The following is a 207,251-nucleotide window of genomic DNA, read 5'->3' on the forward strand; positions in this document are numbered from 1 at the left end:
GAATTTAAATTGTAAATTTGTTCGAATTTACAAGTGATACAACCTTGGTAAGTCATGGAAACTGTCTGGTTTTTGATTCTCTTATTTGTAAAATGAGGATAATAATCCTTGTGAGGACCTCTTCTCACAGAATGGTTGGATGAGATAACATTTCTAAGGTAATGTTAGCATGTAAATATCAAGGACAATTGCCAAATATTCAGCTAAAACTTTCTTCTGCTCACTAGAAGCCTTTGCAGATCTTAGGGATTCTATCTGCTGAAGCCTTAGGAGGATTTGAGGAGAAGAGCCAGTTGTTTTCAGACTTGGCCATATCTTTGTGACCCATTTAGGGTTTCCTTGGCAAAGATACTGGAGTGGTTTGCTGTTTTCTTCTCTACCTCATTTTACAGGTTAGGAAACTGAGGTAAACAGGGTTAAGTGACTTACCCAGTGGCCGTTAATAATAACTGAGGGGGGAAAAGGGTCACACAGCTGGTGCCTGAGGCCAGATTTGAACTCAGGAAAATGATTCTTCCTTACTAGGCTCAGAACTCTTATCTACTGTGACATGTAGTTGCCCTTTGCTACTAATATGCCCTTAATACATTTATAATTTTATCATTAGTTTTACTTAGACTGTCGAATGGGGAAGATGAATTAAAGCACAGAAGTCCTTTCCAATAGCCCCTGAAATCTTACCACATTTCCTATTCTCAAGGCCAAACTTGGATATGGCATTTACATATGTCCAAAGGAGGGAGGATTTTTCTTAGTTCTGACTTTCAAGATTGTTACATCCCTGGCTAGGTTTTATTAGAGTATCTTTCAAACACAAAGAAATAATTTGGAGAAGAGTTTGGAAAATGTTGGTAGAAAGGTAACTAACCAACAGTGGGAATCTGAAAGGCAAGTTGTTTTGGCAAAGCTGAACAGTGCTGGCTCTGCTTTAAAAAAATCAATGAAAATATTATTATATTTGGACTTAAACATCCCCTGAAGGATTTGTCAGGCAGACACTGAGGCATTGTCTGGACTTTCCACCACGAGGAAGTCTGGGGCCCTCTAAACAAAAGGAACTTGATCAGGCTGTTGTTTTTACTACCCAAGAAGAGTGAAGTACCCAAAATATATGAAATGATACTAGAGGGATGCCAGGTTTTGAATCAGGATAGCTGGCTAAGTATCCCTGTGTTCAATTCAAGAAAACCAACCAGATTTTTCTAATTCCTCCTGAATTAAGTGGAAGTCAGGTGTGGTGAACCATTGTCCTCAGAGACCATTATCCATTCCTTAGGTAAGAGGTTACTTAAGCTGGACAAAGGACTCCTGTCCACTCATCTGCTTTGGAATATGGAATCACTGTGAGAAGAGGTTCAGTGTTTAAAAGCCTGAGACTCTTTATCTAGCAAACTCTAATTTTCCCATTACTGCTGCTACTATTACCCCATTATATCCAGTTACTACTTATTTGGGGAGGTAATTAAAAACTCTAGAATAAATATTAAAAACACCTTTATAGAAAACAATTTAAATAAATGTAAATGTCTTAACTATGTCCCTTTGTTTATAAGGATTTTTTTAAAAATAGTGAGGGTATGGTTGTGGGAAGTAAAAGAGAAAATAAATGCTTATTAATTGAAAAAAAAAAAAAAGATACCCTTCCTCCTTGCTAGAGGATAGGATTAATGTCTCAACAATAGAAAAGTACTTAAGCACAGGCAGGGAGGTGGTAAGGTGGATAGAGCACTGAATTTGGAATCTGGAAGACTTAGCCTTATGAGTTCAATTCAGGGCTCTAACACTAGCTGTGTGACACCGGGCAAGTCATTTAATTTTGCCACAGTTCCTTATCTCAGAAGATAATAAACATTCCAGTATCTTTGCCAAAAAAAAAAAAAAAAAGAAAAAAAGACAAAACAAAACAAAACAAAACAAAAAACCCAAATGAAGTTATGAAGAGTTGGAAATGACTAATGAAGACCAAAAAGGAACTTCTTTCCAGAATAAAATTTTGGAACTACTTTCCAAAGATTTATTTTTCATTAGTCTTTAAAAGCTTATGAGAAAACGAATAAAGTCTTAGGTAAAACTCTTCATAGTTTTTAATGCCCTTTCTTTAACAACTGTTATTTTTTTTAATAAGGAAGTCCAGTTCACTCCCTGAAGGCAGCAGATATTTGGAGTAGCATTAGAAAGAGAAAGGAATTCAAAATATAAAATATTGAACCTAAAGATGCTTTGATAGGTTTTTCCTATAATGATGAAATTTTCTATTTTTCTCTAGACATTACTCTAATAATTAGATATCATTGTTAAATAGTAGTAAAGGAGGCTGGAGGAAATCTTTTGATAGTTATGATAATAATTATTAGTTTATTATATGATAATTATTATTTTATTTTTTTAAAAAAAGTTAAGGAGTAGTTGAGGGATTGCAGAGGTACTGAATCTAATGACCTTTTGAGGGATCTCCATACATATTATTCCATTATTAAATTGTATATGATAGTGTGAGTAGAAGGCCACAGGAATCAGGGAAAGCTAAAGCCCAAGGTCTTCCTCTGACACACTGATATTGCTTTGGGCCCCCGGTGTTTTTCTAAGATTAAACTGCTAAAAGTTGCCCATTTGGATGGGGAAGAACTTATATATTGGGAGTTTCCTATACCATTATGTGGATAAGGAGATACTCAATAGTTGCTATATATAATTATGTATATATTCAGTCACATAAATTATTATAAGTGATCACTTTGTACATTGAAAATAATAGATTTTACTGTATACTCCTGTGATCTAAAATCGTCAAAGATCCATAGTTTTGCCTAAGGGCCAAATGTTAATTTTACTGATCAACAATATTTTGAAATGTCATGGATCAAACATATGTGTTTGAATTCCTAGTGAAAAGTGCTTGTACCATCTTGATCAAAATATAGTGGGTTACTTGATTTGGATAAAGATGTTACTGAAAATGCTTTTCTTTGTGGTAGCATCTGAAGGATACATGTGCTTTGGAACACATGGATTCCTTTATTTACAGCAAGGGGGATGCTATTTGCAAGTCTTGGGTCTTCCCCAACACTTCATCTCTTTTTGTCCTTTTCCATAACCTTCAATGACTTTGGCAGAGAGTAAGGCATTGTACCTCACCCTTATTTTTGCAGACTAGTGAGGCTTCAATAATTAAGATGCTGAGACGGTACTTCTGGGCCCAAAGAGAGACCTTTTTTTTTTGCTTCAGCCTTTCTAATGAACATTTACTAAGTACATATTTTTGCCCAATGCATGGATGATGAGTCTTTGTAAAGGTCAATCCAATATCAGTGAAGCTATATGTGTTTAAATATAAACAACTTGTCTAGGTTTTATATCTGTATTAACATTCTAACAATAACTTGACATACAGTTCATTCCTTGCCATTAATTTTAACTGAAATGCAGAAACCAAGTATGAGAAAATAAACTAGGTAATGAGATTTCTATCTGCACAGAAAACAGAAAAAAAATATGGTTAGTAGAGACATTAAAACTGCACATGTGCCTGATTAAATGTATCAATGAGAACAGAATTAAATGTTTCTTAATAAGTATAAAATCATGAAAGAAAGTGATTCACCTTCTATCTTTTATATTCAGAAAGTTGATATTTATTGGGAGGAAGTTCATGGAAAGCTTTGTTTTTCTAAGAAAAGGCATTAAAAACCCAGGCAAAACAAGGAAAGTAACTTGTCCATTTGTTTCCTAAATAACTAGTGAAATACCACTAGAAGAACAAAAAGAGAAATAATAACAATAATCATATTAGTAAGAGTAACTTGCATTTATATAGACTCAAAAATCTGCAAAGAGCTTTATAACTACTATCTCATTTTATCTTTATGACAATTTTGAGAGATACGTGTTTATAATGTGCTTTTATCAAGCAGGGAAAGGTGAAATGATTTACCCTGATCACTCAACTTCTAAGTGTCTGAGGCTAGATTTGACTTGGGTTTCCTGCTTTCAAGTCCTATGTTTTATTTACTGAGCCAACTAGCTTCCTCAATAAAAATACAAATAGGAACAAAGGATTTTTACATATGTATTAACTTAACTGGAAGAAAAGTAAAGTTTGGTATGAAATGGCTCAAGATGAGCAATTAATTATCTTATTGGGAACAAACGTAGTGTCCAATTCATTTTTGTATTTCTCACTCCTGATGCTGAAAAACTTGGTGAATAAATGAACTAAGAGTAGCATGTTTAAAGTAGGAAAATAATTTAACTTAATAAATGGATATAAGTAAAACTTTTATTGTAATTTTTATGCAATAGATATTTCATTAGTAATTCCAGAGGGAAAAAAAAGCTTTTTTTTATGTTTTCAAGAGCTTTCCTTTTACTGGATCTAATGTAGATACTTCAGATCATTTCTAGAGTTATTTATTAAATTGCTTTTTAAAATATACCAAGGAAATAGAGGCATTTTTCATGTCCATTTAAGAGCAGAAATTTTATAAAAAAGATAACATATTTATTGCATTAGAATTTCATTCTTTACAGGAGGCATAATGGAAACTCTTAGAATTAATTTACATGATACAACTAAATAGCAATGTAAGCAATATAAGAAAATCACAAAAACAGAATTGAACAGGCAGAGGTTGTGGTTAATCAAAATATTTAATATGGCTTGTAATGGAAAGAAATTGTGGTATTTTCAAATAACTTGTTATTGCCACATTCCATTCACTCCCCATCAAGTAAAGATAAAATCATGATCTCCAGCTTTAAATTGCATGTACATTTATCCTACACTAATGCTATATATATTTTGCACCACATAGTATGCAATGATATATAATTTCATTGAGTATGTATATACAGTATACAGATAATTCTGTGGCAATACCCCTGAATATCTTCAATTTAACGATTACAATTTTCATAATAGAAAACTACTTGAAAAGTTGGTGTAACTTTTTGATATTGAAGTTCAATCCTATAGAATTTCCAGAAGAAAAAAGCATTAAAACATTGGCTATAAACAAATTCTTTACATAAAAATTGAACTGTGGTCCCATATGCATACAATATGTTACAATGAAGCAATTAAAAAAAAAGCTATTTACATCATTTCCCCTTGGTTTTTATATGAAATATACAATAAGTAAATGTTGAGAGTTATAGGCAGATCTATTTGTTTGTTTTTTCTATTTGCACATTTTTGCGTAAATTCCAAATCTCTTCTTTTGAGTTATTTACTTCTATTTGCCTTGTATTACTGCTGCTGCTGCTGCTGCTGTTTCTTTTGGTGTTCTGAGTACATTGGGTGACTTTATTTTTAGGTACAGGGAGAAAAGATTTTACTCTTGAAACAGCCAACTCAGTTTTTGGTTTGCTGTTGCTGCATTCTCCAGTTGGACTGCTGCTGAGAGGACAGACATCCTGTTGGGAATAGAGAACGTGAAACAGGTCTTAGTGATATTAGAAACTCAGCTGTGAACAGGTACAGATGTAAAGAAAAAATTAACTAACATTCACCAGAAGCATTTTATTTTACATTGATATTTAATTTATTTTTCAGTTTCTGATTTCCTCTATTCTGCTTCCCCTTTGAGAAAACTAGAAAAGCAAAACCTGTTTCAAATTGGTATAGTCAAGCAAAACAAATCCCCATATTGGTCATATTCAAGGGGGAAAAAAGCCTCAATCCACAATGAGTCCAAGACCCTCTGGAGTTGGTTACAATACTTTATCATGAATCCTCTGGAACTGTGGTTAGTCAAATTTTTGGATCAGAATTCTAAGTCTTTACAAAATTTTTGTCTATAGAATATTTTTGTTAGTATCATCTTACTTCTACTTCTTTTCCTTTCACATTTTATAATTTATTCAAACATTCTTCAATTGATGGGCACTCCCTAAGTATCCAGGTCTCTGCCATCATGAAAAGAGCTGCTAAGAATGTTCATTTTACTCTCACAACAACCTTAGGGAAAAGGTGCTATTATTATTCCCATTTTACAGTTAAGTTACATTGCTACTCGATGTTTGAAGACAGATTTGAACTGAGGTCTTATAGACCCCAATCCTAGTACTCTGTCAACCTTTAGTGACTGGCCCTGATGTTTACACACTTTATGAGTTTGGGTAGGATCGGCCTAGATCTATAATCCTTTTTCAACTGTGATTCTATCTGTGAGTACCAGACATAAGTGGTTCTGAAAGTAGAAGATGGTGGAGTGATCTTCCCAAGATCCCTTCCAGAGGTAAGATTCTTTCTTGTTTTCCTTATGTAAATAGTCTCAGCTGGGTCTCCAGTCACTAACTTAAGGCTCTTTCAATTGATATAGAACTTACATCTTCCTAATCAGAATCTCAACTATATTAAAGATGCATTATCTTTTGGAGGCTGTTTATAAAAAAAAAAATAAGCAGATAAATTAACGACACCTCTCACCCATACAAGAATTTATTAAGCTTTTAATATGCCTCAGACACTGTTAAGCACTTTACAAATATTATTTCATTTTGTGTTTTACAACAACCAGTGGAGGTAGATACTACTTATAGTGAAGAAAACTGAGGTGTACAGAGGTTTGCCCAAGCTCATGTAGCTAATAATTTATTTTAGGCCAGAAGTTAATCAAATTTTCCTGATTCTAAGATAGTGATAGTGGGTGTTTTTTATTGCTCCTTTCTTCTTATATAGGCTTAAATGCAATTTTCCTTACCCAGCTCATCACCACCAAGGAAGCTTTCAACAGAACAGAACCTAAGGTTTTTATGTTCATCGTATTATGAAAGTAATTTGGTATCTTAAAAGAGTTACCTCCTTCTTTTATTGATGAACATAAATAAAGTTTGTTTGGTGGTTGTTCTATTCTGTGAAACAGGGACCTAAATGAGGCTCCTTGAAGGCCTGGGGGCTGTTGTAGTGTAGTGTCTAAATCTTGAACACGTAGCACAGTTTCTGTTACACAGGAGTGTAGTAAATGCTTATTTGTTGGATTTTCTGCACACTTTTAGGTGAAATTTGAGTTGTGGATATGTCTGTTCAAAATGTTATGGTAAGTTAACTGTCTAAAGGAGGGAACTAGTGGATGATGGATAAAAATTCTCCTTCCTCCTAGCAGAAACCCTGTGCCTCTGGTAGGAGATACCAACTATGTCTCAAGAGTTCCACCATGATGCAGTAGACAAAACCACTGGCTTTGGTATCAGAAACATGGGTCTCAATTTCCTTATCTGTTTAATGAAGGGGTTAAACTAGACAACCTCTGAAATCCCTGCCAACACTAGATGGCCTAGGACACGGAGCCTGGAATTTAGGAATGTCTAAGTTGGCTGGATGACCCTACTAGGCAAATCATCTGTAAAATGGGAATAGCACCTATGTCACAAGGTACTGGGAGACTCAAATGGGATTTTTATTTGTTCATATACTCTTTCTTTGCAAACTTCAAACTGCTACATAAATGTTAGCTATTATTATCATTATCTGATTCAAAAGAGAAAAACAACCTTAGATCAATAATTAGAGTTATTTTTCTTAAAGAAATGGAAAACATTTATCTGGAAGTTTTATTAATCCTTAAAATGTGGCAGGATGGGGAGCAGTCTAGTCTGCACACCCCTTTAAGGGGATGGTTCTAATGTAGAGCCCAATTCTCATTGTAAAGATAATGAATTTCTCTTCTCGGCAGAGCAAAGGGGGAAATGGGTGAGAGGCCTTCAGACTGTGAGTCTAGGAAGGTCATAGATACTGTGAAGTACTTTGGCTAAAGTCAGGCACTTTGCTCTGAAAGAGCACACCTCAGGCAAATAAACAGCTTTCAGAACAATATCTAAGATAGACTCATTATCTTCTAGGAGGCATAAAGTTGTGAAAATTGAGCCCTGTTGTAATACAAGTGTACGTTATTGCTCTCAATAGCTTGCCAATTCTGGCCAATTGAGTTTCAAAGTTCAGGAAGTAATGATAATCCTACTCCTTTACACTTGTACAGTGACTTAGAGGCTTCCAAAGCATTTTAATAAAAATTTTCTCTTTTTTTTTCCGTCATAGTTATCCTATGAAGTAGGCAGGACTCACATTTATAATCTCAGGTTATAGCCAATAATGGTGTTATCATATGTGACATAAAGGACTTATCCAAAGCTATACAGCTAACAAGGACTAAAAGATATTACCCAGATCAAGGGAAGAGATAGTCTTTATTGGTCATATGATATGGTATATCCCATTCAGTTCTGAGAAGTATTTTATGGGAGTATTAAAAGTTGAAGCTTGTTAAGAGGGGTAGAAATATAACAAAAGTTTCAGGATGCAATCCTTATGAGGAACTAGGATGTTTAATCTGCAGAGGAATCTACTTGAGGCAGAACATGACTGTTGTTGAGTCGTTTTTTCAGTTGTGTTTGACTCTTTATAACGTCATTTGGGGTTTTCTTGGCAAAGATTTTGGGGTGGTTTGCCATTTTCTTCTTGAGCGCATTTTACAGATGAGGAAACTGAACAAGCAAGATAAAGTGACTTGAACAGGGTCACCCAACTAGCATCTGAGGCTAGATTTGAACATAAACTCTCTGGGCCCTGAGTTTCTTTATCTGTAAATTGAGGAGATTAGACCATCTCTTCTAGATGCAAACCTATGATAACCCTCATAATAAAAACCACAACCGATCCATGCCTGTCCTTTCTGTTTATTCTTGCTCACATCCTCCTATAAAATAGGCTGCAGGTGGTTCACCTACCAAGCTAAGAACTACACACAAGTACCCTTCAACAGCTCATAGGCAATATAAGGATCATCTCCAACTTGCTAAGTGACTTGCTGACTTTTTCCCCCTCCTAATTTCCAGAAATACAACCCCAGGAGAGCTATAGAGAAGAAATGCAATCCCTCTTTTAACACTCCCATTGTCCAGAGAGCAGAATAAAAGAAAAGTGGCAAGATTATTTGATAAAGGAAATATGTTGTCTTCAATATATTTGAAAACGGCTATCTTGAGATCCCAGAGTGCTTAAGTAATGAATCACTTAGGTCACAGAGCTAGTAAGTATCGGAAGTAATATTTGAATCTCTATATTACAGAATCCAAGTTCAATGTTGGTCAACTACATTAAATTTCTTCTTGAAAGGATATCAACATGGATGGAATGATAGTCATAAAGATTATTGGAATAATAGGGAGCTTCATACAATAGAATTAGTTCTACTTACTAGTGAAAGAAGGCAAATTGGATTATGTTGAGCCCTTAACCCAAGCCTAAGATCCCAGAAACGAACTTCCTAAAACCAGTCTAGGAGCAGAGAATACGTAAGTGACACAGAACTGCTGGCTTCCTTCCCTTTCTGCCTCTTATCCACAACCATATCAGCCATCCCTTTTCCCAGGCCCTATCAGACTCTTTGCTCCCCCTTTCCATTTTGTCTTCTGGAATCTTCATTTAATTATTATTTTTATCTTCATCATAGACCTTTATTTTCTTGCACATGTTCCATTGTTTCTCATTTATATAGAATCAGCTCCCACAGAAGACATTACTTCTCTGCTCATCCTGATTTGCCTTTGATACGCATTTGTGCATGTCACCTCAACACTTTGGCCCCAGAGGAGGAGAAAGCAAGTTCCTTTCCCTTCATTGTCTCTTCTTGACCCTCAGTTGTTCTCACGCAATCATTTTTCCTTCTTGTTCAAGTTTTAGTAGAATGGAAGTGTCAGAGAATACTGTCAAATAGTTTAGTGCCTGGATCATAATCTTCTTCTTCATCCCAGCCCCTGCCTTTTACTCAAAGATATCAGTTTTCACATTAACGATGCCCCTTCAAACATCCTGGACTTCCAGTTCAAATTCTTCATATCCCTTAACTTAATTCTTTACTTTACTTCGGTAAACACACACATGGAGAGTCATGACTTTGTCCTCAGCATTGTCTACACATATTCCACTTCCAGTATTAAGAACTCATCAATTATAAATTCCACATCATCCTTACTGCATCTTTCCTAATTAACTCTAATATAGAAGGGGCAATCATAGCACCCAATATCCCAGTGTGTCCCAAACCAGATTAAAAAGTGATTGGAAAATATTTAACAAAACATATAAAAATACAATAACATAGATAATATTACATTCAGGAACCATTTTAAAGGAAGCCTTAAGCTGGAGTTTGTCCCTGATGAATATATTTAGCCCTAATCTTTCTCCTGATGGAGATTTGAAATCAAAGTCTCCACTGACATTTTAAACTTAGGATATCTAAAAACAGAACTCATCTTTCTCCTGAACCCTTCCTTCCTTCTAACTTCCTTACTTTTCTGAGGGTACCCCCATCCTTCCAAAATCCAGTTTCATAGGCTCCAAATCATCCTCCATACTTCCATGTGCCTTATTTTCTCTCCATAGCAAACTAATTGCCTGCTATCTTTGAATCTGCCAGATGTATGCATAGAGCATGGACTTGCTCCACATTCAATGTATACCTCCACCCATCTCCATAACATTTCTTGCATCTGTTCTCCTTAGATCCTGTAACTTTCGAGTTGAACTCATTATGTCTTGCCCTCTAGCTCAAGTTTCTCCTCCATCCCCTATGTAACTGGCAAATGAATATTCTTAAACTATAGGACCCTGGAAGCTCCCAATTGCCTCTAGTAGAAAACAAAAATCCTGTATTTGATACTGAAAGTCCTTCAAAACTGGCTCCAGCTTCCTTCTTCACACTTATTGCTCCTTAATCCCCTTTACAATCCACTTTCTAGCTAATCTGGACAAATTGCTGTTCCTTTCTTCAAGACAAGATATTGTTCCAGAGCATGAACATACTGGTTTTTTTGTTGTTGTGTTGTAATGGTAGTGTGTTTTGTTTTTTTTTTTTAATTTCACTCTTTGGTAGAAATCCTAGCAGCCTTCAAGGCTCTGCTTGGGTGTCATTTCCTATCTGAAAGGCTTTCTGGATTTTTCACTAGTGCCTCTGCACATGACTTTCATTTATATTTAATGGCATATATTTAAATGTACTTATTTGCATCTGTTATCTCCTAATAGAACATAGCCTTTGCTTTCAAAATGTGTTCTATTTAATTTTTTTCTTTTTTTTACTCAGAGCCTAACATGGTGCCCATAATAGATGGTTAAAAAAGGTTTAGTGAATGAATTTCTAACTATTAGAACTAATTATAAATCAGAGGTAAGCACTACATCATTAGAAATATTCTAGAAATTCCTCAATGATAATCTGTTAGAGATATTTGGAAGGCTTTTTCATAAGGAGTAAGGTATAATAAGATGAATTTTAAAATAATTTATAAACACAACATGGATTTTTTTTCCTTAATGTTTTCTCTAGCTTCGTGTGTAGTTTTTGTAATTTTCCAATTAAATGAAGATTAAGTACGTCTTATGCATTTTCCCTGCCTTAGACAATTGCTAGCTATGTAAACATGAACAGTCACTTAAGTTTTAAAACAGAGATAATAATAGCACATATCTATCTCCCAGAGTTTTTATGAGGATCAAATGATAACATGTAGAATATTTTATAAATCTTAATATGCTATGTAAATGATGGCTATTATTATTTCTAAGAAATGTTTTATTTCCCTTAAATAGTAAAAGCTAGGTTCAACAGATTCCAAACTTAGGAGGAAAGCAGCTATATCCCTAAAGTTGTATATCCTCCACCACAGAGAAAGTCATTTAAACACATCATCCCAGCTCTTCCTTCAATTATGAGACCAGCCAAGGAAAATAATCATATTGCATCAAACTTCTGGAAAAAGTTGGACTCTGACCTTACCCAAACTCACACTATCGGAAATGTGAGCTGGCGTGAACATTTAACCGGAAAGCTCCTGAAGGCTGATCTGTCTGATAGACAGCTGAGATGGATAGATCAGTCAACAGGATATATGGCAGATCCAAAAGGGAACTAAAGATGGACACTGGGATATTTACCTGTCCTATATCTCTGATAGGGAATAAAAAGCAAAACAACAGATGGCAGTTATGTCAACCAAAATACAGGGTGTCTGGCATGGCCCTAGGTATTGCAAAGTTTGCTTCTAAATCAAGAATGAAACTAGTACTTTCCCCCAAGAAGTTTATAATCCAGATAGACCAAATTAATACAAAACAATAATTAGAGAACCATGAAACACTAGACTGGATGGGTACCGCAAGACTCCAGCAAAAGGAGGGAGGCAGAGTTACCCACAGAGGTCAAAGTCCTTCATAAGGGGCTAAAACTTGCTTTTGGATGCCAGAAGTATAAGGAAAGCCATGAAGGAAACAGATTCTTGGCAAATAAGAACCACCTGCAGAAATATAAGTGTGAGTCGAGGAGAAACTTTTCTGGCACTTTGAAAACAGGTTGGGAATATAAAAATCCTAAAGACACACAAACCTAAAGGCATCCTGCAAAACCCAAGATATCTTTGCCTAAAAGCAAAAATAGGGAAATTGCTCTCTGGTACAATGAGAACGGTGTAGTCAAAAAACTTTGAAAGAGCAAAAATCAGTTGGCTAAGGCAATTTGGTGGCTAGTCTTTTTTTTGCACGTCAATTTCAAGGAATAGAACGGGCTTCTTCATTTTCACCCTAGCCATGTCACAATACCTAGCCCAAGGGTAACCAGTAACTCTAGAATTTATGGTTAAGATGTGGGAGAATTTACTTTCCATTCTTGGTTTCTTTAGCTTGCTCTGGTTTTTCTCATTTGTAAAGCAGACATGTTACAGCAAATTAAGTTATAAAGGAGGTGTGTGATCTGCATCACTGGAGAAAATATTAAAAAACTATGGGTAATGGAAGCATTAAAGAAGTAATATCTTTGATATTACTTCTTTAATATATTAAGTACTTAAATAAACTAGGAATGAATATGATATTGAATTCCTTTGCCCAAATAAAGCTCAAGATTACTGATATCTCAATAAGTAGTTGAGATAACAAAGAAAAGTTCAAAGATTTATCCAAAATTTTCATTCTAGCTTTTTTGCTTTTGCCTTCTTGATTTGAGCATGTTCAACATCTTTGGGACTCAGTTTTCTCATCCCTCAAATGAGTCTTTGACACTTGATCTTTAAAGGTCCTTCCAGCTCTACATTTTATGAGCTGGCATTTTAATGATCTGGAAGGATGAGTGCAGGATTTCTCTTATTAAATATCTATATGTTATGGTGAAGTCTATCTTTCTGTGAATGCTTGGAGTCACTCCAGCAGAACTGAACATATTCTGAGTGAACTGTTTTAAGGTAAAGGAAAGGTGAGTCTCCCATTGAAGGCATTCTACTCTTTATTTTAAAAAAAAGCCAAAATGATTTTTAGCTTCTAATAGTTAAAAGTAATTTAGCTATAGACACAAATACACACTTTCCCTTTACCTAGAACAAAATTTCTTAGTCTGGGGTCTGTGTACTTATTTTTATAAATATTTTGATACCATTTCAATGGAATTTATCATTGCTGTAATCTATGTATTCATTTTACTCACTTAAACATTATTCTAAAAAGTAGTCTTCAGGCTTTGTGGGACTGTCAACAAGGTCTATATAAAAAAATTTAAAAACCACTGAATTTGAAGTCAATTCCTGTGTCTTGCATGCAAGACAGGTTTTTTATGCATAATGAAATAGGTTCCATGCACACCAAGATCACTGAGAATAGTGGAATCCAAAGATTACTCATGGAAAGACAAAGTTCCCAGTCTTTACTAGCTGTGAGTTTAAAGGAAGAAGACAGTATACAAGCTCATAGAATTTAGAGTTATAAAAACCTTTAAATAGTCTAATACCACCCTACTTGCCCTGCACTTCCCCCCATGTTTTATAGTTAAGGAAACTAAGGCCAAAGAAGGCAAAGTGATTTACCTAGGCTCTTAGATGTAGGGGTAAGGTTCAGTGAAATTTAAGGGAAAAAAATTAAAGGGACTGCCAATATTGAAGGAATATAAATCAAGGAATGTTAGATAGGATATTGTGGAATACAGAAAAGAAGCAGAAAAACTGGATGGCCTTTAGAAAGCTAGAGTCTAAAGAAAGGGGTATATCTTTATGGTCCTTTTTAGCTTTAAATCTACAGTCGTATGATTGGGATGTTTGCTTTTCAGTTATTGCCAAGTAACTGCTATGCATATACAATATCATGACTCCAGGCCTGCCACACTATCTACAGCACCACCTAAACAGCATTCAGTAATGCAGCAAAAGTAATACATAAACATTCAATGAATCATCAAATGAAAAAGTATGCAAAAACATTTCCAAAAAAAACTGTGAACAATGCACATTGGGAAAAATAACAAAGCCAGCTGTATATTTATACCCTAAAACGAAGTTAAAAAAAAAAAAGGCTATTGTTCTAGTGGATCCTATAACAAAACATCCCTCCAAGGTAATATCAGTCATTAAGGGTTAAATTTTATTTCCAGTCAGACAATCATTACAGCATTTGCCTATGTGGAAAATTGTTCCAGAGGGTCCCTATAGGTGCTAAAGGCCAATTCTGGTACAGCAAGCCCCAAATGTTGTGAGTACTCTGCCCTCACTCATTCAGAGGCTGAGGCAATGTAGAGAATATTGTGTCTCTAAGTATTAGAAGTAGGTTTCTATACCTTTGAACTAACTCGCCTATTATAAAAGATAAGATCATTCACTAGAATTAGTTTGTTAATCATTAGCAGTTGGTAGGAGAAACTAGAGTACAGTAGAGAAATATATCTCATCTTCTCAGACATATCCCTAGACATTTAAGTTCTGAGACAGTATTTTTATGTGGCTTAGTATAATAGGGAAACCAAATAAATAATGTTTTTTTAAGGACCCAGGGGAACTGGATTTGATTCTCATGATCTTCATGACATTACACAAGTTATAACCTTTCTGGGTTTCAATTCTCTCATTTGCATAACTAAGGTGTTGGATTATATGACCTTTGAGGTCCCTTTCCATCCTTAGACCTGCCTAGATTTCAGCAAAGCATTTGACAAAACCTCTCATACTATCTTTATGAACAAAATAGAGACATATAGACTAAGAAAATTGGTGAATTCTGGGACTTACTGATGATAGTTATAATACACGTGGTCCATTTTATGTTTTTACCTTCTTCCTTCTTATTTTTAAATACAATTTCACTAACCTTTAGCTATTCATGAGACTGTGATGTTAGAATCCAAGTGTGGTCATACCCCTGTTCATGAAGAAAATTTGTTAAAATGATTTTTGTAAATAACTTCTATTTTCCTTCTTGATTCTGTTGGGAATACTTTGTTTAGTTGGATATATTGCCATGCTTTCTTTAAATTCATTTTACCCTCTATTGCTTCTGTCTGTTTTGAATCAGTACTACCAATAATCATTCATCACCCTTTATAAGATTAGAGATAAATTACACTCTTGTGTAGTATTGCTTTTGGCAATGATGTCTTTCTGTTGGGCAAGTTTACTGACTAAGGATATCTAGGCTTTTTTGGTGACCTTGTTTTGACAGTTAATTTATATTGGTTTAACTTCTGGTGAAATTTTTAGCATTACTATTGTAATTTCTATTGTTCATATCTAATTTTTGATTTTTTAGTAACTTTAAAAAATAATTCAAAATTGTTTTGTTATATGGAGAACCATGTTTAAGTTGATATATTTTGTGAGGGAGTTGATGGACATAAAAAGTAAAGAAGAAGATATAAAAGGCATATTAAAAATCTTGAATCTCAGTAAGGGAAAAAATGATCTAGAGGATATACTTTTTTTCCAATCTATTCAAAATCTTTGACAATTATATATACATTAAGGGCAACTTCAATGAAGGTGTTAGGGAACAAATAAGTACTTGCAATAAATATTCAACAATGGATTATGTCTTTATCACTGGAAAAAGGTAGAGAATAGAAAATCTTTTGACTATAAGCCAAAAAAACTCACCTTGATTTGGTAGAACAAAATACCATCTTATGGAATCTTTTACAGCAAGACATTTCCTATTTAAAGATCATGGTAATTCAGAATTTCTTTGAAGATGTAACAATAGAAATTATCCTGTTCAATAATCCTCTGATTCCAAACAAAGACATATGTCAGTGTGATGGAGGAAATATAGCATAGATTCTAAGTCAAAGAAACCCTATGTAAGATCTTCTAGATGTTTCTCCTTGTAGCTGACATTGTGTAAGTTATATCAAGCCTCAAGACATTGCAGAGTATTTGGAAGAAATATATAATTTAGATCTAAGGAATTCAACATCTCTATCCTAATAAGAAAGGCCAAATTGATGAAGGATATCTATCGCCCAAATTTCAACATGTATTTAGAAGGCCATTCTCCAGAGTCCATCCAAATATGTACAGGTGAAGAGATAATATTAATGAGGAATGAGGTGGGCCCAGATTTGAATAAGATGAATAAAGTCGGCTAGATTGTTTTCAGGAAGTCCCATAGTTTTTATTAACCTCAAGCTTTTCATAAAAATAAAATTTCATTTTTATACATCTTATCTTATATAGCAGAGAAACATAGCAAAGCTATAGTATTACTTTTGTTGAAGAGCTAGAGGAAAGTACATATATACAGAGGGGCTCATTATGGATTTCAACACACAAAAGACACGTAGATCCTTAGAAGAACAAGAGTAGCACCATACAGTTGGTATGGTGGGAAGACAAAATAGCTTAGTCACAAGATGAGAACAATATATAACAAAGCATACAACTAGAGTGCTCCATGAGCATCTGCAAGATTTTGAAAGGAATACTTCCAGTATGATCTCTACTGATGAACTTTTTCAAGAATATAGATAAGATTCAAGGAGGATGGATTCTTTTTGCATCACTGGAGGGGACTTGCAAATCAATGAGAAACATAAATAGTTTATCTACTGGGAGAGTAATTTATATATATATTTTTAATTTTTATTTTTTTACCTTTTTCTCACAACTTTTTACCTTTTCTGAATTTGGGAATCAACAGTAAGATAGTTTTATCCAGAGTGCCTAAGACAAAAAGTACAAGAACCTTTGTGAATAAAATAAAACAAAATGTGGCTAAGCTACCAAGTAGGAGGAAAAGTTATATCCCAGGTTTTTATGTTAGTATGAATATAAAATCATAGATTTACATCTATAAAACGTAAATTGCCCTCTCATTTTAGAGATAAAGAAACTAAGGCCCAAAAGATAAATTTGCCTGATGACATATTTAGTAGTAGGGAGCAGCAGCAGTATTGGCCCAAGTTGTTAGACTGCAAATCCACTGCTTCAACATACTTCTGCTAACTTAGAACAAAGTTTGCCAGGGTGTGGTTGGGGTGTCCTCTGATTTATACAGTAACTACAGATGAAAACTGATAATGAGGATGAAACAATATGGAAAATGAAGTGTTGAAGCACTAGCTATTTAATTTGTTTATGTGTCCATAAGAAAGTTACTCATAAACACTGAGGCAAGAACTATATAATATAAAATGCTAGATATGCATTTCATTGAAACTTTTTTTTTTTTTAAGGCAATTGCAGTTGTGTCTGAGAACAAATTTGAATTTGGTTCCTTTTGACTTCAGGGCCAGTGCTCTATGTACTGTACTATGTAACTGTCCCAAAGCATTTTTCTTTAAAGGATGATATTCATTACTTTATTCCACACTCCAATCCACTGAACAACACAAAACATGACTTGTGGGTCCTTCTTAATGTTTTTCAAATATCTGTACAAAATTAAACTAGCTGCATGAAAAAAGGGAATTGATTTGTTATAGAGTTTTAGTTTGCATGCAGACATTAGGGAGTCACAGTGGTAAATATATGAAAGGAGGCATTTATTACGTGTCTTGTGATTATCTGGTCATGGTGAATAATTGAGTTAAAGTGAAGAGAATGACCCATCTGCTAAGGCATTATTGAGAAACAGATGGTACCGAAACTGAGAACAGTTAAATTCCCTCCATGCTTGAATTCCCATATGAAATTATGGCTTTTCAAAATGTAACTAGCCTATCGGACTTAGCAGCATCACCCCAACTTGCAATTCTACTGGGGAAAGCAGCAAATAAAAATGATCATAAAAACCTTTGAAAATATGATGGGCTACAAAATGACAGATTGAGAAGAATATTCATCATTGAGAACAACAGGGAAGAAGGATGGTGAGTCTTAGATTAAAAAAAAAATCTTGCCATTATGTGTAAATGGGAATTGGTATATGTGATAATGAGGAAATGTGTCAAAGAAAGGAAAATAAAGCATTCTGTACATATTGATCCTCAGGGCAGAAACTGTTTATATCAAAGAAAGCATACAAAAATCCTCTTCTTCCAACGGATCTATGATCTTTTCAATGTAGGTATTTCCTCTGCTGGGACATGTTTCCATAACACATCCATGATTTCCCATCTTGGGTAATTTGTGTCCATGCTTTCCAAAGGATCCATTTAAAAAAAAAGTGTAAGATCACTTTGTATATCTCATGGTTACAATGTAGCATTCACACTGTTTACCCGTCACCCTTTTTGCTTAAATGACTAGTTTCAAGGCTAGTATCTGTGTTATGTTCCTGAGTCAGATTCATAGGATCCAAAGATAAGTGGTGGGTAAAAGACTATCACTCCCTCTGCCTGAAATACACTCTCCTTTCATTTCCATTTTGTAGAATCCTTTGTTTCATTGTTACTCAAGGCTCAGGTCAGATGAAATCTTTCTTGATCTCCCAACTTTTATTTTCCCATGCCCTGCAAAAATTACCTTATAATAATATATACCTCACTCTATATATTTTACATACATTTCAATGTATACATGTTGTTTCTCTCAAGAAATAGACTCCTTGAAGGCAGGGCCTGTTTCATTTTCATTGTGGCCTTAGCACTCTGTAGTTGACAGAAAATGCTTCCTGATTGATTGCAATGGGAAGAGACTGGACCTAGGTCAGTGAGGTACAGAATATGACCAGTGTACTGTCCACTCAATAAGGAGAACTAATTACTGAAAAGTAAAAAAGCAGTTGAAATTATTCTTTCAGAAATGGTGTATCATTAGACAATTCAGAATTGGGAGAGGTAAATAACAATGCTTCTTAAAATTCCTATTAGTATTTAAACCTAAGACTCACATGTTACTAGAACCATAAAATCATGAGATTATAGATTAAGAGTCAAGAGGAATCTTAGAGGCCTTCTAGATCAGAGGTTTCCCAAGTATAGCTGCACCCAGATGAAAATGTTACTGGGATATATTTAACAAAAATAAAAATATAAAACAATACGATTCATGTTAATTTACTTAGTATATGGCTCTCCTGAATTATCTGTTTATATTTGATATCACTGATCTAGACTAACCACTTCATTTTACAGATGAAGAAATTAAAGCGCAGAGAGTTAGTGACTAGTCACATGGATATGCTGTAGAATTAAGATATAAACTTGAATCTTTTGATTATAAATCCAGTTGTTTCCTTCATCCTTTGCTATTTTTTGGGGGGAAAGAACTTGTGATTTTGTTGGTGGAGAACAATTTAAATGAAGAAGCTCCTTATGATGAATGGGGAAAAAAAAAAAACATTTATCGTATATGCTTACTATAGGAAGATCATTGTGTACAGCACTAGGAAAACAAACAGAAAAGCAAAACAAAGAGCTTACATTCTGCTCTGTCACTTAATAGTCCAAGAGAGTTGCTTAGGGATATTGCAAGGGCAACTTAGATGAGTTACCCAGCCAATGTGTTGGACTTAGAGCCAGGATTTCCTAACACTGAGGTTGGCTTTCCATCCAGAATGCTGAATCTATCCCCTCTCCTTTCCTAATATTCTTTTTAAAAATGTAAGATCACTAATATTTATGAAATCGGAAACATCCAAAACTCATAGATGGTAGAACCTAAGATGAGAAGAGGTAATAAGTTTTGGCAGAAGCTTTTGCTAAGAAATGTAGATGGGAGATAGAATTCTTTATAGGAGAAACAGCAAATAAGCCAGACTAGCTTGAAGTACAATGTGTGAAGAGAAATAATATTGTGTGATAAGTCTAGAGATGTAGACTAGCTAACTAGTCTATGGGCAGGATATCAGGTCAAGGTATAAGAGATTCAAGTATGATAACATATGAACATTTTTATAAATACTGCCATGGTATACAGACAGTAAGTAGAGTCAAAGAAATTCAGAAAAGGTTTGGCAAAGAATATAGTAATGGAGGGACTGAAATTTACTATGAAAAGAGAGAGCAAGTATAGAGTGTAGAATAGTAGAAATGTGTTTTAAGGGAAATTTCATTTAATTATTTAGGGTTAAATAGTTATTTAGGGTTAAATGCAGAAATGCAAAACATTTCTGAGTGATAAATTCTCAGGTGTGGCTATGTCTATGAAAGACTAATATGAAGAACAGATGGACGTCATTGTGGAGTTGAAGAGGTTTAAGAATTATGAAGCCAGGAGTAAGCATCAAAGATGCTGATCTTATAAAAGATGAAGTTGAAAAAAGAAATGTGAGCTAAGCATTACAATGACTGAGGAAACTGGAGAACTCAGAACAAGATGGAAAATAGAAGCTGAAAGTGGAATATCATTTTAGTTCAATCATCCAACCTTTGATTCTCATAGAATCTCTCCCCCAAACCTTGTGATTTGAATTTTTAAGTTTTCTTTCTGCCCTACAAAACTAGGGTTAGTTAAGAGGGATAAGGAAAGTGAATCTAATAGTGTTTCCAAAGTCATTTTCTAGTCGAGAACAAAAAGGAAGAGAATATAATTCCAATGAAATCAAGTCTTTGATTTGAAGGGGAAGGACAAAAGGAGAAAAAAAGCATTCAACCAAGAAGATGCTGGTTTAATCATAGTCACCTCCACTTTCTGAAAAAAAGAAAAGCAAAGGTATAATAGCTTCTGCCCTTACCCAAAAGAAAAGATGACAAAAGAGTGTCACTTTGCCACCTGCTGGTTGGTGATATTATAAGTTCCTGTAGTCTGGACCAAGACATAGGGGAAAACCCATGCTGTAATCTTTTTTTGGAGGGGAGAGGGAGGAGAGAGAGGAATACAAGGGATATTTATTCATTTTTTATTGTCTCAATTTACATTCTTTCAATTTCCCTCTTATGCCAGTAAAGTGAACAACTGAAAGTTGTAAAGTGAAAGGTCATTATTATGAATTTTCTTTTAAGGCAAAGTAAACTGTCTTGAAATGCAATGAGTTTAGCCCACTTCCAATAATATTCTATTTAGACAATATCTTATTGTAGCAATTCCAAGATAAAGCTCAAAAGGAACTTGCAGCATGAGGAATCTATACTAGACTGTCAAAAATGAGGTCACCCAGTTTTTCACAATCAATACTGTAGGTGGGGTACTGAAGTGTCTCCCCCACAGAAATCAAGGGTCTACAAAGAGATGTCTCAGGCTAATCCAAACTTTCAAAGCTAGGGCCTCAGATACTGCTGTCTTAAACTACCAGTTTGCTTATCTAGATTATGGAAGTGAAACAGACCTTAGAAACCACTAAACTTAACTGCCTTAATTTACAAGCGAGAAAAGGGAGGACCAAAGAAACTTGCCTATAGTCCCATAGCAAGTTGAGAGAACAATTAGTACTAGAATCTAGATTACTTTCGACTGCCTCAGCTTGACATCTCACACAGGATAGCTTTTCCATGCTGCAAAATCAGCAAGTGCTAATAGCTCTTGTTACATGGAGTTTCACAATGTAAACATTGTGGCTTTAAATCCATTCCAAATGCTGATTAGAGACTCTGGAATTTTCATATTATCTGAAATCATCTTGTCTAAATCACTTTATTTTTAATGTTCCCTTAGTCAAAATTTTGCTCATCCAAAAATAAAAACACAAAATATGATAAAACATTAGGGAATATCACCAAATAGCATTTAAAAAAGGAAACAATCTACATTTTAAAAGAGAGAGAGAAAAAAAAAAACTCTTCATGCCATGATACTAAAATTAACTCACTTAAATAATTTCAGTTGTATCCTACTGGGACATAAGACTATTGAGCAAGTAAGAAAACTTTGAAATCATGGTGATGTTATGGGGACAGATAAGCATTAATAAATGATTTTTCTCCCAATGTCCAGTTCATATCCTGTTTGATTACACTGCTTCATATTGTTCTTTGTGTGACCTAGAGGGATGTAAAAAAGTAGAGCAGGGATTAAACTAAAACCGGCAAAACCCAATGTGCAATTCAAATATAGTGGGTGTCTCTTAAGGCTCTGCTCCCATAAGTGATTTTGTATAATGTTCATAGATAGTTTCTATAAGAAATCATATCTAACTTTCAGTAAGTAAATCCAAAAGCTTCCCAGCTATCTAAAATTAATTCTACTTAAATTTTTAATTTGCCTGCTTTTCATTCAAGCTTCCATTACTAATGCATATTAACATATGCTTTTATATTTGGTGATTTCAATGTAAAATTGTGTACGAGTGGTAAAAATATGTGTTGGAAAATGTGGTTCAGAATTAATAAAGAAGGCTTGTAGAGTACACAGAAGCCTCGTATACCATGAATACATCTAGGAAAGATTTAGAAAAGATTGGAGGTGGCAAAGACCAAATAACTAAATGTGAAAATGATATATTTTAATATAGAAGAAACAGTATTACTGATGGAGATAATCATTCTTCAATCAACTGTCTACTTAGAGCCAGGTCACCATTAGAACAAAGATCAGAATTAATAACAACCCTGAGGGAAAAGCAAAAATGATAAAAGAAATGAGATAAGAAATTAGAAGGGGAAAAAAAGGCAAGAAATGAGAAGGAAATTAAAATTAGATATTTCGTGAATGTAAAAGAAAAACAATGATCTCACTCTTAAGTACAGTTTTTTGTTATCTCCAGCCTCACATAATTCTAAGAAGACTACATTCCAAAAAAGGAGCAGCTGAAAACAAAATTATGACAGCTATATTTCCCACTCTGAAGTCTACCACTTAATCCACAAACCCATTTTGCTTTTTAAAGCTCCATTAAATGTCTCTAAAACATCAGAAACAATTATCCAAAACAAAAACAAATACAAAAACATAAACCAGAGCCAAAGTTCTCTCGCCTTCCTTTGAATTCATAGCACCTTAAAATTAGATACATTTTTCTACTCTCAATACTTTGCGTCATCAGTTCATACAAGTTTTCCTAGGTAAACGGATATAAATGTTCTTTATACATATGGGTCCTTTTTTCCCTCTGATGTCTCTAGGGTTCAGGCCTACTAATGCTGTTAATGGATATCAATTGGAGAATGGTTGAATAAGTTGTGGTATATGAATGTAATGGAATGCTATTGTTCTTATAAGAAATGATGAACAGGCTAATTTCAGAAAAGCCTGGAAAGGCTTACATTAAATGATGCTGAATGAAGTGAGTAGAACCAGAGAACAGCAAGATTATGTGATAATCAACTGTGATTGGCTTTTCTCAGCAACACAGACAATAGATTTGGAATGAAAAATGCCATCTAAGTCCAGAGAGAGAACTACAGAGACTGAATGTGGATTGAAGCTTAGTATTTTCACCTTTTGTTTTTTTCTCTCTCATGGTTTTTTTCCCTTTTGTTTAGATTTTTTTTTTGTATGACATTCCAAACATAGAAATATGTTTAAAAGGATTGCACATGTTTAACAATTTCAAATTGCTTGCTGTCTTGAGGAGGAAGGAGGTAAAGAAGGGAGGAAGAAAATATTTGGAACACAAAATCTTACAAAAATGAATGTTGAAAAACTATCTTTACATGTATTTGGAAAAGTAAAATACTATTGAGGGGGGAAAAAGGGAAAAAAATCTTCCTACAAAGACTTCATAATTGACTATTCCCCTCCTAATTTTAATTGTATTTTTTTTTTGTGTTAAAATGCTTTAATATTGTATGGTCAAAATTGACTATTTTATTTTCAGTGATCTCTGTCACTGACTGGATAGAGCACTGGGCCTGGAATCAGGAAAACCTGAGTTCAAATTTAGCCTTAGATACTATCTGTGATTGATGGTGGCCAGTCACACCTGAACTATTCTTTTTTTTATGTTTTAAAATTTAGTCAGCTCTTGTGAACACGTGTATAAGTTTTGTGAAGTTATTTAGTTGTTAACTATAGCTTTTTGAAGAAAAAGAAAACAAAGGAAAGGAGAGAAGAGGTGATTTTGTATACATGGGACAAGAACTGATTTGCAGAAACAATTGACAGTTTGAATGAAATATCTACTTAGAATATCACATGGAAAAGTACTGATTTTATTTAAATAATTTTAATTGGTATGTATGTTAAAATTTGAAATGATTGTAAATTACATAAGCTTCCTATCCATTTTTTGATGTGGCTATCAAGTGAAAATTGTGAAATTGATCATTAAGTAGGGGTTATGGTTATATTGAAATCTAAAAAAAATAAGGATTATTGATTTGATAGGTTGTTGGAGAGAGAGAAATAATATGTTGTATTCAGAAAGAAAAGAGAGAGAGAGAATTTGTTGGAAAGGGAGATCACACCTCAACTATTCTTATTCCTTTCTCTTTCAGTTGAGTACAGCTGGTCCTTTCCTAAGCATGAGTACAGCATGTCCTTTCATTTTGATTTACTTAACTAATTTTATTGCTCATAAACATTTGTGTTCACCTCAAGCCTGTAATCAGGAAAATCTGAAGGTTTAAATCCAGTCTCAGACACAAGTGTGTGACCCTGGACAAGTAACCAACCTGGATTTACCTCAGTTTCACCAACTATAAAATTGGAATAATAATAGCACCACCTTCCTCCCCTGGTTGTTGTGAGATATTTGTAAAGTACTTAGCCCAGTGCCTAATATTTAAGGACATACTTAACAAATCTTTGCTTACTTCTCTCCCTTCTATAACTCAAGTGATGAACTCTTCCCCTTTCTATAAATATGAATAATTCATTCCTTTGATCTGTTTACTTTGTGACCTTTTATATATATCTCCTGCTTCAGAGCAGTCATTTAAGCAGTACCCCCCAGGCCTGGCACACATTTCCTCTTCAACCCTTTCCCTTCAAAAACCTCATCTTTCTTTGAAGATTAATTCGAGCCATCTCTTCTTTCGAAAATCTCCCTAGTCTTCTTCCATATTTGCCTTTGTATTTCTAGTACCTAACAAAATAAATCTTGGGAATTCTAGGCATATAACATTTTTAAAAATTAAACTGAAATTCTTAGTCTTTTTCATATCATTCTCCTTTCTATCCCCTACTCAATAGTAGGCTGTTTAAATGGAAATAAAATGCTAGATTCAGAAATAAGAAAAGCTGACTCTAAATCTTACTACAGATATTTTTCTAGTTGTGGGACTCCCCGCCTCCATTTCCTCATCTAAAGGATAATAATAGCTCTCAAAGTGTTCTTTTGAGGATCAAATGAGATTTTGTGTATGAAGTGTTTTTGCAAACCTTTAAAAGGCAGTTGGTAAAACTGGTTCCTAAGCCACAAGATTTTTATGCACTATTCCACATTTCACTCCTCATTGCTGTATCAAAGGAAAATATGTAAAATGTACAACTGCTTTCTATGTAAACCATGACTGAAACCATCATCCAAAGATTATCACTGTACAATGATGTTTCCTGACAAGTTGGTCGTTTTATGGTGTAGCATTTTTTCAACTTTTTGCCTAAAGCTTCCAAAGATTTATTTTTTTTGTCAGCCAATCAATATATATGGATTATATGCTATTTGTCAGGTACTGGAATATGTCAAAGAGACATAAAAGTAAGAGAAAAACAGGTCCTACCCTCAGCAAGCTCATTTTCTAACAGAGAATATAATATATAAATAAATAACTAGTAAATCTCTCAAGTAAATGATTTGTAATTATGTAATTTCAGAAGTGAAGGCATGAGTAGTTGGGGGAACTGAGAAAAAATTCATTTAGAAAACAGGACTTGAGCTTAGTTTTGAAGGAAACCAGGGACATGAAGAGGCAGCGATGAGGAAGGAGAAAATTTCAGCCAACGGGGACATTTGGGAACAAAGACAGTAGATGCAATATCAGCTGTAAGGAATGGTTGGGTAGGCTGGTATGGCTGGTTCAGGGAATTTGTGCTGGGGAATAAATTATAAAAAGACTGGAAAGGTAGAAATGGGTCAGATTGTGAACAAATTTAAATATCAGAAGACTTTACATGAAATGCTGGATATAAGAAGGAGCTACTCAAGTTTACTGAATGTATGAGTGGAGTGGGGGATGACAGTCATACTCGTACATTAAGAAAATCACTTTTGCAGCCGAGTGGAGAGAAACCAATTAGGAAGCTTTTGAAACAACCCAAGTAAGATGTTGAGTGCTTTACTGGGAGCCTGTATGAATGAGAAGAATAGGATAGATAAACATGTAAAGATAAAAAAGATAAAGTTTAGAAAACAGATGCAAAACTGGGAATATAATAATGCTTTCAGCACTAATAGAGAAAATAGGAAGAAAATTTAGAAGGGAAATAATGAATTCTTATTTGGACATGTTGAGTTTAAGATATCTATATGTCCATTTCAAAATTGTGATCCAAAGCTAAGGATAACCTTTAAAATCAAGGTGGTAGGGACAAAGGGCTCCTTACCTTTTGTGACACTGGCATTCTTGGATTAGTAATGACTGCTGAAAATCCAGGATTATTTCGTGAGCAGCCAAATATCCGCAAGTCATCCCTGGAATCTGCAATCTGGAAAAAATATACTGGCTGTTGAAGCATATAGTATATATGCCTCACTATAAAATAACAGAATTAAAAGAAGGATAATTGAACTGATCCAGTAGATTGTATAGTAAAAAGAACGCACATTTCCAATAAGGCCAATTCCAATTTGCATTACAGATTGCATCTAATAAAAGCATGTAGCTATTTTTGTATAACCCAGCAAAGTCTCAGTTCTATTTACCTACCTACAATTTTCTCCCTGGGTTAAAGACTTTTTTTTTTTTTGATAGTCTGGCAGATGGAAAATCTTAGGCTCTAGAAACAATGGCAAATGTTGTACTTACATACTTTCTCAAGATTTCGGGATCAAAAATGATAATTTTTATATGTCAAATTTTGTGATGATTAAAAAGGTTAGAGAGACATAGTTTTGGGGTAATTTAATTTTTTTTATGAATAAGGCCAGCATGTTGTCAATAAAAGGATGAAAAAAATAACTGAAAAAAAGGATGGCCATTTGGCCTTCTTTCTTAGACCAAAGAAAATCATGAAGGTGGCTCACATTTTACATATATTTCCAACTGGAGCTGATATCATCCCATCATCATATCACTCTTAGAGAGAGAAAATATGTCAGACCATTCCCAGCCTTGGATTATTTAGACAAAAGGACCTGTCTCTACTCAAATTTGAATAGAACACAATGGGCTTCCCCAAGCTAGCAAGGTTGGGGCAAGATCTGATCAAGATCAGGAGAGTCAATGCAATCTCATTACTAGTAATGCTTTTGAAGAAAACTGAACTTTTTGCAATGAAGAATTTAGAAAAAGGGGGATATCTCTTTGTAATAAGCACTATGATGGTTATTAATAATCATTGTTTTCATATCCTCATTTGCTTCTCAAGAGTCATGGTCTCCTAAATGAATCACAAATACTTTATTAAGGATTTGTAATTATGGAACTTATGTGAGGAGAAAATATGAGAGAAAAAAAGGACAGAAACTGATTTATGCACTGACCAAAAAAAAGGCAAATGGACCTTACAGATAACAGAGACAAAGGGAAAAAATAAACAGTTAAAAAAAAAACTATAGATGGTATGATTAATGGAATATAGCTCTTCTGCGTATAAAATGATGCTCCAGAAGAAAAGGGCTAATATCATATTACATGATCCATAATCTTTTAGCTTCATGAAACCTTAGCAATTCAGATCCATTCACCACTTACCTTGCTGATATCAGACTCAGATTTGCTAGAACACATACTTTGAAGTTCTCTCACAAGGTCTACCTCATCATCTGAGCCAAGAGACAATCTCTGATCCAGATTCAATCCTTGTGGCTGATCATTTTCAACAGAGCTATTAGAAATTAAATCAAAACCAAAATAAAATTGGAAACAAATTTAAAAGTAAGAAACTTGGATATGTAATACATATTATGAAAAATTGTACCACTTTTCAGTATTTGATAGAAGACTTTTATAAATTATTTACAATAATCTAACAGATTCTATTACCTGTCAACCTCTTCTTAAGCTTTTAGGCTTGTCCAAAGAAATACAGCAAAAAGTTAGAACAAAATCAAGTAGGATGGTGATCTACAGCCCTATCACTTATCCTTGATAGTACTATCAACTGAATTTCAAACTGGTTTGGACACAATTCAGTTTGAAGGCAACATAATAGGAGTTTTTCTTTTTTAATAGAATGTCTCAAGAATCTATTATTGGTCTTGTGTTAATCTTTTTATCAATGGTTTGAATAAAGGCAAAAAATAGCACAGTTACTGAATTTTCAGATTAAACAAAGCTACAAGGAATAGGTAATAAGTTATACAATAAGTGTCAAGAACTAAAAAGTTTGTGTGACACTTTATTTTTCTTGAGTATTGATAGTTGTTACAAAGCATCCAAAAATTTTAATATAAATCTTAAGCTCCATTGAAAAGCATAATGTCCAGAACATGGGAGGCTATAATTATTCTGTATTCTGCCCTGATCAGACCACATTTAGAGAATTGTGCTCAGTTCTGGAAGCCACATTTCAAGAATGATATCAATAAGCTGAAGAACATCTACAGGAAGGTGATAAGGATGGTGAAGATCCCCGAGATCATGCATAGTAAAATTTTAAAAGAGAATTTAGGATGTCAACTGAGAATTTAAGGAAGAATGTTATATCTTCATTAAAATATTTGAAGAATGGTGAAAGAAAAATTAGACATAGTCTACTTGTTCCAGTATGGCAGACTAATACTACTATGTTGTAGAGAAGATTTAGGACTGATCAAAAGGAACTCTACTGGACCAAAATTAGAATGGATTACCTATAGTTAGTGGGTCACTCCTCAATATAAGTCTTCAAGAAAGGCCTGAATTGTTGAAGATATACAGGAGATTTTGTTTCAAACAATTTCCTACTCAGATGCCATAATTGAGATTCTTCCTTTCATGATTAATTCCAAATAGATATTTTTCCTCTGACAAGCTAAAATTTCCCGCCATGGACATCACTGTTACAACATGTCTACTTTTTCCTCTTCTGATTTGCCCTTTGTTGTCTCCGTGAAACAAACAAATTAAATATATCTGCTTTCTAAAATTGTTCATACCAAAAAAAGGAAAATGTTGGATACTGGAGGGGATATGGGAAAACTAGGACACTAATGCATCACTGGTGTATCAAATCATTTTGGAGAAAATTTGGAATTATGTCCAAATGGCTATAAAATTGCATACCCTAACAAAACCAGTGCTATATCTTAAAGACATCTAAAAAAGGGGGGAAAAGGCCTATCTGTACAAAAATCTTTAAAGTAGATTTTTTGTGTTGACTAAGAACTGGAAATCAAAGGAATACATATCAATTAGGAATGTCCAAACAAATTGTGGTATATAATTGTATTGGAATATTATTGTGCTATAAGAAATGACAAGCAGGCTGATTTCAGAAAAACCTGGAAAGATTTACATGAACTGATGCATAATGAAGTGAACAGAATGAGGACAATATTACTCACAGTAGCAGCAATATTGTTTGATGAACTGTTGGAATCCTTACAAAGTGTTAAGTCATTAGAGTTGATAGAGACAATAATTATCTAATTTAGCATGGTTCAGTATGATTGATCTGATCTTACAAGGAGATGTTATGGGTCAGAAGAAACAAGGTACTAAGTGTAACTGATAGAAACAATGCTTGTGTTCACACCTTTAGAGAGCTCATATAAGCAAGAAGCTCTCAGGGCCAGAGAGCACTCAGGGAGGAAACCCATAACCCCACTCTCAGATCCCATAATCCCACTCTCTCAGAGGAGGAGTCAACCTTTGGGAGATCATATATAAGAACTGGACAGAGAGTCAGTAGGAAGTTCAGCTGAAAAGATTGAGAAAGGAGCATCTATTTTTACAGTCAAAGGTTCTGATAAAGGCCTCATCTCCAAAATATATAGAGAATTAACTCTAATTTATAAAAAATCAAGCCATTCTCCAATTGAAAAATGGTCAAAGGATATGAACAGACAATTCTCAGATGAAGAAATTGAAACTATTTCTAGTCATATGAAAAGATGCTCCAAGTCATTATTAATCAGAGAAATGCAAATTAAGACAACTCTAAGATACCACTACACACCTGTCAGATTGGCTAAGATGACAGGAAAAAATAATGATGATTGTTGGAGGGGATGCGGGAAAACTGGGGCATTGATGCATTGTTGGTGGAGTTGTGAACGAATCCAACCATTTTGGAGAGTAGTTGGGAACTATGCTCAAAAAGTTATCAAACTGTGCATACCCTTTGATCCAGCAGTGTTACTACTGGGATTATATCCCAAAGAGATTATAAAGAAGGGAAAGGGACCTGTATGTGCACGAATGTTTGTGGCAGCCCTTTTCGTAGTGGCTAAAAACTGGAAACTGAATGGATGTCCATCAGTTGGAGAATGGCTGAATAAATTGTGGTATATGAATATTATGGAATATTACTGTTCTGTAAGAAATGACCAGCAGGATAATTTCAGAAAGGCCTGGAGAGACTTACACAAACTGATGCTGAATGAAATGAGCAGGACCAGGAGATCATTATATACTTCAACAACAATACTATATGATGACCAATTCTGATGGACCAGGCCATCCTCAGCAACGAGATCAACCAAATCATTTCTAATGGAGTAGTAATGAACTGAACTAGCTATGCCCAGAAAAAGAACTCTGGGAGATGACTAAAAACCATTACATTGAATTCCCAATCCCTATATTTATGCACACCTGCATTTTTGATTTTCTTCACAAGCTAATTGTACAATATTTCAGAGTCTGATTCTTTTTGTACAGCAAAATAACATTTTGGTCATGTATACTTATTGTGTATCTAATTTATATTTTAATATATTTAACATCTACTGGTCATCCTGCCATCTAGGGGAGGGGGTGGGGGGGTAAGAGGTGAAAAATTGGAACAAGAGGTTTGGCAATTGTTAATGCTGTAAAGTTACCCACGTATATAACCTGTAAATAAAAGGCTATTAAATTAAAAAAAAAAAAAAAGAGAAAGGAGCATCAGTTCAGTTGAGGAGAAGCACTCTCTCAGAGGCGCAACCAGATTCAGCACTCTGGGAGATTGAGAGCCAGAAGCCCTCTCTCAGAGACAAGAGGGATTCATTCCATCTTCCACCTTTGTGCTGGCTGGAGGCTGAAGAAAGCAGAGGCAATGGACGAGTGCAAGAACTCTTGGAACCAAGCTGAAAGATAGGCCTCTAAGAAAAACTAACCGGGCTATTTTGGAGGAAGCAATAAAAGATCTGAACTTTTAACACCGGGCTGCATTTGGGTGATTATTACTTTTAACTGAAACTAAGGCTGCCTCCAGAAAACCTCCCCAAGAAACCTGCTCCCAGAGAGAACCATTATATTTTAAAGAAGAAAAACAACACAAAGAACTGTGAATGTTTTAGCTCTTTTCAGCAATAAAAGGATCCAAGACAATCCCAATGAATTAATGATGATACATACTATCCACTTCCAGAGAATGAACTGATATTGATTGAATACAGACTGAAGTAGGCTATTTTCTACTTTCTTTCTTTTTTTTCCTCTTTTATTTGTGTCTTCTTTATAAAATGACTAACAGGGAAATGTTTTATATAATTGCACATATATAACCTATATCTGATTGCTTAACATCTCAAGGAGGAGAGAAGAAAGAGAGGAATGGAATCTGGAACTCAAAACTTTAAAGAAAGATGTTAAAAAAATTGGAAAAAAAATAAAGTTGATCATAATCCCAAATTATATCTACTACGTGATATGGAACCAAAAGTATCACTATTAGGAAATAAGATGGTACAATAACTTGCTTATAAAAGATTCATATATTTAGATTGCAAAAATATACATTCCCTAAACCAGAGGTCCTGTAAAAACATCTTTATGTGGAGAAAAGACCCTATTCTTAAATTCCGAATTTTCTGTGTAGCATGGGAAAACCAAAAAGACCATTCATCTTTATACCTTCAGGAAAGTAACAGCCAAAAAATCTCTCACCTACGCTGACAGGACTTTAACTTTTAAGCAAATATGATACAATTTTATGTCATCATTTCATAATGCATTAAGAATCTTTCCGAAATTTAATATTAAAAAATGAAGCCAATGCTAGTTAATATATCTCTAGGAAACTAGCAATAAGAAAACCAATTGTCCAAAACCCACTTTAACTCTTAAGCAATGATAATGCAATTCTTATTTTATCCTTTGAAAAGGCATTAAGAATATTTTTCAAATTTGGAGTAAAAAATAAGGCCAATGCCATTTCTGATCTGGTTGAAATGTACTAAATGCAATAATATTCAATTATATTAACTATTAAGAAATGTTTGAATGCTTCACACTGCATTTGTACTAATGCAGAATTATTAGTTTAATGAAATAAAGTAACACAATGAATTATAACGAGAAAGAATACAGTCCATCCAGCCATGTCTTTTTTTTAATCTTGCTAACAAACTTTATAACAAACCAGGTTCATTTTTCATCTTTGCTAAAGGTCTACAATTTAACAATGTACTTACTTTTGTTTCATTAAAGAAGTAATTCGGTTGTGATTTGGCTGCAAAGTGTTCTTACTTTTTGTACCTGTGAAGAAAAAAAAAATTACTAATCTTCCACAGCATCTCAGTTTGTCTTTACCACCAAAAATATATAATAGTGACCTTGGTGACTAAGGAAAAGCTCATAGAGAAGGAATATTATTGTTCTACAAGAAATAATGAAAAGCATGCAATCAGAAAAACCTGGAAAGTTCTTTGCAAAGTAAAATGTACTGTGTACATAGTAAAAGTAAAGTTGTGTAATAATCAGCTGTGAATAACTTTGCTACTGATGATCCAAGATCTTAAAATTCTTACTCTAAAGGTCTTAAAATCAAAAAATGCTATCCATACTCAAAGAAAGAACTAATAGTGTCTGAATATAGACTGAAGCATGGTTCCTTTTACTTTTTTTTTTCTTGAGAGTTTTTTTTTGGGGGGGGGGAAGGAGATCTGTTTTCTTTTGCAATATGATTTTTATGGAAATGTTTTGTACAACTTTGCATCCAGAGAGAAAACTATAGAGTTCCACCCCCCACTTTTTTTGTCTTTTGTGATTCTCCCCTTTTGTTCTGGTTTTTCTCTCCCAACATGATTCATAAGGAAATATGTAAAAAAAAAAAAAAGCATGCACCTATATAACCCCCCCCAAAAACGTAACTGGGAAATAAAAGCAAACAAACAAAAAGAATCATAGCATCATAGATTTGGAAGTAGAAGGAACTTTGGGGTCATATTGGTCAACAACTTCATTTCACAGATGAGGAACCAAAGTGACATGTCCATCATTATGTTTGGCTCAGGAATTAGATTAGATCGACAGCATTATGAAGAATGAGCAGCAGAAGGAATAAAGTTGCAGAAAATACTTGCTTTTAAAATCCCCAAGACTCTCTTTGCATACTGTACTAACCTAGACTAAAAAGGACAGAACAAAAATAGGGATGTTGATCACCAAGATTCATTGCCTTTTCTAATCTTCTACGCTGCTATTGCTTTTCCTAGCCCTTTCCTTAAAATTTTTTTATCTTATGTTTTCTTTGTGTTTACTTACACAAGTACCTATTTTCCTTCTGGACAGAATGTAAGTTCTTTGAAGATTTTTTTTTATCTTTTCAGAACTTAGCATGGTATCTGCCATAAAGTAGTTTCCTCAGTCTGGTCAAGGAGTTTAAGGACGTAAAAGATGAAGATAGCTATGACTGACTGACATGATTAAAAATATTAAACATAAAAGAAAACAAACCCAATATCTGGGTCACTATTCTGAGAACATAAAGAAAATATTGATATTTCTGAAAACACTTTGGAATTCTGAATGCAATTCTTTTCCTTCCAAGTCAGCAGGGAACATAGTATCATTGGAACATAATCACAAAGGGACATGAGAAGGGACACCGAATTTGGAACAAGATGTGTCCTTGAATTTGAACTCTGCTACATAAGCCTTTCCTAATATTTTTGGCTGCTAAACATCATATTTGTAAGTAATTAGTTTATATTTTATGTGCATTTGAGATTTTCCCTAATAGATAAGCTTCTTGAGAGCAGGAACAAGTTTTTTTGTTTGTTTGTTTGTTTTGATACCTCTGTGTCCTCAATACCTAGACCAGTGTGTGGGATATAATAGATAAGAATGTACAAGTTGTTTCACTTCCCTTGACCTCAGTCTTCTTATATAAAATATGCCATATATATATATATATATATATATATATATATATATATATATATATATATCTTCCATATATAAAATGGAAGAAATGGAGCAGGCAAAAAACCAACCAACCAAACATTAAACAGCTCTGCATCGAGCACTATATAAAGTTGAAATCAAGATATAATCTCTTCCCTAAAGGATCTTATAGTCAGAAGGGGATCAAAGCTTTAATGGGAGAAAGTTAATAATTAATGTTATTACAAGTGAAGATTATTAAAGAGTTAGGAAATAAAGTTCTGAATGAAGTCATAAAAAGAAGAAATGTTAAAATATTTCTGAAGTCTTTTACAATTCTACCATTCTCAGCTTCTATGACTCTAAGCTTATCTTCAAATATAAGACAAAAAATTCCACAGAAGTCATTTTGGTTCTGAGATCTAATAGTCTATGGCCTCTTACCAAAGTTATTAGGGAAGAGTTCTTAACTCTTTTTAAGAGTTTTACACACACACACACACACACACACACACACGTGTAAATATATATGTACATATGTGCGTACATATACACATATGTAAAACGACATATGATATCTAATGTCAGCTATTATGATATAATTTATATTTAAGTTTTATGATCATTAATTTTTCACAGTGTATCAATTTCAGTGTGAGCATTTGGTAAGAACCACTTTCCATCAATAGAAATATCTAAATTAATGATGGTTAGAGGAGTTTTAACATTTTAAAAGCATCACACTATTGTAATTGTTTTAGCATAACTGACATGTTTATTAAAATGAAATAATTATCTGGAATTTGTACTGGATGTTTTAGGTTTTTTAATCTTACATTTGGCAAGAATGTATTGTTCTAAATCTCTCAATTTACACATCCATTGTCTCTTTTTTGCTTTTCTTTTTTATTCTATTATCCTTTAAAACAATGTTATAGTAAGTAAAAATAGCTATTAATATAAAGCCTGATACAGAATAAATATAATCTTGATAACTTCATGGTAAATGCATCTATATGGTGTTTTGGATAGCACAATCTCTTGCACATAGTATGTGCTTACATTATTAGTCTTTGTGCCCTTTCTCTGTGTAGAAAAGTCATCTAGGAAAACTGAGAAGTTATGAAAATATTACACTATACCTGGTAGTCTGTTATTATCCTAATAATAAGATTCAAAAGCAAAAACCCCCCATTATTTACATTTTTAATTCCTGTTGCCCATCCTAGCTAGCAAAGGAAAGTCTCTGAAATTTCAAAATAGCCAATAGTATATCTGCAAGGATAAAAAATTTCTGCTCTATTATAGATGCTTAAGACACAGTGTCCATCTGTACAATGCATTGCAGATTTTTATGAAAATTTTTGAAATATATCTTATTGTAAGTTCTTTGAGGGCAGAGACTATCTTTTGCTTCTATCTGTAACTCGAGCACAATGCTTGCACATAGTAGGCACTTAATAAATGTTTATTGATCATTTTATTGTCTGTTGTTGATTGAAACTGGCTATTTTGAATGCATTACAAAGTGACTTCTTCCATGTGACTTCCAAAGTGACTTCCATGTGTATCATCATTTCAACATGAAAAGAAATCAGTTTAATTGCTATCATTTTTTTTTTGTCAAGCTTTCATTTTCCCCTAGGAATATATGTTCATATACAGAGCTTTACACTATTTAAAAAGGGTCTTTGGATCTTTGTCTTCTTTCACAACATAACTAATATGGTAATATATTTTGCATGATTGGACACATATAATCTATATCAAATTGCTTACTGCTTTAGAGAGAGGGATGGTGAGGAAAAGAAGAAAAAATTGGAACAAAAAATTGGGACATTTTTTAAAAATTGAAGGTTAAAAATTGACTTTGCATGTAATTGGGGACCAAAAGTAAAAATTTCTGTATAATATAGGCTCTACATAGAAGATGAAAATTAAAGAAAAAAGATGGAAAATTGTACAATGCTGTCTAAGTTGAAATATAACTATAGTAATAAAGGAATGTTTTTATTCAGAGAAAAGAAGTTTTTTGCCACACATCAAGTCACACTCCCAAAGGAAGCTCCTTACCTTCTGGACTCATCTCTTGCTTGCTCCAGGCTTGTGATGTGGAATAGCCAGACTTCTTTCGTGGACTAGTATTCACCTTTCTCCAGGAGTTGCTATCCCCCTTCTTCTTAATACAATTGTTGTAACTTGAAACCATGGAGAGAGGGAAGCTTCCTCCTTTGAAATCAGCTATATATTGATCTAGCTCTGAAATAGCACATTTTGCAATGTGAAGGATTCTACACAGCAAATGTACAGTATTCTGCAAAATTTCTTGAACTTGATTCCTTAAATAATAGGTACAGATATTATCCAAATAGTAAGAGGTTCCCAAGAGTACATGAAAGGGAAGTGATTTAAAAATTGGCTAAATGGATAAAAAAGATAAGAAGGTTAAAAGACAGATTAGGAAGGAATCCTTCCTAATAGGGAACAGTTTTCAAAATTTTGCTTTTATAACCAGAAGCTAAATTAAACTTCTGTCACAGGTCAAAATATCATTTCTTTCTAATGAACTGGCTGACCATGAAGAGAAACAATGAGATCAAAGAGTAATGAAAATGGTGAGCACAAGTATGTCTGTGATCAGATTTGGTAACTGGGAACTATTGTGGCCTGTGATTCATTTAATAAGAACAAATGAATGAGAAGTTGTACCTGCTCTTGGGAGAGGACAGCCATGAAGAACTGCTTTATTTAGCAAAATACTGAGAGCAGCCTTCACCACAGCTTGCTGTCCTTGGCTGGGATGCTTTTGAGCAGTTGCCTGTCCCAGATCAAGCTGCCTTTTCACAGATGCTCTTGATAATATTGCTTCTTGAACTCTGGGAGCAATGACAGCATTCCACAATTTGGACATCCACCTGGGAAAACAGAGAGAAGTCACCATTTGGCTTTGACTAAGATAGAAAACAGTTTTTTATTCACATGACTAGGATTGTTCTAAGCCATAGAAGTAAAAAGGAAAATGTTTAAGGAAACAAAAGTCTTTAGGTTATTCTGGAGATTTTTGTCACCTTTTCCAGAGTGTTGCTTTCATTTTGGAGTGAGTGGGAATATTTAACATTTTAAATTGCACAATTTTTTTTATCAGTGTACAGATGGGAAGATAATGGCATAATGAGCTGTTAATTTCCATAATTTCAAATAATGTGTTGATGTCAAAGATTAATTATGTTTGCTTAAATGTCAACATTCCCCAGAACGTTAAAACACTGTATTTATATTTTTACTTACAGATGAATATGACAATCACGTTATGATAGTTTTCTTCTTCAGCTCATCAGTGAGAAGAAAGAGCTGCTCTTATTCATGAGGCAGCTACATGGTGCAGTGGATAGACCTCTGGACTCAGAGTCAGGAACATCTGAGTTCACTTCCCTCCTCAGACAATTAATAGTTGTGTGACTTATGGCGAATCATTTAACATTTATTTGCCTTATCTTCTTCAAATGTAAAATGGGGATAATAATAGCACCTACATCTTAGGGGATCAAAGAAATCAGGATAAAATGAGATAATATTTGTAAATATTAGTGTAATATCTACCACCTAATACATACTATATGAAAGTTAGCTGCTATTGTTGTTCTTACTGTTTTCCAAATATTCTACATGTAAGTAGGTTAAACAGTGTTTTGCGCTATGTAGAAGTACATTATAGTACAAAAATGTAAGCTTGAAAAATTGTGTAAATAATGTCATAGAAACAAAATTTAATAAGCACTTATTATGTGCCAAGCACTACAGACATTTACATAATTGTAAAATAAATGAATTAAATTGGGAACTTAATTGCAGATCAAAACCTTAAAGGTTTAAAAAACAAAGAATTTTTTTGCAAGGTGGCTAATTATACAATAATTTCCTTTTTTCTGTTTAGGGTTTTCTGGATTTTCATATATCTGATTTTACAAATGTAGGATATGCTTATAGTTCTAATCATAACTGGAAAATGAAAAATGTAGCTTCTTCCAAGGAGCCAAATTTAAAGGGTACCAAAGCACAGAAATAAATATCTAAACAAAAATAATTAGTTCAAAGGTAGGAAGGTAGTGGGTGGTGAGTCCATTCACTGCCACTGGGATAGTAAGTGTAACACACCACTATCCCAGAATCTGTGGCTCCTTCATCACAAGTCCCTCACTCCATGATCCTTCACAGACAGTGCATTTTCTGTAAGATGAGTACATGATGGTTGCAACATAAAAGTGCAACAATTCTTAGTTATGGCTCTGCACATAGTTGTACATTCCCAAGAATGAGAACATCTTGCTTGGTTCAATTGTTCATGGTAATGGAGGACACAGAATTAATGAATAAAGTAAGTCCAGAGATAATTTACAGCTTCATTTTAGCCAATATCTATTGCCTTCTCAATCAAATGTTTTGGGAGAGTCTTTTATAACTAATATGATTTTTGCTTTCTGTAACTTTTCTATGTCCAAAGCTGGAGATGTCCATAAGCAGGTGGAAAGTAGAAGAGAAATAAAAAGGTCTATACAATGAGATTTTAACTAGTGGTTTTATTTTTAAATAATGTAAATATCTTTAACCTTAACTACAGTTAGAGAAGACTCCCTTTTCTGAAACTTAAAATTATCTTAACTATTTTCTAAGCTTTAAAAATTATGTTATTAGTTTTTCTAATAAATATTCGTCCAATATTTAAATGCAAACTGAATGGGTTTCAAAAATATGCCTTTAATTATAATGAACGGAATTCAGAGGACAGCGGCTAGATGACGTAGTGGATAGTATACCAGCCCTGAAGTCAGGAGGACCTGAGTTCAAATCCAGATTCAGACCTTAACATTTACTAGCTGTATGACCCTGGGAAAGTCATTTAATCCTAATTGTCTCACATAAATAAATGGATAGATAATGATTGCAGAGAAAGTTTTTTGAAAGACAGGATAGTGTACTAGGTAAAGTGCTGGACTTGGAATCAGAGCCACAACTCTTCAATCCTAAGCAAACCGCATTATTCATCTAAGCTTCATCAGCAAACTAAATCTCCTCTAAACTCTCTCCTACTTCAGTCTCCAACTCCTATGACTGCTCAAAACTCAATAAAAAAGAAGTAGGTTACTACTAACACATTTCCCCTACGTCCCTTGATTTAATAAAACCTATTTAATTCATTAAAATCATTCTTTTTGAATATATTAAGTCTGAAATTCAAAATTCAGCAAGAAAAGTAAAAAGTGAGTAGTTATAAGATTCTCTTACAAATATATCTCCAAATAAGCTTCATATTACCTACAATTCCCCAACCTACAATATGATTTTTTGATAGAAGCATCCACATTCACACTTTTGAATTTGAAACAAAAAAGTCACTTACTTTACTGTCGCCTGGGCATGTCCTGGAACTACTGGACAAGAGAGGAAATATTTTGGCCCAATCAGTGCTTCAGGTGTGCCTAACCGGGATAAGCAGGAATTTAGCTGATGCCAGACAGTAAGAGTCCAGTCTATGATCTTGCATACAGGGTCACAGGGTGAGGGCACTTTACCTCTGAACTGGAAACAAAGGAAAAGAAAACAGGTTTTAGTCTAGTCTTATTGGATTTGGAAGGGTCCTTTTCACCTATTTAATAAGACATTTGTAAAACTATTAGTTAAAAATGTAACAAATAAAAATGTGTCTAATATTTTTTGATTTAGTGATATCTGGGTACCTGGATCTATGCCCAAAAGAGAACAAAGAAAGAATAATGACCCATGTGTATAAAAATATTTATAGCAACTTTTTTTCTTTTTTTTAGTAATAACAAAGAAATGGAAGCCAAGGGTGGTTATATCAACTGAAGGAATCATTCAAGAAATTATGGTATATGAATGTAATGGTAAGATAATGTGTCATTAAAAAATGTTTAGAGAAACATGGGAAGACTTGCATGAATTGGTATAAAGTGAAATGAACAGAAGTAGAAAAACAATGTATAGCATAACAAGACTACAAAAACCAACAACTTTTTAGAAATATTAAAAAAAATTCTCAATAGTATTTTATTTTTCCAAATACATGTAATATATTTCAACATTCATTTTTGTAAGACTTTGTTTTTCAAATTCTTCTTTCTCCCTCCCTAAGACAGCAAGCAGTTTGATATAGGTAAATTATGTGCTATCCTTTTAAACCCATTTACATGTTTGTCATAAGACCAATAATTTTAAAATATTTTTGAAACTTTGATCAATGCAATGGCCCAACCACAATGTTAAGGGGTTGCAATTGATGTTATAGATTTTGTTATAGAAAAATTTTCAATTCAAGATGGAGAATAAGACATTTTTAAACATGTCCCATGTAGAGTTTTTTAAATAAATAGATATAAATTTTAATACATATATATGTGTGTGCTTGTATTTTAAAAAAACCCTTGTATTTGCTTTGTTTCATTTTAAATTGGGGGTATGGAAGGGTTTGAAATATGGAAAATAAATATTTGTTAATTGAAAAAAATTAAAACAAAACAAAATTTTTAAAAAATGGCCAAATTTCAATTTACCTATCACCAGACTGAAAGTGGACTAAGTACAGCAGAGATAGGAAAGATGGTGGAAGGCAGATGATGGAAAACATTTATTAAGTCTCTTACTATGTCTAGAACTTGGTGCTAGCTATAAAGGGAGGTGTACATTTTACATAAGACATAGCCCCTGTTTTTATACAAGTTAAAGAGTCTATAAGAGATGAATAAGACAACATATATAGAACAATAATGCAAAATATTATGACAACTACTTGAGAGAAATAGAAAATGAAGTTTTATGGAAACTCTTGGAAGACCCTGTGCATTAAATGAATGCCTCCCCTTTCAATCTGAAATGAATGCTAAGTGATGATACTTCTTCCAATAATAAACCACTGTTTGACAAGACGGAATGAAATTTCTGTGATGCTAAATAATCAGGATTAAATTTTGAAAAGAAAATGTGAAGGAGAGTTATGGAATAAAAGAAAGCAAAGCAAACTGAAGGACCTGGGAGTCTGAGGGAAGTTATCCAGGAACACAGGTGCCATGAAAAGTGTTTTTTATAGCTTATAAATATTTTTGTTTCTATTACTTCAATGAACAACTACCCTGACTCTTTTCATATCTTTCTCCTGGAAATATTCTCATATGAATTTTGAGATCAAGATCTGTAAATGAGGAATATTATAATATCTAGACATTGCTGAAAATCAATTTATGGTTTAATTTTCACTCTATGGTATAGAGGTGACCTAAGATTCCCAAAGGCCAGGCCAGCAAAATGACAACTCTGGCAAATAGTCAGCAAATAACAACCCCAGAAACTGACTCTAGTTTAGATACTATACTAGTTAGCTTGAAAAAAGCTAATCACCAAAAAGTTGGCTGCTGATATTTTTTTTGGAGGGGAGGGGGGAAAGAGGAGGGCATAACAACTCATGAAATCATCTATCAAGGTGCACTTAGTGTTAATGATGATGATGATGTAAACACTTAATGTTGCATTTTGTTTTATAAAGTTCTTTACAAATATCTCGTTTTATGTTCATAACCTGTAAGATATATATTTCTTATTTATCCTCACTTTACATTATTATTCTCTTGATTATCCAGATAAGGAAAATGAGTCAGCCAGAAGTTAAATAACTTTCCCAGTCTCACACAACTAATAAATTTCTGAAACTGCATTTAAATTTAGGTCTTCCTGACTAATGTCTGGTGTTCTATTCATTGTGCCAGTTAGCTGTTTCTACTGATGTGCTAAAAGAACTTCCAGAAACCAATGAGATTAAAAATCATGTGGAGTACCAAACTATGAAGAACAAATAAAGTAAAAAATTTTAAAGAATTGCAGGGGAAAATGACCTTAAAAAATTCCAGCTTTCTTACATGATGGTAAGAAGGTGAAAAAAGAAATTAATACCAAGAGGCAATTAAATGCCATGAAGATTTGTTCCATTTACTTTAAGGTAGAGGTCTTAAACTTAAGTCTATGAAATTATATTTTAAAAAATTTTAATAACTTTATTTCAATATAATTGTTTTTCCTTTATAATGCTAAAAACTATTTGGTTTAATGAGTTATTTTAAATTGACAATCATGAGGACATGATAAAAATTTTATTTAAAAAAAGTTATACATGTAATATATATATTTTAAAAAACTGTTGGCCCAAATCTGTGATTTTAGCAATGTATGATACTCCTAGTATGTAAACTCCATTAAGTGATGCAGATAGGCAATCTCTTTGCAACTTACATTTTAACAAATCTGCCTGGAGCACCGAGGAGTTAAGTGAATGATAAGTGCCCATAATCACACAACAAGTTTGTATCAGCATCTGAATCTGAACCCAAGTCCTCTTACCTCAAAGACTGGTTCTCTGTCCACTATGCTATAATGCTTCTCATGTAGAGTGTGTATGTTACATGATTTGTGTATATGTATAAAAATGTATTTTATCATATGTAAAAATCTATATGAATGCATGTATGTACTTGGCACAATTAATATATTAAAATAAATATAGTACAACTTTTTTATGATTTGGTCAATATTAGAGATCACAAACCTCAATATGTAAGCTTCATTCAGAACACTGGACAGATAGGATACTGTGCTAGCTGCTCCTTCTCCATTACCTTATTCATAACTTTCCTTCTTAAAAACCTCTGCAACAAGCCATGCATTGGTTCTCCATCCCATCTTAACTGAACCCAGCGGAAATGTTGCTGGACCAACAAATCAGAGCCCTGGAGACGGGATTTGGCAATTGTCCCCATCAGAAAGCAGTTCTCATGAAAGTAATAAGACTCAGAGGTTCCATTTCCTAAAAATGAACCAAAAGTAACAGGAATATAACAATCAAGTTTCATATAAGCCACAATATGGAACAAATTCAAGTTTAGCCATAAAAAAAGAACAGAGATTTAAATTATCATCACATGGACTGTTAGGAACTAAATGCAAGGAAATACAGGCTTCCTGATTTGTTCTCCCTTTACCTTTTTGAAAAGTACAGGGGTTTTCAGTGCCACGATTTTCAAGTGGTGCCAGAAAATCTCCCAATAGCTCAGATAATGAAGCTTTTTCCAAATTCTCCAAGATAATGATCATTTTCTTACTCACAGGAGGCTGTTTCATTGGGATAAGACAAGCTATGAGATAAAGAACAATAAAGGAATTAAAGATTTAATAAATTGGAGAGGAAAAAATAAAAGGATCTAAAAGAAGAAAAATGATACAAAAATGTAACCATTTGTCCTCCTTCACATAAAATAAACAACTATTATGATAAGCTAAGTGGCACAGTGGATATAGAACTGACCTTGGAATCAGAAAGACTCACCTTTCTGATCTCAAACCTGGGCTAACTTTGTTACCCTGGAAATTCATTTAATCCTGCTTACCCTGGCTTTTCCTCTAAAAATAAGCTGGAAAAGCAAATACTTTTCCAAACCTCCCCCCCAAAACCCAAATGGGGTCATAAAGAGTTGGATATGACTAAAATGGATCAACAACAAAGTGTGGTAGAAAGAATATTGGGTTCTGAATCTTAAATTCAATACTAACTCTTCTACTATTTATGAACATGAAACTTTGGTGAGTTGCATAACCAGTCTAGTGTCAATTTCCTTATTTGTAAAATGAATAGAGTTCAGAGCCAATTAATTAAAAAATTATAAAACATTTACTATGTGTTTTATAAATATGATTTTAATCCTTACAACCATTTTGGGAGGTACGGGATGTTACTATCCTCATTTTGTAGGTGAGGAAACTGAGGCAAACTTGTTAAGTGACTTACTGAGTATCACATACATTGAGTGTGTATTTGACATTGGCTTTGATCTCAGGTGTTCTTGACTTCAGGATCAGCACTGGGCTCTGTACCTGTGCTTTAGGAAAATCACTTTAGCAGTTGAGTGGAACTTGGTTCAAGGAAAGGAAGTATTTGAGATAGGCAGACCAACAAGGTGTTATTGCAATAATCCAGATGAGATATGATGAAGGCTCATACTAAGGTAATGCCTTTGTGAGTGGAGAAAAGGGGACATAGAGGAAAACTAGATTTAGGGCTAAAAAGGAGCTTCAAGGTCATTAGTTTCAGGCTCACTTTATAATGGGATGGAGAATTTAGTGATTCCCCTTCCCCTCCCAAAAAAAAAAAAAATCTTTGTTGATAATAAGTGGCAGAGCTAGCACTGAAATCTCAATAAGTCCTCTGGCTTTGAATCCATCACTGAATTGAATGAGACACTACCCATTTTAATCTATGATTTTTTCAATATATCTGGTTAAATTCACCAAGCATTGACTATGGAAAAGGCACTATGCTAGGCATTTGGGGACAAAGTATCAATGTAGAAATAAATTAGCACATAGAATTTAAGTTCCTTGAAGCCAGAAGGTGTTTGACTTTTGCCTTTGTGCTTTGTATCCCAGGGAACTAAGAGTCAGAGAAATTGAAAGATCACCATCAAACCATACAACTAGCTTTGATGGAGACAGGATTAGATTCTGTATTCCAGTGGTATTTTCACTATTGTTTGCATCAATAAACATATATACTTATACACGTATGCATGTTTGTGTATACACACACACACACACACACATATATACATATACAAGAAAGAGGGAAGATAAACCTGTTATATATTAATTCAAACTGAGATAGTCAAATAATTACAAAATTAATACTTTATGTAGGAAATGGATTAATTGAAAATATCACAACATGTAATTTTATTATTTATGTAAAATAGCTCTTTTCAATGAAAGATTCTGAAAAACAGAAATCATAAACTTTGTTTTGAAGGTTGAGAGCCTTTATTTAGCTCGTGCTCCCTAATTAAAAAAAAAAAAGAAAGATCTGTTTGAAGATAGATCTTCATCCAACACAGGATTTCATCCTGTGTTATTCCAAGAAACCAATGCCTACCTATTCTCTGTTCTTGATATTGTGTTAATAATTCCCTTTCACATTCAGAAGAATTCCTAGGGTGCTTTTAATGCCTACCCCTGAGCCTGAAATAGCTTTGTGAATTTTATCAAGCTCCCAGGGAAAAAAAACTTTCTGTGATCTCAAAAACTGCTTGACTGCTCCCAAATTTGATTTGTATCCTGCAGTGGGCCATCACATGAGTGCCTGCTATGTGCCTGACTAAATTATTTTCATCATAAACACTACAGCAGTGAGGCTGCTGTAAGACTCTAATTCTCAAGAGACCATGATATTTTCCAAAGATAGCATTCATTACCTAGATGCAATGAACCTGTGGGTATAAATAAACTATTAATTTTAATTAATTTTAAGCACCTATAGGCTGTTCTCCTATTGACAAAACAAATCGACAAGACTCAAGAGTATATATCTGTTTATTTAGTCATTTATTTACTTATTCCTGGCAGCTGGAGGTCTTTATGTGGATTCCTTTCTCTATCCCAATGTATATGTGTGATTCTCCTGGCTCATTTCAAATGAGAATGGAGTTGATGGAAGTTAGTTGAATAAACTCAGCTTTTAATATCTGTTTAATGGTGACCACAATCAATCTAGAAGCATCTATAGAAGGCTTATTATGTGCCAAGTGCTATAAAGAGATGCACATACAATAGATAATAGATCAGAAAATAGATCATCTTAGATTAGGGGATTCTTATTTGTATCAATGGACACAAATTATGTCATTCTTTACTTGTGTCACAGATTCCTTGGGCAGCCTGGTAACAATTCCAAACCCATTCGTTGCATAAGGTTTTAAATACATTAAATAAAATACATGGGATTAGAAAGAAAATAAATTATATTGTGATAGGGTTTTCAATTTTTTTAAAAAACAGCTCAAAGACCCCAGCTTAAGAACCCCTGACTTGACCATTGCCAATGACCTACAAGCTTACTTCTAAATTAAAATTTTTCTCTTCTGACCCTCAGGAACCCATCTCAACCTCTCACATCCTTATAAGAGATTATTTAAGAAAACACTGTGGTGGTCTGACCTGAACACCCTCAGCTCCTGATCTCAATTCCTCAATTTCTTCTCATCGCCCTCTTTTTGTCTGTCTCTGCCTCTTTCTTCCTTTCCTTCTTCTTTCCTTCCTTTCTACCTTTCCTCCCTCCTTCCTTCCTTTCCCTCTCCCTCTGTTACTTCCTTTCTTTCTCTCTTTCTTGTTTTAGAAGAGATATCCTTTATGCAGGTAGCCTTAAGGCTATTTTAAAAAAAATTTTCCTGGGCCCTTCATTCTCCATCTTCCCTTTTCCTGGTCATGCTCCAGCTATCAAATAAATCATTCTGTTGCTCTCTAGAATCTTTGTTTTCGTTCTTTTCATTGGTTTCTTTTCAGCTGCTTATAAGTACCTTGGTGTCCCCAATGCCCCCTCCCCCAAATTTGCAAAATGCTTTTTCATTCTCTTGAACCTAATAAGTGATCCTCATTACTAATCTGCCTGGATTGGATTAATAGACCTTCATGTTTTCATTCTCTCCTTTCCAATTCATCTTTGAAACTTCTGTTAGCTTGAATTTTCTCATGTTGAGATCTGGTCAAACCATTCCTCTGTTCAAAATTCTTCAATTGCTACCTATTATGTCAAGACTTATTTAGCTTTATATCCTCTATTAATAATTGATTATTTCACTTTTTTTAGCATCATCTAAATTTATTCTATTCTCAGATGGACCAGACTACTCTCCTGCCCCAACTTCCCACTCTGATACCTTTTGAGTTTTTCTTCCTGAAATCCTAGGATATCATTCAGAACAGAAAGAATCTTGGGGGTCAAATATAATCCAAGCTTTTAATTTTATAGATCAAAAATATACTTAACAAGATGAAGATAACTTGTTCAAGATGAAAGAAAAAAGACTGGCAGGTTTGAAGTCTAATCCAAGTCTTCTAACTCCAAATGCACAATTCTTTACCCATAAGTACTTTTTTGTATTATGACAAAGACTTCTCCATTAGTTGCCTCCTTAGCATGTTCTATTTTTCTTGTCAAATTTTCAGGCTTCTTCACATCTATCTTTATCCCTCCGTCCCTCCCTTACTTCCTTTCTTTTTTTTAGTGAATGTGCTGCTATAGCAAGCACATATCTTTATATATTCCTCGATGGACTTAATACTCTTTTCTATTTCTAGAAAAATGACATGGGCTCATAAATGATGCACACCCATTCACATAATTTTACTTTTTTAATATTTAAATATTTAAAAGTTATTTTCTTTATGACATGTCCTTAATGATTTACATCTTGATATTTCAAAAACAACTTTTATTGGCTTGGTGGGTACCTTTAAAATTACTGATAATGATAGCACAGTTATAGATGAAGAGAAAACTTTATCCCTCTTATGTCTGGGGTGTCATCCAAAGGTTCACTTGTACTGGGGGAGATGACATTTTTTTAAACCCATACTCTAGAAATGGAATCACTGAATTTAGGGTGCTAAGAATGTAAACTAATTTTTGAGGGATAAACTTAAAAAATTAAGGAGAATCAAGTATCTATTCATGTAGGATTAAAAACTATTACTTTAAATTAACCCTAACAATTTAATTATACATAATTAAAAGATATTATTCTTATAAAATATAATTGTTTTAAAGTTCAAATTCAAATTTTTACTTGTTCTCTCGCCTCTTATCTTTTTCTCCTTACTTCCACAGCTCCCGTACTCTGTATGCACACAGTTATCATTTTACCAAAATAAAGTTGCTATAGTTCATTTAGTCATGTTGTACTCTTTCTGACCCCATGGACTATTTTGTTTGTCCATGAGATTTTCGTGGAAAAGATGCTGGAGTGCTCTGCCATTTTCCTTATCCTGTCAATTAAGGTGAACAATGGTGAAATGACTTGGCCAGAATCACACAGATAAGTCTAAATCCAGATTTGAATTCAGGTCTCTCAGCATTCTATTCCTTCAGCCACTTAGCTGCTCTCTATCATTTACTGTTATATTTGATTTTTAAAAATTATCATTCACTTTTGCATTTGAATTTTTACCAAAAAACAAATCTGTTTTACTAACCCAGTTCCTTACTTAGACTTGGGTAGAAATTTGAATCTCTCATGCTAGCATCTTACTCAAAATGACAGAGCTATATGATTATCTCCAGACAATAGCAATGTGAGAAACCAGTGGTATTAAAAAACTGAATCTCATTAAGTGCTAAATTCATTTTACATTTTCTTAAAGTTTAGCTTTTCCATTTTTAGCTTTTTCTTCTCATTTTCTCAATTTTTTACTCCATTTGTTTTAGATTTTTTAAAAGAAGTGTATATTTCCTTTTCTTACCCAGTAAAGCAGGCAGACAAGCCTCAAGGGTTTCTCATTTCAAATGCTAGGCTCCCAGGATATTTGCATTCCTATAAGCTGTCTCCCATACCTGGAATGTACTCCCTTTCTCATATACCTGTCAATCCTTGTCTATGTCCAAGGCTCAGCTGGGAGTTTATCAATTTCATGCTGTACTTGCCATACTCCTTAGATACATACATAACCTTCAAATTTATGTATAAAATTTAATCCTATGCCCATTAAAATTAAGATCCTCGAGGGAAAGAAGAGTGTCATTTTTGTCTGTGTCCTTAGTATACTGAACATAATAGATAAAATATTTGTTGAACTGAATTCCTGAAATACTGTTACTAGCTGCTTCCCTCCTCCTAATTTTCTCCTACTCTCTTCTTCTCTTTCTTCCTTCCTTACTTCTTCCCTTCCTCTCCCCTCCTTTCATGCCTAAGGCCCTCTCTTTAGATCTTTAGATAAAAACTAAAGGCCAGATGTTTTACAAATAGGTTTCAAATATAACCATCCGTATTCACAATTCCAACTACTGTTGAGCTTTACCATGCTAAGTGAGATGGGACAAGCTCTTTTTTTTTTTTGAAGTGCAATTTAAAACTAAAATGAAAAAGATTTCTGGTCCATTCTCAGTGCTTCACCGTCTTGTATACCATCTCCTTCCAATAAATACATCTGATGAGAAAGTAAAATTTAAGATCAATCAAGTCAACTAGCATTTATTAAGTACCTACGAGGAGACAGGCATTTTCCTGAACACAAACCAGCACTTAATTAGTAGAAGGGAATGTTTAGTTAGATGACCACAGAATGACAGGAAGGCACCTCCACAAATCAAGATATGCAGCCAAATGAACTGACTTCAAGCAAACAGTTAGCCAATTAATTAAACAATAACTATGTGCCAGGTACTGTGCTAAGCACTGTAAGTAGTACAGATTTTTAGGAAAACTACACCAGGATTATTCTTTTCCCCTTAAGATCCTGCTCAAATGCCACCATTCCACATAAGTCCTTTTCTCATCTATCCAAGAGGATGGATTCCCTCCATCCTAAATTTTCATGTATCTATATGATACATGATATCATATCATATCATACATATTTTCTTCCCTAGTAAATTGTAAGCTAAATTACCATATATCTACATGATACATAATATCATATATCATACATATTTCCTTCCCTAGTAGAATGTAAGCTCCTTGAGGATAGGAACTGTCTACTGTCTTTGTAGCCCCAATATTAAGCTCAGAACAGACACACAATAAATGCTTGTTGAATGTTTGAAAATTAATTGGAATCTGGTTTACCAAAGGATTTGATCATTTACCATAATACTAAAAGAAATTAAAATGGGGCAACTCATTGAGATTTTTCCGTCTCTGTTATTATCCAGAATGGATTAAGACACACAATAAATGGTTGTTGAGTGTTTGAAAATTAGTTGGGATCTTGTTTATTAAAGGATTTGATCATTTAACATAATACTAAAAGAAATCAAAATGGGACAACTCATTGAGGTTTTTCTGTCTCTGTTATAATCCAGAATGGATTAGGAAACCTAGAGTCCCCCTTTTCAGAATAAAGTTCAGATACTAACTAGCTATTGGCCCTGAGCAAATCATTTAACTTCACCTTCTTTATTTGTAAAATGGGGCTAATAATACATAATAATAGAGATAATAATAACATCTACTTCATAGAGTTGTGAAGATGAAAGGAAACAACATTAATGACAGTTTGCCAACTTTAAAGTGCTATGTTAATCGTACCTATTATTTTATTTTCTTTGTACAGTCTTAAGAAATTTTATTTTATTACTAGACTGACATTATTCTTTAGCATGTTGCTTTCTTACACTTTAAGCCTGTGCTCAATAGGATTGAAGGAGGATAAGGCAATTCTAATTCTCTTATTGGTTTTGAACTCGGCTTCCTCTGAAGAGTCCCTCAAATTTAATTGACTTGCAATACTCTCAAAACTCCAGCCTTTAGCATTTGTTTTCTTGCCTTTTTTTTCTTTCAATTTTCCTGCTGCCATTTTGCATTCTTCATTATTGCTTCACGGTGGGACCCCTAATAGCAATGGGTCCCTGACAACTACTCTTGTGGTTCACTTAATAAAGCAAGGGAGTCAATGATCCATTCCTGTATCACATAGCCCTTGGAGGTATTTTCCTAATTTATTCTCTTTTTCCTTCAGCGTAAGAAGGTAAAGGAAGGTATACTGAGAATCTCATCAAGTCTGTGCTAGAGCCTCAATTAAAATTTATAGCCCCTAAAATTCCAGGCTGTGGTTTCATCACTCTCGGTTTCTGTGAAACTTTCTTTGCTCTGCAGTTAACTTTAATGCACAAAGGGCTAGCTTGCTGAAGTTTCCTTTATAGATGGAAAAAAAGAATGGTGGTTTGACACTTGTTATATTACTGAAATAAATATAAGTAGCACAGCAGATAAAACTTGAACATGGAGTCATGAAACATGAGAGTTCAAATCACATCTTTAACATTTATCAGTTATATGATTCTGAACAAGTTATTTAATCTCTTTAACCTCAGTTTCTCTTTAGGCAAAAAGGAGATAATAGTAGCATCTACAACATAAGATTGCTATGAAATTCAGATGCTATATGTAAAGTCCTTCACAATCTTAAGGATCAATTTAAAAAAGATCTCTATTATTATTAATAGAAACTAACTTATGTAACATTCTCTGGTTCGGTTGTCCTGGAGGTCTCTGGGAGCAGCCTTCCTTTCAGTTCAGTATTCACAAGAGTAGCCAGGTGTTAAAGTCCAAATTCTTTATTATCTCCTTCCTGGGACTGGGCAGCTTTCCGGAGAGCCTTTCAGACCGGCCTTGGTCTTAGTAGGGGAAGTGCAGGAGGCCAGGCCAGCTATTGGGAGCCTAAAGGTGAAATGAATTTCTGTCTCCTTGGCTCTGAGAGTTTCTAGTGCGCTTATCCTTTGTGTCTCTTAGTTCCTGCCTATATGCTCCACCCTGAGTATAAACCAATCATTATATTACTAGGAAACCATTATTTGTTGTAAGATTATATCAATCATACTGAACCATGCTAAACTAGATAACCATTGTCTCATCAATTCCACTTAGTACCTTGTAAGCATCCTTGTTTCAAGTTCAGAGTTCTGGCCCATAACAAACATATCTTTTCCTTGTATGTAAAATATATAATTTTACTGCATCAATCATAAAGTCATAGATTGGGAATTTTTTTTCATTATGTTACTCTCCTCCTAAAAAAAAAAAATCACTTAATCAAATCCATGTAGGTCTCCATAAACCATAAGGCTTCCATCAGTTTTTCCATGAGAGGCTGCATGATTCATTGAAAAGAACATTGAATTTGGAACCAGAAGCCCAGCTCTACTACTTAATTAGTTCCCTGACCTTGGGGAAAGAACAACCTCTTTGGGTCTTAGTTATTTATTTGTAGAATGAGGAGGTGAACTAGATAGGTTCTAAGGACTTCTCCAACTCTTACTCTATGTTCTTATGATTGTTCCTCCCAGATTTCTCCAGTATTTATTTCTCATTATCTTTCCACAGGATTCCTCTACTTAGTCAGGCTTACTCTCTCCAGAATATCATCAGCTGATTCTTTTTCTGGAAAGTACTCTCTTCCACTCTCTTGACTAATATTGTCCATTGAATCCTTTAAAACCCAGCTTATTAGTCAAGTGTCCCAGCAAACTCTCTCCAATTAATTCTGTCCCAAAGAAAGACAATTAAATTCATTTGCATGTTATTTTGTTTTACTTTACAATTGTTCTTAAGTTCATAGAATCATAGCTAGAAAGCTGGAAAGAACATTACAGGCTTTAAACTCTTTCTATAGTTTAATAGTAGAATGGATCCATGATCTCATCATTCAACAAGCACTTATTAAATGCCTAATATGGGCCAACCACTAAACTAGGTGCTGGGAATACAAAACAAAACAAAACAAACAAACAAACAATTCAATCAAAATAAGTACTCCTTCCAGCAGGGCATTTTACAACATATTTTTGTATTCTATCATCTCAACCATGTGATCTTCTTAATATATTTGAGGTCTTCCTCTAAAACTTTTAATATATAGATACTAGTATACCATTATTGGTATACTAGTCTATTTATTATTGGGCAGGGCAGTCTATTTATTATTGACCATTCTCAAAACATAGTTAACTTCCTTTCCCAATCATAAATTTCTTGGATTCTATCTTTTATGTCACTACTTATACAGTAACTATTATTGGTCATATATTTCAGGCTGATCCCACAATACTTTCCTCCAATTACCTTTGGGGCTTCTGCAATTTGAATCTTAAACTAATTACAAAGTACTATGATTAGTAGCCATATAAAGTCATCCAAACAATAGGAGTATTAAAAAGACAATTTGTTTTAGAGAAACAACTTAAGATTGTTCTTTCTGTCCAGAGGAGAAGTATGATGCAGAAGAAAAAGCACTCAAATTCTGAGTCAGAAAAACTAAGTGTGAATTCTGCCTCAGCTTTTTACTGTCTTACTTTGGGAAAATTACTCTTTGGGCCTCAATTTCCATGTATATAAATCATATTGCTAAGTTTCCTTTGCATTCTAGATTTATGATCTGATTGAAAATTGTTTATCTGAAGTGTTTTTTTTTTTTTTTTTTTCATTCGTCAGTGGCCATTCCCATGCAACTACATATCCTAGACTGGATAGTAAGAATACAAGGTCAAAATATACTATTTTTCACTTTACTTTTTTCATGTTTTTTTTTATTGGTCTGTTTCTTCTTTCAGAACATGATTAATATGAAAATATGTTTTACATGATTGCATATCTATAAACTATATCAAATTGCTTACCACCTTGGGGAGGGGAGAGATGAAAAAAGGAGAGGAAAAATTAGAACTTAAAAAATTTTTTTAAATGAATGTTAAAAATTGTCTTTACATGTAACTGAAAAAAACCCAAAATATTATTTAAAAAGAAAAAATATAGCATTGTTTTTGCTCAAGCTGCTGAATTACTAGAAAAGGTTAAGGAAGGCCCAATTTGGTAGAAATTGGAGTGAGAGATATGCAATAAAGCTGAATACTAAATAAGGGATGGCAAGTATAAAAGTGACAGAAAGAGTCGCGAGATCATGGAAAAGACTTATCAACGGACAAATTTTGCTTAAGAGTATTGGTTCAGTGGTAATCAAAAGATAATCAAATTTAATTGTATTTGGAAAACAAAGGTCTCATTTGAAATGGGGTGTTTGCTTTTTTCTGCTAAGTTGGCTTGGACTTTTTGAACTTCCAGGTGAAGTTAACATATATTATGTACAGATGATTATTTCTAACTGGCATTAGCAATAATTAGTGAGGAATTAGCTGTGATGGGATATACACAAGGATGGAAGACAAAGTCTTGTATGAAGTTGAAACCCAAGGAGAGTTTTTAGATTCAAATTCATTTTGGAAAAGGTACATAAATTGAAAGGTATCTAGAGTAGGGTAATCAGGATGTTGAAGGACCTTGAAATCACATGGAGGAAAATTGTTTGAATTAATTAGTAATATTCAACTAAGGAATAGGAGACTTAGATGAACAAAAGATAGCATCTTAAAATATTGGAAGGACTATGAATGAGGAATCATTAGTTTGCAGTATTTGGCTCAGATAGCAGAATTAGAATAATAGGTGAATGTTTCAAAGAGGCAAGTTTAAGAAAAAACAAAACAAAATACACTACCCCCCTACTAATCCAAACAGAGTAGACTATTCCTCAGTGGAGTTCTTTGAGCAAAGTTTGGATGGACATTTATTATGTATATTAGAGTTTGGGATTCTTATTCAGATCTTAGTTATATTAGAGGTCATCTGAAGTCCTTTACAACTCAGACTGCAATTTACTCATCATTTACTTAAAATATACTAGACATATAATATTATGTATTTTCCTTTAAAAGTATCAGAAATATAAAATAACATGTTTCCTATATAGAAATTAAAACATTAAAAAAATTGAAACTTAAAATTTTGCTCTCTTATTGTACCATCAGCCATATCAAGTGATAGTATAACCCCGATTAACTCTTGTCACGGAAATATTGGATTTTTTTTTTTTTGCTGTAATTTAAAAAAAAGTGGAATCTAGGAACTGACAATTATTTGTCATCTTTGGGGAGATCTTTGGGAGTCATTGAGAAAGAAAAGAAACTAAACTTATTCCTCTAGAAACCTAGACAGTTGATTGTCATGAAGAAAGAGTATGTGAAAGACTTGAACAGTTAACTTTCTCAGAGAAAAGGTTTGTGAGAGACTGACAATCAACTAACATTGGAGAACAAATCTATTGGGCAATTGGAAAGTTTACTGTCATCCTTGAAAGAGTCTGAAAGGCATTTTGAAGAAAGTGAATGTAAGGGATTTTTTTTTTCATTTCTGATGAAAACTGAACTGTGTTAATTTTTATTCTTTAGAGAAAGAAGACATTTTTATAAAAAAGATATTCTGAGAATTTCTGAAGTGAAGCCAAACATATTAACGTCTATTCAGACCCAAACAAATTTAAGTGTCATATTTTTAGGAGAGATGTGTAGTTAGCTGACAATTCTAAGCAAAACTGAGTATAACAGCATTTTGAGAGGACACAAATTAACTATAATTTAAAGAGAATGAATTATTTGATTGTGGTTCCAATGTCTGGGAGGAGTCAGTAATGATAATGGTGAGAGAATTCTAGTCAACAACTTCTTTTGCCTATTTTCCAAGGCACAAAAGTGACTCTGGTTATGACTTTCTTATATGTGCTAAATTATTTCAATATTTATTTCTGTTTTTGTATTATTTATGGCATTGTTGCAATCAAACTGTGCAAACTCTTTGATCTAGCAATACCACTACTAGGTCTGTATCCCAAAGAGATCATAAAAAAGGAGAAAAGGACCCACCTGTACAAACACATTTATAGCAGTTTTTTTTGTGGTGGGGAAGAAATGGAAATTGAGGGTGTATCCATTAATTGGGGAATGGTTGGATCAAGCTATGGTATATAGATGTGATGGAATAGTATTGTGCTATAAGAAATAATGAGCGGATGATTTCAGAAAAGCCTGAAAAAGACTTACATGAATTAATGCAAAATAAAATGAATAGAACCAGGATAATAATAATGAAATAGTTACAGCAACGTTGTATGATGATCAACTAAAAAGCATGCTCTTCTCATCAATACAATGATCTAAGACAATTCCAAAGGACTCACAATGGAAAATTCTATCCACTTCAAAAGAAAAAAGTGATGGAATGCTGGTAGAATTATACTATTTTCACTGTATCTTTTTCATGATTTGGGCAGGGGGAAGCTTGTTTCTTCTTTTTTAATGAGACTAATATGGTTATATGTTTTATATGCTTGCACATATAGAATCTATTTCAAATTGCTTAACATGCTATGGAAGATGAAGGGAGAAAATTTGGAAATCAAAATCTTTTTTTAAAAAATGTGTTAAAAACTGTCTTTATATGTAATTGGAAAAAAAATAAAATGCTATTTTAAAAATATATATGGTATTACTTTTGCATTTTCTTAATATCCCCAGCACTTAGCACAATATTTAGCACATAAGTGCTTTGTATTGTTTGCTGATTGATACATTTATCTAAACTTTGGCATTTGCAATTTGAGTTTGGGAAAGGGGGATAATTTACAGGAAAAGAACTGTCTACAGTCATATTAGGGTAGGAAGCTGGGGCTAAATAATTAATGGGAGATCTTAAGAAATTTCTGGGATAATGTTAGATCTTATTTACTAAGAATCTTTTAAGACAAAAAGATTACATAAGGTAATATGTCAGTCAGAATGAAGGGAATATATTTGGCATATGTATTCCAGAAGATATCAGAAAGGTTTTGGTTACACTCTATATCATAATACTCTCACACCTCCAAAAACTCTCTCATCTATAAAATCGTTAGGTGGTAGTATTAAAAGTGTCTGTTCTGATAGCTTTGCAAATACTTTAATTATCTAAGAATTGCAGCTGCTAAATAAAAAGAATTAAACATCTAACAAGAGAATAAATGAAGCATTTTTCTTCATAGAAAGGAATCCAAGTTCAATTTTCAAATAAACAACCTATTTCTGAAGCCAAATGTAATAATAAGTATTGTACTGTATCAGAGTGATTAGACTTAAGAAGCAATAATATGCAGGGGGAAAAGGACTGGTTTAGAAGTAGAAGGTGTGGGTTTGAATTCTAACTTGGTTACTTAACTATATTAATTATATATATATATATATATATATATATATATATATAAAATAACTCTATATAATAACTTAATAACAATAACTCTGAAGAAATCCCCAATCCACTGCAGTCTTAGTTTTTCAGCCTCAAAATGGAGTTCACCTACTTGCTCTACATATGTTTTAGCATTATTCAATCAAATAAGATAAAAAAAAAATGTAACTTATTTCAATAGAATGGAAATTCCATAGGAAAACATACCATCTAACCTGAACAAGATTAATCAGCAAGATTTCATAAGGCCTAAGATAAAGAAAAGGAAAATAGACTTTTAACTAGTAAACAAAATTATATTTACATAGATCTGGTCTGTCATTTTTCTTAAGAGCTTACTTGATACAGTTATCTTCATCTCAAGAGCCTCTGAATAGATAAAAATGTTATAAAAATCTGCTGGGGGCTACAAAAGTTTTTTTTCCTAAACAGTCATTAAAAAAAAAACAACTCCAAAACATTGAAATCTATTAAAATGGTCTTACCACTACTGATGAATAATTCTATGAGCTGATGCTTGGAGAAATCAGCATCCACTTCAGCTCTCACTATTTCACAGGTGAATCCTGCAGCTGTTTGTTTTTGCTATGTTAAAAAACAAACAAAAAACCCAACAAATCAAATTTCACTAAACCTATATACCTTTTAATCTCTAAAAGAAGATGGCAGTATGTGAACTGTCAGTACCTTTATGCACAGTGCAATCTGATGTGTTATGTAGTCTTGCAAGCTTCCTTCTGGGCCATGAAAAATAACATTATGATATTGCTCAACCTGTTGAGAAATTAAGGAAAGACCATCTATGAAAATGTTACATTGGTAGAAAACATATATATATATATTAAATGAAACATTTTGTGTTTTATATATACAGGTATCTATCTATTTTGATTTCTTTTGTACGGCAATTGGGGTTAAGTGACTTGCCCAGGATCCCACAGCTAGTAAATATTAAGCATTAAGTGTCTGAGGTTGCTTTTGAATTCAGGTCCTCCTGACTCCAGGGTTAGTACTCTATCCACTGCATCATCTAGCTGCTCCACTATCTATCTATTTTATATCTATATCTATTTATATCTATACAAATCCATTACAGTCTTTAGTTATGGATGAGAACAGAAAGAAAATAAAGCCTGCCTCATTTTTTCCTCTCTACCCTATTTCTAAGAATAAAAGATGAGTCCTGGTTCAGGCCAATGTCCTCTTCAGGTGCTGGACAAATGTTTATTGAATTAATACCAAATTAATGTTAAGAAATTCTATTTTGGTGTCCTACATGTATAAAGTAATGTCAAGTAAAAATAATGTCAAGCAAGTGAAATCAGGGAGAGATTTCCAGGACTTGCTAAATAGCTTGGCTCTGAGGTTTACAAATATATTGCTTAGTTTATTTTGGTTCCCCTTTATCTGAATTGATGAGGGTGTCTCAGTACAGAAAACAAGAGTGTTCCAATCATTATCATCATCCTGTCACATTGCTTTCAGGGTCTGAAGATTGATGCTAGAATGATATAACAGCAAGGCACCAATCTCCGAGATAAGATGTCTTCAATTTCAACACCTCATTTGTTCTCAGATTGTACATTGGCTGGCATGGCTGGCTGGCAACATTCAATTCGGATTTTCAATAAAAGGGTCATTGAGGAACAGCAAGTCTTTTGTGTTTACTACATAAAGGGTGTACACTTCCAGAATACTCACTCAGTCACATAAACTATTATTGGACATTTCTTCAACTGAGTATAACTGTTGTACAGATCAGTGTCTTCTCTCTTATCAAACATATATGTATGTATGTTGGAGAGTGTTCAAGCTCTGACTTCAAGCCTTCTAATTACTTGTAGGCAATTACTTTCCCACAACAAAAATGGTCCTGACCAGGGAACAGATCCATAATTATCACATTACTTCCAAAAGGCTGATATACTGGGCATACAGAATACCAAAAGTTCATGCTGACAGCAGGGGGAAATCTTATGATTTAAGCATTGGGATTCCTTAATTGCATCCCCAAATTGATTTGCATCTCTTTGCAAATGATCATGTCAAAAAAAGCTGAATTGCTGTTGTTTCACTGACCCATCATGTTTACAGGTCTGTAATGCTGCATGTATTTTCTGTTTATTCTGCATGGAATTGTTAGATTCATTGTCACGATCTGTACTGGTTACTTTTACATGGTTATCTTTAGAGTCTATTCATAAATATGATCACATTTCAATTGGTTTTATGAACCAAATGGCTTCTGGAATAAAAGAAATAGGTTGACACCAACACTATGCTCTCTTTGGTTTTGTTTTTTCTCTTCCCCTACAATCAATGGCTTTCTTTTGAACAAATGTTATTAGAGAACATAACACATTTACAACTATTTTGGATTTCATGTTCATAATGTTTCAGCAGTACAGATTTTTTTTCCTAACAAAAACTCTTCTCTTAAAACTTTTGCTATTCAAGAGGCAGATTTAGGTGAAGTTTTGATGACCAAGTAAGCTTGAAAAATAATAACAGAAAATGGATTTTATAAAGCCAATAAAAGTGAGATAACTCTAAATTAAGTCTCATGTTTCAGTTAGTAATTTCATTCCAAACATGTCTGAAATTCCATTTAAAGAACTAATTTATTCATTATTTGAAATCTACACACAGACACAAAAATATAATGGATTCATGTAAAATTACTCAATTAGAAATTGGAACAGCTAGAGCTTAGGAAATAAACAAACAGAATGCCTTACATCTCAAAAAACTGAAGCCACATCTCTGTTTCTGAGAATCCAATTTCATCCCACAAGCATTTATTAAGTATTTATCCATGCAAGGCACTATTCTAAGTCTTTGAGATAAAAAGACAAATACTGAATGATACATACTTTCAAGAAGCTTACAATTCATTAAGCAACCATGCAGGCAAAACTGTGAAGTGGTAACATGGAAAGGGAGTTTCTACCTTGGAAACTTATGTCTTTGAATTTTGGAATTTCAAGATAACAAATATTACTAGCTACATAATGGAAGATTCTCTCACCGTTTTTGCCATCTCCTATCTCTCTACCACCTCAATTGCATTTGTCATAGGTAGTTATAGCACTGCTAACAATATCCTGGGGCAAAACAGAATTGTCAATTAAAAATTTGACAATTATTGTAGCTAATGTTGTACTTTTTGAAGTACTTGGGTGGTGCCATAGTGCATAAAGTACCGGGCTTAGAGTCAGGAAGACTCATCTCCTCTAAATCAAATCTGGCTTCAGACACTAGCTGTACAAGGCACTTACACCTGCTGCCTCAGTTTTCTCATCTGTAAAATTAGCTAAAGAAGGAAATGGCAAATCAGTACAGTTTATGGGTCAAGAAAACTCCAAAGGGGATCATGAAAAGTCAGATACAACTGAAAATGACTGAACAACAATAATCATTATTTGACAAGTTACTTTTTAAAAGGTGGTTTTCATTCTTTCTGGACATTTTATGTGGAGGTAGAGTGGCATTATAAAGCAAGCCTTTCCTGATTCCTCTTAATTCTTCTGCTTTGCTTCTGTTGATTACTTGCAATTTTTCCTATCTGTAACTTATTTGTACACAGCTTTTATGTTATCTCTTCTATTAGAGTGTGAAACGGGGTCTGCCTTTTGCCTTTATTTGTATCCCAAAGCTTAGTACAAGGTATGGAACATGATTGACTATGTACTAACTGTATGAAAATAATAACTTACATTTTTGCAACACTTTAAAGTTTATTAAACAAGTCCCTTAAAATAACCTAGTGACGTAGGCCATACATGTCTTAGTATTCCTTTTTACAGACGAGGAAAGAGACTCTGAAACATGAAATAACTTGCCTTGGATCATACAGCTATTAAATGTTGGTCCTGGAATTAATACCAAGTTTTCTGATGATCTCCATGATGCTTTTTATTTTGCCAAGGTGCCTCTTAACATAATAATAGTACAGCAAAAGCTAAGTACATGAACTATGTACATGATATTGCTGACCATACTTACCAGTCGGAGGTAGTTCTGTAGCATCTGCAGAGGGATCATGGATGCATAAGTCACACTGCTGAGGCAGCCTTCTTGAGGCCCTTTGGGAAATAATACATAGCCAGAATATTAGATGACTGTCTTAACTTTCCCTGCCTCCTTCCTTCCTTCTTCTCTTTCTAAAAATATGTTTTATGATTCATTCTTTACTAGATCTTATTGGCCAAATAAAAGAGGTTTTCCTGTATTTTGATACCAAAAGGTAAAACATCATGTCAGGTCTCAGGACTGCAGGTTTTTCCTTTTTCCTTTCTTTAAAGTAAGTATCTCAGATTTCCCCTTTCTGCATGTCAGATATATCCAACACATCTCAGATATAATATAAAAACTTATATTAAAATCTTTATAAGAAAGATTTTAATCAGGAAGTATAATAAGCTCCCTGAGGGCAGAAACTATCTTACTTTTGTATTTGTATTTCCAGCAAGTTTTTGGTACATAATTGGCAATTAATGAATGCTTTTTGAATTATTAACAAATTGTTGCAAAAACATTCATGTAAGAAACATTTTTCAACCATTTGATTTGTGGGAAAAGCCTTTACCTGACAAAAACACAGTTATATGGTCAGTTTTATTTTTCCTTATAAAATCCCATGGTGATTGAGGCAAAATCTGGCCCGTTGACCATGATATATTTCCTGGTTGAAAAAAATTAAAATAAATGTTAAAGGGAAAGTGTATAGTTAAACATCATCATTATCATTATTATTATTATTTACCATGTGGTCATATTTATGAATCCATTTGACATTTGAAGGCAGGTTAATAGTTAAGTTCTTAGTCATATAAAACTAAACTTTGTTAAGTGCCAGAAAATGGTATCCCCACCTAACAAGGTTTTAGGTGATGCCATGATCACAGAGTTTGAATGCAGTTTCCTGATAACTCAAGACTCATTATTCACTGAATGAGCTGTCCCTCAAGTCTTGGATAATGCTTAGAGTAAAGCACTATATTTTCTGTCACATCAACCATTACTGGGTGACACCATAACTTCATTTAGATGGGATATAATTTAAAATGGTGTGACTAGAGTTAATAGCTAGAAGTAAGGGACTCAGAAGAGCACTCATTTTGTGTGAGTGATTATATGAGAATATAGGCAATCCAAAAGAAGTACTTAGAGGCAGATTTTGAACCCAGGTGTTTCTGACTCCAATTGTAGAACCCTACTTCTGCCATAAATCTCCTTAAAATCTAAAATTAGAAGTAGGTTTTAAGACTTTGTTCTCAGGTTTATAAGATGGGACCTGTAATATCATTACTTGGTTTACAATCAGTTAGAAAAACAAAGCCTCAAAAAGGATTACTTTTTGATAGGATTACTTTTTGATACTTAATACAAAAATGTCTTTAATATGAAAAGGCTACTTTATATAACAGACATATCATACAAGCTTAGACAACTCAGAGACAGCAGCTGCCCTAAAGAGGCACTGAATGTGCTTAATCAACAAATCATGCACTGTACTTTCCACCCCACAGATACAAAGGAAGTCCCAAATTTAATTTTTTTCTACCTAGTTTGATGGATCCAATACTGCTCAGATTTAGGCCGATGCTGGATTCAGTAGTGTTATTAAGTGTCAAGTCCTCTGGACTTCTCCATCCATCAGAAGAGATTGCCTGGAAATGGTTGGTCAGAGCCTGACTCACTGCTTTTGAAAGATCATCCCATGTTGTCTGTTTGCGGATATTTAAAGCACATATTGTGTTTTCAGTTTCAAAGTCATCAGAACCATAGTTGGCTAGCTGTTTTTCACTAATTGAGATCCTTAAGGGTATTTTAAGAGCATCTGTTAAGACAATCAAAATTTAAAGACAAAATGTGAGAGGGAAAAAATAACAGTGAAAAAGACTGAGTCTTAAAACTAGTTATTGAAAAAAAATAGCTATCACAAGATTTTAAATACTGTTCAATAAAATTTATGTGGAACTGTTTGTATTGTGGTTTCCTTCTTCCCTTTAAATCTCACTTTCTCTCTAGAGTTACTTTTCCTACACTTATATTTGGAGAATACAACTACTACTGCTATTGCTACCACAACCCCCACCCCCAAACCCTCCACCTTCCACCCCCACACACAATTTATATTTTCATCCTCATCATTTCATACTTGTTCTGGTAACAGCATCATAGATCTGAGAGCTGGAAAGGGTTTCAAAAGAGAATCTAGAATAGGTCTTAGCATTCACACAAGTATTATTCCCTTTAAAAAAAAAATTTTTTTAAAGATGAGAGTTTAAATTGTTTGCCAAGATTGCACAGAGGAAGGGAACAAGGATTCCAGTCTCCTTCCTTCTTTTTTAGTATTCTCTGATATTATGATCTCTTATTGTTATTCTCAAACCCTTTTAATTCTATTGCCTTCATTCTGAGATTTCCTATTTATCCTCTAGATGACTTGCTTTGTGTATATTTGTTTGCATATTGTTTCCATATTGTAAACACCTTGAGGGTAGGAACTGTCATTTATCTCTTTTCTCTTGCTTTTAGCATGATGTCTAGCACAAAGTAAGTACTTACTATTTACTGAATGATTACACTGTTATTTGACTTACAGTTGACTATAATCTGAAAGTCTAAAATGGATTATCTTGCCAATATTTTCAAAATTAAATCATCATCTCTCACAATTTCATATTCATTCTTTTCTCTATTATCACCCATTCTTCTGATCTCATTAGTTCATAAACTTAGGGTATTTGTTTGATTCTTTTCTTGATATAGCTGATGGTATTATTTATACAGATTTTTTTTCCTCTCAGATTTGCTTTGTTTTCACTTTACCCCTAAATTGAGGGCTCTATTATCTCACACCTGAACTGCTATAATAACTTCTTGATAATCCATCTTTGCTTTCAATCTTTCCTCATTCCAATCCATCCTTCAGAGATGTCTAAGTAATTTTCTTCAAGCACCATCTTCATTATATACTTTTCCTGCTCAATATATAATCAACAATGGCTTTCTTTTGATGTTCATTTTAAATCTAGGATTCTAAACCTATAATTCTCTTTTATACCAACTAGTCCCTCTCACCTCTCTGACCTCATATCACTTTATTATTCTTCAACAGCCTTTCGACAATCCCCCTTCTCCTACACTCCCAAGCTAAATCACTTGCCACCTTCCATATAAACAACTAGTTAATAACTACTTCCTTTGCTCATTCTTGTTTCCTTACTCAGAATTCACTTTCTCTGTTCCACTGAACCATTTGTATGATCTCATTCAAAATCCACTTCAGAATCCTAATTTCACTCTGTCATTATCTTGGATCAATGCCTGTCTCTGCAATCTCCTTAATCTTTATTTAATTTTTACTGTATTACACTAAACATAACTATTATTTGCTTTATGTTTTAATTGCCATATTTTTTATTTTTCCCAAGTACATTGTATGCGTTGAGATCAAAAGTTTCCTGTCCTCCCTTTTTTGTAATTCTCCCACAATATGTCACATACATATGGGAAATGCTCAGTGAATACTGAAAAGACTTAAATTATTTTTCATCTGGCATAATTTAAATAATGAATTTTAAAAGTATCAAGCATAAGTTATTAAATAGCCAAATGGTAATTGCCCTACTTTTCATTTTCTTAGGTGAGCTATTGACTACACTTACTAAAAAGTTGATGTATGAATAGAGAGCCATTGTTTCTGAACAGAAGTTACTATTTATATAAAAGGCTTACACAGCTTCTGACGATGAACAATGACAAATGTGTAGGATCTAGAAATCCGAATTTCAAAAACATTTTAAGGAAAGTTTTTCTAATAACAAAACTAAGGATTTTAAAAAGAGAATCTTGCATTTCCTACCCATTATGAGTCCGCAAGTAGCTTATTTTCATGTATTATGAACAATTTTTCTTTAATAAGACAAAGTCCTCTTCTTTTTGAAATGTCTTATACTACACATTTTACACTGGAATATAAATCTTGAAAAATAGACAAAAGAAATTAAAAACCATATTTAAAAATCAAATTTTCACCATTTATACCTTAATGAAACTGAAAATTAATTTCAGCAAAGTACTATCTTATTTGATTATATGCTTTCTTATTTTCTAAATATTTTATTGATTTTGTTAGTCATTGTGGTTATTATTTATATGGTTATAATTTGTAATGATATACCTTCAAGTGTGCTTTTTTTCATTCTGCATTATTTTATAACTATAACCTTATCACCTTGAAAATTTTCAACCTCATCTCTTATTCTCTAAAAGAATAAAAATTTATGCTTAGAGAAAAGATGAAAACATGAGATCATTAACCTGGGCTGCTGCTAAATTACTGACCTTAGAGAAAAATCACAAATGCTTATGATTGACAGGGAAATGAGAAACATTAGGAGGGCAATTAAAAAAATTATGATCTTCTTCCATACTATGCAGATTAAAGAAAAAAATTATGGAACCAGGCAATCCAGAAAATCGCTATGTATTGATATGCCAAAGAGCCTAAATAAATAAATTAAATGAAATTGAATAATTAAAATTTTGAGATTTGAAAAATTCTGGTCAAGTCATTTAGCTTCTTACTTTTAAAGGCTAGGATATATTTTGAGATTTGAGAAACCACTGGTCAACTCACTTAGGGTTTTACTTTTGAAAGAAATTCCCTAGGATATATTTACTAAATCAAAGAGTGGGTATGAAGTACACAGATGGAGGGAGTTTCCATACTGGGATTCTGCTTGCTGAGATGACAGTTCCTTAATGTATTCCTATTTGAGACTTTAGAGATCATCTAGTTCAACCGTTTCATTCTAAAGATGAGGAAACAGAGCAAGCTGTCACATTACAAACACAAACATTTATTAAGAAATCTGAATGGGAAAAAGAAATAAAGGGCAGTAGTTACTTATGGTGATGTCAATTTTTAGTTTGTTTAAAAAAAAAAAAGACCCAGCCCTGCATGAACAGCAGGAACTTATTCTTATAGAGCTATTTCATAATATTCTAATAGAGTCATTTTATAATTTCAAAATGGAAAGCAATTGTTGTATTTAAAAATCAATGAAATAGTTTCATATTACTTAGGATTCAAACAACCTATTCAGACATTAAGAAGCAAATGAGAAAACTGTGGTTGAATCAATAACCTTTCCATTCTCCCCTAAGCTCCAGGATTGTAAATATTTCATTGTGAGAAGGCTATAAAAGTGTCACTCACTCAAGTTCTCTAGGAGATGTTTGCAGTCATCAGTAGCAACATCATGCACAGTCCGATTGCACTTATCTCTCTTTTCAGCCTCAAGTCCACCGTGACTACATAAGATTTCTAGGCAGTTCTGGAATGATAAGAGCTCAATTACTTGCTAGTCTAATGAAATTAGCTTGAGTTACATTCCCAAGAGGAAAGCTATTGCTTGCAAGAAGTCACTGTGACAATCAATTCATTTCTAGCTTGCCAAAATACACAGAGTAAGTCAGTGTCAACAAAGGCTGTAGGTGAGAAGGTAAAGAATACTTCACTGGGATCTGAATTATTGGCCCAAATAAATTTCACAAGAAAAGTCTCTCATTTTCAAAGGTTTAATGCTTATTAATTCATTTATGAGAAAACTAAAATAAAGAAAGCAACCAAAGGTTTCAGGCAGAACTCTCTATTTCTGTGGTACTGTAGCAGCACAAAGCAAAGGCTGGAGGCAACAGCATATGCCCCTATTGCGACTGTTCCTGCTACTTGGTGATTCTTTATACCAAAGCTTCTTAAACTGTGGGTTGCGACCCCACATGGGGTCTCATAATGGAATGTGGGAGTCACAAAATTATGATTTATTATCAGTACATGCTTGATTTGTATACCTATTTTATAAGCCTATATACCCAAGATTGAATTAAAATTTCTCAAACAAAAAAGGGTTACCAGGGAGAAAAGTTTAAGAAGTCCTTTTTTATACATCATTATAAAAATATCTACATTTGTCAGACAAAACTCCACAACACTATGCTTCATATTCACATGTATTTTGAAGGTTACAACAAACCTGGAAACAAAAGACATTGGTGTACTCATGAAGTACATGAGTCTTACTGAATTAATTGGTTGTGCTCCCCATCACTTATAAGAATATTCTCTGTGGGGGCAGCTAGGTAGTGTAGTGGATAGAGTACCAACCCTGAAGTCAGGGGGGCCTGAGTTCAAATCTGGTCTTAAACACTTAATACTTCCTAGCTATGTGACCCTGGGCAAGTCACTTAACCCCAATTGCCTCAGTAAAAAAAAAATATTCTCTGTATAGTGGGTTGATGTTCAGTTATTTAAATTGTGTCTGACTTTTCATAACCCTATTTGGGGTTTTCTTGGCAAATAACTGGTGTGGTTTGCCATTTATTTCTCCAATCTTTTTACAGATGAAGAAACTAAGGCAAGCAGGGATAAGGGTCACAAAGATAGTTCAGTGTTGGTTTGAACTCAGAAAGATAAGTTTTCCTGAGTTCAGGCTCAGTACTTTATCCACTGCATATCACCTAGCTGCCCAAAGACACCATAGCAGTTCACCTATTTCCTTCTCCACCTCATTTTACAAATGAGGAAATTGAAGCAAATAGGGGGCACACAGATAGTGTCTGAGGTTGGATTTGAACTCAGATGTTACTAACTTGGGCCTGGTGTTATATGTACTGTGCCCCTCTTGCTGCCTATCTGTATATTGTAGCTGCTTTATTAAAAATTAAAGCCGAAAACAGACCAGAATGGTCTCCTTTCAAATGCAAACAGAAAGAATGGAAGATATATCTCTATATGAGGACCTTAACATCTTTAAATTTCAAAGTGGTTAATTTTCATCTTTATGAAATTCTAGTATATTGAAGATATATTATTACAGGTCAAGGAAAAAGGATAAATATCTTATCTTCCAACTGCTAGAGCTTATCCTTTAAGGTTATATTTTATCTGCTCTCTATTTATCTGCTATGTGCTTTCTATTTAAATATCTTTTCTCTCTCTTCCCCTCCTCCCTTCTTCATCCTTTTCTCCTCCTCCTCCTCCTCTTCCTCCTCCTCTTTCTTTCTGTCTCTGTCTCTCTCAATAAAATCTAAATTCTTAGAGAGTAGGGGCTAATTTTGCTTTTCTTTGTACTCCTAGAGCTTAGTTTGATATTGGGCATATAATAAGCTAATTTATAATAAGTTGCTTGTTAATATACTGACTGATCAAATACAGTTTAAGAAATCACTGGTAGAGATGGAAACATCCAAATTTCAAAATCTGTTATGGTCAACTGTCATTTACCAACTGTAGTATTTCAGCCACATCCAACTCTTTGTGATCTCATTTTAAGGTTTTCTTGGCAAGGAGACTAAAGTGGAGTCTGCAGCAAGAATTGAACACAGGAAAATGAATCTTCCTGACTTTTATCCCAATGCTCTAATTGCACTGCATCATCTAGATGTTCACCAAGTATTTCTTGATTGACATAGTAGTAATGTACCTAGCAATTCTCCTGGCTCTACTAGATATATAAAAATACCACAGGATATGTATTTGTTCTCACATTATGATCTAGTTGGACAAAACCAAAGCTAATACATAAAACAGAAAAAAAGTCATGGGATAAAATTCAGACATTAATTTATAAAAGACTTTGAGGAAGTGAGAGGAAGTCAGTATAGACTCAAATAGTCAGTGACTGTTACATAAGAGAGGCAAGATTTGAATTACAGAAAAGATTTCAGTGGACAGTTAGGAAGGGGTAGCATTCCAGGTGGTGACAGATTAGAAACTAAGGCATGGATATGGAAATGAGCATAAACAGGTAGATTTTTTTTCTTTTCTCTTTTTTCTCAGCAAAGATACATTTGAGTTAAGGATCACTGTTAATCACAGGTTATACAAGCTGCTATGTGCTAATCAGCCAGAAATACTTTATATTTGAAAAGAATGCAGGAATGATGATGTTAATAACAATTTCTAATTTTATAAAGTGCTTAAAGTTTGAAAAGTCCTTTATAGCTACTATTTCATTTTATTCTCACTACTACTCTGAGAATAGTGAATATTATTTCCCCTATTTTAACATATGAGGAAATTGAGGGAGAAAGAGATTATTTCACTTGTCCAGGGTCATACATCTAGTGAGACTCCAAAGATTGTAATTCAGGGCTTCTTGACTCCAGGTATGCACTCTATCCATTGTACAGCAGAGGGAAATAAGTTTAGATAAAGTATGGGGACAATTTGTAGAGGATTTTTGGAGACTACACAGAGAAATATGGAGTTAGTATGCAAATCAACTGGGAAAAAACATAGACTGGATTTAAAAAAAATTATTGAACACCAGTTCTGCATAAGATAACATGCTAGGAGATAGTTCTAGAATAGAAGAACAAGACAATGAAAACAATGGTTAATAAATCTTAGGTTACCAATGATCATTCTGGAGGACAGGTGGAAGACAGTAGACAAAAATCCTGTGAGATCAGGGTTGCTCTAAGAATTTAGGGATGTAGTGAAAGACTTGATGTTTTGAGCTGGTTCAATTCAATGTACTAAGTTTCTGATAATTATTTATTAATGCCTACCTACTATGTGCCAAACATTGTGTTTGGTCCTAGGATAGAAAGATAAAAAAGAGAATAAAGAAGTGTGTGGTCATCTTGCCATCTGGGGGAGAGGGTGGGAGGAAGGAGGGAAAAAATTGGAACAAGAGGTTTGGCAATTGTCAATGCTGTAAAGTTACCCGTACATATAACCTGTAAATAAAAGGCTATTAAAATAAAAAAAAAAAAAAAGAAGTACGTCTATATCATCAGGAACTTTGCATTCTACCAGGATATCTATGAAAGGAAAAAGATATAAGTTAGGAACATCTAATATATATGGTGAGGAAATAATAAGGACATTTGGAGATGAGACTAAGGTAAAGGATAAAAGACAGAGGAAAAAGTCAAAAGATACAAAGCTGGTGAAGTAGAAGGAACATTAGCTATGGAGTCAGAAAATCTGGATTTGAAACCTGTCTCTGCCACTTACTAGTGGTATCTTTCCCCATAATTAAGCATTTATTAAACACCTACTATTCCATCTACTAGGGATGGGGGATGTAGCAATGAAACTCTTAAAGAGCTTACATTTGGGGGGTGGGGGACAGTGTAGAGGGCTGAAACTCTTGAATTGATGCACTGAGGTCAGGACAGCCAAGCACTTGAGGCTAACTACTGATTGGACAGTACTCTATGGGCAGATGCTTGGAAAATGGCCCTTCCCACTATCCTGAGCTGGCTTGATGATTGTTGTATACAGAGGATTGTAGGAGGGACTAGGGGGTAGAATAAGACTAGCCAGGGTCACTTTGGTGGTAGACAAGGGAGAAGGAAGTCGCAGAGATTCTGCTTCCATCCCCTTCACTTCTACCCCCTAAAGACCAAGAATAAAGACTAAGGACTTTTGCTTATCCTGATTCCGGCTGATTCTGGGGTATCTGGGATGCTAGCGTGGTCATCACAGGACAGTGTATTATGTAAGTATTTAAAAGTGTATATATAATAAATATATGGAATTTTTTAGGGAAAAATGCCAGTTAATAAGCTGAATCAGGGAAACTTCATAAAGAAGATATCATTTAAACTTGCTTTACAGGGAATAGGGAGTTTAAAAGTTGGAGATGAGGAGGGAGTACACTCTAGGCAGAGAACCTCTTTGTGTATCAGTTTCCATATCTGTAGAATCCAAAACTATGGATTCATAATTTTTTTTAGAACTAGAAAGAACCTTAAAGTCATCCAGTCTAACCTCTGGATTTTTCAGAAAAGTAAATTGGTGGCCAGTTAGTAACACAGCTAAAATCCAAACTCAAATTTTAGAATCCTATTTTGGCTACTCCTTCTATCACATCAGACTACTTCTGCTTACAGAATTGAATGAAATGAAGTAAGTAATACAAAACATTTTGTATGTCATTTAAAATACTATTATTAATTCTTTAAGATTTCTAACTAGGAAGCCTGGAAGAACAATACCTCTGGCAGAAAGGTGAAAAGTTAGAGTAGGGCTCTGTGTTGTTGGACAGGGGTTTTGAAAAATGATGCTTTTATTTTGGACATGTTGAATCTGAGGTAACAACAGGCTACGCAAAATGGAATCTTAAAGAACTCCCATCCATGGCTGAGCATCAGGAAACATATTTGCAAAACAGAAAGTACAGAATTTCTCTTGAGGAGAAATTAAAACTCAAAAGCATCTGCCCACTCTGTTTCTCTAGCTGGAAACTATATATCAGAGTACTGGTAATTAAATATATAATCACCAGCTAGGCCTCCTTTCCATTTATGCTAAATGACTGAAAGTGACAGGGAGGACACCATTACCAGATCAGTAATCTCTCTTCAATAATAACAGTCAAGATATTAGGAGAATACTACTATTGCCAAACATCAGGTTATTATTATACAGCTTTACTCCAAGAAATGCAAACAATGGCTCAATAGAGAAAAAAAAAAGCTAGAGACTAAATCACCTAAAAATCTCGTTTGGGGGTTTAAAAGATGAGACCTGATGGATAATAAAAAAGGCATACTACACAAAAATATATTTTAACTTGCTCATGCTATTCAACTAAAATATTTGTTTTGCCTAGTAGAAATGTAAGATATTTAATTTTTCCAGAAGAGTGGTACTTAGTTCCAAATAAATTATTCTTGAGTTGAGGAAGCTTCTTATTTCAACCCAGTCAATTTTTTTTTCCTAAGAGAGGTAGTATATTTATATTTTCCCCCTAAGAGATTAAATCAGCATGGAAGGCAATGGGAATCCATGGAAATAGTAATGGAATGAGCCATAGTTTTAGCTCTAACTCTGTCACTAACTGGGATCTCAGACAAGACAGAACCTTGTTGGATTTTAGCTTTCTCATTTGTGAAAGGATCACCAAGGTTCCTGCCAACTGTATAATTTAACTGCCTCTCTCTTTTACAAAATTGTATTATATAACTATTACAAAGTAGATATATCTTATAATAGTATTTTATTTTATAATTCCATGCATTCAAAACAACATTCTGAGAAAGGGCTAACATCTTTCAGCAGATTGTGAAATGGGTTCAGAACCTCCTCCTCCCCAATTCCCCTAAAAGAATAAAAATCTCTAATGTTGAAGGAAAAATATTTCACAGTAAAAGAGTTGTTATGTACTATCTGAAAATTTACACAATGGTAAATGGGAAGTAATTGCTCAGTGGATAGAATGCAGTACAGAACAGGAAGATTCATCTTCTTTAATTCATACCTGGCCTCAGATACTTACTAGTTATGTGACTCTGGACAAATCATGTTAACCCTGTTTCCTCATCTGTAAAATGAGCTGGAAAAAGAAATAGCAAACCACTCCGGTATCTTTATCCAGAAACTTCCAAATAAGATAACAAAGAGTTAGACACAACTAAAAGTACCAAGAAATAACAATAGTTTTAAAATTTTGCCTCCAAGTGGATTTCTTTGACAAAGAGATCTAATTCAGTTCCAATTGATCAATGATGGACAGAAGCAGCTACACCCAAAGAAAGAATACTGGGAAATGAATGTAAACTGTTTGCATTTTTGTTTTCCTTCCCAGGTTATTTTTTACCTTCTGAATCCAATTTTTCCTGTGCAACAAGAGAACTGTTCAGTTCTGCACACATATATTGTATCTTGGAAATACTGTGACATGTTTAACATGTATAGGACTGCTTGCCATCTGGAAGAGGGGGTGGAGGGAAGGAGGGAGTGCAAGGGATAATGTAAAAAATTACTCAGGCATGAATTCTGTCAATAAAAAATTATAATTATTAAAAAAAATTGCCTCCAAGATTTCAAGGTCTGTATGAAAGAGGATTCACAGACTTGTGGAAAACGTCAAATGAAAAAAGAACTGGTAATTATTATTTAATAAATATACATTTTCATAATAATTTCTTCCTCTAAAGACTTCACTTGGATCTCCTGACATTTACATAGTTGAATTATATTGCATTCAATTCTTTGGGCATTTACTATTTACCATTTTCATGACTGATTTTAAAGAATGCATGAAGAATGGCCTGCTCTCAAACAATATCAACAATAGTTTATATTGCTTTTTTTCATATTGCTCACGGAGCTTCCCCATAATAATACCAATTCAATTGGGAGGAGAGAGCATCCGCATTTTAACTGAATCCTGGTAAAGGCATATAACTATGCTCATAAACACATAAGGGGTGATAAAATGAGAAGGAAGGAAAACACAAGCCTCTAACTCAGGTGGAATCCTTCTACTTGGCCATGTTCTAAAATCAACCTCAGTCTGATTTTGACATTTTTTCCTATGTTGTGAACATTAGGAAACTTTTCCAAAAAACCCACACATTTCCCACTGAAAACTCTATCCACAGATTCCAAGAGAAGAAGGAGATTTAAGGAAGAGCTCTGCTCCTTATTCCTTTTCCTCTATGCTCTTATCTCTATAAAATGTCTCTTGGAGGCTAAGAAGTGAATTTTTTTTTTTTAACTTCAGTTAGTAGCCTACAAAAAAACTCCTCTTTAATTGTTCAATATAAATATGTAGAACTATTTTATTCCCAACAAGTCACTTGAATCTACAAGTAGGCTTAAATGAACACACCTTAAGACCTTTTGATGCAGCTATGTGGGCAGCAGTCCAGCCTTCCTTGTCAGCATGGTTGATGAGCTCTGTAGGAACAACAGGCTTGGTTCTACAGTGGGAATTCTCCTTTCTGCAATCCAAGTCAAAAAAGCCTGAATCTGGCTCCATATCATTCATAAGGTTTCCATTATCTGGTACCCCATAGAACATAAGGAGCTTCAGGCCATCCACATTACCAGAATCTACAGCAGCATGAATTGGAGTCCAACCATCCTGCAAATAAACATTCAAGGTGTGGAAAAATGTATAAAATAGTGTATTATTTTATTTATCACAGCTTTGTTCCAATTTCACTATCAATGAGCTTTCAGGATGAATTTGCAAGCTGGAAAAAGCATAAGTTCCAATCATGCCTAGTAGGATGGGTTGAAGGAAAGTGATTTGAGCTTGGTTAGTTATATTTCCCATTTTGCTATCATACATATTGACAAACAGGCCTACTAGAGAACAATCTGATGGGCAAAGGCATTTTTCTGACACTGTGTATTTCAGGTCTATGTTGAATCTGGTATACTAGAATCTCATTGTATTTAGAAAGCAAAATTTGATATAAAGCTGAATTATTAAGTTCTACCCCAGGGATATTTATATTATTTGCTGATGCAAGAAATACTCCATTGTTACAAGCTAGTCCCATCTATAAATAGTACTGAGTGACAGGGAAGGGATCCCAAGATAATTTTATTGTAAAGTTACAAAGCACTTGATTTATTTATCTACATATATTTATATATTCAATTTGCTATGTAATGATAAATTTCACAAGTGAAACTAAATGCAACCCAAAGGGCAAGGGAGAAATGTACCATTTTGTGAGTGATTATTTGTATGTCAGAATAGGAATAAAATATTTCTTGAGGTATGTATGATAAGAAAAGGAGGTCCCAGTGAAAGTAAAGATTATAGTCATATCATCCACTTATTTAAGTATAACATAATATTAAAAGGTCTAGATTATTCTCAACCCATTCCATTAGGATTATATTAAGTGAATCCTCTATGGAAGGCTGAAGAAAGGAAGTGGATAATAACTGCACAGGAGTAGAAGACATTCCTCTTATGGGATTTGATCTTATTTCATTGTTGGAAGAAGCAGCCATGAGATTACTCATTTAACATGTCAGACTTCTAGGGGACAGGGATTGGACTGCTTTCTCATGACAATTTAAGAACCCTTCACATGGTATGCTAGGATTTAAGGGGATAACTGACCTATATAAGAAAAACAAATACTCTCTTAAGAAAACAATGAATCTGAATTAACAATACTGTATTGTATTAAGAGTAACAAGGTGATGCAGCAGACAGAACACTAGATTCAGAAGATTCATCTTTCAAAGTTCAAATCCAGCCCCAGACACTTACTAGCTGTGTGACTTTTGGTGAGACCCTTGTGAAAAATGAATGGGCATTTATTTGATTTCCACAGTTATGAAAATTAAATTGGAGAAATGAAAATTAAATTAGAAAATTGAAACCCACAAGACATCAAGGGTTAATTAGGGATGGCCTAAGAAGCTGTTAAAAGAACCATGGAAGTTGAACCTGAACAAAAGATAGTATTCATGTGTGATAGAGGGATCTTGATAGCTATCTTACCCCAAAAGAATGTAAGCTCCTTGGGGTCAGGAACTGAGATTTGAAAAGAATCTTTTATTCAATGCCCTTAGCCGACCTCTGTTACCCTTTTTCCTTCTAGAATATAAGCTCCTTTGGGGCAGGGACTAGCTTTGTAATTAGGGTGGATATTTATATTCTTTAACTTCTGAATCATCCAATTAATGGAGAATAAGGGGAGGAACTTGTGTTTCAGGATAGGAAATAACTGCCTTTGGAGTTTCAAAGGTGTGATTACTAACCTAAGCATCCATTCTTGCATTCAACAGTGAGTCAGTAGAGTTCTTGATAAGATATTTTTTTTCTTACACCCTCAAATCCTGCCTGTCTCAATTTCCTCATTTGGAAAAGGAGCTAGAGGAAGCGACAAACCACTCCAATACCTCTACCCTAAAATGGGGTCAAAAAGAGTTGGACATGACTGGACAATAGCAACTACATTCATGTCATGAACACTTTCAAATGAGAATACAACCAGGATGCTAAAAGATTGGAAACTATGCAGCCTAAGAAGCCATTAAAAGAACCATGGAAGTTGAACCTGAACAAAAGATAGTCTTCATGTGTGATAGGGGCAATGATGATAGCTATCTTCAAGTATTTAAGAGTAGGTTAGAAGGATTTGGCTGATTTTATTTTACCTCAGAAGGAAGAATTAAGAGCAACAAATGGAAGTTGCAAAGAGTTATATCTTAAAAAAAAAAATGCCCCCTAAGAACGAGAGCTATACATAACTGAAATGAGCTGTTAGAAAAAGGAATGAGTTCTCCATCTATGAATGTCTTTAAGAAGAAGCCCCTTCCAAAACTCTAGACTCCTGTGATTCACCTTCATCTTATTGTTTATCTGGACATATCTTATATTCTTCCCCAAAGTAAAATTTAAGTTATTTGAGAGAAAGGATCTTTAAAATAAATAAATAGACAAATGAATAAATCTCTACCACCCCATACAGCATTTGGCCCATATTAGGTACTTAATTAATGCTTGCTAATAAAAACTGAAATTGGATGCTTTTTACCTCTCCTGGTTCTTTCAGCTACTAATGTTGGATAAATTCAGTAGATAAGAAAAGAGGAAAGCTAGAGGGGAACTAAATAAATGAGTCAACCTCCCTCATGCCCCAGGCAAGTTAATAAAACTTCATGACTCAGTTTTTGTCAAGCTGCACAATGTTCTCAGCAGTGCAGCACAATGCAAAGAGTTCTGTATCTGACATCTGGAGTGACATGGTCTGAAGGCCTGCCCTTATGGCAATGTGAACTACAACAAGGTGTGTCCTATCTTGGAGCCTGTTTCCTCATCTACATATAAAACACAGGTAGTATCTGCATCATCTACTTCAGCAGAGAGTTGTTATATGAGCAAACCCTCAAGATATATAGAAAGATAAGCTAATTTTTTTTTTTGGGGGGGGGAAGAGGAAGCGATCAGTGCTTTTTAATTAGCAATTTTCTTTCAGAAAAGGTACAATGTTAACTATTCCTTGAATTACCATATCAAAGACAACACTACTCCTAAAAAAAATTCCACCTTCCAATCTCCTTTGACATCTTTATATTAAAAGGTCAAAATAAAAATTCATTGCTCCCTTCAACCATATTGTTTGTATTGTCTCATCTCTCTGGATGTTTCAACTTCTTTACCTTCAAACTGCTCAACACCTCATTAATATCTTATTATTGTATAGGTTGACCCCCTGCTCTTCAAAAATAAGAAAGTTTGACAATTTTTCACATAATCATCATATAATTCATTCACTTTCCTTTTGTAAAGCAGAATTAATGGGGCATTTAGAGTTGTTTGTTATTGTGACTCATTGTAAACTCATTTGGATTTTCTTAGCAAAAATAATGGAATGAGACAATAGGGTGAAGTGACTTGCCTAGGATCACACAAGAAGATTCATCTCTCTGAGTTCAAATCTGACCTCAGATACTTACCAGTTATGTGATCATAGGCAAGTCATTTAATTCTGTTTGCCTCAGATTCCTCATCTGTAAAATGAGTTAGAGAAGGAAATGGCCAAACATTCTAATATCTCTGCTAAGGAAAATCCCAAATGGGGTCACAAAGACTGAAGTGAGTGAACAGAAACAATCTCCTGAAGTAAACATCAAAGACTGAATTACAAAAGAAAAAGAATTAAGTGAAGTGAAATCACCAAAATTCTATTTTTTAAAAATAAAAAAGCTATTGAAAGAATATGTGAAATAAACAGTTCAATCTTGACCTCTCCCTAGCACTATTCACTTCCCATTTGTTTAGAACATGATACCATAGAATCTCTTTGGACCCTCCTTTATTCCTCACTTCCTACATTCAATCTGTTATCAAGACTTGTTAATTCTACCTTTGATGTTTCATTTCTGCTCTACTGCCCATTTCCCTTTACTACTTCATTAGCTTAGGGTCTCATCACTTGTACTACTGTAATTGTTTCCTAATTAGCCTCCTTTTCTTTAGTTCATCCTTCATGAACAGTTACCAAAATTATCTTACCATCTGTACATACATGATCATGTAACATCATAGGACCATAGATTTAGAGCTGGAAGGGATATGAGACCGAGTCCGATTCTTTCATTTTACAGATAAGGAAATTGAAGCCCAGAGAGGTGAAATAACTTGCTCACTGTGGGATAATTAATAAGCATCTGACACAGGATTTGAATCCAGGCTCTACATCCATTGCCTAAACTAACATATACCTCGCTTATACATTCCATCCTTGATTTCCCTTTTGGCCATAAACAAAATCCTTAAGCTAAGTAATGTTTAATCACTTTTTCAGTCTTTCTCCAAACAACAATTCTCGTCTTATTTCACATTCTAAACTTTTCATTCCAGTAAGAATGAACTTCTTTCTAGTAGATGCTCCTCTATTTCATTCTATCTCCTCTTTCCTTTGTGTATTTTGGGAAGTTAATCCTCACACCTGGAAATCATTTCTTCCATATTTTTTTTTTCAAATGGACAGCTCAAACCAGCTCCTTCATGAAATCTTCCCTGATTCTCCCAGCTGAAGTGGATCTGTCCTTCACTGAGTTTTCTTATCACAATAACACCAACTGCTCTTCATATCTCTCCTTTGCCTCTATCATGTTACCTTATTTCATACTTAGATGTATTCATATTGCACCCCCAATTGTATAGACTGTTGGTTTTATTAATGGAGGGGAGTATTGTTGATCTTTGTGCACATTGCCTTGCATGTATAAGAGATCTCAAATATTTTCATATTGGAATTAGTATAGCACAAGGATATCTTTCTAGGACTGAGGTACCCAAGACATATTACTAAACTCTTGGTAAGGGGAATGGTGGGCATCCTACAACTCAAAAAGTTTTTATAACACTCATCCCATGGGCAGCTAAGCAGTACAGTGGATAGAGTGCTGGGCCAGGGGTCAGGAAGACCTGAATTCAAATCCAGCTTCATACACTTACTAGGCTCATGAGCAAATCACCTATCTATTTACCTCAGTTGCCTCATCTGCAAAGTGAGGAGAATAATATTTGTGCCACTCTCCTTCTTATTAAAAAAGAACTTTGTAAACCCTGTGTATTATTAAGTGAGAATAATAATATATATATATATATAATATTTACTTACACTGGTTTTTACATTTCGATCTGTTCCAGCTTCCAACAACAGTTTAATACATTCATTATTTCCATTTCTACAGGCCAGGTATAGAGGTGTTTGTCCTCTTTCAGCAGCATGGTTAATGTCAGCATGATAAGCAATTAGTAATTCTGCACACCTAAACACAAAAATGGAATGAAAAAAAAATACTGTCTTTGAAAGCAAATGCAATATGGTAATGATATTAAAATGAAAAAGCAATATCATGTAATGATGTACTAAAAATGTGTTTATTATTAATATGATATTTATGATCAGGTATGCCACATGGTAAAATTCATACTACCAGTTAATAGGCACAAAATAGTTATAAACAAAAATGCATTTTATTCAGGCTGGGAAAAAAAATCTCAAAAAAAAAAAAGTTAGAGCTGTGAAAATTAAAAAAAAAAAACAAATTAGCAGCTTTTATAAAGTATGAAGATCTGGCCAATAACTTTAGGATCATAACGTTTTTGCATTTTTTCAATATTTAAAATGGCAGTCTTTGGAGGAAAAAAACTCTTTTAGTATTTGAAATATTTTATGGTTTGTAATTCAAAATAGCATGCTGATTATATCTTTTGAGAGATGGGGATAGCTCCCCGTGACTCCACTATAAAAGGGAGAAAAAAGGCATTTGCTCCATAAAGAGTAAGGCTGAGTTCTGAGAATCAAGAGAAAATGAGACCAAATAAATTATAAAAAGGGGTAGCTCCTATTAAGTTGAAAAGATATGCATTAAATCTTTTTGAACCCAACCTGTCCCTTAACAAACCTCTTTACTTGTCATTGTTTATCGATTAATGCTTGACATATAAAATGTTTAGCATCCTATTATAAATATATTTATTTTCTTAACAATGGCATATATTTGTGCTCTGGTCCTAAATGTAACTGCACCAAGGCTACTATGCCTGCTACAGAGATCACAAGCTACTTGGAGTTAGGAACTAGGGGTAAGAACACAATCAGGAGGAGAGTAGAAAGTCCAATTTGGGACACAAATCCCTAGCTTTTTTCCAAACACAGATAAGATGAAATCTCACCAAGGGCTTTTTCCTAGATCTTCCCAATTACAATTGGGTACTCTTTCCCCTTGAAAATTGCTTTCTACTTTCATGCCCTGCTGTATCCCTTTCTGTAAAACGTATATTCTTTGAAGATAGGAACCATTTCAGTTTTTGTCTTTGTATTCCCAGAGACCTAGGAGTAATATTTATTAAATTGAGTTGGATTTTTATGCCCCCAACATTACTGTGACCTTTCTCTGTGACTTTATTTTTCAAATGCTCTTTAAGATCAATTTCAGTAAGACAGGATATATTAGAAAAATTACTGAAAATGTACCTTAAAGGAACTATCTTTTGAAATTTTCATGAAGTTAAAATATTACCCAATATACATAGGAAATGAGAATTTGTGCATTAAATTCAAATTTTCAAGTTGCACAGACAAAATGGTACTAAAGTAATCTTTACCAAACTTAAAGGACAGAAAAGTTCATGTTACCATTATTTCTTATAATAAGGACCATCAGCTTATATGCCAGAATATACATAAAAAGATGGATGAATAATTAAATTCTATTTTCAACATGAAAGTACTGTACCCTAAATTATACCAGTTATTCAACTGGCCTCATAAGCTTAGTATTGACCCCCTTTCAGAACAGTCAAGTTCCTGTTTCATGGTTTAAAAGTAAAAGCTCAAAATAGAATTTGTATTTGGGACGTAATTCTGAACAAAGTATCTGTTACCATAAGTGTTCATCAACTGAAGCCCCACAATCACAACTACTTTGAAGGTCAAGCTCACTGCAAGTAAATATCCTTCTTTTTTTTTTTTTAAATGATACTGAAAGCAATTTTAACCTGATGAATTCTCTCAACATCGTGCAGTAATCACTATAAAACAGAACCTTTAGTAAGTATGGTTTTAATCATGTTAAATTCTGAACTAAGACAAGTATGTACTCTGTTCATAATACTATTATTCAAATATTGTAATAGAAGGAGTTTCAGTTCCATTGGGTATATTTTTTTTTAATTTATGGCCTCATTTATAAAGTTAACATATTTATTTGGTATTGATTCACATTTGGACAGAACTCAAATGTGTATGTAAATTAAAGAAAGGGGCTCTTTTCATAAAAAAGAGAAATCTTAGAATATCACTTACTTGAAATGTCCCTGAGCAGCTGCTGAACACAAGGGTGTGAAGCCATTTTTATCAGCAGTATTAACTTGTGCTTCTGCATTCAGCAGCAATCTCACACAGTCTAAGGATTTTAACAGAAAACCACTTTAATGCCTCTAATTTGGTATTTTAAAAAAACACATCCCCAAATGATATTTCAGTTAAGGATATTTTCTAAAACCCACAGGGCCTATGGATGGGCTATTTAGTCTGATAAACATGTCACAACGGATTTCTCATAATACTTAGCAGTAGTTTCCAGGGACACCCAAATTTTTTTTTCTAATGTGACAACAGATTTGAGAATTTAAATCAAAATGGGAATGTTCTGTTTAAGTCTGAAACAATTCAAGTTTTAATTACTTTTTATGGAAGATTATGATGATAGTTGAAAGTACTAAGGGCTCATAAAAAAGGTTCAACTACCAAATCTTGCTTCCCTCTTCTCTACCTCCCACCTCCATTTAGACATATTTTTCTGCTTGCTTTGGGAAGGACTGGGTATAGACAGCTGTCACCTAAATTGAAAAGTCATCCTTTTACATAGTGGTTTAGCAGATTTTATCACAATCATTTTATTGAAAATGTTTTAGTATACACAACTTAACTTCTACACTAAATATTATGTATCATCTTGTGTTGTGGCATTCTTTGAAGTATTTGAGATTTATCTTGAAAACATTTAAAGTTGTTGTTTTACTTTTATTTATATTGTGTCTTATTTCTCTACCAGACTATAAATTCCCTAAAGTCAGGGATTGGCTTCTTAAAACTCTCCCCAGTGCCCACCAAAAAGAACATTTAATAAATATTTCTTGCCACATATATATCCTGTATCAAAGTTCATTCCTTCTTAAGGAGTGGGGAAGTCATGGAAGGAAGGAATTTTCAACTCAAAAATTATTTTTAAAAATGTTAAAAATAGTTTTTACATGTAATTAAGGAAAAAATAAAAACATCCTTTAAATAAATGCTTATTGATTATTACACTGCAACAAAGTCCTTGGCACTATTAAAATAGTTAAACATCAGAAGCCAATGAGATTTTATCAGTAAAAAAGATATTAAAGAAGGGTTAATATTTATTTTGTCACTGCATCCTAAGGACACTGAGTGTCCATCCAACTTGTAGCTGAAAGCTTCCATTTCCTCCCTTAAGAGCAGAGACTATCTTGTTTTTTTATTTCTATCACTAGTGCTTTACATACTGTCAATGCTTAATAAAATATTTTATTAATTAATTTATTCATAACAAAAGAAAGTATAAGAGAATCATCTGGGTTAGACACAACTAAAATATCTGGTGTCTTGCTCCTCCAGTCTAAAGCTCTGTTTAATAACAACACTATTATTCTGGGAAGTCTCTCAGATCTATGATGTATAGAGGAGCTCTAACATTACCAAAAGCTTTCTCCTGATTGAATGCTCTGATGTGTTGGGGGAAAAAAAAACTTTAAAAAAGACCTTTCAGTTATGTGAATTATATTGTAATCATTTGAACTGAATATTTAATGCTAATTTAAATGTCTATGAAGGCTGTCTCAATAACCAAATGATGTTTTCTCTCCTATATTAACATAATGCTTGGTTATGGCATTCTTAAGAAAGAACAAAAATAATTCACAGATTTTATCACTATAGCATTTTGATTAATCATCACATTCAATCCTCTTAAAAAACAAATAAACAAACATCTAATTAACTATCCCTTTTGCCAAGTTGCCCTAAGACTCTAGGTCTAGGACCTTTTCTAATTTTTAAAAATAATGTAATTGAATTAGAAATTAGTGAAAGCCTAAAGCCTCTTCTTTAGTACATATCAGTTGTTTGTTTTGTAAAATAAATGGCCATTTATTCAGACTAAACAAAAGACATCTCAGATAGAATGATTTATTTGAACTAGAAACATACTTTGCACTGACGATGTACTAAAGTTAGTCATACAGAATTAATTAGTATTGGGAATTAAGAATTAAGTTTTTCATTAACTAATGAAAGGAGATATGTATATATATGTATATGCACATATACATATATACACATATATATGTGTATATATATACACACACACACAGACATTGTATATTCAGTTTGATCTCACAGAATTTATTACAAGGATCAGTAATAAATAAATGTACACTGAACTAACAATATGACAGTAGTAACAAAGTATTCTCTTATATCTAAGTTGTTTCATCCCTTTAGAGATATGAGTGGCAGAGGGAAGTATTGAGATATCACATTTTTTACCTGTATGTCCATTCATAGCAGCAGAATACAAGGCAGAAGAGCCATCTTCACAGGAGTAATTAATGTCCAGTCCTTCTTCATTAAGCAGCATTGATAATAAAGTGACATTTCCCTGGGCAGCAGCTTGCTGAAGAAGGGTGGACCTGCCAGCCAGGGAGGCAGGACCACCACTCATTAGCAAAGGGGTTAGGGAGGGTGACCGGCCTGTGAGTTAAAGTGACCCAAGTTAGATGGGGAGGTGAAAGAAAATGAATATTATCCTCTTCTCTTTTAAACACACACACACACACACACACACATACACACACACACTCACACTCTCTCTCTCTCTCTCTCTCCTCCAACATAGGGATATACAATTTCTAACCCTAATTTGTTTGTTAAGATTTATTTAGTTTCTATTGTTATTTCACTCCTATCTATCAGTCATTAATTTAATCTGCACACAGTGGTGATAGGTTATTTTTAGTTAAGACAGCCTCAGTTTATTATTATCACAGGTTAATGCAATGAGCAATTTTAGAAAATATCACAGATGCTAATTCTAAAATTCCTTTTCCAAATTCCAGTGCTAGTCAAATATGAAAAAAACAGAACATTTGTGTCTGTTCTATTTTGTTAACTCAAGATTTTAAAATAAAGTGATATTGCGGATATCAAAATATAATTGATATAAAATGAAGGGCGTTTTTCCTCCCTTTAACTTAGCCCCTCACAATAATTGAGAAATCATGAAAAGTCACCAAGCACTACTAAGGACTTCAAATTTATGCCTTTAAATTCTATTTGGAAATAAGATCTAATTAATATAGGATATGATATCATAGCAATGATCAATGGAATATACATAATCTACAACTTACTATAACATATATTCAGTATAACTCAAAAAAAAAATATATATATATATAAGAAGAATTACTTTATCAGTTGATCAGTGTATGGAAAAAGCTTAAGTTACCCAACAAAATAAGACAGAGTATAGAAAAGAGTTTTAATAGAAATTTCAAGAGTTATTTTAGTTAGATAGTCTTTATCAGTATTTTGCAGCCTTAGAAAAGAATTTGTTGAGTGTGTGAAGCCTGCTATAAATGGTATGGAAAACTTTCTGAATTCTTCCTTGGTCAAAAGGCTGTAAAAAAAAAAAGGGGGGGGGAGGGGGAGTATAAATGTTTCATAAATGCCAGCATTTATGAATTCCGTTCAAACTTCCAAATGAATAATTTGTTATTCTTCTAGAAAACTCAAAGCACCATACCCCTAACTAATGTGTGTTTTGTATATGGTGTTTTCATATGTATGACTGTGGTACTCTGACAAAACACAAAATATACTAGCAAATTTTATGCTTCTATTATATTAACATCAGGATAATGGTATGCCTATATATGTAGACATTATATTTATTTGGTTCTTATACTTGACTGGTTGATTTAACTAGCTTCCCAGGTAGAATTTTTTGTTAAACATAGCTTCTGTTTTCAAAAGAAAATAGCAAAGCTGAAACTAAATTATTTTCCTAGCTAGAAAAGAGAAAAAAACAGAAGCTATATGTATAATTTAAGTTACTGTATGCTTCAAATTAAAATCTGGGTATTAATTTAGATACATTAATTATGTATGATTTTAATCTTTACTAGATTACAATGCCATACAGAACTCATGTATTTATAAAATTAAATATTTATGAAAACATTACAGTCCTTTCTCCATATAAATACTTTAAATATTTTGCCCTTCAGAATTCTCTCCATGGAGCTATTTATATTTTTTTAAACCACAAAATTAAATCAGAACTTTTATTCATTCACAAAAAGTTTGCAGAGATTAAAGTTACATATTAGAGATATTAACTATAAAACAGGATAAAAACAATAGCAGGAGCCCGTCAGTCCCAATGAGATTCCTTGGACTATCTTACTATAATCATCTTTAATAATCTGTAGAATTTAGTCCAAGCTCTCTTGGACCTAATCCAAAGGGCTTTCATTACTGAAGTCCTGTTATGAACTGGAAAGCTCCTTAAGAGGACTACCATTTGCCTTTTACCTTAAAGTTAAGCTTTTTTTGAACTATTACAAAATAAACATTTTAACAATGGCCTTTTAATGTAAACTATTCTGTGTCTTTTAGTTGTGGTTTCTTGAGAATACAGTGTATTTCAAATGTAAGCATCAGAAAGATAAAAGGTGTTTTTTTTTTTAATAGAAGCAGTGTTTTGTTGTTGTTTTTTTATGAGTCCTTGGATAAATGAACAGTCTCACAATTAGCAGCCAGGCAGGTTTGAAAGATGAATATATTTTAATCAAACTCTCTAATTTTTTTGAAGGTAGAAGCACATTTTCAAGACCTTTTTACAAAGTTATTAAAAAATATCCAGGCTGACTATGGTGTTTTAACATAAGGTAAAATTTCATATCTTTACTAATTTTTTTTGAGAAAGTAGATAAATGTTTTAGTTTTTTTAATGAAACCCATTAAAACATAATAGATGGAACCCTTCTAAAGAATAAAATCAAAGACCACCACAGAAAGTTTATTTTTCATTTAAAATTCCTATATACATTGATTTAAAAAATGGTAGGCCTTTATTGATTTGTAAATAATATCTAGGAAATAACAAAACAGGACTGTGTTCATCCAGGATATTTTAGTAGTGTTAGCAAAGGTCAGTTTCATATTGGAAAGTTAGTAAATGTGAAACCACTGTGAAAGCTTGCAAAGCATGCAATGAGGAAGGGCATGAGGACAGAAAACAGCTTCTGGCACCAGCTTCAGAATGTGGAGGTGGTTAATTCATAGCCCACATTGATTTCTTTTTTTTCTGATTTAGTCCCTAAGCCAATCACATACAAAGAACAGAGAAATTATAATGAACTAAATTGAGAGATAGAAAAATACCAAACAAAGAAAATGGAAAGAAAAGAAAAAACACCAAGGATATGGAAATTCAGCTTCCTGGAGTAATTGCTATCTTAAATATTTGTTCATCTCTCAGATGAAATATGGTTATTAGGGGGCCTGAACCATAAGAATTTTCATTTTCATCATAAGTACTTCAATTATTTTCCCCTGAGAATATTGCTAATAATTACAATTAATTTTCAGTATTGTGCTTATTATGAATGTTGTAGTTTTATTTCATCTGGCCATATGATAAATATGACTATATATCCTCTTGTAAAATGGCCTTCTGAAGTTAAAAAATATTAATTAGGGTCAAAATATAATGGAATGTAGTGGAACCGCTTTTCTCAGTAATGATATTATAAGCAGTATTTAGCAGGCTTATGACTACTATTTGGGAAAAAGAAGGAGAAAAAGAAGATTGTTTCCTAGTTAAAACAGTAGGCTGGAAGAAGCTAGTTATGCTACCTTATTTCCTGAGGCAATAAGAAAAAGATTGACCTATATGAATAGTATGTGAAAAAACTTGGATTTTATACAGAAAATTTCGAGTAAACCTACATACAAGGGATGGTTTATATCTTATAATGCATGGTGGCAAGGAGAATAATTCCTATCCTTTCAGAGCTGAACACAATAAAGATTGCTATTCTGTGCCTTGCAAACCAGTTTTTCTGGGGAAAAACAAGGGCACTGATGGAGAAACTAGTTCAATTAATCTTGAGCTGCTGTTGTTGCTGCTCCGTTCTTAAGCTGTGACATAATTTCTCAAAAGATGGAGAACTGAAGCAATGCAGGTGATATCTATAAACTAGGACAGCATCCTATCATTTACAAAAGCCCTTCTTAGAGACTAATGCCCAAAGTTAACACTTTTAGAGAGCCAGTTATTAAAGATTTATAGCTCTTGAGAACTATAACAAAAACAAAAATCTACAATGCAAGGTCGGATCACGGACCAGTTGGACACATCGTTCCTATCCCCCAGGGCCACAGGAATAATATGGGAGAGACCAGGCTGATACCTGGAAAATCAACTGCTAAAGATCTCATATCCTTCCTATAACACGCTACTGTTGGACAAGATGCTCCCTTAGGCATCTCTTACCTCATACCTCCCTTAGTTATCTTCTAGCCATAATATTGGGAAGCTTAGCAATTTTTTTTCTAGGGGTGAGGGATGCTGTTAAATATTATAAATGTAAAAATGCAAACATTTTAACATACAAAGACGACAAAGGAGCAGTTCTATTACTACCTTGCTAAATAAATTTGGAAAACATATAGGATCATGATTCTAAAATTGGAAAGGATCCCAAGCCTCCTAAATAAATCCTGTTATTTTACAGATCAACACACTGAGACCTAAGGAAGTAAGATAATTTGCTTTAGGTAATTCAGCTAATAACTGTAAGAGGTAGGATTTGAACCTAGGTTCTCTGACTCTTATAATGAGCTTTCTACTATATCACAGTTTTCTGAAATAGCCACATACTTCTGGGGCAGCTAGATGGGGCAGTAGATAGAACACTAGCTCTGGTCCTGGAGTCAGAAGGTCTGAATTAAAATCTGACTTCAGACACTTAACACTTACTAGCTATGTGTTCCTGGATAAGTCACTTAACCCCAATTGTCACACCAAAAATATGAAAAAGGAAAAGAAAGGAGAGGAGAGGGGAAAGGAAGGGAAAGGGCAAAAGAGTGGAGAGGATAGGAGAAGACAAAAGAGAAGAGGAGAGGAAGAGAGGACAGAAGAGGAGGGGAGAAGAGAATAGGTAAAGGGAGAGAGGAAGGAAGAGAAGAGAGGAAAGGAAAGGGGAAAAGGAAGGGGGAAGGGGAAAGGGAAAAGGAAAGGAAAAGAAAGAAAAGGAAAGGGAAAAGGAAAAAGAAAGGAAAGAGAAAAAGAAAAGAAAAAGAAGCTATGTATTTCTTCCAAAACTGCTATTTATCATTGCTCAAGTATCTTCATAAAGTTTTTTTGGAACCTGCCCCCACAATATTAGTACTTTATTTTTGTATCTCTCATTGGTGGCAAATTTTCATGCTCAAGGTCTGGGGAAAGTAGGGGTTCAGTATAAAGAAACCTCAAAATGGCAACTAGAACCATATCTGACACACACATAGGTGATCAAGCTAGGTAGTATAGACAGAGGCTGAAAATGGGATACGCTTTCACAAAAAAATATGGATTTTCTTTTGTGGATTAGCAGGCAAAGAGTCAGTCCAAAAAGCACTGTGAACAACATATTACCACCCAAGATCTGAAAGGGGTAATATTCATTTCATGTACAAATTCTGATATACTTTTTAGAAATCAATAGCTCATCACCTTTTCATTAATTAAAGGATCATCATAGAGTGAGAAGGACTCTTGGAGGAAAATCAATCTACTTCCCTTATTTTACAGAGACAAAAACTGAGGCCCAGAGAGTTTAGCTGATTTGCTCAGGACCAAACAAAGGATAGCTAGAAAGTATCTGAGGAAAGATTTGAACATAAGTCTTTTGGATTCCAAAGCCAGCACTGCATCTGGTTATCCCTGTTTTCTTCTCCAAATCCCCATAATAATCTATTATGAATTTGGAAGGGATCAGATAGAATTATAATTTTCTTTTAACTTCACATATTGTCCAGAAATTATAATTTTCTAAATATATATCAAAATATTAAGAAGTCCATATGTGATAAATAATTAGGAAGAATTAAGATAAACAGCCATTAAAATAATCTAACTTAAACCAAAGGTGTGTAAGTATGTTGTACTTCTTTTTAAAAGAAACATAAAGTTATCATAAAGAAGTAAACAGGGTGAAACTTAAATATTTAAAGATATTAATACCACTTTTTCCTCAAATAAATTATGGAGAATTGACCTCAGAGTTTGGAAAAACTGAGTTCACACTCTGCCTTTAGCACAAGCTCTGGGATCTTGGACAAATCTCTTAACCTCTCATTTCCCCCATGTTAGCTTTTTAATACTATTACTTGTTGATCTGCATCAGTAGAAAGAATTTCCTAATCATCAGTTCCCTAAGTGATTAAATTAAAGGCTTAAATTAAAGATAAATAAATAAAAACAATTAGTTCAATTTCTAAACATGTCTAGTTGGTACTTTTTAGTTGGTAATAGCGGAAAGTGCCATAATAATCTACTTTTAGAATTCAAAGAAATGACAATATATTAACTTAAGGTATCTTATGTGTTAAAGGAAAACTTTTCATCTTTCCTGCTGTTTCAAGTGACCCAAACAAGCATCTCTGTGTGCTCCAAATCTCTATTTTTAGATCTCTGTTTTGAAAGACAAGAAAGTTTATGAGAATGCTAGATTTTATTTGGCAAGATGAATTACCATATCCTTGAAACTTCAAGGAATAAAAGAAGAAAAAATAAAGGGAAAAGGAAGAAAAGAAAAAATATCACAAATATCAACTGAAATCAAAAAGGAAAGATTTCAAGACATTATAAAGGAAGTTGAAGCAACTGAGAGACCAATTGTACAGGACAGAAAACATTCTCAGGAGAGGTTGCAATATTTCAATCCCTTTACCTGATGCTGTTACCAGGAGGCTGTCTGAGGCACATGGTCTACAGGATGAGGCACTAACAGGGTTTATGGAGGAACTACAGGCAATGGTGGTGGGAATGACAAGGGGATTTTCTGAACATGCAGGTTGGCTCAGTCCAGGGGTTTCGGAAGGCCAGGCACCCACCTGAGAAGTGGCCATGGCTGAAATGGCACAGCCTGCAGGTGCCACAGTTAAATCTATGGTTGGTTTTGGTGGCAGCTGAGGGGAGGGTGATTTAGAGAGGTTTTCCTCATTTATTACCCTAATTCCTTGTGGTGAACTGGAAGGAGATGAAGCCGTGGTTTTGTTATCAACTTTGGCCCCTGAATTAGAGGATCTGCTGCTATCCATAATAACTTTGATCTGAGGGTGTGGTGGTGAAGGAGTTTGGGAAAGCCCTGGCTTTTTTGGAGGGATGGGAGGAGGATTTCCTCGGTCAACTCTTGGTACATTGGGAGTCTTTAAACTCATTCTACCAACAGGGGGACAGGTGCCAGCTTCTACTGGATGGGGTGCTCCAGGTCTCACTGGAGCCCCTGCTTGAGGGCTTGTAAATCTTGACAGTGCTTGGGTTACAGTATTCCGGGCTAGCTGTTTGGCTACTAGGTTGTCACGACTCGTGGGAGAGACATCTCTTGATGGAGGGCTTTGGGTAGTATTTCCATTTTGGTCCTGGTCATTGGCATTGCCCTGAAATCTAAATCTAGCTGCTTGGACACGTGGGTTTGGACCTGGATGCAAAGATGCATTGGCACATGGTGAATGTGAACTGTGCATAGATGAAGCTAGTGAATAGTTCTGAGAAGCTATGCTTGGTGCTGGAGAGGTGGAAGGGGCAGCATTACTGGGAAGTGGGGATGTGCTACTTGGTAAAACTGGTGTTGAGCCAGTACTTGGTCCATTTTCCTCGATTCTGTTTGGACTCGGAAGTGGGATAGTTGGTGTAAGGGGAGCAATCAAATCACTGTAGGAAGACTGCCTGTCAATAACTGGCTTTACAAAAGTGGCATTGGTGCAAACGCTCCCTTTTGCACTGCCAGAAACGAGAGGACTTGCTGTTGAAGGCTTTATGGGTACAGTCAAAGGCAACTTCTTAGCATGGTCAGTACTATCCACCACTGTGTCGGTTTGGCAAGCAACCGACCTTGATGTAGGTCCTTCCGTTCCCACAGATATAGAAATCAAACGTTTGTCTTTTGTCTTGCGGGGAAGAGAAAGGCTTGGTTTGCTGTCATTCCCCCTCTTCAGTTGCTCGATCATTTTTTTCATCTTGTCTATCTCTTCTTTGAGGTCAGTCGTGTGTGCTTCCTCTCTGTTAAGCTTGGCCCGGAGTTGCTCCCTCTCTGTGTCAAATTCAGAGAGTTGTTTCTCCATCTGTGCTTCCATCTCAGCACTTCTTTGTTTCTCCACAGACAGTGCTTCCTCTAATTGATTTGTCTTTTTCTTTTCCTCTTCAAGACTGGCCATGACTTCTTCCAGCTTCTGAGCTTCTTCTATAATTTTACCAGATAACTGTTTGCATTCCTTGACTAGCATTAAGACTACATGCTTATTTTTGCCACGTTCATCCTCAAGGCGAGCAGATAACTTCTTGTGCTCCTGCTCCAGGGTCTGTAATTGCAGCTTTTCCATTTCCAGCTGAAAGAGAATGAAAAATAGATTTTTAATTAAGGTATAGGAAACTGTACAGCTGAATGTATAGAAGGACTACATACTAGTATATGTGTGTATTATATCTGAATAATTATTTTTACATGGTATGAGTGGTTTCTGGTATCCTGGAGAATTGTGGGTTTTTTGCCATTGGAGTGACTGACTGCTGAAAAAAATGACAAGATTAATTTGCAAAACAATTCAAAACAAAAAATTGAGGTCAGGAATGTATTTCCCAATGCTAACTTAAAAGTGGCTATCTGCATATGATTTTTCTGTCTTATTTAAACATAACTGACATTATCTAACTGATCATTTTAGGCTACAGAATATTCTCAATATAGATGAAGGCTGTTTCACTGTATAAGCATGTATGCACACAAACAACTGATTCAAAGGCAAACATTTTAAGTAAAACTGATTCAACAAATATAAAAAGTTTCTTTGTTAACTATATATATATTCTAAATGAATATATGATGTGTATTTTATAGCCATAGCCATCTGTAGAGGAAAATATTGATATGGAAAATGGAGAACAATTCATTCAGCTAGTTCAGAGTTATAGCTCTATGATTAACAACAGCAAAAATAAAGAAACTTTCAGATTTCCATAGCTTTAAATTTATTTACATTTTAAATGTCAATAATTTTTTTAATTTTACAATTTAAAATTGTAAATTACAATTTACGAAGCATTTTCTTCACAATATCCTCTATAAGAAAATGGCATGAATATTATTATCCCATTTTATGGATGAGGAAACACACTCAGAGAGCTCTTAATTGACTCACACATTGTCATATAACAAAGAAAAATCTGGGACAAAAACTCAGATTTTCTGAAATAGTGTGTTCTTTCTACCACACTATAAATTAAAGTTAGGTATATGGTAACTGACTGATAATTCAACATTAGGAGTACTGGATTTACTCAAAAGTAGTGATTAATGGTTTCATGTCAAGTTATTTTGGGGGAAAAAGTCCTCAGTGGACTGCATCAGCAATCTATGATTGATGCTGTGCAATTTAAAAATTTTCAGCAATTACCTGGATAAAAACATAAATGGCATGCTTATCAAAAGTCTACAAATAACAGGAAACTAGGAGAGACAGCTAACAATCGAAAGAACAAAGTCTGGACACAAAAAGATCACTGAACTAACTAGATCTTAAATAGGGACAAATATAAAGCTTTGAATTAAACTAAACTTAAAACTTGAGTTTTAAAAATAAACTAAAATATAAGACAGGAGGAGACATGACTTTGCTTGATAGGTCTGTTAAAAAAAAAAACTGGGTGAGGTGAGGAAGGGAACAAGATTATTGAATTTATGTCTTAACTTAGTGAGTCAATAGTCAAAGATGTCAATATGTGTTAGGTTTACCGTCAATTTGATAACTTCATTTCAACTCAAAAGTCACTTGTCTGTTGTTCCTGTTTAGTTGTTATTCAGTTGTATCTGCTTCTTCCTGATCCCATTTGGGGTTTTCTTGGCAAGAAAAATTGAAATGGTTTGCCATTTCCTTCTCCAGATTATTTTATATATGTGAAAACTGAAGCAAACAAGTTGAAGTAAATTGCCCAAAGTCATATAACTAATAAGCATCTGAGGACAGATTTGAACTCATGAAAATGAGTCTTCCTGACTCAGGCTTAGCTTTAGGCCAGGGATTTTACAAGCCACAGATAAATATAATCTTCCTTATCTTTTCAAAAAGACAAAAGAAAAAAAGGCAGAAATTGCCCAGCACATTGAAAGGAGACCTTCATGGAAAACTCATAGAAAAGTATTTCTACAGTACATATTTTTAAATTATTGTGTAAAAAGAAGGATTCTGATTTGGAAACGTCTTTGGAAATAGGAGAAAAGGGAGAGAAGCAGACAGTATGTTTGTAAAACAGTGCTGATAATCAATTTTGCCTCGAATTTTGACAAGATAGCTAATTTCCTGAAAGTTTGTCTACCACAGTGCTATGTATATCTTAGTCCTTTAAGGCATTCTCCAATATCACCATTTCTAGCACTGTTTTTTTAATGTGCATGTATTTTTTTCCTGAATGCAGGATATCACCATTTTAAGATATTATTTATATTTACTCTAATTAATGGAGGCCAATTTTCCTGGTGTTTAAGGAGTTGATCCCTTGATAAGCACAGTTTTTAACATATATGAACTCTTCCAAATTTCCAATTGTTAATCTGAATACAGAAAAATGAAAAAAAAAAGTCAAAAACCTTGCGTCATTGCAGCACTAAGCAAACATTTAAAGGAACAGCTTGGTTTGTGAAATAGAAAGAAGTATGTATTATTCATGTTTTCTTTTCACCTTTTTTAGCATTAAGATTACAGAATGATATAGAAAAAAGACAAGACTGGGAGAGTAGAGCAGAGCTGTGGTCCTGGTTCTAATATTAATTAGCTGCATAAATTAGACAAGTGAATTCACTCTTCTGGGCTTTGGTTCCCTCTTCTATTAAATGATGAGATTGGCTTAATTCAAAGCTTCTTAAATTGTGGGTTGCAACCCTGTATGGGGTCTCTTAACTGAATGTAGGGATCACAAAATTATGATTTGTTATCAGCAAATGTTTGATGTGTATGCCTATTTTATATACCTATGTCTCCAGGGTCATGTAAAAATTTCTCAGGAGAAAAAAGGGGTCACAAGTGAAAAAAGTTTAAGAGGTTCTGGCTTGGATATTCTCAAAGTCCATGACTTTGACTGTTAAGATCCTCCCCACCTTTGACATTCAATGATTTTATGAACTGTTATTTCATCTTTCCTAGAAATAATCAATCAGCATTCAAGACACCCAACATGTATCAAGTGCCGATTATATATAAAGCATCCTGTTGGCACTGAGTGTATCAAAATCAAAATGTCATGCAGTTCCTACTTCCAAATAACTTGAATTCAGGGGTGGGGAGGAGGTGAGATCCCAGAAGACAAGTAGCAGGACATAGGCACAATAAACTAAATAAAGGAAGGGAGCACAGGAGACAAAAGATCCAGGTGCTCTCATTTCACAACTAACATTAGAACATTTCTTTGTGGTAATGTTCAGGTAAAATATTAGAAGATTATCTACATTTGCATCAGATCAAATAATTTTAGTATAATGTTTGTATACATTCTCCAAACAATGTTTAAAAGGAACAATTTCCCCATTCATTCAATACATTTTTTCTCATCTCAAATCAGCAGATTTTATTTCAATTCAACAAGCACAACTGATGGTGCCGATTATAACAATTATGATGTTAACAACTAGCATTTAAAAAAACATTTCTAAATTTGCAAAATGATTAACAAATACTCTCTCTCGATCTTCACAATCACCCTAGAAGGTCAATGCTATTATTCTTATTTTTAATTGAAGTAGCTGAGGCAGTTTTTTTTTTTTAAATGACTTGCCACGGGTAACATAACTAGTAAATCTGAGGACAGATCTGAATTAATGTATTCCTTATTTCAAATAGTAGTCTATCCACTACTTAGATTAGCAGTTCATCCACTATCTATTATGTGGAAAATGAAAGGCAGTGTAGCATAATGAATAGAGAGTTGGCCACAGACCTAGGTTCTATCGGTGTGGATTCCAGTTTTATCTTTGCTATATATTGAATGTGTGACCCTAAGAAAGTCATTTAAGTTTTTTCAATATCCAGGTAAAAACCAATAAGATTTTAAGTAATGGAGAAAGTGCAAATCTATATTGGCAGAGGGTATGGTATTTTTCAGGCATTCTCTACACTGTAATAATCACAGGTCTAATTTTTTAAAAATGTGCCAAGCACTTTGGGCACTGGGTATATAAAAAGACAAACAAGAACACTACTCAGATAAAGCAATGAATAAAACATGGTCAGTGTTCTCCAGGGGTATTAAAATCTAGTTGAGAGAATGAAACACAAACTCAAGTACAAAGTACACACATACATACAGACAAGATACACACATACACAAACACACAAGATTAACTGGAAATGATCTCAGAAAGAAGATACTAGCTTTAAGGAGGATGGGGAGGGAAAGGGTTCTTTTAGAAAGTGAAAAATTAGCTAAGATTTGAAAGAAATTGAGATGGAATTGAAAATTGCTTTTGTTACATTTATTGTTAATGTCTCACTGATATATGTCTAGTCACAACTACTTCTATGCAGTGGTTTGAGGTGGGTTTTATTTTTTGCAGTATGGGCCTTCACAAAAGAAAGATATTTTGCAGAAGGATTTGAGAGAATAATTGTTAAGTTGGTTGGAAAGGACTAAGTGGGTGGTTGTTTCAAGAATAGCTCACAAAGCTAAAGTGGGAGAAATGAATGAAGAGGAACACTGAACACATGCTGTTGCAAATCCAGGAAAGAAAACTATGTAGGTGGATATATAGCAGTAAATGTAAAGCCAATTAATTTCAACTGAATGTGGAATACAAAGGAGAAGTCACAGACAAACTAAAGAATGTGAAATGATGTGGCCATTTATAGACTAGAAAAACATGACAAATACTCATAAAGCAAGTCATAACTGTAAAAGATTCTTAATAATTACACAAACTCATTTTATTATTCGCATGTATTTTATGTTATAACTATGGTTCTCTCTTACTGTCCAACAATTTCCCAGTAGTCTGCCTAGGTACTGTGGCCAATCTGGTCAAAGCTCAGCATTCCCAGGATGGCTACAATTATTATTGAGGAATTTCAGGGATGGAAAGGAGAGATACAGAAGAAAGGATCAGGAGGTAGAAAAAACTGTTCTTTCTTTATTTACATTAGCACATGTCACTGTTTAAAACTATAAGCTGATGTTTCTGCTGCACCCTTAAAGGAACAATCCTTAATTTAAGAAAGTTTGATTTATAACAATGAATTGCACAAAAAAGTCTTAAGAATGAGCAAAAAACAATTGCAAATGTAAAACATACCACAAATACACACACACACACACACACACACACACACACATATCTCATTCTGACACAAGATTTTATGTCATGCTATTTCTCCATATAAATCTCTATGGTAATCTTTATAAGATGTTAAAAGGTAAATATTGTAAGAAGGAAGACTACAGTGAATACAAATCAATACAATGGAATAAAACATTTATTTAAGCGAAGTGACAAAACAAGTTATATAAATAGAAAAAAAATGGATCTGTCATGCAACTGACCTAATTACACAGAGCTATCACTGAGGAAAAGCTATATTTGATACACTAGGCTATTGTTAGCTCTTTCCCTGCAGAAAAAGAATGCTGGTTTTGGCTTCTTATTTTAAAATATTACTCTCAAGGCCCTTTACTTCGTATAGGATAAAAAAAAGGCTAGATATTTTTCACGTATTTTGGAAAAATACATAGCCCAGTTTTAACTTCAAATTTAAGTAAGAAATATATTAAAGAAGGGAAAAAAATGAAATGGCAAAGCTTTAGGTTATTGTTAGTTGGTTAAGAGAGACAAAGTTCCCAGGTAATTAATAGACTAAATTCATTTCTACATTGACTGCTATATAAATTTTATAACAAATAACAAATTTTATAACAAATTTTTACCCTTCTTAGGAATCTCAGCAGAAATGAGTACATGGATGATCATTACTTAAAGCTAGATAGCTAAATCAGAGTTCAAGGTAAATATCCTAGAATTTTAGCAGAAGGCTGCAAAGTTTTAACTAAGAAGACTCTTCATTAGTAAATTAAGAGCCCCTTTACTGTCATAGTTATTCATTTTGTTACTGGCTACAAGAAGAGAATTAATGTACAATTATGTTTTCCTAATTCAAGTATTCCAGAATAGTAAGGAAAGACTTTATCTAGAACTCAAATAAAAATGAAAATGTATAGGTTAGTATTTATTTTCAGGAAAAAAATGAGTAGGCAAATTTGGTTGATTTTTTTAAAAAAGACTCTCTTATCCCCATCCAATCAGTTCTTTTCTTATAGCTCTCTAGTTTTCCAGACGTTGTTTTATATTTTTTTCTCTTTCTCTTGAAAGAAAACTTCATTCTTCTTGTTTCTACATCTTCCATCAACATCATCCAAATCAGTCTTCAACTCATTGCAATTTGGTTTTGGCCCCCACTACTACAGAAATTTCTCTCTCCAATGTCACCAATGACCTGATATCCATCCTCATCTTCTGTGATATTCCTGTAATGTTTGTCACAGATCTTCGCCACTTTCTGGTGGTTATTGTTTTTTCCACTGCCTTACTTCTCTTGCTTGTCCTTGTACTATGAACTACTACTTAACCTCCTTTGCTGTCATCCTAAATGTGGGCTCTATCAGGCTCTTCCTCTTTTTGCTATACTTTCTTTTATCCGTTTTCAAATAAAATTTCTATCCGGGTGACTCCCACATATATGTAAGAAGTCCATTTATTTCCATTTAGCTCAATTCCCTATCTTTAATTCTACCAGGGTGTTCTGGTATGACCAGAACTCAGAAAATCCAAAACTATACTCAGCATCTCCCTCTCCCTTACCCCCAAATCTGCTGCTTCTGCTAATATCTTTATTACTTGAAGGCAGTCTCACACTTCTAGTCATACAAATGTGAAAGTGCCTTTCTCAGTTTTTCATGTCCCTTCCTTTCAATCATGCTCAAACACAATACTTTAGCTCCTCATTACTTTTCTAACTTAGGGGGCTGTGAAAGCATCTTATCTGATCTCCTTACCTCCAGTCTCATCTCTTCAATATTTATTTCACTTCAATAGATTTGTGATCTTATCAGTGTAGGTATGCTTTCCCTTAGTACAGGAAAGCCCATGTATGTATCTTTTTAAATTTTTGTCTTTGACTTTCAATAAATTCTCCAAAGAGGACCCATTTATTCAATATAATGAGAGCTATTTTGAAAGTTTTTTTTTTAGTATTTTATAGACATATTGTTCATCATTCATTTTCACTGCATGATTGGCCATCTTTTAATTCTTCAGTGATAACAATGTTGCACTATTGCTTCCATATAGCACCACTAGGAAGACCAGTGTTAAAAAGATAATTTTTTTTTTGGAGTAGAGAAAATTTTGTATTATGAAAAGTACTGTGCAATTTTCCAAATGCAACCCAATCATATAATTTCTTCCAAAGTCAGGTGCTACCTAGTAGTCAAAATGCTGTGCTTTTCCAAGATACATGAACTAAAATCTGACGGACTAAAATCATTGGGTTGTCCATTAATCCGCATGCCACAATCTCAGAATAATGAAATATTTTATTTAGTTTTACTGAGGCTAGAGGAGAAATTAACATTTTGCTTTCAACTATATTTATTTCTTGCCAAAATCTTTAACCATCCTTTGGTAAAGCTAATGTTGGTCAATATAAAAACCAATTTAAAAAATTAAAGATCAAAAATGAAGAAGACATCAAAATCATAAATATCAGAATTTGTATTCTAGGGTTCAATATAATCAGCAAGATATTATCTATAAATACATTGTGGGCTATCAAATTGTGCATACCCTTTGATCCAGCAGTGTTTATATTGGGCCTGTGTCCCCAAAAGATCTTAATGGAGGGAAAGGGACCCACATGTGCAAAAATGTTTGTGGCAGCAAGAAACTGGAAACTGAGTGGATGTCCATCAGTTGGAGAATGGCTGAATAAGTTGTGGTATATGAATGTTCTGGAATATTATTTTTCTATAAGAAATGATCAGGATGATGATTTTAAAGAGGCCTGGTGAGATTTACATGAACTGATGCAAAGTGAAATGAACAGAACCAGGAGATCATTGTACATGGCAACGTCAATATTATATGGCGATCAATTCTGATGAACGTGACTCTTTCCAACAGTGAGATGATTGATGCCAATTCCAATGATCTTGTGATGAAGAGACTCATCTAACCCAGAGAAAGAACTGTGGGAACTGAATGTGGATCACAACATAACATCCTCACTCTTTTTGATGTTGTTCACTTGGATTTTGTTTTCTTACTCATTTTCTTTTCTTTTTGATCTGATTTTTCTTGTGCAACAAAAGAATTGTATAAATGTTTATATATATATATTGGTTTTAACATATTTAACATATATGACATATACTGGATTGCTTGTCATTTAGGGGTGGAGATGGGAGAAGGAGGGGAAAATATGAAACACAAGGCTATGCAAGGAGCAATGTTGAAAAATTATCCATGCATATGTTTTGAAAATAAAAGGTTTTAATAAAAAAAAAAAAGATGAAAGAAAACTTGTCATTCAAGCCTTGTTTTCTACTGTGGTTTGGGCTACATATTATATTTTGATTTAAAATAAATTTCTTTGAGTTATTAAAAAAAAAGATCCTGTCCAGTTCTGTTTTCTTTAAAAGGCATATGTAGAAGGCATTAATCTGTTAAAATTTAGCCTCCTACCCATTCATATATTCTAATTTGGTTTATAAGATAAGTGATAAGAGATTGCTCCCTCTTTCTTGTATATTCTTGTGAATTCTTTCTTTTACTTTCTGTCATTTGATGCATAATCCTACAGTTTCTTCCATTTGTGGTTTTTGCTATCCAACCTGGAGCATGCTGGAATTTGGTGATTATGTTCCTAAATGCATTACTTTTCTCTGCTGGTAAGTTGGGAATCTATCAATTTAAAGTAGCCCTCTGGTTCTGACAACTTTCTTTTATGCTTATTTGAACAATATTATCTAATTATTTTGTTTCACCATACCTTTCAGGCAGCCTAAGGATAAAATAACTCAATCTGCTTTGTTTCCCATGTTTGTTTGAAATGAGCTTTAATATTTCTAGCTGTATCCTTGAAATTCTGAGATTGATTTCCTCCCTTTTCTTTTCCAGGGTCTACACTATTATGTTAATGGTTTTTTTTCCCCAGTTTCTATTTTTTCATCAAGACTTCTCAATCTATTCCTTACCTTTTCTTCTAGATGTGTGTTCACGTTTCTCTCTCTCTTGTTCTGTGTGTGTGTGTTCTGTCCCTTTACCCTAGAGTTTCTTGTAGACTATTCTATTTTTTGAGATTCTACAAATAATTAATGTATACTTTTTTTTCTTTTCTGGAGTTTAATCTTGGAATTTCCTCAACAGCTATTATTTCGTTATTTTAACTGGAACTTCTCTTTGTGGGTTTATTTCTTCAGTGTATTTCTCTCTTCTCTCTCATGCTCTACCCCACTCCTCACAAAATAAAGCTTAACTTCTCAGTTTTCTGCTAATGAAAGTTGGAAGGCTATAATTGAGTCATTTCTGAGTAGCATCTTTACTAAATATTATTGGTTAAGGTACATCTCACATATTGCTATTTTCAAACTTCTCCTGACTCTGAAGTTGCATGAGCCATTATCAAAAGAAGCCCTTAGGACAGAGAGATAGAATATGAATGGTGAGCTGACAAATGCTAACACCTTTTGCAATGTGGAATGCCTAGATCTCAGTGTGCCATTCAGAGTGTAGCAGTGATCAAAGAGACATCAGTAGGCACAGAGACTTTAACCTTCAGAGAAAGATCTCTACATTAAAACCTGTATCAGAGATAGTAAATATAGTGTTGATATCAATTACAGGAAGCCCTAAATTCTACAGGTCAGGGAATTGGTAGGAACAATAAGTAGAAAGTCAATAAAATAGTTATGCAGGCAGAGTTCTCCTGAACCCTGGAAGGCCAGACAAATACAATAAAGAATACTACTGTATTTTTTTACTCATTCATAGGAATTACCTTGTGAGGGATCCACCCTCCCCAATATTACGCTTGCAAATAATTGATCTTTTCATTCATTTATCATCTTAAAAAGTACAAAAATGCTGAATGGATCTATGATCTCACGAACTCAAGCATTCCTACCAAATATGCAAAATCAGTCAGTCCATGTCTGCCTATTCCTTACAACTTTTATCAATGTCCTTCCAACTGTCACCACAGAGGCCCCACTCAATGCAACTGCAGTCTTCATCACTTACTCTCAATATTGTAAGAGTACTGGGAAACACCACTTAATTCATCCACCTGTCATTCTTCCTTCTTACCACATGACTGCCTCATCTTCTTTTTCTGTCATTCAGTGGCAAGAGAAGGGAATAAGCATTTACTAAGTTCCTACTACTCATTCAAATTCTTTTATGACATCCTTTATTTTTATTCTTCAGAATTCTTAATTAATTATATGCCATAGTCTTTTCACACCCATCAAATATCTTTCCACTGCCCTCTGGATATTGCTCCATTTTTAAAGTGTCAAAGGCAGAAGTGTTTTAGGTTTCACTGTCATAAAGTAAAATTGGTAAAAATGATTTTATATCTATATGTGTATATACATATATTTAAAATATATGTTAAGAAAAAAAACTGAGGTTCATTAAAGTGCTTTGTCATTTCTGGGAAACAATCCAAGCTGCTCATCTCTTCCTTTTCAACTCTGGACCCAGAGAACTGACCATCTATTGGGAAAGTCTGAAAGATATTTATCCAGATGTATGTGAAATATGGACAAAAGACATTCTTCATCCATTTGGCTTTTCTTGTGTGGATGAAAATATAAGTGAAACTATTTTTAAATGATTTTAAGATCTCTTCCAAGTGGTTTTACAACGCCTTGGTGCTTGATGCCATCAACATAATGTCATCTACAAATAAGAACATTTAGAAAGCCTTACAATCCACTGGAAATCCCTCCTTGTCTTGAATTTGACATTGGATCACCACAATCTCAGTGATAAATACCCTTGATTAGTATCTTTCTTTCTTTTTTGCTTTGCTAGATTTAAGGCAGGAACAATGTTGCATTTTTGGATCCTTGGATCCCGACACAGTGCTTTGTACAATTTAGAAAGCCAGTAAAAATAAGTTATTATAAAACAGTATGTTAAAAAGTTTTAAGAACATAATTGAAATGCACTAAATCCAAGAAATACAAAATAAATTTCAATGACATCAGCTGAAATGCACTGCATCTTGTCAATGTGGTTTGTGGGTTGTTTAAAAAAAACAACAAACTCTGGAGACTTTAGTAGTTTCTTACAAGGCTTTGTAGAGGTTTGGAAGTCTAGAGTAAAATTTGTATGAATCTGCCAAATTTTGTTGGATAGAACTTCATGATATCATTGCATTATATGGTTCTTTTAAATTCCCAGGATACTTCTTATGGCAGAAGTGTCCCCTTTCTTATTTTTACTCAGTCCTAAACTAAACAATATTTGGTTCTTTCTTCTAAATATATTTCTATATGTTTTTGTATATATGCAAACATGACAATAGAAGCTAACAGAATCAAAGTCCTTAATATTCAGTGTAGTGGTCAAATCATCTCTTCCTAGATGTTAAAGGTGAGATGTTAAAATCCTCTGAAAAGGAAAAATAGAAGAATTATTTCCATTATACTTTAATAGTGGATGAAGGAAGAAAGGAAATAAACCTACTATGTGCCAGACACTGTGATATATATTTTACAATTATTTTATTCTCACAACAACCCTGAGAGGCAGGCACTACTATGATCCTCAATTTATAGATAAGGAAACTGAAGCATTCAAAGGTTAAGTAACTTGTGGGAAACATATAGCTATTAAGTGCCTAAGGCCACATTTGAAATCAGGTTTCCCTGAGACTTCAGGGCCAATGCTCTAGCTATTACATTTACCAAACTGCCATGAGGAAGCATCATAGTATAACAGTTAAATAATTTCTAAAAAATTAAAAGCACATTTAGCTTAATGGGTTGGGAAAGTTTGGAATTATTATATTGCATATATTATATTACCATATAATTTCCTGGTAAAATTCTATTACCATTGTAGTTTATAGCTTTTTCAGTCCACTGAAAATAAGTCTTTGATGGATAATTATCTGACAGTCCCTGGTGGTTTGCTCTAATTCCTAAGTAGATATTCTAAGGTCAATGATCTGCAGTAGAACTTTAATGAGAATATCTTATATTTAACACCTAGGAATAGATTGACCTTATTACATTACTGAGGCAGGTGGGTAGCATAATCAATATTATACTAAACTCATTTAAAAAGATCCAAGTACAAATCCTGCCTCATTCATTTACCAGCTGTATAACCCACAGCATATAACTTAAGCTCTAAGCCTCAGTTTTTCTCATTTGTAAAGTGGAGATAATCTAGCTATCTATTCCATAGGGTTATTCTGAGGAATAAAATTAAATAATATAGGTAAAATACTTTGCAAAATGTAAAACTGTTTCAGTGTTAATGAAAATTGTTTTTTCTCATAAAGGAAGATCAATAAATAATTCAGCAACTTACTGGAATGCCAAAACCTGTTTTCCTAGGCTGTAAAACAATTAAAGGGCAGCTAGATAGCACAGCAAATAAAGTTTTGGGCTTGGAATCAGGAAGACTCATCTTTATTAGTTCAAATCTGACCTCAAACTACTAGCTGTGTGATCCTGGACAAGTCACTTAACCCAGTTTGCTTCAGTTCCTCATCTATAAAATGAACTTGAAAAAAGACAAACCACTCAGAATCTTTGCTACAAAAAGGGAACATGAAGAATCAAATAGGACTTAATAAGACCAAAACAATTCAGACTTTATAAATGTAATAAGTTTATAGGCCCCAAAGAAGACCATGTCCCAAAACTCAAACAGATGGAGAAAAGACAAAGTTTTTGTTAAAGTTAGAAGGAGAGGAGAGAAGAGATAAAAGGGAAGGGAAGGGAAAAAGAGGAGAGGGCAGGAAGGAAAAGAGAGAGGGGAGGGGAGAGGAAGGCAGGGAAGGAGAAAGGAAAGGAGGAAGAGGAGGGAGAGAGGAAAGAAACAAACAGAAAGCATAGGATTAAAGCTTTAATGAGACTCAAATGTAACTCAGCAATCTCTTCCCTTTCTGATTTCCTTGAAGTATCCTTTTCCTTTCATTGATGATCTTACTATTAAAATTTTAAACAAAGTATTTCCCTTTTGTGTGTGTCTGTATATGTCTTTTTTTTTCTACACTAAATTCACTTTTTCTTCTAATTAAGTTTCACTGCAGATCACTGACCTTGGAATATTTACCTAGGAATTAGAGCAAAGCACAGGGGACTGTCAGATAACTGTCAACCAAAAACTTAATTTCAGTGAGCTAAAAAGACTACTCATCACAGTAGCAAGAGAATCTTACCAGGAAACTATATGCTAATATAATATATGCAATATAATAATTCTAAACTTTTACAACATATCAATGATAACCTTGACTGAATGTTGGTTATGTATCAAGTATTATATCAGACTCTCTAAAATTGATGAAGGAACTTGAATACTTGGTTCTTGTACTTGAAAGAACTTAACCATTTAATAAGAATGAGAATCAAACATCTAAATTTTTTATAACAATATTCATATATTAATAATTTCAGCTCAAAATAAAAGGACTAGAGATTTCCTTCTAGGATAGTGAGATTAAGAAGAAAATTAGTGAAGAGAAGAGAAGGAGAAGAACAGTATTAAACTGGTGCTATTTTTGTAGACAACTAGTGGGAGGGAAGCCATGTTTGGCAGTGAAGCATGGTAGACACAGAACAGTTGGATTTTAGTACCGATCTGCTGTTTTTATCTGAGGAATTTTGGGCAAGGCATTTAATTTCTATTCATTTATAAAATGACCATTATAACATTATTTTTTGAAGGGAGAAGATGGACTGGATTACTTAATTAATCAAGAAAGCAGGAGGTCAGAAGAATGTTTTTCCTATTTGGAGGAGAAATAAAAGAGCCAGACAATTATGAAGGTGCCAAGAATTTTTAGTATGTACTTATATGTATTTGATTGATAATTGTACAATGTAAGAAAATAGTTTTGGGATGAAATATTTTTTTTTTCCATTTCTTTAAATATGGGCTAAGGCAGTAGATCTCACTATTACTCCTGGAGGCTTTTTACCTTATTTGAAAGGTAACTAAGAGCTAGATGGTAGCTAGGTGGTACTGTGAATAGAATAGGCCTGGAATCAGAAAGACTCATCTTTGTGATTCCAAATTTGGTTTTCTATTTCAGTTTACTCCCCTATAAAATGGCTATAATAGCACCTAAAGAATCTACATCACAGGGTTGGTATGAGGCTTATATGATTCTGTGTATAAACAATTTGCAAGCTTAGTTAGCTACATAAATGTCAGTGAGGTGGTGAATTGTGGTGAATACAGAGACAACCTTTGTCCATGTTCCAATCCTGCCTCTGACCCATTCCACACTGCGTGACCCCTGCGCAAGTCAACCAGTCTCTTAGTATTCCAGCAAACTCTTTTAAATACTTTAAGTTGCAGAAAGATATAGTTCTGCCCTTGCAGAGGCAAACTCCTCACTGCAAGATCTCTGCATTAGCGAAATCTTACATCTAGTAAAAAAAAAAAATTAAAATTGCTACTAACACAGCAATAACCCAGAGAAAAGGAAAATAGTAAATGATCACCAAATTTGGGTACAGATTGGTAAAAATCTAGAAAAGGAAAAAAAAAAGATACCCTAAGTCCTTATACACTTCAAAAATCCAAAACTTTATCAGTACATTCTTTTTACCTTCTATACTTTAAAATAAGGCCTTTATGAACTTCTGGGGACAAAAAAAGGAATAGGCCTCTCTGAATCTAGCAAATATGGTTATTAATTGACCACCAAATATCATCTATCACTAACATACCCATTTCCTAATTTATATTCTGTTGGCATCATTTTTAAGAGGCCAGGGTTATTCTCCATGCTGTGACTGGACACTGGAGCAGGACTTTATGGGAGTATCATAGAAGAAAAATGCCAGAAATTGAAAATGGAAGAGCTAATGAAGAAGGGGTGAATGGGGAGAAAATAATGACAATAATTTAAGACTAGAAAGCAAGAGCTGAAGTAACCTTAGGGTGTTAGCTAAAATTATGCAAGCAGATGAGCTACCACCAGAAGAATATCAGGAGAAAAAACAATTCAAAACTAAATCACAGAGACTCAAAGTTTACCAGCAGAGGAAAAAGAACCCAACAAATGAAGGACAAATGAGCATATTTGAAATCAAGACATAAAAGGTTTTAAAGAAGAAATGGGATGACAGACCTTGTTGAAATCGGGAAATTCAATGGATTGGTCCAGTAGTAATTAAGTGCTTGTTGTCCTTTGTTTTCAAAGAGGACTAAAATGACATCATTATGTTAGAATTGAGTTACAGGAGGTCTCACTGAATGCTCTGCCACAGGTTGGACACAAATAGTCCATATGAACATTTGAGTTGGCTTCTCTAATTTTGCATATTTCTTATTTCCTTTGGGTTAATTCCATTCTGCTTTGCTCATAGAGCGTAACGCCTTCATGGATAGACTTAAAAGCACATGCTGGGAGGTCCTGTGTCAGTGTCTCCAATGTCATAAAATTAATTCTAAAATTCTTAAGAAATACCTTGAAAGTGTCCTTGTATCACTTTCTTCTGGTTACCTTATGAGTGCTTGCCCTATGTGAGTTCTCCATAGAATATTTTTTTTTTGGCAAAAATACATTTGGCATTTGAACAACATTGCCAGTTTGACAGACAGAGTTGTGCTCTCTGCAATAGAAATGGAATGCTTGGCAATTTAGTTCGAGAAACGATCTCAATGTCTTCTATCTTATCCTGCAAAGTGAGCTTCAGAATCTCCCTAAGACTTCAAAGAAAGATAGGAAGGAGGAAATGTAATGAAAAGATGCCATAAATAGTTGGGATAGAGGGCAAGGAGAAAGAAGAACATTCAAAATTGGAGATATTCTTAAAGGAATAAGTCTGAAAAACAATGTAAGATAAGGTCAGGGAAGATAAAGATAAAGTAGGGCATGGTTTCCCTCAGGTGGCAGAAAATACATTTTTAGCATATAGCTACTGACTATTCCCATGAAGGTAATGAAAGAAATAGTCTGACTTGAAGCTCTTGGGAAATAAGACCAGTTGATATAATGGGATGGGGGTGGGGAAGGGAAGAAGATGAGAATTCAGAGACTTAAAGCCAGAGGAATTTATGTCTCATGGTCTCCATTTTTTCCAAGAATTAGTTACCAGCTGTGAAGGAAATGAGTTTAAAAGCAATTATAAAGCAGTTAGGGTGAACTGCAGACTAGAGAATCAATGATGCAGAAATGGTAGTAGTTCAAATCAATGTCTATATTAGAGATGGGTCATGAGTATTCAGTTCAGCAAATATTAAACATGTGCAAGACATATAGGAACTGGAGAAATAGAGATGGAAGAAGACCCCAAGCCTGCCCTCTGGATCTTGTAAATCAAATAAATCTTCATCTTATTGGAATGGGATATGCAGTAGAGAGTGATAAGAACAAAGGAAATATTTATCAGATCCCAAACATTAATTCACTTCAAATACCATGACATCTGTTGCAACTTGTACCCTTTTCTCTCCCATCTAAACCAGTGACCCTTCAGACCAGACTTCTTGAGACCATTCCCCTAGTACTACTCCTTGATGTAGACAATACACTTAGGTTGGTGCTTTTCCCTGGGGCCACAATGTCCTGAAAGAGTATGAACTCATCCTACCCACTTTATGCAGCTTACCTAAGACCAATCTTCATATTCCGCTCATCCAACCTAAACAACCTGTCATCTTCTCTGCTATTCACACATAACTTCCAAAAGTGTTCCTTTGTCCACTTTTTGCTTTGAATGGTTAGAATAAATACTACCACTGCTTCTGAAAAGAGAAAGACATCTGACTACTTTATGTCTTAACTTAGCATTCATATAATTCCCCAGATTAGACTCCTTTTTCTATTACTCTTCCCATATATGTATTCTCTTCTCTTATTAAAATATACATGTTATAATAGAAGAGTTTGCTTTATTTTTATATTTATATACCACCCACAGTACCCAGCACAGCGTTTGATATATTGTAGGCACTTAATAATTGCTTTTTATTCATTCATTCATATATTATAATTCAGATGAGTAATCATTCAGTCAGCCACATAACACAATGTAAAAGCATGTTTCTTGGATTTTTCCCATAACACAGTAGGGACAGGAATAGAAGTAGCAAATGGGTGGGGGGTGGGGGTGGGAAGGATCTAAGATTGAAAACTAGGATAGAAGGTGGGTAGTGAGTCCAGGGGCCTATCTAGTTACTGGGAAGCTAAGTTATTTAAATCAGAAAGGCAAGGCAGAGAAAGTAGTAAGAAATAGAATTGCAACTCAAAATATAACTACTTCAGCAGTTATATAATTTCTGTATAAAAAAGGTATTTCATGAAATTTGAATTTGCAAAAATGTCTCCAGGATTTCTATTTCATTCTTACCATTCATCTAAAAATACATACTGCTTGCTTTCAGTTTTAGTTACTTCAGGGAATAGACCAAGAGGGATCTAAAAGTGATCCTAATGAATAATACTAAAGAAACTTTGAGGCCTTGGCTGCCAACATTTGTCTGTTAACAAGAAAAACTATTAGCAGCTGCATCATATTTTAGTATTATTGGAGTATTTGGGCACAAAGCTGAATTGACTCTGACCTATTATATATTCCTTTCTACATGAATAAATACAACCAAGGCAGGAAGTTGCATTCAAATGGCAGAATAGTAGCAGTATTTCAGAAGATAAGGGTCAATTCTTCCATATCTACATGAAAGCTTTGTATATTGTAGTTTTTAAATCAAAGTTTCCTCTATTCCAATATTATTATAGTTTATAATTGCATTTTTGTAAGTGTTAATTTAAAAATAAATTGAGAAATCCTCTAGAAACATTGAGAATTATGGATTTTGTCAGTAGATGACATTTATGAAAATAAATCAAAAGATGATTATATGAAACGAGTTTCTAACATATGTTAGAGCAGAGAGAAATCTTTGAAAACAAAGCATATCACTCAAAGGTTTCTCTATGCTGATATTAATACTACATCTGAACTATATAAACGATGCTATGTGAGAGTTCACTTTCATTTAATCGACACTTATTCTCAATGCCCAGACACACAATACTGCCATCTGTTACCTTTCAGGAATGGTAACATTTGGAATCTATTATCTCTACCACTTTGGGTTTACTAGAGCAGACCTGGAAAGACACTCAGCTGCATGAACACAAGAGAACTAGCATGGGAGTGAATATAAGACTAAGAAATAAGGGGGGAATGAAAATGAAAATTTTTTAAAAAGTAACTTAGCAGTAAAGTACCTTCTTTTGTCTGTTTTCAGCAGCAGCCAGCTGTGTGGACATTCTTGCCTGCATTTTCCTGCAATGAGCCATGACAGCATCCAAAATGGACAGGGGATTGGTACAAACTGGCTTCTCTGCATCCCCAACACCTGCTTCATAGTCCCTCTGCAGAGCCAGGAATGGATCATTTAGGTTAAACCTTCCATATCGTTCCTGAATAAACACCTCCTTCCTTCGTGCCTGAAAGAAAAATGGGATTAATTTAATAAATTACTTGTTTTCTGTTAAACATTATTAATAAACAGAAGACTGGCAGTTTTTCCCTCCCATCTTCAAATACTATTCCAAATGAATGTTGTTAGTAATGTCAGTGGGTTTTGTCTTTGATGCTTCTGGGTCTCCTGCATGCTCTAGGTCCAGTGTTTCTGGAAAATATGGCAACTCAAAGATACAAATTCAGAGGATCTCTTAGCAGCCCTTAAGATCATTAGTTCCAGATTACCCCAGAGGGAAACTAAGAGAAATGTTAGGTGCTTAGGATCTGGAAGTATTATCTCACTTATTCTGTCCTTGAGTATTACTTAAGGAAAAAAAAAATCATTAAGTTGTATAGAAATGGCTTATTTCTGCCTTGACTTTTCATAGTCTTATAGTACTCTTTGAAGAGGACATTCTAGTTCAATTAGGACTATCAATTAGGATAAGTATTTACTACATGCTTACTATGGGCCAAGCACTGTTTAGAAGTGTGGAAGGCACAAAGAAAGGCAAAAATAGCTGCTTCTCTTTTAATTAATCAAAAATATCAATTAAAAACATTGAACTTTGTAAAGGACTTTTTAAAGCAATTATTTCTTTGAAATTAATAGGAAAGTAAAAACAAAAACACATTAAGAGCAAAGCAAAATGATGTGCATTCTTATTACACAGAGATATAAAATTATTTGATAATCCTTTGAAGCTCAAAACAAATTGTGTACACCAATGGTTGGAAACAAATCTAGACTGAAATTCCAAACATTTTCATTTTTATTGAGAAAGATCTTTTTTAAAAATATAGTTTACAATAGGAAAGCACATTATTCATATTCACTAGTTCAATATTTCCAAGAATGTTAAGATTCTGAGATAAAGTTCTCTAAAGGAAAGAACACACTCCATTTGACTTGAAAGATGACAAGCCATCAGTGTCAAAGCCCATTTCATGCCCACTCAATCACCAAATGAAATCTTCTCTAGTTAATCCAGAACAGTTACTACATCACATGTAAATTAGACATTAGCAGTTAAGTGGTGGTACCAGAACTAGAGTCAAAAAGACTCATTTTTCTAAGTTCAAATCTGGCCTTATTTTACTTACTAGCTGTGTAACCTGGGAAAGTAACTTAACCCTGTTTGCCTGGTTTCTTTATCTATAAAATGAGCTGGAGAAAGAAATGGCAAACCATTCCAGTGTCTCTGCCACAAAAACAAACAAACAAACAAACAAACAAACAAACAAAAGAGTGGCACAGGACTGAAACAAGAGATTAGCTGACAATGGTAGGAATATAATTAAATATAATCAAGATTTTCCTGGTCCAAGTAATTCTTGAATACACACATAAAGATATCAATATAGATATCAACATAGATATCAATTAGAGTGAATTATTAATCCTATGAAGGACTATTTGAAGTTATAATTATAAAATAGGGTAACTGGTTCCAGCCCAATGGAAATATGCATCTTGAATTCAAAAAACAAAATTACTTCATGGGATTCATTATTCACACTCATAGGATCTAAATATAGAAGTAAATTCAATTCTGTATATAAAAATGAAATTGTTATGTTGTCATCTCTAATAGAAAAACTACTCCAACTCAAAATCAAACAAGAATCCCAAGTTTTTTTGCTATTCAAAAAGTTAAATAATAGGGTGTTATGAAAACATATTAGGCATTTTATTAGCATTAGTATTGAACAAATTAAACTTTCATTTTTTAAATCCAGGTCAGAAAGACAATAATTACCCACTTTCACATTCCAAATAACAAAGGAAAATTTAATACCCTTTTTATAAGCTATTATTAACTATATAGCAAAATTTTGCTATAGCAAATTCTGCTGACTTTTAAAGTATGAAGCAATCTGAGTCACAAACAGAAGCAATCTTAAATAATCTAACTTTAGTCTATTACCATAAACGTCTACTGACAATCAATCATATTTTCTAATGTGCCATAATAACATAAGTAAAGTGGGTTATTTTGTTTCAGAGTTCACAACATAATTAGAAAAGTGTAATATTCAACAATTGATGAATTCATAGATTAAAAAATGTGTTACTCCCATGTAAAAAACAAACATACACACACACACTGTATCACAACTTATGAGCTCACATACATTCTATTGAAGAATTAATGATTTTATTCACACTAAGTAATTATTAATTAGTTGAAGTAATTATTATTGCACTCTTTTTTTTTACTTCTATGAAATAACCTAATAGCCTATATACATATTTTTGAAAGAGCATGAAAAGCATCAACTATAATGATATTCCCAATATTATACTACCAATATCACTTGTCAATGTTAATTTATAATGGAAAATAGAAGACCTTTCTTCCTGATTTCAAATCTGGCCTTGGGCACATACTACCTGGGAAAGGAATCAACCCTGTTTGCCTCAGTTTTCCTTTCCAAAAACGAGCAGAAGGAAATGAAAAATTTCTTTGCCAAGAAAATCCAAATGGGATCATGAATGAAAAATTTCTAAACAACAATAAGATAGTGCAGTATAGTAGAGAAAATACTATACTTGTATCAGAAAAAAATTTGGATTCAAAAATTCTGATGAAGAGGCTAGGGCTTTCTTTTTGCCAAGGGTAATCCCTTCACTGTGCTCTTGGTCTCCAATCTTTCACTTCATCTTTTTTCCATCATCATTTCTCCCATCTAGAATTTCTCCTCACCCACCGGCTCCTTTCTTTGTTGATTTCCAAAAGCACCCAGTTCTTCCCCTTCTTTTAAATGCTTTTATTTGATATTACTGTTACTTTAAGCAATCATCCTACATCTCTTCTCCCTTTGAAAGCCAAGATTTTAGCTAGGTTATCTCTTCTCTTTGCTTTCATTTCCATTCCAAAGGAAATTCTGGTTTCATTCTTGGCTTTCCCTTGCTATGATGAGGGTGGGAGTGAAAGAAATAATATTTTAACTATTACTGTCTAATAAAGCTTTCTGGTTTTGCCAGAAACCAGGCCTTCATGATATTCCTATAGTTTCACTATGCCTCCCACATAAGTGTCCTTCTCCTTTCAACAACCCTCTTGATGTATTGTCCTTCCATCATTAAAATATAAACTCTCTGAAGGAGAGGACTATTTTACTTGCTCATATTTGTATTCCCAATATTTTGCAAAATCTGGCACATAATGAGTCCAATAATTCTTAATAAATTCTTTATCATCTCCCATTTCTTATTCCCTTGCACACTAATTTTTAATACTATCACGCAAATGAAATTGTTCTCTACTAGATTATGAATAATCTTTTAATTACTAGATCTTTTTTCTTAGTATTCCTTTTATTTTACTACTCTTTAACTTTCAACCCAGTCACCCCTATCCCTACTGGATGCACTTTCCTCCTCTGGCTTACATAACATTGTCCTTTTCTTAGTTCTATTCTTACCTGTCTGACCACTCTTTCTCAATGTTCCCCTTGGGATCCTCCTCTTCCTGTCAATTAAGTCTTCTAATTCTGGCTGAGGCTATCTTCTTTCATCTCTCTATACTCTCTTGGTGTTTTAAACTAGATTTCTTTATAAAACATGAACAAGGAATTTATTAGTGAAGAAGTTTTACATAAATCTTGTTTTTTTTTTCTTTTCCAAGTCATTAGTCAAAAGATTCTGAGATCATTCTGGGTCAAATAAATATCTAAAACTTTGAAATGTTATGCAAACCACCTAACTTGGATGAATTGCATACTTCAATTTAAAATAAGGTGTTTTCAACAATTTCAGTTTTTAACTTTTCTAAAGGACTTCTGTCTGATAATATAAGATATTTTTAATAGGGACATTAATTCCATTGTCTCAGCTCAGTCTCTGAACACTTTTCATTCTTTTATACCTGAAGCATTATCACTTTGGAGAAATCTTTCTCCTGAGACTCATTTATTGGTGATGCACTCATTGGTGACTCACTTTTCCAGACCACAACTTCAGAAATAATCCTAGATATCATTCTCCTCATTTAAGACTCAACTCTCCACACTTCTTCTCCTTACTGTAAGTTTCCCTTTACCTGTTGTTTTTCTCCATTAAAATTTAAGAACTTTAAAGGTAGAGATTGTTTTGTTTGCTTCATTCTTTCTCCAGCACTTAACACAATGCCTGGCACATAGTAAATAATCAAAAATAAATCAAGTTTGATATTTTTGAGTTCATTTGTCTCAAACTAAATGGGTTATTAATGTTGAGAAGTAATCATTTTGAACACAAAGAAGATATTCCCTAAGGAAGTAGAAAAATGAAATCACAGATAACTTCTTGATTCAGAAGAGGGCTGAGGATGAACTATCCATTAAGAAAAACAAGTCATTATGAAGTTTTTATTAATGAGTATAAAAATAGGTTCTTCAAAACAAACTTATATGATTCTCAAACTGTCTCTATCCACTAAAAGAGGGGATTTTCTTCACAATTAATGGTATTCTAAGACCTATTATGGCTTCACATACCGTACATAGAAATTATTCACTCATATGAAATACAGAGAGGGAGAGTTCTAGCCTTTGGTTTTTAAATTGCTTTTGTTTAATAAAACTATTTGAACAGGTTGGAAAAGCAATTATTGTTATTAAAGCAATACAATTAAAACAACCCGCTATATTCAGTCAATTTTCTATTATGTAATTCTCCCTTCAGTCAAAAATTCAAAAGTATATACTAGCACATAATTTCACCTGTATATGAAACTTCTTTAAAATACATGAACATAAAATTGACGTTAATTTATTTTGTGAAATGAAAGGAAAAGTTACCATGATAAAATGATAGCATTTTAAACAATGATTATGTCCCTGTGTAGATAATCTATAAATCAAAAATGATGAGTGTAATATTTTAGAAATTATTAGTGAGTTGAAAAGAATTTTTTGAAGTCCCTTCATTGAGACCAGCTAGTAGAGCTACAAATAAAAAAAAGGGGGGGAAGTAGGGAAATCATTTGGTTTCTTTATGCCCTTGGATGCTGCATTTGATTTTCTTTGTAACTTCAGCTTTGTTGACATTGTTTTGACCTAATTTTATCAGACAAATGCAGAGGTTTTTCTCCCTCAACTCTTCAGCTAACAAAACATGTTAAAAACTAAACCTTTGTGATTTCCCTTAATAACATTTGACTTATGGAAAGTAAAAGGCAGGAAAATAGAGCTAACTGTTAAAGATAGAAGCAAATATTAAAATGACAGCAACAACAATAACTTCCATTTATGTAGTGCTTTAAGTTTCACAAAAGCATTTTACAAATATTATTTCATTTGATCCTTGCAACAACCCTTTGAGATAGATGCTACTACTGTTCACATTGAATGGATGAACTGAGTGAAGGATCTTTCATAAGAATATGACCTCAACCTATGCCCTAATTGTGACTTGAGACTTTGCAATAACAAGTTGAATTACAGCTAAAAGCTTCAGGTGTTTGATTATTTTAGATAAACTTACATTCTTCTCCTGATCCCCTTCTACTTTTTCATTAGCATTTAAGTACTAAGGTAAAAATTGTATTATTGACTAGTATTCTTTGACTATGGGATAGATTTTCAGTTCAGAATGGGAGTCTGGACTTCCAGCCAATGGGAAGAAGGACGAGGAAAAGGGGAGGCGGGCTTTTACATTAGGGTCTATGTGTTTTGCAGTTTGTGCTTTGCACTCCTTTACTGATGACACCTTATCTAATGGACGTTGCCTTTTCTCTCTAGATAGTAATAAATCCTTTTGTTTGTTTGTTTGTTTATGTTTTTCTACCTTGGAAGTCTCAGATTTTAATTTGGGTAGGGGTTATAACTGTTTCACACAATTTTGAGGGCTTGTCCAGGATATTTCCTATTTGTGAGATGTCTCTCCCATACCAAATCCTTGGGCAGGCACCCTCTGGAGAGTTCTCCAGTGGTCCTTAGACTTGGTTTGGGAATTCCTGTTCTGATTGGATAAATTCCTAAAGAGAGACACTCAGAGAAAACAAAAAAGACTAGAAAAGTTAGAGGATTAATGATGAGAGGGGAGAGACTCTTAAGTGGCCAGAGACTGTAAGAGTACTCCTATTTTCCTTTAATTTTGGGAAACTAAGTGGACAGAGTCCAAAAGAGTACTACAATTTCCCTTTACTAAGATCAGGTGAGTCCTCCACCAAAGAGAACAAGATTCTGTGAACCATGGAAAAGGAACAATCTAAGTAGCTGGCTCTAAAAACCTATCTAGTGTCTCAGAAGATAGCTCTTTAGGAAGAACTGGGATGAAGTACCAAAATTCTATGTTTCTCTCAGTCAGCTAAATTACAAAGGAAAATATCTGGCTATTTGGGATTTAAAAGCACTTGTTTTTGTGCATAATTGAATTTATGTAAATAGCTTTTGGCTAGAGAGAGGAAGGACTAGTTCTGAGATAGGGAAAGGTTTTAACTGCTAAATCAAAAAGAAAAAAAGAAACCTGACATTTCTGTAGACCTTGAACTGACCAACTTGAGTCTGCAGACATAGTTAAAGTTACAGAACTGCTAAAACATTTTAGCAGATTCTGAGATTTTTGAGATTAATCATTAAGTTCCTTGGCATTGTCTCTCAGTTATCTAACTTCAGTTAATCTATTATTATTTTTAAGTAAGCTCATGAACCTGAGGCTTACAGAAATACTGTGAGACAAAGGAAAAGGAAAAGGAAGGGAGGAAGGAAGGAAAGACAAGGAAGGAAGGAAGGAAGGACGGACAAGGAAGGAAGGAAGGACGGACAAGGAAGGAAGGAAGGAAGAAGGAAAAAAACACTTTTTGGGATTTCCCATGCTTCTCTCCCTTGGAGAGAATCTGTCCTGGCCAGGCTAGTGTTCCTGAATTGCCTGGACTCTTCTGGGGTTTTTGCTAGTGCCCCAAAACAATAAATCTTTTTTTTTTTTTTTTTTTTTGCTTTTCTACCTTGAGAGTCCCTGGTTTTAATTTGAGTGAGATCATAGCTGTTCCATACAACATTATTTAGATGAGGATACTGAGTCCCGCAGAGATTAAATAATTTTCATAACATAAAACAGCCAGTAAATTTCTGAAGTCAAATTTGAACACAATCCAACTTGAAGTCCAAAGCCACATGCTGCTTAGCCTGTTAAATTCATCAGAGTGGTTAATGAACAAAGACATTGAGATTTTAGCCAATACCAATCCCCCAAATCTCCTAACACCATGTCAATCACAGTACATCCTAATATATCCCACCTGTCTTTGTTGAAGACATTCTCTAAGCTTATTTTTTTTTTGATAGTTTTGTTTTGTTGGCAATTAGGATTGTGACTTGCTGAGGGTGTATTAAGTGTCTAAGGCTGGATTGATGGTTCTCCTGACTCCTGGGCTAGTACTCTATCTACTGAACCATCTAGCTGCCCCATTCTCTAAGCTTAGAAAGCCTTTCCCCATTATATTTCCTGTTGAAAGCCTACTTGTCCTAAAGGATTCAAGTTCAATGTCATTTCACTTCAAGAGAAGTCTCTGCTAAGTCCCTATGATCCCAGCCCCAAGAAAGAGTGATCTTTCTTTCCTATAAACTTTAGTAACATTTTGTTTCTATCTTATCATAGGATACATGTACTATTCATGTAGATACACATACACACTGAAATGTATCTGTTTGATTAAATCTTGTCAATTCAATGATTAAAAGCAACAACAAAAAGAATGAAGATTCCCTAGGAGGGAAGAAAAGGATGAGCAAGAGTTGGAGAAAGTGCCAGGGAGGCAATGAGAAGAAGACAGATTATTATCACTCAAGAGAGAAGGGCTCAATGCATGGGCTTACCAGTTTTAAATAAAATCTTGATGGGAATTTAAAAATTCCTGGATTGTCTTTATATTTTTCATTAATTTTTTACTACTGCCAAAGGGGGAAAAAAAAACCCTATCTTTTCCTTCCACATATATATTTCAAAACATTCTTTGTATGCTTTAGAATTCAAAGCTGGGATGTTAGAAATAAAAGGGAGTGCCAATGCTAACCTGCTTGGCCACAGCCTCTTTGATGTGCAGGCCCTCACCCAAAGGGCGGTGCAGTGGAAGGTATGTCCAAGAAAAAGGTATTCTCCCCTCTCTCTGTGGGAAGCTCCACTCTCCCCCGAAGTCACTCCCTGTTCCTCCCTAGGCAATAATAGTCAGCAAGTAATAATTTGTATAATAGAAATAAACAAAGTCTAGACCAAGAGGTAGACTCAGACACTGGTGATAAAAAGTGGAACTTTTACAGAGATTAATTATCCAATTTTCACTCAGAAATGTGAACCATTCATCCTATTGGGTATCTACATTGAATCCTTGTATCATATTCAACAAATGGTATATTATCTCTGAAAAGGAGACTGAAAGTCATAATAACTCACTGAATGATTTTGAAATGTCAGTTAATCTGAGGTTCAGTATTCTCATTTGATGAGACAATAAATGAAAAAAGATTCTGCAAAACCTTAAAAGCACTGCATAAATGTTTGTTGTTATGTTACACAGAATCATAGTCTTAGAGTTAGAAGAGATCATGGTTTAATCCTCACATATTACAGATGAGGAAACTGGGGCCTAGAGAGGTTAAATACTTTGTCCAAGATCACACAGATATTAAGTAAAAGGGACAGGATTTGACACGAGGTCCTCTGAGAAGCTATGTGACCTTGAACAAGTCACTTAATCCTGTCTGCCTCAGTTTCCTCACCTGTAAAATCAGCTAGAAAAGGAAATGGCAAATTACTCCATTATCTTTGCCATGAAAAAACCAAATGGAGTTAGGAAACAATTGAACAGCAACTTCTATCTCCAAATCCACTGAATGGTCTTTTTTGTTGTTTGTATACCCCAGATTTGCTCTAAGGACCAATTATCCAGTCATATTTAAAGAATGCTTTGAATTTTATAAAAAATGCTTTCTTCACAACCCTGTAAAATGAAGATTTAAAATACTTGCACTGCTAGCAATGGGTTGGCATATAATTTCAGAAACAATTCACTATACTAAGGAAAGGACCTGTCTGTGTTTGTTTCCTTAGCAATTATTAAACAGAATGAATTTTAAAAGAGAGAAGAAAAATTGTATCAAAATTTATCAAATCATTTTTTTCTTTCAATTTTAGCAACTCCTCTTTGATTTTGAGAATTTGCAATTTGGTGTTTTTGATTTTCTGTTTATCTAAGGTTTTTTTGGTTGTATGCCCAATTCATTGATTTGTTTTCATTCTCTCTCTCTAAATGAAAGCATTTAGATATGTCTTTGCCTAATAACTTCACTGTATGCCAAAAGTTTACACTGTTGTCATTTTTTATTATTTTATCTATTGTTTCTATGATTTTTCTTTAATAATTTTTTTGGATTAAGTAATTTCCGAATGATTTAATCCTATCTTTGAGGGTCCCTTGTTCATTATAATTTTTATTATACTACAGTCAGTAAAAGATGAATTTAATAATTCTGCCTTTTTACATTTGTTTGACAGTTTTTTTTATGCCCCCAAACATGGTGAATCTCTGTCAAGGGTGTCACTTGGATAGTTGAGAATTCTGTGTGCTCCTTTTCTGCTCCCATTCAATAATTTCCAGAAATCCATCATATTTAATTTTTAAAAATTCTATTTTTCTAAAATTCTAAAATTTGTCATTATTTACCACTAAATTTTCTTCCTATTCTCTGCCTCTTCAGGTCTAAAAAGGTTACACTGAGATCCTCTATGATTTTTGGTTTCATTACTTATTTTCCTTAGTAATTTGATCAACTTCTCCTTTAAATACTTTGATTTTGACATCAGGCATATATATAAAAAATACTGATCTTCTTTATCCTTGGTACTTTTACAAATACTATAGTTTCCATGTTTATCTCTTTTACTGTTTACGTTTACTTTTTACTGTTGCTTTATCTGAGAATATAATTTCTATTCCTGAGTGTTCTTAGTTTACCAGAAGAAGCATTATAGAATTTAGTCCAGTCTCCAGTTTTAAATATGTGAATCTTTATTTTTCAAGTGTTTCTTGAATGAAGCTTTGATTTCACTGCATATTCATTCATTAAATATATGAATGCCTACTGTGTGCAAAATGTTGGGTCAAGGAACAATGTAAAAATAAATAGAATAGAATCCCTATGCTCAAGGGATTGATGATATGACTCAGATAAAAGGAAGAGATACAAAATTAATTGGTATAGGGACTGAACCTCCATTTTCATTTGTATAGGAAACTCTTAGAATCAATACTGCAGATTCACATATTTTTCTGCTATTTGTAGTCTTAAAGCAATGCCTAGAGCAGTGACAACTTAATTGATATGGCCAGCATGTCACAGCCAGTATGAGTTAGGGATGGAGTATAAGTAATTCTAAGAGAAAAATAGTGAACTATGAAATCAGTTAGGAGAGATGGGATCAAAAGTTTAATAAAAAAAAGGTATCATTTGAGCCAGGCCTTAAAGAATGGTTGTCAATAAATGAAAACAGGGACATAGGACTGCCTTCTAGTCATAAGAAATGATATGAGCAAAGGTCATAAGAATTCTTGAGTAACAGGAAATAGTTATATTTGGTTAGTATGGAAGTAGGAAGTTGTAGGAATTTTGAGAATGGAAGAGGTACTTTAAGGCAAAATTGGAGAACTAGGTGGAAGTTAGATTGTGAAGAGCTCTGAATGTCAAGTTAAGAATATGAACTTTGGGGTAGCTAAGTGGCACAGTGGATGGAACACTGGCCCTGAAGTCAGGAGGATCTGACTTCAAATCTGGCCTCAGACACGTAACACTGCCTAGCTGTGTGACCCTAGGCAAGTCATTTAATCCCAATTGCCTCATATTACCCCCCCACCCCCCGCACATGCAAAAAAGGAATATGAACTCATTCAGCCTGTGATGGGGAGTGAACTTAAGATTTTTGAACAGTAGAATGACATGATTAGACCTCTACATTCTGATAAATGTGACAGAGTGTGTAAAGCAGGATAAAGGTAGATGAGGGTGGAGTGAAGGGAATGGAAGAGTGAAGACATTTTTGAAAAGTTGTCTTCTTAAGAAATAAGAACCAAAAACATTGGTGTTATTAATCCTAAACTGATGATTTTTTATTTATGTTCTTGTATTCAAAGCAATCATTTAAACTGATAAAATGGAATGAAATGGAGTCATATACTTTCTCAATACAAGAATCAAGGAAGAAGGGAACTCTACTCCCAGATCTCTCAAAGAATAGAAAGGTCTAGTTAGGGTGACTGTGATTTAAAATCAATTTTTGAATTATTTTGAAATATTTAATAAATTGTCCTGGGCTATAACTGAAAAGTCTCAAGTATGAAGAAAGAAATTCTTGAGAATGCTGTGCTATCCAATTTCATTTCCCATACGCTCCAATTTGTTCATAACAATAAATATAACAACAGTTAGCATTTATATAGTGCTTATGATATGCCAGGCACTGCATTTAGAATTTTATAAATATTTGCTTCACTTGATCCTCATAATCTGAGAGGTAGGTGTTGTTAATACTGTTATTTGGCAGTTAAGGAAACCAAGGCAAACAAAAGTGAAGGAACCTAACCAAAATCACATAGTTGATAATTATCAGAGGTCAATTTGAACACAGATCTCCCTGATTTCAGGCCTAATGCTCTATCCACTGTACCACTTTGTTGCCTAGATAGCACTCTGTACAAATCCTAGATCAGACCTATAAGGAGGATCACTCTATTAAAATATCTTCCTGATAAAGCAGCGATGATGACTGGGGACTGACAAGTGACCATTTTACCCTGTCTATCTAATTTGATCAGAAATAAAGTGACTTATGTCCTCCCACAGAATAATTTAACTTTAACAGTGAAAGGCAAACTATTAGATAGACTACTAGCAGTCATCAACATTCTCGCTATTAAAAACAACCAAATTTCACTGATAATTTAATTTTTAGAGAGTCCATTCATTTACTTGCAGAGGAAGCCAATTTAATACAGTCCTTTCTATTTCAAACATAGCCTCCCAAATCTGATGGAATTTGCAAAAGTTGTAATCCCTCCCATTACATCTTTTTTAGCTCTGTGCTTTTTTGAATTGAAAAAGATAATTATCATAAGATTTAATTAGACATGCAAATGATTTTCTCAAAGAAGTTACAAAATGATAAGAAAAACAAGGCTAACTTTTTCCTACAGCTATTACCATTAGTTATGTGCCATAAACATTCCATCCAACTGAACATTCTTGCTTTTCTTATATTCTCCAATTAGACACTGTCTTTGATTTGAATGGGTGCTCACATAGACACCAACATTGCAAAATAAATCAACAAATCTCCAAACACTATTGTTTTAAGTTGGAAAGGTTTGTTTTCGTGTGTCTCTTAGGAAACAACTGAAGTCTATAGTAAACAGTGAATATTACTAAATTTCTAAATCAAATAACATCTAGACTATTATTATCAGGAAAGCCTGACTTTTCATCTTTTTTAATAAAATAGCACATAAATATATGTCCCTAGTAGGTGGAATTTTAATCTTATTAAAATTTAAATTAATTTTAAATCTTAATTATTATGTGTACCAAAACTTTGAAAAATTATAAAACACCCCATTCCAATCAAGCCAATCAGGCTATTATATATGTGGACTAAGATATCATCTTTCTTATCCTTTGACATTCCCTCTCTCACTACACTTGCCTTTCTTCCTTTAAAACTCCATTTAAACTAACTTTTCCAGGAGTAAATACCCATCAACTGGGGAATGGCTGAACTGGGGAATAGTACATGAAGGTAATGGAATATTATTGCTATATAAAAAACGATGAAAAAGCCGATTATAGAAATGCTTGGAACTGACACTGAGTAAAACAAGTAGAACCAGGAGTATATTGTACATAATAACAGCAAGAATGTACTATGATCAACTATGAAAGTATCAATTCTTCTCAATAGTTCAGTGATCCAAATCAGCCCCAACAGACTTTGGACAGAAAATGTCATCTGCATCCAGAAAAAGAACTATGGAGATTGAAATCAAGACATGCTATATTCACTTCTTTTTCTTGTTTTTTTTTTTTTAATCTTTCCCATGGTTTTTCCCTTTTCTCTCTCAACATAATTTATAAAACAATGTGTATTAAAAAATAAACAAAAAAATAAAGCATCTTTCCAAAAAAGCCTTCCCTGACCAACCCCATCTAATCAATCCTTTATATTTATAGTCAACTCAGATATTAATTTATATTCACTTACATACTCGTCTGAAAGTTTTTTTTTAAATTGTGGTCTGTGTTTTATTTCTGTAAGCCTTTAAGTTTTTATTTATTCTACATTCTCAGTAATACTTGTAAAGTTTTCTGTAGGTGTTCAATAAATGCTGGCTGAGAAAAGTATATGCTTGTCATATTATATAATATATTCTAATATATTTTAAAATTATATCTAAGAACTTTGAATAAAATTTATATTCTTTAATTATCCTTTGGAATAATATGAATCAGTGTTCTTCACCATGCATAAATGCCTTAATTTTTCTGATATTCACAGTTCAAAGAGTTATATATGATGGCTAGGCATTGTAATACATCACTAGAAAAGACACAGAGTAATTTAACATTACATTGATAAAGGGAAAATGTATTCCTTCTGTTGCATGTAATCTGGGAGGTGAGGGGGAATGCCTCTCCTTTTTCTGGTCTAATCTTTCCTGTTCAACAAGTTATCTAGAATCTAGCATCATCTTCTGCCGGATGCCCCTTCCTGCTGTCCCTTTTCAGGAACTTTCCTTTGGAATCTTCAAACTTAGAAGCAGCCAAGCTAAAAATTTAGTTTCTTGGGGGACTGACATTTCCCTGATATCATGAGTGGAAAATAAACTCACTCTCCCTATAAGATGCCTTAATCCTGAAGCTGCACTGATGTATGCAATAACAACTGGCCCAAAAGTTCTAGCAACAGCTCCATTCATAGGAGCAGTATTTCAAAATACCATCATGAATTTTCTTTTCTCACACTGAAGAACACTATATTCAAGACTCCATGGCAATATCCCTAGTGATTTTCCTTCCTTGCTATTTTCTACTTTTCTTTTGAAATTTCAGACCAAGGTGTGGGAGGATGATGAGCTGCTTTAATGTAGAAATGTCAACTGATGGTTCTAATTTTGGAGGTGGTAGCTCCTCTCTGTTTTGTGTTGAAGACCATCCTAAACCTTTTCTTTGTTTCTATTCTTCAATGTTTAATTTAGTATTTATTTTTATTATATAAATTTTAAATTCCCAAGTAAAAGAAATGATTGTTTTTGGCACTGACTGGATCAGTGAACTTGCTTTCAGAAAAGTCCCTTTTTATACGGGCATCATACCTCAACCATTAAAATGTTGGTGCTTGTCCAGTTAATTACATTACATAACACTTCTATAAGCAAAGTAAATTAATTCCTAATAGGTATTTTATTGTTATTCAACAAATTCAATTCAGCATTTATTGAATGTCACCTAAGTACAAAGTACTGTGCTAACTAGTATCTTCTCAAAAATCCACAAATGCTACCATTTTACTTCAAATGTGATAAGTGATTACATGGTATTCCATTTGAATGAACAGTACTTAACAATGAATATGTAAATTCTCTAAGATACAAAGTTTTCTTAGAAAAGGATGTGGTTATTCTTGGTGTGTTATGTATTTGTATAAAGACAGTCTCTTACTCTCATAAAAGCCTATAATCTAAAAACAATGCACTATAAAGAACATCCAAGCACAGTTTACAATAAGAAGTTGCTCTGGAAATGTAGCATTTCCCTGAAAATTAGCTCTGAAGTCCATAAGTATAGATAGTACATGTATACCTCCTTCATGAAACTCTTCCAGATTAAATCAATATTGACCCAGGCACTTTCATAACTTTACTATCTTCAATTCAACCATTTCTCTGCTTTAGTATCTTTAATATCTTTCAGTATTAACATCTATGCATTACTTAGCATGTTTAAAGGAATATGATAGACACTAATGCTAAAAATGAGTTTATACAGATGTAAATAGCTAATAATCAGGAAATATTTATTAAATGCCCACTATGTGTCAGGACCTAAGCTAAGTGCAGGGAATATGCATACAAAAAAGACAGTCCTTGACCTCAAAGAGCTGAAAAAGAAAGGAGAGCAGGCACATGAGTAGCAAGGCTAATAATGAGATTGTATAACATACATTTTTATTTGGTCTCTTCTGCCACACCATAAACCTCTTAGAGACAAGAGCAGAGTCTCCTAATTCTTTTCCAAATCTCCACAGAGACAAACATAGTGTTAGATACATAGCAAGGAGACTCAAATTAACTTTTAATGACCTAAACACTTATCAAAAAATTCTTCATTACATCTTATGAATACCATACATATGGTACTATACCAATACTATAAATGTAACAAGGATCTGTGATTCATTTATGCAGATAGTAACTCCTACGACCACCTCCCCATACTTTAAGTATATGCCTTTGTGAGTTACTGTATCTCCAAACCATAGCATGATGGTTAACCTTGTGGCAAACTGTCTCTCCAAAACATCAGACTAATCAGTGGATGCTTGCTATACTGGCCCATGTGTGAAGTCTTTTCCCTTTGGTAGAATCTTCAAAGATTTATCTTCTTCTAACATGTCAATGTGAACCCAGAGTCATTCCCTTGACACAATGAGGCATATCATTGAAACAAATATAATAAAAAGCAAAGATATATATATATATATATACATATATATATATATATATGAAAGACCTAATATGCATTAGAAACCATTATTGACGATAAACTTTCATTTTACAGATGAGAAAACAGGGGCATAGAAAGTTGGCCTAGGGGCACACAACTCTCTGAGACATACCAATTAGTATGTAAATGAAACATAACATGAACTCTAGCCAAAAACTTCCCATAATTATTTTTTATTAAAACAAATCAATAAAAATTACTATGGAGGCAATTAGGTGGCACAGTATAATATTATGATGGAAATAGGAAGACTTGATTTAAAATTTCTGCCTCAGACACTAGCTGTGTGCTCTTTGGCAAATTACATAACATTTTTAGATGCTAAATTTCCTCAGACCTAAAATGAGGGGGTTGACTTTGATACCCTCAAAGGTTCCTTTCTGTTCTATATCTAGGATCCTAAGAAGTGGTAAAGGAACAAATCCTCAGCATTTAGGTAAACTCAACAATTTAATAATTATTCAGAAGGGAATGAATCTGGATTTGATTTTAAAATGTAAAAAATTATTTGAATAATACTCCAATAGATGTGCTATCTGACTGATGGGAGTACTTCTTCCAATAATGCTGACCCTTATCTTTCCGATATTCGCCTATTTGAAAAAGATAGTCTGGGGCAAGTGATTTGATATCACTGAGGGTGGACACTCTTAGATTACTACTCTTGATGAAATCTCAAGCCAAGTTTCTTACAGAAGTTACCTCTTAGAAAAATAGAAGCATTTCTTATTTTATTAAAGGGATCAGAATTTAATAATAACTTGAAGAATCCAGATAAATCAATAGATGCAGTGCATTTGTTTAACCCATAAAGCAAATAGATATAAGATGAAAAATTCTATTTCAAAGTAAAATTACAATTTTTTTTGCTATCAATTGAGGTAGGTGACCCTTCTAGTATTAAAAACTATACTTGTCTATTTGTGGGTTTTTTTCAACCTCTGATAAACTTCTCAACTTAGATGAGATATCTTAAGCATAGCACAATAGAATCTCAAAGGAATGAAATGTATCTTTTCTGAGAATATGTCAGTCTTCCAGGGTTAAACAGAGTTCATCAGGGGATAATTCTGGAAAGCCCTGTCTATTCGTGACATAAGAAAATGAATTGAAAATTATAGGGAAGTGGGAACAGTGATGACATAAGTTTCTCCACACTGAAATGAAAAACCATGAATGTCAAGATGGTATCTAATCCATTTGGGGATAATATAGCAGATAATCTCTGTGGGTAGAAGTTGTCATTAATCCTGATGAAAATCTAAAGCCATGGTTGGCTTAGCTATCTTAGCTATCTCAGGAAATATGACTTAAAAAAGTAAGAGTGGGTTTACTCTTGGTAATTTTCCTTACAGAATCCAACCATCATTACCAAGGAATAATTCACCAATGACAAGAATTGCTGAGCAGCTGGAAAAATAAACAAGAGTTTAAAGTGTTCTCCATCTACCAGCTGAAGATGACTCACTCGGCATCAAAACAATGAGGAGAAAAGGAAAGTCAATGATTTCAGTCCCATCTTTATTCAACCTCTGCCAGGGATTTTATCAAAACCACTTCCTTCCCTCTTCTTGAAAGAATCCACACCTTATGTCACATTGTACATCACAGAATAGAATTTGTAGATGCTATAAAGGAGATCTTGGCCCTGTACAGACAGGGTCACTCAAGGAAAAAAATACTCTCTGTATTAAAGGACATTGAAGAGGATGAGTATTTTATCCAAACTGGGTGAATGACCAATTCTTGGAGTGACTATATCTGTAGTCCTCTTATCAGAGCCATAAAAATGAAGGCAGAGTGTTATGTGTGGGAAAACAGGGGATAATAAGACCTTTTTATGTGTGGAAGACAATGCAGTTTGATCGTTTTGTTTTGATCCATTTGTTTTTATTAATTGATAATTTACATTTGACTATTCTATCAGCCACACTGATAGGATTAGAACACAAAATATTGGAATGTCAAAAGGTAGAAAAAATTTTTTAAATCACCTAAGGAAAAATTCATTTTACAGAAGAAACTAAGGCCCAGGGAACAAAAATGGACTTTCTCTATGTCACAGAGCTAATTAGTTGCTCTTTACCTATATTTTTCCCAATAAACAATTCTTACACATCTGCTATTTCCAAAATTAACTGCATGTCGTTCTTTTCCTGTCCTTTCTTCACTTAGAGATGCATTTGTCTTTAATTTAAATTTAGATGTACTGGAAAGATATTGCTGAAAGGGTAGGAAGGATACAGATACAGGTCAATCTTCCTTCTCTCCCCCCTTCTCCCTCCTCCCCCTCCAGCCCCATGCCCCTGGGATTCAGACTTTTCCCCACCTTTCCACTTTCTTACCTATTCATTTCCTCAGGGCCCTGTTTTCTCTCAGCATTAAATTAAGCAATTCATAACCAGGAAGATAACTAAATGAAGGGTTGCAACTAAGTCTAATTTCCCTTTATCACTAAGTAATGGTGATGGAAGTATAGAAGTTCATATGAAAATAATCCATATAAAATAAAACAACATTAAACAGAAGGAAAAGAGGGGAAAATAAACACACACACACACACACACACACACACACACACACACACACACACACAATAACAATAATAACCACCTCCAGTAGAGAAACTGGGGGGGGGGTGGTGAAAGAAAACAATAAGGGGCTCTAAAACTATGAAAAAACATTACAAGGTAAAGAAAGTTAAGCAAAAGATGTGTAAGAAAGGAATAATACATTTGGAAAATTAATAATTATATTTAATAATACTTAAAACAGAAACAGAATCACATCGTTAGAACCACAAATGTCTCTCTTCCCCCAAAGAGCTTTATATAATACAACAATCATTTTTTTTTAAATGCTAAAGAACAAAATGTTTGGAAATGTATTGATGATGAAAAGTATTTATTTAAAAAGCAAGAGTTAGTATTATTGTCAATGTAGAAATATTGCAAACTTTCCCAATAAGATTAGGGGTAAAATGAGGATCCCGACTCTCCCCATTATTATTTGATATAATCTTAGAAGTGCTATTTATAACAATTTAAGACAATAAGGACAAAAAAACTAGAGGCAAAATTATTTCTGTTCATAGATGATAGGATAAATTACTAAGAGAAACTTAAAAGAATAAGAAATAGTCATCTAGAAAATAGCTACAGCAAGGAAAATGATCCAGAATTAATCTACAAAAATCACTGTATTATTAGAAAAATTTAAAAAGAAATAACAGAAGAAGAAATTATAATTGAACTAAGAGGCACTAAATATCTGGAAGTTCACCTTACAACATACACTCAGACTTTTAAAAACACAGTTACAAAACAATTTTAAAAGAAATAAAGGAAGACAAATAATTGAGGAGATAGTAAAATATTCACATCAGAACGATAGCAATATAATAAAATGACTATGCTATTCAAATTAATTTACAGATTTAGGGCTATGAGAATCAAATTACTAAGGAGATACAAGATGGAATTATTCAAAATGACAATTTATATAAAGAAATAAAAATTTGGGAATATTAAGAGTTAAAATAAATTAAAAAAAAAGATAAAATGGAAGAAGACAGTTTGTAATTACCACATCTAAAATTATGTTAGTAATAATCAAACCAATATGATTTAGAATTTAAAAAAATTATAATCCCATAAAGCAAATAGATTATATAAGCAAGATCTAAACATAGATGTGTTCCAAATTTACTCTCTGAATACTCCCAAGAACTTTTTATTTGATAAAAACTCATAAGAAAAACAAATAGTCTGACATGAGTTAATAAATGTATAACAACTATTATAAAAAGTTTCAAATGGATTTTTAAAAGATCTATTTTTAAATTACAACACTAAAAAGTGAGATGGGAATAGTTTCTTTTCTCTATTTCTATTCAACTATGAATGGGGGGAAAATTTATAATCAAATGAAAAAAGTAGAAATTATAAAAAGACAAAACAGATGAATTATATTAAAATGAAAAAGATGTTGCACAAAAAAAATTAATGAAGCTACAATAAGAAAGAAAGGTATAGATTAGGAGAAAAGTCTTTTCAGTAAATTTCACTAATAATATGAATACAAAATTAATAGCAAATTTACATAATTATATAAAATTGATGTTTATTCCTCACTAGATATAGTAAAAAATTTTTTAAAAATAGTTTTTTTTAAAAACAACTTTTAATGACTAGATTAAAAAATACTTAAAGTAAAGAAAACTAAAGTTGTATTACATCATACCCATCAAATGGATTAATGGAAAAACGCTGTAATTTTTTTTTTTTAAGTAAAAGCAAGTTTTAGGGAGATAGACCAATTCAGGACTGACTGAATTTTGAATTTTGGTTAAAAAAAAACCTGAATTAATAAGATGTCACTAACTTATCTATATTCTTTGAACCAGCAATCTCACTACTGGATTAACACTCATGTACAAAATATATGTACAAAAATATTTCAGGTACAAAATATATTCACTGAAGTACTTGTAATAGCAAAATGCTAGAAACACTATATGTGAAAGGAATAAATAGATTATGTTATATGAATGTAGCAATATTACACTGTTCAGAATAATGAATATTCAGAATATTGAATACAGAAACATGAGAAGGTGTTTTTTAAGTGATACAGAGTGAAAGATAACAGTGGTTATTGCTGCTAGTCAACCTTCATTCTTGAAGAGAACCAATAAGATCAACCCATAATGGCTGGCATGTAAATTAGATTTGAGTAAGGTGGAACAGAATACAACAAACACAATAATGACAATATTGTAAATGAAGATAAGTCATGTCAAATATGATGAACAAGGGTCACATTGATCTTTTGTTTCTTTTAGCCAAAGGTGAAATATAAATACAGAAAATGATATGTACTATTTGTGGCAATAAATTAATTCTACTAAGTAGTTTTGCTTAGTTCTTTTTTGGAAATTTTTTTTTGGAGAGGGGCTATATTTGGATGTGAGTTGGTAAGTGACTGCTGGACAAAGAAAAAAATATTATTATTGACAGTTTGTGGAGCACAATGTAGAACAGAAAAATGTCATGATAATAGTATAAGGAGAATAGTAGTATTTCAGAATTGGAAAAACTTTAGTAGTCCAATTCCTTCATATCTTTGGAAATTAGAAAGTTGATGTTCAGGAGGCCTAAATGACTTGCCCAGGATCACAAACCTAATGAGTAGCAAAGCCAGTACTCAAACACAAATCTTCTGAGTTTTCTTAAAGAACAGGTTTTTAATCTTTTTGTGTGTCATGAACCTCCTTTAGCAGTCTGATAAAGCTTTTAGACACTTATTATGATGACATTTTTAAATTAAAAAGACACAATTACATTGAAACAATTTTATCAAATTTTTAAAAGGAAGTCAAAGAACCCAGGTTAAGGGCTCATGTTTTATAGGATCCTTTATATTCTAAGTGATAACTAACTACCACTACCAGAGAATTTACAGTATTGGAAAATATTTAGCTTTTCCTTTGAATCTTTTCCTCAGAAGCATTAATGGCCATACATTTTTGGAGGGGTGGTGGTGGAGTGGGGACCCTGAATAGAGAGCTTTTTTTAGTGTTACAAGCAAGATTTATTTTTTTAATTCTTCAAGTTCTGCCACCCACTTTATAATAGAAAGTAGAGTGCAAAGTCTGAAAGCATTGGTGGCACAAGCCCAGATGATAGCATTTTCTCTGTGTAGGTGGCACATTACAGCTCTCACTGGAATCCTATGCAGGAAGTTCAGGATCCTTCCATTTCCTCCCCCACTATCCTGGATCAGCAATTCCCTAGAATGGAGACATCTGTTTATGTACTTGAATATCCTCAGATTCCCAGTGAAAGTCCTACTTCACAAAAGCAGAGCATAAAATAGAATCAAGATCATCCCTAAAATAGTGTAATGGGTCTATTGCATATATCTCAATGATAAGAAAAATAATAGGTTGCATTCAGATAGCACTTTAAGGTTTGCAAAAAAGCTTTACAAATATCTCAAAAGAATAGGAGTTATTCATGTGGAGAAAAAAGAACATTTCTAGAAAATCATATTTCTATTCCTAATGCCCTTTTCCATTGTGGAGATACTATCACAATTTGTCTTATTTGTAGTCTGAGAGCTGTCCCATGCATAAAAAAAGATGCTGATACTAACTCCTTTTCTCAGGATATAGCTTTTAACAGTGGTTTTAAAAAAAAAGTAATTTAAACATCAATTTGACGAGCAAAGTCACATATTCATGGAAAGACTAGGCAGGATTGGAGGAGTAATCTATGACTCTTAAGTGTTTTTTTGTTTATGTGATATCATATAAATATAATGCAGCAAACAAAACTACCAACTCAGCCTTCTTAGAATCATACCCACTTTAAGTTATAAAGGGATTTTTAAAATTTGCTTTTTAATTTATTTTGTGTTCAGATGGAGTCTTTCTTTCTCACCCAAGCTAAAAAGTAAAGCAGCCACTCATGGACTACTCCATTGCTTCTCAGCTTGGAAGCTCTGTACTGTTCCTTTTTTGACCTGGCCTAATTTCCCCCCTTCTTAGCCAACCTGCTGTCCCCTAACTCCTGTGCGCTCATCATATTGATTCCAGATTTACTGTGGACATCCAATTGACTTTACCTTAATATAGCCTAGAACTCCCACAATCCCATGGTCTCCCCTGCAGTAAGAATTATAGATGTACAAATGGCCCAATTATATTGTATTTTTATTTGTAGCAACTGGACATGAGATGATATACGAATTATTTAGAAGCTCATCTTTTAACTACTTTAGTGTTGCTAGTGGACGTGTCTAGACATCTTCATCTGTTTATGTTCTTCCATTTTTAGATGCAAATTCTGTATAGATGCAAATAAATACCTATGTCTTGCAACTGTGTAGGAGAAGTTTAATGGTACATACAGTTTAGTATTAGTTTAAGACAAATCCTACTCCATTCTATTGAGAAAGCAAAAATTTCACTCTCAAATACACACATTCAGAGTTAATCATTGAAGAAATGAATCTCAATAGCCTTTCTCCTATCTAAAGATTTCCAAAATTTATAGCTGATTTGGTTCCAGAAACACTGTTTATACTGTATTGTTGTGATATGGGAGCCACCTGCCAGTGGCTGCTGGAGGTCTAACTCAGACCTGTAGAATGGATCTCTTCATGTGAGCAGATGATGATGATACAAGGAGACTGAGAGGCAGTTGCTGTTCTCTAATCTCTCCACTGAGAGGCAGTTGCGTTGTCTGATCTCCCTCCTCTTCCCTCTTGCCTCCAATTTATTTCATTCCCAGTCCACAAGGAACACTTGCATCAGCAAAGTCTACTTTGCAACTCCTTCAAGTGTTATGATCCACAGCTGAGGAGGTTCTTGGAAAATTAATCTGCCCCTTCACCCAGGCATGGTCCTTAACACTTTATCCCATTATTGGTCAAGAATCACATGCTATCAAATAGCAAAGACAATTAAACTATAGCTATATATTGATATTCCTCCTCCCTCTCCCCACCAAATATATTTGTTGAGATGCCAATGAGGAAAGAGAATGAAAATGGAAAGGAAAAAACACAAGATGTTTTTAGGTATTGAAGTAATATGTGAATTAAAAGAGGCCAAGGATTAAAAAAAATATGTAATATTATGACTCACAATTACAAACTACATAAATACTGAATAAAATGCAAAACTGAATTAAATGTCAAATGCATTGTCATATCCTGAGCTGGAATTGATTTGTGCTCACAGGCCACTGAAAGAATTGATGGTAAGGAAGGGTACAAAATGCTGAACAAAGACAAAGTGAGGAGAATATTTTATATATATATATATATATATATATATATATATATATATATATACATACACACACAAATATTTATGCATTTATGTACACATACACATATTTAAGCTGAAATATAAATGCTTTCTTGCTTCATTCATTCATTTTTAATCATACTAGAGGCAGATAAAGTACCAACAGACCTGTGACTTTTAACAGGCCTGCTGGCTTGCATATTCTTCATAAACTGTTTGCTAGTATACATTATGACTTTTCTTAAAGCAATGCATATACATATATAAATAAACATAAGACATATAAGAACCAATTATTTTCACCAGAGAAAATTCTAAGCAGCTACATAAGTGCAATAGTGGAAAGACCATTGACGTTTAAGTCAAAGAACTTTTGGTTTGAGTGCCAGGTCTGTCACTTGTTACATGACAAATGATTAGACATTTGGCTTCTCCAATCGTTTTCTTAATTACTCATCAAGTACGAGTCACATCTTCACTCCTTACACCAAGTTACTGTGAGGAATTCTGAAATGCATCTAGAGATAGAAGATGGACATGTGATTTCAATGACACTGGCAAGTCCCCAAAGAAGATATTCCTTCTACCAATGCATCTCAGCCTATTTCCTTCAATTTAATTTCTTAGAACAGTTCTTAACACTTTTTGTGATCATGAACTCATTTGGTAGTCTACTATGAAATCTATGGACCCCTTCCCAGAATAGTGTTTCTAAATTATAAAATAAAAATCAATATGTTTACAAAGGAAACTAAAGGGAAATAGCAAAATATTTTTAAAAAGCAAGTTCACAAAATCCAAATTAAGAAGCGCTCACAGCAATAAAGAGGCTAAGTAAGTTTTCAGGGTCACATAGACACAGAATCAGGACACAAAGCCAAGTCTTCCCAACACCAAGACCAGCTTTCTATCTACTATCCTATAAAAGATAATAGGTAAAAACACAAAATAAATTATTCAACAAATGTACTTGAACTTTAATAACTCCCACCCTCTAAATTTGCTTTGGCCGTATTAATTACATTATGTGTTCTATTGAGCAACAGGGATACACTAGAGAGCTGGCTTACAAGATTTTAAGACTGCCATGTCAGTACCACCATTCAAAGCACAGCACAGAAGCTAAACTAGGATTAACCAAACCACTTAGTATCTGAGTCAAACACAGCAGGGATAGATTGAAGCTCAACATGCATTTGGCATTCTGATTTCTTTCCATTTACTTTCGCCATGTAAAGATTGGATTTGGGAATGAGAGCATAGAATTAGATAATCGGAATACTGCCACTCTGAGAAATTTTCTTCCACAGAACAGCTATATTATTTAGAAATAGAGGATCAAGGGAGGCATTAGATTCACTAAATAGCTGATTGTTTTGCTACAGCACTTGCTTTTTATTTTTCCAGTATGAATGTCCCTTCAGTTGAATAAACACTGTTCTTCCTTGGCTGTATGACACTGCAGGCCCTATCTACACAGGAAGTTAAAAGGCTTCTCAGTCTGAATCAGTTGAGAATTTCACAACTGATTTTGCTTCACAAGATTACAATCTGAATTTATATTCCAATTTTCTTCTCAAGGTAGGCCACAGGGATGCCTTAATGGTCCAAGGATCTATACTGGCTAGAAATAGGGTAATGATAACTCCAGATATAAATTGTGAAATAAAAAAAAGCTTCTGGGTAGGCAATGGCATATTAATCCCAGTTAAGATTTTTTAAAAATCATTTGTACTTCTTACTAATTTTACTCAGATGCAGAAGGGAAATTATAAGATCTTCCAAATAAAATTGACATTATATGAGACACTTTTCATAAACTGAAATGCTTGTGATAAATCCCAAGCTCAATGGTAGAAAAGGTACTTCTCAGAACTTTAGAAAAAAATTTTCAAATGAACTTTTATTTTTCTGGCTGAAAAACATTCACCTCTATTGTGAATGAAAAGAACTAATAGCACAATCAATATTCAATTACACATTAGAAAATCAGAGACCTAAGTAATCCCCAATAGCAGATATATTTTGATTTTGAAACATCCTTTTATACTTATGTTTAATATATTTCTGATAACTACTCACATTTGCAAAGTTAGTGCTTTCAGGTGTACAAGATATTTTCTTCACAATTATTCTATGAGATAGATAGTATTCTATTTACTGGATTGAAAAGGATTCTTCATATTTTACAGATAAAAAAATTAAGAATCAGTGACTAGGCCGTGGTCATAAGGCAGGTAAAATGTCAGAATGAGAATTTAAAACCCCAAATCTATGGATTCACAGTCTAGTTCTTCTTACTTCTGAAATAAGATTCTTTTCTAAAATACAAAAATGTAAAACATTAGATTTTCAGGGGGAAAAAATGAAAGCACACAATTAATATCTGATTGGGGGGAATGAGAAGTTATGTAGTTTTTCATCTTAGTTTTTTGACCAACTCTTTATATTATTCATTTTATGCTAGGAATAAGCAAATCAAATAGTCAAATTGAATGAAAGCACTAATACGAGCAAAGATATCAGCCTTCCTTAAATAGGGACATGTGTTTAGGTTTCAAAGTATTATAGTCTGTTGGGCTTCTAGCTGGGTAATAATAACAATAATAATAATGATAATTATAATAAAAACTTTAAAATGTCAATTTAATTCTGTGCAACTTAAGTTGGTCTATAAGCTATAACTATTTTAGAGAAATATCATGGCAAGATAGATAGAATGTTGGTTTTAAACAAGAAATGACTCATGAAAACCTGGGTTGAAATACTGCTATGGACAAACTCCCTATACCTTAGTTTCCAAATATATTAAGATAGGGATAATAATGTCAATGAATACATCAATAAACATTTGGTGCCAGGCACTAGACGGGGTCACAGGGATTGTAAATAATAACAGAAATACATGTTAACTTCCTCATAAGGTCTTCTCAGGCTCAAATGTTAAAAGGTTTATAAAGTATAACATAAATGTCATATCAGCACAGAAGCTATTTTGCTTATCAGTATCATAAGCAAAGAAGGGGAGATGAACAGCTATCCCATGAAATGACACTTCATGTTGTCTTAAGATATGGTGAAACTATTTTTGCAAACAATTGCATTTGCTTCTCTGAAGAGAACTAATGAATCTTCTTTCCAGTTAACTGCATTTGCCTGATGTCTTTCAGATTAGTTTGCAACAAGATTACAAATATTGATCCAGACAAATTTTCTTATCTCCACACTTGTCTACAGTCAACAAAGCATTTTTAAATGTTTTTCATGTGCCTCTTTCCTTGCCAAGTGATGGAGATGGAAAGGAGCTAAAAATGGACAAAACTCACATGTGGAATATTAAATAAATACATATATAGCTAGTCTAAAAAACTATGCTTTTGTACTCAACCATATCTATAGTTTTAAAAGTAGGCCTATTTTAAAAAAAAATTCAACTAGAACTATCCCAACTTTAATGAAATAAAAGAAAACTTCCACATGAGCACTCCAGGCATGCTAGCCTTTCAAGAAATGCAGATAATTTTCCAATTTTGTTTAATTCAACTCTGTGTGAAAAGAAAACATAGGTAGCAAGGTACTCTTCAAAGAAGTAAGGCTAGATTTGTTTGTCCTCTCAAAAACAAATAAGATGATCTTGATTTTTCAAAAGTCTATTCATGAAAACCAGAACAGGTTTGACTTGTTTTTCCAGAAATAGCTCCCTAAATCCTCTTCAGCTGTGTGTGACTGTGTTTTAGTTTTCTTGTACTACATGGAGAATAGAATTCTTTGAACTTGTCTACTTTGCTAGTATGTAAATAGAAAATAGTTTGTAATAATGGCACTCTGAGCTGAAATGCTTTTCCTAATGAAGCATACCCACTACATAAATTAGTCAAAAAAATGTAAAACTCCCAGTGAGGCAAAGATGAGACATGAACATCTTTCACGTGTTTCTGACTCAGTCTCCTTCCTCTGTGATTTGAGGGCAACATAATGGGCCACTAGTCTGTCTGGTCCACATGTCACATCTTGAAAAACAGACATGATTTCTGTTTACTCATTATCTTGTAGCTTAAGGCAGAATTCATGTAGGGGAGAATTGGGAAGAAAACTACAGTTATTAAGAATGGAAAGCTAGATATTTCAGATGGGTTGTTTTTAGGACATAGGTACAAGGATGGATCCATTTATCAACACAATTTCTGGGTAGTGTGGGGCTAAAGTAGAATAACAAAGTTTTATAAATTCTCTTATGTATTGATTCTTGCTAAGCATAAACCATTGTTATAATTTAAAGTGGTTGATTTTTATTTTCTTCATATATCCATAGGCATTTTTCACTATATTAAAAATCCTACATATTTATCTTTGATACAAATAATTTATATTAATATCAAATGTCCTTCCAATATCATGTCTTTCAAAGAAACTCTGATCTACTCTTTCATATAAATTTAAATATTTACTTACCACTATTAAGTGCTTTATAGTCCTAAAATTCACTGCTTCTTACATCCTTCTACCTCTGCTTATCTGTTGATATTCTACCTATCCTTCAAAATCTAAGTTAAAGTCCACTTCCTCTATCCAACTCTCCTTGATTTCTCCAGATATATGATAGCTTTCTCATCTAATCTCATACTACTTTGTATTTCTACATGCACAGTTTGTATTATATTTATCTATATACACACTTTATCTCTTATTAAATAGTAAGTTCCTTGAGGGTAGATTTGATTTATTTAACCCCAAACCTAACATACTGTGTTCATTCTCATTCTCCTTCCCTCTCTCTCTCCTTCCTTCCCTCTCTTTCTTCTTCCCTGTTTCCCTCCCTCCCTCCTCCACTCCACTCCTCTCTGTCTCTCTCTCTCCCCCACCCACCCACCCAGAACATTGAGAAGTGATGTGACTTATGGAGTCTTAGCTGGTATATATCAGAAACAAGACTTTTACCCATTCTTTTGGATTCCAAAGGCTATTTAGCAATCAAGACTTCCTTGCTGACTATCATGAGAAACTAAACTTAATAAATGATGAATTAACATCATAAATGCTTCTACCATGATCTCTACCATTCTTTTTTATTTCCTTCCTATTTTCCACCCTAGGTTCTCCATACCATGTTAGTTAGCTCCCATTCATTCTTTATCAGTTGCCACTTGATAATTGAGTAGGCAATCAAGCATAAAGAGTAACTAGGAAACATAGGGTAGACAATATAGATTCATGGATCATGTTCAACCACCACATCTAAGTGAGCTACTTAAAGTCAAAATTAATGTAGCTGCAACATCACTACGATATAGGTTTATTTCTATTCTGATATCTGATTATTTTAATATCTTTTATGCAACATTTTCAAAGAATCTGAACTCCAAGATTCTCAAAGTTATTCCTCTGCAACATTGTGTAGTGCACATCAGAAGAAATTCAGGTAATATTCTTTCTAAAAATAAGAAAATCAATCTAGCAGGACTAGAAATACTTTTGAAAAAATTTCATGCAATTTTTATAGGTTTATGGCTCTGAATATGGCATATAAAATGTGAGCATTTGAGGACAGGGTCTAGTTTTGCTTTTCATTATACCCGCCATACTTAACACAGTAACTGTCCCATATGATAAACACTTAAAAAAATACTCATTGACTTAAAGACATCTAATGAACAAATCTATCAAATGCTAATGATGACAGATTCTAGAAAGACAGATTCAGAAACCTGCCTTTGTATATGTTGTAAGCATTTCTGTTTTTAAATTTTCTACATTCTATTGTTGATTGAAATGTCTTTACAGAAAAATCTGGACACACTAGTGCACACTTTTAAAAAAAAGCATATTAAGGATAAGATTTCATATCTTATAGTTCATCTCCAATTATAAGTGACAAAATGTCTTTTATGGTTGGCATTTGTTTAGTGGCTCATAATCATGTTTTCTACTTATTATTTAGCATCTAACATTGCTCTTCCTTCCATTTTGGTCAACATTGCTTGTATGTGCCCTGAACAGGTGTTATGAATAAATTTTCAAGCTTCAGGAAAAGATGAACAGGATTTAAAGTTGAAAAGAACCATATAAATCATCTAGCCAATCCTCTTGTTTTAAAGATAAAGAAACGAAAGTGCAGAGAGATCAAGAAAATTACTTAAATCACATAAATATGTTGTGGAATTGAGGTTTTTACCATGATCTTCTGGACTCAAATCTAGTGCTCTTTGTGCTTCTGTAGAAACAGACAAAGCAACCTCTAATGTCCCTTACAATTCTAAGATTCTGTCAGTTCTATAAATTAATATATTCTCCATGAGATATTTAGTAATATGTAGACTATTGAAATGAATGGCTATTTTGTGACACACACCCAATTCTTGGGAATGTATTAAGATTTTGAAGACCACCTCCTCCCCTCTAAGGCTTCCACATAACTCTACTCTCCTATCTCCTAGCTCTGCTGCTACAGTGTGACTTCACTGCCTGGCGCCCCACAACAAAGAGGCTTTAGGTTCTGGAGTGAGGACCCCTGTCCCAGGGCTATAGATCTCAGTGGGGAAGGGGGAAGGAAGAATGAGTGCATTTGTATAATGTGAATTTATATAAAGCAAGAACTATCATTCTCTCAATTTACTAAATGTCTAAAAGTGCATATTTCTGAGTTAGACCCTACTTGAAGTCTTCTAGTCCTAAAATTGAGAATTTGAGAGAAGAAGTAGCTATCAATTCTGATAGATAAACAGAGGCCAAAAAAAAAAAAATCTACTACACAAGCATTTTAAGGGTAATAAACACACTCTAGTGGCATTCAGAAAAGATACATAGTTTTTTTTTTTTAAGATTTTTTTTTAGGTTCTGAAAAAACCCCCACAGAATTAACTTAACATATTTCTTCAAAGAAAATCATCAAAAAGCTCCTCCACGTAGGTTAAATTCATCAAGAATAAACTAAAATAAATTAAAATTAGATGTTCATATAATTTCAAGAACATTATCTTAAAATTAAGTCAATATTTTAATCTTTAGTTTTATTCTTCTTAATACACTCCATAACCACTCAACAAATATGTATCAGGTTTCTTTCTTATAAATATTACTATTAGCTATCATTTCATTGTTGTGTTGTTTAGTTGTTTCAATCATGTGCAACTCTTTGTGATCCCATTTGGAATTTTCTTGGCAAAGATAGTGGGGGTTATTTGCCATTTCCTTCTATAACTCATTTTTACAGATGTGGAATTGAATCTAACTGGGTTAAGTGATTTACCCAGGGTTATACAGCCAGTTAGTATTTGAGGTCAGATTTGAACTCATAAAGATGAATTTTCTTGATTTCAGGCTCAGCTCTCTATCCATGCAAGGCTGCCTTGAAAGCATTTCTACAATTATGTTATATGTATAATGCCCAGTACCATGAGAAAATATACATATGGATACGATATCAGTCCTAATCTTTAGGAATTTATATAATCTATAAAATGTGGTTAAAGAAATAAAAAAATTGTTACTTTTCAATTATTAAAGTTAGTTCCTCTCAAAGAAATATTTAAAATTTAAAATTTAAGAAACAGCAGGACATGGTGGGAACTAGATTAGCCATCAGAAACACAAATTTTTGTCATTGTTTGATTACCATGCAACTCCTCTTGGTTTCAGGTTTTTAATTTGTCAAATGATGAGTTTGCCTTGGTAATTCCTTTCATATCTCTGATTCTCTGACCTCTACAACTCTTAAAATTTTGAATCAAAGATATCCTGTGGAAAGTTGAAATGAGGTCCTTATATAACATTGAATTTGTAAAATTCTTCATAAAACATAGACAATAATTCAGCATTAACCAATTAAATTTCCAAGTTTGACAAATGAGTGAAATAATTTGTCTGATTCTTATAGATATTTGAGGATTTTATTTAACAATTTTCTAAATCTTTAAAATTTACTTTTAAAAATATTGAAATATGTTTAAACAACATATTCTGGATTAATTCTAAGTCTGAAAAAGTACATAAATAAGCTTCTGAAAATGGAACAGTAGCCCCTGAGCACTCACAAACAAATAAGCATAGATTAGAAAAGTTAAAGGCTAAAAGCTTACATAGGCCCATAGAGCTTTTTTCCCCCATTTTGTAAATAAATGATACTAAGCTGACATCAGGGATATTTTCAATTAAGTTATAGCTTGTGGCTTTGTCATGGAAAAAGAAAATGACTGGAGATGTCTATAAAAAAAAAATACCAGTACTTCTCTCCCCTCCCCCCCAACCCCAAGTAGTTTGGGAGAAGCAATCAAAAAAAATGCTGTAGCAGAATCTATTGTACTGAAGCTGAGATTTAAAAAAAGGAGGGGAGGACAAGAGGAGAAATCAATCTCAGGCAAAGCAAAAGCAAAAATGGACCTAATTAAAGGAAATAAACAGGGAAACAATGTTTTACTAAACATATCAAAGACAATGAAATAATATCATTACTAAACATATATGTATCAAATAGCATAGCATACAAATTCTTAAAGGATAGTTACAAGGAGAAAATAGACAATAAACTTATACTAGTGGGGACCTCAATTATCTCTTTTCAGAGCTAGATAAATATAACAAAAAAAAAAAAAAACAAAAATAGAATCTTTAGAAAGTTAGATATGAAACACCTCTGGAGAAAACTGAAGAGGAATGGAAAGGAGAAACAAACAGGAGACAGAGAGATACAAAAATGAAAAAAAAAGTATAGGAATCTATAGTACCAGTGAAGGTGATGATCAGAACAGGTGACAGAAAGTGAGTAACAAAAAAAAAATCTGACAGTGGAGAAAGGCAATGATGAAGAGAGAGAAGACTGAACAACTCTGCAGTCTGCCTGGGGGAAAGAAAGAGCCACCTCTCTATATTCTACGGCCCTAGAAGGCAAAGAATAATTACATATGTGGCTGAGGAAAGGAGTGTGAAGGAAACTGTAGTTTTAACCACAGTAATCCAAAGCTGCCAATATACTCTACCAGAGGCACACCAACCAACACAGTCTGGGATATTTTTGTTTTATAAAGAACACTGAACAATGTAAACTAGAATATGATAAAGCAGTATAACCTCTAAAATAGCATATATAAAAACAATACAACAAAACTACTTGTATTATATCAGCCATTTTATGACAAAGATTCTAATTAGTCTCTTTTGTAACACAAAGGGAATAATAATTTAACGTTGTTGCTAACCATACATTAAAAAAAGGTCAATGATCCATTTGTGACTTGAAATGTCCTTTCCTTGAAATGGAAGAACACGGGGAAATAGTAAAAAAAAAAACAAAACAAAACAGTATATTCTATTCTAAGAAAGGACAATTGTTGGAAAACCAATTCAGGAAATGTAATTTTAGGAATGTAAAGGTATGGAATAAACCCTCTTGCAATGGATTCAGTCCAAAGTGTCTCAATAACAGTTCTCAGTGAAAAGATCTAAGGGTAAATCTATCTCAGTGTTCATTAAAAAGATAAAAAGGTGTGTGTGTGTGTGTGTGTGTGTGTGTGTGTGTGTGTGTGTTTAAATAAAATTCAGTTGACTGAGATACATTCTGTAAGGGCGGCATTGGTATTTCAAAATGGGGGGAAAAAAAGGCATTAAAAAACTGAACTTAATGAAAGAAATTTGCAAATCATGAGCCTACAAAAGAAATGAGTAGTTTTTATATGAAAGTTTTTTCTTACTGTCCTCGGAACATTTTTGCTATAAAAACAGAATTGGTATAAATTGATGTTTGCAAATTTCTATCTTGTCAGTTGAGAGCAAATCAAATTTCTTTGAGTAGAGGGAAAATAAGGACAAACTGAGTCTTTTTCATATATGGTAATAATACAGACTCACTAAATAAAAGCTTTATTCAATAGAAAATTACATTTCCCAAGATTTCTTAAAGGCGTCCTTTTTGTTTAGGGCATATAAAAGATAAAGATATGATAGTTGGTCCTTTTTGTAGGTTCCATGAAAAATTGTGTTAAAACAAGTTTATCTAAGGAAAGCAGCAGTACTCTTTTGCTAGACAATTGTCAAACTCAACTTGTAGAGCAACCTTTTATTCAAAACATAAAATGTTATTACAAAAGAAATCTCATGACAAAATTGACTTTTTTGGCACTCTTCAGAATTTGCAATCTTAATATTATACATACATTTTAATTCTGCTTATGTCTCAAATTCGGTTCAAAGTCAAATTCCACAGAGAACTAGAACAAAACTGGTCTGATGATAGAACCGTAGGGGTGAAGTGACAAGGAAGAGCCAAAGGCCTTCTCTGTTAATGAGACACAAATCCTAGATGTTAATCTGAATGGGCAAAGAGCACTAGGGGCAATCATGAAAAGGATGTCAGTTCTACAGAAAGCAAAAAAAAAAAAAAAAAAAAAAAAAAAAAAAAAAAAAAAAAAAAAAAAAAAAACACTTGGGGAAAAGACTACTTTGGCCCATAGGGTAACTAATTAATTTTATAGAAAAGCAGTTATTGAAACTGCACTGGACATTGTGAAATTACTTTCCACTTTATGAAAAAAATGCATAGATCAATCACTACCAAGACAAGATTAGGAGAGATTAAGAGGAATCATTAATATGTACCTGAAGAACACACCAAGCTGAGGATAAGATGAACTATTTCAAAAAACAACTTAGGAAATTTATTTAGGAGATTATTTTGTTAGATCTACATGCACATGTATACAATATACATGTGGCATATAATGTTTCAGTAGTACTGTGGTATCTAATTCAATTTATCAGGAAACATTTATAAAGCATTTATGCCAAGTGATGGAAACACAAAAATAAAGCAAAAGTATCATTTTTAAATGTGGAAAAATTGTAATTTTATCAACCACATGCTTCAATTTCCATTCACTTGTCTTTGTATAATCCAGTTTTATCTATTATGGATTGGTCAGTCTGTGTCTGTCTCTCTCTCTCTCACACAAAAATCAATTTGCTGTTATAATATCTTGCCAGTGGGCAATGTATGTTTTCCAAACCCAAAAATGATCTAAGACGGCTCAAGCACCTTTCTTATAATAATGCACTGAATTTGGAGAACTTTGTTGCTTCTCTTGAAAAGAAAATTAGGTAGCTCATAGATTTAGGGTGTTGGACTTGAAGTCAGAAAGATCTGCATCTGAATCCTGCCACTTCCTAGCTGCATGAAGATGTACAATTCACTTAACGTCTCTAAGCTTCAGCTTCCTCCTCTATAAAATATGCACCTATGTCACAGACCAAAAGATAAGCTAATAACAAGGCTCTTGAAAAGAAGCAAGGTTGGAGGTTTCTGATTAGGTAACTCTACCTTGGGATTCCCCTTTAGTATATTTGAGGCTTATCATGATAATCATGAGGGAAACCAGGTGACACAGTGATGGAGCACTGGGCTTGGAATCAGAAAGATTCATCTTCATGATTTCAAATCTAGCTTCAGATACCTACTAGTTGTGTGACCCTGGGTAAGTCACTTAAAGACTAAAGGACAAAAATGATAATCTTAGATCACTTTTAAAGAGCTATAATGTCTAATATAGTCTGTTTAAGAAAGGAATTCAATAATGCATTTTTGAAGATTTAAAATTTTTTTTTAAAGTTATGTCAGTACTGAGGTAGCTGAAATACTTGGTTATCCAGAATATCTCATTCCCCAAAGTTTCTAAAAAGCTATATATAATTATTCCTACATATATTTATATATTCCTAATATATAAAAATACATATATGATTACATAATAAATGAATATAAATATAATTATATAATAAATAAATTACATATTAATGTATTCCTAAAGATCAAATTATAATTTTTTTATTATATAACACATATAATTTTGAAACTATTGCAAAACTTTACACAATTCATCTAAGCAGTCATACTAAATTTTTTTTAAAAACGTGATTAGTAAAAACTACTTTAGAAAATATGTATGTGTTATAAAGCTGTTATCCAAAATCATTGTTTATAAAGTACTAAAATCCTATGGTTTTACTAAGAAAAAAAAATCTAAGAATTTGAAAAACAATTACTGTTATTTTGAAATGCTACTCCTAACTTCAAAGTAACATCATAACAAAATATGTCATAAACAATTAGACTTTTTAAATGCCATTTTATAGGGGTAAACAAGCCTACTGGGAAGCCATAGTAACTGGGTACTGACCAAAGTATATACTAGATCAGTTATTATTTGCACACTTTATCATCAAAGGACATTTCCTAAAAAGAGTAATAGTAGTAACAGCTACATTAAGACAATAACAATAATAGCTAGCATTGATTTAGTGCTTTCATGTTTGCAAAATATTTTATGTTTGCAAAATATTTTATGTGTGCTATCCTAGGTGATGTTCACAGAAACACTATGTTTTGTTTTGTTTTGTTTTACATAGGAAGAAACAGAGGCTGAAAGATGTTAAATAAATTGTTCAGCCTCACATGCCTAAGAAGTGACAGGATTCAAATTCAAGGTCTTTCTGACTCCAAATCCAGCACTCTAATCCTCTGAGCCACCTATCTTTTTAAAAGAAGCAATATGGTTCTCCAAAATCAATAGACTCTTCATCATAAGAAAAGTGCTTGAGCCCACTTAAATCATTTTTAGTTAAAGAAAAAATACATCAGAGACATTCTACAGGTAAGATATAGATTTTGAAAGAAGAAAAAAATGGACCTATAATAGATGCAGCTGATAGTACAAAGACAAATGAAAGGAAAGTGGAGCATACATTTGATAAAATTACAATTTTTCTACATTTGAAAAATGCAGCACTTGTGTTTCTAGCACTTGGCACAGCACTAGGCACAAATGCCTTTTTGATAGACTGAATTAGCTAATACTGTACTACTGAAAAATTATATGCCTTAAATGTCTGCCTAGATTTTCTCATAAAATAATTTCCTAAATAAATTTCCCAAATTGTTCTTTGAACTATGTCATTTTCCTCTTTAGTGCCCAAGTTTAAGGAGATGCTCTTTCCATAGTCTGAAATGGTTTCCAGTCCATGTTAATGGCACCCCCATGTCTCCCCAGATTTTTTTCCTGGTTGCGATAAATGCTCATTTTGATTATTCAAATACCATTTCTCAGGATTTTTTGTTGTTATTTTCCTTTATTTAAAAAAAAAAAACCCAAGCCACAAATGGTGAGAGTAAATGTCACATTCACAAGCAATTCCTTAATGATTAGAGTGGACCTACGGTTTGCTCCAAGTAAGAGACATTCTGTATGTATATGTGTGTGTATGTGTTCTAGGTAGAAGGGACCTCAGAAGCCAATCAGTTTCAACTGTATCATTTTGTACATGAGGACTGAGGTTCCAAAAGGTTAAGTAACTTGCTCAGTGTCATAAGATAAGATTTAAATCCCAATTCTCAGGTTTTACATCCAATGTTCTTTCCACCATGCAATTTTGGTATTGCCATATTGACTATATTTTAGAAGTTCATCTTACTGATAAAATTATAAATGAAAAATCCTTTGTTTTGAAAGAGAGCTTTATCTTTGCAATTTGATATTTTGCTATATGTGTATATATATATACATATATAATATACTTATATAACATTTAATATAATTATATATAAAATAGTTATAACATATATACACACATACAAATATATATTTCAAAGATGAATTAGAGTAAAAGACATCACTGGAGAAAAGGTAGACTAAAAAGAACATGATGTGATAACAGCAAGAGTAAGAAATAGTAAGTTTTTTTAATGGTGCTCTCTCCATGTCAGAAAAAAATTAAAGAAGGTTCTCAACAAGTTGGGTGGTTATGATGTGGGTGGACATGGGTCAAATGTCAAAAGCATGGACAGATTGTGATCCACTTAGTAGAACATATCCAAGTTGATGAAGTGACAGACCAAACTGGATATTATATCATAAAGGTTTTTCAAAATTCCTCTAAATTACTCAGTGTACCATAATATATATATATATATATATATATTTAACTATTGGCCTTTTGTTAGATATTTAGGTGGCTTTCACTTCAATTATAAATAATTGTTAGCTTTAAGATTTGCAAAGTGTTTTACATTCTAACTTAATACAATAATCTTGGAAGACAGGTACTTGGAAGACAGGTATTATTCCCACTTTATATGTGAAGAAAATAAAACAGAGACAGCTTAAATGAATTGCCCAGCATCACAAAGCTAGTAAATATCTGAGGCAGAATTTCAATTAAGTTCTTCTTGAATCTAAGTCCAGTGTACCATGCCACCAAATTGAGAACAGCTATACATAAAACTACTATGGACTTCGTAGGCAGCTTTTGTTGTAGTTGTTTTTGATAACACTTTCAGTAGATTTTTCCCAAATAGAATTACTAGGTTAAAAATTTATTAAGTACTGCCAAAATACCTACTAAAAAGACTTCATAAGTTCAAAATTCTACCAACACTGAACAAATATATCTATTGCTCCACAGCACAGCCAACACAGTCTCAATATTTTTAATTAGTTTGCCAATGAAATACTCAATATAGCAAACACTTATTTTATGTATTTTTAAAAGTATAAAACTCTTAAATTGAAAGGCTTATGTGAACATACAAAAATGAACTTGAATCAAGGGAAAAGACAATGCATTTTATGGCAATTTACATATGATTTTAAATTAAAATTTACTTTGTGATAGGATAACAACTTTTAAAAACAATTTATAAATTCTAAATGTATTAGATTCCATAATATTTAACCTTAAACTGAATAGTGTTTTTTATTACTGATTCTGGATTTTGTCATAAAAAACTAATTGGGAGTATAAAAGCTGAAGAAACATTTTTCTCTCAGTAACTATGCTCAACAGATGAAAATGAACTTTTATAGAATTGATAATTGGTTTTTTCCTTGTTCCCTATTAAGGCATTATTTTAATCAAAATAGGAGGAATGTACATTTTTTCATAAATATTCTATTTTTCCAAGAATTATTATTGAAGTTCATGACAAAGTTATCCTGTAAGTCTTCAGCAAGTAGAGGAAAACAAGAGAAAAAGAGGAAGCATATATTTCAAGTAATTAAAAAAATACAAAGATCATTTATAAATTGAGAAGTTTTATATAAATTAATCAATGCATCCAAGATACAAAAGGAATATGTCAGTCAGGGAAAAATCTTTGTGTAAAATACTAAGACAAGGATCTAATATCAAACCTGTTTAAGGATCTAACACAAACATATAAGACAAAGATTGATGTCTCAATGAAGAGGATTAAAAACTATGGACAAACAATTACTAAAATTAAATTGTTTTATCAAACTGTTTAACTTTTTTTTTCCAAAGAAGGATTTAGTTGGGGTATGGAGTAGACAGGGAAGAAAAATGTTACCATTTACAAATACCATTAACAAAATCAATAAAACTGGTGAAAAGAGAAAAAAATATTATAAACATAATCATATAAAATGATGTTCCAAACTACTAATAATGAAAGAAATGGGAATCAAAACCAACTCTGTTTTCATCACAACCAGCAAAATAGCAAAGATGATAAATGATGGAAATACTTAAATGTTGGAGTAGCTGAGCAAAGGCAAGTAAGGTGGTGCCTTCTTGGTACATCTGTAAATAAATCGAAGAATTCTGAAAAGGAATTTGTAACTATGTTTTTTTTAAAGTTACTAAAATATTCCAGATTTAAAGCAGTTAATCCACATTTAACCCAAGAAGATTAAAGACAAAGAGTAAAGCCCCAAATATACCATGGCATTTTTTATTGCATCATTTTTTGTGGTAGCAAATTAGCAAAGATCTGGAAACAAAGAAGAAGCCCAACAGTTATGGAATGGCTAAGCAAACTGTGGTCCATGAACCTAAAGGGATATTATTATGCTATAAAAAGATGAATATGAAAAAAATTTAAATTAATTGATGCAAGTAAATTATGCAGAACCAAAAAATATTTTAAAATACAATATAAAATGAAAAAGCAAAACCAGAAAATAAACACTAAATCCAATTTATGATAAAAATTTCTCCAATAGACTCATTTCCAAAATATATAAGGAATTGACTCACATATGTAACACTAATAGTGATTCCCCAACTGACAAATAATGAAAGAATATGAATAGTTTTTCAAGGAAGAAATTGAAGCTAATAAAAGCTATATTAAAAAAAAAACTTCAAATCATTAACAAAGAAACACAAACTGAGTTTCTAACTCATTCATCATGTTGACAAAGCTTAAAAAATGGGAAAATGACAAATGTTGAAGGAACTGTGGAAAAACAGGCCTATTAATGTACTTATAAATAAAAGCTATAAAATCATATATAAATTTATAAATTATATAAACATATAGAGTTATCTATATAAATACATATGTTATACATTAAAGCTATAAAATATAAAAGCTATAAATAGGTTCAGCTATTCTGGAAAGCAATCTGGTACCATGCCCAACTAGCTCCTTATGGTATATCACTGTTTGACCCAGTAATACCCTTAATGAGCCTATATTCCAAAGAGATCAAAGGAAGAGGAAAAAGATTCACATGAACAAAAAATATTTATAGCTCCTTGTGTAGTGACAAAGAACTAGACATTAAAAGGGATAAGATTTAACAATCTTATATGATTATATAAAAGTAATGGATTTCTATTGTGCTATAAGAATTGGTGAAAAAGACAGTTTTAGAGAAACCTGAAAGACTTGTACAGATACAGAAGTAAGCAGAACCAAGAGAACAATTTATAGATTGACAACAATATTGTAAAGACAAATGATTTTAAAAGACTTGGGGATTCTTATCAATAAAATAGGCAACCATCATGGTAGAGAACCAAGTGATGGTAAGAGTAAGGATGGAGACATTTTTCAGACATGGACAATGTGGGATTTTCTTTTATTTGACAATGCATATTTGTTACAAGAGTTTTGTTGTTCATTTTTTTCTTCTTGAGGGGTGCATTAGGAGGACGGAAAGAAAGAAAATGTTTTTATTAACTAAAAAAAACCAAAATTTAAAAATTATAATCAAACTGGCTCTACAACAGAGAAAAATAAATTTTCTTTTCTTCTGTACAAAGGCTGAAGAATACAGGTGTGGAAAACCGTATATGGCCAGACTACAGATTTGTTGGCTAATTTTGCTGAATGCTTTTTTCTTCTCCTTCCTAGTTTATTCTTTCTTACATAAACAAGAAGTGATTTTTTTTTTGTTACCTGAAGAAGGGGAGGAAATACTTCAAAATAAACTAATTTTTAAAAAAAACTAGAATAGTTGAATTAAAAGAATATTAAGTTTGAAATCAAAAGACCTTATTTAAAATCCAATTCTGCTAAATTCTAGCTACAAGACCTTATAGACAAGTTGCTTAAATTCTATAAACCTTAGTTTCCCAACTTGCCAATTAGAATAATTACACTTTAAGTAGAAGTATACCTAATTCAAAGGAAATGTAAGGAAAGTATTTTACAAATTCTAAAGCATTTCATCAACTAAAGTGTTTTGGTGTAGATAATCCTAGGTAGATTGAAGTATTACATTTTGAAGGAGTTATAGATTCACCCCCTTTCAATTCACTTATTTTATGTGAGAAAACCAGTTCCCCAGAGGGCAAATGTCTTACCTAAGTTAACACATCAAAAGGAAGAGATAGAAGAGTTCTTCCTACTTCTAAGCATACACCACAAAGCAAATCAGACTCACTCTCCTCCTATGTGGGCACCTACATACATATCTCTGGATAAGAACCTATCCACTTCACCTTGAAATAGAGCTAATCTCTCTAATCACCGTAAATCAGTCATTGAAAGTATCTAAAATATTTAGATACATATACTACATATAATCTTAAAATTGTTCAGTCTCTTCTTTTTTATGTTTCTTTTTCATTTTTTCAACATTCATTTTTTTATGATTTTGCATCCCAAATTTTCCCCCTTTCTCCTTTCCCACTTCCCAATAAGGCAAGCAGTCTGATAGAGGTTATACAGGCACAATCATGACATGTCATATTGTGAAAAAGGAAAAACAGAAATAAAAAAAGACAAAATAATGTGGATATATGTTTTGCTCTGCACATAGTCTCTACAGTTCTTTCTCTGGTTGTGGATACCTTCTTCCATCATGAGTCTTTTGGAATTGTATTGCTGAGAAGAGCTAAGTCAATCATAGTTGATCACTGCACAACACTGTTGCTACTGTATACAATGTTCTTCTGGTTCTGCTCATTTCATTCAGTATAAATTCATTTAAGTCTTCCCAGGTTTTTCTGAAATCTACCTGCTCAACATTTCTTATAGCACAATAGTATTCCATTATATTCATCCTTCACAATTTGTTCAGCCATTTCCCAACTGATGAATATCCCCTCAATTTTGAATTATATGCCATTGCAAAAAGAGCTGCTATAAATATATTTGCACATGTAGGTCCTTTCCCTTTTTTATGATCTCTTTGGGGAAAAGACCTAGTAGTAGTGTTGCTGAATCAAGGGGTATGCACAGTTTGAGTGCTCTTTGGGCACAGTTCCAAATTATGCAATGTCTTCTAAAATCATAATAAAAGTTAGAAACTGTTCTCCAATATATAACATTGACATAGAAATCCCGTTTGTAAATAGCTGTTAGCAAATTGTCTCCTATATCAGATTATCAGATCTTTGAGATAAAGGACTGGTTTTCTTGCCTTTCTATTTATCTCTAGAGCTTAGTACAGTGTATGGCACAAAATGGACATTTAATAAATTTACCTAAAGCCACCCAATTATACAAATATGCCCTCCACATTTTTGTTTTGTTGGAGTCTTTAGCTGATCTTATGGTCAGGTGTAGGTGAACATACAATTGAATGAAAGCATATTTAAGGAAAAGATACAATAGAACCTCCGATTTGGTTGCCCTAGAGATATTCTGATTTTTTAAAAAAGAATTTTGAGAAAAAAAAGATTCAGATGTTTAGAAGTTCCACTTAGTACATGATCCAGCAGGGAAGTGAAATCTTCTCAGGACAAAAATTTTTGGGAAAAAGAGATGCTTTTCATTTCACCCAGAACCTAGAAATCAGAAAGCATAATGACATTGAAGGTCCCTATATACAAGAGGGGAGAAGGCATTCTGACAATCTTGCTTTAAACCTCCTTAGAAATAAAGGCCAACTGAAAAGAAAAAAAAAAAAGATTTAAGTAGTTCTTGGTTTAGAGCTCTACCAAAAGATTCTAATCTTCTTATTGCAGCTCCTGCTTCTAGAGTAATTCTAACTAGAAGGACACATTTCCCTAAAAGCTATACAAGGAAACTAATCATGTTGGCTGGTCTAAAATCAACCAAAGGACTACTGTGAGTTTGAATGACATTTGTCATCACAGTTATGTCTCATGTACTTAAAAAGGCTCTAGAATATCAGATGTCATTCAGCTGGGGAAAATTATTTCCACAGCTTGCCCTCTTCACAGACATACTGTTAATGGTGAGATTTGTCTTCAATGGCTAAAAAGAAAGTACTGGTAAAATTTAGTTACTGTTGCTGGTATAGAGAAGAATGGCAACATTTACACCAACAAGCACCAAATGGAAGGACCAATTACCAATTTTAATGAGGTCATCCATCTCATTTCACTAGGATACACATACCAATTATTCTTCTAAAAGAAAAAATAACAATCTTAATCCCTTCACATTTACAGATTTCTTTAAGCTTTGCAAAATTTGCAAAATCAAATTTCTTAATGTTGAAGCAGGATCAGAACGAATGCTCACTCCCTCTATTCAAATGAGCTACAGAGTAGGAGAATTTACCACTGTTTTCAAAAATCAGCTCTTGACATTTTGGGAAACACTAGCTTTTTCTGTGAAACAATGGGGTGGCTAGCTTTGACACTCCTTTTCCTTTCCTCAAAAAAGAGAACAAAAGGGCCATCAGAAAGAAGCAAACTTAAGCAGTTTTCATTTCTATAAATTCAGATTTCCTCAGCAAAAAAAAAAAAAAATTCTTCTGAAGTTATAAGGGAATTTCACACAAAATAGTTACATATTTCTCAATTCAATCTAGTATTTATAAATCTACTATGGTGCATGAAGCATTTTATTAAGTGCTGAGGAAACAAAAACAAAATGAAGAAAGACTGTCTTCAAGGAGCTTAAGTGAGTTTTTCTGGGAAAACACAACAATGTAATAAACTTTATTAAAATATATTCTATTAATTATATTTTCATTAAACAACACAATAAGAAAATAATACATTATTAAATTTATAAAGCCCTTTAATGTTTGAAAAGTGTTTTACATATATTAATGCATTAATGCTCACAACAGTCTTGTGAAATTGCTGCTATCTCCATTTTTCAGAAGAAACTAAGATGAGGATAGTATGTAAATATATAGGGCTATAGATTATAATTAGGGAAAAGGGAGAGAACATTTATAAAAGGATAAGGAAAGACTTCCAAATGGAGACAGCACATAAACTGAGTTTTTAAGACAGAGATTCTAAGTTCACATAAAAAGCATAACATTAGAATGCCACATTTTTCAATAAGCAACTTAACCAAAAAGTTAACAAAGTAAACAACAGAATGCATATTTTATAGCTACTCAGGATACATAGCCTAAGAGAAAAACATATAGTTAATTCTCTCAGATTAAGATAACCTCTTTCTTCTGTCAGATTCTGGGACAAAGATTTTTGAGGTTTTTTAAATTTTATGGTTTAATATGAAAGATGACAAAGTCAAGTTTTCCTGGATCTTCATATTTCATACCATTATTTCAACAGTATAATCTTTTCTTTCTTTTGAAAAATATGTAAAAACTAGTAACAGAGTTTTGAATTACTAAATCTGAGTATGCAACTAAAGGAAGCAAACAATATTCCTCAAGGAAAAATGATGCTTTCTGTTTTCAGCATCATAAAACTGTACCAGGTTTATTAATTTAGTCTGAAGATGTGCATGTCTTTAAATGACATTACCTTAAAATGAAATCATAACCTTGTTTTTTTTGTTTCAACTTAAAAAAAAAGCAGTTCAGATTTTGCAAATAGGAAAAAAGATGCAAAGACATGAATATTTAAAAGCACTAAATTACTGTCTAAACCCAATAAGTAAATCTGAATTAACATTAAAGCATCCATTCAAAACAATGTTTTAAATGCATAAAAAGTTTTTATGGCCACAATTTGAATTTAGCAATAAATTACAGCCATTTAAGCTTCAACAAAACTTTACTATAAATTTGTCTTCTGGGTCTATGCAACAATGTTGCACAACAGAGATTTAGAGATAGCTAGGTCTTTTTAGTACTTGCAGTAATGAAAGCCCTTAGAAATTAGAAAAAAGTAAACTCATACTTGCAAATCTAGTATGATTCTGGAATTTGATTATTTTCTGAGAGAATCATCATGATTACAAAGGCTCTGCTCTCATATGTGGGATCAACACAGCTTTTGCTGTAAAATAAAAAGTGATTCATTAATGAAATATTCCATGACTGGATTGCTAGCCCACTTACCTATTCAAGTTCAGAATATAGTTAAGATTTTTGACAAGTGAAAATACTATTTTTATACAAGTACAGAATGGTCTGAGCATTTAAAGAGAACTTTTAGCGATTTTAAAATATGTAACTTTTTTTCATTATTATCAGATAAAAACAGTTCTTTATAGAACTGAATGGTGACTTTCATTAGAAATCAGAACATTTTAATTAGTACTTCAGACATTTTATCTATTTTTTCATAATGCTAAATAAGAATAAAGATTAGCATCATTCTTCCTTTCTCCAGACATCATTTAGTTTAAATGGCACTCTTCACCTAAAAAAGAGGCCATTATATTGTTGGTGAAGTTGTAAAATGATACAACCATTCTGGAGAACAATTTGGAGATATGCCAAAGGACTCTAAAATTTACATACCCTTTCATCCGATAATGTCACTACAAAAGATCATAAAAGAGGAGAAAGAACCCACATATGCAAAAAACATTAAGGCATTTTTTTTGTAGTGGCAAGGAATTGGAAATTGAATAGATGTTCATCAATAGGGGAATGGCTGAATAAGTTATGTTATATGAATGTAATGGAATATTATTGTTCTACAAGAAATGATGAGCAAGCTGAATTTTTTAAAAATCCTGGAAAAACTTACATGAACTAATGCTGAATGAAGTGAGTAGAAACAGGAAAACATTATATATAGTAACAACAAGATTATGTAATAATCAACTGTGATGGATTTGGCTCTTCTCAACAATGTGGTGATTAAAAGTAATTCCAAAAGAGTTGGGATGGAAAATGTCATCTGCATCCAGAGAAAGAACTGTGGTAACTGAATATGGATTGAAGCATAGTATTTTCATCTTTTTGTTTGTTTTTTTCTCTCATGTTTTTTCCCTTTTGGTCTGATTTTTCTTGCACAACATGACAAATGTGGAAATATGTTTTAAAAGATTATACATATTCAACCTATATCAGATTATTTGCTGTCTTAGGGAGAAGGGAGGGAGAAGAAAAATTTGGAACACAAAGTCTTACAAAAATGAATATTGAAAACCACCCTTACATGTATTTGGAAAAACAAAACACTATTGAAAAAAAAAAAAAGAAAAGAAAAAGGACCATTAAAAATGACAGAGCAAAAAAAAAAAATATATATATATATATATATATTTTTGCTGGCTTCAAATTTTCCTTAATGGTAAAGGACTGATTGCTAATGAAAAACAGTCATTAAATCATAAAACTGAATTTTCTGTAATTATTACCTTTTATTTTCCCAAATATTAATGATATGATAAAGCTCCCATCTTTTAGATAAAAGTTAGATATTAATGTCTCTAGTGTTCCTTCAATCTCTAACATCATCTAATCTTAATAAGCATTTGCTTCATAAACTAATCAACAAGAATTTATTAGTAGTTAGTAATTGTCAGACATTGTACCAAGGAAACTAACACAAAAGCAGACCATTCTTATCTTCAAAAAGTTCACATTATATAAAGGAAAAGGAGATGTTCATAGATATATAAATACACATATATAAAGCACATAAGTATAGAGCATATATCTATACATTCACACATATAAAAACATGTACACATATAAAGAGCATATGCACAGAGAGAGCATGAGAGCAACACTGCACATATATATGTACATAATATGTAAGGTTTATTAAATACCTAAAACTATAAAGTATTTTGGAAAAAGTAGGAAAAGGTAAAAAGGAATAATTATCTCAAAAAAAAAAAGGCATGACATTTTCCATTTGATAAATGGTCAAATATGAACAGCAATCTTCAGATGAAGAAATTAAAGTCGTTTCTAGTCATATGAAAAAATTCTCTAAATCACTACTGATTAGAGAAATGCAAATTAAGACAACTCTGAAATACCATTTCCCATGTCTCAGATTGGCTAAGATGATAGGAAAAGATAATGATAAATGTTGGAAGACATGTGGGAAAATTAGGACACTAATATATTAGTGGAGATATGAACTGATCCAATCATTATGGAGAACAATTTAGAACTACTCCTAAAAGGCTATCAAACTATGCATACCTTTTGATCCAACAGTCCCTCTACTGGGTTTGTATCACAAAGACATCATAAAAAAGGGATTTAAAAAACCCACATATGCAAAAATGTTTGCAGCAGCCCTTTTGATATTGACAAGGAACTGGAAACAGAATGGAAGCCCATCATTTGGGGAATGGATGAATAAGTTATAGCATATCAATGTAACGAAATATTATTGTTCTAAAAGAAACGATCAGCAGGATATTTCAGAAAGGGCTAGAGAGAATAACAAGAACTGATACTAAGTGAAGTGAGTAGAAACAAAAGAACACTGTCTAAAGCACCAACAAGATTATGTGATGATCAACTGCGAAGGCAGTTCAATAAGGAGGTAATTCAAGCCAGTTCCAATAGACTTGTGATGGAGACAGCCATCTGCATTCAGAGAGAATAAATACTAGGCGGATTGAATGTGGATCACAACTTACTATTTTCACCTTTGTTGTTGTTGTTGTTGTTGTTGTTATTTGCTTGCTTATTTTTTTCCCTTTTTGATCTCATTTTTCTTGTGCAGCATGATAAATGTGGAAATGTTTAGAAGAATTGTACATGTTTAACTTACATTGGATTACTTGCTGTCTAGAGGAGGGGGAAGGTGGGAATTAAGGGAGAAAAATATGGAATACAAGGTTTTTCAAGGGTTAATCTTGACATATATTTTGAAAAATAAAAAGATGTTATAAAAAATAAATGTTATCTCACTTGAAAAAAATAAAACTAAAGTAGGACATGAAAAGAAGAACTAATCCAGAGGAAGCAGATAGGGATGAAGGACTAATAATACTGGAACCTTACTTTCACCTGTGTTGAAGAAACACTGTATACATCTGGAAGAAGATACAAGTCTTCTGAACTGGTAAAGATTTGAGAAAATTTATAAAGATTTGGGAAACAGGGGAGGAGAGAGACTTTTAGAGGGATATACAGATTAACCTATTGGGGGGGGCAAGATGAGGGAGAAATGAGGGGTAGGTGAAATAAGGATATATACTTTATTATATATTTCAAAAGATTTACAAGTAGTACTATTAGTTTTGCAGTTTCGCATGTAATTATCTTTCTTATTATACAATGCTATGGAGGGGGGGAGAAACTAGAAGCAAAGAAAAGGACTCTGGAGGGACCTAGAACCCGAGCTGACCCTTGAAGGGAGATTGGAGTTTTCAGAGGAAAAACAGGAAGGGAGATCATTTTAGTGATTATGGAAAGCTTGTGTAAAAAGATGAGAGGATTGGGGGTGGAACATCATTTATAGAAATCAGTAAATGGGCCAAAAGAACCACATAGTGTTTCAGGGGTAGCACAGTCTGGTGAGATAGGATGAAACTGTATTATAAAGGGTTTACATTTTAGGCATTTAGGAATTTGAAACTGAGGAGATGCCCATCAATTGGTGAATGAATGAAAAAGTTGTGATACATGAATGTAATGGAATATTATTTTTCTATAAGAAATGATGAGCAGGCAGATTTCAGAAAAACCTGAAAATACTTGTATGTACTGAAGCTGAGTGCAGTGAACTGAACCAGGAGAACATTAAGCAGAGTAAAAGCAATATTGTATGATGATCAGTTATGATAGGTAAACTGAGCTGACAATAGGTCAGTCAAATATGATAGGTAAACTGACAATTCCAATAGATTTGTGATGGAAAATGCCATCTATATCCAGAGAAAGAACTATGGAAACTGAATATAGACCAAATCATACTATTTTCACTTTAAAAAAATTTTTTCTTCTTGGTGGTTTTTCCCTTTTATTCTGATATTTCTTTTACAACTTGACAAATATGGAAATATGTTTAGCATGACTGTACTATATCAGCTTGCTTATTATCTCAGAGAGAGAAGAGGGAAAGGAAAGACGAAATAATTATAACTCAAAATGTTATAAAAATGAATGTTGAAAACTATCTTGACATGTAATTTGGAAAAATAAAAAGTGAATAATTAATAAATAAAAAATATATTAATAAAAAATAAACAAATACATTTTTTTTTTATTCTAGACACAATACAGAGCCACTAGAGTTTCCTGAACAGGGGAATAAAATAGTCATTTCTGTTCTTTAAGAATATCAATTTATCTGTTATGTGGAAGTTGAATTGAAGAGGAGATACTGGAGACCAATTAGGAAACTCCTGTAATAGTACAGTAGAAAGGGATGAGGGAGAAAGATGTTGGAGAAGTAAAATCAATAAGATTTGTCAACAGAATAGCTAGAAAAATGGGTGGGTTTGAGAACAAATAGGTTCTGTTTTGGATAAAGTAAGTTTGAAAGGACATCCAAGTGAAAGTACTCATTAGAAAATCTGCAATGCAATGTAAAACAGAGAAGGAAGGGCTGGATAAGGAGATTTGGAAGTCATTTCCATAGAAGTGAGAGTTGAATCCTTGGAAACTAATATGATCAACAGAATATAATAGAGAGAAAAGAAGAAAAACTATACAAAAACAGAAACATACTTTTAAATACCTCTAATCACATCATTCAGAAAAATCAGCATCATTCAGAAAGAGTTGTATGCAGAGTGGAAAAAAAAATCCAACTAACTCCAGTTCTAATTGAAGGTCAGTAACTAATCAGATATACAACTAACTCTTCACAAGTTATTTAATTATTCTGGGTCTCCATTCCTTTATTTGTAACATGGAGAGGTCAGATTAGATGATCTCCTAAATCCCTGAGCATATTAATCATGGTTTTTGCCCTTCTGTATTTTGGATTTAACAGCATTGCCCTTTAAAGTCTACCAAAAATCACATACAATTGTTTACAAGACATGAATACACAAATTGCATTAAGTTCCTTCAAGGCTTGTATTCCAGGTGCAGAAATAAGTTATTATGAGAAGAGTTACACAATAGAGCGCATGTCCCAGGATAATTGTGAAAAGGATAGAGAAAAGACTAGGCTATGGATATATTATTCCATTTTTATTTGATTAGAACAAATGACTCAATCAGCCTCAATAGAGAGCTATGCATTTGTTCCTTCTCCAGTCTAACCTATGATAGCTATTTGGATGGTCATCATTCTGTTCTGTGCCCTCATTGCAGTAAATATATCTTTACTCAGTCACCATTATACATTGATATGGAAACGACTCAACAATGTAAATGCTCAGAAATCCTTGTAATTTTGAATCGTGTGTCATTACTCTAAATACATTCCTTCTTTCCTGAAGTATCTTCTCTTCTTTCTTTGTACCGAATAACTCTTACAAACACTAGTTTGTTCCTAGTTCACCAATTCTGAGCAATATTTTTGCTGTAACCAATTTCAGAAGGTACTTACTGTCTCAGAATTCCATGCCTGTTTTCTTCATGTTCTACTGGGTAGAAGTTAGCATATCCTAAAGATTTGCTACAATCTATATCTTTTTACCCACTTAGCCCATCTTCTCACCTATTTTTCTTCATTACTAGTTGGAAAAGAAAGCTCATTTTTGGCTCACCAAACCCACTTTTACATATTAATCCATGAAAGGAACATAATTCAAAGCAAGTATTTATTAAGTACTTTATTGTGTATTTAAGCAATATACCAAATGCTATAAATACGATGAAAAGAAAAAGAAACAATTAGTCCCTGATCTCCAGGAATCATAATCTAATGGGGGTGATAATGAGAGAGCAGGGGTCAAGGAAGGTGGAGCAACTTCCAAATGATGATGTACAAACAGGATCTATAGATGTGGGATTAGTTGGATGTAATCCCAGAGGGAAAGCATTAAGGCTTATTGCAGAAGGTGGCACTTCCAAGGAAACCTAAGGAAACCAGGAAGCAGAAGCAAGGAAGGAGGCATGTATGGGGACAACCAATCAGAAGTTCTGGGGATTAATTATCCAAGAAGGAATTATCAAATCACATTCTGTTTGCTTAGATTCAATGTCACAAAATGATAATAAAGCACTATTTAAAAAGTTATGTGTGCTTATAAAATATAATAATAATAAGCAAAAGGGGACATTGATGAAGGTGATGAGCTAAGCTATCAATCAGTAAAATGATTGATCCAGCTTTCTTCTCCTTCAGACCTTTGTCAAATCTTTATAAGGGCTTTCAGGACTCATTTTTTCCCGGCTCAAATATACTAGGGAGAATTGGGTCTCAGAGGCTATTACCTTTCCTCCAAGAATTATCTCCCTAAATGAACAAAAAATCTTTGCCCTTTGACTGAGCAATGGCATTGCCAGGAATATAATTCCAAGAAGGTCAAAGATAGTAACAAAGATTCCACCTAAAATGTTCATTGTAATACTTTTTGTAGCAGAAAAAAACCTAGAAACAAAAGTAGAAGCCCATTCATTTGGGAATGATGGATGATTTTTGGTACAAGAATATAATGAATATTCTTTTGTCATAATAAAAAACAAGTATATGGAATTCAGAGAAACAGAAAAATTTCTATAAACTGAAACAGACGGAATAAAACTAAATCAAGAAAATAACATATGCAACAACTATGACAATGTAAATAGAAAGAATAATAATGGCCAATTTTGACCAAAGGAAAGATGAGAAAATGTACCATGTTCCTTTCACTAAAGAGATGAAAAATTATAAGCAAGGAATATTTCAGATGCTCTCAGGGCTAATATGTTGGGTGGTTTTAAAAAAAAATCTTTGTTACAAGGAAAGATTCACTGGGTAGGATAGGAGAGGGATATATTACAAATGAATGTAATATGAAAACAAAAATCATCAATTAAACTTTTTACCAAAAAAAAAAAAACAAACCACTCCAGAATCACCGTACATACAATATGATATTTAAAACTGTTTGAATAATTAAAAATCAAAGAATCTTGGAGGCTATCTCTTGGTAGAAGAATAATTATACCTGAATTTTAACATGCAATGGACTCTGAAAAGCAACTTACCCTCAAAGCTTCTATGACAAGGTCTCTAGCTTCCAGTTCTCCTTCCATTACACTGAGAAGCATTCGCAGCTCTGGTTTGCTGAGTGTGTCCACATCAAATTCTTTTTTCTGCAAAGGAGAAATAAAGTGTTGAAAACACCACTTTTTAAAAGAAATATGTAGAACAGCTCAACATTTCCATTTTCCAAATGTTATAAAAATAGCCTGGCAATTTCTATTCCAATTGTTTGGCACATCCATGGCTGGACTATCCCACCAGGCATTTGGATATTTGCCCAGTGGCAGCTGGGTAGTCCTCATTCTTCAGGAATGGAAGGTGGAAATGGAATGGCCAGCAGCCAAACTCCATCTCTGCCCTTAAATCCATCAACCATCATCAAAAAGTTCTCCTTCCAAGGAGCTTCCTCAGCATATAGTCAATATTTTCCAAATGGAATTATTTGGACGACATCAGCATACATCCACCAGTCACACATTTAAGGTTCCCAGAGCCCAGGTTAGTACTCAGGCTCACTTAGTTTAACTATAACAATTCACTTTCTGACATCACTTTAAGATTTACAAAGTCATTTTCTCACAACCACTCTGCAAGATAAATTTTGTGATATTATTAATCCCATTTTTATAAATAAAGAACTAAACCTCTTAAAAACTAAGTTGTCTTGTTATGAGATGAAAGTAGAGTAGACTGATGTACATAGAAACCAGGCACATTTCATTCCAAGGAGGATCCAGTTTGATTTCTATAATGAACTCAATATGAAAGAACCTCAAGATTACTCAATTCCTGAATCTTTTATGATCTGAACAGAACCTGCCACCTAATAAGACATATATTCTTGTAGACAAGTATGTAATTTGAATATCTGTAAATTAGATTTCTATTTGTAAATAATTTTTAAAAGACTTGCAGTAGATATTTTCATAAAGCTATTAGTCTCTCATTTTTATGTCACGAGTTCATTTTCTACCCACAAATTGTCTAAAAGTAGCAAAGATATTTTTAACAACAACAATGACAATCATAGCTAGTATTTATGGTGGCATTTTAAAGTTTTCAAAGTGCTTTACAAAGATTATCGTGCTAGCATCCTCATTTTATGGTTGAGGAAATTGAAATAAACAGAGGTTAAGTGACTTTCCCAGGCTCACATAACTTTTAAGTGACCAAGGTGGGATCTGAACTCAGATCTTCTTTACTACAGTTCCAATACTCTACCCATTGTACCATCTAGTACTAGTCTACTTTAATGGCATTAATCAGGGCATCTTCTCTGCAAGAACCATTTTTCAGGTCATCAAATTAATTCTATTTATGCTTTTACATGAGACTTTAAAGAACAGGAGTAGAATTAGGAAGTTTCTAGCAACCACCAACTGACTGCTCTAAAACAGCATTGTGCTATGGTAGAACAAGGTATAAGGTTCCCAACCCCCCAAATGGCTTCTTATCTAACGTTAGTATCTTTCTCAACCCTTCCTGACATCTATACATGAAATTACACTCCTATCATAGGATCATAAATATAGAGCTGAAAAAGCCACCAAATGAACCAAATCCCCCTATGATAATGTGCAGGCTTAAGTCATAGGAAGGTTATAAGATTTGGCCAAGTCCACATAGTAATAGGAAACAGAGGCAGAATTTGTTTTTTTATTTGTTTGTTTGTTTTTGCTGAGGCAATTGGGGTTAAGTGACTTGTCCAGGGTCTCACAGCTAGAAGTGTTAAATATCTGAGACCAAATTTGCACTCAGGTTCTCCTGACTTCCACCTAGCACCCCTATCCCCCTCCTTGCCCAGCTGGCAGAATTTGTACACAGGTCTTCTGATTCAAATCTCAGTATTATTACATTACACAATGCTGTACCGAGGCAATATTTAAAGAAAAAGAGAAGAGCATAAGTTAGTAAACTTTAGGGGGTGGCTAATTGTTGTTAACATTCTTAAGGCAAGTTTGGATCATTTTTGTTTATTGTTCAGATATTTGAAAGAATTAGGTATTTGAAGATATAGATATTTGAAGAATAGAGATTTGACATTTGAGCAGTAGATATTTGAAGAAATGAGAAGAGGAAAGTAAATATTACTGGCAAAAACAAACCCCCAAAAAGTGTAGTCTTAGTGGGTCATCCATTTCCAAATCTATCTTAGAGCCTTGTTCTAACAGGAAAATGTATATTTCTAATAAGTAAAGACAGGATGTATTTTATAAAAGTCCATTTCTTTGAAAATTTTTTAACTCTGGTTCAATAACTTCAACATACTGACCACAGTAAAAGATAGAAACTTGCTTTTTCCATTGAGCTAAGAGAAGGGGCTATTATTTTATATGTAGTTTATACCAAAGCTTCTTAAACTGTGGATCATGACCTCATAAAGGGGTATGTAACTGAATGTTGGAGTCACAAAATATCAAAATATTGATCAACTATGAAAAACATTGCAGATACTCTGTGTCCTGTAGTATCATATATTTTGCCAAGATTTAATTTAGCTAAACAAATAAACAAAAGTAAACAAGTTAAAAAAATAAACAAAATGGAAAATAAATACTTGCATTTTTGTATTTTGTATTTGTATACACAAATTTGCTTTCCTCTTTAATAAATAGCAAAATCATATGTATACCAAAGAATTGTTTTAAAATAAATTTCTTTATGATTTATTATCAGTAAACCCTTGATTTGTGTATCTATTTTGTATGCCTATATATCTGGTGCCATGTAAAATTTTCTCCGGAGAAAAAGAGTTGGGAATGGAAAAAGTTAAAGAAGTCCTGGTTTAGAGTATCAAGTTTAATTAACTTTGCTTCAGCTTCTTTTAAAGACTTGAATTAATTATTTCCAAAGCTTCCATAAACAAAATGCTTCATCTGAACAATACACTTGCTTCTCATATTCCCTGTTCTAGCTGAACTAGCCTATTAGCTGCTCTATGTACAAGATATTAAACATTCCCCTTTCCATGTCCTTCCACAAGTGATCACATCTGGAATATAATCCCTCTCCACATTAGTTTCACAGAATCTTTGACTTCTAGGGGTACCCAAAGCTTTCCTGATCTCTCTAGTTATCTACATTCTCTTTTTTTGCTTTACTAGTTTATTTGTTATATTTCATAGAAGAATATAAGTCTTTGTACCCTCAACACCTAGCACCATGCCTTACAGCGAATGGGCACTTAATAAATGTCTGTTGAATTAGGGAGTGACAAAATAGTATAATGTACTACAAGGATTCTGATTTGTGTGGGAGATCAAGGCATCTGACCTATATATCATTTCATTACTTGATCAAGAGTAATAAATATACCTCTAGTTTTCTATCAATAAAACAAAACTTTAATAGAATCTTGGTATAATAAATCTTGATATATCACAAATTCACACATACTACAAGTCCAATGCCTATGAACAAGAGATATTACATATATTTCAAGAATAAAAACTACTGTAATCCTTGTTCTTTCAAGAATATGCTTGTACTAGAATAAAGTATATTATATTAAACAAGGTATACAATTTTTAAATTCTTTATTCCCATAGGAATGTTTTCAGAATTAAAAAGCATATAAGAAAATAACTAAAAATTCCAGGGTATTCTACAAATAAATTCAAGGTATTTTGACTAAATTGAAAAGAAATGGAATGATTATTTATATGGCACCTCCAATACAGATACTGTTAAGTACTTTCACAAACATTAACTCATTTGATCCACAACAACCTTGTGAGGGGGCTACTATTATTATTCCCATTTTATAGTTGAGAAAATGGAGACATAAAGAGGTTAATTGATGTGCCCAGAGTCACACAGTAAGAAAAATATCTGAAGCCAAATTTCACTCTATATCTTCCTGACTCCAGGCTCAACACTCTAACCCCTATACCACAAATTATGTGCAAATTATGAGCAATAAATGCAACTTTAAATTTTTTTCTTGGATGTGCTTTTTATCAATATAGACAGTCAATGATAAGAAAATATCCTCTATCAATCACTTAACAAGCATTATTAAGAACCTTATATTTTATCCAGAGAGAGAACATGTATATAAGATAGTTAAATATGAAATAAATATAACAAATAATTGGGGGGAGGGTGAAAGGGAAAGGAAAAGAGAGACTACCAAGACTGCTTGAGAGGGGATCAAGAAAGACTGTATAGGAAATGGCGCTGCAGTTGAATTTTGAAAGAAAATATGGATTTTAAAGATAGAGGTGAAGATATTCTAGTCAGGAGATTAGCCCATGCAAATACACAGAGATGGACATAGAAAAATGTTTTTGAAGAGAAACAAGAATCCTAGACTGTAGAGAATAAGAATATAATGTACAATACAGAAAGGTAGGTGGGAGCCAGATTATGAGGTGTTTACATTTGGTCCTAAAGGAAGCAGGGAGCCACTGAAGTTTACTGAGTAGGGGAATATTATAGCTTTAGGAAAATCCTAGTGACCTAGGTCACTTTGGAAGGTCTGCTGGGGAAGGGATCTGAGGCAAGAAAGTTCAATGAGGAGACCACTGCAATAGCCAGGTGTAAGGCAGTGAGGTCCTCAAACAGGACTATGGTCATGAGGAAAGATCTGAAAAGCGGTAGTGGTAAAACTGACAAGACAGATTGTGTCTTAGATACTGACTGAGATTTAATCCCAAAAGGGAAAAATGCTTTATCTGGTATCACAAACTCAATGTGTATGGAAAGTCACACTTAAATTTAGCCCTTCGTGATAGTAAGCTTTCCATCCACTATGTTACACTGATCCATTTATTTTTGTAAAAATAGAATTGCCAGATTAATAAAATTTTGAGGTTATAAAAAAGAGAAATAGGATGTACTCTTTTTACTGTTACCATTAAATCTGGGAGTTTTCTTCTTAAACTTTATTTTTCAAATTATACATTCTTCCTCAAGAAAAAATATTAAAACATTCAGAAAAGAACAAAGAAAAATTCTAATAAAAATGAATTCTTAGGATGCTAAGAAGGACTGCTTAAATTCATTTTTCCCTAAGTCTTCTCAAAAGGATCTTCTCTATATAGGAAAAGACATAAGAAACAAATTATTGTGTAATGTTGTCTATAATCTAGAGGAAAAAAAATCATACATTCCCATTTTCCCCCCATCTTAAAAAAATAAAACAAAACAAAAAATTCTTCATTTGATGCTGCCATTCTCCTTAACTATCATTTTATCTTGTTTCCCTTCACTAGAGATCTAGCAAAAGCTATTAAGGCTTCTCAACTCTTTGCGATCTGGCTCCTCATCTTATTGCTCATTAAACTACTCTCCACATTACCAATGATCTATTAATTATAACAGTTCACAGCAGCATCTTATGCAATTCTCTTTCATCTTGCTTTTTTGGAGTGTTTTTTTTTTTTTTTTTTTTTTTTTTGTATACTGAAATGTTGGTTGCTTTACAATCAAAGTCTTTTTAAAAAGTGCTTACTTTTTTCACAGTGCTTACTCTTTTGAACTTCTCTCGGTCTTAGAACATCTGACACCTCTGATTATCCTTTTCCTTCCAGAGTTTTTATGACATGACTCTCTCCCTGTTAACCTGTCTATCTGTCTGCTTCTTATTCCCCTTTTCTTGACCATCCCTATGCCACTTCCCCATCTCTGAGTTCCCTCAGGACTCAGCCCTGGGCCCCTTTCTCTCCTCTCTAGAAGAATTCATTAGCTACCATGTTTTTAATGATTGTCTCTATAAAGAGATATTCCCAGAATGGAATGAATCTCTCCAGCTTATAGCTCTCTGGGGCTCCTGCATAACCATTTATTGAATATCTCCAATTAAATGTCTTCTAAAAAGTCCCAAACTCACCCTTGATAAATATCTGAAAAGCACTGCACTTTGATTGAAGAAAATCTGGATTCAAATCCTATCTCTCACAACTACTTGCTGTAAAACTCTAGGGCAAGTCACTTAACCATCTGAACCTCAGATTACTCATCCCTAAAATGAGTGAGTTGGAATCAATGGCCTTAGAGATCCCTGTCAGTTTGAAGCCTAGGATTATGTGAGCTATTCCCTTCTTGCCATTTGTACCACCACCATACTAGATCAGATACTCCCCAACTCCCCATTCTTCTGGACTACTACAATAGCCTCCTAATGGCTCTCAGCTTCCAGTCAGTGCCCTTTCCAATTCATCCTACACATAGTTGCCAAATCAATATTTCTTAAAGCACTGGTTTGACCAAGTCATTCCCCTGCTCAAGAAAATCCAGAGGCTCCTTCTTTATGTTTGTTAACAAATTAACAAACTACTTTGTCTTTTAAAGTCCTTTACAATCTGCCTCCAGCTGACTTTTCCAGGATATTCTCTCTCTTTCCAGGATGCTCTCTCTCTTTCAAGGATGCTATGATCTAGCCATATTGGACAATTTGCTGTTCCCCATTCACTTTGTTTCATCTTCCATCTCTAGCCCTTTGAACAAGCTGTCTCACATATCTGAAATGTATTCTCTCCTTGCTTCTAATTTATAGGATCTCTATCTGCTATCAAAATTACAGCCCAGAAGCAAGCCTCTTTCCTTAAATGCACCTCATTTGGGTCCCTTCAGCTATTAACACAACTAGCAACTTCTTCATGTTTCTTCCCATGAATTAAATACTTTATTTTTAAGAGCAGAGACTGTTTAATTTTTGTTTTGTTACCCTAACACGCAGCATATTTTATGGCATATAGATTCTTAATCTTAATTGTACTTGCTGATTTTAACTAAAATAGTCTTTACTAAGTCATTCAAAATGACATTGATCAGAAGAATCAACATAACCATTTATTTGATGACCATATTCACTATAAAAGAAAATAATATTCAAATACCTAATAACAACAAATGCAATGCCCAATTATGATTTAGGCAGGCTGATGGTAAAGCATGGCTTTCACCTCTTGGCAAAGAGGTGGTAGATTAAATGGGCAGAATGAAGCAACATTTTTCAGTCACAATCAAGGTATTGATTTGTTTTGCTAGATTGTATCTTATTTGTTACTGGGAAGGTGTGGGGGGGGAGCTAAGAGGCAATTATTAGAAAGTGATAGTGATGTTAGAAAGTGGGGAGAGAGACTTAGTAAAACATTAAAGGTAATCTCAGTGGAAAGTTTTTTTTTTTTTTTTAATAAGCTTTATAGATGGCGCTTGCTTCTCCCACTTCCTTTCAATTAAAAAAAAAAAATTCTTCTCAATTCTACAGAGTGCCTGAAAAGCACTCACATATTTCAGCTCTATACTCTGTTTCCTGGCCTGTGACATCTATGAAGAAAAATTCTTAGGAGAGCTAGGTGAGGGAGGGAGGAAACTTTTTATTTTATCACCTAGTTGTAAAGTCTATATGTAAAGTAAAAGTATTCTGGAGGCTGGCCTCTGGAGAACAAGCAGGGGACATAATGCACCCATACAGCACAGCACTTATATACAAAAGTACATCTTAAGAAAAGACAGCCCATTAAATCCACAGAAACCACTCAGTATAGTTCTGTTTTCAATCTCTCAGGATCACTAGTGAAGGAAAAAAATAACCTCTGTTTTGGCTTTCTCTGGGTGGTCACATATCAAATGCAGATTGACAAAAAACATTACCAAGTTAAATGCCTCCTAATTGCCATGGCCAAATTTCCACACCAAACTCCAGGTTTGCTAAGTGTGCGGGAAGATGAAATGGTAATAGTCAACTGCTATTGCCATCAGAGAATGAGAGAATCATAGGTCTCCATGACCTAAAAAAACCATATAATAATCCCTTCATTTTAGCTCTGAGGAAATGAAAATCTAGGGAAACTTAATGGTCAAAGTCCTTCTGACATTTCCTTTTTCCCCAACACACACACACACACACACACACACACACACACACACCACTTTCCAATATTCTTACACTATATACCCCACCCCACACACTCTTCAACTCACTGGCAAAGGCCCCTTGCTATTCCATGAGCAAAACATTTCATGTCCCTTTCTGGCTTTCAAATCTCAGTTTAAATCCCAACTTTTCCAGGAAGGCTTTCCTTGAATTTCCTAATTCTAGTGCCTTTCCTCTGTTGATTATTTCCCATTATCCTGCTTCTAGCTTCTTTATAAATAGTTCTTTGAATTGAATGTTGTCTCCCTCATCACAAAGTGAACTCCCAGAGGAAGAGACTGTCTTTTTGCCTTTCTCTATATCCTCAGAATTTAGGAGATCTGACATAGTGGGGTAGTTTAATAATGTTTCTAAATGTTTAATAAATGTGTCCAAGGTCATAATGACAATGAGTTTCAAAGATAGGATCCAAAGCCACGTATAGTGACTGCAAAGTCAGGGATCTTCCCCCTACACTACAACTTCCTTTTTGCTTTGAGAAGGATCCTGTTAGAGATGGCAGGGCAAGACTGAAGTCAGTCAGTTGAAAGATCAGCTTGTCCTAAAGTTAAATCATGAGGCAGCTCAGTAAAGGAATCATCTCTTAGATCTACTCCTAGGCGGTATAGAAACCACGAAGCCCAGTTATACTTTGAAGCAAAGAATGACCTGCATCTTTCTACATACTGCAATAATGAATTTCCCAATAATCAATTTAGAACCCAGTTTATTTTAGAAAATTAATACAAAAAGCTTCATGTTGTAGTAGAAAGGACAATGGAATAGGAGTTAGGAAATATAGGTTCTAATACCAGGCCTGCCATTGGCTACTTGGGTAATCTTGGGTATGTCCCATCCACTTTTAAGTCTAAATTTCTTCATCTGTAAAATAAGTAAGGGTTGAGCTAGATCAACCAATTTTTTTTTTCTGCACATGATCTGAAATTCAAGTGGGCAGCATGCATCCTTTTAAAAATTGTGAACAATGACACACAGCCTATTAGCTGTTTGAAAATATGGATTCTTCCCTCCCTCCTTTCCCCTTCCCCCCAGCGATACAAAAGCAATACACAAGAGAATTTGAGTGGCAGCTGACCTCTAGAACATTTCCTTGGGGCTGTTGTCCCAGATAGACCAGTAGATTGCAGGTTACATAATTATCTGTGCCTAAACTGTTATTCTAAAAAGCCTATAAAATTCATTTACGGCACTTTCTACAGAATCATCTTTTTATCTTAGCATGCCATTCTTTGGTAACACTGTTAAGTAAAAAGTATGGGATAGTGGAAGACCAGATTTGAAGTCAGAAGACTTAGATGTGAATCCTGGTTCTGTCACTTCCAACTTATGTGACCTTAGGCAAATGCTTTCATCTTTCAATGGCACGATTTTGTCATCTTATAAAATGGGAATGACCATGAAGGTTTCTTCTTAAAGCTTTATAATTCCACAATCTGTGAGCGTGTGGCACTAATAATTATTGTAATATTTAGAAACTGCCCACATTGTTTTCTTCTGGATGATTCAATATTTTCATTTAAGGATATGTGGTTTTGCAGCAACTGGGAAGAAGTGGTAGGGAAAAGAGAAGAATGCAATAATGAGTCTTTTGAAATCTGTGGGCAAAGATCAAATTTTGAATACTTTGAATAAAGAGAAATACTAATATCCTAAAATTCATTTTTTCAGCCAGAAATTAAACACACATTTTCTCTAAGTCACAAAATTTGCACTGTATCAAACTACAATGCTGGAGTGTTCTTGTAGAATTAATTTTTCAAGAAAAATGGAGGAGGGGGCGGCATAGAATATTTATTTCTAAAATGCTGGATCCTTTCAAGGCATTTTCAAACCACACAATCCTTCTTCATATCAACACTGCTTCATTGGTAAATGCCTCTGCCCTCTCTTTTTTAAGCTTAACAAACTGGGGCACAAGGAGACTATAAATGACTTTGTTAATAATATATAGTAAAGTAAGGTCATCAAGTGCTGCATTAGAATCTGGGTCTATAGGGTTTACAGATTATTACTTAGTTCATTGAAAACTAGGTTAATGCTTCCTTCATATGAAGTAAGGTGTAATTTGTCTATTTGCTTTAATAGAAAGCAAGAAGTCATACCAACAGTTCTCTTAGCAATCAGAGAGAAAAGCATGACAGTCTTGATATACTGCAAAAGCATACCTGTAGTTTCATGGATCATTCTCAGAAGTAACCAAGTGGCCAATCTCTATTACTATAAATTGATAAAAACTGTAAATTGATTAGGAATTATTAGAATGAACATAAATTCACTGCTTTAAATATCATAAGGTCAAAATTAATGCATCTGAATATTTCACGTTTACCCATTTTAGCTCTTCTCTGACTTTAGAAACTCCCTTCTCTGATAAAGTACATAACCACACACACACGAATACCATATACACATAAACATATACATGCACACACAATTTGAACTTATGTTTAAGAGAGCTACTTAGCAGCACATTGTATATAATCATGAAGCAATAAAATTAACTACAAAAGAGAAAACAATCAGAACCTGCTACTGGATATAATTAAATTTGATTAAGAAAAAAATTAAAATGAAGATCAGAGAATAAGCAAATAATGGAGGCAGTCTCAGATATATAACCAAGGTTACTTCTTTTTCTATAAGTTTGTCACTCTTAGAAAAGGGCATTTCAGATAGTACAAAGCAATATTTCCTATTTCTATTTTGTGTCTTTTAATATTAGAAAAACCTTGTGGAAGATCTTTGTTTAAAGTAACCTGCATAACCCAGCAGTCAGTTGAAATAAATGTTTTTTTTAAGAAGCTCAAAATACATTTATAAATATTCTATCCAAGTTCCAGCTCGAAATGGCAAATCCCAACAATGATCTTCAAAAGAGTAATCTGAGACACAGAAAGATTGGATGCGCTTTCAGCTGGAATTCAGACCTAAAGAAATTCTGTTGTTTAAATACCTTAAAATTTCAAAACAAGGGTAACTCAGGAAACAAATATCTAATCCCCACAGTAATATTAACTCAGCTATATTGCATTTGCTGGACATAACATTTTAATTGGCACTTTGCCTACTGAATGGATTCAAATATTTAATATATTCAGTGCGAGCAAATAAAAAGAATTAAAAGATTACAGATTGGAAATCACATGGTATTAAGATAGTCCTTATTTTTTGTGGTATGGTTCTTACTAACATCAACAGTCAGATCACAGTCACATTTATGACAACAGAATGACAACTAACACCCTTGTTTTACTTGTCTCCAGTGCTTAGAACATAGTAGATACTTAATGAATACTCCTTGATTGATAAACTGCTTATTTTCTTTTCATTGTGCTACCTACTTCTTAGTGTATAATCTTCAGCAATAACAATGTTTTTTTTCTTTCTGCTGTTGCTCATACTTCCAAAAAGAACAACCAATATTGGAAATTTAATGATACAGCAGCCTTGCTTACGGTATTCAAGAAAGCCAGTCTCTGTACCAGTACTTGTGATAAGTAAGAAACAGAGAAAGACATGAAGGAAGATGTTATTCAAATTCTTCTTTGAATGCATTTAATTATTGAATTTTGCCCGGCTATGGACTAGAACATAGGATCATAGACCTAGATCTGACTGAAAGGGACCTCACAAGCCACCTAGTAGTCCAATCTTCCTCATCTTACAGAAGAGACAAAAGGGTTAAGTGATATCTACAAGGTCACACAGGTAGTAAGCATCAGAGAGAAAATTTGAACCCAGGTCTTCTGTATTCATAGTCAAATCTTTCTACTGGACCATAATGTCTCCTGAATGATTCGGTCTTTTCTACTTTCTCACCAGTTCTTGTTATCTGTATTTTTCCCAACTCTCAATACCTCATTGACAACCATAATCCATCAAAAGTACTCCTGAGACTGAAAGGAGAGTTTGCAATTGGGAGTCAATGGGAGAAGAGGATGAAAAGGAAAAATCATTATTCACACATATCAATCCCTATTCTTAATGAAAGAATAAAAAAAAATTTAAAAAAGAAGTCACATAAAGGAAATGAAAAGGGAGGCAGAAAGCAGACAAAAATTAGCCAAGTAAAAAGGGAAAAGATGTTAGATATGGAAGTTAGACATGAAAAAAGGACAAGTTTTAAATTGTGATAAGAGAATCACCTAGACTAAGGAAAAAGCAGTAATGACGTTCATTGAATTAGTTATTAACTATCCATGGCCAATCATTCATTAACTCTCTGCTCAATATTTCTCTTAATCTAAACATACACATAAATAGACAAAGTTAAATTAAGAAACTTCAGTAGAAATGCATATTCCTTATTTTTTTCCCCTAAACTTCTCCATTTGCAATAGTAGAAATCAGGTGAATTGTACTAATTCATTCAATACTCATCCATTATAACCTTGTGTACAAATGTGTACTTTTCAAATGGCAGATAAGGATTCATGACTGTGAACCACATTCACTGTGGGAAATGAACTGGCCTCTACCAGAACTAAATCTAAACTTCCATAATACTGTATCTATACAGCCTTATAAATATATAACCAAACTTATGCTTGCATTGCTATAGGAAGAATTTCTTTGACCAATGAAGATCAGTGCCTTCCTGCAATTTATAGTACAAGAGTTGTCTAGGGGCATTGAGAGATTAAATGACATGTCCGAGATGGTATGTACAACAGGCAGCATTAAATGGAAGGGAAAAAAATCCTAGAAACCACTGCAGCTAGAAAACACTTGGATTCCAGTGCTATTCAAAGTGGCATGCTATCCCATCTCGTTGGCATTTTAGGATAATAACTCAAATAGAAAGAGATCCTGCTGGGCAGCATACTGACTTAGAAAACCACAAGTTAACATTTTCTATGTTGTTTTGAACTTTCATTTATTTTATGAAACATTTCCCAATTATATTTTAATCTAGTTTGGCTCCACTTAGAATTTTGGAATAGTTTCTGGTCAGTAGGCTAAAAGTTTGATATCTCTGGTTTAAGATACAAGAGTACCATTTAACAAAACAGCAACAAATAATATAGGGGGAAATAATATGAGAAGGGGGAGATAAATAGCAATTTTATTATCATCATCATCATCAGAGGGAAAAGGTGATTGAAGAGATACTGGTAACGCTGACAAATAAGCCTAATCCTTTCTGATATCTATAAAATCTTTATGAGAACCTTCTTTGTAGAGGGTCACAGACAATGGGGAAACTCTGGGTAAGGTATAAGACCCTTCAGCCCAGAGGGAACCTGCTGACAATGTCTGGTTCAGCTCCCCATCTCCCCTAAGGGCTGTCAGCCTTTCTGAGAAGTCAGAAGGTGGTGATAACCTGTGTTGTGATTGAAGCAGAGGTGGCAATCTACATACAATAGCAAGTTGTTCACGTGGTCCCAAGTGCTCAGTATATACTTTGTGCATGCCCAATGTGATTTTGGTTACATAAGGGTATTAGGATATATAAGGATGAAAGAACTGGGAATAAATGGACTCCATATTTTTACCATCGTCAGGAGTCCTGCCTCATCACTTCTCCACTAAAATGGTATATTTTAATAACCCTGGGGTGGGAACTCTAGAAAGCATGGTGCATTTTATCACCCCAACTTGGGGGCTCTAGAAAGCAGGACACACTTCTATGTCTATATAGAGGATAATCTTGTTAAAAATATGGAAGGAAAGAGATGGGCTTTTGCAGATAATTCTATATAGCAGACCACATGTTTCCCATCATTAACAAGATTAGCAGAAACAGAGTATACAAGAAGTATTTATTACCTTCTGATTACAAAATCATTTAATTTGGCAGGGCAAACTATTGCCTTAGGGGATCTATTTCAATAAAGTATTCTTTATGCATATTTTAAGATGACACAAGAAGCCTTGAAAGTTACAACTGCAGTGATATTTTATTCAGTGATACTTTGATTATCAATGATAAACAAGTCAAAGAAAGGAACACTCTATACATCTGTATATTCAACAAAGTTTACACTATTGTCATGGAGGACATCCTGCAAAGGATCCAAATAAAGCAGATATTTCCTAACAATGAAAAGCATGGTCATCTATAATGCTACTGTTTGCAGATGATAGTGCACAGATGGCATCATCTCAGAATACGACAGGTCTCCTCCTCATTGAGATCCATGACCATTCAAAAAAATATTACTCTTGAAAGTCACACAAAAAACAAGCTGATGAACAATACATATTATCCAAATGAGAAGAGGTATTTAAATGTATAGTCCCCTGTTTTAGCCCATAAATATATCAGACAAGCATTGCAGCTTAGCAATGAGCCAGGCCCAAGACAGAATACAAGGAAGAGTGTGGCCCAAGTTACATTTGAAAAGTTAAGCAATACTTTCAATGATCCTTAGATGTTCCCTCCCACTAGTTGTTGTTGTTGTTTTAACTTAGTATTAAACGGCTTCAAACCCAAGATAATTGAAGAATCAAAATGCACAATAGTGTAAAAGGCAATGGAGAGATGAATGGTGCATGTAAATAGGCAAAAGCAACCAGAGATTTCTTGAGGATATCAGAGAGCAATAAAGATGTAATCAGGACAATGTGATATTGGAAAAGTGGGTCAATGAAAAATGAAGAGAGATGCTAACATATAGCCAATCTAAGTACTAGTCTAATATTCATGAAATGTTTTATCATTTAAATTTTCCATGGAGAATTTATGGGAGGATGAGGGCAAAAATCACACGGTTAAGAAAGCATTGATAAGCTATATTTCTAGCCATGGAGAGACATGCAGGCACTAAGATATGCATAAAGATACTTATGTAATTAAATTTTCCACACTGGACTGAAGCTCTGTTGTTTAAACTCTTCAGAGAATCATAGATTTAGAGCAGTAAAGACCATTTCAGCTGATCCAGTCTAGTTCAACAACTATATTTCATAAAGATAGTGACCCCAAAATATCAAGTGATTTACCTAAATTCACACAACTAATAAGTATCAGAGTTAAAATTTAAACACATATTCTTTGACAACTCCTCTAAAATCCATTCTTCATTCCATTGCACCATGCTGCCTACCTGCCGCCACTCTGCTATACAGTAAAGATTACAGAGTGAGAAAATAATTTTAATCTATATTCAAGTTATACAAGCTGAGAATACTTACAACATCACAGACTGTCCATTAATTGTGTTGACTTTGATCAAATCAGACACTTAGGGCCTCATGACTACGTCAATCGAGCATTTCTCCTTTTTTCTAAGACATATTATTCCAGGTTACATGCATTTTCACTATTTCCCATGTGTGACAGGCTCTTGTCCTTCATCTCTACCTCCTGGCTTCCAAGTCCTGGCAAAAACACCATTTTTCTAGGAAGTCTGCATGCTTCCCTTAATTTTAGTGCCTTCCCTTGCTGATTAATTCCAACTAATCCTGTATACATCTTGTTTGTACATAGTTGTTTGTATGAACAACTTCAGAGCAGGGACTGACTTTTGTCATTCTTGATATTCCCAGCTTTTCGCACAGTGCATGGTACATTTGTAGGTACTAAAAAAATATTTATTGTCTGTAAAGAAATAATGCATCTTGCAGAGCACTTTTCAAACTTCAAAATATTAGTGAATGTCAACTATGATTATTAAAGAGAAAAATGTTAAACCTTTTTTTAAAATGCTAAAAATCATGTCTTTCCCATCTTTGTGCAAAAATGTAAGTCGGTAATTCTATAGCTTTTAATCCAGTAAATTTTTGTTAACCCCCTTTGACAAAGAAGGTAAAGCAAAATACCCATTATATACAAGCTATTTGGTTACATTTTTGCAGTGTTTTGAAAGAAAATGGCTTAGCAATAATTTTTATTTCAGTTAAGACAGATCTTTTCATTGCTGGCTCTACCCCAAAACTCACCTGCAAGACATCAGGAAAATTTATAAAATGTGACAGCTATTTTTTGATTAATACCATCATTGCAGGTGTAAGTCATTCAGTGATATTTAGCACTTTTTAACAAAATCATTGCCTAGTTTTCCCTTGGTGCAATCTCTATGACAACGAAGGATATACTCTAAATCTTCTGCACACATAACCAAATCCTGCATTTGGTCCAGGAACAACCAGAATGATGTCTATCTCCCCCCCACTCAAATTCTTTGATGACGATAAATAAAGCATTTTTTCCAGTCTATCCTATATGTTAAGAGTTATTTTCCCAGTGGAATGATAATATGTATTCCCAGAGTCACAGTATTTGGCTAAGGAATTGAAAACATTACTGGACTCCTGAAATGGTTGACAGCACTTGATAACTGATATGATAACACCAACGGTACTGGCTGTCTTAATTGTTACCATCCCTTTCATTCCTGCTATGCTTTCAGGATTTAAATAGCTAAACAAAACTTTCACAACCTGAATTAAAAATACTCCCCTGGAAATCATATTAAGCTGAAAACTATAAATTTAACTTGTTTCCAGGCAACCATCCAAATAAATCAACTTTCAGGGAAAAAAAAAAAACAACAAAAAACACACCAGCTTTCAAAAAAATAACCTACTTTGCTTTTAGGGATCATTTAAATCTTCATTAGAAAAAAAAAATACCCAATTTGAAGTAATTTTTTTTTAAAAAAAGACATAAAAGCCTTACTTTCCAAAATATTCAAAATTTAAAACATAGCAGGAAGGACTCAATCAGCCAAGAATATGTAGGAGTGTGAAAATATCTCTTGCTTTTAAACACTGGGTGATAAAAATCACATTTGTGTGAAAATATCACCTCTCCATTTCCCCTGACTTTAATATAAAATTAGCCTTCGGGGCATCAATAAACTGACAATGGAGAGTGGCTGACATAATGAATAAATAAACCTTTTTTTAATAAATAAAACATTTTTTAAAGGAAAAAGCTGTGGAAGCTATCAAAAAAAAAAGAGGGGTTATTTAAAAGATAAATTGCAAAATGTTCTAAAGGAATATCTGGAAATAAATAGCAGGTTAAGATTTTCTCTGATCAGTCTCGGGATTAAACCTCAAATTAATTGCATGCACACACATACAATCTGATTCCTAGGATTTTGAATTACTAAACCATAAGAAAAAGAACTAACACCAACATCACAAAAATCAACCTACCCACTTCCCCTTGGATTTATGGCCTAAACAAAAATATAAATCAGAGTTCACAAATTAAGTGTTTATGTTTTGCTTTACTTTCAGTAGGTGATTAAAGTTCTGAGGGTCAAAACAAAGAAGCCCATTTTAAGTAAGCAATGAGACCTACAAAGTAAATTTTTTTCTTTTAAGAAAAAAAAATCTTACCTTCACTACCTCACCTTATCCATCATCACACCAGGAAGATTCCTGGTCATTTCCAGTAACACATAATTGCTTTCTAGCTTAATAGCAGTCTCTATTGTGTTTCACATGGGGCTACAGGGTTTCTACATCATAAATTGGACACATTCACTTGCCATCTTAATGCCTTTTAAAAAATTTCCTATGTTAATAAAGGGATTCTTCTAAAAATCTCTTAAGACCAAAATCTAGCAATTTCCTAAGTCCTACTCCTCCCCCAAATTCTCACTTCTCTTGCACATTTCTTTTCAGTCCTTGTTACCTCCAAGCACGCACTACCTACCTCTCTGGTCCCCACTACCCCACTCCTTTCTTCTTTCCCACTAGATTAATGGCAAGGTTTTAAGGGAATGAAATAACAGTAAGCAGACTGGCTAGGGAAAGTTGAAAAAATTTTAGCTGTTTCCTCTTGCCCCTGCCCCTTGTTTCTGATTGAAATGTAAGTTCAGAAGAGTTGACAAATTTTTATTTCCTTCATTTCATCAGAAGCTCACAGTGGAAATAACTAAAATAACAGAGGGGCCAAGGGCAGACAGGGAAAGCTGTCCTCATTTTTTTTTTCCCCAACAGGCTCCATGCTGCTCTAAACAGCTAGGCTGTTTCCTCAAATATTGAAAACATTTTCCACCCATTACGTGGAGTTTAGCTCTATTCAACAGCAGGGGTTAGCTAGTCACCTGCTCCGTTTCCACCCACAAGGTAAAAAGATACAGGCGGGGGAGAAGAGGGGCAAGTATCAGGGAGCAGAAAGGAAAAACAAACAAACAAAAAACCGGAGGCGATTTGCTGTCAAAAACTCGTCCAGAAGTGGGCTTTCTCTGTCTCCCTCCCCCACCGCAAGCTTCTGTCAGTATAACCCTAAAAGGGGGAGGGAGGGTAGTGGTGGAGATAGGATAGTTGGGAGGGGAGGGTGAGAAGCTTCAAGGAGTCACAGTAAATCCTAATGCCCGGTCACTGGCAGCCCCAAACCTAAATCACCCGTGGATTTCGGAGGTGACTTTCCCTAGAGGCATCTCCAAGCATCTTCAAACACACAATAGGCATCGGCACACCTGTCCGATACCTAACCCCTCTTCCCTATCTCTTTTCTCAAAGATTTCTTAGGTCCCTGGCCAGGTGATAGGGATCCACCTCTAAGGCTTGCCTGTACATATATACATACACACACACACACACACACACAAACGCGCGCAGGAGAGATGCAAACAATAGGGGGTCAAGTTCGCTGGGAAATACACACCACAATTTAGCCTCGGCCAAACCTGCAGGGGTAGGGGGAGTGGAAAGGCTTGGGGGAGAGGAGGAGGAAGAAGAGGAGGAGGAGGAGAGCGTGCTAAGAGGGTGGGACCGGGGAAAGCAAGCTTAGGAAAGGGTGCGGGCGGCTAAGGGGGCGGGCTCCCTAGAGGTGCCCCGCAGGGGAGGCTCGTGGAGGAAGGCGGGAGGAAAGGACGGGTGCCTTCCAGCAGCTGGGGAAGATCGGGAGCAGCCTCCCGCCACCTCCCACCCCTCCAGTTGCAGGGGTGTGGCGTGGGGACGAAAGGTATTCCCTGGAGGGAGGAAGGTTGCAGAGCCTAACAGATCGCGGAACCCGCCACCTTAAGCCGCACCACCTCTAGCATCGCGCCCGCCCCAGGAACTCGGTTACCGCCGCCGCTGCCGAGGCTCCCGCCGGGTCCTCCGGGTTGCGGGCGAAGTCGGGCTCGCAGCTCGCCCCGTCCGTCGCCATCTTCCTGCTCTAGCGGATCTGAATGCGAGCACCAAGCAGCAGCTCCCCAGCTCAGCCCCCTCGCTCTACACGGGAGGCTCTTAACCCCCTGCGTGCCAGAGAGCCGGGCACACAGACCAGGCGAGAGGCGAGGAAGGAGTCTGGAGCGCCGCGCTCTGCACACCTCCCCAGCTCCGCACCCCCAGCCCGCAAAGCTCAGCACACTCCTCCCATCGCCTGCCCGCCCCCGCCGCGCTTTAACCCGCTGCGCGCTGGAGCCCAGCCCAGCCCAGTTCGGCACCCCGGTGCCAGGGAGGGGCCCACGGGCAGGGCGCAGGCAGGCACCCCCGCTTTCTCGTGCGGCACGTCTCACTTCTTTCTGGCTCCAAGAGCCCACGCCGTCAGGCATCCGGATGGAAGGGTCTCAAGGAGAATGGGTGACCTTGATCTCAGTTTGAAAGACAACCTAAGTCTTCCCAAACCATACATCCCCACTCCTGTCTCTCTGCAGTGAAATAGACTAGACATAAGTGGGGCTCCGGGGTTATGAGTCTATCCCCTAGGCAAAGGGGGAATCGGAGGCACTGAACATCAACTGTTAATGTTTCACCCTTACGACGAAAAAGGTGCAGAGGTAAAACTCAGTCTCAGGTCTCCCAAATGTTAACTCCGAGCTAAGTAAAGGATAGTCGCCCTCCCCTCTCCACCCCAATTGAGAACTACACAAAAGATAAAGCATTGTATTCCTCTTCAGAAATTTCCTTTTATCCTTCTGACAAAAGTCACTTGTCAATCCTCATAGCTCTCAAATGCTAGTCTCGTTCCTTCCTTCTCCCTGTGGTCACCAATTCTAAACTAAAGACCCTAGTCTCCTATTCATAGTAGCTTAGATTTAAAGCTGGAAAGACTCTTGAAGAGCATCTATTCCAATCTCCTCATTTTACAAATCAAGAACTAGGGCCCAGAAATGCAGTGACTTGCCCAGGCACACTAAAATGAAGACAAATTTGAATCATGGTCCTTAGACTTTAATCCAGAAGACTTTCCACTGAATTGATTAGTCTTTCCTCTACTCCCTATCCCACTTCATTCTTAACTGTCTTGGAGTCACTTAAATAGAGGCTACTTCAGAAAGTGCTCTGGCCTCAGAGTCAGGAATTACATATTGCAAACTGAACTCAGGAACTAACTGGTTATTAACTTGAACTTGGACAAGTACTTCCCTGGATCAGTTTCCTCATCTGAAAAAAGATCACTTTTCCATTTCTAACATTCTGCAGTGGATAGAGTGCTAGATTTTTGTGTCCAGAAAATCTGGGTCCTGGTTTTGCTATTTGACCTCTATTTTTCCCCAAGTGTAAAATGAGAATAATAATACTACCTGTATTATGTAACCAGCAGTGTTGGGTGAATATGAAATGAAATAATTAGCTTTCCAAACCTTAGAATCTTATATGAATTTTACATTTATATGATGAGGATGATTCTAGCACTAGCCAAGGAATCCTCAAATGGGGACAAGACACTGGTCTACCTCATTCTTAATCTTTTCTTGGAGAAAATGTGATATAGTGGGAAGAGCACTAAATTTGGTGTTAGAAAATCTGGGTACAAATCTTAGTTCTATTTCTTACTAGCTGAGTAATTTTGGGTAAATCACAACCTCCCTGGTTCTCAATTTCTTTATCTACAGAATTAAGAGACTGGCCACCTCCTAACATTATCTGGAAATGATGTGCTACCTTTTAAACAACCTCGCGTCAAGCATTGGTCTCTCTATTGTGATCACTAACTAAATAGCCCTGAAAAAAAGCCTGAGGAAGTTAAACTTGTAGTCTGAAATACTGACAATTGGGGAGGGGGGACATTTTAATGAAAATTTTCAAACATGAATTTTAAAAAGATGTTTAAAAAAAGAGATCACTTTTTTCCTACATAATTCACTGGGGGTCTTGCATAATATTAGAGAGTTTACTCCTTTGTCCCCTCCTACACCTGATTGAGTTCATGCCCTTTCCTGCCAACTACCATGTTGTGAAAAACTATCCCTTTTTCAGGACCATATGGTACAAAACCTTCCAGAATTGCTAGATATCCTAAAAATGTGTTGAAAGCATGAAATCAAATCCAAGCATCCAAGCTGTGTTTCAGTAAAGTAGCAATGAACTAGTATTTATTGGCTCCTTAGGAAAAAATAGACTTGAAATTCTAAGAGATCATTAGATTGTAATTTCCAACCCTGGGATCTGACTAAGTGGGACCAATGTTCCTTTTTTAGACAGGTACATATCCATATTGGGACTTCTAATTATAGGTTCTTCATACTCTAATCATTCAATTTACAAATTGGGCCCAAATCTGATACAAACCAGGGCAGGGAAAGTCTCTCCTGTAGAGTCTTGAACTGGAATTGATTCATTGCTTCAGAAATATTAACTCTTTAATTTCAACCTTCTGGAAGATTCTCAAAGCAAATTTCAGGGCGAATGAGTGGTCAAATGGTCTAGGTACTTTCTTAGTGCAAAGACTGGAACATAAATAATTCTTGATAAGGACAAGTCTTTATTTTTCTTTGAGGAATGGACAGATACTTCTTTTAGCTTTTTAGCTTTACCACCTCTTTCTCAAGGAAAAAAAAAATTCTTTCTTTGAAACTGATGCCTTCCCCCAGAATCCTATCTCTCCTGACAAGATAATACAACAGTAAGAAGTAAATGTTATTTATTGAAGAACTTGGAATTAAAAGACATGAAAGAAGAATCCTCTTTCTTTTCAAGAAACATTTTCTTGCAAAACTCAGAAGTGAATTTTCTTGTATTGATGTTGGATTAAAAATCAGAAGGTTAACCATCTCATTGCTGAAATGGAAAACCTTCAAAGAGGAGTTAAGAACTAGAAATAGTCTAATGTGGTAACATAGTTTCTTCAGGAAGTAACGTCCAAGGGCTATGTGCTATTATTACTGAAACTAAATATTTGAGGATTCACTGGTGACCCCACTGAAAATGTTCATTGACATGAATTAGACTCATTATCCTAAGACTAATAAAAAATAATTATTGCCAAAATGATAGATCAAGAAACTTAATACTTAGCATGGGTCAGAGAAGAAGAGTGGACTTCCAAATAAAGGTAATTTCTAAGATCCTACTTTTATATTGGTTAATCGACAACTTGCTTGTTCTGCTTTAACCTTCCTGTTCTTGAGATTCAGGTATTTTGCAAGAATTTTGTTCTGCTCATCCAATAGCTAAACTACTATGAGTTAATTCAATTACTACTAAAATGGACAAGTTACTGTAGCATCACCATTAGGACACCAACTAGTTTAAACTGTCTTCTAAGAATCAGCTTGTGTGGATCCTGAAAAGTAACCCTTTCTCAGAAAGCGATTTTTCACAAAGCACAACTTCCATTATTGGGAGGTTTCACAAAACCAAAAAACCAAAACTAACCGAAACAAAAAAAAATAGCTACTAGCTAATTCTGTAAATTAAATCTTTTGAAGCTTCATTAAATACTTAAATAGAAGACACATCCCAGTGCTAAGGAAATAATCTGTTGGCAAGTTTGGAAAGATAGCAGGACAAAAATGGAGGGGGAGGAGAAGGCAATGAATAAGAATTAATCTCATTTTTAAATTAATTCTGTTTAAAATGGAAAGATCATGAATTCTGTTTATCATACTGAAGAACCAACTATTCTCTCTTGTACATGTATCCATGATGACTGGTATTTCTTTTTGGATCTGTTTTTATATGAGTTTCCATTGAATCAATACTCCTTGTGATTTATGAGATGACAGGCTAGAATCAAGAATTCAGTGTGTGACAAAGGAACAGTTTTTGTTGTTGTTTTCCCAAGAATTCATGACTTTGGCCTAATTGGCATTATTGTCCAACTAAATGGGCTAAACAACTCAGATAGTTCTATATGATGAAATTATTAGGATGCCCAACATCCTGTGCAGAGATAAAGAATCTCCACTGATCTTAAAGTAGTTTTCCTCTTGCAAAAAGAAGATTGTAATCATTATGTCTCTGCTACACTAAATTGGGGGAGGGGAAGTATTATTAGTTTTACAGAGCAAACCAATTTTTACTCAGACTTCATGTTTATCAAAGGACAAAATTACTAATTATCCAATCAACTCTGGCTGTATCATCAAGGCTTTACTAATAAAATCTAGAAAATACCAGATTACTGTTATTCCTCTCTAATCCCTGGCATCTGACATGATCTAGCTCCTTTCCTTTTCTATGAACTCCAAAAAAGAGAATCTGAGATCTAAGCTCCTTGTATCTGTTTTATAAATACAAAATTTAAAGCACTAGGAATTAAAATACACACACACACACACACACACACACACACATATAAAATGTAACATTTTTCTATTAGTTGAAAAAGTAAAGTTCCTTCTCCCACTTTTATTTTTATGACATACCCATAATTCCATAACAGTCAATTTAGTTATTCACATGTGGTTTGGATATTTGTTAAATTTTACTTAGTAAATTTGTAAATCCTGTCTCATTTATCCTTGCGACTTAATATAGCAGGGTTTGGAGAAGTCTTCCACCACAAATATCATTTGAAATATGCATAGGGAATACAAAATACTTTTAATATTAGCTTAAGCAAAATATAATTGGAAAAATAAAACCAGTATATAGTGCATGTTAAAATCAACTACAAATGACTTCATAATGATCTATTATTATCACAACTGCTCCTTTCTAATAATATAGACAATTGAGAGTAGACTTATCATCCTTTGGTCATAATGACAGACAAGGAAAATTACAATGTTACACTTGTCCTGATATAATGATTCGAAGGTATGCCCCTTCTTTTTTTTTCTTTCAATAGACTTTTTACTGATATCTTTTGTGCAAGATTTCCTATGTGTTTGTCTCGTTCCCCCTCTCTCCTAGAAAATCATCCTGAATAACAAAGAATTTTTCCTATTATCATATTTATTTCTTTTTAAGAATTAAGCTGAATATAAAATAAGAAAAAAAATAGAAAAAGACAGAAAAGGAAAATAAAAACAAAACAAAACATTGCCATGTTCCCAGCAGAACATTAGGAAAGATTCAAAATATGTAACAGTAAATTTCCATTTCAAGAAAGCATATATAATAATGGAAGAGATTATATTCATGAGAGTCCATCTTTGATTCCCTGTAGATTATTCCTTTGTTCTTTGCTGTGCATTTTTCACTTTATTCTTTTTTTTTCCTTTTTTATTCCCCTTACCATCCCTTAGCAGACTACAGTTAACAGGGATATAAAGGTGTATACACACACACACACACACACACACACACACACAGACACACACACAATTTGTGTGTGTGTGCATGTAATTCAAATAATTTTTTTAAAAAGAAAAAGATGAAGAAAATGGACAAAGCCAATCAGTACATTAAAAATACTGAACTTATACTGTAGAATATTTTCTTTCAGCTCTTCTTTGGAACAAGCTTATTTTTTATCATTTCACAATTCATTTTCATTTTCAATTGTTTTGTAGTAGTTTTTTCTTTCTATTTTTAGTGTTGTAGTCATTGTGTATAATAAAATATAAAAATATAGGATGTAAAAATTTGCTTTCCTGAATACATTTACTTCATTTTGTATCAGTTCATCTGAGTCTTTCCAAGCTTCTCCATATTCATCATGTTTTTCTTTTAGCTTAGTAATATCCAATTACATTTCTATACCATAATTTGTTTCAAAACAGTGAGCACCTACTTTGTTTTTAGCTCTTTCATACCATAAAACGTGCTGCTATAAATATCTGGGTATGTATATGGATCATTTCTTTTTGTCAGTGACCTCCTTGGCATATGTGCTTAGACATAGAATTTCTAAATCAAAAGACATAGACATTTTAGCCCCTTTATTTATAAAAATCTAAATTGTTTTCCAAAACAGTTATACTATTCAAATTTTTATTAATATATATATATATGTATATATATTTAAGTCAGCCTTTCCATAACCTCTTCAATATTGCCTATTTCTATCTTTTTGTTTTGTTTTTATTATTATCTGTGCTAATATTCTGGGTGTGAGTGTGACCATTCCTAGGAGATAAACTGTTCCCACGTTGAAAAACTATATTATAATTTCAACAAGAGTAGAGGAATCAGAACATGTGGCCCACTCACATGACCCATAACTTTTTCCCATCTGGTGACCCAAATACACTGACCCCTTTATCCTTGTTACACAATCAAAACTATAACACGTTGGAGAATTTGGAGGCATTGCTTAAATTGGGAGTGCCTAGAATTCCTGCTCAAATATTCTACCTGTAATTTTATGTGTCCCAAAAACATTTCTGGGATTTTGTTAGTAGAAAAGACTTTCCTATGGTCCTGAATATTTGTTTGTTCAATAACAATATGTATTTTTTGAATTGTATAGTACTTTATAGTTTTCTCTTTTTAAGTAATTTAGAAACAACAGACCACAAGGAATATTTATTTTAATTATTTATTTATTTTAATATGAGACAAGTTCAGTTTTGAACTTAAATATATATAGAATATTTAACACCTAATGGTGAAACAAGAGGTTTGGCAATTGTTAATGCTGTAAAGTTACCCATACATATAAACTGTAAATAAAAGGCTATTAAATAAATATAGATAGATAGATAGATAGATAGATAGAAATTTAACACAGAAATCTGTCCCAGAATCTACTTGAATTTAAAATGAACTTAAATCTCTTCATTTATTTGGGTCTCTTTAGCAATCCAACAGACCTGCAATATGTTAGTTGCTAGGCAACTACTAAAGCAATGGTATTTATACCATTAGGCATTAATTATATCCCTTTTTTTTCCTTAGAAAGTTTAAAAACTATATAAATAGGTCATAAGATTAGGCATTCCTCCTCTCTGATGAGATAGTTCAGTCTTAAAAAAAAAAGTCAGAGATACCAAGATTTTGCCTTTCACTTTACTAGAGGAAGTATAATGTTTGAAGAGTTAATGAGGAAAACTAGAACTGAGTCCTTCAATCTTAATGGCCAAGCAGACAGTCTTTAAGATCGTCTCACTGAGGATTTATTTCTGTTGCAACTGAAAGGAGATTGGCAATAAATGTGTGTCCCTCCAGTCTAAAATTGTGAAATAAAGTTAATATATCAGCATCAACTAGCCCAAGAGAAGCAATAACAATACATCAAAAACTACCTCTCAAAGCTTGGCATGCCTCTGTTACACTTGAGCCCACTTATTATCATTTTATATAACCCCAAACTTCCCCTGTGACAAATTCTTTTACATGGGCCTGGCCATTTTGGTGTCAGTTGGATAAAGCTGCAACCATTAATATCAACTAGAAATGCTGATCCTTGCTTCAAATATCACTCTAAAATATCATAGGCAGAAGATTCCATAATTCAACTTGCCAGTTAGATATACACTTTATTCTCATTTTCTCACTTTAGTTACCCATTTTATACATTCCAAGAATTCTGTAAAACAAAGACTTGAGAAGACTAGAAGGATTGATTTCCTTTTTTAGGATTAAAGGGAGTGGTTTCTGTGATGTCATATTCATTCAGAGCAAGGTCACATCACTTACTGAAGAACAGTAGCTAATGTCAAAATGTTTGTGGCAAATTAATTCTAAGAATAATATTAAGCAGCTTGCCCTGCACTATGATACTCTGGCATCACTGAGAATATATCTAACTTTTTATTCAAATGATTTTGTACTGAGATCATTTTCTCTCCCCACTCTTTATAGGAGAGCTTCCAGACAGAATCACAGCTACACATCAGTCATCATTATCAGCTTAGTTATCTTCTTCCTAATTCTGGCGCCACAGGTCTGTTCTTAGTGAAAAGGGGAAGTCAGGACACTTCCCTAACAACCTCTACCTTCAAACAATCAATCAACTAACAACCATTTACAACCATAGCAATCCTGCTATGTGCAAGCGATACAAGACAAAAGTAAACATTCCATATTGATGGATTATAGCATGTTTGGAGGGGAGTAATATGTAATGAGATTGGAAATGTAGGAGCAGAGCTGCAAATACTAGAGGAGTTCATATTTGATTCTAGAAGAAATAGGAAGCTCCTGGAGTTTCTTGAGAGGCAGAAAGAAGACTTGAATTTTAGGAAGATCACTTTGTCCACAATGTGGAAGATGGGCTGGCATAGGGAACAATTTAGTCAAGGAGAGCAAATAAGAAGCTAAAACAAAACCCCAGGTGAAAGGTGCCTTGTGTTGGTACTTGCCTCATTAGGGTCGTTGATCTTGATTGATCAAGACCTTGATCCAGATCAGAGTCTGATCCCTTTTCCATACTTCAACCTTTACTGTCACCTTCGCGTCCCACATCTCTTATCTTCTCCCATTCCTTCAACAGACTCTCACATGGGATAATCTTAAGAGTTCATTCTTCAGACTACTCCCTTTTGGATGTCCTCCAATTTAGCAACATCCTTCCTAAATTTGGTGCTCAGAATTAAACCCAATTAATCAGATGTGATTTGACCAAGGAATAGAACAGCAGGCCTTTCTTAATACAGACAAAAATGTTAATAACTTCTGTAGCTGCCATATTATATTGTTGCTTCATACTGAATATACAATCTAGCAATAGCTCCAGATACTTTTTCAGATGACTTACTGTTGGGAAACATTCTATTTTATGCTATTACACTTAATCCAATTAACCAATAAGTATTTAATGTTTTCTACCTATAGAGCATGCCTTTAATGATTTACTCTAGAATTTTCCCCTTCTAATCAAGGTCAAACTCACTGGCCTATAGTTTTCATAGTTCTTTCTCTCTTTAAAAAAAAAAAAAAAAAGATTAATTAGGATAATATTTTCCTAGCAGTGTCCCTGGAATGGCAGCAATTATCTATACATTTGGCTCCCAATGTAGCAGTATGTATTTTGAGAGGCAAAGTTAAATGAGACACACTAAAGAAAGCCAGTTTTAAGACTCTACTAGGAGCCCAGGAACTATGCCTAAGGAGGGTTTCATGAGACCTCATAATGAGGAGAAAGGTGTTTCCAATATCCAGGATCTGTTCGTTGCCTCTTTATCACATGTGGTCTTTAAATTTTATCCCATTTTCTCCGTCCAGGGGTCCTCAAACTTTTTAAATAGGGGGCCAGTTCACTGTCCCTCAGACTATTGGAGGGCCGGACTATAGTAAAAACAAAAACTTTGTTTTGTGGGCCTTAAAAATAAAGAAACTTCATAGCCCTGGGTGAGGGGGATAAATGTCCTCAGCTGCTGCATCTGGCCCGCAGGCCATAGTTTGAGGACCCCTGTGACTCTGTATGTACTAGTCAAACAGTAAGTCACAGAGTTTGGGGGGGGGGGGTAGAAGGGAGATGTTTTTGTGCCAATTGGTTTTCTTTAATAAATATCCCTTTTCTCAAAGCTAAATAAATATTTGACTACAACTAATTGGTAATCATGGGAGTGTGTGTGTGTGGGGGGGAAAGAAATATACCAGTGAGGGCCTCATAAGCTATAATAGTAGAAATCTGTCTTCAACCTCTCAGAGTTCCTAAGATTGAGGAGAGAAGTAGCCATCATACTTCCAGAGACTAACCTGCCAGTTTGAGTTGGGGGTGGGAGAGCTGACTACATACTCTGTACTCTAGACTATTAGTATTTTAGGACTACAGATTTAGAGTTGGAGGAAATTAGACGTCACTTCCCATCCCTTTATTTTTCAGGTGAGAGAAGTGAGAGAAATTAAGTAACCTGCCCAAAGTTATACAAGTACTTTATAGAGGGTTTTTGCTTAGGGCATTTCTGTCTAGTGAGTATCCAGAAAAAAAAATATTTCCTAACCTGTGCTGAGTTTTTTGGTTTTAAGTGGACACCGAGCTCCTTCTTGCTGATCCTTCCTACATGAGAGAGACTTCTTTTTTCTAGTAGCACTTCAAAAAAGTACCACTTTGGCGCCCATGTTACTCTCTTAGAAAAAGCCTGAGTAAACTTGAATTTGTAAAAGAGACAAGGCACATTTCCTAGGAATTTGGCTTCCCCTGTTTTTGGTGAGTGAGTAGTCCTGGCCTGCACTATGATACCATCAAGATTCTTCCAAGGCTGCCATTTTGCCTGTTCACAATTTCACAATCCCTGGTCCCTTAGATTCTCCTTGATTAGCATACCAAGCTTCAATCTAACTTATTATGTAATGAGATTACTACTTTATTTTGAACAGCTTCTGTTAGTTGAGATTCTGGCTGGAACTCTAAGAACATCTGCCTTTATGTGTATTCCAACTTTCATATGTGCCTTGTTCATTCTCATCAAAATTATAAGCATCAATTTTCTTTCTCTTTAATCTCTGTGCTTATCCCAAGGCATGAATCTCAAGATTTGAATATCAATTACTCACCTCCTACCCCTAAAGCTGCTATAATAGCTCTTCTTCTCCTTGAAGAGGGGCAAGGAGCTGCAAGACCTCAATAGGCACAACCCACAAAAGGAACCACAGAGAGTTCCCGGCTTGGGCCTTACTCCCTGAAAACCAGCAAGTCTCTCTCCCAGAACCATGATCATTCAGGATCATAAATATAGGGAAACCAAACTTCTAATTTTACAGATGAAGAAACTGAGTCTCAGAAAATCAAATGACTTGCTTACTGTTACAAAAGTTAGGAAGTATCTAAGGTGGAATTCAAGCCTAGGTTTTACTGCCATCAGTACAGGATCAGAGTAGGATTGTGAAATATTTTTCTCAGTCCCATTTTGTCCCTTTCTAATCTTGAAAAGATCACAAACAGTGACTCAGTAATCATATCTTCAATTTCTTTCAGTATCTGAGATTATAGGTCATCTGAGTCTATGCCTTAAACTCATCAAAAGCAGCTAGGTGCTTTCTAAATGTCTCTCAAATTTGTCTTGAATATTCATTTCTTTTAAACTCACACTTAAAAGCCCTATAGAGCAGGGCTTCTTAAATTTTTTCCATTCACAATGCCTTTTCACCCAAGAAATTTTTATGTGACCATGAGTACATAGATATATAAAATAGGCATACAAATCAAACCTTTATTGATAATAATTCATAATTTCATAACCCCCACATCAATTATGAGATCTCATATTGGGCTGCAGTTTAAGAAGCTGGGAGTAATAGAATACATTCTATGGGAAACATATGGCAAAGCAGGGTGGGAATTGAGAAAGGCAGTAGTGAAGCTGGATAAAGTTTAACAATCTCAAAGGCTCTTAAGCCTTAATCCTTATCCAGTGTCCTAACATCAGAGAACTATGTCAGATTTTCTTTGCTTTTGAATACAAAATAAGAAAAGAAAAAAAAAAAACATTGCCATATGCACATACAGCAGAACACGAGAGGATTCAAAATATAAAGCTATAAATTTTCTTTTAAAGAAAACCTATGTAAAAAATATTACACCTCCTATTCAGAACTGTCCATCACATACATACATATAAATAAATTCAAGTCTTTCCACATTTTTCGTGATCCACCAGCTCATCATTTCATATGCCACAGCAATATTTCAACCTTATGTATCCAGTTATTTTAGCCAAAACCAATATTGATTAATATGGCTGACATATAGTATAGTTTCCCTATTTTTTCTTTTGATTAAATCTATTTTAATTTTCACTTTGAGATCATAAGTGCTTCTGCTTTTTTTTAAACATAATAAATTTTACTCCTGATCTTTATTTTATGTTTGTGTATAACTCTTAATTTTATAACATTTTTTGAATGTAACATATATTATTGAATTTGAAATTTTAATCTACTGTTTCCATTTTATGGGTAAATTAATCCCATTCACATTCTAAGCTATAATTATTTGTAAATTTTCCTCCTTTCTGTTTTCCCTTGCTATCCTTCTCACCCTATTCCTATCCTTACTTTATTTCTGCCAGCTTCTTTGCCCTCCTATTCCTTCACTTATCCACCTCTTCAAGAATTCCTCTCTTATCCTCTCCTCACATTCCTCTGCCCTCTTATTTTTCTGAATTTAGAAGACTTTTCTCTCTTTCTAGACATATATGTTGTTTTCTCTTTAACCCATTCCCAATGAGAGCAAAGTTTCAGTACTACTTGCCCTTTCCCCCACTAGCTTTTTCTGTATTATTTTTTCTTTTTTTTCTCAGTTATTTGAGATAATTGTTCCTTTCTATTTCTCTTTACACAGTTTGATTTTATTTTTTTAGAATCATCCGTTCACACTCAACTCAGCCCATCTTTCAAACTACCCAAATAAAAATGACAGTCATATATAAGAAGTAAAATATTTGACCTTGAGTTCCTTATAATTGGCCTTTAATATTTATATGTCAGATTTCCCCTTAAGTTTTGCTATTTTTGTCGCATATGCCTGAAAGTCTTTCAATTCATTAAATATCCATTTCTTTTCATGCAGAATTATACTTTACTGGATAAATTAGCCTTCATAACTTCTGCTCTTTTGCTTTATGAAATATAGTATTCCAAGACCTATGGCTCTTCAACATAGTAGCTGCTATGGGACTGATCTTTTTTGCAAGTTCTTGTCTTTGATATTAGCTCAATTCTAGTCCTTTTTGCATTCAGTTCTCAAGGACCTAATCTTAGGGTCTGTTTCCACAACCCTTAATTCTGAAAGTAGGAGCCCTACCACTTTGACCATTCCACATGTAGTATTCCTCTCTAGTTAGTTCTCCAACTCCCTCTGGCACTAGTGGGTTGAGTTCTCAATTAAGTATAACTACCTTCAGGTTTCTATAGATAACCCTAAAGAATTGCACTTTCTAACACTGTAGCTTCTATATCCCTCTTGGTATGTTTCCTATTATCAATCAATTGGTTGAACTCCATTAAGTTTTTAGACAAAGGATTTACTGAGCTGTACCAGTAAAAATAATTATAGAAACATTCTTCATCCCTAAATTATGGGTATAATCTCTCTGTGTGCACCAAAGGACCCTAGAGAAAATGGGTTTAAATTTAAAGTATAAAGGTAGGGCGGGACATCTGTAAGAAAACAAATGACAAAAGGGCTACTTTTTGACCCTTGTCACAGGAAATTCTTTTGTCTTTTCAGAGTTCTCCTAAAGTTTCCCTGAACTCCCAGAAGCACCATTAAACTCCAGCCATTGCCTTTCCACATCCTCCTTCAGGCACTTCCTCTGTTATCAGTTAGAGATTCCCTGGCCCCCAAAACCAATCTGATTCTCATTAGCCACTAATACATCTAAGGCCAAGACCTATATGGTCATTGTTTGGGTCATATTGACTCTGAATGAATATAAATAGCATAATTTCTGCTTTGTTCAGAAATCCTAAGGATCTTACCCTCCCAGATTCATTCATTTATTCATTCATTCATTTAGATTTTTTTGGATTAGGTGAAAGAGGAAAATTTTTACCTCAATTGCTACCTAGCCTTAATCACTGAATGGGTACAACCTCAGTCAAATTGAGACTTGTTGAAGACCTTAGCTTAAAAAGGCCAAAGTCTCCCATTTCATCCCTTGGACCCAGATGGTTCTGGAGGGGAAAGTGAGGTAGGTGATCTTGCACAGCCCTTCCTCACTTAAATCAAATTCATCTAAACTTCAGAGCATCATCGATGCTTTGGTCCATGAAGGACAAACACCACCATCACTCCATGGCCACTGCTATTGTAGATAGACTCTGCTACTGTGGGATTCTGATAATACTTTATGTTCTTCTTAAGACATAAGATAGCTACTAGACAATTCAATTATCTTAGATCAGAGTATAACAAACATAAAAGAAACAAGATGTTGTTTGGTTATGAATTTATAAATAAGGTAATATCATTTGCTACTGCTTCACCACTTGGTAAATCACAGAAATTCTTTCCACATAATACTAGGAAGTTTGAGAAATGAATTTATTTAGTTTCCATAGTATAAAAATTAAAATGGAGAAATGGAACCCCCAGGGCAATTGGATGGAGGTTTTCTTGCCAAAAAGTAGATAAGAATGTAAACTCCTTAGAGGCAGAGATTGGGCTGTGTAGTCAGGGCTGGTATGCCCAGGTTGGAAAAGAATTCTTTGATCTTCTGCCCCTAATTTTCCACTACTATCTTCCCCTTCTAGAATGGAAACTCCTTGTGGGCAAGAACTGAATTGAGTGAAAAACACCCTGCCCTATTAAGCATTTGATTAGCCTCAGACTTTCCTACCTCATTTTTTAGAAACTGCCCTTTAGAAACCCTAGTCAATGGGGAAGGGACCCAAAGGATTAGTTAGGGGAGCTCAAGTTGGGAATAAAACAGGGAATGCCCTTTGCCTATATGTGTCTCTCTCTAAAACTTTGTGTGGCAGAGACTGCACTTTTTCTCACGAGAAAGAATCAAACTTTTTCCTTCACTCATACTTGGTCTTCTAATTATTTTAGTAGTTGCTATTGTCCCACACAGAAGGAAAGAGACTTGGAGATCTGGTAGCTATTCCCTTGGTGTGCAAATTGAGTTCTGGTTTAGAAACTCCTGAGTCATCAGAAATTCCAGTTTTCCAGTCAATTAAAAAGCGTCATCACCACACAGCACCAGATCTTAAGTTATGCATGGTTAGAAATAATTCCCTCCACTTTCTTACCTTCACTCCCACTCCCAACTTGACACATGGCCACTCAGATGGGAACCAGGCTGCGAAATATCTGCACATGATTCAAATAATAAGCTTTCAGTTTTCTACCCTTCATTAAATTCTTCCCTAACCCTCCCTTATTAGAAATGTTCTATTCAGCAAATCAGCTGGAATACATTTTGAATTAGTTGTTCATATTGATCTGGAACAGGTCTCTGAGGTCTCATGAAGACTCAAGTATTCAAATCTTTTTGAATGCTTCCCCCAACACTCTACTAAAGAATCTCAGTAAAGTTCATGCAGCACAAATCTTATATTGACCCCAAAAGACAAGCTGGAATTACAATCATTCACAAATATAAAGTTATGAAGATTGAACAAAGATACAAAACTTACCAAAGGCCATTACTTGCCTAGTCCTCATAATGGATCTGTCTTGGTGCTTGAAAGGCTACACATAGAATCAATCCCTCACCTTATGGAATGAAATGAACTGAAAATGGAAAATGGAACTGAAAATAATTTCCTTTACCTCTAGCTCTCAGAAGGGGACTTCATCTATGAGAAAGCTTAGCTCAAGGGCCTTTTTTCCTATCCCATTTCCCAGATACTGGTGTCTTCTCTCTTTCAACCACAGCCAAGGAATTAGCTTTTATATACTTTTTATAAGTTTTATGTTTATTTATGCAACTTTACAGACTCCAGTGTGGTGTGTATCATATATGCCCTACTGTGCCCGATGGAGGAGGTAGCTTCCCAGATCTCTGGAGCTTCTGGTGAATGGAACCATCAACTACTGTCATCATGCCCAATTCCCTTTTCTGTCTGTCATTCACTTTCCACACTGCTTCCCAAGGACTATGGTGTGGAAGGAAGAAAGATGCCTCTGGTGGCTTGATCAACTCTGTAATTCAATGACCCTTTTCAATACTAGATAATCTCTACAATACTGCTTTGACTATTTTATGCTACTTTTTCTGGGTAGTTGGAGGAATCAGTTCCTGTCAGGGTCAAGTAGACACTTTATTCTTCTCATTCATATCCCCATAGGTCCCTAGTCTTGCCCAGGAATCGCTTAGACTATGAATGGAAAAAATCAGCTAGACACTTCCCCCCTCTGACTCTTCTGGCAAATTATTTTCTATTGCTCAGCCCATAATATGATTCCCTGGAGCTCTGGTTGATTCAAGCAAGGGAAACAAACAATTTAACTTTTAAAAGGATTAATTTACAATTTAGTAATCTTTAAACTCTATTATTGTTTCTTCATTATAAAGTACAGCATCCTTTTTCAGCTAAGAAGATAAAGCTAAAAAGTTTTTTCTATATTTCAAGGTAAAGGGAGGAATTTGGTTAAAAGAAGTCCCTTGAAAAATTTGTATTTTTAAAATAAAATTTACCTATTCATTTTTAAGAATACGTTTTGATTTCTTTAGGCTTAATTTTGAGTTTCTCAATCCAAGACAGAAATGGGTCATTACACAGGAGAAGGCCCTGGTTTTAAGAAAAAAAAAAATCAATAAGAAGCCACTACTTGAGAAAAAGCTGAGAAAACTCAGAGAAACTCATAAAAGACTCTGACAAGAAAAACTACAATGATAAAAGCCAGTGAAACTGAGAAGCTTAGAGGAACCGAGTTTGATTGGAGTCAGGCTCTGAATTGATGTGGGGAGCTGATCTGATTGGAAGAAAGCATTGATGGTAGACACTGATTGGAAAAAGTAGCATTTTATACTCTTAGGAGCACTTTGGGGAAAGTCTGTCTTTGCTCTCTAATGCCATCTGTAACTTGAGAGAAGGAAAAACCTTTCAGAGGCTTGACTTACTTCAGCCTCTTAAAATTCCTGTTTTCCTTTAAAGTTCAGCATAAGTAGCACTACCTATATGCAACTTTTCTATATTTCAGCCTTCCACAAGTTATTCTGGCATCCTGAAATTACTTTGTATATGTTTTATATTTTACATGTTTTTGAAACAGATATAAACCGAATAGGTCATGAAAATTATCAGATTTTTTTTATCATCTGTTTTAAATACTCATGGTTTTAATTGATAAGCAATTATTAACAATGGCTGACATTTACTGCATGTAGTACTTTAATTTGAAAAATATGTGTTTATACATATGTGTTTATGTATACATTTGATTCTAATGATAATCTTGTGATTTATATCTTCCTGGTTTTATGTTACATTTCACCAATATAGAAACTGAAACTCAGAGAGAATAGATAACTTGCTCATGGTCACCCAGCTTATAAACTTTAGTGTGAGGATATGAAGTCAGGGCTTTCCTAATTCTAAGTCCAGTTTGTTCTCTACTTCTCTATGTTATTTCATTAAGCTCTAATTCATGTTTGTATCCCCAGTATTTAGCCCAATGTCTGCACAATAAGGGCAGCCAGGTGGCTCAATAGATAGAATCTGGAATTAAGAGACCCGAATTTAAATTCTACCTCAACCACTTACAAGCTATGTGACTCTGAGCAAATTATTTAATCCTATTTGCCTCAGTTTACTCATGTGTGAAATGAATTGAAGAGGGAATGACAAACAGCTCCAAGTATCTTTGCCAAGAAAACCTCAAATGGAGTTATGAAGAGTCAGAATGATTGAAATGACTCAAAATTTCCCTGATAAACACTTCATAGGACAGCTAGGTGGCACAGTGGATAATATTCTGGGCCTGAAGGGGGAAGCATCATTTTCATGAGTCTAAATCTGGCTGTAGATAAGAACTAGCCGTGTGAACCTAGGCAAGTGACTTAACTCTTGTTTGTCTCTGTTTCCTCATCTGTGAAATGAGCTAGAGAAGAAAATAGTAAACCACTTCAGGATCTCTGTCAAGAACCCTCAAGATCATAACCATCTGTAGATCATAAAGAGTCAGATCTGACTCAGTGACAACAATAACAACAGACACTTAATAAATCCTTTAAAATTCTTTCATTCATAACCAGTTACTATAGTTTATGTTCACTGGCCCTGAGACACTATACTACAGAGTTCAATATTGATATAACAGGGATACCTAAGTTGTCACCCAAATGGCTAACAGCCATCCCCTCTCATTATTCATGATAGCTGAGGCTAAAGAGCAACCATTGATGAAGGAAGCTCCAAGACATCTGATTCCCATAAGAGTTGTACCTAGACAGAGAACTTTGAGTGGAAGGAGCTAACTGTTGGCAAGCAGAGAAATCTCATGCAGAGAAACTTTTCAGAATGTAAAGGATGGTTCCCCTCAGAGGTCTCTTTTTGGCAGCCAGAAATAAATTGAGTTTCTTGAGAAACAGAAATAACTTCTTGAAATGATCAAGATTATTGATTACCAAGGGGCATGGTGAGAAGAAGAGACATAGGAAGAGCCCTCTAGTTAAGTTCTCAGTGGATTTCTCACACTGAAAAGTGTGCAGATAGAATCCTAAAAACCCCGGGGCAAGTAAATCAAATGAATTTTGCTGAGGTCCTGTGTGGCTAAGTGGGCAAAAATTCTGAAGCATTAATAGGATTTTAATACTTCCCAAGGCAAGTATCTCAGCCTTAAGTAGGCCTTTTGTTTAAATAGACTTTAATTACAGTTCTACCCCATGTAGAGGTCTTTAGAAACCCCACTTTACTGTATCCAATCAGAAAGTCAAGTTATGATATCAACCCTCCCTTTCTCTACCCTGTTTCCACATTCCCAGCCCCAGATTATATTTCCCCTATCTACCTATGGTGAAGATCTTTGCTTAATCCCTTTTTCCACCCTGCTCTTGTCTTTCTTTTCACCCATTCATTTTCCCATCATCTCACCTTCTTTTTCCTTGTTATAACTCTTTTAGGGTTAGTGTAATCCCCTTGATGAAGTCTTTAACATTAGGTGTGGTTAGTAAAGGAACTGATAAAAATTAATCTCTAAGGGTGGCAGAAGGCTCTGATCTAGATCAGTTTAGTTCCATAGTCTCACCCTCTGGGGAGATCATCCAGTCAGAAATCCAAGTTATGGCAAATCCCTGAGACCTTCTCTAGAAGTCTCTGAGCACTCTCACCTTGCCATGCCCTGTCAAAAATTCAAGTCATGTCCCTGAGGTTAATTTTTCCCTATAAAATGTATTTATGGGTCATCCCATAGCTGTTGCCTTCCTTTAGGTCAGTCTGCTATGACACTCTTCCTCATAATGTCTTTCCCCTTTCCTTTCCCCCTCCGCCACTTGGTATCTCTCCTAACTCCACTATGCTTCCCAACCCCACTTCTCCTCCTTATAGCAAACTAACTCTTTAGAGTGCTAAGTCCCTTTCAGGATTTAGCCTGACAGTAAAGGTATACTCCTATCTCATGAGCTTCTCCCTTTCTGTGAGTTCCACTGAGGAACTTTTCTTTTATATACTCTCCCATTCTAGTTAATATTTACCATTCCTGGTGTCTATTATATCCCTTCATTCTGTCTGTAATCTCTTCTCTAAATAAATCTACTTTTTGTCAAAGAGAATGGCCATTGTGAATTCTTCACATGCCCAAACCCCAACTTTTGGTGTCTACCATTATTTGGTATTTCCATCACCCACATCATTTTGGTGCTGAACTCAGATCTCCCTTACCCTGCTAACCTCCTTTGGAGTTACTCTGCTAAATTCCTCCATGAATTTAGCCTGCCAGTCCCATAGACAGCATATTCCCATTTCATGCATGTTTCCATTAATGGTGTCTTCCTTCTGCTTAATTGTGAGTTTCATCAGGAAGTTGTTTTCCTTCTTGTTAATTGTTAATTGTTAAAACCCCTTTCCTTGCTAAATCCCATGTGTTAATTCACATGAAAAATAGTACTCATTTGTAACCTATGATGGATACCTATAGGATAATTTTTTTTTGTGTCATGAGCTGAATCTCTATTATACTATTTTAATATAATATTCTTTTCACAATCTATTGCTTTCTTGAATCAATTTCATATTCATCAGTCCTGGTGCTTATTTTACCTCTTCAAATTTCATCAAGTGAATACAAGAATTATGTGCAAAAGTTCATGCTGACCATGCTGAAAAAGGATGAAGAATGCCTGAAATTTTCCCTGACCTAGTCTTTCTGAAATTAATTCTGGCTCCTTATCAGCTAAGTAAAACCTCTTCTCATAAGTAAATATTAAAAACTTTTACCAGGGATATGTAAAAACCATAGCATGAGCAACAGATGGTTGAAATGTATTGGCAATTCTAATTGCCTTCCACTACATTTATAGAATATTTCTCTACCCCAGTGGAAGTAAAACTTCTTACTAGAGTCTTTCATATAATAAACACTAGATTCTGTCAGACCTTGCCCTCCTCTAAGTGAGTAATAGCAAATGTGAATTGAAATGAACATAAATCAGTACCAAAGTAGAAAAAAATCTTGAGTTCTCTTTGAAATCTAGGATTTTATGAATCTTTCAGCTGAGGTTAGCTGAACCTCAAATTTGACAATGGCAAATTCAAGAGAAAACAGCTAATATAGCAAAAATGGAGATTTCTGGGCAAGTGGGCTGCAATTCAGGGTGCTTCACAGCAAGTACCTGAGAAAAGGACTGGGACTAGGGTTTATATTAGGTAGTAAGGTAGAACAAATGGTTAGACATGCAGATGGGAGGGATTAAGCATTGAGAATGGTTAAAGTTTAGTTGGGAGAGATTAAGGACATTTCACAATTGCAAGGTAAACCATTTTGTATAACAAGTGAAAGTTCATAGAGAAAGCTTGGGAATCTCTAGAGGGGAAGAGTTTAAAATATTTACAAAATAAAAGCTGGGTATCATAATGCCTGGTAAATCTCAGGCAATTGATGGGTCTAGGAATGGGGACAAGATCTTTTAACTAGTCTTGGGTCCCATTCCTTTGGGTCTCCACATCTTAAAACTTCTATCCAAAACACATTTTAGATTTTGATCCCTTCTTCCTCAATGAAGCCCCATTAGGTTAAAATACAGGAGACACACATATACATACACACATGTATGGGTTATATATACACACCTCTCTATATAAACATACATATAGATATATGTACATAGGGTCCTTAAACACAGATATAAAGATATATACATATACACATATAAAAACAAGAAGAGGAAGTCCTTCTTGGGTTGGATAAGTTTTATATGTGTATATGTAAAGGGGTAAAAAAAAGGGTACCAGAAGTGGTAAATAGATTTGGGAGAGCATAACTGTAATATATATATATATATATATATATATATATATATATATATATATATAATTTATAGTATATATTATATAGTATAATTTATAATATATAAATAATAATTTGTATATATATGTATATATTATAATAGAGATTTGGTTTGCAAAATAAAGAAATTATATCATAGGTATCCATCACACATTACAAAGATTTGTTATTTTATTTGATATGTATAGTACACAGCCTCAACCAAATAAAACTAGGCAAAGCAGTAATAATAAACAGTTTACTCTTGGGGAACACAATTTTTAAAGTCCTAGGGGAACAGAGGCAGAATCTATGGAATAAGGGGGAGGAACCAGGGAAGAGACAGGGAGGATTAGGGTTTTTAGGGTTAAGTTTTAGGCCAACAGAAAATCCACATACAAGTTATTTAACAATATTGAAAAGAATGTAAGGGATAAAAATTAAATTACAAAATCACAAGTCATTAATAGGAAGATGGGTTGAACAGGATTAATGGGCAAAGATTATTGAATTTGTTACCCTTGATTATTTTGCTTTTTTCAATTTGTGAGGAGGAACCTGATAGGTGCTGATATTAGCAATAACCTGTCGAACCACAGCTAATAAAGTTCAGAGTGGACAATGATGTAGCATTTCCCATGGAGGGAAGGTTGTGAGGTTCTTACATTAAGGGTCTCTAATATCTTGGAGCCATCAAGAGGTTCCCAAGTATTAAAGGAGTTAAAAGTAAAACCTTGAAATCCTCCCAATATTTACTAAGGATTTTCTTCATTGAAGACATTCAGGTGGGATATTATTAGGATGTACACTTTAGTAATTCATGTTTCTCTATAAGTGAAGTCAAAATGCACTTTATTAAGCACTTTCTATGTACTATGCTAAGGCACTGTGCTAAGCACTGAGTGTACAACTGTAAGAAAAAAATAAAATCAATCCCTAAAGGAATTTATAATCTATTTGGAAAGCCAAAACATAATGGAATTAATGGGTAGCCCCAATAGTGGATAAAAATATTTGGAGATTCAGGAGTGAAGTACAGAGAGGAATTAAGACATGTAGATGAGGGCCTGAGCATTTTCCTGGAGGAACTGACCAATCAGAGGAAGTGGCTGCAAGAGGTGGTGTGATCTTCCAGGGTAGAAGGTTGCTGGGTCACAGATTTGCCCAAGCCAACTGTTCTAAATATGGAAAGTGAAGCTTCAAACAAATGGGAATGAAAGAGTGAAAGCCCACAGATATTTTTGATCAGATTATGTTGCTTAGTTTAATATTTCAATATTCCACTGGCTCTATGATTTCATTGATGTAGTACTTAAGCAATCAATCAAAAAGCATTTGATAAGTATGAACTATGAATCAGGACCTGTCCTTGGTCTTAAGGGTCCAAATAAAAATGAGGAAAAAATTACCTAACCTTCTAATGGGCAAGACATGAATCATATAATAAACACAAAATAAATACAGGTGTCATAAAAGTCTTAGAATTGTACTAAGACTTTTGTGACACAATGTATAAAATATCTTGGAAAGGAAGGCACCAATAGTTGGAGGAATTAGTCAGTTATGTCATGCAACAAGCAATTATTAAGCACTTATAATATCTTAGGCTCAATGGCTTCAAAGAAAGTCAAAATCAGCACCTTCCCTCAAGGAGCTCACATTATAATGGAGGTGGTGTGTGGCATAAAGGACAACATAAAAATAGCTCATGTAAGCAAATGCCATGTAGATGAAAGGTAATCTCAGGGGAATTAATAGGTTAAAAATCATGAGATTCCTTGAAAAATTTAGTAAAGATGATTTCGTATGAAGACCCTCTATAATTATCAGGGAAATATCAATATTTTAATATTAGGGAAAGCATAAAAAAGGAATACATGGTCACAAAATGTGTTTTTTGTAGCAGAGGTATAATATGGAGTACAAGGCAAAAATAACATGTAGTACAAGGCAGAAATACAAGGAGTACAAGGCAAAAATAAAATATAATATAAAATATAAATATAAATATATATAATATAAAATAAAAAATAATATGGAGTACAAGGAAAAAATACAAGTAGTACAAGGCAAAAATAATATGGAGTACAAAGCAAAAAGGGATTCCCAATAGTCAGGGAATCTTAAATATTAAAGATTGTTTTAAACCCTTAAACTCTTGTAGGGTAGGAAGAGTAGAAGTTACTTTTATATTTTACTTATTTATTTTAGACCTTTTGCTTTTACACCTCATTTATTTCCAAATATATTCTTTACCTTCTCTTACCTATTAAAATGTCTTGTCTTTAAGAAAATAAAGATTTAAAAATAAAAATAAGTTTAGCAAAATTAATCTACACATCAACATGCAACATTCCAGACCCATCTCTCTAATGAAAGGAAGAAGATACATTTTCTCATCTCTTTTCCAGAACCATTATTGAGCATTATTGTTCTTTCTGTTTGAGTTATAATCCTTGTGTTTTCCTGGTGCTGATTATTCAAAACTTCTTTAGTGTGCTGCAATGAATATTGTGGGGTTGAGGTGTGTGTATGTGTGTATGACTTTTATTTCTATACTTTATCACCTTGAGATATATGACTAGCAGTAGGAATTCTTGAGTTGTAAGGCATGGACATTTTAGTCATTTAACAAAATTCCAAAGTACTTGTAGACCAATTAATAACTTCACCAGAATATTACCAATATCCCTGAAGCCCTTCTAGTCTTTTCTCAGCCCTTCTATACTGACCATTTTTATTCTTTTCTCTCTTTGTCAATTTACTAAATAAAAGGTAACAAATCAATTATTTGAATTATCTTATTATTAGTGTTTGTAGTGATTTTTCACAGTTATTAATAATTTGTAATTATTTTAAGAACTGTTTGTTAATCTCCTTTGACCATTTATCTATTTAATCAGCAAATTCACTAAACACACTGCCTGGCATTGTGTGTATTGATTAGATAACAAAGATAAAAATGGAACAACTCACACTATCAAGGAGTTTACTTTCTTTTCTTTTTGATTAAAGCTGTTTATTTTCAAAACATATGCATAAATAATTTTCAATATTCACCTTTGCAAGATCTTGTGTTCCAATTTTTTTCCCCTATCCTTTTCCTCCATCCCCTCCCCTAGATGGCAAATAACCCAATATGTTAAACATGTGCAATTCTACTATATATATAGTTACACAATTATTATGATACATAAGAAAAATCAGATCAAAAAGGGAAAAAATGAGAAAGGAAACAAAATGAAGCAAACAACAATAAAAAAAATGAAAATTCTATGTTGTGATCCATACTCATTCCCCACAATTCTCTCTTTGGGTGCAGATGGCTTTCTTCATCACAAGACTATTGAAAGTGGCCTGAATCACCTCACTATTGAAAAGAGCCATATCTATCAGAACTGATTGTTGTATAATCTTGCTATGGCTGGGTGTAATATTCTCCTGGTTCTACTCACTTCACTTAGCATCAGTTCATGTAAATCTCAAGAAGCCTACTTTGTAATGAAGAATTCTCTTTCTTGAACAATGAAGAATCTCCTAAATGATATATTTTATAATCATTCAAAAGCATTCAGCTTAATAAACTCAAGACTAAAGGTTAGGTACCCAATTCCTATTCTCTCTTTTTTTCTCTCTGGGTTTTGACCAGATTATCCCAACCTACAGTTCTATACTAGTTGAAGATTCTTAGCAAATAGATGTATGTCCAACAAAGGTGAATATATTATTATTGCCTACACTAAGTGCTTTTGAAATAACCCTGATGTGGGAGAAGATATATAATTGTATTACTAACAGTTGTAGCTCTGAGTCCTCACTGATATGTTTCTCATTTAATAAATCAATTAATATATCAGCACTCAATCAAAAATATTTGTTATAAGTGGACAGAGCACCAGCCCTGAAGTCAGGAGGATGTGAGTTCAAAACCTGGTCTCAGACACTTAACACTTTCCTGGCTGAATGACCCTGGGCAAGTCACTTAACTCCAATTGCCTCTTAAAAAAATATTTGTTACAGTGAAGGCAAAGTGAGAATAATTAAAACATAACACTCTATCCATAAACTGAGAGTGGCCTTCCCTTCTCCCAAGGTACACAATGTCTGTGTGGGAGAGTAGGCAAAAACTTATAAATAAATAGTACTGAGGCACATGCATAGGGAGTACATGTGCCTTTGGTTTCTTTCAGAAATAATCTGCACACCAATTTACTGACAATGGGGTTGCTCTTTTTTTGGTCGTCTCTATTCTCAAGTTGGATAAGGGTGTTTCCCTGTTGGTTGCTGTATACCATGGAACCTTCCATCTGAAAACTATAGTATTTTTCCAAATCCATCTTCCTGGCTGAGCTCTGATGGGTTTTTGCCTCTCAGGCAGTAAATCACAGAGCAGAAAAAGGACCAAAGCCCAGCAAAACTTTTCCTTCAAAGAGGCAATTGGCAGGGTAGGCTCAATAGTCTTGTTGGGACCCAGATCTGAAGTCACTTCTTGAATTCAGATCTGAGGTCTCTTCTTTGACTAATAGGAAAGTTTCACCTTGTGCCTCTGGAACATAAGTTTACACAACTCTACTATTCTAGCAGAATCTCTTATGGAAAATGGCTTATCTCTATCCTTTGGGAAGAAAACAAAATCTATATTTCTGTCAGTCCTGACACAAATAGGCAATAAATAGTCATCCCATAGTCACCAAATTGTTCTAGGTACCAGGATTTTCTAACTTTCCACTGTAAAATCTTCATATTTATCACATATAAATTAGGGTTTGGAAAACAAGACACTTTGGTCACCTTCATTCTGGAAGAGTATTTTTTTCCTGTGGGATTACTTTTTCACTGTATCTTACAAAGTTGTCTTTGTTTTTATATTTTTGTATTAATAAAACTGTCCAAATAATAAAAGGTTACCACTTTTTTATATCTCAATGGAAAAATAAATGTAAAAAGAAAACTTTTTTTCAGTAGAATCCATTAGTGAAATAAAAGCGATATGTCTCTATCAAAGTGCAATAAACACTAACTCTGCCTTAACTTTTCTACCTTAATTTCTCTTGCAATGCCACTAATTGCTTTAATATTGAATCACAAATTTTCAGTTATTAAAAATGTTTTTGCATTAATACCACATGCTTCTGTGGGGAAGAAAAACTCATTAATGTTCACTTGTAGGGCTTCATTCCAAGAGCATTCTGAATTATCAAGTCTCTTCTGAGTAATAGAAGTTAGGGGACTGTGTGGTCAAAAATTGATGAGGAAAACAGAATATATAACAAGTAATTACTTTCAGCTTGTTTTCCCCCAGTATGTTTTTCCCCTTTCTTATACAGAAGGAAAAGCTGAAGAGAGGTTGAAACTTTGAACATAATGTTTTTGTTCTAATATATTACTGTTCCCTATCACCAGGTCTTATCCCTTCCTTCCTTCCTTTGTTTCTTCTTTCCTTCCTTCCTTCCTTTCTTCCTTCCTTCCTTTTTTGTCTTTAAATTTTCAAGGCACATTTTTGGTTTCATTCTTTGATGTTTAAAATTTTCAAAAGAGAAATCAAATTCTTAATTTTGATAATTTCTCTATTTACTGAAGCCCACAAAAATTTCTCATTCTTATCAATCCTTTTAATACTTATTGTCTATATAATTC

The 207,251-nt window shown here is 33.9% G+C and overlaps 1 protein-coding gene across 3 annotated transcripts; it reads right to left on the reverse strand.

Moving 5' to 3' along the window:
* Nucleotides 1-4,747: 4,747 nt before the first annotated feature.
* Nucleotides 4,748-181,008, reverse strand: CTTNBP2 (cortactin binding protein 2). Of its 3 annotated transcripts, XM_003771544.3 has the most exons (23): nucleotides 180,768-181,008; nucleotides 161,913-162,020; nucleotides 109,676-109,897; nucleotides 89,881-91,537; nucleotides 83,426-83,629; nucleotides 81,158-81,257; nucleotides 78,965-79,115; nucleotides 73,690-73,944; nucleotides 66,276-66,393; nucleotides 62,610-62,885; nucleotides 61,632-61,727; nucleotides 61,049-61,128; nucleotides 57,731-57,817; nucleotides 57,529-57,628; nucleotides 43,439-43,591; nucleotides 43,076-43,263; nucleotides 39,796-39,974; nucleotides 37,107-37,312; nucleotides 36,471-36,656; nucleotides 32,705-32,768; nucleotides 27,858-27,990; nucleotides 26,548-26,649; nucleotides 4,748-5,412 (listed from the first exon to the last, which is right to left on the reverse strand). In XM_003771544.3, the coding sequence occupies exons 1-23, from the start codon at nucleotides 180,846-180,848 to the stop codon at nucleotides 5,161-5,163; spliced, it is 4,998 nt and encodes a 1,665-aa protein (XP_003771592.1). In that variant the 5' UTR covers nucleotides 180,849-181,008; the 3' UTR covers nucleotides 4,748-5,160. The 3 variants fall into 3 exon arrangements, with proteins under 3 accessions (XP_003771592.1, XP_031794729.1, XP_031794730.1); XM_031938869.1 differs by lacking the exon at nucleotides 73,690-73,944; XM_031938870.1 differs by lacking the exons at nucleotides 109,676-109,897; nucleotides 161,913-162,020; nucleotides 180,768-181,008 and having other exon boundaries at nucleotides 90,044-90,100.
* Between the last annotated feature and the right edge of the window lie 26,243 nt (nucleotides 181,009-207,251).

Source organism: Sarcophilus harrisii, chromosome 5, assembly GCF_902635505.1.
Source record: "Sarcophilus harrisii chromosome 5, mSarHar1.11, whole genome shotgun sequence".
Taxonomy (NCBI): domain Eukaryota; kingdom Metazoa; phylum Chordata; class Mammalia; order Dasyuromorphia; family Dasyuridae; genus Sarcophilus; species Sarcophilus harrisii.

Bases quoted from the DNA above. Each gene is read 5' to 3' on its own strand.
- CTTNBP2 (XM_003771544.3), bottom strand. From the start codon at position 180,848: ATGGCGACGGACGGGGCGAGCTGCGAGCCCGACTTCGCCCGCAACCCG. The intron at 109,898-161,912 runs GTAAGTTGCTTT...TTTTTCTTTCAG, and splicing joins TTGTCATAGAAGCTTTGAGG to GCACGAAGGAAGGAGGTGTT. The intron at 91,538-109,675 runs GTACTTTACTGC...ATTCTCTTTCAG, and splicing joins CTGAAAACAGACAAAAGAAG to CTGGAAATGGAAAAGCTGCA.